A 257,823-nucleotide genomic window follows, 5' to 3' on the forward strand; every position below is an offset into this window, starting at 1 on the left:
CTTACAATGTATGACTTGAAGGCATATGAATGCTCACTATTAGAGTGTATATTTTTTTCATAACTTTGAGTACTTATAATAAGGAAGCCCAGTCTCCTTGAAAGATATCCAAGTTTATTACTGAAAAATGCAATATTCAAATGTGTATGATACAGTAAGTAGTTGCATTTGTACATGTAAACCTTGATAAAGTACACAGCATCTCAAAGACAAATTTATGCCAAAAGTGTCTTACAATAGTTAATCAGAACAACAGCTTTTTCCTTAGTGAATTCTTTTAGTTCTGGGGTACATACCGGCTTGTAGAAATAATCTTAAACACAAAAGAAAATGAAAGCTGAGAGGACAGAGGAACTTCTAGCTTGTAGTGCATAAAAGTCACTTTCTCTGAGACACTTGGTGGTAATCTTATTCTAAATACTACTTACAAAGTTTGGATTTATGAATAGAAAAAATAGTTGAAGTTATATTCTAATTTCTTACTTAGAAACCAAGTTGTATTTAAATATTACATAAATTTCAAATATATACACATTTTAAGAAATCTTTTATGATCATGATATTGCAAGTTAGCCAGGACTATCGGAGTATAAATGACTGAACTATGTTACGTAGCTAGATTTTACATGAGATTATTTCAAACAACTGAAATTTCAGTGATACTACTCTAGGTAAAAATTAGAGTCAACAGTTTCATCAACTTTTCAGTACAAAATTCTCAATCATCTAAATAGAACATAAAATAAAAAGGTGATCTGATTTTTTTTCATTATTAACAGAAAAACCATCATGTTCTCACTATTTAAAATCTCATTAGCTTTGGACTGCGTTGGGTTTAATCCTAATTTCTTATCTAGTAGCATCTGAACGACTATTTCATGTCAGTAAGAGTGCAAACTACAGGGAACATTTAACATCACAGAGGTTATGGCAAGAAGTTAGAACAAGCCAACAGAACTGACAAAAGATAATTTCCAGTGCAGCGAGGAGGGAATATACCATTAACCATATACCATATAAAACAAAATCCCAGTCCCGCATTAAAAAAGTTCCTGCATAATATGGAACAGCAAAGTGATTTCTCTAGAGTTCTTTGTTGTGCTGTTATATATTTGTGCTGCTGTGGGAACATTGTGCTATCGCAACTATGCCAAAATCATGCCAATACAAATTTCTATTAAATGTGGTTACAAGGTCAAAATTAGAGAAAACTGTCCATACACATCTATTCATTCACATTTAAAAAATGCCAGAATTGTGTAGGGTCTTCAGGATGTACATGTGTGTGCAGGGAGGGACAGAAGGACTGAAAAATGCAGTGATTTGGAAAGTGGCAGACGGGACAGATGTAGCAGCACTTTGTGTCACGAGACCATTGCTTCCTCATGAACTTGGTCTGATGAACATGAGACCTTTGCTTCCTCTGATCATCCCCAGCCTCAAAATGCTGGTTGGTTCCATGTCACCCTAACAGGAGGTGGGCTTTGCTGGCAGGAGGTTGAGTACCAACAAGACAGAGAGCTTTTAAAGCTGCTACATTTTCTGCCACAGAAATTCAGGTTTGCAAGTCACTTAAACACTTGGAGAAAATGTTATGACATATGTTTTAGTCCAACTAAACATTAGAACTAACAAAATAAATTCGTCTTTCTCAGAGGTCTAACTGGAGAACTCTGAATTCTAGTGTCAGCTGTAACACTGAATAAACATTTACGAAAGGTTGCTTTTAGGTTTGGTTCAATCTTAACCCCCAATAATAAATGTTAGCAGTGGTTCACGAGGATTACAAAAAATTAAATGCTTCTGGAGGTACTACTGTAATTTTAAGTGATCACTGGTACATGGATTGTTGTTTTTCCAAAATTATCTAATCTTTCTTTTTGGGTCTCTTCTCCAATATGCAACACTTAATAGAAACTATGATTGATTTTCCATTAACTTTACTGCCTTCACATTTGGCTGTTTGTACAAAGCAAGTTTAATTTACTTAACCATTGCTCAGTGTATACAAAAATCTGGTTTGTAATAGTTCCAATAAAAATTTGTGATGCATTCAAGTTAACTATGTGAGAACAGCTCGATTTTTTTCCTTCTTATGGACAAGGATCATTTTCAGTCAATCAGAATTGTGTGATGCTTCTAAATAGCTTCTAAATAAGGACATACTAATTTGCCCCTGTACAAACTCAAAGATTAATAAGCATCATGAAGTCACATGGGACCTCAGAAGTAGTGTCACCAGACTCCATAGCTCTATCAGTTTTCTCTGGCAGCACTTGCGTTTGGAGTTTGAAGCAGAAACAGCTGTGAAAGAAACTGCAGATGTGTACTACTTATATTAGACTGGTCATCTTAATAAGGTAAGAAAAAAAAATCACTAATTTTTACCTTTCCCCTTATTAACACTCACCCTAAAGCTGTGTTTCCCAAGATGTTTTTCCTCCTGTAGAACTTTTGATGAAGAAAACCTCAAGAAATTAATGAATTGATGCATTAAGGTAAGTACCTATTAACTTACTTCCAACTAGACCCAACAGACATTTTTCTTTTGAGTTTTCTTTAGATCACTATGGAGCTTAAATGAGATCCTCAGAACATAATTCAAGACTAGTTGCTGTCAGAAAAGGGCATAGCTGATGTGTCTGTTTTGTAGGTCTGAAGATATGTACTTCTAAAAAAAACATAAAATAATCAAACCCACAAACCACTTATCGTCCATCATCACACTCTGGAAATTTTAGCCTTGTCATCATTAATATAAACTTAAAAGTTCAGCTAAATTTCCTCTACAAATCCTTAAATATAAAGTGGATTGGAAAGAAAAGATTTAAAAAAAAAAAAAGCCATTGTGTGGTCTGCTTTGTTTCCAAATATTAGTACTTTGTCAGGATGCCCAATCACTGCATTGTCTTTTTGGTAAGGAAATTAGATGACAGCATAACAGAGAGCCTTTGCTCAAACTGCAGGCAACCTTGCTGGCACTCAGCTGTAAATACTGAGCAGTGAGTGCATCCCTCTCTATGGAGAGGGACGCTGAGCCCTAAGAAGGAACTTCTCATTAGGGAGGCCAGTGAAACAGAATCTTTGTGTGCATTCAAATTCCACGCATTTTTTCTTTTCCTTTTTATTAACCAAAATTCGGATCCCACACATTGGGCACAAATTTAGAATGAGAAGTAAATAGAAACATGTATAATGTATGTGGATTTTTTGCCATTTCTGAAATGAAAATTTATTTTGTCTGAATCAGAACACTGATTTGGGTTAGGAATTAAGACATTTTGGACTAATTCTTTGTATTTAAAAATATCTAGTTGCTCATGCAGTCTCTGTAAGGGCGCATGCATAGAGCAAAGTTGTCATAGATTAGATCAGCAATGATCTAAAGCATTTTTGCACAAATTGAAGTTCTAAAGCTTTGTCAGATTTCACAAATGCAGCTTGCATGCACAGTCTATTCATACTGGTCATTTTTTTGGAAAGACAATACTTAGAATATGAAAAGATCATTCACCATTCATAAAATACATTATTCCTGAGGACAGTGTGTGCCTTATACTTTAGTAAAATAACGTGCAGTCTATGCAAACAGCATACTAAATGAAGTCTAGCAAAAAGTTCTCAGCTTAAGCAAATGGCTAGTAGTGGCAAAACCTTCAGACATTGTTCATGTCCTTCAGAAACAAAGGAACACACACAGTGTTTCTCCAAAATTTCTTGTGCTTTTCCAGTGCATAATCTGCACTATGTCAGATCTACATACTTGCCTTTGTTATATTTCTGTACACCAGTGCTGAAAATCATTAAGAATATATATATATTTAAATCCAAAATCATACTCAAATACAAAACGTCTTTCTTTCATATGCACTTGGAAATTCAGTTGGAATTTGCCTAAGTATATTTTCACATGTGGCAATATCGACATCAGAAACAAGAAAGTATAAAATAATCAATATTTCTGATTTTTGCCAGATTTTATTCTAAATCTTTATACCTTGGGCCAGCCAAGGCACTTTGTTTTTAGAGAAAACATTAAAAAGAGAGCTCATCTGTGACCTTCTGAAGAACTGAAGTATTATCACTACCTGGCACAAAAATGGGACCTGTGACACCTGGTTAATGCCGTCAAGTGGTGCTTGATATTCCACAGTATTAAACAGTGAGAGAATAAATTAACTTAAATAGTAAGAATCTATGAGCGCTGAGGAGAGGGCTGATATTTCTGATAAGGACTCCTGAGGAACTTAGTGTGCAACCCAAAATATGAAGAAAAATCCCAGCCCTTCCAAAATATGGAAAGCCGAGTTCCATCAGCCCATTATCATAGATCTAATGGCTAATATATCTGATTAGATCATACCTTCCAATCTCCTTCCTCCTTTGTGTAATAGTGCAGATACTCCTATAGTTGCCTTGTCTGGTCACAGAGAGCTGGAATTAACCACAGAATTTCATAAATGTGGTGAAATGAGTAAAGAACTTAAGGTATGGTCCACTGGCAGATATTACTCATCTACTTTGATGGACTCTTTAATCTTAAAATTAATTTTATATGGCATTATACAAAAAAAAAAAAGTAATTGTTCTAATATATGCAAGTGAATATTGGAATCACTTTTTGGCTCAACATGCTATTTTAACAAGTAAAATTTCATGTCTTCTCATATCTGTCAGCAGTGATTTCATTGCAGCTTTATCCCTAAAATAATGTTAAAACTTGCAGCCTTTATAGTTGATGTGCTTTTGTTGGCTCTTTTTTTTTTTTTTTTTCTCATCCAGTATAAAGAATGATCATTAAAATTGTAGAAGATAAACAGAATGACTGTAAGACTGTAACTTGGTTTCCCCACTCCCTTCTCTGCAAGTGAACACTGCCCGCTTGTTTTGATTTTTTAAACTAAGTGCTTACCTATTCCCAAATTATGAAATGTTAATAGACAGTTTCATCACCAAAATGTGACTATGACCATAAGCTACACTACCCCATACTGTATGCACATAAAAAATGAAATTTGATTCTTCATATATGAACACCTACTTTTTAGAGTGATTTTATCCAAAAAGGCTCCCAAAACTATAAGAAGGCATACAAATAATAATAGAAAATCTAAAAGTAACCACTGTGTGTGTGTGCTTTTATATACAATCTGTATACATATCTGCCTGCATCTAATTCCCATGCTTTGACTTATTTAGCCCAATAAAAGAAGTGCACATTACTGGAACATTTACTATTACAATAAGAAGAGCATTGTTATAAGGTGCTCTGCTTCTCCTTCCCTGAACAAGCAAGTCAAAATGTTATACTGTATGTCTGATATATATCTGCATAAGCTTGCATACTATAAATAGTTAATTGTATATTCAGAACAAAGTCATTTGCACTGTATTAGAATATTTCAAGTTAGCATTCTGTGAAGTCATGGAATCACTGCTCAGACAGGCCAAAGAGAACAGTAACACAGCTGGACATCTGCATGCTACATCAGAGCATGGAAATGACAGGTCTTTCATCCTGAATGTGTGTGGAGGTGGCCTTTCTGCACATAAAAGTGGAAAGACAACTCACAGCCATGTCATTTTCAAATACAGCTGCAGTGTGGGCAATGCAATGTGTTCTCTTAGTGCTGCTTTCTCTTTGAATTTAGATTTTTTGGTTTTCGACTAGAAGGATAAATTAATGACACTGATGTGCAAATCTTAAACTGCATAGTATATATTAAGCAGCCATATACCCCTTTTCTAGGGTAGGACCACATCCACAATCTCAACAAGAGACTAGGACAAACCTGACAAAACAGTAAGCCTGAAAGCTCATTTATATCAAGTTATGGCCACAAAGGCAACACTTGTTTTTTTTCTTCAGAGGCATTACAGATGCAGCTGAGCAATCAGAAGCTGTAGTGGATATCATGTAATTTGTTTTTGTCATGCCCATACTGTATAAGTTTACAGGCAATTTTTTGTTTGTATTACGCTGTTAGTACCTTCATGAACAGCACGAATGTTCATTGCCTTTTTAAAAATCAGTATCCAAATTTTCAATCCATCTGCACATTCTTGAGTGCCAGTACTTGGTGCTCCCCACAGACTGGTTGCTGATAAGGCTCTTCATTTTCTTCTTTGGAAGCAACTGTTTTCCACTTCCTACCAAAGCCTGCAACTGTACAGCTCAGCAGGAACATATATACATTGCCAATCTCATACACTGATGACAGACTGACTTCACTTTGAAACTGCACTCTTCAACTTCCAAACAGCGTTTTTGTTGCAGCATGGTATTGACTAAGGCCATTCATGGTGATATTGTTTCCCATTCTTTTTTCTTTCTCTCTGCAAATGCTCTAGTTCAGCCTCATACATCATTTCCTGGACTAAGTATTTCTCTCTCCTCATTCTGTCGCACAAGTCTTTGGGCATGTCTGGAATCAGGTAAGCAATGAAAGACTTGATCCCAAAAACAAGGTGCTGAAAAGAAGAAAGAAAGTAATTGCTTCAAAGATGCATACTCACTTCTAGAACCAAATTTTAGGGCCTAAAAATCAGTAGCAAATCTGTAAGAGGGATTTGATTCGTGACTAAAAAGTGACTCTTTTTTTTTAATCTCTCTCTGGATAATATATATTCACACACACGTGTGTGTGTGTATAAATAGTCTGTCAGAAATGGGAAAATGCTGCAATCTTAACAAAAGTAAAACTAAGGGTATGACTAGTGATTGAAATTAATATGAGACAGCAGGATCTGCTGGTTAGAGTAACAACAGCAACCATTACATACAAGCAGTCGTTGTTAAGAGCTTGTAGTCAAAGTAATTAAGCAGTTCCCCGGACAGTATATTGTACCTTCTTCAAAGTTAGTATACATTTCTAGTTTTATATCAGGGTACAGCCACACATAATTTTCCTGACACACACTTGAACTTGTAATAAATGTGGTTAATGTACACAGAAGTTGCATGTCTGATTTTTCAATAAAACATCAATGGTTTTGTTGGGAACTAACGTTATTTATTAGATGACTTAAGAAAATATGATTTTGGAGGGACTCTAAAATCTGCACATGCTCTGTCAATTCACTTTGAAGCAGCTGATTGACAACAGTTTGGGGGCAAGTGATTTTTTATCCTCTTTCAGCTATAACGAACTAGCAACTAATGATAATGACACTTCCTTTACAGGACTATTATAAAAAATCAACCTGAACTTCGAAGAGATAGCTCCTTTCCACAACTAACCTCAAAAACTATAATGAAGGCCAGCCGTGCTGCCAGGACATGCCAGAACTGCAAAGTGAATTCATATGGAGTTGAACTCCATGGTGGGGCTCTGTAATCTCTATACCTGTAAGACAAACAAAAACTTGTTAAGTTAGTCTGTGCTCAAAACCCAGAATATGATGAGGAGCTCTCAAGCTTGTCCCAGAGCTGCCTAAATGACAGAACTTGAACTGAAAGCATACTTCATTCAATGAAGAGTAGTAGTCTATAATACAGGTATTAAATACAGCTGCTTATAAGAGGGTACTGTTTGGTTCCAAAAAGCCAGAGCAAACATTTTTTCTGGTTACACAGCTGACACCTTGGAGTATCAAGTTCAAATGCATTGGCTCTAAATTGGTTCTCATCTTTTCTTATAAGCAGTTGAGATTCTCAAGATAAGTCTTGTATAAACATAGCATGACTGTAGGGCTTAGTGAATCCAAGCTAACTCTCACTATAAAGCTACATAAGAAACATGAAGTAGTACAATTATGCATTGTCATATTTAATCTTTATGCTGAATTTCTTGTATTTATCTTGCATAACTGTTTGTCATATTGGGCTGGGTTACAGACATAACAAAGATTTTATTTGCATATTTTAATTAATAGACCTCAGAGTGCTGAACCAAAATGAAACAAGAATTTTTAGCCTTATTTCATTTGGGAAACTCCCAAATGAAATAATTCGTACAGGCCTGTAACACATGGCTTACTGCAGTCCTGGAAAAGCTAAGAACAGAACATGGGTTTCCAGCATCTTAGCACTGCATCCTGCAACACAGCTTTTGCATCTGAGATTTCCCTGTTGAACAAACTTGAACTTCAATACTTTTACAAGCAAAAATTAAACTCTTTTGCCAGTAATTTAATCGCTGACTTTCAATTTAATGTCTATAATAATGTCTAGGTCTCCATTACAGCAGGGGGAGAATCTAAATATACCGGCAGTATCCCGAGTATCCCATTCCAAGTTCACTCAAATCAAATACTGATAAGCTGCTGTTGACATATCCTTTTAAGCATCTGAAAGAAAAAGACATAACATCAGGATTTTCTTTATAAAGTGGTTTATATAACGTAAACTCTGTATGTAAGCGTATTCACATACTGTGAGCATACTGTTTTATTTGCTTATAAGGAAAAAAGCAATACTAAAATTCTATGTAAAGAGGCCAAGTGTTTTTGGGAGAAATCAAATAACTTCTGTTTCAGGGATAACACAATTTTTAAAAATGTTTTGAGTACTTCTCATTTTTTTGCTTATCTACTAGCAGCTATAAAACGAACCATTTTGCTAGAAACAGCATTCTTCACTGTTGTCTCTTAAAAATATTGAACTTACAAAGATGCCTAGAGAGGAAGAGAAGAGAATAATTTCATATCCTTGCATAATCTGCCACTAGTCATGCAACATATACTGAAAAAATGACAGGTTTTATGAACCAAATCAAAGAAGAACACTAAAGAGAACAATGTGTATATACCAAATAGGCATTTGGAGGTAACAATTTATTGGTGTTAATGTCATAAATCACTTAAGTACACTGAATTATGACTGCAGGAGTGTAATTTTTACATGTTCCTGGAAAACCAGACACCTAAGCCATCCTGTCCTACTGAAAATGTATCCTGTAATGTAACGAAGGGGCTCCTAAAAGGCAAAGAACATTTAAAAAGACAATGTATTTGTTATATTCCCTGAGGTTTGCTGTATTACTTCAAATCACAACAAGAAAAGAATAAAAAGGATTACACAATTCTCTATTAAACAGGTAGCCCTCATTACAGAGAGAAGCCAATGAGGAGAGGTGGTCTGCTGTATCTTATTCTCACCAACAACGATAAGCTGGTGGGAAATGTGAAACTTAAGGGCAGCCTTGGCTGCAGTGATCATGAAACAGTGGCCTGAGATAACTGGTTAGTATTCAAAGAACACCTCCTTCAAACTCAGAGACATTAGTAAGTGTCTGGAGAGAAGTTTAGTAAACCAGCCTGGTTGTGCTAAAAAGAAAAGATACCTTGCTTGAGGTCAAGAAGCATGATATAAGTAACTGTTCTAAAGAATGGCAAGGCCAATCTTTCTGGACCTTGGCAGAAAGTATTTCTGAAGAGAAATAGACAGAGAACATTAGGATACAAGAGTGTTTGGGAACATAGAAGTGTGTGTGGGAACTTAGTGGGAGAACACAGACCAAAACCATTGCAGAAAAGAACAATTCATCTAAGAAGTGCCTGAAAACTGTGGGCAATGTACACTGAATTTTGTAGTATGTATTTAGAAGAGAAGCGAGGATTTTCTGCCAATGTAACTGTGGAGCTGGTCAGCAAACTCTCTGGAATGGCTAAGTTACTTGCATCAAACACGTGAAAAAAATCATAAAGATGTAAAGGATGAAATATTACTAATGAAATATGTTAACACAGAAAGACAGAAGCAGAAGTGTGCTTCCGCTGAAATATGCATGTATATATAAAAAAATCTTTATTACTTTTCTTGTCTGTATCCTTGATCTGTACAGGGACCGTATTTGTATGCATAGACAAAACGTGGAATGTAATCGGAAGTAATGGCAATAACGAAGGCATTAGTGATGACAGCCAGAACTCCAATTCCTTCAAGAATCCCATACCAGATACCTACAAACAAGATAAGTAACAAAACCATTAGTTTTTAATAGTGATTTTGAGTCATAAAAAGTCATACTAGTGATATTATTTGTCACACACTTTTCCTTGCTTCTTGAGTAAGAAATATTGAGTCAGAAAAAGCAGTAAAGTTTAAGCCACATCTTCACATTCTTGCCATGACAGGCTACACCTGAATGAAGTCTGGCACACCCTATTGAGAAGAAATAGCTAAGCAATGAACGCAATAAAGGTCATGTACAAGACTCTGGAAAGACACTTCTGTATTTTTATTTAATTCTATTTTGAAACAAAATTGAATTTAATTCTTGTATTTCATTTTAAAATTCAATTGATTTTGGAAAGCACCTTGGATCTGGAGTTTCACAAATCAGAAGCCTAACACAAGGGCCATTTAAGCAATACCATTTAAGCATCTGAACAAATGGCCTGTTTTCAAAATTTTATGTGTAACTGCTACAATCCCTTATTGGAAAGGAAAGAAAATCTGAGAAGTCCTTTTAGCTAAGCAGCTGAGTTTGTTTTTCTTGCTTAACAGGACAGTTATCCTTGGTATCTGTAGGTTACGTGCCAGTTCAAGGGGCAAGTTACAAAGACGACAACATAGAGAGATGGTACCAGACAGTGATAGTTAGGTTCTCTCACCTATATCTGTTGCTCTTGCAGGCATAGGTCTTCTCCACTGAGTGACAAACTTATATGCATCTAACCTTATTTCTATGATATTGTTCAGCAATGCCAGGAGAGGTGCCAGTGGGAAGGCAGCAACAAAGATAGTGGTGAAGCCAAACTGTAAAACTAGATAAGCATTTTTGTGGTTAGAAATTGGATGTGCAAAAAGTTCTTTTAACGTAAAACATTCCCCTCCCACTTGCCCAGCCCCTTCTCATTAAAAAACAAAACAAAACGAAACAAAATCTCCTGACATCTCCATAAATTTGCTCACCCATCTCCAAGTATTCATCCATTAAGCCATGGAGATTCATAGGCTGCAGATTCCAATCTTTCTCCCACTGAGGTAGAGAAATCTTATGCTCCATGGATTGTCCTCTTCTCTTCATTTTGCGTCGTGACCACCAATTCTGTAATAAACTGTATTAGACGAAGTATTATTGACTGCTTTTGCTCAGTAATTTGCAATACTAGCTGCTATTGTTTTGAATGGCACCTAAGTGTTAAGTATTTTTTTCTGGAAATATTTACAATATTGTGTAAAATAAATTTCAAATATTTTTCACACCTTTTCAACTTTTCATGATGATTTAAATTTTGTCTTTAACATAGCATGTCAGGCATTGTACAAACAAGCTTTTCAGAATACAGAACCTGCCTTTTTTTTTTTTTTTTTTTTTTTTAAGGATTTTTACCTGTACCAATAAAAAAGAACAAGAAAAAATCACATATACTGAAAGCATTAAAAGAAAAATGCTTTATTATTAATACTGTAAAAGACAAACCAAGTAACTAGAGCTCATTAGGAACGCTGGCACTAGAATATTTTGAACAGTAGTATATACCTATTATTTTTTTTTGAACAAACCTATAAATCTAGATGTTCTACAGGACATTTTTCCTTTTGAAGCAGGACATGGTATCCAAAAAGATGCTGCTAAAGACATTTTATGAAGCTGTGCAGAGGTCCTTTCACAAAGCAGTTATAATTATTAAATGGTCTTATACATTGAAGTATTATACATAGGAAAATATTATAAAGTACTGACAAAGGTACCACTTAAAGGCTATTATTTGTTTCTAGGTATTACTGGAAGAAAAAAAAAAGACCAAATATGGGAAATAATTTTGAAGTATTTTTATTATGATTTCTTTCCTGCTCAAACTGATTTAATGCTTCACTCTTGATTGTCTTGTTACTGAATGACCTCAGTTGCAAACAATGGTTTTGTCAAAACAAAACGCTGCTTTCCGTAAAGGAACACAAGCACGTTCTAAAATAAATTCTCGACAGTGTTAAGATACTGCTGGGCTGAAAAGACAGGAAGCCTGATAATTCAAGTAGATTTCTTCTTTTCAGAAATGCACATCTCACAACAATGCAGTAGCGACTGCCTGCACATTGCAAGTGTAACCTTTTCTGACATTATCAAGGTTGAGACTTGGATTAAATTAATATTTGATGAGCAACCTTTTCCTTTGCTGAAAATATGTTTTTCCAGTTTCAAAAGAACTGTAACTCTTAGCCCATTACTCTTTTCAGTAGTTGGACAGCTCTGTTTGTATAAGGACAAATGAAATGAACTTAAAATAAACAATTTAGCTAGTTAGTGTAGCCAGAGAAACATTTTTATTTATTATTTTTTTTAACTGCTTCCCATGGGAGTAAATTTACAGTATGTGATGGTGAGATGCAAACACTGTAAACATTCTCCAGGCAAGCGTTGTTCTTGAAACAGTTATTTTGGCAAAAGTCTACTATTTTTACTCTAGTTTTTCTTACAGAATGTAACGAAAGAATGTAGACCCGGTTATGTATTTCACAACTGTATTTTTAGGCCTCAGAGCCAGTACTGAGCACAAAACTATGTAAACACTAGTAACAATTCCTTGTCACCCTTTGGGGATGGCTGAAAATCAACACTAACGTTATGTTTTGAGTGATAAAGCAAAACACTTAAACCTGAACCTGCTTAAGTATTCAATTTTACGTCCTTCTGAAAGTATACTTCTAGAGATCAGCAATGCACCTGCACATGATCTTCGTCAAGACTGATAAATTTTAATTAAAGGTGGTATTTTACCCTCCATTCATATAAAGATGTTTCCCTGTTGCTGAATCAGCACTAATATGGAACCATTATCTGTAAAACAAATATTAGCAACAGAACTTACGGATAGCCTAGCTCCATGAAATTGTTCCACATTTGTTTTAAAACCATAATAACTCCCATCTGCAGACACAGATCTATCAAGCAGCCACTGGGATGACACTGAAATGAAAAAGAAAAAGATTAGTAGTTAAAGTCAGAGTATTCTGTTAATTTTTATTTTTTTCACAGGGTGAATAGAAAATACTGAAATAAGTATGGAGAAAAATACTCAAAAATATTAATAAAAGTATTAATAACAGAAGTATTAGCACAGAATTTAATGGAACACTCTTTAGATATTTTATTTTTCAGAGAACTGAAGTGCTTTACCTGGGCTAAGGGCAAGTGTGCTAGATATATGTTAAACAATATAGTTCATATCATTTAGACCAAAACATATGTTTTGATTTAAAAAGAATGAAGTAGTATTTTATTTGTAATAGCCTAGATCCAAACTGAGACTTAGCAACAGAATCTCTGCTACCAGTATCTTAACCATACCAACTGCCAGAACAGTGTATGCTAAATTAAGTAACATATTAACATGCGTGGCAATTACAGAGTATATTTTTAGCCCACAGACTACTAAGTTATAGTATTTACTTTGTGGCTCTGCAGAAGTGTGTTTTTCAGAATCGGGAGATAGCTTCAGCATGCTACTCTTCCCAAGGAAGGTGCAATTCTAACATATTTTCAAGCTAAATTTTGAAAATAATAGTTTTCATCTTTTAAATCATTTCATACTGGTAAGAACTTAAGGAGATGATAAGGAAAGCCAATGGCATTATGTATATGTCCTCTATCCAAAAATTCCTCAATCACCTAGGACTCAGTAGTGCCAAAGTGCCAGGAAGGTACGAGAATATCACTATTTGATTTTCAAAGAGAGAGGCAGAAGGAACTGAGTGTGTCGTGCAGTCACTCAGCACAGTGGAGAACACAGAAGGAAAAACACATCTCCTGTTTCCTATCCTTTGCTATAAATAAGAGTTCACTCTTCACCACACTTAAACGGAATAATAATACTTTCAAGCTGGACATAGTTCATGTCCTACAGGCTTTTCCTTTTTGCTCACGTAAACTTCACAGGAACACAAAACAGGATTGCTTACCTCTTCCAGTCTCCATCTGTTAAAAAGCTTGTTGTACTTTCCTGGGCGGCCTGCAAATCTGGAAAATAAGATTTCTGCTTCTCAGTGAACATTCCAAGAACGCTCTGTATCAGTAGTTATTTCACAACGTCCACTGAGCAAACTCATGAAATATAAACAGATTAAATCACATAGGCTTAAATCCAGTATCTGTGGGATATGGTAGTTTCAGATTGCAAACAAGCAAAGGAACCATCATTTTGCAAGCAATCCTAAGCTTTTATTATGTCCGGAACAAAAATCCTAGCTTCAGAGGTTTTAGATGTTAGATACTCAAACTCTCTAATCTGCTTTTAAAAAGATAAACTATTGCAATATGTAGGAATTTACTACAGCACAGAGATCTGCTTGGCCGAGTGAAATGTGCACTGGATTGCACCCTCAGACATAAAAGCATAAAATGACTTCCAAACACATCATAACTAAATGCTTCTGAGAGATCTAACAGATTTTTGCATAATGAACTAAATCAAAATTCTTAATAACCTCAATGACAGTTGCAGATGAGAAAGAAAAAATAAGAGGTCTGGGTCCTACAAGACACAATACACAGCAAGACACATATTAATTTAGAAACTGTATGACAAATGTATTGCTTGTAACAAATGACTGTTACTGGATGTAACAATCAGGTGTTACCAACAATCTTTACTCAAGTTTTTTTTTCTTTCAAACAATCTTGAACTTAAATTACATTATAAAACATTATAGAAGCTACTCAGAAATCATCTGTAGGCTCTGTCAGACAGGCAAATCTGATGGTAGAGCAACTCAGGTGAAGGTGAGGTTAGAACTGTATGATAACTCCTGCTCTGAGCTGAAGAGACATACAGAACATGGATTCAGAATTTTTACCTCCTAATGCTGTATAATACCTGCCAGACGATAGTTAGTATTTATAGAAATGGGTCCTAGGAAAAGTAACCAAAAGTGAATAAGGGAGAAAAAAATATGAATCACGTTTATTAGTGCAGGGCTGAATACAGATGCACATTTAGGAAGCATCTGTATTTTCAGAAGTTCTGATTTCTTGTTTTGGTAGGAAAGACATTTACATACACCTATTTATAAAGTAGACTTTTCACTGTCTTGTTTCCTGAGATTTCAAGAGTCCTGCCTTTGCATGCAGTTAGAAACAATTTGCGCTATTATTTACACTCAGAAACTGTGTCAAACCTAAATCCTGTAAAATGACCAAGGAGTAGACTTCTGTGTGAACTTTACTTCAAAAGCAGCTAGCAAAGATAATTTACCTGCCCAGAAAAAAGGCAATGTAAAAGATAGAACTGTTCAAGTTGACAAACTGGAAGAGGAACATTTTCAAGGCAAAGCTGTTTTCCCATTCGGATTCTGTTCTTGGGTGCTCTATGGAAAGACACAGTATATATCATATAAACAAAAATTAAATTGAATAATGCCTAAGTGCACACAGATCAATCAACACTAACAAAACAAGTGATGCTTTCAAGTCATAGGGCCCCACTGGGTCGCATTTAACTTTTTTTTCCCCTTCCAAGTATTCCAGCTGCAGGTCACAAAATGCCCAGCTCAGGCTAGGATGGCTCTGTGTGGAAACAGAAGAGACAAGTCCTGTAGTACAGAATAGCTCAGAGCGAAAATACCTCTCATGGGAGGTTTCCACTTCTATGGAAAAGTTCTGAATTCAGTGTGAATGTTTAATTTTAAGGCTAGAGGAATCTTGTTTTTTCACAGTTACACAAAAGCATGTGGTATCAGCAGATCAATAGACAGGGACTGCCAGGGAAAGCAGATGGAAAAGAGACAACCAATGGTCAGTTGGTTTCTCACTCAAATATCTCACCCTCTAAATACTTCCACATAAGAGCGCTAATTCTTCCTTGACACTTCCTCTATCATAATGCTTGTGAAGTTTAAAACAATTTATAATACAATGAAGAAACAACGGAGTTCCTTCTGTGCTTTTGGAAAGAACTGCAGAAATGTTTATCAGGATTACAAATATTCTGTGTAGGTTTACACTGGCTTGGATGTTTTTCTTTACAGTTTGCAGAATGTAAAGAAATTAGAACAGAATGCAGAACATAAAGAATTAGAACAAATGCAGAATGTAAGGAATTAGATGCAAATGATTAACTTTATTTGTGTGTGTGTGTAAAAATTTCAAATTTCTTTGATGCATCAAGTTTGGAATATAGTACATAGAATAAAATTTCCAAATATTTATATGATTTAGAAATCCAAACTGCCTTGATTTTTAAGTTATATTTTCTACTATGTGATTGTTTACCTCTAAAAATGCGGCCTGCTTTGAAATAAAACATCCTACAAATTTACATATACTGCCTCTCCATACTGACACTGATGTTCCTCAGAAGGTAGGATTCTCTCCTGCTCTTGGAAGCAGGACACTTTAGGAAGAGCTACCTATTTCACAGATGGAACCTGTTTCATCACGCTTAGTTCAAGATGAACTGTTTTTATTTAAAATGTGTTATGGGAAAAATGAGGTCATCTATGTAAATAGAATCACTATTTTCTTTCCAATTCTTTGGTATGTAACAATGTATTTTAAAATTTTAGTTAAGAGGGAAAAAAATATGATCTGAAAAAAGTACTTTAGTGTTTTAGTAACTTGAATAAATTGACTACACTTACTGAATCTTTCCAATCTGTTCAACTGCCTGTTACCTGTAATGCACAAATTTTTAAGTGTCGTTTCACATATGCTCTTCAATATTTTAACCAGAAGAGGGAGCTATTAAATTTAAGCAGCAAGGTTGCTTTTAAAATATAACAAGATCAGCTGTGTACTTGGACATGGGATAAAAAAGACAGCATGAGAAGAAACACTGAAAGATAACATTCATATAGTAGGAGATTTTAAATGCTGTCTGGAATTTCTTGTTTTCTATACATCAAAAGCTTTATAAAAAGCAAAGAGAAGTGTTAGCATAAATTTATAATGTTACAGAATTAGAGCTACTTTAAAATTTATGACATTTTTATCTTGAACCATGTAATTTTATCTTAACACAATTTTTCCATAGTTAAATTCCAATTAAAAAAATGACAAAGCATTTGGGTAGAACTCAAAAAAAAAAATCTGTTTTAGTATTGTAACAAATAAAATGTTTTGATTTTTGTTATAACAATTTTTTCATTTTACACTTTAAAACACAAAGTTTTTTTTTTTTTTCTCTTTTGTGTCATTTCCTTAACAAAGTCATCATGGCATTTATTTCTCTGATATTACCAATATGCTAACAGAAATGCCAGTATTTTAGTATGCATAGATGAAGTTTTCAAAAAAAACTATTTTATCGAAGTATGAAGATATATATCACTGCTAGTAAGAAAGTAATAAAGATGTACATACCTAAATCTGTCAGAAGATAGGCAACCTTCTCATACACCTAACGCAGAAATAAGAGGTGTTGTAAGTACAGAGAATCCTGTATGTTGTGATGTCAAATGCAGAATGAAAAAAACATCACAGCATAGCTGTTTTGTTGCCCTGTGGCATCAAGTTATCAGGACAGTGAAGGCTGTACATCTTAGCTTTGTCCATAATTTTGGTCTGATTGTTCACTTGAATGAACTTTCTATGACAGAGAATTATCATATGTAACAACACAAGTAAATATATGACAGCTGTATTTTGAAGATTGCTTTCTTACTGCATTAAGTATGCAGTGTCCTTAACAGAAAGAAAAGCCATTGTTTGCTGTGCTATTATTCTGTCTTACATATTTGTGCCTACACAGGAATAGAAAAATGATACATGCTCTTGCGGTTAAAGAAGTAAGAGTTTATATTAATGCACAATGTGCTTCCATAAGCAATGATTAAAGCTGTGGTTTACATAACAGGAAAAGCTTAAACCGAGATCATATATCACAGTCCTTCTAGGACTAGGCATTTTGAATAAGAAAGGGGAGAATTCAGAAGTAGTCAATGAAGAAAAAAAAAAAAAGAAAAAAGAAAAAGATTTTACTTCAAGAAAATAATTTAGATCCATATGGAGAAGTGACTTTTTGCAAAAGGTGATGTGAGAAAAAAAAGCAAATGTAGAAAGAAGTACTCTGTATGAGCGTGACTTGGTGACATAAGCAAAGAAGTGTAGTGACAAATTAAGTAGGCAGTATAGAAAAACACTGACACACGCAATATTAGAAGAGCAAAAAATCCCTGAAATACTAGCTTTGAACACTGCTGTATAAATAGACAAGAATATGTATACTTCTTATATAAAGTAAACTCAGTAACCTTGTATAAATTGCTTTTAAATTAATACCTTCTTTAAATGAATTGGACTTACAACATTGAGTGACATGATGATCATAAAATTGATACAGACTCCAGTGCCAGATGTTGCAAACTGCCAATACTTCTTGATGAAATACCACTTGAAGGAAGCAAATTGTTCCATGGCTACCAGACGATACACAACAACTGCAAACACTGCAGTGAGGACCAGTGAAATCTACAGATACATGTTTATGAATAGAAAAATTAGAACAAAGAAAAACGTATCTGAAGTAATTTCTACTGACTCAATAAATTAACAAGTGTTTTAAAGACTCTAATTTGTTTTGGTGAGCAGACTTTGAGAGAACCAAAATACTAAGCTGCTGAATTCCAGTATTTCTTTGCTGTACTTTTACAACGTAACTATATTACATCTCTTAAAAATAAGATATCCCTCAACAAGCAGTAAGATTGAGCGAAGCAGTTTTCCTGGTATTACGTATATCCACTAATATTCAGGAATGCATTCATTAGTATCCACATCAAGATAAGATTAAAGACTACAATAATTCCAATATTATTAAACATTACCATGAAAAATATTCCTGAGACAGACACCATCAGTCGACTGAGCTTATCAGGGAAAGGCTGAAAAGGTTCAGGTTTTCCTGTGATTGGATTTACTCTTTCCACTTGGGAATACTTAGCTTCAAACTGGGGGCGCAGTTCTTCCTGGAATGACAAGAGAGATTCCACTTGTTGAACCATTTATGTCATCAATCACAAATCAGACACATATTTGATATAAGAAATTTATACTGATACCAATTCTTTTTTTATAGTGTTCCAATTCAAATATCCAAACAATTTGCTCTTCTGAAAATGCTCAGACACCATGCCAGAGACCAATGAAGGAAAGAAACATTACAAGCCTTCCCTACTATGTGAGAGTATTAAAAGGATCATGGCTCATAGTATTTAAACACTTGTTTCTCTACAGAAATTGATAACAAAACTATAAATCGATGTCAGTTATGATGGTACTTTTTGTGACATGAAACCATTTATTAAAAGCCCCTAGCTTGTATCAACAAGTCTGTGGAAAGCCATAAACTAAGTCATGACACAGTCTCTATTGACTTATGCTGCATGTGAATCACCAGTTACATTACATTACAGCTATACTCAGTAGTGATTTATAAAGCAAATAGAATCATTTGACCAGTGTTGATGCTGATAGCAGAATGTAAATGAATAAGTTATGCCTCTCAGAGGGATTTAAAATCTGCTCTCTGTGCCTTTGTTCATCCTGGTTCTATTTCTAGAGAGGATTAGGAACTTTCAGTACCAGAGACCACAGAATCTTGTAAGGATCCGTGCTGACATCAGTCATAGCTTCTGTCCTCTGTATGTGCAGCATTTCACTTTCAGGAGTCTAGTTTACTTTCACTGTGGCATCCTTGCCCAGATGTGTGGCTAAACTGAGCTGTCTGTTCACCCAGAGCCCCATTCATTACAAGATTGTGCCTCTTCACAACCTTGTGTCCCAGAAAGGAAAACCATAAACATTCTTTCCTCTTTCCCAGAATATACTGATGTGCATTGCAGACATCAATCACTCCACAAGAGTTAGAGCCTCAATGGTTGGGCTTGCCAAAGCTGAAACTTTGAATTGTTCTTTCTAGGATCCACCTCATTATTCTAGCTATTACAGCTGGGTTTATCATCATTGTTCAAGAAACCTTTGCAAGCTAAGCAAACGAACAAAAGATTTGTGCTCAGTTTTTCAAAGGACATGTTTAATATTTAGTATTTGTAACACTAGTCTCAGAATACACAATTATTCTTGTATAGTCTCAAGTACACTGGTGTATTCTACAACTCATGTAATAAATGCAAATACAATCTGAATGGCAAATTCAGATTACTGGCATACAGTATGTTGTTATTTACACTTAAATAGTGGTCATTGCAAGATCTACAGATTTACTTCTGCTTTGTCTTACCTCTTCATCTTCCCAGTCTATGAGGTCCCAATCATAGGTTAACACAGCTCTCCTTCTTTTCCAAAACTCTAGAAAGACTGTAGCTGTGGAAATGAACTGCATTTTAATTATGGAAAAAAGAAAGAAAGAAAGGCCATGCAGATCTCAAGAAAATCAACAATACATAAGATATGTAACATGGTAACTTTCCTTAATCATTTTCTGGCTGGTTTCCCATAGAATCAGAAAACTGAAAGTTTTCTTCTTCAAGATAATAATTGTTAATATTGGAAAATTATTTAACAATATTCATCTAAGAATTTATATTTTTTTTCTTGCTTTCTGCTGTATAAGCACTTGAGAGATAAACACTTGACAATATACCACCCTTTTTAGGTTATTTTGCTTTTAATTTTATTCAAAATATACTGTACAGTTTATATTTCTCTGAAGAAACAAGCATAAGCATACGTAATGGTATCTATTAAAGCAGAGCTAGATTTTCATCTTGATTTATTTGTTCTGAGTAAGGACAATGATGCTTCTTTCACAATTATACCAGCTTTGTATTGGTGTAGCTTTAAGATATTTCTTTAAATAAATATTTTATCTCCATAAGATCATAAATATATCCTTCATGTACTTATTGGTTTTGGTAGTTTCTATCAAAATAATTACAACCAATAAATAACTCTAAGTTTCCCAAACAATGCAGTTTGCCACTGAGGTTGCCTATTCCTTACCATAAAAATACTACGAGAACAAGAGCTAAAAAGGGTAAGACACCTTGATTTGGTGGGATTCCTTATAAAATGTGGGCTTGCCCTTCCTGAGAAGGGCTTTTTATGCAGGCAAATGGTGATAGGACAAGGGAGAATGATTTTAAACTATAAAAGCGGATATTTAAATTAGAAGTTCGGAGGAAATTCTTACTCAGTGAGAGGCCCTGGAAGAGGTTGCCTAAAGGAGCTGTGGATGCCCCATCCATGGAGGTGTTCAAGGCCAGGTTGGATGGGGACCTGGGCAACCTGGTCTGGTGGGAGTTATCCCTGTCCATGGTAGGGAGGTTGGAACCAGACGGTCGTTAAGGTCCCTTCTTCCAACCCAAGCCATTCTATGATTTTTTTAATTAAGCAGCACAATTCTTCAATAATCTATGGTTAAAATAGCCTTTTTTCACTGTCCTTGGAAATGCTATCACAACAAGTACAGTGTGAGACTCAGAAATGTTACGAAACCCACAGCTGTGCACAAAAAATCCTTTCCCTGCATGCACTCTATGAGGACTCAGGAGCAATATAAGCCTATGGCATACAGAAAACAAACAATGATTTTCTATGTGACTGAAAAAGACCAACACGTTCTGCTAAACAGTGTTAGATGGTCCTCTATTTGTCAGCCTGCTCTAAGAAGCATTCCCAAGATATCCATTAGTCTTCTGCCAGAATAGGTATGTTTGTAATTGCACAAATTAAGTTGTTCACTTAGTTACAACCAAAGGTAATAGAAGTTAAAGAAGTAGCCCATTTAGAGACAGAGAAACCAAAACCAAGCAACTGCCCAGTTCTAGAGGAAGTGTGTATATTTCCTGGCTTGCCTTTATTTCGCTCTATTACCCTGCTAACGTCACCTTGGCAGACCTCCTTGCAATCAAGCCCTTCCAGTCCCCAGTTGCTAGGCACTTCTTACTGACTCATCCCTTCCCCTGAGCTCGCAGCTCGGAAATGCCAAGCCTTGACTTTTATCCATTTCTTCAGTAGACAAACGAGACATACAACAGATGACTAATCCAACCATCTCAACAGCAAGACAAGAACATTCTTGATCTAACAAGGCGTTGACAGGGCAGAGCTTCTTTCTGCCTAATCTGGCTGTTTGACATTTCCGGGTAATGGGCAATTTAGAAGATCATATGCAAGCTTCTACTTCCCTAAAGAACACATTCTCTGGTGCCTCTCCTGCTTTCCCCAAGACACACTGCTTCCCATTTTACAGCTCCTATTGTAATTCTGAAATTTAAATCTTGGAATATGTGATGTGCGTTTCCTTTTTTTTTTTTTTTTTTTATTATTATTATTACTTTTTAGGCGCACTCACTTAGGGCTTTGCAACACAGTTTGCAGTTCTGTCAGTTGTGCACTTGTAAAACTTTCTCTCAATTCTTATTTCAATTACCTTATGTTTACTGCCCTTACACCACCAGTACTTGTACTGAACTAAAACCTCTAGGCATGTGCTTTACTCAGTTCGTAATCTTCCAGTAGACAAAGGATGATGTTTGCTGGTTAAGAAAGGCAGGAAAGATTGTGGTTGTGCTTTGATACAATCTTAAGTGTAACAAAAAATTGACGTTGCCAAGAACAAGAAAAGACAAACGGTTGCTGTTAAATGATATTAATGCAAATAAGATAGTGGAGAAATAAAACAAAACAAAATCTGGAGAACCCAAGACTACTACGTGAATATGTCTCTGATTTTTTTTTTCTAAGAGTCACTGTGTCAGGATGAATGGTGTGCTTGTTTCCCTAACGAAAAAAAAAATTCATTGCAAAGAGGATTTTTAGTAATGAGTAAGGGAACCATCTCCACTGTCTCTCTACAGAGCTTGCCCATGGCCACGTAGGTCCTTTCTGAAAATTCGGCCCCACTCCTCATTCAGTTTTCATCAGAAGGGCTCCTTGACAGCAGATCTGTGCAACAAAAGCAGTCCTACAAACTTGGTACCACGCAGACACACTCTTCAGAATTGAATCTGCTACTTCATAGATGCAGGTTACAGCCTAGTCTCATCTCCCATGCCTGGAGTACCCTAAACCACCCTGTCTCCAGATGGCCACAGCTCTGCATCTGTTAACACTTGTGCTCACTGCAGGAGATCTCGTCTTCCAGGAACAGAGGGAAGGCCAGCATCTTGGCACCGCACTGCAGGTATAGGACACTTAGCCAAGAACTGAGTCACAAACAGAGCACCTCCCCATTATTCTTTAAGTCACTCAAGCAAACAATTTTTACTTTTCATAAGAGGTGAACTGAACTGTCAACAAATAAGAGAGAGAGCGCACCCTAACACACCCAGTGCTGAAACCAAGGGCAGTACTAGAGACTTTCACACAACTGTAACATTTCAACAGAACCCGAGCCCTTTTAATGCTTTTTAAGGTCTTGCTATTTTCAAAAACCATGTGCCTATGAAAATATTAATGTTTGTGCTAGCGGGAAGCATACTGTTGACCCTAATAATACCACTTGTCATTTGGTTAATGCTGCATAAGATACAAATTTGGGCAGAAATCTGTGGTGTTTGTTTTCACATATCCCGATCAATCTGTTAGATGTAAATTCACCCAGACAAGCAAGAAATTTAAATTTGAAGCTTGTTGATACACACTGAAGAAAATCTCCTTTATGGGAATGCTAGAGTCCAAAGAAAACCAAACTCATAGGATCAGATCCTGTGCACCCTCCTCTTAACAGACCTTGTTAACCTTGTGCAGGACAATTAATTTAAAGGGTAGATCTTGATCCATTCACAGAAATCCTTCCGTTTGTCCACTGCAGTATTTCATGAAAATGCCATTAGTCGTTCTATATAAATATCTCCTTTATATGCCATATCCTCAACACTTATCTTGATGACAAGTTATGAAACTGCATTTGCACTTGATTCTTTAAAAATTTAAAGTGGATACAGATAACAGCATCACGGCATTCCACTCAAGCAGTAACGCAATACTAAAAACACTTCTGAGTCATTCTACACCACATACCAGTCTAGAACAAATACACACAACGAGCAAAAGAATAAAAAAAATGATAAGCTAAATCAGTACATAAGTTAAAATAGACACAACTTTCTAACAGCATACTTTTCTTAATTTTCTGCTTTATTTTGTAGAAGCTTCTTTTTTCAGTTTTCCTCTCACAGAGTGTACAGTAGGAAACCCTGTGATAATAAGTTATTTTTTGATAAATTATTATTTGTATAGTACATGGAACAATACAGTTTACAAAAAAGTAGTCGCCCTTCTGAAAGGGTTCAAAAGGCTTCCAAAGGATTAAGCAACAAGTACTGCCTACCCACTTTACCATGAATACTGCAATTTCTGTGAACTCTGTAATGGTAGAGCTCAGACATGACAACGGGGAAGTTGTTCAGTCTGGTTCCCAAATGCTCTGTTGTGTTCAGAAAAGCACTGCCCCACCTAACTTTACCTGTACTGTGCATTCCTGACAAGTGCGACACTGTCACATGGACAGCACCTGCACTCCGGTGTTCCCACCAGACCAATTGCACTCTGTGCCACAGCAGTATTTCAACAAGGACTTGCATATCTTGGAGAGCTCAAAGGTAAGTCTAAGGTGTGTTTTTAAAGCTTATTAGTAGTGAATCGGATTAATAACTACAGTACTATTTTATATAGTGGTCAGGAAGGCACTAGGTACTGCTGCAGCCATATTCTATGTGGAGCGTACTTCTGAGTCAGTTCAGAGTCCATTTTAAATTGGGGGGGGAGGAAGTATTCCGTGCATGCTAACTTAGACCAAATTTTTGTAAGGAAAGGTACTGCTGGTCTATTATTCTTCGTGCTTTTTAGTGACAATGCACACTTAAGCAGCTCTGCTAGTACATATATATCATGTCAGGTTGCTAGCTATTAACAGAAGAGAAAAGTTAACCAAATTGTAGAATGCAGTATTTATACTCCATTTTATAATTTACTAAATAGTTATAAATTATTTTTTGAGTTCAATACTTAGATACATTTAAGCTTGAAAAATATTCATTGCTTAATATATTTAGAAATATCTAATCCTTGGAAAGCAATCGATTTCAGAGCAAAGAGACGCTGGAACAATTATCCAACACATTTCTGACACCATCTATAAGACGAACTCTAGAAGAGAAACTTAATATTTAGCTTTATATTTGTTCCATCTTTTTTTTTTTTTTTTTTTTTTTTTTTAAGTAAAGGTAAAAATCTGCTTTTGTGAACCTTAAAAAGCACAGTACATGTACAAGCTCTGCAAATCCGAACGCTCTACTCCAGACCACAAGAAACAAAGAAGTACCCATTAATAATTTGCTCATCATGTTATTGTTTACTACATAAATTATAGTACTTACTAACCCCTACTGTAAGAGAGGAAAAAAGTACAAGGCTCAGTTTACTGACATGCAAAAAAAGATGCTCTGAATTTATAGTTCTAAAGATTATATTATTTACCCGTAAGAAGTTTAAGTGATTATTTTCTCAATAGTTGCTGAGTTTTTGCACACTTTACACCTACCTCTGTTAGGTGCTGGGTTGTCATATTCATAAAATACATGTTGCGATTTTACTTATGCCAAAAATCTATTTTTAAATACTTACAATACCAGTGAATATATACAGAAAATAACCACATAAGCATTAAGATATATTTTTCAATGTGTGGAAGAAATATTCAGTAGAAATCTGACCTATTTCAGGAGAAAAAGCCAGATACAATATCAACGTAACCTTCACGGTGAAGTGTGTGACCCCAGGGGAGTCACAAGGAAACTTGACTTGAAGGGGACCAGGGCTTCCTCCAGAGCATAGGTGTGCATGCACATATACTAATAACTTCAAATTGACTCTAGCAGCAAAGCAACATGTGAAGAGTGAAAAATCCAGTAAAGAAACACAGTGGTGACTGTCTCATGTAAAAAATTCATTCATCCTGCTAAAAAAAAAAAAAAAAATCGGCATTGATTTCAGCTGAATTGGTACTGATTAATGTGAGCACCAGTAAATCAAAAAGGAGAGACTTTTTTTTTTTTTTTTTCTAAAAAAAAAATCAAAAAACTAACTATCTATTCATAGTTTCCTTAAACACTTACTTGATGAGGTGACTTAAGGTTTGGGCTCTTCTGCAAGTTTTGACTAGTCTACAGTACTGCTCTGTTTTTGGAATAGTGCTATTTGCATATTAAGCTCCAAGGCGGATGAGCATCTTCAAGGAACTTTGGCGTTTGTCTAAACTTTATGAAGATTAACATTATACTCAAAAAAGAAGAAATAATTACTACACGCCAAAGAGTTTCCAGGAAGCACAATTCATTACAGCCTTAGAGATACGATATACAATATTCAAAGTAAGGAGGTTTCACCGTTTTGGTCCCCCATAAGCGGAATTACCAAAGAAAAAGATGATCACAAAAAAATACTAATAATTTGTTCAGCAAGGATGTTGACTCCTTTGTACACTGCTCTACAAATGAAAACTGCAGCTAGAGTCAATTGAGTGCAATTCCCCTACATAGCTAAGTTACAGCAAAGGGATAACAAGGTATGACAAAATTCACTTTGCTGCTGCATATGACTGTTAATACAAGGAAGGAAAGATCATGTCACTGACTTAAAACAAGAGTACTGTCAAAATGAAAGAATGTTTGAGAACTTTTAAATATTGGCAATTTTTTTCACTGTTTTGTAGCTATTATTAGTATTACCAAATAAAAATCTGATTCAGATTGCACAGCATTTAATAGCCAGCTGACAGCCTATCACTCAAATTGTAAATATAACTGGGGCTCATTATTGAACTTCAGAGGGGTTTTCTTTGGTTAGCTCATTTGGGGTCAGAGTGGTTATCCTGAGTTTAACTGAAACCGAAGTTTCATTTTTTCTCATTTTTTGCTAAATAAGTTGCATATGTTTAATGAGCATAGATCCTCCCTGCCATTTAAGAGACCTTAACTTAAGAAACAAGGAGTTTTGAGAAGAGGATCAAAATGTTAATACGCAGATTAAGTGACATTTTATAAATGCACATGCATTTCAAGTAATTAATGGTACCACTTTCACCACAAAACTCAGAAAGCATTTAATAGAGCACAAAAGAAATAAGAACAGATACAAACTGAGATACATTGACATGATGAGTAATTACCATCTACCCATTGATATAGCATTATCCACGGCTGACTCCTATTTACAGTTACTTTCCATTGCCCTGACCACGTAACATACAAACAAGCTAACCTGGTGAAAATGCATAATTAAATAAATAATAATAGTAAAAAAAGACAGGAAAAAGTACAAAACAGTAGGAAGGGAGGCTGAATATGAAAGAAATAAAGCAACTTTTCCCAGGTGTACATCTCCTTTCTTCAGATGGTAAAGTACCCACATACACGGACACCTAGTTAATTAACAAAGCTGAAGATACAACTTATCTATAGTTTTTACTGTGCTGTCACGTAATAGGTTATGTATGGCAGTCAAGAACAGCATGATCTCAACCTGTCTCAAACATAAAACTGCACCCCATCCACCCCCCAAATCCCTGATATACTGAACAGGATATCTGCTATGATGAAGGGACTTCAAGATGAATATCCCTCATTGTTCTCAATATATTTGAAAAAGATAATGTATAATATGAAGCTTCCAGTTTTCTATAGGAAAAGAAGCTTCCATTTCACAGATTCAGCATCATCCATAATTCCTGGACTGAATTAGCTTTCCGTTTCCTCCTGGCAGAATTCACATGACACTCACTGCCCAGAGTCACAAAACCTTACCCATCAATTTTCAGGGCTAATTGTAACAATTTTATGTCTTTGCAATGGAGCATAACTCTTTAGTATCCTCTTAGAGTTTCTGCCTGACCAAAACATTGCCTTGAACATGCCACCCAAATATATATATCAGTACTACTTTGTATACAAAGTGGCTTTGGATTATTCCCGTCTTAGTATGAAGCTTGTTTATAGAAGCATGAAAGTTTTTTGTGTAAAAAGCTTTGGTTGATAATCAATATAGTTTTGGGTCAATATTAAGTTCATTAATACTCAATGTAAAGTTTTCAGCATCAACATGTGGTGAACTACTGAGGTTTCTACAGTATAAGAGGCTTTATTTTTATTTTTAAACAAGCTTATGCATGTCTTTACCAAGTAGTTCTGTTTCTCAGAATAATAATAATAATAAACAACAACACAATTTCTTTTCTTGCAGGTTCTCTATATAACAAATCAAGTTTTCACGTCAATACTATGCAGCCCTCCTATGGAATCACTTTTATTTTTCTGTTTGCCATAAAACCTTTTGTTTTCAGTTATGCTGCACCAACAAATGCCACTGCAAATGTAACGACAGAAAAAGAGATGAGCAGTCAAACAGCCAGCACACCTCTGATGTCCACTACCGTAGCTACCAATTTATCTTCAGCATTCACTATGGTATCAAACGATGGAATAAATAACTCTGCCACAAACTTCAAAGGAAACTCAACATCTTCAGCAACGTTTACAATACCAGGTGACTTTTCTAGAGTCACCACAAATTCTGCAGCTAATTTTACTGGTCTACCATCCACAGTGACACCAACCAACTCCACAGTCACTAAGGGTACCCATTCGGCTGCAGCACTCCCCGGTTACAACTCTTCGATCAATCCCACCACATTTCCCACAAGTATTGCTCTTACATCCCCCACGGTGAAGCAGGACAGTCCAACAACGAACTTCAACACCAGTCAGCATACTACAGAGCTGAATTCAACTATGAATTCAGCTGAATTCTACACTTCTACTACATCGTCTAATCCAGAAGGTACCAATGAAGGTAAACACCTAACTAAAGCGGCTTAATAAACTAATAATTCTGAAATCAATTTTTCTTTTTTTTTTTTTTTTTTTTTTTTAAATTGAACAGGATGCTACACAAGCTGTGTGAATTAATAGGTGAACTAGTCCAGACTAAAAGTCACCCAAAACAAAACAGAAACTCGTATTTTGGGAGTTTTCTCACATTCAGCTATAAATCAGCTGACTCTTTTTACATTTTGATTATTTAAGCATAAAATCACAGTTGCATACAATCCTGCAATACGCTTTTCAACATCTCTTGAGATCATCTGTGTGGAGGACAGAATAAAAAGTGATTTAATGACTTTAAAAAAATGTGTATTTGATGTTTGCTTGTTTGTTTTACAATTCCAAGAGTGAAGAAACCTAATGACAGACACTGCTCATTTATCTGGACCTACAGTAGTGGACCTAAAAAGCAGATGCATAGAAATAACATTATAAATGCATAATATATCAACTTACAGAAGTTCAGAAACTTTTGTGACCAAAGATGACTTCTTATAAATACTTCCAAAGGAATTACTCATTTTTCATTTAATTGAGTATGTGTAGGAAAACAATGGAACATAAAACTGTCATCACACTTTTCTATCCTGCTGTTCTGAATTAAGTCTTCAGGAAAAGAAGAGATTACAAGATGCAGTAATTTTTGCCCTGAATTAGCTTTCAAGGCTTTTCACACAGGACTGAAAGGCTTTTCCATGATATCTAGTAGAGTACGGTTTGTACTAAGAACTGAAGTACCATGCTTTCACATTTCCTATCATAGTTCATATCTTATCATAGTCCTAACAACTACAATGTTCCCTATATTTAGATAACATGAGTGGAAAGGAAGTGGGGTGGGAGAGTCAGTTCAATTTCAATAAAAACAGAATACCTTGAAGAAAAGTTTTATGAAATCTGAGGAAAATCTTGAGGAATGCAGTTATTCTGCTAAATGAACAGGTATAGAAAGCATTACTGGATATCTTACCTTGGATACTTAAAAACTGGTACTCTAAAATTTAGTCACTTGAGATTCAGAGGCTGCTATTTTAACTGCTGGTTTACATTCTTACAAGTAATTGCATTCAGAAAGTGATTGTTGCTTATTTCTTTAAATGAAAGGAGAGTGTTTGATTCTGCAGTTAAACTTGTTATTTGACTCAAACTCATTTGGTCTTTTTTTTCCCTTTCCATTCCTGGTTACTCCCTTCAAAATGAGGCAGATGTCTGTTTTCCTTTACAAGGCAGATAATTTCAGCAGAGAGTTTGCTTTAGTCATAATCTGCAAAGCGTTTCAGATCCTTAGAGATTTCTTACCACTGCTATAAAGTGTGAGTGAATTATCTGATTTTACAGTTTATTGTTCTCATTAAACTATCTCTTCCTTTCTTTATCTCCTAGGGAAAATCAACAAAGGAGGAGTAATATTTGGTGTCATAGTAGGAGCCATTTTGGGATCTATATTAATCGGTCTGATTGGATATTTTATATGTGGTAAGAAAAGATCTGAATCATTTTCCCACAGACGGCTTTATGATGATACAAGAAATGACCCAGGTAAGAAATAGCACAAGAGTTTTGCCAAAGAACATTTAAATTTCTGTACGGAGTCATTTAAATGATTTGGTCTTACTGAATTATTAAGCATTGTATAATCGACTCCAGTCAAATGTTTTTTTAACTGACAGTACCTTTTTTTTTTTTTTTTTAAATTGAAACAAACATCTTTCCCCTTAACTCTCTGCCACCCTCTTCCTTCCCAATAACTCCTTGTAAATTACTTTAACAAAGAGAAAGTAAGCGCTTTCTCTCATTCCAAACAACTCTAAACACAATACTAAACCTAACCCTAATTAGGACCCTAAAAAACACATACACGTCGCCAGATTCGCCCATCACAAAGTGCTCCCAGTGGAAGCCTTTGGGTGGACCTGAACTCCCTTTGTGAGCCTTTACGCAACCCCACACACAACACAACTCTGTGCTTTCTTCTGTTTCCAAGCAGCCCTATACATAATACTAAACCTAACCCTAATTAGGAGCAGAAAGTCAGATTAGGAACTAGCTTTTCAAGTTGACCACCCACGTAGTGCTCGGTGGTTGTTCCTGGGAAGACATTTTATCCTCAGATTTTGTGTCAGGGCCTTCACCTTCTCCTTACTCAGACCATAATATGTAGTAAAGAAGTTAACTGGATTTAGCTGTGATAGACTGATGAACTGAACCGTGACGGGCATAAGAATCTTTCAAGCAATATATAAACCATAATCACATTACGCTTACAGTTCTCCACTTAGACAACTCGCTTGGACCATATGATACAAGCTTTGGAAGTTCACCTGGGGACCAAACCAGCACAGCAGACAAAGCAGAGGGAGACAACACAGGGTGCCCAGCTGATGACATTCCTATGGCTGACATGACACCATCCCATCCTGAACCGTAATGTTTGCTTTGGGTTATATTCCCAGTTGTTACCATGAGATACAATGACACTTAATAGGCAGGCAGCAGTCTTCTGCTTTGTAATTAGATGATAGACGAAGTTTTCCTGGGAAGATTTTAGACTTGCTTTCTCAGGAATAACACAGGGAAATAGCACACAGGTAAAATTCTCCCTTGTGTAACGTTAGCCAAATATGCAGGCACTACAACAGAACAAAATTCAGCTAGGATTGCAATGATATTTCAGCATCAATACAACCTGCTTCCTTCTCTCCCCACTCCTCCAGTTTAACTGCTTGAAGGTGAAAGTATTCCAAATATCATTCCAATCTGATTCATGACTCAGGGCATTTTTTTCCCCCCACTTTATGTTTGTACTTCTCTCAGAGAATAGACAAAAAGAATTAGTTTTATTGGCATTTGTCAGAGGCTGAAGTTTGCTGGGGAGAATGGAAATGGAATTACCAAGTAACATGGACTAAATTTCACCTCTGACTATGACAATGCAGTTAGAAACACTATTGAAGGGAAGAATGAAAGACAACTTCTATTCATCTGTAAAACTGATCTGTTGTTTGCATTGCAGGCTAGATCTGTAGAAACGATGCATGAAGTTTTATAAGGGTTAGACAAGAAATAATTATCTCAACATGAAAGAAAAGAAATTATGTCTGACATGCATATTGGTATTCTAAAAAAACATGCTGTTTTTGTCCAGCTAACAAGTAAAACTATGACAATAAAATGCAAACAATTGCAAGGCTTGTTTATCCGTTTGCAATTTCCAGAAATGTCTACATAGAAAGAAAGAACATGAAAAAGACACAACTGTAAAGACAATGACATAACAAAAGACATAGCATAAACAGTACAAATTGCAGATTAAAAAAAACAACACTACTCACGTGGAATACATACTGGGTAACATATATCTTAAAATGTTTGAGTTATTCAGGAGGCTGTGGGTAATGTTGATGGAGTGATTTCACTAACTCACTGGGAACGTTGTAATGTGCGTTCATGTGATTTGTGAGTACATTACATGCATGCACACACCAAGCAGAGAAAACACGGCAGTCACACAGCAGATGAATGAAAACACATATTTGTTTCAAATGATTTCAAAGATTACAGAATTGAGTGTCTAAGTGCAGTGCTGCCATTCCTACAGTGGTCAGTCATGAAAACTGCATGTTTCCTATCTAAATCAGAACCTGATTTCTAACATTGTTTCCAGCGTGCTGGTTACAGACTGAAAAACTGAGACACAAGCACCTGCTTGATATGACCAAAAACGTACTGCTCAGCTTTTGGTTTCATTAGCACATATTATGCCATCTTTCCTGATAACCATACGCAGCATCACATGCGAAAATTCCTCATGCTCCTGGCCTCAGTTTAAAATGAAGAGTTCTCTCTTTGGAGAACTCAAAGATAGAGACAAGGAGATGCTAAGAAGCTACCAGTGTTCTCTACATAGAAATGAACCTTAACACCTATAGTGCAATGTATTTTAGGAGTTTATGAAACAAATTATTAGTAATTGCAAGGCATAGTAATTATTATTACAATTAGTAATTGTTAATAATTAGTAATTATTATTATAATTACTTATCAGTAATTGCACAGCAGTATCAGGAGCCAATGAAGAAATATCATCAAGGCAAGCAACTGAAGCGTGCCCTTCAGTTAGTGCGTTGATTTCCAACGATCAAATTATGATTTTTTGTTTGAATGTGTATGCTTATCTTGTGCTGTGCTTTGATGTTTTACTACTGCTTGTATACTGGTTTTAATTTTTACCAGGCCAGCCTCTAAAATTTGTAACATGTTCCTCCTTTGTTGTAAGTTAGAATCATTAATCCTTACTTGTACATGCTATGTAAATAAAGATGTTTTGTGCCATTTGACTATTTAAAACTGTAAAACACTGGCCTCAATTCAGACAGTTGTATTTATATGATCTGGTGTTTTTATCTCAGGGTTTGCACAGACAAATATTTATACTGGTAAAAATTAATCATGTCCTACTTTTAATACCAGTCTTTCCTACTTTTCAACAGCCAAGTATTATTATATTAATCGAAAGCTAATTCCTCCAAGTATGTCATGTTGGAACCACCACACCTGTCCTGGCACCCTACTTCATGCCCCATGACATGGTGTGTGATGTTAGAATGAACATATTGAATAGATATTTAGACAGAGATTTTGAATATAAGTAGTTAAACTGCTGTAAACATTTATCATCAAATCTTCCCTTCATTTCCCTCTAATTAGCATTCTCATTTATTCTACAACAATTCTCTATAGACTCTGATTTTTGTACTGACTCCAGACCAGTAAATTACCCTATATGTTTGCCACTGTAAAAGACTTCTAACATGCATGGTATAAAATTTGAGCTTAAAGATATTTAAGATACTAAGGACAGTCATTACATTAATAACAAAAGGTATAAAAGGTATTACTTTCACGTACTGTTGAGTACAGAGAAATTGAAGTTGATGAAAAGAGGAAAAAATGTTTGTGTGACAAAATCATTCTTTAAGTTTTACTATGAACTATAATCTCCTTTAACTCAGCAATCCCCAAAAGGGTCAGTTTGATTAAAAAAAAAAGAATAAATCAAAAATTACTTACCCCAGATTGCCATGAAAATAGCAAAGAAGACAGTCCCTCCATTATCAAACAAATGTGTAACCTGAATAGAAAACAAATACATCAGGAACAAGCAATATTGCTACCTTAACTTCTGCCCCAAAGAAGCCCAGAGTACATAACTGATGGCAGAACTTAAAAGCCAAGCATTACAGCAAGAAGGCCTACTCGCACATTTCTTCTACCAATGTTTGGCCCATTCTTTCACTATTTTTTTATAGCCTATCACTTCAAGCCTCTCCAGAGCACTTGCTTCAGAGACAGTAAGAGCTGCTCTCTGTCCAGACGGGCTAAAAATTGCTCCAGAATTCTCCTCGTATCCTGGGTCAAATTTCCATTTGATGTTTTCTATTTTAAGATTTTCATAAGCTTAAATCACTTCAGACTTTTCACTTTTCTTCTTCTACATGTTACTTAATGTCCCTTTTGATTTAATTTCCTACTGGTTCTAAGCTATCCTGCAATTTCTCTGCAGGTAAGAATAATATATATTCATCTTCATCCAGAAATCTCAGCCTCTAAAATTGTTAGCGTATTCTCCTTCTTAAAAGGCTAGTGTCCCTCAACTTCCACAAATATAAAATAAATTCTAAAACACTGTTGGAGAAATGCAAATCTAAATTGCACACAATTTCGCTTCGTGAATGTTTTCCTTTTTGTTGGATTTATCTTTTATCTCACTCTTCCTTATAAGCTTATCTGCTGTAAAATCCAAGATTTACCAGTAGAAAATAAGGAGTAGTTTTTGTAAGCCTGTGGAACACACTAAGCATCTGAATGAGTGAATGTGATGTCTCAATTCTCATGCAAACATCAGAATTTATATTACAAAAATCCAGAGCTTCTTATATTCAAGTCATAAGAAGAAACAGTAGCTAAGAAGCTGAAATTAAGATCAATGCACTTTCAACAGATTTAAGGTTGCCAGTGGACAGCAATGTAATTTATACATGGACAGCAGGCCTGAATTTCTTCTAATGAAAGTTGGTTTAAGGTGCTGCTGAGCATTAGTAAACAAAGCATACATTCCACATTCTTATATAAGAGGAAAAAAAAAAAAAAAGAAACACCCAAAGCACAAACCATTGTGAGATAATAGAGCAAACCACCTTGTCAAAAGACGTATGTTAGAAAGATGATCACCAGAAGTTAAAAATAAATAACTAATGATAAAAAAGTGCAGCAAATTGCTTTGAAATGTATTGTCCTATACCATTCAAAAGGTTTGTGGCTATTTCCTACTCTCTGAACTCAGAATTCTCATGATATTCTTGAAAAGAATTTACTTTCACTGGTGTCGACTCCCATGAAGACTGAAGAACCAATCATGGTTTTCTCATGAAAAGGAACCCTTCTTTATGCCACTGGAACTGGGCAGGTAACCAGACCGAGTTGGGCTGTATCACGACCTTCTCTCCTATCTGAGGTTACTCTGGCCAGCAGGAACATCCTGTACGCGAGGTGTTTGGGGATGCAGCGGCTGGCAGCCCGCCTCCAGCAGATTACCTAACGGGCTCCAGCAAGGGCTGCCCTTGCCCATGCGGACAGATTTTCATTCTTTCAGAGAAAGTTGGCTTCATTGGGTGAGCAAGATTACTTGGTAGAGAAAACTTAAGCAAGCAAAAAAAAAAAAAAAGTTAATAGGAACAGTACCGCTTTTGTCTCTATCTTATTTCTTATTGAGTAAATTAACTCTCATATTGTGAGAATTTACTGAAAATACCACATAGATTTAATCAATATGTCAGTTTTCTGTTTTGTTTACTTTTTTAAGCTTCTGAAGAAATGGGAATTTACTATCTGGTATTAGGTATCTATAAATCCAAAATGGTCCCTGTACGAATCCTATAGTGGGATCACTTGTACATAGAAATACGTCAAAATATGGTTCCATTAAGGAAAATACAACCATAATGGGTATGGAGCCAAAAATGTGACAGGTGAATAAATGCAGTAGAGTACACCTCATGAATACTTTCAGTTTTGACTATACATGTGCGTGAGCAAGTGATTTTGGATATTCTGCTCAGTAGAGTGCATCTTTCCAAGGAAATAAACCAACCAAACAAACCCAACCCAACCCAGCCCAGCATTTTAGTATTGTTAAAAGTAGAAAATATGTATCTTGCTCTTGACATAGCTCTGTCTTGAGGGAAGGTGTTTGGACTATACTATTCAGCACCGCTCTCAGAATTAAGATTTGACTGTCTTACAGGCTAACTGTGCAGTTGGAGTAAGTGTTGACCAGAGCCCTCCAAGCAGAAGTGAAATACCCCACGACTCAGTGCCAGCCAGTCAGCACACCTGACTGATATTGTCACCATCACACATGACTTCACACATTTCAAGTCCACCCAGATTTAATATCCTGACACTGGGCCCTAGGGCAAGGTGTGCTGGGAGCAGTACCAGCCAAAGAGCCATTATGCATTGTGCTAGTCACCTCTGCTCATCAAATAATCCACCTAACGTGGGCAAGAATGACAGTTACGGCATTCAGCAATGCAGATTACAACTCAGACGCAGCATGCCCTTCCCTTAAATTACAAACTTCATTTTTAATGGGGTATTTTTAAATGGACATGAAGAAAGAAGGGAGGGGATGAAATAAACGGGCAGGAGCAAGAAGGAAAAATGCACCTTTTGTATTTTGTCTGCCAGCCCTGCAAGAAACTTGGATGAAAAAAACATTTCAAGTATATGATTTGTTCTGCATTACTTTGTTTTATCCAAAATACTACTCTAAAGGGAAATTTGGGAAATATTGGGAAAGAAAGGCAAATTTAATGCAGGAAATCCTGACAGCAGTTCTAGTAATATGAAATATGAACCCAAGTCCTTGTCTAAATGGGACAGGTCTCATGACATAAGCAGGTTTGGGGAGATCAAAGTGACTTCAATCAAAGTGAAGTCACTTTTCTAATAAACTCAACATACTGATACACAATGGGTTATTTCAAAGAAATGAAAAAAGATCAGAACACATCCTGGAATATGAATGCCTTTCCCTGGAATGAAACAGGAAGAGCTTCTTGCAAACAGTCCTTGGTTTGTGTGTGGGGAAGATGAATAAATAAGTCATGTTCCTACAGCAACAAAACCAGAAGGAAAGGCAGACAAGTTCCACTTCAGGTACAGGAAAGAAAGGAGGAAATGCCATTTCCATTTCTCAGCAGATTGGATGCCTTATTTTCAAATAGGTTACTTCTATTTATATTATTAATGATGCTTCAGAAAGTACAAAGGAGTATTTGAAATCAGACTGTAGTTCTCTAGCTTTACAGATTGCTTTCATTCACTACTTTCTGTGCAGGCACAGAGGAATTGCTGACATACGTTTGGGTATTTGCTGCTCCACTCAAACAACACAGCAGCATCCAGCAGGATCACAAGCCCTTCTGGAAACCTGACATTTCCTAGCGAGAGAAACGAGTGAAGCTGCAGTGTAATTTTCTTTAGAGACAACATGGTGAATGAAGGCATTACAGTTATATCCTCAGTTATAAAAAGTCCATTTTTTCGCCATTGAAATGGCCAGATGGTAATCGTATTCCTTCCCAAAGAGAAGGCTCTCTCTACCCTTTGAGAATCAGTTTTTTGAAGTACATGTTACCCGTGTATGCAGAAAGCATACATAACATGATTAGATCGAACTGGTGGAGATCCAGAGGAGGCAAATCCTAGTAGAAGAAAAATTGTTTGTTTTTTGTGCACCAGTCTATGGCCAGCCAGTTTTTCAAAGCAAAACCATTCGCAGGAAAAGTTGGGAGCCTATGTTATTTTCCCCAGGGACATTTCTCAGATGGGATGTAAGATTTGCATACTGGTATTTCAATTGAGAAAGCTTTTACCTTCAGTACACATTGTAAAAACTTATGAAATGAGTTCAAAAAGCTAGGACAAAAATTAATGCGGCCATATTTTGTTATAAAGTTACAGCAGTATTTAAAAATCAAACACAGGTTGGCCTTAAATATATTATATTTATATAACATTATAACATAAATGAAAAACAACTTGTCCATTTCTAAAATTTTGCATTAAAAAATAGAAAGTTAAATTAAAAAAATACAAATCGTTTTTCAAGATGATATGTTTTTCAAATATTGCTTCACACATACTTTTGAAATGTTGAGTTTCACTCCAAGTCCTGTCTAAACACCAAATTTCAAAATCTAATGAAAATTGATTTTTCTCTTCCACTTTGCTTAGTTTTGTTGCATTGCCACAACCTAGAGACAATCACCGCTCCACAAATACAAACTGCTGAATAAGATTTGTCTTATGGGCTAAAGAATTACAAGAAAAATGGCAAGGCTGCTCTTCGTGTTATGAACATTAACACACATCGAAATATATATTACTCACTTGTTAACGCTGCACTGAAGTGCTTATGATTAGTTAAGCTTGCAGGATAGCTGCTTGTAGAAAAATATTTTATTGTGTAAACTCTTTGCATTATTTTGAAAAAGCAAAGCACACCATAGACACATTGAAATCCTAGGTAATGCTAGAGAATTCCTTTAGCAGGAGTAGAATTGCAATTACCAAGCAACCAAGGAAAACAAAGCAAGAAGTTAATTTTAAGGGAAAGTAGGATAAAACTTCCAAGAAAAGTTTTGTTACTCAGGGGACTTTATAAATTGATCAAAATATTAAGGATTTTGGAAGGAAGTGTTTTAAAAAAGTAAAACAAGTTTTAGAGTCATCTCTGAATATTTCAGATTTTTCCCTTATTAGAAGCACGGATTGCAGAGGTTGAAAACTCTGTAGATAAACAACACATTTTGCAGTCTTTGCTGGAACAAGGGCTGCCATTACATAATAAAAATGGACCTTGAGACAAAAATTATCATGATAGCAGTAAGCTAATAATTACCTTGGCGTATATGCAGCTTTCATTGAGTTTTTGTAGTGTGCAATTGCGTTCACACATAGGGCACATGATGGTTTCATTTGCCTCGCAGATCTCTTTGCTTTAGTATAAGATAGGAAAACAAAGGTTACAAACATGCATTAAGCACTCGCAAGATTTTCTGAGGCTGCACCATTTGTGGCCTCTAATTGTTAACACCATGCCTACACCACAAAACTGATACAATAAAATAAATTAGAAGTGAATGTTTAGCACAAAAAGTTTAACCCCAAGTCAGTCACTACCCTAAAACTTTGGGCCCTAGAGTTGATGCAATATCTTATTGATATTTATCTGATACTTGTGCTTGTAAATATCCCATTTTCTCCAAAAGAAATATCACAAACTGAAGAACAAAATACTGTTTACTACTTGACATGCAAATTACTGCATGTTTATCCATATGATGTAGAAGATACCAAACACTAGAAGATGGACGTCGCCAATTTCAGTCAATTATCCCAGTTTACATCAGCTGAAGGTCTGTCCCACAGTATAATTGCATACGTACCTAGGTCACGAGGTCATCGTGTAAAACCCCACTGACAGGCATTTCTGGCATTAGCAGTTTAAGTCTTTGCATTTTTATTACATATGGAAGAACTTATGTTTATAGCTAATAAAAAAAAAGAACAATTTAATATCCTATTTTGGGGGTAAAATACCTTCAAATGGCATTCTACTGCTTAGAGATCTTGAGATTTGGGGGTTATGAAGTCTCTGACTTCACTGGGATTATTCATATTGAAAACATACTACTTAAGTGCCTTGACAAAGGCAAAGTAGAAGCACCAGAAGTGCAAGCTGAATTTAAAGGCAAATTTTAACTGCAGTGAGTAGAGAAGCTCAGCAATCACCTTCAGCAATGTTGACATGCCTGAAATGATCCTATGTCACACTAGGAAAGTAGTGCTATAAAGGAAATGCCAGGAAATTACTCTCTTGGTTTGCTTCAATAAACATTATGCTTTCATTCTCCTCCTCTTAAACCTGAAGTCACAGTTCTAATACTATATGGAAGATTATGTTTATTACCAAATGAATGCACCTATTAAATCCTGTCCAACATAACGGTACACAGAAATAAAAGATTAGTGTTGCCCAGGTGTCACATTTGTGATCTTTGCTCATACTTCACATAACATCATAAACAGTGATTCACTAAAACCGTACAACATAACGTGGGCTTAAGAAGTTGTTCTAAGCAACCCTGAAAGCCAGAAAGAGCACAGCCCGTCATTTCAGAAGTGCAGAGTAACAGCTTACAGTGTGTCACAAATGAGAATTTTCTTGATAGCATTTGCATGCGAATAAGCAAGCATGAAAAATCATATTTCAACAAAGTGATATAATGGTTTGACAGTAATGCAGACTGTTGTCACATATAAGGCCAAATTCTACTCTACTCTAAATTTAAATTCAACATTATGAATGCTGGATTCTCTGTATTCTATATCTTGAGTTACAGTCTACGTTTGTTTTTGATAACATGGAGTTTCAGCAAATTGTACTGCCAGTGACAGGTTACGTGCTTGAGCACTACTCTGTGAATACACGCGTTGCACAAGTGTTCGTGACAAGTGCTATGTTAATTGTTACTGTAATTCAAATCTTCACCATAACAGAGCAAAATAAACATCTTTGGACTATTCTCACTTACATATGTGAAATCTGACAAGAGCACGCAATGTGAATATGCCTAAAGCTGTGCCATGCCTGGCCTTTCTGTTTGACTGACAACAGTGTGACAAATTAGACCAGTGATAATTAATGAGGTGCACAGATGCATCAAAAGCAACCTTCTTTAAAATCATCAGATTTATTTTATATAGAGTAATCAACATGTAATAGCTTGATAACTAACTTGAGAATAAAAATGTGTTTAAACAGGAGGGGAAACACCTGTTTACATGTGTTGGTAGTGATAGGACAAGGGGGAATGGTTTTAAGATAAGACGGGAGATTTAGGTTGGATATTAAGAGGAAGTTTTTCACTCAGAGTGGTGAGGCACTGGAACAGGTTGCCCAGAGAGGTTGTGGATGCCCCATCCCTGGAGGCATTCAAGGCCGGCTCTGGGCAGCCTGCTCTAAAAACGTTCGTTTTCTGCCTGCCGCCACTAGAGGGGGATTCACGATAGCTACCTGCGAGCCAAGCATCCCGAAAGGGCATTACTGGGAAGAGCATGCTTCCACAAAAATAATTTGATCAACTGGTAAATTCAAATTTCGTGGCAAAAGGACACATGAAATCATTTTGTTCCCCCACAGAATTTATTGTACTGTAAATCAACACTTCCTAACATCCACTGATTACTAATTACAGATATTAGTAGGATGAAACCTCAGTTTCACATGAAAAAGCATTACCCTGAATAATACTAAGTTGGGGCAATGCAGCATTTCCAACATTGCCATAATGCCCTGGCACTAAGCCTTAATTCCGCATTGTGACTGCAATGCCTCTGCTAAGATTTTGCCAGAGTCATGTATCTGACTCAGTTTCTTCCGGATGGCTGATAAACAGAGTTGTTTGCAAAAATTTGTAGCTGCAGTGCTCAAAATCAAATAATATATATCAAAACTAACATGAATGTTTACATAGTAGTTTCTTTAAGTGACTGCAGACACATTAGAAGCAAGCAGCTCACATCCCCAGAATATGGTGATAACAACTTTTAGGTTGTGTGGTCTCTCTGCCTGCTTATGGATGGCTCCTGTCTCCTCTACAAGTGGAAAGTTTCTGTCTAAACCTCACTACCCTCTTCTGGGTTAAGCAAACAAATAAGGTGAGGAACAGCATCTGCTGTCACTGTCCATTAAAATTACAGAATTACAGAATGGTTAAGGTTGGAAGGGATCTCTGGAAGTTATCTGGTCCAAAGTCCCTGCTCAAGCAGGAACACCCGCAGCAGGTAGGTAATGAGGTGACATGGGTGATAGAGAAAATACCTACATATGTTTTATCAGGTCATAATAGTCAACTTGAGTTAGGTAAGCTCTGTTCTTGAATCTACATCTCACAGCATGTCTCACTCATTTGGTCATAGCAATGCACTGAGCTGACACGGTTGTGTCACGACTAGTCAGAGTAAATGCACAGATTCACACCTTTGTAAACAGAGATAACCTTCTGCCCAGAATTAACACAGCCAGATTACAGATGTTCTGGGACTGCCATAAGCACACGACAAGGGCCTCTGCATCAACACACCCTCTATCAATATTTTGAAATTAACACTATTTCATCTTAGCTATAATAATATCACAGAAACACAGAATCATCTAGGTTGGAAGAGGCCTCCAGGATCACCAAGTCCAACCTCTGACCTAACACTAACCAGCCCTCCACTAAACCATATCCCTAAGCTCTACATCTAAACGTCTTTTGAAGACCTCCAGGGATGGTGACTCCACCACTTCCCTGGGCAGCCCATTCCAAGGCCTAACAACCCTTTCAGTAAAGAAGGTCTTCCTAATGGCCAACCTAAAACTCCCCTGGTGCAACTTAAGCCCTTTCCCCCTCGTCCTGTCACCAGGCATGTGGGAGAACAGACCAACCCCCACCTCGCTACAGCCTCCCTTGAGGTACCTATAGAGAGCGATAAGGTCGCCCCTGAGCCTCCTCTTCTCCAGGCTGAACAAGCCCAGCTCCCTCAGCCGCTCCTCGTAGGACTTGTTCTCCAGGCCCCTCACCAGCTTCGTCGCCCTTCTCTGCACCTGCTCAAGCACCTTGACGTCCTTCTTGTAGCGAGGGGCCCAAAACTGAACACAGTACTCGAGGTGCGGCCTCACCAGAGCCGAGTACAGGGGGACGATCACCTCCCTAGCCCTGCTGGCCACACTGTTTCTGATACAAGCCAGGATGCCGTTGGCCTTCTTGGCCACCTGAGCACACTGCTGGCTCATATTCAGCCGACTATCCACCAATACTCCCAGGTCCTTCTCTGCCTGGCAGCTCTCCAACCACTCATCTCCCAGCCTGTAGCTCTGCTTGGGGTTATTGCGCCCCAGGTGCAGGACCCGGCACTTGGCCTTGTTGGACTTCATACAGTTGACCTCAGCCCATCGGTGCAGCCTATCCAGATCCTCCTAAAGCCTTCCTACCCTCAAGCAGATGGACACACGCACCTAACTTGGTGTCATCTGCGAACTTACCGAGGGTGCACTTGATCCCCTCACCCAGATCATCGATGAAGATATTAAAGAGGACCGGCCCCAGTACCGAGCCCTGGGGGAATCCACTGGTGACCGGCCCCCAGCTGGATATGACTCCTTTCACCACAACTCTTTGGGCCCAGCTACCCAGCCAGTTTCTAACCCAACGAAGCGTGCGCCAGTCCAAGCCATGAGCAGCCAGTTCCTTAAGGAGAATGCTGTGGGAAACAGTGTCAAAAGCCTTACTGAAATCAAGGCAGACCACATCCACAGCCCTTCATCACAACTCTCTGCTCTGCCTGGCCGGTATCTTTTGCACCAGCTCGTCTTTAGGCACGTGGGGACAGACCGCTCCTGCGCCATTAAGATTTCCCTACTGAGGAGCGCCCAGCCCTCCTGGACTCCTCTGCCCTTCAGAACTGCCTCCCAAGGGACTCTGCCAACCAGTGTCCTGAACAGCTCACAGTCTGCCCTCCAGAAGCCCAAGACAGCAGTTTTACTGCTCCCCCTCCTGACTTCACCAAGAAGAGAGAACTCTACCATTTCGTGGTCGCTCTGCCCAAGCCAGGTCCCAGCCACCACACCTCCCGCCAGTCCTTCTCTGTTTGTGAACAGAAGGTCTAATGGGGCACCCCCCGGCAAGTTCACTAACCAGCTGTGTCAGGAAGCTGTCTTCCACGCTCTCCAGAAACCTCCTAGCCTGCTTCCTCTGAGCTGTACTGTATTTCCAGGATACATCTGGGAAGTCGAAGTCCCCCATGAGAACAAGCGCTGGTGATTACACAACTTCTGCCAGCTGCCTGTAGAACTGGCTGCAAAATGGCGGCAACGCCCGATGCTGCTGCTGGCACCCAATACGCCTCATCAGCCTCCCTCACGAGGGCTGCCAGGTCCCGGTGGCTCCTTCGGCTGCCTCGATGCCAGAAAAAAAAATCACTACCCTCCTCAATTCCCTGCTCCGCTGTACAACATGTCTGCCTCAGAGCCGATCACCTCGGTGAGTACATATATGACTACTCCCCTCCCCTTGTAGGCATCTGAAGCTATACGGCAGATCACCTAACTTTCAGGCTCTTGCTTCTGGAATAAAGTCCCAAGCCCCTTGTTGGTTCCTTAGCATGACGTTGAGGCACCTCAGGATAGGATCTGAAACAATCAGCCTCCATTGAGAGCAAGTGAAAATCTGCCTGTTCTGTCTGCAGCTGCTCAACTGCACCCAAAGGGAAAGACGGGAAAATATGGAAGCTAGCCTACCTTTGTCCTTCTGAGACTCATTCCCTGAAGCCTCCTGCAAGCAAGGTAACTGTGCATAGTTTCATGGCTGGTATTATTGCATTTTATTGCATTTAATGCAGTCTGAAGCTGCCAAGTCTCTTAGGAGTGTGGCATAAAACAGACTGCCTAAAAAAAGCCTTAATTGCAGCACTGCAGAATATAACAACTGTCAGAAAATAAAGACAATTCCATAAAGAAATGTGAAGTACTGCTGCTCAAAGGCCAAGAAACACTTTGTATGGAATCTGATTTCATTGTGCTTACTGCCTATGAATTGAAACTGCTTGGAGCAACAACTGCAGTTGTAAAACCACTGATACCCTTCTGTCTGATGACACCTGATGTAATAAGGGTGCTTCCTCCAGTAACAGTTCCTAAAACTACAGCCAGCACTTAACTCTAACAATCTCATCGCTATTTCTAAACTGACACTCTCAGAGCAAATCACAACAGTGATTGCAGAAACAGAACAGAAACTTGAAAAATAGGTTCATTTCATGTGGTGGCAATGTCCTTGAAGCTGTAATTCCTGGCCACAGTTTACACCGAGTTAAAAATTTTCTTAAATTTGACGCTATTAACTTTTGTATAGGAAAAAAAAAAAAAAAAGCATTCACAAAATAAGTTGAAGTTTTACAGCTCTACTATACTCTGGAGGTTAAAAGCAAAATGGAAGTAAAAAGTAAAGTATGTCTAGTTTTTGCCCATAAGCCTTGACTAGAATGATAACCATTGCAGTACATGTGACATTAGAATCAGTATTTGTTCATTTCTCTTACAGACAGAATTGGAATCATTGCAGATGCAGTGGTAAGAGCACTTGCTGTAAATGGCATGCACCCAGCTTGATGTAAAACAGATATACAACGTGGATGCACTTGATTGAAGAACCCAGTGCTCTATTTGTTTAGTATTGCGATTACCATATCTTTAAAGCATTTAAAAGTAAAATGATTTAACCTATGCAAGACTGATAATATTCAACAGGCTATTATAATATTTTTAGATGGCATTTTACCTTACTTGGCTGGAATCCATCGTAAATAATCCATAAAGGAAAACAAAGAGCCCAACCAGGGCAGCAGGAATCAGCATTCCAGTATACCATCCCAACCAGGCAAAATACAGTCCAATTTTTTCACCAAAATATCGCCTACATGAAGAGGGAAAGCATACATTTTTTTTTCAAGTTAAAACTTGTGGTGAACAATATCTAACTTCACAGCAGCAGAATAACTCTAGTAAGCAATCACCATTACAAACTTACAGTAAAACTATTGTCATGTTACCAAAATGTTTTAATTTGGGCTAGCACAATATTCTAGTGACACTAACTGCAGACTTACTACTAGAGCATGTATTTTGTAAGGATGTAACTGAAGCGCTCTGCAATTTTCACGCCCGTGCAATGACTAGGTAGGTGCATTAATTTAAACATTGCTAAAATGCAGGAACCTTAATTTACACACACAAACACACAGATACAAACACAGTTTCTGGAAAGGAATAACATAAGCTTGTATGGCTTAAGTATTCCGTTATAAAAATAATTTATGATGGATAATCATATAATATGACATATTTTGAAGTATTACCAGTTAGAAAATATTAGATTGAAAACACAAGCTGAAGTTTCAGCTTTAATTCTTCAAAATGTGGATATCAATTACTATAAAAGACGAAGTAGCAGTGAAAAAAAGCAAATCCTGGATCTGGATGATCCTATTAGATTAGCACAGAATTGTTGCATAGCACATTCTTAGCTCCACAGCCTTCACTGGAACAACATTGGTCATAATCATTGTTTATGATTGTCGTATCAGGAGTAAGAACAGACATCAAGGAAAACTGAATTACTGGTATTCTGTATCCAAGTTGAGGAAAATACGAAACCCAAACAACACAGTTATTTAACTGCAATTAACGATATTTCTCTTCTTTACAGTTGGGAACCTATGACATTAATTACACATATATAAACAGAATTTTATTTAAACCCACAAGGAAACTTTGGATCCCCAGTGGATCTGGTAACTCTGTCCATGTGGGTAACAGTCTCTGCGTTCAAAAGTGCTGTCATGAGAGGCAGGTGTCTCTGATCAGCAGACCACTTCATGGGTATTTTCACTCTGTGAACTGTCAAGCAGCTGGATCTATGTGCCTTTATTCAGCCTCACTTGAAATCAATAGCCTTGCACAGAAGACCGTCCATAAGAAGCCATTTAGAGAATTCCGGTCTTCCCTGATCATAGAGAATAGCTAAATTTTACAGTGAAGTGTAAGGACAATGGATTTAGCAGTATGATTTATGTGTTGTTATCGGGCTACTTGTTTCACAGTAGCAAGCTGCTTTTCAAAGTACTAATACCTGATTAAATCAAGAGGTTGGTATTTGTACCACATTCCCCACCGTGCCCAACGCTCGTATAAAAGGTGTCTGTGATTCTGAGCTCCATGCGTTTTGATGGGATGTCTGCTTTTGTGGCTTCCCTGAAAAGCACAAATAAATAACAATATATTGCCAGACTCTATAGAATATAAGTACATTTCTTAGATATTTGAATATAATTTTAAATTATGATTTCACTATGCTTATTTAATAAGTTTCAATTTGTTACGGACTACTCTAGGAAACCTCACCTACAGATAATGTGAGCCTATGAGAGAGAGATGGTAAATACACTTCTGGAATGGCCAATTTCTCTAAGAATTAATGACAAAATCATACTAGCACAAGGCTATAAAGACCTATACAACTCTATATTACTTCAAGAACAGTGCTTCTACTTCAATTTTTCAAAAATTTGCATGAGATGTGTTTGTGATATCTTTTTGTTTTTCCCATAAAATTTCAGAAAATTCTGGTAGGTCAACCTGATCCTTCTCTCCTAGACATTTCCTATGACTGTGGTACATATTTCTTAAGATGACGGAAACAACAGAACTGGCATTATTTTGAAGCCTGCACAGAAGTCTCAGAGGCATTAAAATCAAAACAGAATCAATCTGGCTCAAAAAGAGTCCTTGCCTGACATTTACACACCGCCTGACAGCCTGAAAGAACAGCCTCATGCGCAGCAGCTGAGAAGTAACACGGATTCACTAGACCCATCCTAAACAGAATTGCTTGTATTTGCCATTTTACCCCAATTCTGAGGCAGGACATGTTTATTTGAACTTCTTCCCCCCGAAATGTCCTTTCATTAGACAACTCTCAATTACGGTGAAGAAAATTGTTCATCAAACAACTGCAAGTAATTCAAACTACTTCTTGGTAAGAGACAGATTTGTGAACCTGGTAAACTCAAGCTGTTTAGTCGTTTAGATTTTTATAATCTATTTGAAATAGTGAACATTCCTCACATTGAAAGAGTATTATTTGCTTGTTGGAGTCTGCTGACCCCTCTGGTTTAAGAATGACTTAAAAACAATGTTCTGCATTAAAGTCAGCAAAGAGCCATACCAAAATGTTAGCACAGAGTGGCCTTTGCAACACTGAGAAGTTCCTAGGAACAGAACATCAGCTTATTCTCACAGTCGCCTAAATGAATGCAATGCATAAAGCATTAGCCAGCATGTACATTTTAGGTATTTTTTTCGTACTTCCTTCTGCATTGCTTATCTATGACAGAGTCCAAGTCTCACAGTGTTCACTCTGGGACTGAATTTCTCATTTGCCTGTGTGATTAAAAAAAAAAAAAAAAAGTGCAGGGTGTTTAACCACTATCCTTAGCACCAGTTAAGCTGCAATTAAGATGAGTAGCTTAAATATGTGACTTCATTAAGCTTATACTGAAACTCTGAAACTGAAGCTTGTGATAAACAAAGGAATATATACAGGAAATGCATATTAGAGCATGGATTTGGAAGCCAGAGAAAGCTTCACAGTTTTTTTTCTGTCAATATGACTAGCTTTTTCCTACAGTCTGTAATGCCCTACTGAAGCGTTAACAATTATATTCAATTATTTACCTAAACTATTCCTTCTCTGTATTCCATGCATTTAATTATTTATACCATATTAAAAATTACTTTCAATTTGTAAAGCATAGGCCAATCCTTTGAAACACAAGATCAAGTCACAGTATTAAGCCAATCAACCAGAGTTCATGGCTGCAATTACCAGCTACTGATCAGCATTTATCTGATCAAACCAAAGATTTGTGGCTTGCTTCTTTCCTTTCAATGCACAAAGACTCTCTGATAACCCCCTGAATTCAAAGACAAGTTTTTGATTTTTCAGCTCTTCAGTAGACCTTAACCTAGTAGAATTATCAAGTAGAAACTATCCGGAACTATACAGAAAGGATTAAATAGGAAATAAGTAAACTGCTTCCCTAAATTTGATCCATTGCACAACCTATTTAAAAAACCAAAACATTTTGAATGGTGTCAGGGAAAAATAATTTAACACAACTAATTGTAACAATTTCGAATAATAAACATTGCTGTTAAGAACTCCATAGGCACTATCTGCTTAGAAAAAAAGATAATAGTCTAGATCAGTAAGATAATGTTCTAGGAAATGTTCCAGGATTATCACAACGCATTACATAAAAATAAATATTTTTTTTGTATTTCAAAAAGCCAACATTAAAGAGCTGTTATTTAAAAAAACAAAAACACTCAACGCTACTTAGTGAAATAAAACATTTGCAAGACAAAATAGATAACTATATCATCAAAATATTAATGCAAGCTTTTATCAAAATATAAATACAAATACAAAACTAATGAGCTTACCTCATGTGGTGGAAATGCTGCTTCATAAGTTCCATTATTTAGTAATCTATTAATACCTAAAAGGAAAAAAATGCATTAGTTCAAGTATGATTTACAATATATATTGAACTTCACGCACCAAGAATTAATTGTCAGGTTATGAAATGAGAATGCAACTTCACATTAGATGCTCAGGATGCTGTTAAACATGACAGTCATCAATTGTTGCACTGACCGTGGGTCTTACTGGTACCTTAAGCTCCCTAGCTCTGTCAAACTACAACTTTCTGAGGGCCAGTGTCTGCAACTTTGCTTTCATGGTCTGGTTCTCATGCTAGATCAAGTGTGAGAAAGTAGTTACACTCATGTTGTATTAATCAGAGCATACGATACAGATTTTATGGGTGACCAGATGATCTGGCACACACAGAGTGGCATGGACAGACAATCTTTGAGGCAGCAAAACCCCTGCAGAGTTAAAAGCTAACCTGTTACTTTTAAATATGAACCAGCTGAAGGAGTTTGTACCAGATCAATGCTCTGCTACAGCATTTTGGATCAGTTCCTAGAGTCCTCCTAAAGCCAGATTTATTTTACTATCAAAGCACGTTATAAAAAATAAGCAGTAACCATAATAATAACAATAAAAAGATTCAGTAGCCTGTGAGAGGATACCTATACAGCCAAGTTTACCCAAGAAATAAATTCTCATGACACATTTCAGATTTGCCCATTCAAACATAACATACAAATTACACTAATCTCAAGATGAAACTTGCCATCATCAATTTCAATAGCATTAGATTTCATCCCTCAGTTTCTAAGATTTTCTTACTACTGCTTTTCTCCCAGAAATCAAGCAACAACTTTCTGTAATTGCTGTTGTCTTTATAAGGCTTTAGTTGTCTATCTATATATTAAATTCTTAATTTAATTCCTGTAAACAAAACAGAAGATCATACATACATTCCCTCTTAATTGCAAATGAAAAGGAGTAACTAGACCTTTTGAAATACAGTACTGTAATAGAAGTGTCAATAAAAACTGAATTGCCTTTAAGTCAACCGTCTCTAAGCTGCACTAGAGATATCATATAATTTAAGTGCAGCTCTGATTCTGCTGGATTGGCACTGCTGGGTTCTAGCAATATCAGGGCCAGTCCTAAAAAACTCTTGTCAGTTTTCTGGGGTACGCCTTATCTTTTGTAAGGCTCTTGATCATATAAAGCTATTATAATCTCCCATATTTATTTAAAAAAATGAGTATTAAGTGAAAACTATTGCTATTTTTCACTGAGTTATTTAACAGAGCAATTGTTTGCAGCTTTCATTCAACTGTATTACTGGTTGAACAAAGATTTCAAGGGCATGGCAAAATTAATCAAGTTTACTCCACTAAATACTATTTCAGGCAAGTAAGGGTATAAAATGGGTTAAAAAAAAAGATAAAGCATTCTTACCCATTTTGGATTTTCCATCTTCATACTTTGTTCTTTGTAGCATGTGATGCACGATTCTACTTCTCGTGGAGTTGCTGAAGAAGCTGTCTTTATTGTTTATTGTAAAACTAGAGAAATAACGAATGTCTTTCAATATTCAAAACAATGCACAGGTGTTGAAATATAGCTGCTCAATGTTTTCTTCTTAGAGTGATTTATTGTATCTTTATACTTCTTGTTTACTGCACAAGACATAAGATTTTGCATTCCGAAAGCATCTTCTCCAATCACCCCCCAAATTTGTCTTTATCACAGATTGTTGGGGAAAACGAGCAAATAAACCAATTCTTTTCTATTATGTCCTATTATCTAGGTCATTTCCATGCTGGATATAAATTTTAAGAAAATAATATTCAGAAGTAATGATCATTCTGAAATTCATATTACTGATAAATTGGCAGAGGCGCAAGTCAGAGAACTACTACCATTGTTATTTAGGGAATTAAAAAACAAAACAAAACAAACAAACAAAAAAACCCAACAACACTTAGCTCCAGGCACAGGACACTTTAGTAGCAGCTCCACAGAAAATCCTAGGATGGAGCCAAATAACGCAAATATTCTTTCCCAGATGGCTCAGGATTCTGAATGCCAGAAATCTGACATGAAGGAGCTTTTGCTTACTCAGCTGTGCCAAAGATGACACTCTTGCAATTCATAACATCAGCTGAGCTGGTTGAGTAATAACACCGTGAACAAGTGATTGTCCCAGTGCAATATAGTTAATTACTAAAAAAAAATAAAAATTAGGATGATAATGCAATTATTCTGTCCTTCTAGGGTATAGTCAGTCCACTAGCATATAGCTTCTTCACTTAAAAGAAAACAGTCTGTTTAGCCCAGCTTACATTTTTGCTTTATATGAACTTTCATTTCCTAAAGACTTATCACCAAATAATTTAAAAATAAACAAATAGCTAGAATATTCAAGACTGCTTTTGTCCTTAAAAAATTATATATATATATATTATATATATATATATATATACATACACACATACATATAAATTCTTTCAGAGACAAAAGCATTTTTCAAATGCACATTTGATAACAAAAACCCTGGCACTATTTTTAGCCCGTTTCCAGGTGTTTCCACAGTTTCAACAGCTGTCTCAGGTTTTGCCTAAGTAAAATATGTAATTAAGCTAAGCAAACTTGAGTAGGTATTTGCGTTTTGTAACGTAATGGAAAGCAAAACTTCTAAACCAAAAAGGTGGTGTTGATTTTTCAGTCAAATTTTTGCCCATACTACTCCCTGTGACTGTCATACAGCAAGTAACAGAGAACAGCTTTTAGTTTTAAGAGTAAATCCATAGAAAATAGCAGACATGATACTGGGTATTTGCCAGTGACCATCTGTTCATGGCTGCCTGTACGGCACTTGCTTAGTAGTGAGAAAATAAAAAATCCTTCTGGTCTCTGGCACTGTATTTCCAGTTCCAACACTTACTGGTGTATGCGTGCACGGCTAAAGGGTGCTGTGTAGCAATCAGTCTCTTCAAGATCAGGCAGGGCCTCCTTATCAAGCTTCATTGGATTTCTGGGCAGCCAGCTTTTCAGCTCTCTCATATTCCTCTGCAAACTGAGATAGCAAGAAATCAAATTTAGAACCTCTTACCCACTTGCTATTTCGAACTCCATCACTGTATATTTACTGACATCATACTAGAAATTAAATGAAAGCAGGAAATTCTCCCATTAAAATAATATAAGGAGTTAAGGAGTATAATTAACAGTTGTTTTATTATTTTTTTCATTTTGTATTTTTCTTTACGTGATCTGATCTTGCAGAATTGACTCAAGTGCCTCTCATTCTAACATTAGTGGGATTCTGGTTCTCCCTCTCTTCCCTAGCTCCCTCCTTTCCCTGGTGTTTGGACAGTAAAAATCATTAAATTTAAAGGTGAATACAGGATTTCTCACTGTCAAATTGTTCTGTATTTCTGATCTGAATAAAGCCTTCCCCTGTTTTTTTTCATCAAAATCCAAGGGCTGATATTACCTTAGGAAACCATATACTGATATATGATATACTGATATACCAAATGAAGTAAAAAGCTACACTACACACAAGTTGTTATACAGTCTTTAGAGAAACTAACAAAAAAACTCCAATAAAACCAGCAAAAACCTGATACTGCTTCCTGCAGTTCCCTAAAAACTGGCATTGTAACACAAACAGAACATCATTTTTTACTCCTGATCAGATCATATACTGGTAACGTAAAGGTCTTTCTTGCACTGACGTCCTAGCTAAAAAGTATCTCAGCACAAGTTTTAGAGATGGAAAAATATGGCATAGCACAGTTCATTTTCAAGCAAATGCTAGAAGTTACCTTATTACTTCCATTTTGCACTTCTTGCTGACCTTTATTTTTCTCATATTGAACTGCTATAAAGTGTGGGTATTTAAGGAACAGGTCTCATTACAGTATGCTGTATTATCAATCATGTCTGAGATCTTGACAGAAATTGGATTTTGGAAAAACATTCCCCAAATAATAATGGTCAGTGGGATATGGGCCTTACTCAATTACCAATTACCATGAATGTGTGATATAAAAAGCATAGAGATCTCAGAGCCACAAAAATTGTAATGCTTAGTACTAGATTTTTATTTGAGGGAAGGAAGTAACTGCTTGTGCTAAGCAGAAGCACAGCTCCCCATTTCAAAATTAAGAGGAATAAATGATCACAGCAAATTGCTCTCAGGCAGTAAAGCCACTTCTGTGAAAACGTTTTATTATCAATAAAAATAGCAAAAGGTGTACCCCTGTTTAACACCATGTCAGACAGAAAGCTAAACTAAATGTGGGATCATAATTTTACATATACATTTAAAATCCTCAATATATTCTTCTTGCTATGTATTACCAAGGAGTCCGTGCACACTCCATATTTAATTGGTACTGCACTTGAGGGACAGCACTCTATTGACACTAAGCAGTACGAGACAAAAAACTCATGTGAAATATATTCATAAAGCTGAAACACAAAAAACAATTCCTACACAGGTGCATCCCTTCAGTGCCTCCTCTGCTGAAATAATACCTTAATGTGCCAGTTGATTATTTTAATGGTTTCAGTAGAAATTCTTCCAGCACAAAATTATACACAATCCATGCAGGTAGTTCGCACTTGATTTTCTTCTTTTTTTTTTTTTTTTTTTTTTCCTTTCTCGTTATACACATGCTGACTTTTTTTTTTTTTTTTTTTTTTTTTTTTTTTTTAGATTTAAAAACAGTCTTTTCTTTTAAAGAGGAAAGTACATAGATACATCAGGAAGAACAGTATCCAATGCAACTGATATCAGATTTTTGGTTATGAAATTACTTTAGAATTGGTCTTGCAAAGAACCTTGACCATGTTTCATCTCCAAAATTTAAAAAGCACTAGCCGATATTTTTTATCTTAAAGAAATTAGCCCTTTAAAAAACAAAGTCTATTTCTTTCAACATGCAATATGATGAAGAGCACTATTGGAATAAACTAAAAATCATGTCTATGTTACATATGCAACTTTTCTTAGGAGACAAGATGACTTACTACGCTAAGGTGTTTTCATTACCTTATTTTCATTACTTATGGCTCGTCACTCCAAAACCCAGTCTCTTCAGACAGCATAGAGTACGTCCACTGAAATTTACATCTTTCCTCATATAAAAACTAATTCAGCAAACAAGCCTCTTTTCTTGGCTCACAAGACTCTACAGTTAATGATGACACTAAAGATTCATGGAGCTTTTATTCAAAGCAAAAAAAAAATTTGGATAAATGTTTGACTGATTGTTTGAGGACTAAATATTAGCACACTTAGTCAGAATGACTTTCCAGGTCAAAATTAGCTGTTCAGAAAGATTTCTGTTCAGAAAGATCTGTTCAGTGGAGTCTATTCAGTAGGAGTGAAGGCAAACAGGTCTGGTCTGGTGAAATCATTGTTGAAGTCAGTTCATGCAATGAGATTAAAAATGTCCTACTGGAAACACTGCTGGGAATGCATCTGAACAGTGTGCAGATACACTCTTACTGAAACTACGAGACTACAAGGTGTTATTCTGAAACATGCAAGCATTTCAGTCTCAGACATGAAAATAAGTATTTTTGAAGATGCTTGTAATTTCAGCTTTGTTCAACTTTTGTACTCAAATGTTCTGTTACATTCTGTTTTGTTGGTTGTTGTTTTTGGAGAACTGTTTAGTCCAAAAATCCTTGCAGATTATGTTTCCTCAGCAGACTCCAATGCAAAAAAGCACCTCAAAGGTGAACTTGGTGCACTGAGAATTAATCTAACATGACTTGAGTCTCCGGTGTGCCTTTAGTTTCAAGGAGTCAAGGAAGCTTGATCTACAATACATCCATACTACTGTGCTATTTGCAGAACAGTGACCTTCTATCACTCCTATCTCTTCCTCACAGCCTTTCACTCTTTAACCACAATGACTTAAAGGAGCAATTACTTCTCCTTATGAAACTGCTATTGGAATTTTCTGACCAGGATTCATGGTTATAGTGGAACAAGACACCAGAACTGAGCAAATGCCATTCTTTAGAAAGACATTTTTGACAGCGATCACCAGCCATTAGCTTGCTCAGTGTTTGCCTCTTGTACTCTAACACGCAAGACAGTGGTCAAAAATTGTCAACCACGTGCCACCAAATTGTATAGACCTTGTGGTATGCTTTGTAATGGTAAATGTGTTATGGTTGACAGTTTCAATATAGGGACACAATACTGCAACGTTTTCACCACCAAAAAAAAAATCTGCAACATGTATCCTATGGAATGATATTAACAGATTTATTTCAGTGTACAAATTGAAATCAAAAAAGTTTTAGAAGTCTTTTTGCAAAGCAGGATACTGCAACTAAATTGCTGAACAAATTAATTTCTGGTTCTCTAGCCTTACAAATATAAAATGATGTTAACATTTCACTAGCAAGAATGAACCTGCATACTGTAGCAACTAACTTTTCATTTTCTTCTTCTTAATGTCATCCCTTAACCAGTGTTGGGGTGTCTGATATGGCACATATAAGACTGATTCATAAGATTATTCAGTCATAAATCTGAGGGAGTTCAGACTATTTTTGATACATGCATTATTTACTTAAAATTATTAAAAATTAAATTATTAAATACAATTTCTGTAGACTAGCCCTATGAACAGAAATCAAGCTTCACACTATTGTATACAATTTTGCCTTTTTTTAAGGTATGCAAATAAATAAACTGGCTGTAGATAGATACCATGTAGATATCACACATGAGAAACACAGTATATCAATAAGCACTACACTTACCTTTATTCTTTTAACCATGCTCCTAATAATTTTTTGTGGACTTAAAGACATGTATAAACATATTCATCTACCATATTACCGCGCCAATAAAATTCAGGGAAGTGTACATGTCACAGCAGGGCCTAATGTAATAGTCTAAACCCATTTTCTTAATTACAGAAACTCAGTAGCATCAAAATTTTACCTTCGATACACAAATATTTTCATACATATTCCTCAGCCTAGCTATTGTAAACTCCACTTAGAAATATTAAAAACTATTTGATAAATTACAGAGAAGTTAGGTTTGAAAAGCCTTAGGATGCAGGGAGACGATGACAGTAGCAGAAGTTAGAATGATGAGATGGATATGTCAGCAACCTTACAGTTAGCTTGCAACTTCAGACACAGCTTCTTTTTCACACTGTTCCTCTGTGCACTGGATTGTATCAAGTGCCAGAGGAAAAAAAAACAAAAAACAACAAACAACTAGATTCCCAAATTCCGGGTATATTACAGGTAAAAACATTTGTTTTGAATGTAGAATCAATCTGGCATTAAAACTGCTTATTACTTAGTTCACGGGTACTGCACAACTTCAAAAGCATGTTTCTGTCCTTCTAAATAAGGAAAATAAATTGATTTCATATCTAGGACTCACCAGATGGGTTTCAGATAAATTAAGACAAAATAAAGCTCTGTTAATTTTGCCTTTTCAAAGGCAAAGCACATCACTTAAATTTTTCATAACGCATGGTAAAATGGAGCAAGCATGTGAATGACTGGGAAGAGGAAAAATGCAGTTGTAAATTTATGTAACAGGTTGTTTTATTTTAATATATTTTATTTGCTTATGCAGTTTTTTCTTACTTTGATGTTCAGCAGTGCTTTGTCTATTTTTGTTAAAACATTATCTTGCAAACTGATACCGTGAGACCATATAAATTATTCCTGAGAAATAACGAGAGTTCTTCATCATCTAAAGTAAAAATGGGAGAACTTAAATCAAATGTAATCAAGATTCATCTCAAGAAAACCAACCACAGAAAACTCTTTTGGGAGTTTTCCCTCACGTAAAAAACAATAAAATAAAAAAATCTCATCTTTTCTGTTGGTAATTAGGATTTACAAAACATCATTTTGCCTGACTAGAGCAAGAGGGAGCAGTTACAGCTCACAGTATCCCCCCATCCTAGCTCCTCCAGGCTCCTTTCACCGAAGCAGCAGCCTCAGGTTCAGGTGAGCTTTGTGTGCACTGGCCTTCATTTGGCAGCCCTGCCATCCTAGCCTGGCTACTCACTACTAGCTCCCTGGGCTTTAAATGCTATAGCTGGACGGTTTTCAGGAAAGAAAGCCATTTATGACAGACTGAAAGATATTTTAGAAGATAGTAACCTCATGAAATCTCAGAGTTAAAAGTCTTTCACTGCAGCAAACTGTCAGCTATCAAATAAGAATTCAAACCAGCCTTCAGGGCATCATCGATGCAGTTGATCAACAGGATGCACATGAGAAAAGTTACATTTATGCATTTAAGGAAATAGCTGACTACCAGAGTTTACTTAAGACATGCACTCAAAAGTATCTTCCACACTAATGTAACATGTCTTAGTAACAGCAGACGTAACTGTAGAGATAGATCCAGTATTAAATCTTTGCTGCCAGGATAAGGGCCACTTTTTTCCTGGCATAAACACTTTTGCATTTCTACAACAAGAACTGGCAAAGCTTTAGAGAAATGCATCTTGTTACAGATGAATATTTTAGCACTTGGAGCTAACATATTTTGAGTTTTGAGGGAAATAATCTAATTTTCCAAGTTTCCTGGATAAATTTACAACTGCAAATGGATTTTCTTTAGCAGGGTGACTATTTGACAAAATTAGAATCTACACATCACCCACCAACCTGCCCATGGTTTTGCTCCTCCAGTCAGTGTAATAACATTTTTTCCTGAAAGAACAGCAGAAATCAGCTGAGAATAATCAAGCAGGAGACAGTTGAAAAGGACATATACATCATAAAAGAACATTGGACATTTAAAAACATGCATATCCATAGAAAGATGAATAAAGCACTTTAAAATACTGTGACCTCACATATTTTCAAGTTTAAAATTTGCTCCGGAGTAAAATTTACTTCTTTGCATTGTAGCTAATAACAATAACTAATCCACGATTCATTCACAAGACACCGATTAGAGAAGGACCAAATGCTGTCATGCTCATATTCATTTCATGGCATCTTTCTTAGCATTTTTTTTTTTATTCCATAGAACTAATTTTAGAAGAATTACCAGAACTCCCATGCTAATAAATGCTTTATGCACTCTGCGCATTAATACCATAAGCACTTAGCACCATTAGGTCCCAACTTCACTCTCTGGAGTGGTGTACCATCACCTTCCCTTCCCTTGGCTTTTTGCATCCAACTGAAGAACAACATGTGGCCCTACAAATCTAAGAGCACTAACTGAAACAAAACACATTTATGTTACGGTTCTTTTCTCTCCACCATTCACTGGTCACAGTAACCTCAGAGAAACAATATCAGAAATTGCCAGTGAAGTCTTCAGAGTACAGTTTGTTTGAAAACAATATAGAGACATATTTGCTGCAATGTCATACCTTCCATAATTTGTTTCAGTTTTTAATTTTCCTCTGGCCTCCTTCTACCCTTTCCCGCCACATTTCAGCTAAGCAAAGGCCAAGATCCTACAGATTCCTTGGGGTATCTGCATCTTTACCATGGCAATCATCGGGGACAGTGAAGTTTGGCACCAGGACATTTTTTCCTTGCTTAATTCATGTCACACTTTACATTTACACCTAAACCCTTTTTCCTCCTGCACGTTTTATTTTATTTTATTTTATTTTATTAGTAATTAAAACAAGTTTAGGTAGATACATTACTATGAGGGCTTAACCCCGTTGTCAGTTGCTATTTTCCCCTGCCCTTCATGGTAACACACACAAAAATGGCACTTCCACTCTGGATACTTAGCCAACGAAATCTCCATCAGAGGAGAACTTAACCCAGAACCAACATAGTTCACAAGATCTGCAACTGCCCATCTCAAGAGTAGTTGAGATTCATTAAGGTGCATTACTTATATTAAAATAATAACAAAATGAGTATAGTAAAAAGAGTGAAAAGGAAACAGAGCCTAGAAAATAAGTGGTCATAGCAAAGTTATCTACCAATCTGTAGACTGTTGGCAGCCTGATATTTAGTACCACTAGGCAGAATTTTAAATGAAATAATGAAGAATTTTTACAGGATTTTGCCATCAGATATTTGAAAAAACACTTTACTCATTTCCTTTCATCACCCTTAGCTGTTTTGCACATATTGGGTCCAGCTAAGCTACAGAAACATATTTTTTCTTCATTATACCCATTGATAATTTATGTTTCACAAGGACTTCCTTTAGACACTGGTACAATGAAACTTTTGTCTGGGTAACCATAACTGTGATGTGTAACCATATCACAGTTACATTTCTCCTGTCAGAACACATATTTAAATTTATTTAAAATCAAAGTATAATGCAGTCATAATTTAAACATTGTCCTATTTGAATGCATATAGACAGCAATGGTGATTACTGTAATCTGTTGAAATGCTAGGAAAATTTCCTTTTGTAATTGAAACACTGAGATTCCATCTTAGATTGCATATATGACGCATACTATGTATCTGCCAACACATTTAGGCATAATGCCATGCTAAAAATGAGTTCTAGGATGCTGGTTAGTCCCTTGGTCAGACAAAAAAAATTAGTTACTTTTCAGTAACAGAAATACTTCTTGTGTAATAAAAACACTGATTTTGTTTCGATTCCTAGATTGAGCATACTAAAAAGTATGAGTATAATTCAGGAGACTTCTTCTTCATGTATTATTCATACGTGGTACTGATATTTTAAGGAGTGTAGCTGAAAGCCAAAATTTTGCAACCCTGTACAAGAGGATAAGGGTGTACTGCATTGAAGCACTGCAGGGAAGGTTAGCTCTCTTCTTAAATTACGCATCCAAAATAGACAGAAAGAAGCTGCTGATAAATCAGACAAAGCTGAAGAGAAATAATCTGCTCTTAGAAGGGAGCACTAGTTCATTGCAATTACAGCACAATGGTATGATTTAAGCTTCTTCTACCCACTGAAGAGAGAAAATAGTTACCTCAGGAAAAAAAAATATATGCCTTCCATATGCCTTGCTAACTTAAATAAGTAAGCTCAATACTTAAGTGAATGATAGTGCTTTTGCCAGAACATGTAACGAAATTACAAAATGTGCGACCGTGTGATGCTGTAATGGAAGCACAAGAGGCTATTTTTACATCCGTGCAAAGGCCATCAGGGGCAAATAAAAACACACATGAAGACAAGCTCTGTCTCAGAAAGTCTCTAAACCATAGATTTCTGGAACCAGAGGGCATCATGAAATACTTCTCTGCTTCTGTATTAAACGTCTGAGACTGGCTGCTGGCAAAGCAAGGTGGACCTTTGTTCAAATCTGTGTCCACTTTGTGTTCACAATAAAACTGCCACGCTTATTGTTATTTTAAAAAGTACAGAAATGAAAGAAATAGCTTATTTGAAATATTCACACAAGTCTGACATTGCAATCTCGTTTTAATTCCTTCTTAAATCTTTTCTCAAGACACAAAAAAATGGTGATCAATTCCATACTTTTCACAGAGCTGGAGGTAGGCAGCAGGCTTCTTTCTTTCTTACCAGGTAATTGTTTCACTCTACAAACTAACAAAGTCAAGCAACAGAATTTAGCATTTTGACTACTTTTTGTGTATCTGATATGCCTAGGATAGAAGGAAGCTGAAGCATCAACCCAAAACCAAAGAAACATGGCTCAGACACTTTGGAAAAGACAGAATATATTTACCTGTCAATTACTAACACAACAACTAAGAATGGCTTCAAAATAAAGTAGTGTAAAAGTTAACCAGTATTTTCTGAAAGGCACTGCTGATCTATGGATTTAATAAAATGAGGAAGAATTCAAACCACTGCTAAAAGCTATCATTTGTGACTTCAAGTATTAAAAGCAAGAAAGAACTCTTTGGAATAGGAATTTAGTTTGCATGCATACACATATACAAACACTTCTATATTTAAAACATAAACAAGAATTACTCAAACCAGGGAAGCTCAAAGGGAACTATAATAATACTCTTAAGCATTCAGAAGATGACTGATACTGAACACATTATTTAATGGAAAGGACTTAATGCAATGATGTGGAAACTTGGTATAAAACTGGGTATTTAAAACCAGCTTTGAGCTAAGGATGCTTCACAATGACTAAGTTTCTGGCTTAGGACTAACTCAAGAGAGCCACATCGTGATAGCTCAAGTCAGCAGGGACATAAGAGGTAGAGCACTTGGCAATTTAAGTGAGAAAGGAGTTCTGTAAGGGTATTTTCCATGAGTCACACAGCTTTAGCATCCAGTTACCATTCTGACTCCCAGTGAAGTTTACAGCACACAACAAAGCTCTTCTCTCTCTGCAAAAACAGCTTTAATTGAGTTGAAAAGGAACACTTGCTCCTTCTAAAATCTGTGTTATTACAGAAGAGGTTAACTTGTCCTACACTCCTTATTGCAAATAGGTACAATAGAATTTGCACACAGATGAGGAACTGAGGTCAAGTTATTATTCTGGCAAAGGAACATTAAAGGACCAAGAATTTGAGATTTCTCACTAACGTGTCAACTATTAACAATACTTTCTAACAGTCTGCGTTTGATTTGACTTGGAAGGTAAGCTTGAAAACAAATACCACAGGCTAACGTGAAAAAGAACAGTACCTATTTTTTGTTTCTACTCTCCTCTTTCCTTTTCATCTCGCTAAATTAAAATATAAACATGCCTGACCACAGTGCAGCGAGTGGATTGAATTTTAGCCTTAAGGTAAGTAACAAAGCTGTAATATTTTAAGTACTAAATTACAAGTTCCTTAAAATGGTTTCTGCAATACCTGAAAGGCATCCTGATGTTCATTCTTTCTGCATATTTGCACAAAGTCTCCCATGGACAGTGAATTTTAACAAACATGATATCACTGTTTGTAACAGCTGGCTGCAAAAAGAGGTAACAAATAAACACATATTAATAATTCAAAACCACACGGCATTCAAGTTTCTAAAAGCATTCTTCAGAGGCAAATTCTGCTTTCCTGCATGAAGCTGCTGCACAGACCTGAAAATACTTTAAGTGCTCTGACCCGAACAAAGGAAAATTGATAAAAACCCCTCCACAAATCTTGTAATATGAATAACCTAGAAACTGTCAAAAAGGAACCCGTAGGACAGATCTTTGCTTATAAACACAGCAGAAGTAGGGAAAGGCTTTATGCAGCATTTTGACATGGAATAAATAAACATCCCCTCAAAAATCATTTTTGATGAGCCATTTCATGACCATTTAATGTGTGTCCCATTCAAGAAGAATGTAAGAGCCACAAGAACAGCTGAGGGAAGTCTGCAGGTCCCACTTGGTCTAAATGGAAAATCCAGGAACAATGAAGTAACTGTGATGCCTTCTATCAACTTATAAATGTCATCTCTGTAAGAATTGAGAACTTCCATAAAATTACAAGTAATATTCGATGCAAATGTTTTGTGTAATGTATTTATATGAACACAAAACAAGAATTTCAGCGTTACAGGGTCTTAAATTTATCTTTCTTAATCAATATTTCAATTTTAAACTCCTCTCCCAGCTATATTTCCTTAAGTGTTTGGACAGCGCTCTCAGACCCATGATCTGATTTTTTGAGGTACTTTGGGGACCCAGGAGCTTGACTCGGTGATCCTTGTGGGTCCCTTCCCACTCGGGATACTCTACGATTCTATGCATTTTTATATGTAAATATTTTGGTAGAGGTGAGTCTGATTAAAGCCACCCAAAAATTTAAGTAACACACAGTTTGGTAAGTAAAGATAAAAGAAAATTCAACTGAAGAGTTAATACAATTTTAAATGCTCAAAATTATGCCTATTACTGACATAACATAATGTCATAGTTCTAACATATTGCTTCTAAGATTTAATTTCTTTTTTGCAAAAGATGTGGAAAAAATAATATTGTAAAAATTTAAATAACCTGATACGTAGAATTACTATCTTATAAAGACATTTTGTCTGAAAGGTCAGTGCTTGTGAATTGATTCCAGCTGGCATTGTTCTAATTTCAGTATACATCCCAATATTTATTTTTTTCTATTAGACTCCAATCAATTTTTAAAACCTTAAAAATAAATTTTACAATACCATCAGGTCAGTTACTTATGAATATTTAACATGCTTTATTGTCAGCCAGTACTTGCAAGGACTTCCAACAATTAAAACTTCATTGCTTTAATACGGAACACACAAGGCAATTCTGCTGAGCTGAAGAGCAGAATAAAACAGGATAAAAGACATGTGAAGTATGGGAGCTTATTTCAGGATAGAGCAAATACACGTCTGCTTTTTAAGTAATTCACGAAACAGCAGAATTCCAAGGCTGTTTTCCTGACTTTGTTTTCATTCATTTTTATATTAATGCTCTCATTACCGATATCCCAACCACAACAGCAACAACTTAACACTTTGAAATGTTTTTTCACATTTCACAGTGGGGAAATGAAAATTCCTGAATATCCACACTGAAGTGCAATACAGAGCAGCACTCAAACTAAGACACAGAAAGAATGAAAAAAGAAAATGGAAGCAGACACAAATAACAAAACAAAATAACATAATTGTCTGACAAAGCAGAGAACATTTGGTTTTTAGTACTCATTTGAAGTTTGACTGTGAGCACACAGAAACAAACGTTCATCTCTGTGGTATCAGCAAATGTATTAGAAGCCTAATCATACATTAACTTGGAATTTGGGGAAAATAAATTGTTATAGATAAGAATTAAGATGACAAAATTCTTCCCTTATAGCAACAACAAAAAAATTAATTCCCTACTAATACCTGAAGTTCTTAGTCTTCAGGAGTTTCAGCTTTTAAAGAAAAAGGGGGACAGTACTGAAACTTGATACAAAATCAGATTTTTCTTCTTAATACAATCAGAATAACAGGCTAGTTTTTCATTTATTTATTATTATTATTCTACTTGTTTTCAAGTGTATTCTGGAAAATTTAGAAGCCTGAACAGTAGCACTTAAATTGTAAACTATTCTAGCTCAAAGAGCACAATGCAGATTAGGACACACAAACTAGGGATGGATTAGTTTGACATCTTTAGCCCTTTTAAAATACAGAGGGATTTAATGCCATGAATCCTGCTGAAAGACAGAGGTTATATATTAAAGAAACAATATGGGTTACTGACGCTTCTTCTGTTTTGTTTGTGTCAGGAGCTGGGAGTTTCCCTCGATACTGCACTAAACCTGCTCCTATTTAAAACTGATTCTATACTGGGTAGGTGCATGTGCACTTAAGCATACAAACATGCAGGAGCAGGTTAACATGTTAAACACATGCTATCAAACAATTGTTAATATAATAGCATTAAACAGAGGGACCAGCCTGACTGCAAAGACTTGTAAGACACCAGGAATTTTATACATTCAATCAAGTAAGACAGTATTTTAAATACTTTATAATGTATCTAAATAAATAGCTTTATACCACATAAGCTACAAAACTCACCTCTCGTTCTAACATCAGCCCTTCTGCTCTCAAATTCTTCTCAAATGTGCTTCTTTTCTCTACCTGCAGACTTGACTTTTTGTAGACCAAGATATAATCAATGCGCTTTTTTCCATCTTTGAAGAAGAGGCCTGACGATGCCATGGCATCGGTCTGGATAAGATAAAAATATGGTAGACATGTCATTCATAAAGATGAACGGAACCGTCATGAATTCCCTGCAACACAGCACTTCCTAAAGCATGGAAATGTCCACATAACTACAAGATGACTATATAGAGAACAAGTCACAAGAACAGACAGCTCTTATGTGTTGTTAGTCCAGGATTTCCAGCCAATTAGAATAAAACAAACTAAAATGACTCTGTAACAATCATAATCTAGCCATTACTTTCAACTGTGCACCCCCCCAAAAAAAAATTACTGTATAGTATGTATGGATGTGAGCTCCTGTTAATACTTACTTCCCAGTTGGAATTAATAAAATTTAAAGGCAAATAAATTAAACCAAGTTTCAACAAATTAGAAGAGAAATACGATTGATGTGAATGTTTTCTTGGATATTCCAGCTGAAGTTCTTTTTAATGCCATGTTAGCAATGCTTAAATCTTGTCTAGTTCCTTCCCACCATGCTTGTAAACACAAGGGATTCTCTGACCTCGATATGGAAAACCCTGCTTTGCATGCTGCTGCTGAAAGCTATTTTTACATTGTTTTTGCATGAATCAGAATAGACAGTGACTATATCAACTGGTGTCATTCTGTGAAGAGTTTGAAATTTGAAAAAGTAAACTGAGAAACAGTTGCTGAGTTCTGGAGAATGCAAACTCATTTTAACAAAAACTGTCCAGAACACATATGGTAGTTTTAAGAAAGATGTGTCACACACATGTGCACGACCAGACATCTATCCATAGTGCATTATCTTTTAGCAAATAGGATGTTAGTCACGAAAATTGACTGTATTTGGATTGTTTGATATGAAATTTATAAAACTCGGAGTTATATCCAACGATAACATGCTGCTTTGATAAACAGAACCATATGCTAGTGTGTGATATCAGCAGTACAAATACTGGATACCAGCTTTTTTGTTTGTGATTTTCTTTTTCTATACTCCCACATACCTCACAGCTAACTTTACAAATTTAGTGTTTCTGAAAATCTCTGTCTGCAAAATCTGAAATTTTTGAAGAAGATTTTTTTTTTTTCCCCTCCTAAAGACAAAACCAAAGAAATATCCTTCTCAGACCACCCGTCATTACAAAATTGCATCATCACACCTCCGGGATCATTATTTAAATACATTAAGCTTCAGTTTAAGTACAATTAAGCTTTTTCTCCTTAGCAGCTGGTGATGGCATCATCTTTCTTTTCCAGATGCTTTTATGGTTTGTTTTGATAAGTATCATCTGTTACCTTCTCTAAGCATACCTGCTTATGTATTTTATTAATGTAAAAACAAAATGAGATTTAGAAGCCCAAACTTTGTCCAACTTGCCTGAAGCTTTGCTGTCACTAATTCTTTTAATATAAAAAAAAAATAAACAAAAATACAAGCAAAAACACAGAAAAAAAAGGAGGAAAGGTTTTTATCCTCCCACCCCTTTCTATAACCATTCTATAGACATCTGACATGATAAAACATTGAAATCTTATTTAGAAAAGTGCAAACTTCAAAGTAAATTGGAAGATGTTTTACAACTTACACTACAATTTACATTTGAAATTATGACTGGAGTAGCACAATCCTTGTACACAGGCCCACTCATTCTCATCTCTTACTCTTTCTATTTAAAGAAAGAAATGCCAAAAATAACATGACATCATCTGTAATGCAGAAATCCTGTTTCTATACCATTCTGTCCCTGGAAGACAAAATTCAACAATAAAGCAGGGTTGTTGGATTTTCCTAGTTTTGCCCAGCTTTCTGGGCTTTTACAGTCTGGATTTGTGGTATTCTCTGGCCTGCTCTTTACTGGCATCACTGACCCATTGTCTTAATGACACCCCTCTTTTTAATGACTCAGACCAATCAGATGGCCTCACTCTGTTGTCTTCAACTTGCTCCTATATTCTTCAAAGGGTACCAGCATTAGTGCCAAAAGTGCTCATAGTTACATTTTCCTTGCTGCTTGCAAATAATCTCTCATTACTCCTTCTACCTGTTATATCCTCCATCTACCACTCCTCTTTGCAATGACTTGACCGCTTTGAAAAGCGTACAAAGTATGCTTCTTTGGGGTAGAAGTTGCTCTTCAGCAATGAAGTGTAAGTAAATCACAAAAGCAGACTAGAATCGGCTTTTTTTGGTCTGCGAATGAAGCAAAATCACATATGAAAAGTCTGCTCAAAATTTCCCCACGGGGGAGACCTGGAATATTTCTTACAGTTTCTGCTGATGCAGTTTCTGTACAGACATTCTGCAAATTCAATTTAACTTCTTTTGTAAGACCCTTCTACTTTTCTTTTAGATGATAATTTTTAGCCTTTTTTTTTCCCCCCTCAGTTCTGAAACACATGCTTTTCTTCTGTCTTGAAAAAAAACCCACACATTACTGCAAGGACAAAGTTAATTAAGAACTATTGTTTCATTCTGCAGATTAACATCAGCATGCAAATATGCCCTCGGGTTCATCTGCACTGAACAGAAATCTTTGGGGGCAGCATTCGATAAATAATGATCTGCACTGTCAGTAGAAAGAAATTTTCCATCTGTTCATCTCAAACCGCTTTCACAGGATCTTGTTCTTACAGATGCACAGATGAAATGTGCAATAGTGCAGCCATTTACCACAATCGTGCAGTGAACCCAAACTACATTGATTTCAGGATTTCAGTGCTACTTCCACTTGGGTGTAGCACGTCAGTGTAATTCTTGAGCAACACTCTCCACCTATGCTAGGAGGAATACCTGTGTCAGTAAAATAATTGATCTGGTGAATAGATGCTTCTTGGGTTGATCTGCAGGAGCTCCATAGTGTGTAAGGAGAATAGGGAGCAGTAATTTCAATTAAATGTACCAGTCAAAGTATATTAGCCACTAACTACACCTAGTGCAGTGAGTCAGTCTTTTGGAATAATGGGCAATAGCACATTTATTATTTAACTGTTGGTTTAGGCCAATAGCTCTGAGATTCATTCTTTTACCCTTTACTAAGCACAGTGGAAAAGAAAAACATTGAAAGAAATATTTTGTACAAAGTCCTTACCCACCTCATTTGTTTTCAAGATTTTCACCTAGAAAGTTTATTTGAAAACAGACCAATGTTCATATTTCTCTCTAATCCTCTTCCATCTTAGTTTTCCAGAAACAGTATCCACCTGCTTTTTTTTTTTTTTTAATTAATATTCCTTTTGGTATCTTGCCATACAGTTCATCTTGCAAGCTCAAAGTTTTAACTTCACTTTGTTCTTCAAAAATCTTTAAACTCGAGAACTTTAAAGAATATCTAGGCTGTGAAGCATTTCCTCACAAAACTGTAAACTTGTTTATAAGACAGAGGTTTGCACCAGAGTGAAATATTAACTGAGGCATATTTCATGACATAATTGCTTTGAAGTCCAGAAATGTACAATTCAAAATACTGACCTCATTCAATGAATTTCACCATTTATATGAGACAGGAAACAAGTTGATTGATTTAACATAGAAAAAAAGCATCTTTCTGTCACCAAAAAAAAAAAAAAGTCAAACAAAATACAACGTAAATATTTGTCAAAATTATGAAATAAAAAGAGTTTGCATTTCCATCCAAATCTGGTACAAGTAGAATTTCCTTGGATTTAGCCAACGTGGTGGGATTTTTCAAGACACTATTTTTCAGATTACAATTAATAAGCAAAGGCATCTTTACAGACAGGGAATAGCTGTTTTACAGGCTCTTTCTCTCCCCAATTAATTTAAATAGCACCACTTACAGCAATTAAAAATATTTTAATTCCACTGATTTCAGTATACCATTCTGCTCTGTAGATTAAACTTCTGCCAACTTTTCACCTGATACATGGCAACAAATATTCTAGAACAGCAAGATGGAAGCCTTCCAAAAACAGGAAGCAAAATTACAGAAGCATTTAAGAGCAAATGACATGGTATGGTAGGCTTCAGGTTCGGTGTATTTCATTAGCAGCAAAACCACTAACAAATTTTGAAAATTACTGAAAATTACGCTGCATTGTAATATATTGGTACACTGTCTTTTTTCCCCACTTTATATCACTGAAAAGTTTAAGTTAAAGATATACTGCAATGTAGATTTTCCACTAGATTGCAGCCCTATTTTCCCTTCCTGCAGTTATTTCCTTGGTGGAAAGGTGCCACACAGGAGCTGAGAATGATCATTCCAATAATCCATGTAGGGTCGACAGATTTTTCAGAAATCAGCAAAACCTTTTAGCAATAATCATGGACTAAATGAAAATATTAGCATTAAGAGATTCAGTTCCACTGAATAAAAACGATGAAAATAAACAGAACAGAATAGAAACTTACACGCTTCTCTTATAAAACATCATCTAGCAACATCTGGACAGCTGAACTCAGGAAACCGTACATAAACATAACAACAACCTCTTTGAAAAATCCACGTTATTAGGTTTTCATTTTCCCAGTTAGGGAAAAGTAGCTGTGTTCTATAGTAGGAATGACAGATTCCCATGGTATCTCCAGTGAAGCACTAAATATACCAAATTGAGTTCATTGGGGATTGGTAGCAGCTTGCTGGAAATCCGATTGGTACATGACAGGAGAGAAGTCTTCAGAACCTCATTTGTTATTATAACATCCTGAAGTATGTTTCACACTTCTCTGTGACCATAATACCATTTCCATTACTAATTCACAGATCAGTTAGAATCAGACAAATTAATTAATCAATCCCCAATGAACTTAATATGACATTAAATTAATTAAAATCCACGTGTTGAGTTCTTACTTTAAAGTTTGATAAGAAATAAATAGAAATGCTTGAAAGCCCCACTGACAACACTGATTTAACATAAAATGAAGCTGTGCTGAAAGAAGCCTCAGCAAGGCCACCAGCAACATCTAAAAGCTTCTCATTTACTTAGGTTACCTGAGGCAATTGCCAAAATTTCTCAGTTTCAGCAGAGTAATAATGCCAGGTCCAACCATTTATAAGTCAAATTTTGCAATCACAAGAACGCCTTAAAATGCAACATAAAATGAATGTATTGATAATATAACTGTAATCGAACTGGGGCAGGAGGTTGTTTTTCCAATGTTTTTCACTAATTTTCCATAAGAATACTTTTTCTTTCCTCTTTTTTTTTTTTTTTCTTTTTTTTTAATTTTCTTTAAACAAAATGAAACAAAAAAGCAAAACAAGAAAAATAACAAACTTTGGGAAGGGTGAAAGGCTTATTTTCTGCCTTGTGTGTGGACGTATATTCTGTGTATCACAGAATCACTAACGTTGGAAAAGACCTTTGGGATCATCTAGTCCAACCATCACCCTACTACCAATGTCACCTACTAAATCATGTCCGTAAGCATCATGTCCAACCTTCCCTTGAACATCCCCAGGTACAGCGATGCCACCATCTCCCTGGGCAACCCCTTAACTAGAACCACATAGAGAGACGACTTGTCTATTGCAACCTTTTCATGTTCACTCAGCATTCAAACGCTTAAAGGCTGCCAGTCTCTGTAGGTTTGTGTTTTTTTATTATTATTTTTTAAATCTTAAATAATTATTTGCTTGTGTATGTGAGACTTATGAACTACTCTGTTCTCAGACAGATCAAGTGGTATCTAAATGCAGATACTTCTACTCCCCCCTGCCTATAATTCTCGGTCCCCTGGTTCACAGGGGGATGATGCTCCAAATTCTTCACTATCCCTTTCCCAAGCTTGTTTACTCTATATCACAGCTTTATTTGCTACGTGTAATTGTATTTCCATACACACCTCACTGAACATTGTTACACTGGGCAGAACAGTGAAAAAAACCTGCTACTTTTCAAACCAATATACAAATTCCTGTTGACTTGTTCAAATTTTTACAACTTGAGCTGTGCAGCAGCAAAACCACAATGTCTGAAGTACATTCAAACCATTATGAAGTGTTATCTCTAATCTGGTTACAAATAAAAGTTACAGAAAGAAACCTGTCTAGGGGAGAGCATGTACTAGGAAAAGTGCTATTTCCTTCTATTTCTAGCCCGATATTCAGCTAATTTCAGCTTCTCTTTCTATATATCTGGTAATATCCTATGGAATTTCTCTTATATAACATTGTCCAGCTACCCCTGAATCCATGTAATCATACAGTTTCCACAACGCCTTTCGTAAGGATTTCCACAGGTCACTTGTGGGAGAGCCTTCTTGTTTTCTTTGTTTTGAACCTGGGTGAAAATAACTTCAATTACTGCTTCATGGCCATAATCCTACAAATATATGTGGTTTCCTAAAATATGTAGTATTTTATCATTACTGTGTAGTGGGTTTATGTGGCAAGGTTTGGGCAGCAGAGGGCCATAAGGGTGGCTTCTGTGAGAAGAATCTAGAAGCTGCCCCATGTTACGTAAGGGCCCTGCTACTGACCAGAGCCAAGCCAGTAAGTGATGTTGTTTGCACCTCTGTGAGAGCATATTTAAGAAAGGGAAAGGAAAACAAACAACAACAACAACAAAAAAACATTGCCTCACAAACAGCCTTGCAGGCACCAAGTGAAGAAGGAGCAGGAGAAGTGCTCCAGGCTCTGGAGCAGAAGTCCCCTGTGGCGAGGAGCATGGTGAAGCAGGCTGTACCCCTGCAGCCCATGGAGCACCACGGTGGAGCATGGTTCCACGCTGCAGCCCATGGAGGAGACCACGGTGGAGCAGATGGCCCTGCACCGATGGAGGCTGTGGCCTGTGGAGAACCCCCGCAGGAGCAGGCCCCAGGCCGGAGCTGCAGCCCGTGGAGAAGAACCCACGCAGGAGCAGGGGTCTGGGGGGAGCTGCTGCCTGTGGGGGACCCGTGCTGGAGCAGTTTGCTCCTGGAGGATGGACCCTGTGGTACAGACCCATATCTGGAGCAGTTCTTGAAGAGCTGCTGCCTGTGGGAATCCCACACCAGATCAGTTTGGGAAGGACGGCATCCCGTGGGAGAGACCCTGTGGCACAGGGGATGAGAAGAACTGAGAAGGAGTGGCGGAGACGGAAGCGCTGTAGACTGACCACTATCCCCCTTCACCCATGCCGCTCGGGGGGAGGAGGTGTAAGAGAGTGGATAGGGTGAAGGTATTTTTTTTTTCTTTGTTTCTTGCTTCTCTAGCTTGTTAGTAATTTTAAGATTTGCTGCCTATCTCCCTTCTCTGAGTCTGTTTTGCCTGTTACAATAATTGTTGAGCAATCTCCCTGTCCTCATCTCAAACCTTGAGCTCTTTGTGTCATATTTTCTCTCCCTTCCTCTTTGAGTAGTGGGAGTGAGAGAGCAGCCATTGTGGAATTCAGCTGCCCACCCGAGTAAAACCACCACATACTTTAATGCTGTTAATGAAACAAATTGACTCAAATATCCATCTAAAATTAACTGCACTCTTAACATACCTTACTTAAATGAAAAATCACTCTGTTTCAAAGCAACCACTACACTTTGGCTAAACACGTGCAGTCCTCCTCTTACAACAGACTTCATTAACAAACCTCACAATTACCTATACTCAGACACAACCTAATAACATAAAATATGATCACAAGAAAAATATTATTATTTTTGTTACAAATATACAAATAACACTTTATGCATATGCTACATATTATAATAGCATTTTATAATATTTAAAATTGAACATATTAAATATAAAAATATTAAATATTGCCTATATTGTAACCTAAAGTCAGCTTTTAATGTTGAACCACACTAAAAGCATTCAAGCCAAGGCAAAAGACTAACCTCTTATAAAATTTCCTTTCATGATAAAAAAAAGGAACCTCTTCATTTAAGTTTCATTTTCTTAAGTTCGCAAGTTCAATCAGTACTCATTTGACTGATTTTAGAAATAGCCCATTGCAGTTTGTATTCTTATGCTCATTATTCTAAGGGATTAACACCCATTTGAGGACTCAAATTTTCTTTGCATTCATTTATACAATGAAATAGTACAGCAACAACTAACCAGGTACATGGAAATCCCCAGCTGAAGCTTTTCTTCCACGTATTGGGTTCATCACCCTAACATTTCCCTAAATTCAATCATAACTGACTCTAGTTTGAACAGTTAAAAGATTTTTATTCAGGCAAAACATCAAAGTACCTAACTGTGAACTTAACCTAGGAAAAGCCCTAGTACTAGATGCCAGGTGTTTCTCAGTAAATTCATTTATTCTAACTTAAAACATGCAGTAAATCAGGTCTGTCATGAAGAAATTGACTAGCTTTTCCATTTTACATATAGTTTTCATTTACATAATCTAATACATGAAGGCTAGATGAGGAGCTGGAAAGTAGACCTTTAGTATTTAGTATTAATTTAGTATTTAGATATTTTAAGATTTGCTTCATAGGTTCCTGAAATTTGCCAACAATGGTAATGAAAATAAGTACAATTTCTCTTACTTTATACACATGTACACATTAGCACAGAGGCTGACAAGTATTCTAACACTTCTAAGTTGCATTAAAATATATTTCAGACATAGTTTTGCCTACCAACTTCAAAATCAATAGTCATAAATAACACACAGACAAAAGCACAGGGCAAGTGCTAGTCTGGCAGCATGCACAAAGTGTCTTGGACTCTGCCCAGAGCAGGTTATTCTGACCCAAGGCACCCAAATAGCAAGAAACAACTTTTACATTGGGGTGTAGCTCAGGCTGAGAACAGTCTGTGTTTCAATTTCTGACTTAAAGGACTGTCATTTACTTTCTAAAAAGAACCTGAGGAAGTTTCACATTTATAAGAACATACAAGAATATCATTTCCCAGCCATAATCAACAATGGAAGCATTCAGTTATGTCAGTGCTGACCGATACAGCACACAAAAACTAAGACTCCACAGAACATTGTTTATTTTGCCTCTAGTAGACATGAAGTTCAACTTCCTCCCACATAAGTGATGTAATTTGGATTTAAATATGTAAAATTATGTAAAGGAAAATAAACATACCAGGAAAGTAGAACCTATGATACAAAATATAGATGGCTGCAGACAGCTGAGCCCCAAATTCTTCTCTTACAGCTGAAATTTACTAAATTTCTCTCTTCAAGATCTCTTTATTATAAGGTTTGAACATAATTAATTTCCTTCCTAAGACAGCTGGTGAATTCTAACAGCTAAGTGCGCTGGGGAATAATAACTTTGATAAATTTACCATATTAAAAAGAGACTTATTCAAATGCCTTTGCTTCCCCCAAATCCACCAGGGAAACTGTAAGAAGGGAAGGGAAAGGAAGAATGCAACAACAGAAAGAGTGATGCTGCTACTGGAAGTGGAAGCGCTGAATCCAGATAGTCTCTCTGTTAACGTAGTGCATGGTATTTAGCAAAGACAATAAAAATATAGGTAATTTCAAAGAAGACATGTGAGAGAAGAATATAAAAAACTTTTAAATTTGGTTTGATTCTGGTAAATGGTGTGGCTCATTTTTTTTCCCTTTCATAAGTCACAATGTTTTATGCTGTCATTTTATAACGTATGTACAATTCACATTTCTGATGTACAAAACAAATCTGTATTTCAAATGATAAAGATGACTACATAAATTAAACAAAGTTTTAATTATATAGTCTGTAGAATTAATCTTTTGTGTGTTACCTCTTCAAAAAAAAAAAAAAAAAAGAAAACAACAAACTACTTAAATATTCTTAATACAGTTTCTTTACTGACACTCTAATGCATGCAAAATTACAAACATTAGCATAGATTGAAAAGCAGCAAATGGTTCTCTTGCTTGGCCAGTTCCTACTACCCCTTGGGCTTTGGTAAGGCACTAGGTTAGGTGGAACTTACACGTTTCTGTTTCCAAGTTCACAGCTTTACCTTCTTTAATATTAACATTTCCCTGCAGATAGTCTGTTAGCTGTCAAGGTCACTTAAACCATGTCTAGATAATGCATAGTATCAGCTGAAGGAGCAGAAACAGAACTCCCACATACAAGAGGGCTGTGGAAATCAATTGACCATATTTCCATTCAAGTCAGCATGGCTAAAGAGAAAGTAAAGAATTTGTCCTGTATCATTCACAGACAATTGGTGGAATCTCAGTAGGAATAGAATATAATTCAGGTAAACTCATTTTCATGCTTTAGGTTAAAGGTATTCCTCTCTTCAATTCTGCAGCACAGTATTCATACCTTTGTCTAGCATCTATACCAAGTTTGAGGTCAAACTTCAAGTGTCCAGGTTTGAGAAGTTCACTTGAGGTACAATTTACCCATCTAACATCCTATTATATGATAATAAACAAAAAACAACAACAAACCACCCCCATCCAAACAATATATAAAATCTGGTAAAATATTTTGCACTAAGGTGTTAGCAGTTACTCTGTGAATACAAATTATTAGCCTCCAGCATATAAGCAAATGTGTAAGTATTCATTAGATATAAGTAAATTAGTTTACAAGTGAATAGTTCTCATTTTTAATAGACCTTTCAAATTTATCTTCAAATAGCAGACATCACTGTAGAAACTTAATTGACAATAATCTATTTCAAGATTTTGTAAGTACTATATCAATGCCTTCCATATATAATAAAGAGCACAAACATATTACCCCGCCGAGCATCACCACTCCATAATAGCACCACTTTGGCAGAAGCTGTAGAACCAAAAAGCATGTGAAGAACACTTAAAGAAACCTAAATAGACCTTGAAATGTTTTTGCTTCCTCATGGAAGCAACAACATGTTCATTGACCTACTGATGACACCCTAAACTCTATTATAAACATCACCATAAAGCTTATTGGCATGGAGTCTTACAGCCTAAATAGGGCTGTGTTTAACACCCTACAGCATTTAAAAGCACTTTGTGTGCTTGCAGAGAAAATCTGCTTGGAATGGAGCAATGAGAGAAGAAGAACAATTAAAACACACTGGTAGTCAAAGGTGAGGCAGAGAGAAACAGTTTTTTGGATCTCTTCATCTCTTGATTTTTAAGAGATGCTTCAAAGATGAGTTCAGGACTATTAAATCATGTATGAGATTGATGTAGCCATGGAAACAATTTGAGGAACTAGGGCAGAAATGTGCTATGTGAACTTCTTAAGTGATATAACCACCTAAAATTGCAAGATCTAAATGAACGTCTTTCCCATTCTAACTGTAAATAGAATGGTTATTCTACCAGAAATACGGGAAATTTTTCTATCAATACCATTTACTCCTGTTCATTAAATGTTACTAAGTAAAGAGATTATTAGCTGGTTCATGAACACCACCCCTCTTATTTTTATTACTAATTCTCCCTAATACTGTTACCATGAACTTTGCATTAACATCGTAAGGAATTTTAATGCCTAAGGATATCATTTCAATGGTTTGTGTCTACATTCAGATTTTATGACTCAATTCAGCTTTAAGTATTTTCTGGAAACAAATATGTTACCAATGCTAATTACAGCAGGCTGATTTCCATAAACAAAAGTGAGATTCCAAATTACAGCTTACTTTATTTCAAGATAATTAAAATCAAACCTGTAACTCCAACAAGATAACAGACTTCTTAAGTTACATGGAACTAGTAGTGAAAACATTTAAAAAATATTTTAGGCTACAGCAGTGCACTTAAATAAAATAGTACTAGACTCATTTTTAACATTTTTAAAATCATGTTCTACTTAAGAGTAATCCAAAATGTGCTTTTTGAGAATTTTTCTAAGGATATGGCTAAGCTAGTAATCATCTTGTGCTTAAAGAGTTTGGGAATGGATAAACTAAAGTAGATTTTTATGTTTATCCCTTCCATTACCTAATTCCAAAAGTACAGAATAATTGATTATAAATATATATTGCTCTTCCCCCAGCCCTGCATTTTTGAATAACCATAAGAAACTAGAACAGAATACTGGGGACCTATTTGTATTCGCAGAGTTATCCAGACTATCTTGGGCATCAGAGACAACATAGCTTGGTTAATGTGACATATATCAATGCTGCCATAATTACCCATGCTAATGTATTTCTGCATATACCACATTGTACTGTGCAGAACTCAGGCTATTCTCTGAGCTGAGAGGAAGAAATATCTTATCTCCCGAAAATAAAACTGTAGTTTAACATTTAGGAATAAACTATACAACTAGTTGTTACCTTTTTTTTTTCCACTTTTTTTTTTTTTTTTTCCTTTTCATTTTATTTAGACTTAGGATGTAAGTATGAAAATACATATATTTTAGTTTCAGGTTTATGGGATTTACTTCAAAACATTGAAAGTCTGCTCATTATTACTATAGGGGGAAGTGGCGATGGAGGATGCTTGGACAGGAGGAGGCTTTTCATTTTAAATATTCCAATAACCTCTATTTGCTCTTTAGGTCTAATAGAAAGACCTAAACAGGAAGTGACATGATCACTGAACATTTTCTTTTGCATTTTTTTTTTAAACTTTCATTCTTAAATTAAACTTTTTTTCTTTCATAGGATTTCATCCTTCACTGTGAATTTCTTACTACTTTCCCTTCATTTCCTGAATATTATTTATTTTTAAATCAAACCTCACAGCAGATGAAAACCATGCACTGGAAGCATAAACATCAAGTTAACTTGTGTTGCACTTGACCATGTCATTCTATTCTGGGATAATGATTTTATCTGTTATCATTCCTTTTAAACTTTATTTACTTTTCTGTTATTAAACTGCATTAACAGTCTACTCCTTATCTATTACACTCCCTTTCCTATTCTCCTTTCCAGTACATTGTTATCAGCTGACAACATCTTGTTCTTACTTATACACTAAAACAACTTTATTGCCAAACCTTCTCTTTGAGCATGCATGCCTGGCACCCACTAAACATAAAAGCAAGATTCTGAGTGAAATAATGTAGATGAATTTAGTGATAAATGGACAGGATTAGAACACATAGCACAAATCGAGTTTAAGAAACTGTGCAATTCAATCACATGCACTTACACATGAAGAAAATGAAAACAGAAGATAATTCTTGCAAAAGAGTGGAAAAGAAAAAATACGGTTGAAGAATATACTTATTCTACAGATATTAAATTTGATTTATTCAAATTTTCAAGACCACCTACATAAAACTTTGAAAAGTAAATATTTGTTTTGCAGAAAAATGTAATGGATATGTTCAGAGTCCAAAAGAATCCAATAAAAAGCATAAAAAATATATTTAAGGTTTTCACTGGTAGTTTTAACTTTTAATAATGACTAATAATCTACACTGAACATACTGAGTTTTACTGAAATTGTATTGAATTTTCAGCATTATGTTCTGCTAAATGGAAAAAATTCTCCATGTTTTAGGCAACTGCTTATTTAAGGTCTTATTTAAAGTTTATTAGAAGTCACATAACATTTCCAGAGACTGAAAGAGAACTTGTGTCAGATCCTATCCAATACAAAGCTGGTTTGGACATGCAGTATTATAGCAGTTATCAGTGGATACTAAAAAGAGCAGTAAACTAGGCTACCGTAGAGGTACATTTCTTTGCAGTTCTTGAACCCATAGTGATAAATATTGGAAAATATCTCACATATTCCTCTCACTACTCTACATATTATAGTCATTGGTACAGAAAGAATTCACTGCTACTGACCTCACTACTTCATTAGGTGTATGTTGCTTCCCATTTAAGTGATAAAATGTGTTTAGCTAATTTTCCCTTCTTCATGAAGGTAGAACGTTTCAAATAATCAGCTTTACCATTAGGGACCTGCTTGCTCCCTACATTTCACTCGCAATAGCAGATACTACTTCCATTTCCTGCTCAGCCGCCACCTGCTGGCATCACCCCTCTGCATGAGATCTTGTGACAATCACATACATGAAGTCGTACTTCCTATACAATCTCAGTAGCAGTTGGTGCTGAGAAGACAGCAGAGATAGCTAATAAAGATAGTTTTTAGTGGATCTTAACACTTTTCAGTTTGTCAATATGAAATTTGTGGATTCTGTACTGATCTCACCCTCTCACATTAAAGGGGATTCTGAGTTATAGATCATAACAAAGGAAATGAGTAAAGTAGATGACTATCAAGATGACTATTGGCATCCAGGTGCTATATCTAAATTATCCAATGTTTCTAAAGATTTAAAACTGCAGTGATGCAAATTAGATTTATGGAGAGTGCACATCATATATGCAATCTGAAACACTAGACAGCTTAAAAAATATATTAATGCATATTGACTTTCATTGTGCCAGCAGGACAAGTTTGTTATTTTTGAAATATTCAAGTAGCTTATCATTGAGATAAATAATATCATCAAGCATTGATTGCAAATAGCTGTTTTTAGTTATTTGTCCCTGAAACTCTCGGGAGTGTAAAAAAAATAAAAACCTTCTAAAACAAGCCTAAATTAGAATAATAAATAAGCAGAGAATAATGAGCTTTTATCCTTGTACACCCTATCAAGGCAGTATTTCTGATCTTCATGTTTTGGTAAGACTAAGAAAACTTTCTTTTTTGTTAATATAATGATAAATCAGTCAATCCTCCAAATACATGAGTACTTACCAGCTGTAAAGCTCTCGTCCCTGCTTTCCACTGTAACTTTCAACCATCTCAAAAGGAAACAGATGAGTCCTTTTGCTAGTCTTGTATCGGTTTAGAGAAAGATTCCCTTCAACATCTTCCACTAACTGCCAGGACTTGCGCAACAGTCCAAAGAAAGACTAGTAACCTTCTCTTCTACTCTATGACTAATCAAAATCTCCCATGCCTTTTTCCTGTGGAGGCAGGCAAACAGTAAACAGGAGAATCTTGCTTGGTTGCCTCATTTACAAAAACAGTAGAAAAGCCAAAGGAAACTTCCTAAGGAATTGCTGTGATAAAAGTTGCTGTTGAGGTTATGAGCCAGACATGGCTTCAGATGATTTGGATTTAGGGTCAGGAAGTACAAAGACTGAGACATAAAAACTGTATTTTTGTTTAAACTTCATACAAATACAAGGGTACCCTTTAAACTTTGAAAGAAAGTTAACTTACTGGTTGCTTATAAACTTTGTATCAGTCCTAAATGCATTTCTTGGGAATCACACAGTAAGTGATTGTTTTATATTTTACATGAAAATAGAGGAGTTATCTTGTGTTAGCAGAATGAAGGGTCTGTTGAAAAGTCTGTTACTAGACAGACAGATGGACAATATCTGCCAGCTAAGCCTTTTCTTTTTTAAATCAGCCTTACCTGTTATGCAAAATATTTAATTGTCAATAACGTACTTTAAATCCTGCACATTCTGCATTTTTTTCTCTTTTATCTCACATTTAACATAGAAGGCTTTGTTTAAGTAATTACACAACCAAATAAGATTTTGTTAAAAAATAAAACAAAAGAAAAGCTCTTTGTCTTAACTCATCTAGCCTTCCAAAAACAAAGAAAAATCTGTCAACACAACATGTTCTCATTTCTGTAGTTCAGATTAAAACATAAACCTTCTCTGTCTTTACTGAAGCTTCATTTTCAGGTCCTAAGTTTCCAAACTGTAAATACCATTATCTGTAAACCAACCTAAGTGATTATTAGATAGCTATTATAATTAAAACAAAAACAACAAAAAAAACTTTTTTCCAAAGCATCCCATAAAATGTGGTCTCAGAGATCACATCAACCTGTCTTAGAGAATCCTGTAGAAATGATAATACAGCATGACTGAGAAAACAAGCTTTACAATGATTAAAAGACTCTTCATGAAGCATGCATTCAGTGATAGAATCATGAAGTACCACAAGCATAATGGATGCCAGAACTGTGTAATGAATATCCTGCTGAAGGGTAGCGTCTATGAAAAACAGACTCCTTAAGTAACTGAGGCAGTTGTAGATCCGTAGCACAGTATTACTGATTTTTTTATATAGCAAAAAACATAGAATTGCTGGTAAAAACTGTACTGCAGATTCCACTATTTGAAAATTGAAATCACTAGTGCTTGAAGAAAGAAATAATTCAGAACTTCTTGAGAACAGGTCATTTGTCTTATGTTTACGAGAAATTATGCTTGATAGAAAAGAGAATTAAGGGTCTCCCAGTCCACAAAAACAACAAAAAAAAACTGCTTTGAACTGAAAATCTATCATAATTCTTTGGCATTAGAAAGGATGAAGAGTTGTAGAAAATGCATTGTGATGAATACTATGATTAACTAATTACTAGGTGAGATAACTTGTCAGTTTTATCTGGAGAGATTTTTTCAGTTATTTAGTTGAAGTTCCTGAGATTATTCCTACACTTTCCTATAAGCAAGTGAATTTTGTCTTTCCTGTTTCTACCTACCTCGTGGATTTTGCTTAGAATGAAAACCCTACACACTTCAGATCACTTTTGACTGATCATCTGCAACACGTAATAGTTTTTCTAAACTCTACTTATTTCTTGAGGCCTCCCAGCTGACATGATTTTTTCACTCCATTCTGGGAGTCCTATGTCATAAATGCTCTACATTTTATTTTTTTAAAAAGACTACTGTCATTTAAATGAGTCAATGCAAATCATCAGATCCTTTGATCCTACAAAACGTTGGTCATTTTTGCTACAGAGAATTCTATTCACTGCTTCTATAGGTCAAATGGTAATACAGGAGCCTCCTACATTTCTTTCTGTGAGATGTCTATTAATTTAAACTTTAGCTTAACCAGCCCATTAAAAATCATATTTTAAAAAATATTTAAGCATACTGTGGCAATTGATACAATTTAATAATTTTTTCTGTCCATTACCTTTAAAGATGATTTAGTCCGAGGTTCTGTTTTCTGTCTGGCAAGCTTGTTTTGAATGAGCAATGACTGATCTGTACGAACATCGTAATTCCCATGCTCTGAATCATCTGTGTATGTGTCTTTGTCCTTTCCTACATCTGAAGGAAAAACAGAAGAAAATAGTGGGCTCATTTTAGGTTATCATAGAAAGAAACTGACAGTAAAGTTATATCTGCAGCAGAATACTCCTCTGAAGTGTTAACTTTTCAATAACTTATATTCTAGTCTTTCCTGCAAAAGCTTTTTATTTGAACTGATTGTCTTAAATTAGAATTGACTTTCTTCTTAGTAGAAATCCTACTGAAAATTCTTCTCTACTACCATTTAAATTAAAAAAAAATCCAACAACATCCTTCACAGTAGTTAAAACCAACCAAACAAAAAACAACTGACCAAAAACATACAACAATCACAATGCAAATATTCAGCTGCTTTGGTGCTTGAGTCATAACTGTCAAGACTCAAAATATGTTATTAAATTGGCAGGTGCATCCTGGATATAGGGAAACGTTACTGTGTGTTTTTAAATTACAGAAGCTATCAAAGTGCTAGCTCCTGCTATGCACATGCTGCTCATCATTAAATACAGTATTTGAAAATTTGCATATTAGCGTATTGCGGTGAAAACTTAAGAGGTGTAACCAGAGGTTGTAGAAGATAGTTGACACCATGAACAAGTACTCTTCTTCTGCAGTGGATTTCTTTTTAATCACTCAACAGAAGTGTTTATAAAAGTATTTGCATACTCCATCATAGTAGTACATGACTGAGGACCTTCATCAAAGCTTATTAAGACCCACTATTACAAGTCAGATTTCCTTCTGCATCATAACCACAGGCAAGACAGATGGACTGTACTTAAGTCTTCGAGTCTCTCTATATCCTCTATTGGAAGGAGGATTGTTTTTCAGACATTGAATTTCCTTTCACATTCTCCATCGAAAAGATCATGACAAGGCTTAGCATACACACTCAGAGGAGTGAAATGAAGGATAATGCCTGTACAATATTGGACCATATAACTTCTACTGAATGCTGGAAAATGGTTAGTTTCGAAAAAAAATATTTTAACGATAAAAAGATGGAATAATTATTCCCACGCAATTATATCTTGGACAAATTGCAAATAGAAACTATTCAGACCAAAAAGTTACCCATAAATCCTGAGCCAAGTTCTCATCTCAGCTTTCATATCAACATGGGAAAAGTCAAGGGAACTGGGAACAGCATTTATCCCAGTAATTCTAAACCCTAAATAGAAGCCAAGAAACAAGCCATGGTTGCTGTGGGAACCACAATCTTGAATTTCCTGAATTTTATATTCAGAAAAGCTCATCTGCAACAACAAAGTATTTTTCATTAAGTTGTCCCTTAAATTCTCCACAGTAAATATTACAGAAAAAAACAACCACAATTATCTCATGTAGCCTAAACATTTCTGCGAAGGAATATTAAACTGGAACATTTACAGAAAGCTGTTTTTTCTGCCGTTTAGTTACTTACATTATAATTACACAAAATGAGCCCTCAGTGATTTCTGACGTTGATATTAACCTCGGTAAATCTGTGAGGGGACTTTTTAATATATGAAATAGTCTGTTTGATTGTGAGAGCACCAAACTTAGCCTTCATTTAATCTAAAGAAAGTTTTAACTTAATATACAGGTTACTCTCCAGACAACAAACAGGGAAATAGCAAAAAGCCTGCAAAACGCTGTAAGTAGTACAAGGTAGGAAACAGGATACTTAAACAAATGCGCTGATCTGACTCACTCCCAGATGTGTAAAATGAAAAGAAGAAAAAAGTCCTATGAAATCTAACCTCTTACAGCTAGATACGCCATTTGAGTTGAAAGACTTCAGTTACATAAAAAAAAAAAAAAAGTCCACTTTTATAGGGAAAGTTTTATAGCATTAGAGTTTTGAGTAGATCTAAAACAAACAAAAAGCTTTGCAAAATGTACATTGTGTTTTATTTAAATAATTTTAAATTATGAAGTTTTATTTAAGTTATTTAAGTTTTATTGCTCAATATACTTTAGTTACTAACCATTTTTTTTAAATTTTCAATGCCACAACTTTTAAATTGTGCCATCCATTTTCTCTAAAGAAGATTACCTTCCATTCAGAGATACGAGCTATGTTGTCTGAAACACAGACTAAAATAATTTTAATAGTGAAAAAAACACAAATTTAGAATTAAAAAGATTGTAAAACTTAACATTTAGCACTGTACATTTTAACAGTGTATGACTTATTTTATGCACTGAAAACACTATTCCACAAGGTAATGGTATCAATATAGTAAAAATGGGAGGAATGAAGATTAACGCACAACATTTAACTATTGCACTAGACTGTATGTTACGCCTGTGAAAAAATGTCAGAGACATAGCATACAATCCATATTTAAAAAGTATATCTAAGTGTGTGTATTTTTCTTAATGGTAATATGCATTAATGTCAGGAAGCATGCTTTGCAATACTTTGAATAAACTTGCTGTCCCGTTTGTCTCTTCTGCAGCATACATTAAGACAAAATATTTAACATAAGTAATTAATTTCCAAAGAAAACTGTAAATGGATTGCATGGCATTTATATACCAGAACAGGTTAGAAAGAAGAATTGAAACGTGTATGGTTTTGGGAGCCATATTTTGTTTCTTAAGTTGAACTTCCTATAAATTTCTTTTGAACAGTTCCAAAATTTGTGAAGAATACAAAATGAAATTTGTTCATTTTAGAAAATGATCTTGGAAGATCATGAGATGAAACTTTAAAAAAGCAGTCAATGCTATTAATGGAATTCTTCTATGACCAAGTACTTCTTCTGTAATAAGATATCCACCTCTTCTAGTAAAAGATAAAATCTCTCTTGGGCAATTTTCCCACCCACAAAGCCAAAATGACATGCTCTTAAGGATAAAATTATAAGACTTCAATTCTTACTAGGGTCACCAATGCATGCTACATTTTATACAAACACAGTCATTTAGCTTCTGCAACCTTTTCCTAAATAACTGCAGTTTTAAAACTTCCATGACATTTTTGGATTATTTTAGTCTATAAAGTAACACTATTTTCTGCTATCCTTTCCTCTACAATCTCTATTATTTATTTATTTTTGCATTTTAACTGCCATTTGGGATTGCAACAAGCCAAAACAAGATAACATCCCTGGATGTTGTGGCTGGAGCTGTACTGCTCAGGGATGAAAGATGTTTTTAATGCAACATAGCCCAAAGGCAGTGAAATGGACTGTTTCTCTCTTTCTCTTGCATTATAAGTACCCATCTTGAAATTCAAACAGAGACTTGATTTGGCTGCAACTCCACAACACATCATGAGAAAAACTCGCCTGCTTCAAGCTCTTCACTCTACATTGTGGGAAATCCACTGGTTACTTCATTTCTTTATTTCCCATCATGCCTTCCCTGGCCTACAACAACTGAATGGGTTGTTACTGGCAAGAACAATTGCCAGCTTACACCGCTTTTGTAGCTCTTGGATGGGCTCTAGTGCCAACCACCAAGTAGCCTGTCTGATTTGGGGAGGGGAGAGAGTAGGCAAGTCACCAGAGGAGGGGGGGGAAAAAAAAAAGAAAAAAGAAAGAAAGGAAAACTGAGTTCACATTGCTCCTTAACAGACCTCAGGCAACTGCCTCCCCCCAGATTTGTTCTCTCCTCTGTTGGTAACAACTTCTGCCCTACATGTGCCTTGATGTTGTGGTGGAAAAAAAAAAAAAAAAAGATTAAATAAAGACGAGAATATTAAGTCAGAGAAAAGGGTGACAGATTGTAATTCTAGAGGCAATCACCAATCATATTTCAATTTTCAATGAAGTCAATGGGAATTTCTCTATTCAATTCAGTAAATCAAGGACATCTCTTTAACTGGGTACCTATTTATAGCACTGACAAAATTGTTAGCATATCTGAACATTTAAGTCCATCTGCACCATCAACCTGGATCCAGACTTAGGTACAAAGTGATTTTCTGTCTTAAAAATTAAGCATTAATCAAGTGGATAACATCTCTTACTCAAAGCTGTTTGAAAGCCTACTAGTCTGTTTTTCTACCTTGTAACATAGAGGCAAGATGAGTAACTTCAGTCTTTATTCATCATAACAGATATCTACTATTTCTGACATACAGTTTTATTAAGATTGATGCATGATAGTGAGACTTACCCTAAGGGCACTTATAAGAAGAAAAAAAAAAAAAAAAAAAAGGAGAGATTTTCATTTCTAGGAGTCTTTTACCCAACAGCACAGCAGCACTTCAAAATTAATTTCCAGGTCCACAGTTGGCATTTTCACCTTTTATCTTCTTCAATGCTTAGCTTCCTTTCTTTCTATTGCATAATTCTGACGGGCCAAGAGTGCATTTTAATTTTATGATAATTAAAACATAAAAAGTATTTGTCCCAATTTCCCTGCAACACACTATCCATTGATAACTTAGATAACTGGTGTAGGATAGAAGATCTTTTTCAACTGAAACCTGACACTACTATTGAAAGGGAAAGTCATATAAAAATTATTCCTTGATAGTTTTATTTCACAAATTTTGATAAGATGATTCTTGTTGGACCATGTAAGCTTTAGAAAGAATTAGATTATTGGTCAAGAAATTAATCCCCTTTTGCCCCAATTTTAGTCCCAGAAACAATAAATAACCTGCAGGAGGATATCACTAGACACTCAGATAAATGAGATTGTGATGGATTTAGGCCATCTTAGTTTATTCTGGTAGGTACCTGGAATGCTATATTGTAAATATACCATTAAAGGTTTTTCAGCTACCTGCATATACATACTTATATACCAAATGCTAGCATAGATGATGAGTGCAGGCTTTTTTTTTTTTTTTTTTTTTTTTTTAGTGTACGATTTCTCAGGAGCTTTCTGACAATTGTAACCATTACACAGAATATATCTAAGTTTTAAAAAGGGAGCCAGGCAGGTTTTTAGCTATCTGGAGGAGCTAAAATGGCATACAGAATTAGTACAGGTGGATTAAATGCCCAAAGTACTTACATATTTTGAACCTCAATATTATACTTTCAGAAGACTAATCCTTACCTAGTTCCAGTGAGCATTACATTCCTAATGGATTGCTTAGCTGCATCACTCATGCTGCCAGCTCTCCAGGCTGGAACCAGCTCTACTGTGGCAGCTGCACAATGCCCTCAGACACTGTGTACATTACCAAGTATCCTAAGGCAGATTTTCTGCCATCTCAGGACACAGTCCGAATAGATGTCACCACAGTTAACCCATGCTGACTTTACCTGAAGATGAAACAAGGTTTTGAAAAATGTATTCTAAGAATCACAATGGAAACATCACTTTTCTGTTGAAGCAGAAATTAAGCCTGAGTCATATTCTTGAATCATATTCTTTGCAACCTCTGCATTACTATGCATAAAGCACTCATAATTGACCTAATTCAGAAAAAGAAAAAAAAAAAGAATAAATGAATTACGAAGTTTTAATTGCTAATGAGGCAGCTGATAAAAACTGCCAAATAAATTAAAATTAGATGCTCATTATAGCTAAACCCTGAATGCCAATTTCTATTGATTGTATTATCCATTGCTCATTTTTGACATCTTAATTGAAATGAGACATTTCAGCATGTCATAGTTCTGCCTACTTTGACACAGTTTAGAAAGTTACTTGTATGCATATATTTCTGTCAGAACGAGCAAATTAGATTTTCAAGTTAACAAGTAGACTGAGCATCAGATTCACAAGTTTTTCCTCCTAGTTTAACTGTACTTTTGCTACAGCCTAACTTCTCAAAATCTTGATGCCCTAGCTATTTACGCGTTAAACAGGAATTTAAACAACATTAATCTGTATTGTAATAAGAAATCCCTTTGTAAATCTGGCTTATGAGGTTTGGAAGTGGACATAAAATAATTCAAACCTGGCAATGCTAATGACAGTAGTTTTAGTGATTCAAATGAACTTAGCAGGTAGAAAAACATGCCACCTATCTGCCCTTCTCCTCCTACTGCTGAACACAGAGAATGACTTGAGAAAAGAACACACTACTCAGTGGAAGATTATTTCCTGTTTCTGTGAGCCTTAGACAGTTTTTTTTTTTTTTTTTTTTTTTTTTTTTAATATATATATATATATATATTTTTAATCCATACTATGCATTACAGGAAGGAGCTCATGTCATTTCTGGCATTTGACTTTCTGTATGTGGTTGCTCCTACTAAATATTTCCCACTTAATTACTTTGTGTAACTCTACATAGAGCCACTATTATTGGTAGCTGCAGTAAAGGCAAATTTAGTAACTGAAATCAAACCTCCTATGTCATTTAAATCCAGCTGGCACTACTGAACTAATTGCTGAGCACATCTTTCAGAAGAAAAACAAAGCACAATAAAATCAGAAAAGAACGTAAATATAAACCAGTATGTTCAAGCAAATATCCACAGAGAGAAGACTTGGAAAGAAAGCACAATGTTGAATTCCCTTTGAGAGGGTGAATGTCAACTGCTTGAGTTGCATTGGTATGACTTTCAAACCTATTAAAAATGGATGACATCGTAATATTTTTTATGGTAATCAATTCAGTAATATTAACGTCCATGTTCTTGTGTAACCCAGATTTCCATGCATCTACCTATACAACACACGTATTTTCAAATTTTCTTTTATTTACTTCTTATAAGATCCTGACACCCAATTCTAAAATAGCATGGGAAAGGGTTTTCTCATGTTGCTATAACTACACATTTTAATTATTTGTGACTATCACATCAACATAACATGCATTGTCTCCTGAAATTTAATTTGTGCAACGTGACACAAAGTCATACAGATCCTGTAGTTTTCATCACAAAATGTACGGCCATATTGTTAGTATGAGAACGCACAGCAGGTAAGCGCTCTATCACAAACATCCTGTTCTTCCTACCTGAAATACCATACTGAGACAGCCTGAGTGTGTCTGTCATCCTACATAAGCATCTCCCCCGTGTCTGGCATCAAAGATGTTAGCTAGGCAGTAAATACTGTCTCTATAACAGTTGCTCTGAAGTTTTCCAGTGTAATACTAGAACAAAAACTTCAGGCATCTTTCAAGAAAAATTCCAGGTATTACAGACTGTAACAATGTCACTAAGTTGCTGTGTGTACCACTCTTGCAGAAATCAGTAACTCAGCTCTCAGCTTTCCACTCCTTGACAGACAGCTTGCCTGTCAGGGTACTGGTTACTCCGCACATCTCCCCCACTGTCAGAAATCTTCTCCCACAGATATTTTCAAAGAAGTCTTGACGAACTTGGATTTTCTCATCAAGAAACTTATTCAGGAAATTCCCCCACATGTGTGGTTATTGGATTTGACTAGCTACTTGTAGCTAAATGGGTTACAAATTTATTTCTGTTGAGAACAAATTCACTGTAACTGGTTTTTCCACGTACACATCCAGAGTTGGAGCCATACTATATTGGTTAGCAGGCATATGTGTCTGTTAGGGAAGGTCTTAGGTAAAAAGCTGTTTTCTCAGCACTCTAAAATGAGGAATATTGAACTCATTAGAAAAGTACAAGTCATAAAAGAAGCTGCCCTGAAGCTTGAGTGATTAATGTCCTTGCTGAACAGCAAGCTCAGATTTCAGATTTGCCTATTGAAAACTCAAGCTAAAATAAGAGACAGGGTCAGACAGTTGACAAAATAACTTAATACTCTTCTGTAATTCAAAAACTTAGGAAGAGAAGGAACATTTTCAAGGAAGTAAAAGCAATAGCATGATTTGCTCTGGAGAGAATAGAAAATTTCTACAACCACCCTTTGAGAAATGCAATGAATCCTGTTTATTAAAGGTCTAGAACCAAACATCAGGTGCTTTCCAGCTTGTGTAAGATCTAAAGGCCCCATTAACCTTTGCTGGATGTGAATTTGCACTAAGTTTTGGCTAAGCACAGAGCATTACGGCACATCTGAAACCCCACAGATCACATTATACATTACAAAAGCTCAGGGCCTATTTCTTTCCTTGAATTTCCTGATTCCTCAAATTAAAAACACTACTTACCACCTAAAACTGACAGAGGAGAAAAAAAAAAAAACACACAAAACAACGAACACATAAAACCATTATGTCCTTGATTCTGTTTGGCTGCGTTAACTGTAACAAAGGTGTAATACATGATCTGCCTACTTTACAAATTCATCAGTATTACTGACTAAATAAGTGCAACACATTTATGGCCTTAGCTACAGTCAATTAATTAAAGGAGAAGCTTTCCACTGAATTCAAATCGTTTATCTGATGCCTATAAATCCCTTTCTCACAAAAAGGTAGAAGATCTAGTCAGTTACAATTCTGAAAGAGAAGAAAGCCACTTGGTCTATTTTGTGTACACTTCCACAATACAGTCTAATTAAAAATTCACCACAAACACTTAATTCAGCATTCTTTCATGTTCTCAGGAGAACAGTTTGAAAAGGTTTCTTAAAAAGATGATACCCATTAGTCAGACTGTTTTGCAAACTCTATCAAAGTGCCAGAATGCCAACTAAAGCTTGGAGCAGCACTGCATCATTCTCACTTCCTTGGTGATCAAAGCTCAAGCAGCAATACTCCCTTGACTGTTCAGATTCAGGAAAAAAAATCTATTTTTGCTTTAGAATCACAGAATGGCTCAGTCTTGCAGACAATTTCTTACCCACATAAACAAGATCCTCAAAAGGAAAAAAAAAAATGAATGAATTTTGAAGGTTTACAGAAAGGTTGTTTATTTATTTATTTATTTATTTATTTAACTGTCTCTGATTTCTCTTGGTGAGCTTAATGCTGATTTTATCTAATACAACCTCTACTACTCCTTTCTGGGATTTATTTATAAATACTGTTTCGTGCCTGTAGGTGAAGATCCCAACCAATCACACTTCTTTAATTATATAATAGTTCCACTGATTTCAGTGATATAACTGGGGAGTGTCTCGATTTACACATGCAAATTACCTTAGAAAAAGGCTACCATTTAAGTATTTTCTTCTGTCTCTTCAAATAGCATGGCCATAATCAGAAGAGAACATCCACAGAAAACTTTAATAAAATTTTGAGCTGATGGGACTTGATCTATCTTTTCCTCAGTCTCTGAGGTCTCCACATTTATTTTCAGGTGAAAACCAAGTGGATATGAAGGAAGAATAGTGCATCACTTACTAAAAGAAAAGATTTCCTCTACCACACGTAAATACGCAATAATATCAGTATGTGTATATGTAAGCAATTAATGAAATAAATAAAATAATAAAATGAAATAAATAAAATAATGAAATAAAAGAACAGGATTAAAAAAAAAAAGAAAGAAAAAAGAAACTAAGAGTAACCGTGTAAACTTCTCATACCCATACTTGCCTACCCAATGAAACCAATTACACTGAGGGACAGCACTAACTTCAGCAGGAACCTGAGACGTGTGGTTTTCTAACACAATCTTCATGCTAAGTTTTTGGACTCTGTCATGATTTTGAAACATTTTTACTTTGTTTTGGAGGAACTATCAGTTTCACTCACATTTCCAGTAGCCACTGCTTTAGGAGACTCTGAAGAATTTTTTCTCTATCATATATTTTAGGAAGCAAGAAAAATCAATACAAAAACGAGTGAGAGCTAAGCCGAAATAGCTTTCTGAAAGCAAATCTCTTTCCTTCAGCATGAAGATAACATTTTTAGTTGGATGCTACGCTGACTCTGAACAAAAAAAGCTTTCACAGTAGTTGTGCAAGGTACAGCAAAATCTTTATGTACTTCTAATGGGGGATATACAGACAGGGAATTTAAAAAATAGTTCTGGAACCTACAAGTTATTCTTTTTGTGTGTATATAGTCTCTGTTTGACATTGCAAGGATGACATTATTTTAAGGCTTTTCTACTTTCTTTGGCTTTCAGCATCAGAATAGCATTAAGTGCAGGTACAAATATGCCCCAATTACACAATTTTTCTGTGTAATTTTTTTTCCCAGATCCTTTGTGTGTGAATATGTAGAACAAAAACAACATAACAACAACTGCAACCATGACAATCCTGAACAAAGTAATATACAGGAATAATAATAATAGCAGAAAACCCCACAATTTCAAAGGAATTTCTAAAGTATGCTTCAAAGTGATTGTATTAGGAAGGACTGTTATGGAAAAAGGTTACATTAAATGTATGAAAATATACATGTCTCTTTAATCACTATTTATTGTTGGTCTAAAAATTGAGAAAGTATTACGGAACTTTCTGAAATGTCTCCCTTAAAATATCTATGATAGCACACACTTCATTAGTCACATTTATTCTCCCATTTCAAAACAACCTGGCAGTTTAGGATGAGTATTGCTCTTCCACACAGAAATACCAGAAGTGTAATAGAAGCATCGGCAATTTGTTATTACTTTAGTTCAGACATAAACTTACCTAAAAATGGATCACTGTATTCTGTATTAGACAGCTTGATCAAGTTGTTTTCCAAAGTCTCCATCACTTTAGCTGGAATAAAAGCAATAGTCATATCATCATACACAGGTATGAAAGCACGATACACTTTTTAAAGCCGTCAGTGACTCAAAACACAAGAAATATGCTCAAGTGTTGATAAGTACTTTCCACTGGCAGAAGAAAAAAACTACCACTTTACTGAAGACTTTCACTCTTCCAGTGAGAAGTTTAACTTGGTAAAATAACTTACTAGAGTAACATTTAGTGCCTATCGACATTAAGGAAAGACTTTACAAAATTTAGCAGCAGAAGCCAGTCAATTTGATCTATACAGGTTCACACAGATTTGACAAGAGTGTTTGGCAATAGCGTACATACACAATGACTGAAATCTGCAGCTACACTAGTCTCTCTGTTAAGGCATGCTTATCTATTAAAATAGCAATCATAAAATAAAAGTAGAGCCTGTGCCCAACACAAGCTAACATTCATAGGTATATTCTCCTTTCTCTCATTCTCTTCATAGCACTCTTCCCTGGATCATGACAGTGAATGATCAAGTCTGCTCCAACATGTTCATACTCAAAGACTTTTAGTACAGAAGGCCCAGTATTTATTTTTTTCCTCTCTATCCTAGGACAGACTACTGAAACTTTCATGCTGTTTCACAGCATATGTGAGCAGTTCCTTGTCTTATTTTCAGCGAGCACAAATAGCTTGTAATTTAGATAAATAGGCAAAATTTTTTTAAGCCTCGCTTCAAACATAGGGATTACACTCAAGAACTCAGCACCAAGGTTCTTCTAGCTGTTGCATACAACTCTGTCACCATCTCCTCAACAAACTGTAGATACCCAAACATATCAAAGCTTATCAGATGCCACTGTAATTTAATGGAAGATGCTAAAAAACTGTATCTAAGGTATCACAGGACTATGAATAATGTTCCCGAGGAGCCCTTCCATACCCAGTGTTGGAAGAAGCTGCTGAGAGACAGTCTCTTACCTCGCTCTGACACTACATCCACTGTAGCTGTAGATGTCCCTGCACTTAGGGGCTGAGGCCGAGGCTGTGGCTGCACACGATTTGGCTGCAGAAATGAAGAATGCTTGCTCAGACTCTGAGGATGAGTTTGGCTCTGAGCTAAGCATGGCAGCGATCTTCTAGAGGGTTGTAAGGGATGTTCTTTCACTGTCTCACTCTTGCTGGTATTCATACCTGGAAAAGACAAAAGATAAAAGGAAGCTGTATTAAGCAACAATGAAGGCAGACTGCTTATTTTGAAAATTCAAGTTTTTTCATCCACTTAATGAGCAACTCCCCGACTAAAAAAATGTTTTAAATATTTCAAGTTTGAAGAAGAATGCTGAGCTAAAAAGAGAATCCAGGAATTCTTCATTTACTCTTACATCAAAAACCAAGGATTCACATTGACAATATTCTTAATCTTGTAGTTTCATGGTATATATGTTATCCAGTCATTAGGAATCAAATGACAGTACCCAGTGTTAACCCTATTACAATTTGTCTACCAAAATTTCATGAATAAAAATCCTCCGTAATACACACAAAAAAAAAGACATACAAGCAAAAAATGTTCATGAACTTCCCAAAGGATTCATGACCAGCTTCTCCTTTGAAATACACCTAAAATACTTCTGAGTTATTACAAATCTATTAGCTAATTCTAGTTTTTTTCTTCTGAGACACATGCACAATCATGGGCTTTCATATGTGTTGCCCAGCTTCAGGTTCAGGCCACACCATTCATTGATACTAGTCAATTGTGTAAAACCAATGAGAACACCTGAAAGAGCAGATTGTTAATTTAAATGAAAAAGTGTGAAGATCAATGCTTTCAGTGAATCATCTAAAAGTTATGCAAATATCAATCCCTGCTTTGAGTTTGTCTTATTCTAACATCTCAACTCTCTGTTTCCAAAATACATCTCACAAATTTTTAATAAAAAAACTTTATATAAATTGTAATGCTTGTTAACACTAAATTGCAATAATGTAGTAATAATTTCTAAAATTCATGATTTTTTTTTAGAGATTCAGAGTGGAACGGTAAACAATCCAAGTGCACTTGTCTAAGAAAAGCACGATTGGTTATGTTATATTCACAATAAATAAGGGAAGACAAGACATAATGTACGGCCTCTCTGCATAAAAAGTTCTTTTCCAGGATACTCTGAGTCCACCTTAGTCCAACACCAGAACATCCCCAGTCGTAGTCCCAGTACAGAATTGTTCATCAACACACACCAAAAGAAAACATTATCGTCATCTTTGTTGGCATTATTAGTCTTACAACTTCAGATTGAGGCATCAATATACTATGAAAACATAATTCTTTCCTTAATAGATTGAGCACTATGAAAATTTCTCATATTCCTCATTTAATTACACTACAGAAACGCAGACATGAAACAATTTAACAGCAATTAAATACACACACACTCAACAAACAGTAGGCATTCCATGCAAAAGTGCATGTCAGAAAATACAGTAACTTGCTTTATTGACCAGATTACTTTTGGTTTGTTTCTTACAAGTGAAACAGACATATAAGTTTAATATTTTGTCTTTTTGAAGGCATTTAAAATGAAATGCTAGCTACAGGAAATGAGCTTCTTTGAGAACTGCTCTTCCTATGGAAATACTGACACTAGAAAGTCTCAGTGAAAACTCACAATTCATTTTTCTGTATCAAATGCAAATCAGTTTGTCTCAAAAGAAAACCAAGCTTAAGATTCTACACTTCACTACTAAAAGCAATATACCAAAGAATTAAAAAATAGCAAGGAAAATGATTAAAATGAAAAACTAATATACCATCATTTGTTGGTGAAATGACCTTCTTGTCTCATGCATTTCTGAATGGGTATTAAATCCCCATAAAGAAATATTTAAATAAATAAATATTAATAAATAAATAAATATTCATAAATAAATGAATATTACAAGTCACACATGTTCATTAACATACTGGGTCCTCCCAAAACATTGCTTTTGACTAAACTTAGCACGTTGTTTTATTTAGCATTCATATTTTCACCCTTTTTGATGTGAAACTGATTCTCAGTGTTTTCCAAAAAACAAGAAAGCCATATACATTTTCAGAAGACGCGACAGAAGTCAAGCATTTTCTCAAACAGTAATTTAAATTGTACAATTTACCTCTGTGTTGGATAGTCTTATGGCTTGCTTATGAAGAATGCTAAGGCCTCCTATCTGTATAAAATTAACAGATCTTCTGTGATCGCTGTTCACAGTGTCAAAGATCCTCAGACAATTAATGAAGAGAGTCCATTTTACTACATTATTTCTCTGCTTGAGAGAATAATTTACACTGTAGCACTTCCTCAAAAATCCTAGTCTCTTAGACTGGGATTTACCTCTCTCCATTTGTGCTATGTAAAAAAAAAAAAAAAAAAATCAAAAAACCTACAAAACAAACAAACAATCAAACAAAAAAACCACCATGCTATCTAAATCTATTTGTTGCTTGGAGAGCCACAAAATTCTGAGGAATTTTCCTCAACAAAATCTGTGCCACTCGAAGAAGCACGTCACACTCAGCAAGGATGTCTCTTCTCTGAAGCTCTAACGGGAGTCCATAATGAAGGTCCTTTGATTAGCAGGATAGTTCCAGTACTTATCTACAGTGGCTAAAGCCTTAAAAGAGACGTTCATTTCAAAACCTCCCTGAGCTCACCGACCATGCTTTGCACCAGAGTAAGCATCGCTCCACCAGGAAACACAGAACGTCATCAGTCCACTGAGGACAGTTCTTCCAGATCTGCCACGCAGTGTAGCTGCTCTTGGTTTTCCTGCCTCAGAAGGTGCCAGGCATTCTTAAATAGTTAATTTAAGTTAGGGCTCTGCTTTTAATGACTCTGAAGTGAAGGCTCAGTGCCAATAGACTGCGTGGTGGCATGGGGCTATAACCCCGACCCTGTCCTGATCACACAGAGCAACACCAGACAGTGCCTGCCAGGCTACTTCAAGTTTTCTGGGAAGTATTCTTTGCAGTGCTTCATTAATGGACATGTTTATTAGGCTGAAATCTACAGTTAGAGCAATGGATACTACAGAATAATATGGAAAGATATGTACTTTGTAATTATTCTGGGTAACGATCAGTTTCTTCAGCAGCCACATACTGACAGGAATCATGGACCCTAATGTATAATTATTCGCATTGGCAAAAAAAAATAAAATGTTTTTGCATTCTTATTGGAATCACTGTATGTAGCACGATGAATCATTTTATTACCGAAGAAATTTAAGGTAATGCAAATAACACACACTGTCATTCAATTTTGACAACAGTTTAAGTGATACGCATTTTTAAAAAGTACAATTCTTTTATGAGGCACTGCCTCAATTTAAATGAAAATTACTTCCTTTTGCTCTCTCTTACTTTATATTCTTCTACATCATTTCAAGCTGATTCCTTAATACATACAATGCTGCTTCTGCTTAGAGAGAATGAGTCACATGAGAGAAGAAAGAAAGCAACCTCATTGCACGTTTGCACACAGCAGTATGATCTGCCTCCATGATTCAAATTTAACCATTTAATCCATTCTCTTCTCTGGTGGAGCTTCACAGTCCAGTTCCACGACCCACTTGTTTTGGTGGCATTTGCTACTGCATGCCAACGCTTATTCAGCTCTGATATACACACAGCTTGTGGCTACCATCATAAACTGGGTCGCTCAACTGATTTACTGAAACTCTCTTCCTCTCTTTGCCATAAAGTGTTTTATTTATTTATTTATTTATTTATTTATTTTTAATTATTATTTTTTATTTTTTCTGGAATCTGGACCTTCTCAACTGCAACTTTACAGTACTTGACTTGCTCAGTCAAAGATATTTGGAACTGCAATAAAAGACAAGTAACCAAATTCAAGGTTACATTGTCCATTGTCAAATTCAAGGGAAACGGGATTTCATGGGAGGAAATCTTTACGACCTGTGCAAACATTTTCGACTGTGGTAAAGATGACAATCATTTGTATTGTAGCAATATTAGCATTGCAGCAAAATGGTCGAAACACACAGTTCAGATAGCTTTCAGGCATGCAAGACCATGACCTGAAAAAAATAATCATTTTTCTTTTCAAACTGCATTCATTTTATCTTTTTCTATAAAACATTCTCCCTGCACTTAGCATGAGTATGGAAACGAGCACAGCATGAATACAGAAATTTCTCACATAGGAGAAAAAGGTGGTTAAAGTTTATGGTGTAATTAGATCCTGCCTTTTATTTTAGCACTTCTGCCTAAGAGAGAGTTATTTTTCTGAGGGAAAGGAGGGGATTCCTGATATGTAGGCAAATCCCTGCATGGCTCAAAGCCAGGATAGCCAGCTGTACTACATCTTCTCATAGCTTCCTGGCAGAGCAGGCAGGAAGGATGGAGCTAGAGTGTGATGAGCTTTTCTGATCGTTAAACCAGCACGCACAATTTAATGCACACTCAACACTATGCCCATCTCAATAAATGCTAAATAAAGCCAGCTCTCAGATGCCTTCTGGATTGGGCCATTAAAAACATAAAGGAAAAATTCTCCTAAGCCTCATTCTGTGAAATACAGCCAATCATTTCTACTACAAGGTAACAAAAATTTATTTGCATTTCATTTGCTCTGCGTTTTATACGAGGAAAGTTTTATAGGTAGCACATACACACTGTCAGCCTAACGACAGAAGCGCACTTAGCAAGACCGGATCACTGGTAATTTCAAAAAGAACAGCCTAATAATTTGCCTATTAATCCAGCATAAAATTTAGTTCGAAACAGGACTAACTGTTATAAAAGCCAAATCAATAGCATCAACTTTAGAGATGCAGTATATAATAAGGTTCACAACCAATGTCAACAACATGAGGGTCTTACCAACAATTCATGTCAGCATAAGTTTTTTTTGATAAAAATGCCCTCTTAATTGTAAAAACAAAGCAAAAAAAAAAAAAAGGAAAAAAAAAGGAAAAAAGTTTAAATCCTTTGGCTTCACATACCACACGAGTCTAATTAAAATGAAATAATGAAGTGTCATTTATAAAACACATTAAACAGACTGAGAAACAGAAATTTCAAATGTTTCTGTCAGTATCACCATAATTAGGCCCTCTAATGAAATACAACACAAAGAGAAGTTGCAATGATTTTCATGACATTTAAATTTTATGTGAAAACATTTCTTGAGTATGAAGTAGAAAACAGCTTCAGTCTAAAGAGCACTATAAAATTTGGGTTTCAATATTCAATGGATATAACAGGTACTTACTGCTAAAGAATAAACTTAGTCTGGTTGGCAACAGCAACCTCCAAAAGAAAACAATGTATGACAATTTCTTTATAAAATTCTGGGAAATTATGATCAAAAGATACCTAACAATGAAGAATAAACTATTTTGGTACCAGCAGATACTAGTTTTCTCATTTATTTGTGAGATCTCAAGAAATACAAAGGGTATTATTCTGTTTCAGACATTAGAACTGTAATTGACTAAGAAATTCACCCATTTTCCTTTTTCATAAAAAAGGTAAAACCAAACTGGAGAATATCAGAGCCCATTTATGTTCTTACAGAAAAACAAACCAATGTCAAGTATCCTTATGATAAGGTAAACCCAACTAAAAAGCCTGAACAAAACTAGGATTAGCCAACCCTTTCCTTGTGAAGAAAAGACAAATAAGACACACAGTAACCAGGCAGAAAATAGCCTTCAAAGATAAATCTTATTTCTCTTATATACGATCAGTGCATCAAGCAAGCTTATGAATCCCAATTTTCTAAAGGTATTTTTCCAGATTGCCTTTAACTGTCTTTTCCATTATGAAATGAATAGGTCAACATTATTTCTATTAAATGTTCAAATGTAGCCACTGGGTGAATATAACTCCTAGGCTAGCTAATAAATACATCCTGAATGATAACTCATTGTAAGGGCATTTTTCATTTTCATCCCACACCACAAATAAAATTGATTTATGAAGGTGTTTATGAAATAATCTGAAGTTTAATGATATCATCAATCATGCCTTTTAAGATCGTTTCCATTTAATACCATGATTATTTTTTTCCCAGTTACAAATACTGTGAAAACAGGAACATAAATGAACAAGTAAACTGTAAATGCCATACTTGTGCTAGGTTTTCTTTTCCCCAGTTACATGGGTGAGAATTAGCCTTTAGAAATGAGAACGGAATGATCTGGTGCGATCATCTAACTGATCTTCAACACAATAGACAAAATAGGACTTTAAAAAAAAAAAAAAAAAAAAAAGCTTAGTTAATAATTATTTCAAAATACTGATTTATGCTATAGTGATTTTCAGTGGTGAAAAATCTTTTTCCTCCACAAATCTTTCCATTAAAAAAGTTTTGTTATGCTTCAGTTTTTAAGCTTCGGTTTTATAGTGCTGTATCTAACAGATAAAGAAGCAGAAAGCTATTACTTTACTTTTTTAGGTAGCAACAGATTTTCACACTAAATCTTTTTTTTTGTTTGTTTGTTTGTTTTTTGATGAGCTATTACATACAAGTACAGTATAGCACTATAATGAAGGATTAATGGAAGCCTATCAAAATGTTGTGGTTCTTTCTTGATTTGGCAGTAGAACAACACACAGCTTTCCAACAGCACTGTAACAACCTGAAACACAAGAGCTCCGAAGTCATGCTTAGCCCTCCTAGCTGTAGGTCTTCCACGGACAGTGATGATCTGTTATAAATAGCTGCCACTTGCAAAAATTTAAATCCAAGACAGTGTTTCCCAGGAAAAGCCTCCAACTTCTGTACTGAAATGCTTCTTGTTGGCCGGTACTCAATTCAGTGCTTCAGTCCTCATGACCTCTGCACACTACTGCAGCAATGATTTTAAGTAAACTTCCAGTTCACTACTAAATATAGCAACTAGGGTTAAAAATGATCCCTAGAGGACGCTGCTGGGAAAGAAACCTAGCCAACAACTGTTTTACTATTACTAAGTCTGCTATTTGGGTTTAGGCTTGCTTGTGATATTCCTATCAATACGGAACTCTTTTTAGTCTCTAATGAAACCATCTCCACCCAGACATTTTGCCTTTGTGCCAACAGAAGCAAACCAATAATGCCACAACACTGCAGGTTTTAAAGAACCTAGGTTTAAGACTTACCTCCCATTTAAGTTACTTTTGGAAACAATATTATCTGGTTCTATAGCTTTGATTGTAAACTCTATTTAAACAGACATGGCCTTATTTTTGTCCTAACTATACCAAATGGAGAGTAAAACAAAAAATCCAACAAAACACACACCGATCTACTACATGATCACAAACAATAGGAAATTACGTTTCTTCCATTCTATATACCTCTTGCACTCTGGCCTATGAAGTAAAGACCTATTTCCCTATGGAAGCACCAGGAAATTTGGCAGCAGAATCAACAAATGACCTGCATCTGCACAAACCTCTCCTAAATTTAACAGATGCCTGTCCTCGATCCCACATGGTGCCTATTAGGATAATTCCTGTAACAATCAACTGAAAATTAAAGTGAGGTCTACTACTTTAAACAGCTCTACCTTGATAAAAAAAAATACATAATTAACTCACAGGATGAGAAAAAAAAATACAGCCACTTTTTTAGGTGTGATTTTATCTAAGATATATATAGAAGTTGTCCCAGGTTGCAAGATTCACAGAAGTGGCCAATGCCAGTACTTAAGGGTTGCTGTAATGAACCACCACTAGAATACTTTTTTCTGAAATAAAAATGTATTTCATGAAATATCTAAGCATACCTTTGTACCTTATGCTCATGGAATTGGGAAAAAATACAGGTTTCTATTATAAAACACCATGTATAGGCCCCTCTAGCTCTTATTTGAAGACTTTTAGGCCCCTGTATGGTCTGGATTGCCACATAAACAAACAAAAAAAATAGTAGTGTTCCCATTTAAGAAAAACTTCATCACCTCATTCAGAATCAATAATATTCCGCTTACTTTAGAAAAATGCCGTTTTATTTTCTTCTTCAGATCTTCACACCTTACTTCTTCCCCTTATATTCTCGATTACATAATACAGGCCCCAAATCTATTCTTTCTGTATATCTGGGAACTGGTTTAGACCACCTACATGTTATTTTTAATGAAAAAGGTATTAGTTTTTTTTTTTTTTTTTTGAAGAGCCAAAGTGAAAGGAAAAAAAGGGACAAAAATAATTTAATTAATGACATCATTCCAAAGCTTTATGCAGTACCTTCTATAAAGCCTATCTCCAAGAATATCTGTTCTTATGTCACTTAAACATTGATTTCAATGCAACGAAATGTGTGCCTGAGTCATCAGTAACACTTCCCATAAAAATAAAACAAAATATTTTTGTGCTTAACTGAACATGGGAATTAAAAGGCTTCAGCAGGCTGCTAACTAGTCTGGAATATCTCCAACGTTGTAACAAACACTTCTGCCAGAAAACATTACAAATGAAACAAAATATTGTTTTTTCTCTTTCCCCCAAAGAACAACAGTAAATCTTGAGAATATTCATCTCAAAGTAGGCTATTCCACAGGCCTCAGTCTTGAAATTCTTCTGAAAATGCTTTCTCAGAGAATCCTCAGGAGACCAGAACTGCTACAATTGAGTTGATTTAGCAAGAACATAATGAGGTTAAGGAATAGGAAGAAAGTGCATTATTGCCTTTTAATAGAGCAAGATATTGCTTAAATGCACCAAGCATAAAATTAATAGGTATCAAGGGGTTTGAGTCCAGTTATCTTTTTCTTTTTTTTCCAAATAATATTTATGCGCTAGCCAAACAAAGGAAAAATAACAACAGAAGCAAACAGCCCCAAAAGGAATACAAGTCAGAAAATTTGTGCTTTCTCTCCCTGTATACCAAATGGCTCCACTTTTCACCTTAGGAGATGAACGGTCTGTAGCAGCCAGCTCCTTTACAGGCAAGGTTGACTGTGGCATGTCCTTTTTTAACATCTGTATTCTGTGATGGTTGGTCAGATGAGAAGTCAGCAAGGCAGAAGCAGGGTCTTATGACCCAATGCACATTTTAACTGCTGATTTTGCTCAGCTTTCTGCATATTCCTTGCAAAACAATATATCAAACCTATGTAAAATCTGCCTGTGGTAAAATGGACAATGTGGCATGCAAAGCAAATCTGAGTTAAAAAGAGCTGCTTCATCAGTAGAGTAGTAATACCCTGGTATTCCTCAGGCTTTGGCACAAATCTCAATGGAATTTAGCTCTTTAAGAGAAACGGACAACAAAAAATCATCTTGCAGATTACATAAATTTGCATTTGAATTCCAGAAATCGACCCCAAGGTGGGAATGGCTGGTTAATTACACATCACATTTGATTTGAATTCAAAGAAACCTGCAAGTACATGGATTATATTCTGTTGACAAAGTGATGCCTGCAAAATCACAGTTGAGAATTCCAGGCAGTTGGAAAGTGCTCCGAATGATGACTTGACTGAGGCTTGCAATTAAACTGCTGCAATGAAACCAAACAAAAACCTGAATTTGTGCCAATAAACAAAAGAGATTTGTTTTGGAATAATATTCTGCTTTGGATTAAACCTGACTATATTGAAAAGCAACCATAAAACTAGTGTTCTCAAAGAGAAATCCAGATATTGTTGAGGAGAATTAGTCTATGTTTGGCAGATAGAAGAGACTATGGAAAAAATACAAGTATGGTGAATTTTTAAGACTAATGAGTACATAAATTAACATTATGTCAAGTAATAAAAATAGTAACAAAAAGCTCTCTGGTCATTTTCACATTTGTCAATGTTAAGATGAAAAGAGATCAATGCAGATGGCAATTTACAGTTTTGCATGGATGGACAACAGCAGAAGTTAAAAGCATTGCGCAGTGCCAGAGATAGACTCTTGTGTGTAGTGCAAAATAATGGGCCTTTTGCAGAAGGTGCAGTTCTGTAACAGGCACTGCAAAAGCTGCGAGTACTTTCTTATGGCCAGGCAGGTTACAGAATATGCAACACACACAACAAAGCCCTGGAGTATGAAATAAACTATTTCTAAATGCAAGTATGCATGCAACTTCCATGGCTGTAAAAAATAAAAGATGAAATTTGGTGAAATTCAAAATTGGAAGATGAAATTGAAACCTTGCCATGTAAACCCGCTGCAAAGACAGAACTAAATCTTAATAGGTGTAATTACTGTAAAAAAAAAAAAAAAAAAAAAAAGAGAGAGAAAAAAACTACTACTTTTGTGGAGGTAGGTCTCACAATAAAGAGGCAAGAAATGGTCAAAAATAAACATATAATCTAAAGATCAGTATCAAAATAAACTAAGATACTCAGAAAAAAACAAACATCTAATAGCTTTAATATTCTGTTTAGATTTAAGTGTTTTTTTTTTTTTCATTGGTTGTAAGATTTTTGTTTTTGTTTTAAAAAAGCAACATAAAGCAAACAGTACTGAGGAAATAATTTGGACAGGTTGAGCTGCCTTCCTTTCTTCTCCAAGGGAGCCATTTGTGCAAGTTCCAGTAGAACTCACACAATGGATTTTCTTGTCAATCCTTATGACTGAAAAAATCCCAAATCTCAAAGCAATATTTCACAGAAAGAATATGAGGTAAAATATAAACAATCAATCCAAAAGTTCCTAGGTTTGACAGAACCTGTACTGCATAATTTCACAGCTGCTTTTTCTTGTTACAAGAGAATTAATAAGACATTCTTAAATCTAATTACAATTTCAATCATATTCCAAATAAACACGATTCAAATAGATTTTTTTTAAGAGACAATAAAGTAAGTCGGTATTCTTGAACCAAAGGTTAACATGGTAAACATGAGCAACGACACATTATTTTTTAAAGACATTAAAACTAAAATTTCTCATTTGAACACTGTGCTAATACAATCACAGAGCTCACACTTTTCCACTCCTGCCTGTAAGTTACGCTGCTACTATTCTAAAGCACATTTCTCTTAATTTTTATTGTTGTCATCTGTCAGATAAGAGAAAAAGATAAGGAACTCATCTAGCACCTTAACACTGATTTGTTGTTTATACTACCAATGCAGATGAAAGGCTATATGTGTTTTCTGTAGGGTGCATCAGCCTAATAACTTGTCACTGGGAGGAGCTGCTGTACCTTATCTATTTCTCCTCATGTGTCCAAAAATATGACGATAGTGGCAGGAGCGCTGCTCACAGAACACAGCCCCGTGAAGAGCTCTGCGATGTGATTCCATTTAAGCACAGCACTACCACTTACAAACACTGTGAAATTGTGGGAACTGAATGCGCCTCTTTGCTGCACAACCAGGTGTGCAGTTATGATGCAAACACATTAGTGAGGACTTTAGGGTCAGCATCTAGTTACATAAACCAAAAGATGCTCACTGATGTGATTACATGCAACAAAACGCAAACAGATTTTAAATGCATTATTCATATACTGCAGTTCAGCTAGGTAGTCTTTACTGAACAGGACTTCATAGGCCCCTCCAAAAATCTAAGCTTTATTGTGACAACAAGTGGACCTCTAAGGGTGCAAACTGTTTTCTGACAAGGTGCCAGATCATCCCACACCACCCACATGCCTGCAGCTCTCCGTGTTGCAGAAAGCAAAGACAATTCTGGTGCTAGTTGCGCTACTGGAAATAGCAGAAGGAAGAATTTTGCTTCTGATGTGAATCTTCTCATCCTCCTCTCTTTGTTATGTAGATGTTCCTCTCCTGGCTTGCACTAAGTAACAGTAACACTGTTAGAAAAGCTGGGGAAAACATACCTACCCGAGACAAATTACAAAAGGCACCGATAAAATTAATGCCTAAGAACTCCTATAGATTAACAACCAGCATTTCACATTTTGAAGTTTCATAAAATTTTGAATAAGTGTATCCATTTTGACAACATTTGGGGGGAGGGGGAGTGATGCAACCAAAAAACTGCTTCATCTGTTTCAAAAGTGTTGGGAAAAACATATTTGCTAATGTTAAAAAGAATTCCTCTGACATTTTCACTGAATTGATATCTTGCCCACGTGCTTTAGGAAGGGGATATATGAATTTTCAAGAGCCTTGCTTTTAAAGTGTGGAAGAAAAAATACACCCACATTTGGTCAAAGCATAAACTCCTGAAAATCTCTAGTATGTATTAAATAGTTTATTCCAGAGTTATGTACTTCATCCGTTCTACCCTTCACCTTTTTACCCTTGTACATTACTAATTCAGGCATGCTGTAGCCTGGTCTTTTTGTCCAGCTTTATTGATACATGCACAAGGAAACTCTGACAAGTGACTAAAAGCACACTGCTGGAATCCAGGAAGATTACTGGGGGTGGAGTGGGGTGGGTGGAGGGAGGAGAAGAGGGGGAAAAACGAAAACAAAACAAAAAACACAAGACACATGACTGTAGTGAAACACACTGAAAAAGGAATTCTGGTTAAAAACCTCTGGAATTATCGCAAATACAAACACTGATCACAACAAGAATATAATTTTCTGGGAGCTTGCTTACACTATTTTTCCTAACCTCTTTAGATCACAAGATCTGTGGATGGTCAGCTGCACACTGCTGACCAGAAGGAACCTAGAAAGTCGAGTGGACGCCAGTCCATATATCTCAGGGACAAGTCATATCACACTGCCCTGTTTTTATTTCGAAAATAGAGTAACAGGTCTTGTGGGTGTAAGGGAAGCATACTGTATATCCTCTTATCCTGATTTTGATTATACTTTTTATGCAATTCTGATTTCAGAGACTATGCAACACTGTCTTTGCTTGGATTCAAAAGCAGTCGGGCACTACTCTGACCACATGTCAAATATATGTATGTACAAGTTTTCTCATTAACAATGTATGACACTATAAACTGATTGAAATACTTAGCATTTCTTTTCAGAAAGGAAAAATTGATCACTTAGTCTACAAAGCAGGATATGAGATGGAATTAGAGTGAGCACACATGACCAGTGAAGTAGTATTGAACAAACCGGGGTTGTTTAGTCAATAGACAAAAGACATGATAATAGTCTTCAAGCACATAAGCTTATGCATTTAAGAGAGCCATAAATTGTTCTCCCTGTCCACAATGCTTAGTGAGAAGAGCAGTGAGCTTAAGTTACAAGAAAACCAAGTTCGATACTAGAAAAACTTCTTAACAGGCAAGATTACTAGCCCTAAAATAGAGTGCATATATATATTTTTTAACACCCCTCCTCCTTTTCTTAAATCATTCTTGTTTAGAATAGGTTGAAATAATATATCAGAAATAATAAAGTAATCACAACTTATGGATGAGGAACATCCTAGTGATCTCCTGGGGACCCTTCCAGCCCTGTGCTGTGATAGAACAACGGCATTTCCTGACTGCAGCTGTTAACAGGTCCCCTGTGAACTCCAAGCCAAAGTGAAGCTGCTTTAGTCTTGTCTGCCTAGGTGTGCTGGCAGTGCCTCACACTTGAGCATCATCCAGGAGCATTTTGATGATGCTGCTGAGTTTGCAGGTTCTTCTTCCAGTCAACTGCAAGAGAGCTGATTAAACACGGCAGGATGTGCCATCCGATACATGCAATGGAGCCTGCAGAACCCACTTACCTTCTGGCATTTCTTTATGGTTCCAGGAATAACTGAAGAAGCCCAAGTTAACACAGCATTATATTAAATACAATATGAAAAGTTTCAGCTATTTACAACTTATGTTCGTAGTGAGTTCCCTATCAACTTTTGTAAGATTTTAAGACTGCACCTGATGTTAAGCCTTAGTTGCATTCAACACATTGAAATCACATCTTCTAGTTTCCTTTTACCTGGCTTTTTAATCTAAAAATCAATATATTATTTTAAAGTTGCCTTAAACGGATGATTCGCGAAAGTTCTTCTCCAGCCTCCGGTACCCAAACTACAAAAAAGATGTTAGTTGATAAGCTTGGAGAAATATGAAAGAGTGGAGAAACTGAAGACATGCTTACACGGTGCTTTTAAAGGTTGGTACAAGCAGAAGTCTTTCCTTCAGATGGCCTAGTTTTTACAATAGTTCCATTAGGATTTCACAGCCTCAAAGGCTTTATCTCCACAACAAAAAAAATGTGCTACAGGCTTTAACTCTTTCAGAAGCAAGCTGTGGACCAATCTTCTAGACAAAATCTAACATAAGATGGAAGTTTCAGGGGTGGCGTGGGGTGTGTTTTCAATTTTGTTGTGTGCTTCCACAGCTAAGGATCAGCCAGTCTTCCCGACTGCTTAACTTACCAGTTCTCATCTACTTGCAAAGATGACAAACGAGTCCGCTGCTAAACTCAATGATAAACTAATCCGTAATCACCAAAAAAATTTGTACTAAATTTCACATGAGGATTTAATAGCTCATCATGGGAAGCAGTCAAATAATCCCTGGATATAAGAATCCCTAAGCACTTATCTACAACAGTAGCACTAATGGCTTAAAAGCTCTTTGTGCAGCCTTATAATATGCATTTATATGGTTATATGCTTTTCAGAATGCCTCTAAATACTGTCACAGTAATGAATACTTAATAAAAATACACAAAACATACAGAGCCAAGACTAGGAATCACCACGATTTATTTGGTGAAGTAAAATTTCTCAAGTATATCAAGAATAAACTCAATTACAGAAAATTGATCCAAATCTGTTAAGGGAGAACTAAAGCACTCAATGATATTGCAATCAATCAGTGTTTTAAATGAACATTTAAGGTGAAATTATGTTACCCATTACTCGTTGGGGGATGAGTAAGATAAGGGTTCAGGATAAGAAAAACTAGGTTTCTTGCATGGTTGTCACCAGCTTGATAGACAATCCCCGACAAATGTAGAAATATTGAGGTCATCCTTTGTGAAAAACTGATTTAAAGTCTATATACACTGAAAAGTATTTACTATGGAAAAACAGAGGTCACCATGAATTCAGTTCTGCGCTCACCAAAATCAGTATTAAATTTGACTCATCCCATACTATTCTTCTCTGCATACAGGTGGGCTTAAGCTCATGGTTTGAAAAACAGTCAGGATGCTCCCAGCAGACAGCACTACTGAAACACTGCAACCCTACTCCCACATTCATGTATTACTTCTTTTGTTGTTGTTGTTGAAGGTACGTGCACTTAAAACTGTCAATTTTGGCTTCAGAAATTATGATTGTTACCTTAACAGAAGATGTTCGAATTTAGTTCTATTTGCAATTAGTAATTTTCAAGCCTAGATGCACAACAAACAATTTATCATACAATAATTTAGAATTTAAGTGCCATGCAGGAGAAAGGCAATCTGCAATATCCTTTATAAAATATTTAGAAGTAAAACCCGATAAGGATGACTACAGCATACACTTAGTAACGTAATTCCTATATGAGAAACAGAGAAAACTGCTGGATTTTTTCACTATTCATCATATTCATGCTTGTTATTACTTGTGCTGCCCTTTTTAATGGCATTAAAAACTATACCAGCAATTTTAGAAACAGGTGATTATTAATTCATGCATGCTTATGCCACCCTGCACCAAGAAGATCCAAGTTTGCCTTCCTAATCTGAAGCGAAACCAGCTGTATCTTTTTCAGAAGCCTTTATTGCCGCTTATCTGAATCACCCCCGAGGTTGGCAGGGTCCTCTGGAGGTTGGCTGGTCTGAACCTCTGCTCAAGCAGGTTCTGCCCCTCTGCTGAAGGTTGCTTACCCACTGCAACACCTGAAGCGTGCCAGGACTACATTTAATACTCATCCTGATGCTTGCTGCCTGGCTCACCGTCTGCCCCACTACAGCCACTTGGCTGTGTAATGAAGCAGCTGTGGCAATGCAATCATGTTCCCATTTTTCACTCTACTGGGATTTAAACCTCCAGCAGACACTTTGACTCTCCCAAAGCAAGGATGTCCATAGGCCATCACCAGAAGCCATATTTCTGCTCCCTTTGACTGTGAATCATTTAATAGCACAGACTGAGACAATAAATGTCTACCGGAAAATACTTACGGGTATGCAAAATTTATGCGTTCATTTGAGCATGACTTCTGTACTATCAGAGCTTTCAATATGGTGACAGGAGAAAAATATTGATGCCTATAGTAGTAAAGATGATATTGCATGGAGCAGGCTATTCCAGTAAAACCCACAGAGACAGAAACCAAAATCTTCTGCCAGAAGTTGGCTGCATTTTTCTGGAATATGTGGACTACTCAATCAATACTGTGGACCACTGAGACAGATTCCAAATCAATTCCTACAAAAAAGAACGCTTACAGGTTTCAGAAAGCCATGACCTTTCACAGTTTGAGTCCTGCTCATTTTCTGAGAATTTCTGCAAATCCCAAGCAAGGTGTCAGATACTGGTTACGTTTGCAGTCCAAAACCACTGCCTGCTCAGTCAAATGCATACTGAAGGCATGACAGCATTTATACATCAGTTTGAAGTAAGAAAACGACTTGGAAAAAGAAATCAAGATCTTAGAAAGTCTCAACATAACAGCTGTCTTCAGATATCAGCACAGAGGGTAAAGACCACATTATTACAGGTATTTCTCCCACTGGGAGAAAGCACAATCACAAGTGAACCCAACACGCACAGTCATTTAAGCGATCGTTTCTTCTTCTTCGTGAGTTCCAAGTGCAGTGATTTCCAGTACCATCATATTGGCTTTATTTGTGCTGATGGAAAAGGAAGAGTATGCTCAGCAGAACACTAGAAATGGAGAAATGCCTGGTTTAAATTTGAAAGACTGGATATATCCTTTTATCCCATTTACTCTCTGACATCTCTGTTTCCATGAGGGAAGGACATATATTGTGGATGGCTTTTAAAATCAATTATGCATGTATTTTTCAAGTTCTTTTGTTTCCAAGGCAGGTCAGTACCTGCTGCTGTGTGGGCACATGCTTTTTGAGAAAGACAATGGGAGCTGGCATTTGGCACTCTGCCATAATATCTTTAAAGTCTCTTCTTTTTCTCTTAAATGTTAATATCATCCCTAAGGAGACTTTTGCTTTACTCTGAGTTATGGTTGCTATTACGTAACTTGTTCTCCTTTTGTATTTTCCTGCAGCTTGGGGTGAAGCAATTCTGTTCCAATTCCTTACTACCTATACAAATGATTATACTTGCCCTCCTCTGAAGACTTTTATGTGCTTAGATTTAAAGCAGTGACTGCTGCCTGATGGCTGGGTAAGAGTACTTCGTATGCCAGGCACGCTCCTGAGTAAAGTACGATAAATCCAACACAGATGTGGTATTAGACAAGCACTCAGAAGTAAATCATTGGCAATTCCTACTTTGCTGGGACATTGTTTCTGGAAGAAATTGGATAAAATATGTCATGTATGAGATGCAAATGAGGTATTATAAATGCTTATCATTAATATTACCTGGTTAGGGGATACAGTACTTCCATATTTCATTAAAATCCTTTAGATTAGAATCAGAATTTTAAAAGAAATGTGTTTGAATGATTGCAACCTGCATTTGGTCTTATACACCACATACATATTACTCTCCCAGTGTTTGGAATCTAGGCAAAGTCTCAGCCACCTTTTGTTTTTTTAAAAAAGACCTATTAAATCAGTCAGAGAGCCTCTTGAATTACGTTGGAATAAAAAAAAAAAAAAAAAAAAAAAAGTAAAACCATTGGCACTACCCTTCTTTAGGAAGTCCCTTAAGCATGCTTATGCTTATGGGTAGCAGAACCTGGATTTCTACCACCAAGCCACGAGACCGGAGAGCTAGCCAGGCACTTCTGAGCTCCACAGCCAGCATTGTGGTGAACTTGCTGTGCCTTCTGTAAGGAATGCACACAGGCAGACAGCTTTGAGCTCCTGACAAGGTCTCAATACTGACAAGAAACCACTACAAGCAAGAACTTAATGCTTCTGCTCATAGTTGGAGCTCTACAGCTTTCTTTTCTCTTACTTCAACCGTGCCGTACAAGGTATCGCTCTGACAATTAGCCTGAGGAGCACATGAAGACAGCTGCTTGGTTACCCATGCAGAGAAGGGAGCAAAGGCTGCACAACCACAGCAGTGACTTAAAATACGAGCCAGTGGCAATATATGGAAGCTTTTTCATCACTTTGCAAGGAACAGGCACACACTCTCACATCCAACAGACAGAAAACAGACACGGTCCCTTAAGCACTGTCATAATACTTCTCATTTGAAATTAATTCTCTGCATTAGGGAGCTGTGACAATCATTCATACCATAAAATAAAAAGGCTATAAACCAGGAACCAAACAGAGCACTGCATGGCACCCTTCTCTGAGCTAGAGAGTAGAACGCGTGACACAGCCTTCCTGCACAACAGGATGGGTAATGTTGGGTTTCACAAGCATGTAAAACAGAGCGCTATTAGACTACTCCTGGTTTTATTTTTTAATACTATGTTTGGACACTGGTTTGCTGATAATTAAGTAGCATAGGCATTTCATAATGCTCACAATCCAAAATAGCTTTATAAATACTGGATAAAAAGTTACAATCTTTGGCACTTCAGGAAGAGAAATAGGTTTTTGACTCCAAGTGCAAAGCATCTTGATTCCTACAGTCAGAAGAATTTCTTCTACATTCTCTGTAGGCGTTTTCACTAATCAATTTTGTTTACTAAAGAATCTACAGAGGACTTGACTAATATCAGTTATATATTTGGAAAATTTATCAGTGAAAACTGAGGCGTACCGTTTGTTTTTAATAGCACATTGCTGAATTAGCTACAGAGTAAGCGTGGCACAGTATTGCCAAAGCTCTTCAAGTCTTGCCAGGCTTTTGAACATATGCTTTGCTATTCTGGCAGGTATCCACTAAATTGGTGTTCAGCAAAGACTAAATCTAAGAAATTCTGGTTGGAGAATTCTTTCCTAAGGCTGTGTTTCAGATTGATGCTATGCAATGCTATGCATTACTTACGCTTATTTTAATTATGCCAAGCAGGTAGAAAGATACTGCAATATATGTTATTGCATCATGGTTTTCTTGACCTTAAATTCCTGTTAAGTTGTGTTAGTATAGGACTAAGTACGTTTGAAAAATATATCAAAATAGCTGTCTACACACTTAAAATACTCAGCTTCCATTCCTTAACACTAGAACAGAAAAGAAGGATAATGTTGCTTCAAAAGGTGGAGAGCAAAGGAGGCACAGGCAGAGTGCAGTGGGGAAGCCAACAGCCCTTGGAACACAAAGTGACTCGATCACCTCTGTACAAACCAGCCCAGAAAAGTGGTTAGGCAGGGAGTTAATTAATGTAGACCGATCTATGGCCTTACCCATTATTAAAGGCCTTATCCAGTATGGAGCCGCAGTTTCAAAATATTTAAACCACATTTTCTAAGCCCCTTTGACTTGCAAGTTCCTGAATTCCCCTCTGTTAGGTTCCATTGATCCCTGAAGGACGACACAACCAGAGGCACCACTTCGCAGCACTTCTCAGCAACTTCGACATGCGCCCAGCCAGAGCAGAGCACTCTCCAGTTGGCACCAGTGGCATCCGTAACGAATGCTTGATTAACTAGACCATAACCAAGTACCCAGGTAGAAAATACAGGAGAAATTTCAAACAATAACATGAAAGCACAAGATTAGATTACATCTTAGTTTCAATCAAGGCAACTAGTTACTGCCATGTAACTCCAAGTGTTGTACCTTCCCAGCTCCCCGGCTCATGGTGCAGAAACAAAAAATAATTCCAGCATTTATTTGCATGTTTAAAACCCTCTGTTGCTCACACAATTTTTTTTTTTTCTTCCCATCCAACGCAGTTATTTTCACTAAGTCCCTCTCCAAACTGTGTTTCCCACGACCCCGCTGCCGAACCCACGCGCCTTACCTCCAAACCCGCAGCCTGGGTAACTCCGTCTGTAGGTCATGCACATCAGGACGTGCCAAACACCGCCGGACGCAGGCAGCTGGCCTCTGCCCCAAAATATTCAGTACAGCAGAAGGCAAGGCAGAGACTCACCACAACTGCAATGTATCTGTCTAGATTTCAGACTGAAGCTGTTTTGCATCCCACTGGTTTGGAGTACAGAGAAGTAGCAAATGCGCATCCGCACACGTTGCCTAGACACATGACAAAATTCTTGAGTCTAAATGATCCAAGCTGGCTGCTTGTGAAGTCTCTGAACAGCTTGCGAACACCATCCGTTGTTACAAAAGCTCAACTTTCTATTCCTCGCACAGCATCACATCGGTGTTTGTACTCTGCTTCATTCCAAACACAGAAATATTTACTATTTTGACTTGCGTAGCCCTTCACGATCTCAGTCTGCAACAAATAAGGGCTCTTTCCCTTTCATCTTATTCACTTTATTTCATTTCTAATAGTTTTTTTTTTAATGCTGTCTTGATGCCTTTAAACCACACTGACCACTGGTATTACATTAGCTGCCGTATTAGCCACTTGAATTTTAACACTGGCAACTCAGGTTCATTGCTGTTCGCTTCCCCTCTCACTGTGGTCTGTATGGTGGAAGTGCTGCTCCCACAGTTCCTTCCCATTACAATGGAGCTTTGCCCAGAGCAATTTGCTTTGTGTTACTGGAATTGTGACTACGCAGCAAGCAGAAGGATGGCCTGAAACAATTAGTTTTTAGTAATACTGCCCAAAATAAATTTCATGTTCTTAGTTGGTTAAGCCAACTCACTTTACAAGGTTTTCATAACTTGCTGGTGCTATCTTTTGTTTGCACAAAACCACTGTCTTTGGCACAAGATGAATGATAATATTGTGTTTTTTTTTTGTTTGTTTGTTTTTAAACCCTCAAGAGGAGACCCATCACTATATTTAGCTGTTACTGGTTAGAAAATAAAACTATTTTTGAGTCTTATTTCTACTATAAAATGTGACAAGGAAGGACTAGCGGTTTGAATGTCTTCCAGTTACTTGTCATATTTTTATTCCCATAAATTTTTTTACATCCTTTCCTAACTATATCTGGCATATTTCCTATATGCATCTAGAAGATAGGATAAAAGCAAAACTATTTTAAATGATTTCTTGAGTTGTATCATATACTACATCAGTGACCCGATTGCTTCAAGTATTTAGAAGTTTAATTTCCAAACATTTCAGATCCTCAGGTTCTGAATTACCTCTTTCTTGAGACTGATTATGTCAAAGATGCATTCACCCATTTATTTTAAAAAACAATTTTGCTTCAGTAACTTGTTGCAGATATCTGTTAGCATCCATTTCTTCTGCCTAAAAATTCAGGAAGATGCATCAGACAGACTGAGCTGCAGCACCTGATCCCATGCGCCCCAAGTAGAGACTCCCTCAAATGACATCCTTTGGATCCCAGAGAGCATGCACTGGTCAGAAGCTGAAACCATGTCTACGTATGCAATAGCTATGCTGTAGACAAATAACTTAGCTCATACTTTAAGGAATTCAGTCCAACGTATTTTCAACTTACTACCATTTTTTTTTTTTTTCGTGTAAGCTCACTGTATATTGCCAGTTTGCTTTTCAGCTGCTATGGTGATACTTTTTCACTGTCACATGGTTATCTGAAATGCTTTGCTTTTATTATTAAGTGGAATAAAGATTTTTCAGAAAAAGCACATGTATTTTACCACTACTTTAAAAACACTCCTGGTAAGATTGACATGTAGAATATGAAGCCCGGAGAGATTGTAACATCTGTCATTACTTATGGCTACACCAATTAAATACCTCAATGAAAACAATCTCCATTTCTCCTAATTAATAATGTCTGTAATTAAAAGACAGCTTTTTTTTTTTTTTTTTTTTTTTTTTTTTCTCCACAGTCACCTCATCACTGAGAAGCATGGCACAGAAGAATGCTAGAAACACTTACTGTGCAGACAAGTTCTGCTGAGGAACTTCAGCCAGCCAAGAATTCCTTGGTTCTAAACTGAAGATGCCTCCACTCCCTACAGGTATCTGCAGATGATGAGGTAAGCTCAGACACATTTCTAGGATAATAATTTCTGAATTTGCTTGTTATGTAGGTCTACTCATTCAGGTGAAAATCTAGTATATCTAGTATAACTCCAGGTCATGTGAAAATCTAGTATACCTCCAGAAATTTTTAAAATGGAAACTTTAAATGAAGAAAGTGAACACTGGTGATAGAACCAGTAAAACCCAAGAGCACTATTTAGTAAAACCCAAGGCACTATTTAGAACCAGAGTTACACGTATTTCTCCTAAATGCCTTCAGATAAGGTACAGAAGTGGATGACTGCATGCCTGATGTTACAGAAAGAGGCACATAAAGGCTGAACAAGAGTCACACAGTGAGCTGATACAAGACCCAGAAGAATTGACAAGTTGTAGAAGAATTGACAAGTTGTGGCACCTAGAACAAAAAACTGCCCTTAACTAGCTAGTTTGCCTCTGTGAAATGAAATTCAGTCTATGTCCTCACATGTTTGCACACACAAACTGAGATGTGATTCTCTTACTTATAGGTCAGAAATGAGCCACCAGCACATGATGAACATGGATTTCATTGCCATGCAACTCTTGTTCACCTGCAAATCACCACAGCTGGTGATGCTGCAGAACTGAAGAACTTTTTCTTTACGAAGCATGCTGTAGCTCCCTGCTAGCTTTCAGTGACTGACGAGATTTAGCATGTGACAAAGGCTTCTTACAGCAAGACACATTGAAAAGCCTGTTAATTAGAAGGCTTTCTTTAGCCTCCTTCAGCAACCTTTGTACCAATCTCGAGTCACCTACCTGAACATCAGGCCCACGTAAGACAGCTCAATGTGTCTTGAGACATGCTGTGGAGGTGTACAGAGCTATTTTAAAAATCTGTAATTTTATAATTTTCCAAAATTACAGGGGAAAAGTTGAGATCATTACTGAAGCACTTAAAAACTCTAAAGGTTAAGTATCTGAAAAAAAATTACCAGTGCTCTTTTCTAGTCTGCGATTTAAAAAGAAAATGATATCCTTTCAACAAACACAATTAAGCCAACTGTACAGAACTATGCAAGTTTTCTCTATTCATCTATGCACCTAATTTAGATTTCAGTATTACTTTAAGATATTTTTTCCTTTCATGAATAACATCCTTTAAGAAATCAAGAATAATGTATTTTATGAAAGTTTTTTACCTTTATGAAATGGCAAAATTGCTCAGCTGGAACATAATTTCTATTTCTCTATATCAAACCTAAGCACAAATACATTTTAACCACTATTTTGTCACATCTCATAATATCCACTGCATCTCTTCTTACAGAAAGTTGAAACATCGCACACACAAGAAATTAGTTTAGATGACAAACGGTCTTTCCAGATAAAGCTCTCCCACTGAACACAGAGAACAGGATCTAGCTACAAAGACTAAGCTAGACTGTAGACTTTGTACTAGATTTTAACCACAAATGAAGCATCCTGGTGAACCTATCATGCATATTACATCATACTTTAAGAGTGAGACAGACTTTAGGTTCATTCTTAGACAAAGTTTTTAGTCTGATCTTCTGCTTAGCCCAGTTTTGAACTGAGCATATTCTCATACAATATACGGTGGTCACATCGAAGAGAATTAGTTTACAAAAAGATAAGAGCACAGCAAAATGGCTGGAATTTTACTCTCTATAAAATGCTCCAAGAAATATGCTCTTCCTCTGTTGCTACACAGTTATCTAATGCTAAAAGAAGAAATTAATCATAGGTGATGCTACTATATTGTTTATCTGTTTGTTAGAATATTTGGTAATAGAGAAAGCATTCATTTGTGAAAAGTTAAGAGGCTAATGGAGTGCAGAAGAAGAAAAAAAATCATGTTTAATACAAGAAAGAGAAGGATGGTCTGAGGAAGGCAGAAAAATTCACAGATATTAAATTCAAGTATGCATCAAAAATAGTTTGACTTTGTTTAACAAGCAGCTCTAAGCAGATACTGCAGCTGGAGTTGCATAAAATTTAGTGGAAGGTATTTTGAAAGTAAAATGTCCTTTAAAACTATTCAGTACATAACTCAATACTTCTATTAACCCTTAAGTGTTTGATTTCACACCTAGAAACAGAGACTGGCAATCTGAAAAAGTTTCAACCTAGCTTTGATGTTAGCATTTACCTCCTTAACTACTACAGTGCAATGCTCCATAGCCTCAACTTCGTAATATTACTTATTAATTATTGTTAATTTTAATTATAATTTCATTTTAATATAATAATATTAATTATTACTAGTAATACTACTTAGCCACCCATTATCTGAGAGGACCACTGGTGTGCTCAAAGTTAACAGACAAGTATTCAAGATTTTGAAATTTATGTTCATTAACATCAAACTTTCCTATAATAAAACAAGTGCATAAAATTCTCAACCACAGTGGCATAAGAGTTATCAAATAGCAAGAAGCCTGTGATTTAAAATTCAGTTAAATCAATTAGACCTTCTGAAAGACAAGACAGTGGACACTGTTTAATATGTTACTAATCTCACAACTTTTTCATTTAAATTTGAAGTTTGCAGCTTTTAGTTGAGACTTCAAAAAGTGCTTACATGCTTCGAAGATTGTCTAGCTTTTCTAATTATATTAGCTAATAGAAGATATCTCTCCCACTGCAAAACTTGCCTCTCTCTGCTCTTAGAGTCTTGATGTTGGAATAAATATCATCACATACTCTGTGCAATTAATGATCTACTTATTTAAGGTATCAGATGAAACCCTTAAGTTTAGTATTTCACTTACAAAATTCTAGGCTGACCGATAATTGTTTCTCAAATAAAAAATTAAAAATAAAGAATCCATGTTACATAGTATGATGTAGACATGAGCACATAAATTTTGTTACTGGAGCGAGGCACTTCATTTCTAAGAAGATGAAACCTTATCACAACGTGAGGAACTTTTGTACTATTTCAACATAAGTAAGTCAATGTGGATGCAAAAAAAAATAATTATGGGAGCTGGGCATGCAGAACTATAAAAATGGAATTATTTGGGTAAGGAACAGTGATTTCTGTATCCCAGAAGTAATCTATAAAGAATATTTCATATAAGTAGTATCCATGAATTTAGGCATCTTTGTCAAAAAGTGATTCTGATAAAGTCTCAGGCAAGAAAGCAGTTCTCTCTCATAAACAAGTTAAAAACCTAATCTGCTTAAAATTTTCTCGCATTTTGACACACATTTTCTAGAACTAACATTTAGAATTACATTCATAAAACCTGTCAGGAGTGATGAAATGTAAGACAATACTTTTTTTTTTTTTTTTTTTTTTTTTTTTCCTATTTATTTATTTTCTCTGAAACAACCATGCTATAAAATAAGCTAGTAGAAAGAAAATACTTTCACATATGAAATCATATACATGATTTGCTAACCACGAGTGGAATACAGCTTCTTTGAATGTTGTAAAGATTTGATTCTACTTCCAATCAGTGAAGGGAGAGATGCAGATACATAATGATTTGAGGGTTTAAGTTGTAAGAGTTTCAAGTAACTTCTACTGTCTTGAAAAAACTGATGCAAATGAAATGCAAGTGAACTGATTTAATAGATCATTCCTTTAATACTGTAAAATTTCTGTATTCTTCCTTGGCTTTAAATGAAAGGCATACAGCTGCACTCACTGTTCTGCATTTAAATTTGTTCAGGTAATATTGCAAAAGAAATAGGAAGGCATTTTAACATAGAATGTGAAATGTCAATACTATTGTTTCATCTTTTTTTCCCCTCAATGAATGTATAATAAGGCAAAATAATTGCTCTTATTTGAAATTTAATGAGTGGTATATAAAGAGAAAAATAGCTTTCAATGTCAACTACATTCCCACTTACACCATAAAAAGAAATCCAAAACTGCACAAATGAACCAAGTTCACCAAATAGATTTTTTGACCTGCTACAGAATTAATACCACAGTACTGTTCTGATTAAATGCTTAGATTCAATATGAGATAACATAAAAACTAACCTTACATTACGCTTGCAGGAAAGCAAAAAGGTTAAACATTTCTGCTGCAGTGATTCCTACTGCCTTTCTTCACAATCTTACAGCTTTTGACTTCAAATGCTGTTTCCAGATACTAGGGAAATTACATTCTGCTGATGGAAAACCTTTTCACACTATCCTTAGGAACACTTTATCACTCACTGTTCATTTTGAGTGCATTCTTGCTGGATTTGTTACTGAAACACAACAAATAACACTGATAATGGAAATAAATATCTAATTTATCTGAAAAATAAAACTCATAGTAATACATGTATTCCTTTATTATTTTTAGAAAGGTATAACTCTTCTGATTTCAAGAAGATGACCTAGAGACTTTATACAACAAAATAACTAGAGCATCCAAAATATACGCAGACATTTTTACATTATTATTTCTGAAGAAGAATTTAGAGACTTGAATTTTCAAGTCTTTCAGATTAGATACTGGCAGGTATTATAGCAAAAATATAAATTAATTCAATAAAATCAAGCAGCAAGAACAGAATTTTTATTTTCAACTCATTGTCCAATCAAATGAAATTTTAAGATACATCTGCTACTTGAAAATTTAGACTTCTTCAGAGCTTTGTTCTCCTGAGGATGGAACAGTGACTGAACTCTGGTTAGCCAACTAACTCTTGTACACTTAGGAGATGGATCCTTGAGCTAAATGTAAAACATTCCTTGCCATTTACTAAATCAATGTTATAAAAATGCATGTTAGATGCAAGATCTGAGAAGTCATTGCATACAAAAATATTGGATGTATTCCATATTATTGTGTCAAGTGAAGGTGTCTTAAAAATTCTGATCTCACTGAAAAACAAATGTGATCTTCATAAGTAAAACTCTTGTAAAGGTCCAGTAAAGCTACATCTATTCAAGAGTCACTCTTAATCAACAAAAAAACATTTTTAGCAGAAATTTTTTCCTTTTCTTTCAAATACAATGAATAAAAATAAATAAATAAATAAATGCAACTTTGGATTTAGCCAGTACATACTTGAAGTGATTTGAATCTTATATGATATCAGTACACACTAACAGAATGGTTTGATAGGGTCGCAAAGCTTTTGTTATATATACACTATTATATACATATATTTATTAAAAAAAAAATCAAACGTAAACAAAAAGGCTTTGCAAAAAAATAAGTTCATCCTTCTTGTTGCAAACTACGAGCAGTTAATACTGCCTTGTAGCAAACAACATCTAAATCCTTCTGGCTCCCTCAACAACTTGAAGAGCTATGGTCACAAATACGTATTTTGTATCTCTTTAGGCTCATTAGTTGCTTCTGTTGGATATAACTGCTCCTCTTTAGCGCACTCACAGTTGCCTTCAATGTTTTGCAAAGCTCTCTCTGTAAAGTCTATTTCACTCCAGGAGGCTGGACCACTTTCCTTAGCAGCTCAGTGTTCTTAAGTACACAAATTTCTGATAGAGACTGACATCTAACAGGCAATTACCAACAAACTAATGGGAAGTGTGCTATTAGTGCTTCTCCTCATCCCAAACAAACCCAGAAGTTGCTTTGGGGAGGGTGGGTTTTGTTCTTTTTGTTTTGTTACTGGCAGAACACATTACTTGATTTTAAATGCTGGCTTTTTTTGTTTGTTTTGATGGCAACTTTTGAGGTACTATTCTTTCAGTACGCTGGGTTTAAAATGAATAAAACCAGAAGAGCTCATCTAGAGTTGGTGATCTGCCCTTCCATGAGTCATCCACACCATGTCAAATCAAAGGGCATTCCGTATTGGGAGCCTTGAAACCAAAGTTTTCTATATGACCTGCTACATGTTCAAAACCTTAAAATGTTTCAGCATCCCAAGACAAAAGCGCTAGCTGTAATAATATGGGGAGCCAACAAGATATACTGACTATAATTAATTTGAGAAATTAACGATGGCTATTGGCCATAGCAGCTGACAGCACACCTGCCAAAACATTGACTCCCAGTGCAGTCAGCAGTGAGCCCCTGCAGAAATGAAGGCTGAGTCCTTCTTGAGTTACTTTGGCAAAAGCACAGCCGGCACACGATGGGAAGAGAATAATCCCCTCCCTTGATGCTGCTGTGGCCACATCTGGAACAGTGCCCAGTTTGGGGACCTGCCTGTACAGGAGATGTCTACACCCTGCAGAGACTCCAGTGGGGGGCTACCAAGACAAGGAAGCTGGGATGTACGGCACAGGAGAAACCAACACTTAGCACAGCGAAGACAAGTCTGAGAGACAAGCTAACTGCAGGTCCACTCCACTATTTGCAGGGAAGCCCACCACCTAAAAAGGGGAGTTAGAGAAGAGAGAGACGTGGGTATATATAGACAGCTCTGTGTAAAATCTCACTGCAGAAGAGAGACAACACTGCATTTCAGCCAGTCCTTTTCCCAAGATCAGACTGAGTTTTTGCACAACATCCTGCACTGGGAAAAAATATTACTTGTGGAAAATTGACTTTGTGCCATGCATTCATTCAGTATCTACAACTATGAGACTAAGAAACAGTTCTATTCCTTAAGCAGTTGTCCCATTTCCTAGTACTGGCCTCAAGATCACCCTTTTTCATAAACCAAAATTCATGTAAAACCTAATCCCTCAGGACTAGTTTATCTAAAGTTTACAAGGCAGATGTAAAACTGAGAGAATTTCATCACAGACAATTAGGAGAAGGGTTGCAAATCAGTGCTTTCCTGACAGAATAACTTCTCACAAGGCATTTATTAAAAAAGTACCATTTTCCTACTCTGACAAATAGTGATTTTTCCTGCATTGGAAAAAAATATTCCCATGGATATAACCAGAATGCATGGGATCTTCTCTCTCTCTCTCTCTCTTTGTGGGCTCTTGGATGGGAGCCATCAATAGTTCTGTCAGTGTTGGCTTCTATATAGCAGTGTGATATTTACCTATAGGATGCCCAGATTAGTGGATTATTAGGAAAAGATGAAAATGAAAAAGAGCGATTAATCAGTATATTGAGATTTTTTCAGCCACTGTCTGTCTATAAATGACTCGTGATTTTTGGTCAGGTTCTTGCAAAAACTGAAGACTAGGAACATGTTTTACAAATCTGAAAAGATTTTGAACCCAGGTGCTATGTCATTTTAAAACTTGGGCAAAGAATAGGCAACCTGCTATCAGTACGCTAGAGCTATAGTGTACTGCTGATAGATGCTGAAGTAGTTCTCAAAGGGATTACATTGGTTTCCTTCTGAGTAGTTTACTTCTATGCTTCAATAAGCAGTTCTTACTTCATTAGTATCCACAAGGCTAGTTCACTGGGAAAAAAAAAGTCTCAGTAGCAACATATAACATATAAAGTTGCTCATTTGCAACTGCATATTCCCTTGTCCAACACAACATGCAGAATGACTTGCAAGAGAGCATGCAACAGCAATGTGGATTTGCATCTGCTTTCTGACTAGTTTTAGTATGCATTTAAAAAACATAATACAATTACTAACTCAACATTTACCATTTCACATAAAACATCCAACGGTTATAGACAATTTCTAGGCTACATTTCTTTAAGATGACTTCAGCACTCATTTATCAAATATAAAATGAAAATTCAACAGAATTGGTAATGAAAACCTGTTCACAGAAGATGTATTATTACAAGAAATTAACACAAATTCAAAGAAAAAACTGGCAAAGAAAAGAAAGTGCATAACCAAAGCTACACCAATACACACTTTTCTGAGAGAAACTTTAAGAAATTATCATCTCATAAACACAGGGAGTAAAAATGAATGGGAGAAATAGCAACAAAAAAGCATTCAAAAGGAATTCTATTCCTCTCCCTTTGCTAATCCTGAAAACAGTGAATTTTAAATGAACGGAAGAAGAAGAGCAAAATACCCTAGAGTAATGCTAAAACTAAGAGGTTAAAGATTAAAATCTCTAAACTAAAATATATTTTTATTGGAAGTATACCTTTTGCAGATATTATTAATGCATTGAAACATGAAACATTTGGACAAAACTGCTACTGGTTTGAATTCAGCTGACATGATTTCCTTTCTCACAGTGTATTAATGCTCACATAACTAACATACAAGTGATGGTTGAAGAAGCTAGCGTCTTTTTGTAGATGGTTTCTCTGAAGTATGGTTATATGTACAGGACATATAAAATATGAATTTATATTTGGCAGCTTAACAAATGTTCTGAAAATCAACTAAAATCTCCTAACTACACAGAAATGGGCTGTGTAGGCCCCAGTAATACACAAGGATCCGCAGATGAGTGCAAAGGAAGAAATACCTGCTCGTAGTCAACAGAGACTGCTACCAAAGCTGTAACCATACTTTGGTCACAAGGAATGGCCTAATTAGGAACAACACAAAAATAAATATTGGTATGGTAGGGAAGTCTAGCAATAAAGACTTCTCATCCTGGTGGGGCACATACTTTCATTCCCATCATTTCTAATATCCACCATTTCAGGCATCAACAGACAGCATAAAGCCACTAATTTTCTTTTGGATCTTCACTATATGTTCTGCTACCTGGTGTTATGGGGTATTTTTCCAACACCTGCAAGTTTATAAAATTAGATTACCTCTTATTATCTCACTTATCACAGATTATCACACTTATGAGACACACCCCCTCTATCTTTAATTCTATCTTACAGCTTCAATTTATTGAACACTTTCTTGACAGCGTTTCCCAGTTGACCAGACACTAAGTGAAGTATCCTTGGAATCCTTCTGTCACTTGATGCTTTTTGGTTACCCGTTCATCGATTGGCAACTCCACCACTAGAACTGGTCAGAAATGTTCAAAATGGTGACTCTGCCATGCTAAGACCACATTTTCAGGGGACCAGAATATTCTCGAAACATTATCAACTCTTCTAAAAGGTCACACTAACGCAGCTTTAAAGTCAGCTTATTAAAAATTCCAGTAAAAAGAAAGTGACTGGCAGTAGAAACAAGTGAATAATTATCAAAACCAGAAAGAAATTTAAAATGATATCCTAATTATTCCACCTCTGCATAGCACTTGAAGTTGATGCCTTAAAATCCATGTCTTCTGGGAGCTTCAGTATGAACAGGAGAATTGTTCACAGTTAAAAGTTAGAAAATAAAGCAAGTATTATTTCTATTTCTTTTTTTTTTTTTTTCTACAGTAGAACTAAAAAATAAAAATAAAAATCCACAGCACAGCTTTTATATTCTTGTTCCCACTGATGTACTCTAAACTACAAGTCATCTTCCCCCCCCATTCAAGCATCACATTTCTCTTTCTTCCTTCCATTGCCTTCTGTTTTTACCTAATGATTTCTGTATTTCTGAATTAATTGCTTTACACTGAAAAAAAAACAAACAGCTGCATTAAAAAACATTTGTTTTGAAAAAGTATCCTCTGTACTATGTAGCCTGTCCATTTCAATGAGAAATAGACGTCATATTCTTCACCTTAAAAAATACCCATATTTTAGCTGTTTCTCTTTTTCCAGTTTTCTGTTTTCTTTTTCCTGTACTTTATGAAGTATTTAGTTAAGAGGTTACATGCCTAATACTTTTACCGATTATACTCATCCTTAACCACCCATACCAAAGCTGTTAGTTAATTTTCTTTTTATTACAAGACTTTCAGACCAGCCCAAAGCTACTCTGAAAGAAATTATAACAACTGTAGGACTTGCATGGAGATTTTTAACCTCAGACAGAATTTAGCACTTGTAAAAATGCTTCTCTAAGTTTTCTTTTCTAAGGAAGATTTCTTTTCAAGGCCTTTCTGCTCCACTGAATAGCAGCTTTCATCAAGTCCCTTGCCTTTTCATTTCATCCTGCTAAAAACAAAACAAACAAAAAAACCACTTAGATTCCATCTAGATAAAAATTCTGACATCAACTACCTACGGATGTCCACTAGGTCTGAAATGAAAGATTTCTATGAGATTATATATAAACTAGATGATAGTAGGTAACAAGCACAGCTCCTTTCTTTGCTTTTAGCTAACCACAAGAATATCGGACATGCCAAGATCCTCCAAGAGCTCACTCATCTGGCTGCCAAAGAGATGCAGGATTTGAAGGGGAGGCAGGATGGTGGCTATTTGACTGACACACCTGGGAGAGATGCAGCAGCGTCAAAGTGGCCTAGAGAAGTCCTGTGTGATCTAAACACAAGCATTAATTTCCAAATCATACCAAACTGTGTCATTAAGTCTAATAAAGGGTAAACAATAAATATAAATAAAATCACTAAGGTGTCACAAGACTGCAAGCCACAGTGATACTGATTTCTTGTGATAGGTGCTCAGTCAACAGCACAGAGTAGTTGTATAACTCTTTTCAGATGAAATGAATATTGGCATTTCAGAAAAAAAGCACTTTTTGCTTCATTTGATCCTGTGAAAAATCTGGTGGTTCACAGGACTTGCAGTTGTGGCGCTTGTCCACATCCCCACGCAAGCAGGCACTGCTTCTACAACGTACAAGCCTTATTTATTTTTTAAGCACCACATAATTATTTACTTCAATTAGCTCGTTCCATTTTAATTGCTGTTCTCTGTATGAAAAATGTGCAGAAAAGCAACATATGATGACAATGAAAAGCAGAAAAAATGAAGAAAACCTATAAGTATCCTGAACTAATTTAGGATAACTTTCAAGTATAACTCATAGTCAGGCTTCTTAGTCACCTAAAAAAGAAAGAAACCCTTTAGTAGTCTGAATGTTTATTAGTAACTCACGAGTTCTCATGTTAAACCTTAGCTAAGGATCACCACAGGATCTCGGAATGGTGGAGGTTGGAAAGGAAACCTGGAGGTCACCCAGTCCAAGGCCCCCGCCCAAAGCAGGGTCACCTCGAGCAGGCTGCCTGATGTTGTGTCTGGTCAGGTGGTGAATATTGCCGAGGCTGGAGACCCCACAACCTCTCCAGGAAACCTCTGTCAGTGTTCAGACACGCTGCTCCTAATAATAACAACCTTTCACTGGAAGATAAAATATTTTAAAGGAAATGTTATTTTGTGTCTAGCTTCCTTCCTATTTATTTTGCTTCCATCTTAATCTTGCTACTCCATTTACTGAAAATGTTACAGCAGCTCTGTGTAAACCTTCCAGACGCAAACATATCATTGCAGGCTAATTAAGCAATGGACAGTATAATTTTCTGCTGTGAGTCAATCGAATGCAAGTCAAACTCATCCTTATTTCTAGATTTCCTACAACATATAACAACAGCAAGTGGAGGAGCTCCTTTCCTACAGTACAAAAGAAAAGTAAGCTAGGACTGATCCCTAACAGCATGTTATTTTTACTTTTTAAAAAGTTACTTTTAGTAACATCCTAAAAAGTAGCTCATTCACAAGTCAAATTCCCAGGCACGGCACTGAAATCCCATTGCTATCAGTGAGAGTACATGGGGCTTCTGCGTGGAGTGCATCCAGAAATGTAGTTATTTATTTTTAATGTTTGAGTATGCTCAAGATAGCTTCCAAATCAATTGTCATGAAGTTTTTGTGATGGACCTTTGAGCCCAAGCAGCTTTCAGGCAAGACAGCAGTAGTAAGTGCTTCCTTTTGACAGGCTGTTTTTCCATTCAGCTTTTCCATTTTACTTCGAGGCTGGATTTCTCAAACAGAAACTTCAAAGTTCTGCATTTCTGAAAAGAGTGAATTATTAATAGCAATATGGTTAAGCTCCCGTGCATTATTCATTTATTCCTATGGACTATTTGTGCTTCTGAAAATTCTCTCCTCCTTTTTCACTCAATCTTACATGCCAAGGTACCTCACAATAGCATGAGCAATGCATTGGTGATTGCTGGAAAGACCAGAGCACCTACTTATTGCAATATAAGCAAACTGCCAAGCAAAACTTTTTTTTTTTTTTTTTTTTTTTTTTTCCTGAAAAATCCTTGCTTTTGCACATGGGAAAAAAAAACAAACAACAACAACAAAATTTATTGTGGTTGTAAAATGTTGATCCCAAACCATGTTGATCCCTCTTTTGCTGCTTTGCTTCCTCCCCTGCTAAGTCTGGTACAGTCCCCAGGTGCTCTGCCCCTGCATCCCCACATGCGCCCCAGCAAGGGCTGCACTGGGACAGCCTGGGACTGGGACTCACCTCTCTGCCCAGGGTAATTGGGGCTGCCACCGTGTCTCTGGGCTCCTCTCCATATGTGGGGACAAGCCTTTGTTGGGCTGATGTCTCTGCTGTGATGGCAGGACAGCTCTGGGGTTCCCCCACCTGACACTGTGCTGATCAGCTCCTCCACATGTGAGGAGAACCCAAAAGGTGCAACTTTCCACCCACACTTCAGCCCGGTGACAGCACGTTCAGGTAGCTGCAGGCTGAAGCTACCCAACACTCCTGCTGTCACAAGCATACGGTGACAAAACTTGGCAGAAGATAACCGGGAGAGGCCATTCCACCAGTCCCAGACAGCATTTTGTCTTCTTAGACTGCATTTACTTCAGTGATACACCAACAGACACTAGCTGCAAGTTACGCTCAAAAAGATGGATGACCTAAGATAAAATCTGAAACTTTTCTATGAGATAGCTCTGGGTTAACTCTGGTTATAGCCATGACTATATCAGGATGAATGCATCTATAGAAGAGTTGACCAGGAATAGTTATTCAGATCTAAAGTCATATTTTGGGGAAAGAATTGACTCTTCTGGTTTAAGAGACTCCTTGTTCAAAAAAAAAAAAAAAAAAAAAAAAGTTTTATATATTTAAAGGTCAGCTTATTAAAGATCTAATTATTGGACTGCATTGAATTCCAATATCTTTTAAACAGCATTAAGCATGTAACTCCTAACAATTACTGCATGTTAAGCATCCAAGTGCTATTAAACTTCCTGTCAGAATACTTGCCTGCATCTTGGAAAATCTTAAAATAAAAATCTGGTTGTGAGTAATCCAAAGCCCCTAGGTGCTACAGCATCGAGTGGAATTTCACCCAAACAGCTTGGAAATCACAACCTTCCTCTACAAAGCATCAGCTTACGACCAGCCTTTAGAGGCATACATATATTCATTGAATGCTTCATATATGCCAAAAGTCAATTTTTATATACAGATTGATCTCTCATCTATCTTTAAATGCATCAACAAGAGGGAAGTACTCTGCACAAGAGGGATTTTGACCCCCTAGGCCTCTCCACTTTGACGATTCAGCACCCAGCAAGACATGTCACCACACTCCATTTTTAAGTATGATGCCCACAAAGCCACATTAATTTCAAGTGGGAGTAAAAGGTAGTGCATAGGTGTTGCGTTTTCCTTTCAGCTGAGAAATCCAGCCGCTGCTGTGTGTTCAGCCATACGCATTTTGCATTCGGGTGGTACCTGTTTATTTCTCCATTTCAAGCCTTTGGCTTTACGCCCACCCGCACGTGATACTATTCCCATCCTCGCTGGATCACCCCTTAGCAGAAAACTGTTTCTATCAGCTACTTTGTTCACTTTCTTTTGGCAACTGACTTGGAAATCAATACTCATCGCAGAGGCTGGCTGCAAGGCAGGGCTTGATGAGGCTGCAGCGGTGCAGCATCTGAGCGGCGCTGCTCCCACGCGCGTCTGTGCTTGCTGCCTGCTACTACTCTATATACATACATCTCTCCCCACCTACCATCTCTGTGTCTTTGCATCGCTCCTCACCCTTCTATATTTTGTCATTCACTTTTTTGTGCTTATATATTCCTCCTCTCAACGTATTCCTAAATTCGGGAAATTCTTAGGACTGACTGTTAGACCATTTTCCCTTTGCTCTTTTGCTGCTATTTTCTCATATAGCGCAATTCCTTTCAGAATGGCCACACAGAAAGGAAAGGGAATGAAGTGCCACACAATAGCCCTAAGATAACAAGTAGAAGGACTTTTTTCTCCTAAAATTTTGATTAATGGTTCAGGAAAATTACATCATCAAAGGTACCAATTCCACTGGTTTAAGGAAGCAGAAGGAAAGCGATGCCAATGTTGCCCATATCACACCTTCTGACTTAGAAAGGCATATTGAGGAAGTTGCTAAACAAACAGTAAGGAGTACGTAATTGTTTTGAGCAAGAGTAATTGTACTAAGTCAGACCAGCAGTGACATTTCAAACACTTTACAACTCAAAATCTTTCCATCATCACAGTAATTATCTGGAGTGTGCGTGACTAGCTACAGCTCTTCAGTAACTGTGTTGTAATTATGAATTTTTCAATATATATTTGTGAGCGCTCTACTTTCCTTTGTTTGTCCATTTCCCTTGAGCAATCAGTGCTACGCTGAAATCCAGCAAGAATTGCAACAAAGCAGCAAGAAAACCCATGTGTCATCTTGCTGTACTTTATTACTAAGTAGGAAAACAAATACCATACAACGAGCAGCGTGCTGATGTTCAGAAGTGATTTCTGCAGGTACTCTTCATACAGAGCGCTCTTCAAGCTATGCTCCCTTCCCCTAACTGCAAAGATAGAAGCTAATTGAGCATGTTTGCATGGGTTCTTTTTTTTTTTTTTTTTTCTCAAGTGATCCTCCCTTTAAAATAGTTGCATCATAAATGTTACTGTTTTCCTGGCTTTTGCTTACTGGAGATGACCCAAAAGCATAACTAAGATATCATCTTCCAAACCCCGTTTAAAACAGTCAAATGAATCGTGAATTAAGCTGCAAACTCACCAGTCAGGGAAATGAACAATTCCTCACTTAAGTAGTCACACTGGCTTCGAGCCCTCACAAGCCAGATGATAACCCAAATTGAGGCAGACTCAGAATCTCATTCTGAGCAAACAGAGCCGAATTTGCATTCATTGAGGCTCAGAGTTGTTAAAACATATTGCTGTACACTGTAGCTTAGTTTTGAGTTACACTCATCTTCAGTAAATAATCTACCACAGAAATGAAGTGATTATAAAATGAGTTTGTAAAGGGAAGGCAAGATTTGTATCGTGGGTAATGCTACACACGTATCATTCTTCCTGCAAATCTCATCTAGCATCCAGCTCAAGACAACACAGCCACCCTACCTTCTTCACTGTAGACAGGCCCAAGCAGAAAACCAGACTTGTTGTTTGTCAAATGTGGATTTAGCACAATTAGTTTCTGCTATCACAGCATACCAAAAATGCAAGTCATTGACCCCAACCCCAACTTTTCAATGAAAAAACACATCACTTTGTTCACTGCTACCTAACTGCAGAGCCTGGGACTTGGGACTCCCGGTACTTATATTTGTGACAATCGTTCAATTTGTCATGGTTGAAGTTATAAAAGATACTTAATCACAAACTGCTGACTACTGCTAATTTTCTTGCAAAATTTTATAAAATCAAATCCAGTACACTAAAACTATTATTACAAATACTCAAGAGAATTCACACTGCCAGACTATTTCATAGATCTTCTTCACTTAGCAGAATTCAAAACTGAAAAAAATAAGTGAAACAAACCAAAACGAAACACAAAGGCAGGCTCAGAACTTGTACTTTTGCAGTGATGTGCAATGAAGCATAAATGCTAAAATGAGAGCTCTGAAGAAAGCCAGTGTTGGCACGGGTTGCCTGTTTTAACAGGTCCTTAGTGAGGGAGATCCGAAAAGCTTTGGAACAGGTACAAGGTTTGACCACAGCTAATACCCTGCTAAGCTGTACTTAAAGCAGAGCGTAGGAAGCTAATGCCCAGACATCTTACCACAGGGTCATCATCTGCAGCCTGATGGCAGAGCAATGCGGCAAACCAGAAACTCAGATTTCCTTTGGTTTCTCATTTTAAATAGTTGCTCAGTGAGGAAAAACATAACAAGACTTCTGGAGCACTGTATAACAGGAGGTTAAAAATGTCTTATTTAATGACCATTTTCAATCAAGTTCTATACCACAATGGCACAATCCGGAATAAAAAGACTGATTATGGGCTCTTCTAAGATGTTTGATCAAAAAGGAAGAAGTGCACCTTAAATTGCGTAGCTGTACCAGGCAACAAATATAAGAGCAAATATATTCAGGTCTAAGTCTTTTTAAAAATTAGACTTGGCTTTTCAGCGCACTGACAGAGCATTAGAAACAGCACCACTTGAATATGGTATCGTTTTAAAGGAGGGTATTAATAGCTGTGCTGCTCTCAGCTTTCAGAATCAGGATGAGGATAGCTTTGAAATTTTTGGTAGATGTTAGTTTGCTCCTGGGAATGCAAATGAAAGAGTCGAGCCCTAAGCATTCCTGTCCTCATGCTAACATGAAAACCTGTTCTTTCTGCTCTTGCGAAAAACAGGTAAAAGACAACTTCTCATGAATTTGCAAGACGGACTGCATCTTCCAGTAGCTTTCAGCAGCTTCTTTGGATTACTAAGTGTACTAGGTCCACCAGAGGAACTGAAGCATCAAACATCCTTGGAGAATTCTCCAAAAAAATCCTAATTAGATCTCCAAATTTCTAAATGCTGAAAACTCTGGAGCACTATAAACAAGGGTCATCTTTACAAACCCTCCTTTAAATTTACAACTTGAACACAAATTGAATTCACAAGTTATTTTGTAAATAATGCAGGTCATTAAGATCTTAGAGTAAAAAATTACAACAAAAAAACTCTACTCCAAAACAGTAGTGCTCCTCTAAGAAGCTAAAAGGTGTTTGTTCATTAACAAAAAGCAGTTAATGACATAACAAGTGCTCCCTTACAAGGACAAGGGCTGTACCTTTTTAGAGGTTCTCAATCCAATCCTCATACTATCTAAAATTCACTACTACTTCAGATAACAAATTTAAGAAATTAAACAATATTTGGCACTGATCACTTCACATCACAGAGTGCATCCTTCGTGGAAATACCTGATTTGCTCAGAAATCAGACAATCTCAAGATAAATCCCTCGAGGAGCTAAATCAGCCATACCATGAATTGAAGCTGCTGAATGCCTTTCTGTCCTGTTACACAACTTGAACAGAAAGAATAAGAAGTACCTCAAGCTAGGCACTGGATTTCATCTGCAATCCATGTCCCTAAAACTCATGCAATATGCTAAAAAAAACTCAGTTTTACAGCAAGAATTTATTTTATTTCTCCCAGCCTTTAGCTCTCATTAAAAAGCTTTGGTAGAGGCATTAAAAAAGAACAATAGTCACTAAGAGAACCCAACAGAGCACAGAGGAAATTGTGGTCTATGTATCAGGGCTAAAAATCTAGATCTGAAAATCTGAAAGCATCACTGTGGCTTTGACCCACACCCAGAATGTAGGTTTTGCCTTCCGTCAGTCAGGCCAGAAACATTCAAACCCACTCACAATGAAGTGCCTATTAAAAGAAGAGTCTCTTCTAAGCCTTAGGTTGCCTCTGCTTCTGAAGCATTTTTCAGTGAAGCTTCCTAAGGAAACAAGGAGTTGCTTTGCACCAGCCCCGTATCCATTTAAAGCCCCACAAAGTCTACCATAAGGCCACCATACACTTGGATCTTCTGCGTTTAAAAGGATGTTACTTGACTGTGTTTGAGATCAACTACTAAATTCCAGCCAGCTGTCTTTCCCTGGAATTACTAAGCTGCAAAGTGTCTATAGAGATAGTCTTTGTCTTCAGCAACGTTACCTCATTCTTGGTTGTCCTTCCTGGACAGCTATTTATTACTTAGTGGTATGAAGCAAAACTGCAAATTACCATCTGATGGGAGATTTTTCTCTTCTAAAGAACTAAGAAACACTTCTTCCTTTTCACCCCTACATCATTCTTACGAGGCCATCGGTTGAATCCCCCTCTGAAGAGATAAGGAGTATAAAGGTACTGCATAGTATATGAAGTAATGACATCTTGGAGAATATTTCTGAGGAAAGTAATTTCAGAAAAAGCAGTTTCTGCCACAACAGAAGTTAAAAATAGCAATGAAATATTCTACAGATGGCTCAACAGATCTAATGCACTACTGTGCAGACACATGGATTAGTTTACCTTCTGCACATTGCTCTTTTTGATCGGGATACCTTCAGATCTCAGAAGGGGAACAAAAATTGTAGGGGTGAAGGAGATTCTTTCTTCAAACCTCGCAGCGTTTTCATAACACTACGCTGTGCTATACTGCTGCTTCTGAAAACTGAGGGTTTCACCCTGCGTACACAACCTGAAGCAGCAGCAAGACACAACCACGCTGGCACGTTACAGTGGCAGCCTCCTACTGTGAACACCTCCTCACTCTGTCAAGGAGGAAAAACAGAAGAAAGAAAACAAACTCCAATGAGAGACAAATCCTTGGGGTATACCTGCATTTTTCTTGGTTTTCTTCTCTGTTGAGGACTCCCACACACCCGAGAGCCTGGAGAACTTGGTTTTAATTTTCTCAAGCCTTTCAAAGATAGCTTTGGTACAAAAAATGCTATTTGTCTTCTCAGCTAGTAAAAAGCACTCACAGCAGGTAAGGTAAGGAAACACAGTGCTCTCTAACCCATTCAATCTCCTATCTTAAACGTTACCTCTCTTCAAGTTGGTTTGAATATTGCATTAGATGACAGCAGGTACACAGCTGCTGCATCTAAAAAGGTTAACATCAACTTTTGTTTTTTTATCACCTATTGTTTTTGTTGCTTTATACCTTTCCTATATGATTGAGAATCCACATAAAAATTATGCCCTTCCAATCCCCCAAAAGAAATGGAGCTTGGTCTCAATGCAAGTGAAGCATATAAGGCACAGCTGCGATGGGCAGTTGGCCATTTCATGGGGATTACCACTGATTCTGAAAAAAAAAAAATCAAAAAAAAAAAAAAGGAATTTAGGGCACAGTTCTGTGAGCAGCTAGAAAACAAATAGAGCATTTAGTCAAAACCTCAGCTATGCTAGGTTAGAATAGAACTCCACTGGAATCTTAAAGTAGGAGAATAACATAAAAGACCAAGCTAGGAAAAACTGAAGGCAATGACATGATGCCCTGCTGCTGAGATCCGTTTCTGTCAACGACAAGGTGCTAGATTCTCCGCTTTGTTCAAACACCTCCTGATTAGATGATGAGTTCTTGATTGGGATTTATGTTTTCTTAGTTTTTCTGTATCCTTTCGCCCAAGATTTCATGCTGTCCCCCTGCATCATCAGAAGCAGCAGATTGAGAAAAGCTGAAACCAAACTCATTCAGGTAGCTTTAGCACACATCACACTGCAGATGAGATTACCAAGAAAGTGACAGACACCCCAGTTGTGCTGTACAGACTACATAGCTCCACAAGAGCCTTCTCCCTTTCTCAGAACCTCGTTACTGGCTCAGTACCTTACTCAGGATTTCTTCAGGTGTAAGGAGAAGAGAAGGATCTGCTTCTCAGTAGGTTACTGGTTAAAAACTCTAGATTATTATTAAGTTTTATGACTACCACAAACACACAATTTCTTAAATCATGCAGCGCAGTTTGGTTTCAAAGCAATTAAATATCATCCCTGAACTAGAATATGATGAAGTTAATTTGGGGGTATTTTTCCCCAATATTATTACAAAGCAGCTGAACAGCTCCCAAAGAGCCTTGACAGGGACTCCAGCTAATTGTTGCTGTAATGTTAAAAACTGTTTTCTTATTAAAAAACAAAACTAGAACAACAAAAACTAAGGATTTACAGCATAGCTTCAAATCACTTGATGCTTTTATAACCGCATCCACTACATTTGAAAAAAAAAAAAAAAAAAACCTCATCTCGTTTGATTAACTTTGTACTTGATAAACTAGATGCAACGTGCAACAGCACTGCTCGTTACTGCATGTAGGATAGGCAGTAAACGCAAAACCTCTACAGCAAGGAACTAAATTTATCATGGGATTACCAGAATGGAATAAGTGCTTTGAATTATTTATTTCTCACTAGCCATTCAAATACAAGAACTTGAATGAGGGCAAATCCAATAAGCGAGCCCATGACTTATGTATGGAGAACGCCGTATTAAATCATAATTTATGGCATAATGCACTCATTGGAAAAAAAAAAAAAAAAAAAAAAAAAAAAAGAGTTGTTTAACAACTAAAACAAGAGGAAGCAGGGAAAGATGCTGGTTATGAAAGAAAGCTGGGTTTCGCGTTACCCGACAAAGAATTAGAGAAACAAAATAAGAATATAACGCAGGAAAAGAGTAGGGGTTCCAAGATCAGGAACAAATACTGGGAGTTCATTGAGGAAAGCAGCGTTTTCCATCGCAACCACAGCCAAGGCTCCACAGCATCCCTAACCCCGGCGGAGGATGCGTTCACCGTAGCGCTTGCCGGCCAGCACAGCCCGTGTCCTGCCAACGAAGGGGACACCAGCGGTGTCCTGGTGGTGTCCCCGCTGCCCCTATACCCCCGGTGGGAGCGCGGAGGGCAGCGTCCCCGCAGCCGCCCCCCGCCCCTGACCTTACCTTTCTGCTGCCGAAAGGACTGAATGGAGCCCGAGTGGTGCACCATCCTGCCGTGCCGTGCCGTGCCGCCGCCCGGCAGCCCGCAGCCTCTCCCGGCCCGCCGGCTGCGGGGGGCGGGAGCCCGGCGGCCCGGCCCGCCCCGGGCCCGGCTCGGCCCGCCCCGGCCCGGCCCGCAGCCCCCGTTGCCGTGGTAACGGGCGGCCCGGCCCGGCCCGCCGCGCGGAATGGCGGCGGCCGCCCCCGAGGCAGCCCCGGGGAGGGCGGATGGGGCAGGCTCCGGGCCCCGCTCCCTCAGCCCCAGCCCCGACATCACCCCGCTCTGCTGCCCCTTCCCTTGAAAACAAGCCAGGTGTTAACACCTACAGAAATCGCACCTCCTTTCCACAGCAATAAATGCCCTTACATCTGTGTAACTTGGTGTGTCAGTCGCTTCTTCCTGTCATCCAACTCCTGTTATGCCAGCAGATTTTTTCGCATGTTTACAAGCTCAGTCTTAATCTTGCTACAGATAGCTTTTTACAGAAAGACACTATGTTGCACACTTGAGGCCTGCTGCGTCCCATTGCTATGTTATGTCCTAATTTCCCTTTTCTCCATGATGCATGCCAACAGGATCATTCAAAATAATGAAAAATGCAAAATTATAAGCCTTAACTTCCTTCCCTGCCTCCCCCTGCTCATGGCTTGTGCTGCGCTAAGTTTTGAGTTAGCATCACTCAACCATGGTTGAATGTTGTTACCATTTCTTTCTGAGCACAGTAATCTTGTTTCCTTGTTCTTCCTCAATTTGGTCAGTTGCATGCTCAGTCCCATATTCCACCCTACTTCCAGCACTACCTAGCAACCCTTTTCTCCATTGAGGGTCACACACATTACTTACTTCCCAGAAGTTAATTAAATCACCTCTGCAGCTGGTGACAGAATTTGTTTCATTCCTACAGAGTCAGCAGGTCTGCTTGCATGCTAAGGGCATACTAGAGATGGTGTCTGATAGTAAAGCCAAGCTAAAACTTTTCCATGGTTGACTGGGGTTTGTAGCATACCATCTGCTTAACAAATGACATGTTTGCCACCCCTTACTACAGGCTGGTCTGTACTAGGAAGTTGTACTGCTTGGTCTGTACCAGTACAGTTAAATAACTACTATATATAAATATATAAATATTAAGATTATTTTTACACTACGAAAACATACTAAACAGTCATGCATAAACAAATACATCCATACAAAGGCGCTTGTATGTAGATAGATTTTTTTTTTTAAATGGAAGGGAGGCATTCCCAGGAATCTCTTTTAGAGTATACCAGGCAGCACTTATGTAAGACAAAGCTGACAGGTCCAACTGTTATCGTAACTCAAGAAGGAAAAAGAAGAAAAAAAAAAAAAAACTTACCTCCTCAGGATAGCTGACCAAATGTTGTGGGGTGGTTTTTGAACAGTTGCAAAAGGTTTGTTGTCAGTTTAAGAAAAGATACAGAAGCTATGGTGCTGTTAAGACATGATCCTACTCATCTGTCAGTCTCTGGTGTCTTTCTGCACACTGAACGTAAGAGATGAGGCATTCCTCTCCACTCCTGCAATCTCAGGAAAACTGCTTCCAAAGCTGCTGGGAACAGCTCTTTCCTGCTGAGAGACAGCACTATTGGTGTTGCACAGCAGAATAAAGCAAGCGGAGCCAAGAAGCCAAGCTGGCTCTTGTTCATCAAGCTATGCTGGAAAATCAGAAGCAGGCCAAAAGAAATGGTAGAATTAAGTTCTTTACTTTCAAGCTTTAATTACATCAGAATGAAGCAGTAGGGAAGTAAAACTGAAATGTAAACCCAGCAACTGACAGTCAAGAGGAAAACAAAACAAAACAACAAAAAAATACAAACAGAACATAAAAGATACTGTAAAATTAGTAATAACTAATCATATATAGTCTGCAAGCAGCAGATGTAGTTTTTCATCATAATAGTCTAAACCTTTGGAAGGATGTAGGCCAGACCTAATCCTAAAGGAGACCTTGGCTGACACTTCTGACTTAAAGGTAGAGTAGAGAGAAGTAGAGGAGAAACATTTTCTGCTCCCTTTGTTAACAGAGGAAACCAATACGAGAACTGCTCTTGTATGATAATAACCTACACTATGGAGAAAGAAAAAAGGTGTTAGTAAATAAAAATACAGGCTAGAGAGCCTGTGTAAAGAGGCCATCAGCTACTCCCATTTCTTGTCTGGGGTCTTACATGGAGAGTTACAGAACTCCTGAACACAGGTTAATCCAACCCTATTAGTACACAGAACAATGAGGAGAGAAAGACTAAGGCTAAAACTAAGGTTGTGCTCAGAAACCGAGCAGAGGAATTAAACCTGAAGACAGAAAAGTGTTATTTTTCTACTTGTTTCTTAATAATGCAGCTCTATTTTTAGCAGTATGTAGCACGTATGCATGAAACTACAAATATGACAGCTGGGGGTAAGGTCTGAAAAGAGAAATAAAAATATAAAGGTGGTTTAAATTGAATCGTTGACACTGTCAATTGAGTAAGCTTGATAGCATTAAAGTATGATAATATCACAATCTGGAACATTAATTCTTCGGAAAAGGAGAGTTAGTGGTCCAGTTTAGATAGCTTTTTTATATTACAGATAACAGAACAATATGAACTAATGGCTAAGAGATATAGGAAATGTACAAATTCTTAAGCTTCGTATACACAAACATCGACTCTGAAGGTTAAATTGAACTCAAAAATTCCCCCTCACTCACTAATGAACACTCTTTTGGAGTCATGTCAAGGTAAGACTCACACTATCCTTCAGTATGACATTTTGTAAACCGTTTCTAAAATACATCAAAACTGTGGACTCGATTAAGAGATCAGGATCAAACAGAACTAGATTTAAACACTCTAACTCTATAATCACCAGAATCAAGATTGTGACTCAAAAGTTAAAGTTCACATGCCTGTACATCATCTTGAGTTTTTGCTCAGGTTTGAGGTACTCAGTTTCGACATGAACTCTGTTTTATAGACAGATTTACAGACTCAGACGTGTCTTTTTCATGAGATGGAGTCTTTGTCAGGACAGATTAGAAACTAAGAGTTTCTCCTTTGGTTTCATTTGATCACAGAATGTGCAGCTTTATGTATATATCTATTTACTGGGATCTGTAAAAATTGCACCTGCTAAAAGGAAGATTGAGTTTCCAATTTTTACTTTCTACTTATCAGGATGTTGTTTTGCTAGGAAAACATGCTATGAGAGAGAGATGATTTAAATTGAACTTTGTACTTTCACAGTGCTTTTCAGAAAGCCACATGAAATTAAAACCTTAAATTAAAACATAATTATCCTGTGATAAGTGGCATACACCAATTATTTCCGTGAGTAATGTAGGCATCTCAAAAAGTAATTGTAGCCAGCTGTTACCTATTGCCCAGAAAGAAAACTAAGCTTCCTCCTGCAGAAACTCATGAGGTTCAACAAATGCTGAATTCCACAACTGGAAAAAACCCCGTACATCAATTCACTCTGAGCAGCAGCATTGATGGGAAAGACCTGAAGGTTATGGGAAACACCACCTTGAACAGCATCCAACTAACAGTGCACTTGCATCACAAATAAAGCAAACCTTTGGAGAAATGTGGCCAACAGACCAAATGGTTATTAACCTTCCCTTGGCACTACTTGAGCTGCATATGCAATTCTGTCTAGCTTTGCCCCTCCACACCCTCTTAGTTCAGGAATAGTGTTGAAAGACTGTGTAGCTGTTCTATAGAACTTCTCCAAGATGATCAGGGGTCTTTAATATGAGAACTGCCACAGTCTGAAGAAAATGAACTCAACTGGAAAAAAATAAGGAATTCTAGCAGCCTACAATTTACTGAAAATCAGTTACATAGATAACAGTAAAAACTACTTAGTGCTAGATGATCTGATTAATGACAACAGCCATGTGTGAGGTTTAGATTGAACATTAAGAAAATAATATTATATTGCTAGTGCACCATAAGAACAGGTGACAAAGTAGTGAAATATCCGTTCTTGAATATTTCCAGAATAAGGCTTGACCAAACTATGTCTGACCCAGATTAGCAATGACAATGGTAAAGCTCCAAAGCAGGAGGGTAGATTAGATGACCTCCAATGGTTTTAACAAAATACATAATAAATAAATTCAAAGAAGTTGGAAATAGCAAATTCAAATTATGAAGAAAACACACAATTTCCAACTGTTATTAAAACAAACTATGAAGTTATGCATTTTTTTCCCGTATGTTTACTGAAGGACTTGGTTGAATCCATACTTCTGTCACTCATCGAAGTGCAAAATAGCAAGATGATGCGAAATGGCCAGTAATATACGGTAATATTTTGCAAGATCTTTGAAAACACCAGGGCTATTCCTTGGTCTAAAATGTTGTCTAACACTTAATGTTTCCAGCACCATCCAAAATTATTGATTTTCTATCAACAGATTTAAAAAGTATGAAAAAATAATGGTTAGAGAATTGTTGAGCACAACTCTTGCAAGGAGGACATTTGTGTACCACTTTAAAGCTCTGCAATACAAAATTCTTCTGGTTTGATATTTGCCGGTTTTCTTTAGCAGAACAGTAAAATTATTTGCCAATGTTCTGTTCTTACTGAAGACAGTAGGAATTTTGCCATAGGCACAAGCATGATGAGGAGGTCCTTCATTAAGTCTGATAAAGCTGTCAGTCACAATGGAAAAGGTCTAGAAAGAAGATCACGGAGCTAAAGCTTGTAACAGATGAATTAAAAAATGGAACATTTCTACAAAGATTTTACTTTGTGTTGCTAAGACACAAACTCACTGATTTCCATATTTTAATATTTAATTTCTATGGTAATTTAATAGACCTTTTCTCTCTAACTGGGTAGGAATTTATTATATCCACAAGGTCTAACTGTGTTTTCTGCCTGATATAAAGCATTTGGGCCTTGATTCTGTAGCTCACTGTACTTGCATGCTTATTTTTAGGCTTATGCTTTATAGATTCATGTTTACATCTTTAAATAGAGTTACTTTTCCAGCGTTGGCCATAATTTATCTAGCTAAATCAAGGAACAGAGAGAAACTTAACATTTACCACAATTTAATTTCCACAATTTAAATTTAATTAATTTTTATTTATTTATTTATTTATTTTCAGCAAAGAATCTCCATTTTGTTCTAAAGGATTTAGGCCAAAATAGAAGTCTAAGGAGTTTGGCATCCTTGAATGTGGAACACGCTGTAATCCTCAGAACAGACCTTTACAGAAGTAAAAACGTCCTTCTGCAACAATAGGAAAAGATCACGGAGAAAGCACTAATATCACAAAGCAGGTGAAGAGCATGAAAGAGAACTATAATAGCAGCATCCAATATATCCTATATATTATATATATATATTATATACCCTACCCATATTTCCTAAGTAGGCAACTTTTAACAGTCATTTTTATTTCATGTTATATATCTGTTTTCTTGTTTTGCTTCTTATCTGAAACAAATAGCAGAAGAGTTCTCCAGCTCTGCAGTTTCAGCCTATGAACTGTTGCAATGTAATTCCATTTTGGCTTAGCAGCCTAATTTGTTAAATAAAGAACCAAATAATAGACTAAAAACATCACTATCAGTAATAAACCTATTGTATAATGTCTGTTTCCACTGTTAGGATCTATTTTGAAAATCTGTGCATCTTTTCTTTAAAACCATGTTCCTTAAGAATGTCTAAAACAATAACTGAAACTTTTACAAATTTGTCAGTTCTTAGCTGTGTAGTCTAAATCTACAGTAAAAAAGAAAAAAAAATTATAAGTTGTTGCTTAAAAGTTAGCTCCTGGATTTGCTTTTTTTTTTTTTTTTTTTTTTTTTGGGTCATTAGCTTCTTGGCTTAGATATTAGTCCTCTATTCCATTTCTGACAGCCTTTCATGACCTCCAAAGCTAGTTTGGTTTACAATCTCATAGTTATGATTTGGATTTATTTGTCCACGTACTTGATTCTTCTCCAACTACAGTTTTTTACTCCCTCCCTCAAACAAAAAAAGTAAGGAAAAGGCACCTTTTAAACGCTTAAAGGGAGCAAAAATAAAATGGAAAAGAGAAGACAAATGAATGTTGTTTATGAACATAGCCAGCCACTTCATACACAAAACCTCTACCTGCAAGTCATTTGGCTGTCTCCGTGCACAGCGAGATAAAAACAGTATGGCAACGGTGCAGGAGTTTGTCACGTTACTTGCACGTGTGGAAAAAGTGAAATTAACTGATAAGGTTCATTCAGGAAAGGCAGATTTTCTTTCTTTGTAATTCTTCAAGGAACTCACACCAGCAATCTTTAAGTCTGTGACTGTAAGTCCTAGGCATTACAGTAATACAGACAATAAAATATTTGAGCCCAAACACTGATAACATCCTCTTGGCAGCAGCTAGCACAGCAATGCAATGCTGCTATACAGCCATATCAGACTTTTCCTTTCCAACTTGTATAAAGCATTGAAGCGATCAGACGTAGCTTCAGATATGATAATTTTACTTTTAAATTTATCTCACAGCATGCCTGCATTCCTTGTCAGACAACCTGCCATCTTCTGAAGCAAAAGAAACCACTAAGAATTTCTTCAAAGATGCCTACTTTCTCTTTGCATTTTCATCAACAAAACTGTAACAGGGTGTTTCAGTTAGCATCTTCACAGAAATTTATTTCTTCAGTACCATGCTCACATACAGCTTTGGCCTTATTTGGCCTGCTGCATGATGAGGCTGTTTTATGGCTGCATGGTGGGCCTTACACCCTCATTCCAGCTCTGCCACTAGCATGTATTTTCTCCGATAGCAGCATCTGAGAGTGGATCGATGCCAAATGTGTGAGCTATGAGGCCCCCCCCACGCATTTACCATGCATCAATCACCTCCCCGTCATTTTGGAACAAACATACTGAGGTGGGTTAGCCCATCCCACGGACTTCTGCATTCCACCACCACACAACTTGTCTGCTTGGCTCTACCAGGTGAACTCCCACAAGACTCATGCCTCCTGCCGTTAGTGCTATAGGCAGTGTTCTGTATCCAAAGTGGCACGGTGCCATCTGGTCTAGCCATCCTATATCCTGGCCTGAGGAGAACTATACTGTTATCTAACTAGAAAAGAAGCAATAATGGACAGTGCAGATGCTCTTTTATCTGACTGTCCTTAAAGCTATAGAATTTAGCATCAAATCCCCCTGCAAAAATGTGGGCTTTCAAAACAAAATACTTTTATTGTTGTAGCTGCTTTTTTGTTTTTCTTTTGTTACAGAGCTTCTGAAGTGCTTTGTTCCATAAATGAGTATTTTACTTAGGTTTTCGTAATACCTGTGGCTGACAGAAAGGTGATGCCAGATTTTCAAGCATACTTGTGACCTCAAATTGCTTGTGATTTGGTGGTGATAATTCATCAATCTGGCTGAAAATGTCAAATAACAAAAATATGCTTATGTATTTCTCTTTTAAATGTCGTGAAGAAAAATATTTTAGAATTCAAATACTGTCTCATCAATTTTCAACTGAGAAAGTCAAAGTAATATGTGACTGCATGATACCCAAAGAAAAGAGAGACATCAGGAAGTAGATGATAGGAAAGGAGCGCTTTGCTTATCTACAAGCACCACGCTGATTTATTGGCACTGTCATAGACCTCATGAGCTAAAAGGACTTGAGCCAAAATGTAAACGTTCTCAAGGATGTATTTCAACAGGTAACTAGATTATGCTTTGTTCCTATACACAGTCTGTTTGTCTGTAAAATAGGACTTGTCCTCAGAAGATACATTTATTTCTACACCTCTACCATGATCCAAGCAAACTCACTGCAAACAGGATAGTTGTGCATTACTTGCATCCCACACAAATACTTATTACATGCCAAACACTGAAGAAAAGAAATTCTTGGAATATATAGTACATAGTGTTAAAGAATAATATACTACGGTATGAATGCAGACACTTGTGAACTACTAGCCAGATGCAGCTGCAAAAACAAAATTTAGATCAGAACTACCTAAAGTCATATACATTTTTTTTCTCTTCATCCCCACTTTCTGAATTTAAATTCGTCAGTTTAAGTACTTTTTTTGTAGTTATCTCTGTGTATTTTTGCATTGTCTACAAAAATAGTCTTATCCTCAATCTTTTGCATTTAAATGATGTAATACTTAATTAAAAAAATAAATTTAGAAAATTAAAAATTAAAAAAATAAAAACATTAACTTAATTAAAATTATTAATAATGAATATAAATATTAAATACAATTTTAAAATAAAATATTTTAAAATTAAAAAAAATAAAAAATTATTTGTGGCATAATATGAATTTTGTCAGCTTCATACACCTTTAGGTATAATTTTATAAGCTATTGCAGCAGAATAAAGGTTTACATCTCTGAAGAGGAAATAAGTAGCCTAACTTTCTTCCCCTCTATCCCCACTTTTAAATGGAAATTAGAGAAGTTATGAAAGCATGCAAACGCCAGTGAAAAGGATAGAAAAATATATGTCTCTCTCTCCTAGGAAAAAAAGTGGCATTTTTCTTTTTGCTTTCATGGTAGATGGAAGGGCATAGAGCAGTTTTAACATGGTTTTCTTTAGACAAAGCAAATAAAAAGTGAAGAATTTGTTTTTCATCCCTTCCTCACACTATTTCCCTATAAGACATCTGTTCAAGAGCATGATATCCTTTCATACCATTTAACTGTGGGGTGAGAAGATGAAGCAATATATAGAGGTACTATCTTTGTGTCTATATCTAGTCTATAGGCTATAGAAAGGTGTTTGTGGAGGCTCCTATGAGTTGGTAAGGGGACCAGCTAGTGGCCAGGGCCCATGCTGGAAACGAGGAACTTTCCAATTCTGCCCAAACTCAATACAGAAATAGGAACACCATTGTTCCTATTCTTCTTCCAAAATTTGTTCTCTACAGCTTGGGTTGCTCTGTTTGTTCCGTATTAGAACAATATACATAAAGAGAGCCTGAACTGAATCTATCATCCAATTAAATTCAGGCTTGCTTCATCCCACTGACTACATTCATTTATGTGACCCTGCAGACCTGAATAACAAAAACCTAGAAGCACTGCATACAATATCTTTCTATCAGATTATTTATCTTTGAGTCAGTAGGACAATAAAGTACGCAGACACTGCTTCCCAAGTCTACCTTTCCTTCATTGTATAAAGTAGGATTCTAGCCTTCAAAATTTTTAGGAACAGTAATGTTGTTACACATACATGCATGATTGTTATGCAAGCTTGGAATTATCCTGACTACTAAAAAAAATAAAGCATCGTGCAATTCAATTATCCATGATAGTTACCCTGAAAAAGTATTCTCAGAAATTAAAAACTTTTTTGAAATGCTCATGTGTAGCAGTTTTGGTCTCTCAGTTAATTTGCATGCATTTTATTAAGAAACACATGCTTGGTAGTGCATGGAGAAACATGAGTAATCAATTCTATTTCCATGATCATCACAAAAAGAAAATTAAAACACAGCGTGTACCTATTTCTTGCTTGCATACTGCATTTTGATTTCACATTCTAAATTGCTGTGTCTCCATAGCCTGCTCAGCTGTGCTCAACTGTTTCTATAGCTCTTAAGCAAACATTGTTGCTGAATATTTCTGCTGCAAATTATTATTGCTGCAGAAGTAAGGTGAACTGTCTGTGTTATATCTTATTTCAGCATCGTTTAGAACTTCACAGTTGAAGCAAACTGTCAAGATCAGAAAAAATATTTGTCAGTCTCAAAGCACCCAAGGCAAAATCTGCAAGTTGTTTCCACGCACTCGTTGTAACTTTGTCTTTGAAATATACACAAACACTTTGCACTTGAAATCAGTAGATTTCATTTCCCCCTACCAAGTGAACACAACAGCTACACAGTACTTCTGTAGCTCCTCGTTGTCCAAATCCAAGCACTGCAGTTTCTCAGAATGAAAATGCCAGCTCACCTCAGTCTGTCACACACTTCTTGTTTCTGGGCAGATCTCAAAAGCACATGCTGACAGCACACAGTAGAAGTGCTCGATGGCTTTATGATGTGCACTCAGAGCCGTAAGAACAGTGGTATAGTATTTAAAATGAATACTGAAGCATTCTTCTCTTCCTTACTCCTTTAGAAGTATAAAGAGATTATTCCAGCAAGATTGCATTTGAAGGCTTATACAGTGCCTCTTGAACCTAACCCTCCAGTCTCCCAAAATATCGTAGGAGAAGAATATTCCAGAATATGTCCCCAATACAACATGCATGTAGAGACAGACAGGCTTACCTGGCAGACATTCCCCCTCACACCTGTATTTGCATCAGAAAAGCCAGTAGATAGGTAGGATTCAGCCATTATACCCACTATTTTAAGATTCATTTTAAGATTCAGAAAAGCAGTATCATATTTTTAACTACTTTAGGATTTTATTTATTTATTTTTAGCAGGTTACTAGCAAAACCTGATTTTCTAACTCGGTTAAGGTGGGTAAGCCGGCGTGACTAAAGCAAGAGGCTCTGAAACATAAGAAGAAAAGTGGCGAGGTGCTTGTGGTGAGGCAGCATCCCTACAAATTGGACATTTTAAGAGATGTAGAGCACACTGTCAACACCTTGAATTTAAATGGTTATTGCCCTAAGTTAAAAGCCCCATGTTTTTCCATGTTTCTGTTGTTAAAGATCTCATAAGTCAAAGCTCAATTCAACATCAGCTTAGAACTTTACCTGGGAAACCTTATAGCTGCAAAACCCATAGTCAACTAAAGCTGCTAAGAACCACCTGGATGGTTCTGGACAGCACAGAGTGGAAAGGGTTGCTTAGGGAACACCTGCGAATTGGTGAGAGGTTTACTTACACAAATACATATGTAAAATATGTAAAATATGTAAATAAAATAAAAAAATGTAAAATAAATATGTAAAATACACATGTACACATATCTCACTGCTTTTTCCAGGAAAAGAGTCACACTAACAGGACAGTTAGTGTCCTTCACAATACTTTACTATGTACTCTATCAGGGGACTGAGTTGGGATTTAAGATTCTTCAGGGGAGACAGATGTCAAGTAATCTTCAGAGCCCCCTGCAAGTCATACTTTTTTCTCACCACTCTGCCATCTCTCCGTCTCTAACAGCAACACTTTTTAAGTCGTGCATGGCAGCTGAAACAAAAACATACATGCATTTTAAATATATACACATATGTGTGTGTATATATACATAGTCTGTGTGTGCGTGTGCGTATATGGCATAGATTTGGCATCAACCCAAGCAATCCTTCTGTTTAAACTAACTAGCATTCCAACAGCAACGAAGAACAAAAGCCACGAGTTTTGTGGCTGACAAAAGGCAGCAAAAAGCTGTCAAAAGATATCTTAGTCTGCTACCTCATGTCAATTCCACTTTTCACACAAAGGAATTTTTCTTTTTTATATATATTTTTATCTTTACCCAGTATTTATGGAACATGGCTTAGGGCAGTATCTATTGCTGTATTTTTCAATTGTAAATGTAGCTTCTGAGTAGAAGATGCTTCCCACCCCACGAGTGGTTGCAGAGGATTATTACCTGCCTCTACTTACCTTCTTCTCTCCTGCTTAAGGGATTCACAGCAGTGACAGTTTATAAAGAAATTATTTATTTATTTATGATTCATTGATGGCAATCTACAATGTTACAGCTATTTTTAGTCAGATTTGTATTGTAACAGTGACATCCACTGGCCAGTATAAACAGCACCAGCTGCTGAGTAAACTTAGTAACTGATAGGGACTTTATGTATCTAAACAGATTCATGTGGAATAGTGTAAATAAAACCGACTATAAATTATCCAGAAATATATGAAATTTTTGACATATGATGGTTCTGTACTACCATACATTTTACATCTTGGCTTAGTGTCCCCAGGTAAGGTTAAAAAATATAACTAAATCACATATTGCAACAATAGAAATCCAGTCTGAAAAATAATCCTTGTAAAAAATAGTAATGATTACAAGATACTTTTTATTCTGAAGACATCTGCTTTTTGGTCAGTCTAATTAAAAAAATGCAGAATTCCTTGGCATTTTAAAATTTAACTTCTGGATATTTCTTCTTAATTCTAGATATTTCAGAAAAGAGATTTATTTTTCACCAGATCAGATTAATAGCAGAGGTAAAGATAGTGTCATAACGATATAATAATACTAGCACAATAAGCAGTGGCAAGAACAAATCACGCATCTGTTGTAGTGGAGCGAGGACCACAGCCATCTCTTCAGAGATCAGCTGACACTTTAGCATTATGAGTTTGTCAGATATTTACCACCCACCCAGAATGTCAGAACAGTGGAATAGTGAAGTATTTGAGAAATCAGGTGAAAGTAAAATCGAGAAAAAGAAAAAAGAAAAAGAAAAAGAATATAAATTAGTTTCCTCTTTGCCCATACCTCATGAAACCATCAAACTGAAAAGAAAAAAAAAAAAGATCAATGTGCATAAAAGAACTATATACATGCATTCATCTTCTGAACAAAATAGTGGAAAAACAGAATAAACCTAAAAGAGTTAAGCTAACTTCACAGCTAGTGGTGTCAAGAGTGGTTAAAATGAGTTCAAATTCTTCACAATTTCTTTAAAACTTAGGGCTCTGCTGACACCCCACCCTCCACCCCGCAAAGAAAAATCACATTGCACTCTCTGAAAACTCTTTCTCCTGTTAGGAACATGCACAAACCGAGACAATCCCTACTGCTACAAACATTGTGTGCCTGGAGCTCTTTTCCCTGTGCTTCAACACGAGGACCACCCCAGCGACACGTGGTGGGGGCAGGAAGAGCACAGCAAGGATGGCAATAACATACATCAATTAATTGTGGTGTTGACGGATCATTCTGTAGCAAAGGGCTCGCAGTGGGGAAACTGTTTACACTGCAGCAAGGCGCCTGTGCTCGCAGAAGAGAGCAGCAGATGAGAGTGGGAGGCAAACGAGGAATGGAGCTTGGGTAGCTGAACTTCATTCTGACCTTCATTTGTATTCCTTTTTCAGTACTGGAGAAATAAAGCGTGCCAACCCACAGTAAAGCATGGGGGGTAGAGGGAATGCTCATTGACATCTAGCCTCAATAGCTGTTTGTGTAAATATGAGGCACTTGTCATTTGGCCACCACTGCTTTTGTCCGAGATGCAGATTTTGGGACAGGCGTCAGGAACAGAAAGCACGCTGCGGTTTCCTGGTGAGCCTCAGATGTATTTCAGATCAATCAGTTCATTATTTGTGTGAGTTACTTGTGCCATGGGGTCCTCCTTCAGTGTAAACAGACTGAAGCATGAGTAGGGAAAGCCAAAAGTCACCCTCTCAGAGAAGAGCTGACTGCTAGTGCTCTTCCTCTTTGGCACGGGTTAGCTCAAGCTGCGCCTGTGCTACTTCATCAGTCTAGCACCTAGCGAGCTATATGCACAGAGACTGTTTTTTTTCTTCTCAAAACCAATGCAGGCATGTGTCCTGGAGTACCCAGAGAACCCTGGTAGAAGAGGACCACACAGGTGGCGGAGCTAGCAGGACAACATTGGTATAAGCTTTCCTGTCTGTAGGGGGGCTGGAAGCAGACCCCTGCCCGCAGAAGGCAGGAGCTGACAGGAATTATTCCACCCTCAGAAAGGCGCCCTGCTTCTAGTTCCTTAACTGACCTCAATTAAAAAATACTGAGCCATTCACTGTTAGTACTTGCATTTCAACCCTGTATTTCTAAAGAGATACTAATACACAAAAGTCTCAGCTTTTCTTTCTTTTTGGAACAAGCTGCTGAAACCTGAAATTACAACCAGGAGCGATGAATATAACCCAAATACAAGTAATTGCAAAGACAAACCTAGAAAATCCATACCATCAAGATCCATCTATTTTGTCCTCTGTGAATCAACAGGACTAAGGGTATCCCTATTTTAACAAGCAGCAGAATGATAAGGATATTAAAGGCCAAGATTTCAAAGGAACTCTAATGTTTCCTTCCATTTTCTTCCTTGGCTTGGGCAATGTCCCACACCTGCGCGTTCAGCCCTGTGTTTTTCTCTCCTTTTCCATGGTTATTAGTTTAACTGCATCTGCCAGCACTGAGCAGCCATAAGTCTCATGATTAATGTTGTCCTAGAAAGCATAAGGAATAACTCAGACCAGCTCTCCCCAAGTCCACTTCACACCGATTAAATATTTATCTGACCACAGGAGAAGGTATTTGATAGAATGGGATTTCAGCTGGGTGAAAATTGCCACTATGATATATACTTAATAATTTATACAAACCAGTGCCTCTTAGAACAGTAAGAGAAAAGGAACCATCTGCTAGACAGGAGACACCTGGAATTCAGAAGGTTCACTCTCAGCTACATGCAACATAGCACTGAATTTTTAAGATCAGTGTTGCACCCCTGCTATCACAGACAGCTGTGACAGCTTCTACATTTTTCTCTCCAAGGCCCATGACCTATCCAGCTGTTTTGCTGAGGTGGGAATGCTGGTATGCTGTTGTGCAGAAGCTAAAAGCATTAAAGAGTTTCCTGAGGAGCTGCACTCTGTGAGTTACATCCTGCTGAGGGTTTGTGTAAACAGGCAGACAGCACCAGGCTCCAACAGTAAAACGAGGCATGGGGTTGCCCACTTCCCAGGCTCAGGCTGCTCTGAATATGTCTGTTCACAGAAATGTAAGCTGGGGCGGGAGCTTCCTGGGATTCAGGCCACAGGTGGTGCTGGGGAGACCAAGTCTCAAAGGAGGCTCTCACTCTTGTTCTTTGCAATACCTTGGCAAAAATCTCTTGCACCTCTCAAATATATTTTTACCTGTTAGCTTTACAAAAGACAGACAAGTGGAGAAAAAAACTAGCTGAATATCACGTTTGATTGCTAGAAAAAAAACATTCAATATGCTCAGACTTGCAACACATGCAAATCCCTTGTATCTTGTAACTAAGCTATTGAGCGGGGTTCCAAATACATAGGTTGCAAACTACACAGGTGACACAAAGAAAATGCAGGATGGGGATACTGTATGACATGAAATAAAAGAAAATATAAGGAAGAAACTAAATCAACAGATTTGAAATCAAAATTTTATAAAGATATGGAAGGTAAGATATATGTTTATGGATGTATTGCCCTCTATACTTTTAACATTTTGAATCATTGAGAGATGTGGTTTTATCTGACTGTTGAAACAAAGCCATTGGCAAACAGCCTCCTCCATTGCTGGGAGTGCATTAAATTTAGACTCTCCTAAAAGATTAAAGCAATAAAAAATGAGTATTCATAAAACGTAATCTCATGAACTCAATTTATAAGGAGTTCAATAAAGGACAAAATAGCTTAAGGGCAAATGTTTACACTAAGGTTACATGTAATTACTTGAGCACCTGCAAGGCCAGCATCTAAAAAAAAAAAAAAAAAAAAAAAAGTCAAACTAAGAAGGGATTACATAAAGTTTAAGTAGCAAAAATCACTGGTAGCAAAGAACTGGAATCATCAAATTCTTCTGGTTGGTCTGCTCTAGAGCTAAGTTAAGATTACTATTACTAACAAAAACTGGTCTTTGCGTTATTTTATTGCACAAATTGAAAAATTGCAATGAAAGAATGGGAGAGGGGAAAAATATCATGGGTCTAAAAAACTAGTTGTGGAACATATCAGTTCTTCTACTGCCTAAACAAAGAAAACTGTTGTGTTGCCTGATATGGGGGATCAGCCAAATATATATGATATTTTAGACCTATCTTTAATCCTCCAGATCCAAAATCTACTAGAGAAATCAAATGACTACGTATATTAAGGCCATCTAATCCACTCCTGCCAGTAAAACACTATTTCTTGCAATATATTCTGGAAAAAGGTTAGAAAGCAAAACTCATTTCTCCCTCTTGCAAATGAGATCTTGCAACTAGTCTTCCTGTCAGCGTTTTAGGTAAAACAGATCTACGATTCTAGTTTCACATTATTCAATATTTAAAAACTGTGGGCAAAGAATGGTTCAGCTGAAGGAATAGACCCTTAACTTGCCCTACCTAAGGTAAGGCTGAAGATCATAGTCTTTTTTCTTACCCTCTTTCCTTTTATATCTACACATTTATTAAAAGGATGGCATATTTCAGTTTTTCATAACTAAAATCCTTCCAGAAAAATGTGATAAAGTACCACTGAACTATGAAGCCTTCGGTAAAGAGGCCTCAAACCAGTGATCTTTCCTACAGTCATGTCCTGTTATCATCAGACTATAATCCATATCTACATGATAATGACTTTATATGTTTTTAATGCACATTAAACTACTCATAATGTGGTTAACAAGATATCTTCCTTCCAGAAAATATTAGACTTAAGTATTTTTTCTATGAAAGTGGGTGGAAATCTGCTGAAAAAATGAACAGAACTAATGCATTTTGCCTTAGTGCTTAATCTCAATGGTCTTCTTTCTACAATTAATGATTCTTTCTCTCATCTTTGTAAATGCATTAAATGGGTATGAGAAGGAAAGAAAAAATGTTTTGAGATTTACAAAAACATTGACTCACTATGATGAAGCTAGAATCACAGCTACATTACCATACTTTGTTAGACCGAATAATGAATCTCTAGTGGAGGAATTTTTTCTTCCTTTAGCAGTGATATATATATATATTATTTTAAGAAAGAACAGTTCCAAAGTACAGAGTTCATCACTTTCATAGATCATTGAGCAATATTTTCAGCTTTCAAATTTTTTGACAATTGAGTTTAAAGAACTTGAGTCAGTTTTTCCAAGTTAATATAAACCGTACTTACATTTCCTAAATAGTGGCAAAAGAAGGTTCCATGATTTTTCTCCCCAAGTTTGTCTGCTTTTCTTTTTTGAAATACCAATTTATCATCATCCCCCCCCCCCAACAGAAATCCATAGTGTCATAGTGCATCCCAATCCACAATCAGCTTTCCATACTATTTTCACAGTGCTAAATTTGAATGCAACCATCTAAACATTTGGTGAACAAGTCCTGTAGAGGAGGCTGTGTTTGTGGATGGGAGGGAACTCAAGGTACCCTGCTGGGTGCTAACTGTTGAAATGATTCCTAGAAAGTACTTAGAAACTAAGAGAAAATGCTTTTTATATTGGAATTGTGGGTGCATTTTTCCTTACTACTGCACAGGCCCTGAATAGCTGAGACGGTGTGGCTTAGAATCTGCCAAATATAGAAAAAAAATATTAAAAAAAAATATGTACATGTATACGAAGCTTTGAATAGATGTGATTGCCTTTATACTCCTCTTCCTTTGCATAGTTGCTGCCTCCAAGCACACAGGAAATATGGCCAAGGAGAAATAAAGAAGTACAATGAAGAAAGCAATTACCTATGCAAAATTAAAGGTAAACTGACAGGTGTTCAACATACTACTTGTTTACAACAGGTTGATGCATCAGCTGTTTGATTTACTAAGTGCTTGAATTTGTACAAATGTCAACAACATTAAAAAGGGAAACAATACTTAATAAATCTCTTAAATGGATCACACGACTGAAATTGGATCTGAGAACAGATCGTTCAGATGAGTAGTCCCGTCACACTGCAGTGCAATCTCTTGCAGTGCTGGGTGTTGGTTTTGAATCATTGCAGAAATGAACTTCCTATCTAGTACTGATATGTCAGCAAAGAGTATGTTGGAAGTTTTTTATTATTTCTTTGAACAGTCTGTAAAAATTTCCAAAGACTTGTGAAAGGAAAACCACTTTTCTCTAAGAGTAATCCACTGCTTTGTGAACATTTCCATGTGAAATATTCTGCATAAGTCCAGTCTCACTAGATTCGGTGTGGCTGGGGAGTGTATCAGAGGTAAGCTGGACAGTGGTTCTGCAAGCCTCTTTGCTAGAGGATTGCAGAATAAGATGTGCAGCTCTAGTGTTTCCTGTAGCAAACATGTCTGCAGAATTACAGAAATCAGGAAGCTGGACAATGATGTTTTGACTACTACTTCAGGCATTGAAACCAAATTTTCATTGCCATCTTTATCTGTGTTCACACCCCTGATAGATTGAAAAGGGTCCAAGATCTATAGCATGGCATTTCTGTAGTTCAGATTTTACAAGTTAGCATTTAGTACAAACCTTACGAAAACACTTCAAAATTTGTCTCAGAAATATTAAATGAAGTAGAGCTCCTGGATGACTTCTGAATGTTGGAGGAAGACCATTCAATGATTTGAAAATTTTCCAGGAAAAAAGCAAGCAAACAAAAGGTTTTTTTTTTTTTTTTTTTTTTTTTCCTTGGGTGGGGGGGGGAGGTTAAGCCACTCAAGAATCACAAAGAGGTAAGTTGGAAGAGACCTATGGAGGCAATCTAGTCCAAACTCTTTCTCCATGCAGACCTCTCCAAGTCAGGTTGCTGGGCAGCCTCTTCCCCTGCCTGGGCAGTGGGTGCTGGTGCCTATGGCCACCATGCTTTGGGTCTGGGACCAACTGTGGGGAAGGAGCCACATGAGACCTCAAGCAGGGGTACAGCCCCAGCAGGTAGCCCTGCAGCATGCTGGCTGCAGCCCTCCTAACACCCTGGCAGCCCACTTGCAAAGGCTGAGCTGGTCACTTATGGCCTAGGGGATGTGCAACTCTATACCCCCCAAGCAACTTTGCAGCAAAGAATTTTTCCTTAAATCCCTCTGAATTTGTTTTTGCTGTGTTTTGTGACTCCCATCCTTTTGCTGGGTGCCTCTGATGAGAGTCTGGCCCTATCTGCCCTGTCGTGCTCTTTAGTTAATGCAAAATAGCAATTAGATACTCTCTTGGACTCCTCCTTGTGCTAAACAAACCAGTCTCTCTTCAAAACAAGGTAGGTCTACTGAACCTTCTTCCACTTTGTCCAAATAGGCTCTCATTTTGTTCCAAAAAACAATGTAGTTTTAATGAAATATATCTGCTTCTGTTGTAGTAAGTCTGGCAACAAAAGCAGTTATATTTTTGCCTTAAACAATATAATTATATTCAGTTCTGCTTGCCATTTAGCCCTTTACAGACATCTTGTCAAAATGTGCTTTGACTCTATGATTATCTAATCAGAATTTCATGAGACTTTAGTTTATTAAGCTAATAAACATGAGAAAAGTTTTAGAACAACTTTCACATGAAATTTATGTCAGCAGATGAAAATTGTGCATGCTATTAACTCTTATATCCTCACTGGTGCTAACGGAAAGCCCCAGGTCCTCTTTAGTTTTTTATTTCCATCAGTAAAATTGCTGCCTCTGGTTAGAGGGATAGTTGGCTCTACGTTGCTCATTGCACCATATATAGAAAGAAAAAAAAATCTTAATTACAACTACGTTAATTTGGTTTCTAAGAAGTTACATCACCATTGTGCATTTTCTAATTCTCATTTCAACATTAGGTAAGATGAACTATTCATCTAAAGCAGTCCAAATGCTGTTTGCTTGGAAAACCCAACAGTTCCGTGTGTAGAAGTTTATTGAAAGACTTTTTATTGTTTCAGCTATGTTTAAATAGCAAAAACACACTTAAACCTATCATCTTTTTAGTTCCCTAAGACACATACCATTATTCCATTATTCAACAAACAGCATTACAACTTGAAAGAAAACTGCTAAGAATCTTTTTCACAAAAATTAGCTAAACTCTTCCATTTAATACAAGCTTATTATTCCTTACTGAATAAATTAAACAAATTGCAACTGCACAATTCCTACACGTTGTTTGGACAGGGTGCCAAAACAGCAATAAGCATTAATATTTCAATACCACGACCTTGCAAAAAAGAGTCCTCAGAGGGACCTTTGGAAAGAAATCAGTAGGATAAGGTCCTGAGAAATATTCCTGATACAATTGTTCATTTCCTGAGCCTGCACCAGTTCTTCAGAGAGCAAAAAAAAACCAAAAACGTCCAGTAAAAAAGATTTCATTTCAAACTCACAGAAGAAAACTTTAAAAAATTAAGTAAGTTGCCAATTTTCATTCTAGGTACTGTGAGTCTCCTAATGTGGGAGTATTGCCATGTGGGTCAACAAGCCCTGTGGTTGGTGATAACATCTGACTTGGACTCGTAGGGATGAGGCCATGAGGAATGTAAAGAGTTTAGAAGGACCAAAGAAGGGTGATTCAGGAGATGCCTTGCTGTCTCTGACTGCTTGTTCTCCAGCCGTTAAGACACGGAAGTTGCTGGGTGTTTGCTGTTGCCAGGAAAAGTTGTTGGCCACTGAACAGCAAGTGGAAAAGTACTGCTGTAGAGTGAATGGTATCAGAAGGGAGCCTGTCCTCAGTAAGAGTTAGTTGAAGTTATGTCCTGAATAAGAGAGTTGAAGTTATTGTTATCAATAAAGAAGTTATTGATCCTAAAAGAACCCTGGTGTCCATGTGGTCCTTATGCCACAAAGGCTGCCTGAACAGGGACATGAAGAACATCACACCACATCTTAAGGAAAACATAACAAACCCATCAACTTCAGAGATGTTCTTTCAAGAGTATATGCAGACTAAGGAAAAAAAAATAGAGTTTCTAAAGAATCACGTACTGAAGCCTAAATAACGTTGTTTCAAGAAGATATTTATCCCAATCACACAGGGAACAAAAGAGAGCCAAAGTCTTCCTACAGTTATCCAAACAAAAATTCCCCCGAAGCGAGAATCTGGTACTGCACCGTATCTAGCAGAAACTGCTACTGCATTAATCCTACTTCCTTCTCTCTGACAAAGACACATGAGGGTCAGAGATCAGTGTGGCCAAGCTGCACTGCTCTGCTGATCCTGCAGATCAGTGATAAGATTAGGGGATCATACAAATCAGCTCAAGTTGAAACAACCCTTGGAAAGCACCAATTAATAACACCGTCAGCGCAGACTAGCTCTGTAAAGCTAACTAGGAGAAGCTAACTTGGAGAAAATCCTATGGAAAAGACACCATACCATTTCTATTTATTAAGTATTCTTACAGAAAAACCCAGAACCTCTTGATTCCTCTCTGTCTTCCTTAAGCAGTTTATTAGGCACAGACACTCAGTCAATCCAAACTTTTGCAGGATTTCACTTTATAAGTGAACTCTAGAAGGTGTTTGCTTATGCACTTTCTGTGCTGAATGACATTTACTAGCTGCAATTAAACTCTGAACTTCCATAACCAAGTCTGAACTGAGATTTTTGAGGGGCAGAAGCATGCTTAATGAATGCCAGCATGATCAAACCCAACAGCTAGAATTAAGCTCATCTGGATTTGGCCTTAAGTAAGGGCTACAAATTGCTGGCAGCAGCAAAACTGAACAATGCGTATTAGCAGAAAGAAGCATTGAAGTGGGATGCAGTCAATAAGTACCTTGACTCATCTGTTTCTGAGGTAGCAAAACAAGAGCCTGTCATGGTCCAGTACACTTTAAACACACTGACACAGGACTGTACCCAAGTGAAGATGCCCTTTCTCCTTGTAAGCGTTGTTACTTCAGGCAAGGAAGCTCAGGGCTAGATAGAGCGAGCCTATCTGTACCTCTACCCAACAGAGAGAACAAATCTTTTTATTCTTCTGTGACAGCAGTTCCAACCATATTTTTTACCCCATAAAATGCGATGATACCACTTTCCCTTAGGTCTTATCTATGTTATATTTAGCTCATAAGCACTTTGGAACACTGGTTATTTCTCATACAAAAAACGCATGAGCTTTTCCTATTATAGCAAGTGTCTGATTTTGTTTGGGCTCTCTGGGCATTGACAGAGTGAAAAACAACAATAAAAAAAAGAAAACAGACTGGATATAGGCAGACCGGATACTTCTCTTCCCTAAGTGACTTGGGACAAATCTGATTTTGGCCTAAAATAGAGGTTATTTATATCAACTCAAGATCTGAGCCTTCCCTCTGTCCTCCCCTTCCACCCCCCAATTATTTCTCAAAACAAAGCCAAAATTAACCTAATTTGAAGGACTCCTTGACAGTTCTTCATATTCGCAGCTGTCAACATTGTTGAGCCAAAATATCACAGGAAAGGCATTTCGCAGGCTAATGACTGGAGGCAGGAAATAATGGAAAACCCGTGAGAAACCAGATTTGGCAAGTTTACAGGCCCAAGTTACTGAGATATTGTACTTAGGAAAAAGTAAAAACTTATGATTCCCAAGCTGAACCTGAACTATGAAACTCATTTATAAATAGTCCTTGAAGTCCCAGAGAACAGGAACAGAGAGAGGGACTAGAAATTGGTCACAGGATATTGGGGGTGAGAAACGGGAAGCTGCAGAGGATAGCAGTCAGGTTATCTGGCTGGTTGTCCAAAGACCATGAAACAAGCAGACTGCCCTTCAGGACTCCTAGTGGGTGTCCTTCCAAGAAAGGGTCTTGGACTTACTGGACTTGGAGTGGGGGAAAAAGTACATCCATAAATTTGTCTGGCTAACTGGCTTGCTATTGGCTTGTGAGATTTACAAGACTCTAAATAAAATAATAAAAAAATCAAGCAAATACACTTTGCCGACTGAAAATATTTAAGTCTAAGCACCAGTGACAATAAATTGCATTGTATACATTTTTATATCCAGCTGTGCCTATTTGGATCTTGTTACAACATAACTTACAGGCATTAAACCAGGGATGAATTTAATTCAGTATACATTCACACTTCATCTTTTAGTTTATGCAAATTGTAACTGCGTCTCAACAATCAGTGGGTTTTAGAAAGCAATCATCTTTCTTGTGTTCTGTGCTGAGGTAGTGTTCATTCCAAGCAGACAGTCTTTTTTTAATACTTTCCCATAGGACTACCCAATGAGCAGACTCCTTAAAATCAAAGCAATGAGGCATTTGTGAAGTGTCAGCAGTAATTGCTGGAGAACAAACGAATGAACACCAAGTACAGTTACAACTCTATGCTCCTGCATTGTAATGAATACCTGTCAGGCATCTCAGAAGCGATAAAAAGGAGAGCTTTTAAAAGGAGAGAGGATGGTACCATGGCCATGAACCTGTCCACGTGCATGCACACAGATAGACAGCTTCCATAGGACGCCCACTGTGGCAGGGAGCTGTGGTAGGGCCCATGTTGGCACCCATTGCTCCGAGGTCACCAGGTCCTCTGGTGAGAACCAGGTCCTGGAGACCTGGTGGGCTGCTGCTGAAGGTCACTGTGCAAGGCACTCTCAGTACTAAAGCATCTGTACTCAGTTCACCTCCAGGTTAATTACTCTGTTCAATTTCTGCAGAAGATAATCACAGTGGAGAACATAATCACATAGGAATTTCATCTGCCTTTTCCTGTTTATCTGTGGTATATTCTTTTATCTCTAAGTGGTACAACAAACTTGTGTATTTCTGTTCACACTGCATATAATTCCTTTTGAAAATAAAGTCCATAAGGAAAAAATGCAGTGCTCGATGCTCTTAGTTCTCTATACAGAACGGACTTGTGGTTTTTGACTGAGTATAGTTACAATAACCCTGTACAGAAATTAAGGAGGTGTTAGCAAGCCATGTACAAGTACCATGCAAAAGGTACAAGTCTGAGATTTAATTGTAATGCTCAACAAAACTCATGCTCTACCATACTCTTGCATTAAAAAACGTAAATAGGTCAAATCACAATTTTCAGCATTCCAAGTAAGTTAGATATTATCCAAAATCTAAATTCAACAAATGCCTTCGTCATTCTATTTTCATTACAGCAAATCATGATAGGACTTCCAATACTTTCTCTCTGCTTACTTCAGCTCAAGTTCGCAACTGTGATCTTCCTCTTGTTTTTGTTGCCATTTGTGGTGTTTTTGTTTGTTTGGTTTTGTTTTAACCATTACTATTGTCATTTGATTTAGCTATTGGTACAAGTCAAGGTACAATTTCTGTTTTGCAAATACAAATCCTAGCTACATGTAAAAGCTACCGTACAAAGTAGTTATTTTCCCTATTCTAACATTCCTTTCCATTCTTTAGAGCTCAATTTACTTCATACTTAAATATAGCATGCCAGATAAATGTACTGAAAGATCTAACTCGAGAAGCAAAACTAAATTACAGTTAGTGCAACTACATAAGCCATGTGCACTAAGAAGCATTCAGTCTCAGAAAACAACTCCCTGTGACTATAGTCAAATGGCAGTAGTTTTTTTTTTTTTTTTTTAATTCATAACAACTTGCTCGAACAGCTTAATAATATGACATGCTCCTACATTTGAATTATCCCTATTTGTTTAGTACTTTTCACCTGATATACTCATGTTTGATTTTACTTTAAAACTTGAGAACTCAAAGAAAACACTATTTTGAAATCTCACTAGAGGGAGCTCTAAATTTATTTATAAGTAGGCACGTACGGAATCTCACCTAATATATTTTAGTATATTTTATATGAGCTTCAATAAGTATTTTACTCCCTATACAATTATTTCACTAAACAAACCAAAGGGGAGAAAAAGAAAAAAAAAAAAAAAAAAAGGAAAAAAATACTGAAGTTACACTCCAGTATTCCTGGGATGAAGTGAAAGGTTACAAGCATTTGGCTTTTTTCCCTGGATGTTTTTTCTTTTTCTCTCATAAAACAAAGATAAAGCCCCCTGTTTCAGTTTTATACTGCCTCAGCCAGAAGACATGACATTTCATAACACCTCTACCACAATTTTACTACAGGACAGTATTCAGGATTTGCCAAACAAATCTGAAACTCAGAATTTATGCATTTAATCATTCATAAAATCTATCTATCTATATTTTACCTCATGTTCCCTCCTAAATTTACATATTCTCAGAAAGCTAAGTAATCGTATCATATGAATTACAATTAATTTAGATTTTGACTGTTTCACAGGTTTTCTAAGATCATCTACAAAATGTAATAGGAAGTGGTTTCAAACTAGAACTGCTTCCCCTGTTCCACCAAAACACGCATCTGTTATACTTTTTATATAAAGCCTGTTTTAGTTATTGTGGGTAACAACTAATATACACGTAGAAGATAAGATTTAGGGGAAAAGAGGCAAAGGGAGCTTGAAGTTCATCCTTGATGTGTTCAGAACACCCCAGGGCTTTGCCAGGGGCAGGTATTCAGATTCCCTAAAATTCCCTACACTAGAAAAGGTTTGTACAACCTCCTAGGCTGCAAATGATGCTGCTACTGTCCGATCTACTTCTAAAATGACATCTTTCTGTCAGATATTTCTTCTATGTGTGAGGTGATGAGGAAAAAGTCATTTATCACTGTGCTACACTACATTATGTAGCCTGTCCCTGCATCATCCTATACAGTATGAAGATCCCAATCAGTACCCCTGCTGGAGGTGCTAGGAATGAAATGTTAAAGCTTTGAACAGATTTCTCTGTCTCCAAGAAAAAAAAATCCACTTCTATTTTTCACCCAGAGCAGCTACATGAGTTTATGTAGAAAGATTCAGAGAGGAGTATGGATGTAATCCTAACAAAAGAAAGTTATGAATTTTGGGAAAGCTAGATTCATTTGAATGGAGTTTAATGTTAAGTGTGTTAAGGACTCATGATGACTGCATATGGAAAAGAACAGTCCAGCAGTCAATAAAAACTTGCCCATTACTATCTATCTACATCCTCATTTCTGTGAAAAAAAAAATCACTGTCATCTCTAAGAAACGGAGCCCAAAAGAAATAATCGTAAGACCAAATATTAATTGAATGCATTAAGATCTTTCTCTTACCATCTAACCAGAGCTCATGCTACACATCCCCACTGCATGATAATGAATTACTAAAAATAGTTGCCACTCCTTGGTATCGATTTGGAGAGTTTATAGTACCTTCCTGAAACACAGAGCTTCATCCGGGTTACTTGGCTTCAGGAGAAATGTATCTGTGTCATTATAATGAGGTGAAAATGTACATGCGTGTCCATAGAAGGTTATGACCATGGCTTCCATCCTTCATATCTATGTTTTTTGTTGGTTTGTTTCAAAATATGCATATGCATGAGAAAAACAGAAGAGAGCCCTGGCTACAGACAAGCAGTTCCCCTCTGTACCCCAGTAGGAACAGGGGGACACAGCGATGCTTCCCAGGGGTGTCATCTCACTGAGATTCTTCAGAGATAGATAAACACAGCATTTTAACTATCAAAGGATTTTTTTTTTTTTTAAAGCATTTCAATTTCTTATTCAAATGTTTTACTGAACTGGTAACTACAGAATTTTTGCCAGAGTGAAAAACCCCCACCCCAAGACACTTGGGAAAAAAACAGATCAATCTAATTTTGAAATCAGTCTTTAAGATGACCAGCTTGCCCTTGACCTCACGTAGGAATTTCATCATAGACAGTAATATGCTGCCTTGTAGAATTCATTATTAAAATCTCAAATAGTAGGTGTTCGAGCAGATTATAGAAAACCATTTCCTCTCTTGACTAACCCCAGCTTGAAAAATTTCATCTTGCCATGACTTTTTCTGCAGGCATAAACTGATTTTGTTGTGTGCAGAGCATCAGCTGCAGTGTCTTAAGTGAGCCAATGGCCCCACAGTGCACTTAGCTCTGCTTTCCACAGTAGCATAAAGGCTTTAAGCCTGTTCTGACCCGTGGATCAAGAACATCGAAATGACCCAAGTTGCATTTGCTGTAATTTTTCCTTTACTTTTTTTTTTGCCATGAGCTCTAACATTCATTTATTTTCAGTTCTGTACTCCAGCAGACCCATAGATTAATCTAAAAATTGAACTCTGACCTGTGTTTCTGCTAGGTTTTTGGTACCGGTAAGACCTACAGTTATTTTTTTTAATGTCCTATAGTGACAGTACCATCTGACCATGTAGAAGTGAAGCAAATTAACAGGAAGCTCAATGGCCCTCTGGAACACTGAAGATAAAAATATAGGAAAAAAAAGTGAAAACCATAAAATGCTGAATTTACCCACAGCTCATTTTCTCATCATTTCCTTCCCTTCTGTTTCTTAGTGTTAGGCTCTGACAGCATGATCCTACTTCACTGCATAGCTCCAACAGTTCCTGTTATATTTATCACATTAACAACTGGAAAGAGAATCTTTTAACACAGTTGTGTTAAAGGCTTACAGTCCTCCTAGGAATTTCTGAAACTGAAGAATAAAGAAAAAATAATTTTAAGTGACTAACATACATACATGTATTTAAACAGAACCACACACTACTCCAGAATGGTTCTTGACTATGTTTAAAATAAAACTAGTACAGGTTCCTGAGTTATTTTTTCCCACCCTGAAGACATAAAAGGTCTTTCAATGAAGTACCACAAGAAAAGCAGATAGTCCAGTACTTCTAAATACTTGATGCATTTTTGTGAAGATACCTTCATTTGTCTTTTTAATTATTTTTGCAGCCTGTTAGTGCAGTTTGCACTCACTTATGGTCGCATAAAAATTAGAGTTGCATGTCCTTAGTATACAACCACTTTTTCTCACAATATATCTAAGATTCTATAACACTTTTAAGGTAGCTAATAAAAAAACATATTAGGGCTGTATTTAACATGCCTTCAATCAAAACAATCACAAAAAGTTGCAAATTCAAGTGGAAACCAGATTAACATCTTCTGCACACTATCTTCTATTAATTAGCACATACTTTTTCATTCCCATGGGGCAAAATTGCCCTGGATGTAATTCAAGTTAATTTCACGGGGGAGAACATCTATTTTAGCATTGTCAACTTCAGAAGCACAATCTTCTAATCCTTCAATGTTTTGATTTTGCATCTTTTAACACAAGCCTTAAAAATTTAATCCAGTCATGTAAAACCCCCCTGACCTTCTGCCTTGGTCATCACATTGCCATAACCACTTGTTTCACAACAAATTAATCTCCATCGAAACTGAAAGTTTGCCTTCATGTCACGCCTAAAAATTTCGAATAAGTAGGACGTATACATTTTTACCCAATCAATTATATTAGAAATTCTTCAAAGTAAAATCTATCATGGTAGCAAATAAACGGTAACTACTAACAGATCACAGAAATATATTTACCCTACACTTCCAAAGTGATTAAGTTTACTTTTTGTAATACTGTCATCTGTTGCAAACAAGTTTTACAGATTTAAATTGACAGTTACATGAAAAAAGATTTTTTAATCAATATATATTTATTTCTGTATCACGTTTTTGTTACACAGCTTTCGCATTAACTTGTTATCACAGCATCTTAGAGATAATAGTATTGGATTTAGAAAATGAACCTGATAGCTATTCTGATTTGAATGGAAGCTCGACAATATCTAATACGACACTAGTTTAATTCCTGTCATGAAGAATAATCATGTAACTAATCAACCTAAATCCAAACTGTATTGAAATTTCCAGGTATAAAACATGCCAAAGTGCCACAAAAATACAGGTCTCAGAATGAAAAAGGGTAAGATCAACCAGATAAGGTCAGCTTTTCCCAGTATGAAGAGCTATGTCAGCCTCTGAGCAGAGAAGAGTATCTTTAAATTCCCCTTCATGAATCTGAGATATTTTGGTAATAAGCTGGTCATTTTCCTTGGAAAATGAATAAACTGTTCTGTAGATTACTCCTTGCACTTGCCTTCATTATTGATAAATCTATAATGATCACTTTTTTTTTTTTTTTTTTTTTTTTTATTGCTTTAGAGGTCAAACAAAAAATATTCAGTTTGTAGGAAAGACTGAAAATTTATCTTATCCCAGTGAACTGTTGTGATAATAACTAATTAAATTCTCAGTTAATGAGTAAAATCGATGTAGAGTGAAATGCATTCATAAAGGTGAGTGCATATTTATTTTATTCATCAAACAAAATGAAGCTTCAAGTGGAAATGATAAACAGCATCATAACTGTGAAAAATGGAGATCTGCGAACATACCTAATGTTACAACTGCTGTCAGCTGATGCAGCAAAAACCAGATGTGCATGCTTGTGCCTTAACAAATAAGAAGCCTTTCAGTTCCTTCAAAGGTCAGTTATGGCATTTGCGGGGCTAGGAAGGAATGCATAATTATGATTTACAGTAAACAGAGAAGTTGCTCCATTCTAACAAGGAAAACTCATGTAGTAAAAGATTTTACTGATAGATGTACTTGACATTATATTTTATTTTCTCAAGAGGAATTTTTTTATAATGTTTATTTGAATTATAAGGCAAGGACTAGTTCTGCAGTGACTTTGGAAGATGGGTGGTCTGAGCTTTTCTCCTGGATCTGCAATGAACATATGGCATAATAAAGCAAGTTATTTAACCTCTTCCAGCCTTTTTTTTTGTGTGTGTGGATATGAGTCATGACTCATCTCATAAGAAAGGGGATAAGCACATCTCATATGAAAGGGAATAAGCATGTAACTTAAACCTTCATGTGAAGTGCCTTGTGAATTGACATCGCCAAATTAAATCAGTGGATTATCAATTGGTTATCTTTGTTATTAACCAGATATAGACAATCTTGACTGAAGATCTGTGCTTAGTGTTTTCTTTAGTTTAGGATGAACACTTAGCATATGAAGAAGTTTAGTTTGATGAGAACTGTATACTAGCTACTATTTAAGTGGGTAGTCTGCTATCATGCTTAAAAGACAGAAAACAAAGAGAAGCTATGTAGGAGGACTTCCTGAGGTTCTGTGAGCTAAGTCTAAACATCAGAAGATTGGGTAAGCAACAACAGAAGTCACAAAGTCTCGCTTGGGCCAAACCTACTGAACTTCTCCTAAGATTTTTCCCATGGGAAAGGCAGATTCTTAGCTCTTCAAATTGCACAAGTGGTGTCACTTGGAAGTAACTCGTGGCTCTAAAGATGTCTCAGTCATTTCTACAGTCAAACACAGAACAGAAGGATTTATTAGAGCTGTAATCTCATAATTTTAAGTGATTTATATAAACTCATTCGTTCAAAAATAATAGTATCCAATAAAAATGACAAGAGTTGGTACTAAAACTCTGATATGACTCATTTTTTTTGTATATATTACTAATTACATCAATATGCTTCTGAAAAAGAATCCTTTATTCAAGGAAAAGGCCTGTGGGGTTGCCTTGTACACCAGCAACTGCTAGCCATCTTCTGTATGAGGAGAACCTAGGTTGCAGAGGTGTTGATTGCAACTAAAGCTTATTTAAATTTGTTCTCCTTTGCAGTGATTTCAAGAAAGCTTTGGGCTTACTTGGTAAGAAAAACAAACAAAACAACAAAGCAGAAAACAAAAACAAAAACCAACCCATCTTCTGTTGTTCTGAATCTATGCTTCCCTTTACCTTGTTAGCGAGAAAACCCAGGAACTGTTGGTTTCCTGCCCAGGTTCTGTCCTGCAGAATGCTGTGAGTTAAGATGTCAAATAGAAGGATGTGCAGCTTAAGACATAAAACTCTCCTCACTTTACAGGCACGTTTGCTCACCAATCTTGAAATGCCTGACATGCAAGCGTACAGCTCCATCACAGTGTTTTTCTCACAAATGTCCATAGCGAGGAGCAGTTGACTCACCTTTGCTGTCCCCTGCAGAAGAGCAACGTGGCATCCAGGCTATGTTGCAGATGAACAACTAAACCTCCATTAAAAAAAAACAGAACTCTTTGTGGGTATCTGTGGTAGCATTTTACATAACCTGCCTCACACGTGACTGAAGATAAAAAGCATTCCTAAAGTATTCCTCACCTAAGCATTGTATATCTCCAAAGTACCCAGGTTTTCTTAACAAATGCTATCAACCATCCTGCATTGTATGTACAAGGTTATGGCACAACCCCCCCCCCCCCCCCCATTTCATCTGGATCCATCTGTGAAGTAGTCACACAGAGGCAATGGGGCAGCCAAATGTCTTCCAATGACCACCATGACACTGCAGGCTTTCTGAGAGACTGGAAGATACTGGGGTACATGAGACTTACAGAAATTGCCATTGCCAGGCTGATCTAGCATAGCTTAAATCATCAGCTGACTATCAAGGGCATGCTGGCTCAGGAAAATGCCTCTCTAACCTAGTTTATGAGGGGTATCAGCACAGAGATATTGGAAACAGTATACAGAAAAAGGTCAGATTGAGATCATTTTTCTCCTAGCAAGGCCTGCCAGCTTCCTGTGGCATGAAGCTTGCAGCTCTCTTATATCAGTACCAGGTTTTCTGTGGTCCCGACATATCCTCTTTATCTAATCCCATTTCAAGTCTCTTGAATTCTACAATACATGGCAGCAAGGCAAAGTGTCTCCTTTCCCATTTTGTTTTGTATTTCTGCTTGTTCAGTCCTGTCACAGTGCATCTTCCAATGCCTGGGTAACATCAAAAACTGCATCCCTCCCCTCATCACCTTCTATCTGATCTTAGTTGTCAGGTCCATTCCCTGTCCGATTGCTTTTAGCCATTTCCCTCCTCCCTGGCACTTTTGGCTCTGCTGTGCTCTAATTTAGATGAGGCATCCAAGATCACATAGCACACTTAGGATGTGAGTACACAGTGCATTATACTAAGGCTTAGTTGTGCTTTTTTTGGGTTGCTTTTTTATTTTCTCAAAAATTCTCATTTTCTGGGCATGCGTTTGTTTGAGAAAACAATGGTTCTGGCAGTAACAGAAAACAGAGTTCCTCCCTCTATTGAGGCTTTATTTGTTTTTTTCCCCTCCGGCATTATTTTGCTTTTTATTAAGTGAGGAATCCACAGGCGAATGTTAAGTAGTCAGACTTCTCGCACCACACAGAGCAAACTAATCTGGATGTCTCTCCAGAAAGATCTTGCTATTACTTTTATCCCAGTGGGTTCAGCAACATTTTCAAGGATGCTCAGCTAGATCCATTTTAAATTGTTGTACTAATAAAATCAGTAGTTACAAACAAATGAATTCAAATATGAAGTGCTTAAATACATTTTGTTTTTCTAATGGTCTTGTCAGCATGTTTAACTCTCACTGACAAAATCAACATTAGAAAAAAATAGGTAAAATAGAATACTTTTAACCTAGTCTTTGATAATTTTTATTCTATATAATAATTTAAAATTATTTTTTTGCTTTAGATGTTTTCACGTTCTATATATGCAAACATATACATAGCTCAATTTGTCTCATATCTAATCCTTAATAACCTATTTTCCTTTCAGTCCTCATTACTTTGATCACCTTTTCTGACAGTGCTAAGAGATGTTCTACACCTTAAAACAGTTTCCCAGATTTCATTGCACTTGACACATGGGGTAGATAATTAACGACATTTAAGGGTATGGAGCCAAAGTTACATCATCCTGGGTTGATCTGACTAACCTTAAGGATACAACAAATATTTTTTTTCCTGTTGAATCACACGCATACAAATTTAAGCTTTTTGTTCTTCAAAGCCTTCAAATTCTAAATGCACCAGAAAGAAACATCAAAACACAAAAAAACAACCCGTATAACCAGTATTTATCTATTACTGAAATAAATACTTACTAGATTCAGTAAATAACTAACTTGGTATGTCTAACTGAATATATATATACACACACACAACCCACCAGATCTACTAGGGATGTTTACGTGCTCATATATTATGAAAACATCCTGATTTTTTGTGTGTGTTTTCCAAAACATCCCCATCTTTTAAAAATCTTCTAGTTAGTATTTCAGTTGTGAATACCAAAACCTGAGTATCTGATTTGCCATGTTACAGGGCAGAGGATATTACTTTTTAACCCTAATTTGCCTTATTGCCTGTATGGACAATACAAGCTCTTGGTAGCTTGTGAGTTTCCATAAATTCAGAAAACCAGTGATCAAAAGCTGAAGTGTTGCTCCCATACACTGCTCATTTATATTTCACACTCGGCTTAGTTTTGTAATGCTATAAATTCATTTCACAACACAGCAAGGAAAGTACTTGCCAAATCAAAAAACAGCATGCCATAATGAAATCAGATTCTTTCCCAAAGCTGTATATTTCTTGCTTATCATATTTAGCTATAGGGTTTAGGGAATGATTTTGGTCTATCTGAACAGAGTTATTATTCATTTCTTAAGTCAAAGGCTCAGAAATGCACATGTAAACTTCTATGAATTCAGTGTGAGCTCTGAGAAGATTCAGCAGATGTGATGACGGTATATCATATCTGACTCGTTCGTACAAATCGTTTACTCTTTGATTCTTTGTTTTCAAATTGTAACTACTTTGACTATCTTTCCTATTTTATCATGATTCAAACCAGAATGAACACTTTCTGATCCATAAGTAAAGAAGCAGTTTAGGCAAGATCGAATTGTACTTTATAGCATCATCTCTCACTCAGTGAACAAAAGTGATATTTTATCTGTGCTCTGTAAGGAACATTGTGTCAGCACAACAGCAGCACACAGGAGTGCACAGTCATTCTCTTGCACTGTGTGCTCACTGCTTACAAAATTAATGCCTCTACAGTGACATGCAGGGGTTTTGTAGAATTGGGAAGATACAAAGATTTGCGTGTTTGAAAAGCGAAGAATCTCTCCTAAAAAGAAGAATACAATCCAGTTCTTTTTCAATAAGCGTCCGTTCTGCATAAATGCAATGGAGAAAAAAGGTGGAACTATCCCCTATGTTCCAGAGCTATTTTCAATTTTGAATCTCTGAAACTTGTCTGGTTTTTGAAACTATATCCTTTTGACCAAATACTTTTTTCCAGTTGGTTGCAGGAGTATGATTTATGTTTTGTTTTATTAATCAAATTTTGAGGTGGATAACACATGATGTACAGTTTGTGTCATAAAGCCACTGCAAGCGTGGAGAGGTTACCAATTTTATCTGTCAAAAAAATGCAAGAAGTGCATAGACAGAGCACAAACATTCATCTAAGGGCACTCATTCTACCAATTTGGAATTATTCATGTGCTTCAACACAGGCACCTTTTTCACTGAACTAATCACAAAAAATACAAATAGTAAAAATTAACTGTTAAAAGTAAGCCAGTATTTCCCAGCCTTTGATACACTTAATGAAATAGAGCTCAGAGTAGTATTCAGGAATGGGTCTGTTTGAAACATCAAAATAATTAGAAAATAAATAACAAGTGTATGTTCCAATGACGATTTTTCAATTTATTTTTATTTTTGTATAGAAGGATAAATGGGAAATTGTAGGGCTATTTGCAGTGGCCTAACACTTGAAATGGCCACTGTGTAACAGATATGAAGAGATCAAATGGTGACTCCACTATTTAAGCAGATCTGTCATGTACACCCTGGAAATACTGCACATTTAACTGGAAATAGCTATTTATCAATAACGATACAAAGCCTCATGTATGAATTAGTAATTAATAAAAAATGAAACAAACACAAAAACCCCAAACCACAAACATCGGCCTTGAGCATACAAGTCATGTCTCAAATCTACTAGAAGCAGAGAAGCATGTGACAAGCACCTGACTAAGCAGACAAACATGTGACTAGTTTTTAAGCTCTTACGTGTGCTGTTGTTTCCAAAAACCTTTCAACAATTTATCAGTGTCTTAAAAAAAAACACCTTAAAAACACAAAAAATAATATGAGATACATGAGATACAATGAGCTTTTTCTTTAAATAGATTGATACCTATTAGAAAGGTAGGAACAAAAGATAAGAATAACTGGATAAATTGTACGATGGGAGAAAAATTATTAGTGGACACCGTAGTGGGATTTAAGTTGTTCAAGGTATTTGTATATGAGTAGGAAAAAAAGGGTGAAATAACATCACTCGTTGCTGATAATAAACCATTCATAGAATCAAAGGTCAAAGAAGGAACTGCAGAATGACATCACGGTACCGAGTCATTGAGTTAAAGAAAAGTAAAATAAAATTCAGTGTTATTTCTGCTTTAATAAGAGTAGAATGGAAAAAGATTTTTCTTACCCAAACCTATTTAAAATAATATGTTTCAAACAAAAAGCTTTTTTTCAGTCAAAGCCTGATTGAACTGCTAAGCTAGTTGAACACAACCCTGATAAAACGACACTTAACTTCCGTCATGTATTTTGCTCAAGTGAGGTTTTGGGAATGAGTTGAGTAGATACTGATTTGGGGGCCCATCTAATACCTGGATTAAAGCCTGGAGACTTGTGCTGTGAAGCAATTGTGCTTCTCAAAGGGCTTAGAGAGTACGGAAAATAGTTTTTGAACAATACAAAATGAAGCTAGATGTGAACAAAAATTAACTAACTTCATTTGGTAGACAAGTGAGGATTCCCTTTTTTGTAAGGAATGAAAAGATGAAATGAAAAATATTGTGACAAAACAATATCTGAAGCTATCCAAATCAACATTGAGCCAACAATCTTTATTAGATATCTGAATTCTTATTTTTAAAGCATTTGCTATTTATGATTAGCAATTCAGTGTTATCAAACTTAGATTCTCTATCTTAATGGCCACAGCTTTTATTATAGTTGACATAGAAGACTATTAGCTAAAATCTTTGAGTGCTCAGTAACAAGGCAAAACAATAACGCTTGGAACGAAATCACAGTAAGTACTCAGGGAGGCCATCCATGGCTTAGTGGATGATGCCATGGGCCCAAGGCTACTAAAAGCAATCCTAAACACCACTCAGACATACGATAGGATTTTTTGCATGGGCAAATATCAAGTACTGTTTAGCAGGAAGCGCTTAATTCACCTGGTCAATCAGTCATTACAGAAAGCACAACAAATCCATTTAACACTGAATACTACACCACAAGAAAACACTGGTGCATACACAGCTACATTAGCTGGTGATACAGGGAAACAGCAAAGCTTGTGCCTACTGATAGGCATTCTCCAAGGTGTGATATTAATAGAAATACTTACGTCCACCTTACACTCCTTTATTTCCAACCCTCCCCCTCCCCCTTCCCTTAATCCACATGCGCATTGTACTGTAAATCCACAGGATTCTATTGATTTCTTTTCTGGTACACTTATTTCATCTCAACTCCAATATTTCATTTGTGCAGTTCAAAGCAAGCAGTATTATCCCATAGAAAATTCATTGGCTTTATAAAGACATGAACAGTTCTAGTAAGCTATGTGAATTAAAGGAAAAAGTACATTTCAGCAACCAAAAATTTTAGTCCTTTTTCTATCCAGTAGCTGTGGAACAAACATATTTTTAGACCCCAGCATCTACAGCATTCAGATGAAACCTATTAAAGGGTTTAGATGTGTACAACAAAACCTCATGTGACTTCAAACTGCTCACTTTTTTTTGATAGGTATAAAAGCACTTCTTTCACTACAGATGTGCATTTTATGATACACTGATGTTGACCTTCAAATTTTTTTTTTTTTTTTTTTTTTTTTTTTTTTTTTATCAAAAAGCACAAATTTGAAACACTGGTCACATACAATAGGTTCACGGCACACTCAAACCATCCTGTCAGAAAACTCAAAGTGCCATAAACATTTCATCCTCTCACTGTTTCAGACTCTACAGTATCCTCTGAAGGATATCCTTCTCTTATCCTTCTGTTTTTAACCCTGAAATATCAGGGTTAAAAAAAATTAATGCTCTTTAAATTGATGAAAATGCTTGCATTTGACAAAACGTTTGTACGAAAAGCACGTATTTGTTGTAGAATGAAGGGCGGAGCAATATAAGAGATCTCTTTAATCAAGATGCACATATCTAACCCTTACATGTTTTAAAACCCAGAACTGGAAGAAGAATATAGTGGTGACCAATCCTTCAATTTTATTAGATTGTTGCACTATAAAATATGTGAGAAATTTTAAGAACAAAGTCTGAAGGCGTGTGTACCTTTACACATAGCCTGATCCAAAATTCTGCAATGATAGGCAATGCTCCTGTACATTAAACTATTGAAACTTTCCTAATTCAGTACGAATTAAATCTCAGCTTTCTCTTCAATACAGAGCAAGTGTGGTAATATATAAGGACAAGAAGTAAGTACAAAGCAAATAATGTCAGCAGGACTTCTATGCTCTTTCCAATTGAGCCATAAGTAGCACAGTCAACAACTGGAGAAGAAGTTAATGAAATTGTACGTCTTTGTGCTTATATCTGTACTGACAATAGAAGTTCTCAGCAGTGATAAGCATTTTGTTAATGCTCAAAGCATAAGAAAATAACTGCCACAGTCTCCTTTAGACAATCTGGGGGAACAGTTTTGACCTGAAATAGGAAGAAACACAGAGCAAGAAATCTTCATACAATGCAGGATCTAGTTTACCTCAAGTTGGATTTACATGGCACTAGACTCGGCCTTGGTTTGTTCAAGGGTAACAAGAAAAGATGTTCTCGGGTGCCATTAGAGTCTAAACGAGATTAAAGCATTGCAGAAGGTCACCAGAGTTATTCGGAGCAGAGCAGGCTGAGGGGAGGCCTCATGGCGGCCTGCAGCTCCCTCACAAGGGGAGCAGAGGGGCAGGCGCTAAGCTCTGCTCTCTGGGGACAGTGACAGGACCCAAGGGAACGGCATGGAGCTGGGACAGGGGAGGGTCAGGATGGGGGTTAGGGAAAGGTTCTGCACCCAGAGGTGGTCGGGCACTGGGACGGGCTCCCCAGGCGGGCGGTGAAGGCAGTGAGACTGCTGGAATTGAAGAAGCGTTTGGACAATGCTCTCAGACATAGGGTTTGTTATTCATGCGTAGACCCATGGGTTGGACTGGATGATTGTTCTGGGTCCCATCCAACTCAGGACAGTCTACTCTAACAAAAGGAAAATGGCCAGCTGCTCTGTTTCTTTAGCAGCATATCAGTGTATCATACTAGTTTCTTATTTTGTTTTGAAACAGCGCAGTTCTAAGAAGAACAATTGAGCACCCACATTTCTGTGAGGAAGCTTCCATACCTGTTGTTTTGTCTTTCAGACTTTGCAACTCCTTATGAGTCATGTCTGATGAACCCACATGTTTATGGAATGAGACAGAAAGGGAGCAAGTATAGCCCAGCATTCCGATGACTATCTCGCCTGCCATTTACGTAGAAAATTCTTAAGAACCAAAAACACAATAGCTATAAATTCAGTACAATGGAGTAGGAAAAAAAATGTTAATGGTCAGAAATATTTTGAATTCTGTGTAATGTTGCTGTCCGCAAGCATCTAAGCAGGGAAGAGAACAATAGAGCCCACGCTGCACATACCCTAACCTCCTCCAAAGGCCAATCTGGGAGCTCTCAACCACGTGCAGGCTGACCACCCACTTGAGATGATGTACTACAGGATTTCCGCCAGAGATTACGGATGTTGAGAAGAAAAGAGGCGGAGAAGACTACATTTGTGCAGAGAAACTTACTAAACTGTAGCCTGCATTATCATTTTACTTAATGATCACAGTAGAAAGTCATTTCAGTTCAATAAAAGAGTAAAGGAGGAAGACAAAATGAAAGACAGAGACCATCTTTATAAACTTCAGGATAGACTTCAAAATCTGTCAATGCTGACATCTACCATGAAATGAGAAACTGGTGATTTAAAGAGAACAAGCTATATACAGCTCTGGCAGCAGTAAGTCACTGCAGCTGGTCACAAAAAGCATTTTATTTCTGCACCCCACCCCTATTCCAGCCACACACTCCTGCTCTGGCATCCATCAGGCCCCTTGCTGGGCTGCTGCAGTTAGTTAACAGATGACTACATCAACCAAAAGAAAAGGCTTGCCTGCAGGGTTTGCAAGCTGAATCAGCTCAGCAAAGAGCTCAATGCACGTAGGAGCTGGTACATATTGCAGCTGACAGCAAGTACAAGGAACAGGAGGGAGAGAAGTGCAAGGATGCCGCTCTGCTGCCACAGGGTATTGCTCGTTTCCGTGATGCCCACCAGCATCACAAGTCCTACAGACGTGCCATCTTATAACACTGACATCATTCTAAAATCCACATTCCCTGTGCATTAAATCAGAAAACACAAATATACCACACAATGCTAGAAAAAGATTTTAAACACATTTGCAAAAGCAAAATTAATTGGTACTTAAATTGAAATGGCTTTCTAGACCTTTCAGATGCATTTTAGTTTTTGCTGATGTGCTCCAAATAAAGTCAACGACTCTCCTATCATTTTAACAGTAAATCTAAACATAATCCAACACAGGGAATTCTGCCATACCCCTTCAATTGGGCTGGCATATACTTACACAGAAGGGGTAAACTTTCACAAGTTAAAAGCTCAGCACCGGTTCTACTGCTGTAATCAAAGAAAATAAGAGTATAATAACAACCATTTTTCTTGATAGCCCTATTGTTTGTTGCTTTGGACCTTCAGTTCTGTGCCATTGGCACTTCATTATCTAAATAACTGTAACTGCAATGACAATGTAGTTATATCATGATATTTTGGTACAGATAACCTGTTTTTGTTATTGTTTCATACATACATATATATACACACACAGTTTGCCTCCCCGTCTTCTTTTTATGAATACATTGCTAATTAACAGCAATAGTAGTATAAAATATAAGTTTTTAACTTAAATAGCAGGAGGCACACAGCTACCTTAGACAGCAGTATCATAGCATTTTTATGAATGAGTAAAAAGAGTTCTAAAAAGCTCAGCTGATTTACTCTAAGCCACCCAAGTCTGTAGCAATGTTGGAAAGAGAATTGAGAAGCCCCGATGCTCTGATCTAATCACTGGACCAGTCTTTCCTTTTGTAATGCGCCGTTAAACTTCATCAACACTGTCATAGTTCAGCAAGCTTGTACAACCCTACTTCTTGCATCAGTATTTACCAATTTTCATAAAATAACTGTCACCACAAACTAATGTTACATTTGCTTAACAAACTAATGTTACATTTGGAAACTTAGCTGTAGCAGAACAAACACACACAAGTTGCTGAAATAAGCAAAAGCATCGAGGGGGGAAGACCCAACATCTGCTGAAAAATGGACTCATTAATTCCTATTTCAAATCCTCTACCTTCTTTAGTGACTGAAATTAGTGTAATACATAAAACTGATGAAGCTAAGCTGATCAGAAAGAGGAAACTAACCTTTATTTAAACATCCAGGCATAACCCCAGAAAAATGCACGGCTCCCTTTTAAATATTGGAGAACTTAATGTAAACTAAAAAGTAGCCCAGGAAAACATGAACATTAATCATGGAAATGGGGCCTGCAGCCATCTCTCATCTCTCCATTTCCATTCAGCTATGTGCTGGGAACAGTGCTGACCTTCCACGAAAAAGTGAGCCTGTGTTTCACAGCATACCTACATCCATCAAGTGCCAAAAAAGAGTGATTGTGCCAGGAACTGGTCGATAGGGAAAATTAAATATTGCCATGCAGAGCCTACAACTGAAAGGAGAGCCCTGCAATTGATATGAGAGGCCAGGGCAAGTGGAAGAGGTCAGAGGGAATCCCTGAATAGGAACTGTACTACAGTCACCTTGCATCAAATAATTAGTATTGGTTAAGCAAAAAGAACATCAGGTATTCTAAAACAGTAACTTGTGGGGAGAGATCAGATGATGAATACAATAAGAAATCCAAAGTATCTTAAGTAAAAAAAAAAAAAAAAAAAAAAAAAGAAAAAGAAAACCAAAACAAAACAAACAAAAAACCAAACCAAATCAACCAACCAACCAAACAACAAACAAACAACAAATGTCGTGGTTTAACCTAGCAGGTAGCTAAGCACCACACAGCAGTTCACTCACCCTTCTGTCTGGGATCCCCCTGTAACTCCAGAAATATAAACGTGTCTGCCCCTTTGTAACTGGATGGCATTACAATACACTGTGCACCAGGGTCTATCAAAGCCTTATGCTCCTGTGGGTCTGACATGCAAGGCCCTTGAATCCACACAATCTAATAAGTCTGACTGTCCCTTTCCTCCTGCTGGCTGGAGGCAGGATCCCCTAAGTCCTGGTTATAGTACTCATCACTGCATCTGGAGGACTGCCCACTAGAAATTGGAGCAGTGGTTTTCTCAGACAGCCACCCTAAGTTGGTGAACCTCTTGGTGAAGCTTCTCCCAACCTTTCTCTTTGACTTGGTGGACCTCTTGAAAAAACTTCTCCTCAGCCAGGCTATCGGCCCTGCTACCCCAGCAACACAACAGCCAGGTGACAATAAGCTCACCTGTAGAGACGACTGAAATCTTTTCACATATCTTGTAGCTCATGCTGGTTTAGGCATCAGGTAGCTATTGATGCTTTTATGGTATCTTCTTCTTTGCCCTCCTGTTCATCCGACAGCCCAGCCGCTTTGGAGTAGCCTGTCTTTTCTCCTTCCTCCGCTGTCTGAGAACAAGTTCCTTTGCTTTCTAAACAACCTGACTTTCTCATCCATTGTTTCATCTTGCCTACAGGGACAACAGATACTGGCACAGTTTGGTTCCCTGGCTCAGCCTTGGGGTCCATCACACAGGTTGGAGTGGCTGCAGGGCCCGTCGCAGGCAGGGGCTGGAGTGGCATTGGTTGTGGCTCAGTAAGCATAGGCCAATACCCAGCATGTTGCAGCGATCTGTATCACTCTGTAATTGTCAGAATGCTGTTTCAAGCATTTTGCCAATTATTTTATTTATTTTTTTTAGTATTCTGCACTTGTTCAGGATTGAAGTTCCAAAGCATTGGATGTGCCCACTGTTCTAGGTGCCTGCTCGTATCCTCCCATGCCCCATGCCACTCACAACTATCCTGCCTCAGAACAGATCTCTGGATGCCATTCTAACAATAAGAACATGCTGGTTTGAAGATCCCAAGGGTATTCAAAAGTTTTGAAGAGCTATCCTAACTAGCCTGGGGAAGGGAGAGGTGAAGGAGAGAGGGAGATTGAACAAGACAGTTTAATGGTACAGAAAAAAAAAGAGAAAATAACCATGATGATACTACTACTACTATGTACAAAATATGTATCCTCAATCCAAAACACAGCACCATACCAGCTAGTAGGAAGAAAATGAACTCTATCCTAACTGAAACCAGGACATGAAAAACAACAAGATAAAATGCATCTGAAGCACAAAGGTAAAGACTTCCTACAGTATTTTTGTGTGCATCGAGTGTTCGCAAATTTTTTTCGAGATAATCTTTGTCTCAACCAACATTTTTCCAGTATCTTCATTTAAGCATCTGAAATGTAACAGCATCACAGTTTGACTCAGCAATCTAAAAAGTCCCAAAGGACAAGACACTGCAAAGCATTAAATGAGGTTGCAAGACAGGGAAATATAATTGAGTTACATATATTATTCTAGTGATGCTATTTTAAAGCAATAAAAATAAATCTAAATCCTTCACGCTGGAAAACTAGGCCCAGAATGTTTAACAAGATACAGCACAATTGTTCTCCTATATAAAAGCGTTGGCATCTTGCCAGATGGATGAATACAGAGCTTTCATTAGTTTTTCATTTTTGTTAACATGGCTGTTATTAAACCTGAATGAATTAAGCAATCAAAAGAGTAGAGTTATCCTTATAATTATCTTATTGTGTGATTTCACACAAACTCCTAGGCTCTGTATTCAGTTATCCACTATTATCCAGACACGGTGCAAGGCTCAATTTGACTAATATTTCTAATATTTTCTGCTACGCTTCAGGCATTTTATGCTTGAATGAAGGATGCAGAGAATAACTACTTATCCGTGGAAATCTTTTCTGTTTCATCAATGTCTTCATTTCAATGCAATTTACTTAAAATGTAATTTTCACATATCACCTAAAAAACCAGTAATGAAATAAATTTTACCATGCAGGATTTTATAGTGTTTCTACTTCTATTCACTGGAAAAGGTACCTGAAATAGCTGAGTTGCTAGATTATAGTGTAACATAAAACAGACTGAACTCTATGGTGGCGGGTAACAGGGGGAAAAAAAATCCTATGTTATCATTGCTTACAACATTTCAGACACTGCTTAGATGGTTTTCAAAAAAACTATGCAGCTTTCACCTCAAATTGTCACTGACTAGATGAAAGGAATGCTTTGCTGTATTGAAATGCATTTGGAATGGATTTTAGTCTGGATATCTTACATAATACTACTGGTCTTAGTTTTCCTTTGTTTCCCTTATACGGGATTGGAAAGTAATGGAATATTTCTAGTGACATTATCCTGAGGTCATATTTTCTTAGAGGAAATACCAAGTTTAGTGACTTCATTGCTTCCAAGAACAATTAAAATCACTGAAGGTTTTTTACAGTGCTATTTGCAATAGCAATCTTTAAGCTCCCATAAATTTTATTTTGTTTCCAATAAATCTGTTGAATCGCAAATACCAGCAAATTATAATGGGAGGACATATTGTACCATTTCCCCTCCATATCTCTGGATCATCTGAGCTGAAGTTTCAAGCCACTTGACTTTCGATCCAAGATGACAAGAGTTCACCTAAAAATACTAATAAGGAGATAGTACAGCTGTGTGTAAACTGAGGTCAGAAAAAAAGTTGAACATACCAAGAACTTGGTGTTAGAAAAGAGAAAAAAAAGTTAAGTGAATCTTTATCACTGTTCCGTAAAGCCAGTTCAGAGGATTGACCAATCAAAATATAAAATTTAAAGTAAATATTACTGCCCAGTCACATTCCACTCATCTTATATGGTACAGTTATAGTTTAACATAGATTAGCCCGAACACTTCCCAAAATGTTTCAAAGAGCACAAATCTCTTCTAGTACTACTGCACACACAATCCAAGCACACATCTTTATAGCATGCTATAGTTCAGTTATGAAAAACAGTACCATACAGAACAAATTCTATACAAAAATTGAGCATAACTTTTAAAAATTGAATGTAGTCTATGACTGTCACAAACTTACTAACTATGTATTTTTGCAAATAGAAAAAAAAAATCACACTATTGTTATTGATCTAAAACAATCAGCCAACCCCCTATCATTTGAATTCAGTAATACTATAACAAAATACGCTACACTCCTAATGGTAAATGGAAAATATCAACATTTGATGCATCTCCTTTAAACACTAAAACTACCTGCGTATGGAACTGTTGGGATATTCTCTAATGGCATACCTTAATGAGCAGAAAATGACTATTTGCCCAAACTTAAACATTTTACAGAATGCGCTGGTTTTGATAAGTTTCCTGCAGGCCATTTCTCAAGATCAGCAGAAAGCTTCTAATGAGAAAAAGAGTAGAGTACTCCCCTCAGAACAGTTGACACACAGATAGTCGTGAAGATGCTTTGGAAATTGAATGGGGAATAGAAGTAACACTAAATTCGTTTTCCCATATTTCAGGTGGGTACTACAGTATCTACATTGAGTTTCTGTCTTGCCCTTTTTTATTATTTTTCTTAAATTAGCTTTCCAGAAAAGCTAGTTCTTCCAGAAAAGTGTTGCTTTCAATCTGCTCTCAATAGAAGAGCTGTGTTTTATTTATTTATTTATTTTTTTTTTTCTGGAGGAAAAGCTATATTCTACCTGGGTGGTCTCTACCAGTAGCTGTGTTAAAATTAAATTCTTGGTATAGAGCCATAAAAACTAACGTTTTCCCTCCAAATTTTAACTGACCACATAACTATCTGTAAGCAGATAGCTGTACATGGGTAAGTGAACACATGCATATGAACACCTACACAGAATTAACATTCCTATCACATGATGCAAACTGCAAAGTTCAAAATAAATGCAAAAATAGACCTCAAATGTTTTATTGCCTATGTTTTAACTGTTGCATTTTGTGTGCAATAGGTTTTCCTTAGAAACCTGCCACTGTAATCTTGAGACTCCTAGACATGCCCAGTACAACAGCATGTTCAGAATACTTTGGTGCTCTGGAAGATCTGTTTTCACAGTAGTTATGGTATGTAAAAGGAAATAACTGCTGTTCTTAAAAACATTTTGCTGACACACATTACAGGAATATATGTATACATTTCCTGTTCCATATGCATATGTATTTTTTTTGGTAAACGTATAATTAAAAAATCTAGTTTGGCCTGTATCACACATTTTACTTCTCCTAGACAGTTCTTCATTGGAAAAAAGGCAACGACAGCATAAATCGCCTGTATTTTCAAAGCATGTAGTGTGGTGAAATGTGTAGAAGTTATCTGCTACTGAGCTTACTGCTTGGCATTTTTCAAGGACATGTAGTGCAAATTTGTGTTGGTCACATTAGCTGTTTCACACCACACTTCTGTACTATAATGAGTATTTTAAGCGTGATGTGGGTAGTAACAAAATCATTTAATTTATGAAGTAATTATGACTTTAGCAATTGTCTTCATGTTATTCTGTATTTGAAATTCCTCTGTATGCACAAGTCTTTTGCTCATAAACACTGAGACAAGGCTAAGCACAAAGCAGCAATCAATCTTCATAAAATTGGGGTTTGGAAATATGTTTTCTAACTAATTCAGAAAGATCCTTCCTCTTATTTTATTTCTCTGATTAATTAGTGAAGTCATAACGACTTTCCCAAGCAAAAACAAAGAAACAAACAAAAACCAAACCAAACCAAAACCCCAACACCCTGCAACCTGGCCTATAAGACTCCATCCCTTATCCTTCTGTTGCTCAACTCTATAAACAGTTATGCTTACATTAGCCACAGAGATTCGAGATTTTATTTTAAAATCTGAATAGTACTTGCTGGAAGTGTAGTAACATAAAGTGAAGCTAATGTAATCTCATCTGGAAAATCGTGCTAAGAAGTGCTACTTAAGAAATATTTGCAAGAATTAACTAACTGTTGAAGCTATAATAGTTGATAGATAATAACTACAGGTTACTTATAAGTAAAGTCTTCTTGGTTTGTCTCTGCACATATATCTTGGTCAGACCTTACACCTTTCCTCCCAAATGTAATCACATCTTTTAACAGTTAGGTCAAAGAACAATATTTACACCTACTCTCAAAGGCAACACACACAGGATTCTGTAGGACATTATGGCAGCAAGACATCTACAACACCAGATGGCAGGGGATTTCTTTAATGTTTTCCATCCCATCATCAGTCATCTCCGGCTGCTCTATGTACATTGGGACTGATCCAAAGTTCATTGAAGGGTTTGAATTCACTTGGGCATGGTTTGTAGCAGACTGTACTTCCATCTCAAATCTTCCCAATGCTGCCATGAGCATGCAGGGATGCTCCAGCACAGCAGAGGACTGTCCCTGGGACAGCCCGAGTACCAAGTGGTGCAGGGACAGCAGCTGGGAGAAGCAGCAGGGGCCCTGCATTCTTGCAGCCACAGAAGAGCCCAGTTTGGTGAGCTCATGCTGCAAGTGTGTGGGTAAAGCACAGTTCCCTTCAGAAAATTCTCTGTGTTCTGTATACTGTATACTGTGAAGGAAAGCAGATAATTTTATTGAGAAATTTTCTAAACTGTTTAAAGTCTGCAAATCTTTGGTTTAAAAGGTTAACGTGTGGTTTACATAATGCATAAACTGTTAATTGTATTCAATTCTTCCCCTCAAGAACTAAACACAGCAGAGTTTCTGTTTATTTTAAAGGCAGATATGGCATTTTGTCAACCGTTGACAGGCTTGGGCTTTTGAAATATGACATCTATCAAATGAAGTTCAGTTACACCCTTGCAAGGAGTCCTTGGTTATTTCATTCTGGCATCTAAGTCAGGAAGAACTTCTGAAGGACCGAGTTCCACTATTTGTTCCTCTGTGCTACCCTCACATTGACTCCAGAGACCTGAAAATAGCCAAAGGCCAGTGATCTCTGGTCAAGGTCTCTCCTGGGGTAAGAACTAAGGGCAGGGGCAGTAGGGAAATATTAGGTCAACCCTGCAGTGGCTGAGGTGACATCTAGGCAGCCTGGTGAACCTTGTCTGTCCTTCTTCAAGTAGGTTTTATGTTTCTAAGGTAACACAAATAGCAAAAGCCACAAAAACAGTCTCAAGGTGGTCAATAGCCATAACAATTTTCCCCCTTAAATCCCTTAGTCTTCAACTCCTTCAACAAAGAAAGTTGAGCTTTCAATCAAGTAAATCAGTCCTGCACAGCACAAAAAATTTTCAAATACCTTTTAACATTTTGAAAATTACCTTTTTATTCCTTGTTAAAAACAACTGGTATTGAGTATAACTTATTTGCTAGGGGGTTCATAACATCAGTTTTGAAATCCCTTTTGCAAAGGAAATTGGCTACCACAGAAACAATTAATGAAATATACTGCCTTATAGTAGATGAAATATTATATTGCAGAACAGTAGACTATAGAATAATCATATGAAAAAGCTTTAAAAACATGAAAAAGGCCATTTTTAAATTTGAAACTTGTTCTGAACTATAAGACCGTGAGTCTTCTTGATGCATAGATATCCTAAAATACCATACTTGTCATTAAATGGTATTTGAAAGACAAAAGATAGCATAAATAAGAAAAGATAGCTTTTAAAAATCAGTTTAAAGGAACCAGGAAAGCAATTACTGCAACACAGGAATGACGTGATGTGATAAAGTGCTGTCCTGTCCTTTTTATAAAAGTAATTACCTAATCCTGGGCAAACCTTAGCCAAGTTGAGAACTACAGATGAGATTTCAATCTTCTGCAAAAGCACCATGTGCTAATGAACAACATTTTGGTTTATTGCTGGTGAAATTACTGTTTAGGCAAAAAAGATTAGAAATGAATCTAACAGATAAACACCAAAGAAACCAAATCACTTTAAAAAAAAAACAACAAACAAACAAAAAACAGAAACACAGTGAGCAACTCTAGAACTGGATAATTATTTTTTTCTGCCATAAAAAAAAAAAGTTGCTTTCTTGTGAAGAAAGATCCATTTAGTTTAGACTGAAACATATAAATATATTTTTACCTTCTCCAAAAAAGTCTTACTGCAAAACAAAAAGGAACACATTCATAAATAGGATTACAATTTCTTTCATAAACTATGATCACTCTACTATTTTGTTTCACCTTCAAAACAAAGGATGACAAAAAAAAAATCTCAGCTGGAAAAACATTTTCCTCTTCTTCAGACAAAGAGCCTACACTTTTTTTTTTTTTTTTTCCCAACTTGCCCTAGGAAGGATATTTACGTTTTCAAAACTGGTATGAATATCACCACAAAATGATAAACTGCTCCACTCTTCCTTCCTCGTTTGTGCATATCAAAATGCTGGAAGCCACAACTTTGCACTATTTTCAATAAAGACTCGAAGGCTTGAATAAAATCAAGCTTTCATCAATACCCAACATCTAATACTATGAACTGATTAACTCAACACTCAGATTTGATGTGGGTCCTGTATTGCTAAGTATTACTCTGGTATCAATCGGGAACCAAAAAAATTCACTCTGACAAAGACAGCTATGAGACTTACAGAACCACAGGCCAAACTGAAGTTAAGGCCAAACTGAAGTCAATTTTGAACCTGCACATCTTGGACCAGTGTCCATCCAGCATCTTCACTCCATCACTTTATTTGTGCTTGCCAGTTATATTTTTATGGCTGACCATAAGGGCCTCCAAGGACCAATGGTTAAGAATAGTGAACTAGACAAAACACGTAAAACCCATTTTCTTAATACAGGGACAGTTGCCAGCAACTCACTGCCTATAATCATATATAATTGGAGGCAACAGCACAGTCAAGAACAGACATGCATGCTTCAAATAAACATGTTAGCTTGGGAACAGAAGAATTATTGTATGACAAAAAAAAAAAGAGATGAAGTCCTGTAACAAAGGCTTTAGTTTAGATTTGCCCATTTTAGTTGGGAATACTGGTATGTAAGAAGGAAGAACTGAGTTCTTGCTATATGAAGTAGCCATACTACATAGATTCAATGAGAGTTTGTGTTTGTTAACATGTTTCTCATTTCCTCCTTTTATTACCTAATTTATAGAAAAAAAATGCAATTTTGCTTCTTAGACAAAAAGCTTGTTTACATTTTACCTTTGTAAGTAATTTGGATTTTTGGAGCAATTTGAAAAAGAGAAAGCAAAGTTAAACGGTCCCCTTTTCTTGCTTTCCTAATATGGGCAGTTTGAAATGCAAGGTTACTCCATTACTTTAAGCATGTTGCTTCAATTCAACATAAAACATGCAATAATGCATAAATACAACTCCATACATCATTTTGGCAACATTTGTTCTTTCAAGCCATATCGAAGCATTTACAATTTTTCTACTAAGTGGGATTACCCATCTCATTTAACTACTAATTTCCTGTGTTGGTTCACATGGAATATTTTAAATGCAGAAACTTTGTTTTAATTGGTAGAACCTAAAAGTTCTACCTACTGATATCTACCTTTCTCAAACCATACTTTGCATTTAATCCTTCATTTATCTCTAAGCCTTTGGTTTTGTTTCTGTCAATGCTTACTCCAAAATTTGACATTTTTATCAGACAATTTGTGTTTCACAGTATTTGGAATTTGAAGTCTCCCTGGAAAATGTGTACATATTCTCAAAATGAAAAATTACTAAAAGAAATTATTGTTTTTATACCTTCCCATCTCATCCATCTGTTTCATAATATTACAACTGAAGCTTTTGTAATGTTGCAATAGAAATCATCTGCTATCCCTACAGGTGACTTTTTATCACCTATTATTCTAAACCTTGCTTGCTTTTTACTTGTTTTGTCATTTCAAAGGTGGAAAACATCTATTAATTGCAATGTCTATAGTTAATCAGTCCTTTCAGAATCAGTAGTATTTATCCCCTTTTCTTATCCAAGCAATGAAAGATTCCTGAAAGGTTCCAAAAAAGTTCCCTCTCCTATACCAAATTTTAATAGGATTTCATGCACTACCTCTCCTATATCCAAAATGCTAAGAAAATCTTCTTCACAGAATTTACTTGTCTCATTTACCTTGAAAGGCCAAAGTATACTACGCGTTTTGTCAGTATAAATGTTTACATCAAGTTGAATACCACTATGAAGTTGTGAACAAGTCTGAGTTTATACATGTAGTCTGTTTGATAAAATAACTGTGTACATTTTGTCAAAAACTTCCTTGCTCAATGTGATCAAAATACACCAGCACAAAATAAGACAGCTCAAGATAGTAATCAAAGTGGGATAAAAAATACCCACCTGATGATCATGCTAGGTTATAACAGTTACTCAAATTTATAAATTATGGCCATTAAAAGGTAAAAAGAGCTTTGACAAAGAGTGACTCAGAATGGTTAAGGCTTATGACACTTAGATTTTTTTTTTTAGGGGGGGGGGGGTGTGTGGATCTGAGATTTTCGAACCAGGAACCCACTTCAGGTGGATATAAGGAAGTTTCACCTCAATAAAAAAATTACCAAAAGAATCAGACACATGAAAGTAGGGTGCAATCACTGTAAAATTAATACAAATGTTGATTTTTCAAGAAAGAAGTAAACCGAGATTAAGACAGCTATAGAACAGTACATATACCTGAAACAACTTCAACTAGTATCTATACTATCGATTAATTACACAGTTCAAAAAAAAACAAAAAAACAGAAAACTCACACAGAACAGAAACACATCAAATCCTTCTACAGAACAATTATCAAAATAAATCTCTCTGAAAGTCTTCCAGCTTCTAAAGTGAAGTGATTCCAGTTGACTGTTCAAAATAAAAACAAATAAAATAATAAAAAAAAAGAAATTTTAGTTTTGGAAAATAAATGAACACGAGATACATTGAGAAAATCACCTTGTGAAGAGCAATAATAATCAGTCACGTCCACATTTAGATCACAGACAAGATCATCAATGGAATTGCTTCATTTTGGCACAGCAGGTAGTACAGATAAGCGGCTAACAAACAGAGTAGGTAACAGTAGCTAACAGCATCTAACTGCCCTGTCCTTGTCCCCCAAACATATAATGCAGCTCCATTTTCAAACATAGGAGCGAGATTAACTGAAGTTATTCAGGTGCCTAAAGATGAGCCTCAGTGGAAGGATCAAAACATCTAAATATCCACGAACATCTAATATTCCTAGGGCATGCAAATGTAAATGTCTGCATTTTTACCCTTCAGGAAACTGTGCTTTCAGGTTAAACAAACTAGTTTTCCAGTTCATGGAGTAGAGAACTAAGATGTCTTTAAACAAAGACTAGGACATTAGTAAAAAATCAGACCAATCCACTTTAATCTAAAAAGATGTAAAGAACAATAATTTTAATTAAATCCCTCTGGCATCTAATCCATTGTGTAACAGGAATGAACACAAACATTAGATTTGAAATTCTGGAAACAAGATGGCTAAGCTTTTCCCAAAAATATGGGACCATCCCTAAAGCAAGCTTTTAGTACACGACAGATTATTACTCAATAAGTAGTAGAGTTTAGCAGTCAAACTACCCAGACTGTTTAGGAAGCACTTATCTTAAAGAGAAGACAGGGAGGAGGAAGGAGTTAATCCCCCAAGAAGAAATCCCATCTGGCAACTTCTGGGAGAACAGATCATTGTGAGATCTATTTCCCCAAGGTCTTGCTGTCTTGTCACAAATGCTGTAAACAATATATATCTTATGAAAATGGGGTTTTGATTAAAAACAAACAAAACAACCAAACAAACCCAAACAACAACAGAAAGAACACAAAACCCTTCCCCCCTTCCAGACTGCTGCGTGCTACAAAATAAATTTTTAGCACATAAAATGAAACATTGCATGTCCTGCGAGCAACCTTTCAGAGGGCAAAACCCAGTTGTTTTAGTTGCTTTCTCTATCCTTTCTAGACTAGGAATTGAACAAGGAAGTAATACTTGTCAATGTCATTTTGGTTGCATATGCCTGTCTTCTATGTAGCTTCCACATGGCAAAGGTCTGAGGCCATTTCTCTCCAAGCAAATCAGTTGTGGGAACAAGCATGCAATGGCCTTTGCCCTTATACTGTTAGCAATGTGGAATGTAATAAATTATTACAATTTTTATTAAAACAAACAGTTTCTGGCACACTGAGCAGCCAACATGGTGCTCCCAAACAATGCCCTTGCACAATCCAGAAGTTAACATGGTTCAGTGGTTACCAATTATTAATTTCAATGGGACCATGCCACTAGCTTTTTCCTGAGTTTGTCGCTCAGCACTATTCCAGGAGATGCCTTATCCTCCACAAGGACCCCCATAGGCTCAAGACAGAACCAGACACAGTCCTGGTATCATCCTCATTATATTCTTGAAAGCTATAGACAAATCCTCGTTGTTTTCCTCTTGCTCTAGGACAAGAACATGGACTGCCAATAATGAGTGCAGAATGAGGACTTCTCTTGAGAAACAGGGGATAGAGAAGGCACACAGGAAGGGGTGTCTACCTTGTAGCTTATGGCCAGTGAAGCAAATGGCTTCGTGTTGACAATATGTCCACTTACTGCAAAAAGAAATGGATAAACTTTAAAAGATCAAAGCAGGTAAAAGCTTTAACTCCAACTCTGTGACCAGGACATGCCTAGGCTGCTGACTGGCATACCCTAGGCACAGGGGATGCTGGAGGTGCAGGACTTGGCCTCGCTGGACCCACTCCAATGGCAAAGCTCACCTGCCTGCTTACAAAGGTAGAACATATGCAGTAGACAGAGATAATGTGTAGATCATTGACTTGTCTATTCAGTGTTTCCTGTGCCTTGAATGACCACCAAAAACTGACTTGTTGCTGTAAGGTTATCATCCTTGTAACCAAACCTCCAAGACCCAGAGTGGAAGCAAGGGCCAGCCACTGCACTAATGGCAGTGCAAGCAAGCTACATCTGCTTCAAGGAAACCCTTTCCTCTCTGCTATTGCTGTGAATATATGGGTTCAATGTATGTAATCTGGCTATAGCAAAAATTCATGTCTAACCTACAAATACAATCAGAGCTGTAAGGGCTGCTAGGTGAGAGAACAGTAGTTGACGTAACCAATTTACTTACCAGAGCATGAAAAAGGAGGCACAAAAGGGGTGCAGATCTCACTAAGGTGAGCTCTCTGTCCTACTACTCCGTTATGGAGACTGGGCCAGTCCACATGCCCTTACCTGGGTGGCTGGTACAGGCCACTTGTAGCCTGGAAATGTGGACAGCTTTAGCAACCTGTAATACTTGCCATTTCCTGCAGCCCTACTGAGCTCTGAGAACTAATAAGAACTAGGGATATCTGCATTACAGGGATGGGCTCACCAAAAGCAGTGCTCTGGTTCCAAAAGGCCAGCGCTGTCTCCACAGTGAGCGTCTCCACACAAAGATCCTCCTCCCACACCAAAACACATCATGTGCACAGTGCTGCCTGATCTCACCACTGGGTATTTCTCTCCCAGGACTCCAGACCTCCTTAACCTCTTGGAGAAAGGCAGATGAGGACTGTTGGCTCTGCCCTGCACAGGCTGAAATTTTGAGCTTACATATGTGGACCTGAACAGTGCTAATTGCCCGTCTTCGCTGTGGAGAAGAGATGGGCTCCTGGTGTTGGCATGGCCCAGCCTGCAAGGCTCATCAGGAAGACTGGTAAACTGCAACCCTTCCTGTCTTGGAAACGCATAAAGGCGTTCTGGCATGAACCCATAACAGACAGAATGGTATGGCCTTCAGGGACCCCAGGTATCATGAGATGGTCCAGTAAAAGCAGTGATTGCATTGGGAGGACTGAGTGCTCAAACTGCTGAACTAAAGAGAAAGGCCATGGGGGCCTGTTTCGGCATACAGGCATTCATGACGACCCACGACATACCACGAGATATTCCTATGTTATGTGCGTGCCACGGAATTAATGTTATGACTCAATAGGAGATCCCTCTTTTCTTTCTTTTTTAAGCACCTAAGACCTTACAAACACACATCGACCAAGCTCTACCAGTTAGACTTCACTCTGGAGAAAACGTCTCATACATTTCATTTACTACTAGAGGAATAGGCTGAGGTTCTTGACAAAAAAAAATCAATAATAATTTTTCATTAAATTAATTCTACATCTAGCTTTATCTTCTTTTTGTTTTGTTGTTTTCTTTATTCAGTGGTTATTATACCTGGACTTACTACTAGTTCTCCCCAAACTGCTACCTGTCAAAGCAAAAAACAGCAGCTATTTTAAAAATCTATAAGAAACAATATTTTTCCTGATCAGCTCAAGATTATGCAGGTTATTTCACAAATACATTTGAAAAATCATGGAGTCATGAATAATGTGCAGATAGAGACGTTACTTCCCCTAGAGAATATAATTTGAATTGGCCCCCAGGCCATATTGGTACTATTGTTTGGTTTTACTTTTAACACCTCTGTATAATACTATCTGAAAACTGATAACAAAGGATGAAGAGTAAAAAAAATTATATTTTTTAAATTGATAATAATTTTTATAATAGATTGAATGGTCTTCATTCGATCAGAGATATCTCTGCAAAGCATACCTCTACATTTTTTTTCATTCTCTAGTAAAGGACAAAAAAGTGAAGGTATTAAAACCTGGAACAACCCTCTGTATGAAGTCATAAAGAACCAACATTTCACAGTTCTATTATCCAGAATTCTGAAAATTAATTGATTTTCATACCTCCGCATCCTCATTTTAGCAATAGAGAATCTTATTCCAGTTTACAGATTTGAAGATAAGTAATCGAAGCTGAATATCTTTCTCAGACTCCCATACAGTACGACAAATATTTAAGATTAAAGTCAGAAGAAAAAGCCGAGACCTAATTTTGCACAGTTGAAAAGGACTATTTTTACTTATAATTTACTTCATCTCACTGGAAGTTGTAGACATTGTTCCTATCCATGTAACAATGCCAGTTCTCTGTCATGGATGCCTTGTTGCTTGCTTATTTAGACATTTTAAAGCTGAAAATATTTGATTGGTGCATATTTCTCAAGAAGTCAAACACCCAAACTATGCAAGCTCAAACAAAAGCAGATGTTGTTTTGTTTTCAGGGACAACAGTAAAAGCTCTTGACTAGAAGCATGATGAACATTCACTTTACCTCCAACAACTGCATAACAGTTGCATTTTGAATATGTAATAAATTTTTAGCAATTATAATTGAGGCTAGAAGTTAAAATCTACTTTAAACTTCTACGTTGTAGATCACGATGATTAAGTAACTTCAAACTAAATACATGAATAGACTTAATTTCTATTAACTGTACAATTATTATTATATGCAACATCAGAGACTTAGAATTGGTCCAAAAAGATATTTTGCTGAAACAAAATATCCTTGGAAGTCCAAGTTCCTTTTCATTCTTCATTTTAAAGACAGCGTGTTGAACAACTGCACCAGTTCTCTCTTTCAAGTCCTCTTTAAAATGAGTGAGAACCATAACACAGGAACGTGAACTGAATGGCACATGAACCGTGAGGACAGGAGTATTTTTAATAGGAGAAAATACTAAAAATCCTGCTTTAAGTTGCTACCCTCCATTCGGTGGAGGCAGTTTCTTCAGGTTCCTTAGACTACTCTTAGGCTAAGGGTAAGGCAGGGAAATAACACTTCTCACTGTTAGACTTCTTGGCTTGGACATTGCCTACCTAGCTAGTCCAAACATGGCCTGTTGGAAAATGTTATTCGTACTGCAGATAAACTGAATATGCAACTTGCTGTTCAAAAGTTTTAAGAGAGAAAAGATTGAACTTCTTTTTTTCTTGTCACAAGACCCTTTTACAGAAAAAAATAAATATGAATCAACAGTACTACTAACACAGAAATAAGAACAGGCAAAGCACATTTTACCCAGTACTTATTGGTCGGTATTGTCATATTTCAAGGTACAAATCTTCCATCACGTTAATGAAGAAAAAAATGTGAGTCAAAGAGGTTATTGATATAGGAATACAGAGGATGAGAAGAAATTAGCCACGAACCTCAGCCTGCATTAATCATTTTTATGTTTTACAGAAGGATTGCATGATAAGAACAGAGAATGAATGTCTCAGAAGAACCATATTAGCACAGCCATTTTTAGTAACGCAAATCAAAGAGGACTTCCAGCATCAAAAATAAATGAGCAATATATTTCATTAGCTAAGTGACACAATGCTTATTTCTTTTTAATGACTGATTCCAGAGTCTACCAGTCATTGATATATGTGTAAGACTCGTTTCTTTACTGAAACTGTGGGTTCATGTTTCCAGTGTCATGTTTCCAGATGTGCTTCCATCACCATCAACAGTAGCTTGATAACTGCCATTTCTGTCATTTGTCCTAACCAGTTCACATTGAGCTACCAAGTTCAGCCACGGGAAAACTCTGCATTTTAACTTCCTATATTTACTACAGTTTGACACAAAAAAAGTTAGCTTTTAATCAAAGTCAAAATATCAAAACTACAGATGACCTCTATAACTTTTCTCTATAGTGCAACAATAACAGCACTATTACCAAGTTAAGAAAATAGTGGAAACTTTATAACCTCCATATCAATCACTGGTGCATTAGTACAAATTATTGCCAGTAGTAGAAATTATACAAACTATATTGGTTCTGTATGCCATCCTGAACACCATCAATTATTCTGTGTATGACTTTCAGAAATAAATATATTCAGAAATAAAATCATACCAAATAACATGCACTGAGAACACAACTTGTCCTTTGTCAATGAGTACAAACCCAAGAAACAAGCCTTGAAGACAAGCGATGTAAGCGTTTCAGATGGTGACACGGGATTGCGAAGAGTGCAATCCTCCTGTTACACACGCAGAAACAGTAAGAAGCTTAGTTTATCCGTAGCCCAGAAACGACATGAAAGAAACCAAATAGAAAAGGATGAAAAGTAAACAAGGAAGTGAAAACTTACGGTCCAGTTGTTTCCTTAACTAAGTCTATGCATTGCCTCCCGGTTTGTGTAGATGTCCTATTTGAATGCTGTATGAAATATAGTCATTGTGAAAAAAATAAAAATGTGTTAACTATTCCTTAAAAGATAGACAGGTTTCAAATACATGTTTGTAACAAGTATAGGTAGAGAGAAGAAGTAGTAGTAGTATGATCATAGGTAGAGAGATGAAGTAGTAGTAGTATGATCATTATTTTGGCACTTCCCATTTCGTGAGCTCTGTAGAAATACCTATATGTAAGGCAGTTAGCACAATTGCCATTTACAGCGTCACATCTACTAATGATTTCTTAGATTTATGAGATTATAGAAATAACAATACCACCAGAGCAGCCTTGTTTCAGTGCATTCTGTCAAGGGAAATTTGCGTCATACTGAGCCCTAGTCATTTCAGAATACAGTTGCACAAGTCATTCACTTTTCAAATGTTTTTCAGCTAAGCTAGCCCCTTACCATGTTGGCAGCTTATACATATTGCACATCATTCTGCAGTGTTCTTCAAATGCAAAGTTTGTTATAACAAGGCCTTCTAATGTCATAGTTCTCCACGTACATTGTGTCAATAACTACTCTACATGTCATGTGAAAAGTATCTTTCATACGTGAATGATTCAAAAGTTACCTTTTAATACTGCTTAATTTGTTGATATTCTGACATCAACAGCCAAGTCTGAGGATTTCCCTTACAAATATTAACTTATGCCCAAGCTAAATACATATATTAGTCAGAAGCAGTAAAGATGAAGAAATATCTTGTCACTTCTTATTCACTAGTTACGTTCTTTACCACGTCCAGTTTCTGCAGCAAATGCCATCAGAGTGAATGATGTAGAGCAGAATGCCTTTTGTTTTGCTGCACAGCTGACTTTCTCTGTTCTTTCAGAGATTTTCTAACTATTGCAGCAGTATAGCATAGCTCCCATCTCTTCAGAATCCCAATACTAGGAAACATTCCTCATTAACACAGATGCAGAAGCCCCAAACCCAAGGCCCCTCTTACTGTGGATGTGTTACTGTATCTGATAGTTTGAGATAAGTTCCAAAATGCAGTGAGTACAAAGAAATGATTTATATCAAGGTTTCTTAATTAAATAAAAACTTAAGTAGTAGGTTCAATCTTCAAGAGGCTGTTAAAATCACTAAAACACGCCATTGTCTTCAAAGGTATTTCACAAATCTTTGTTCCATGTCTAGGCTAAAATTGCAAAGGCATTTATAATAATGAAAAAAGTGTCAAGAATGACAAAGACTCAATTAACATGCAATGCTGGTGGAAGTTGCCCTTGTTAATGGCCATTTTTAACAAGTTATCTTCCCCCCAAATCTATAAACTTTTTTCTTACATTTTTTTTTTTTTTTTTTTTTAAATGTACTTAAAAAAAAGAAAAGCTTTAGTCAGGAAACATCCAAATTCTGCCATTGAAGAACATGATGCTCACTATTAGTTTTCACAGAACAAAACTTTCACAAAAAGCTGTCAAACTATGGATGGCCAAGCTTACAACTCTCTACTGCATCGTGTGGTACTTAATTTTAACCACACCTCAAAATGCTGATATCAGGTTTTAGCCTACATGTAAGTTGCAAGAGCATGGCCAAGTTAAAACTCATTATCTGAACTTCTTGCTGATTTAAACTCTTATTTAAAGACGCTGTTGTGATAATTTATTTTGCAACTCCTTGTAAAATTTGACTTTTTTTTTTTTTTTTTTTAAGATTTAAATTTTCAGGAAGGAATAACAAATGAAGGTACGTGAATTTCATGATGTATAGTTCTAGTATATTGACGTAATGAAGCTATAAGCTGCTGGAGACATTTAAGCATTAACTGACATTCAAACCAATCACAATTTTAACTTGCATCATATCCTTGTGTTATGCTGCCAACACGTAAGAAAGCAGGCTTTCTCAAACAAGCAGCCTCAGAGTCAGTGCTGGTGTGTGCCAGCACAGAGGGTGAAAACAAAGAACTTGGTACAGTCAGGCTGTTCAGTATCCTTTTCACAGAAAATTTTAGACACATGACACTGCAGAAGAGAAGCACAAACAGCTTTAGACAGTGCTGGATACTAAACCATAGTGTAAGCAATATACTACCACAATATGCTTGCATAGCAGCAGTTTCAGGCGTTCAGTTTTCTCCCATGAGATGCAAATAAGTCACTATTGATAACAAAAAGTTGTTTGCATTGCTCTTTGGTCCTTCTCGTATTTTTGTAAGGTTATAAAGTAAGTCAAAACATAATTCATATTGTAACAGTAAGAGGAAAATAATGAGATAAGAGTGAAACTCCACCTAGGGAACAAAATCATCATCTTGACTCTAAACACTCAAAACCTTGATTGATATAAATAGCTTTTCCAAAATGCATTTAAGAAAGTGCTGTGCAGTAGCTTTTGTTTACATCTGATAGTCTTCAGAGTGAGGAACGAATACTTTTGCAGTTGATTTGGGCACTGGGTTGCTTGTTACAGTAAAGTTGTTGGCTGGTTTATAGATGGATTTGTATTGAAAAAGCACTATTGGATGACAAGTTCTACCAAAATTTGTAGCCTCATATTAGGTTCATGTCAATTATTTCAAGGTTTTAAACACCGTCAGGATTGTGTTTCTTTATCTCCCCTTTCCATTTTTTAATATTGCTTCTGCAGTCAATGGAATCTTCAGGTCTGGGTTGTACTCAGGTAGTCTGACAGCAAGTAGCCATCATAAAAAAAATCGCAATGGTTTACTACTGTAAGCTGGTGCTGCAGGACAGGCCTGCAGAAGCCTGCTAAATAACTAGCGAGATAGTGTGTTCTTTCAGTGTAAAGAACATATTTAGGGCTTTTTCCTACTAAAGAAAAAGAGATAAATGAGAAAATGTTTGCCCTGCTTCCCTGTGCAGTGGCAGAGAGGAGTTTCATTGCATCATTAAACTTGTGGCATTATCATCAGAACTATTTTTGGAGGACAGTTTGAACAAAGCTCACATGCCAACTTGGAACGTGTAGTAGCTTCACGTTTCTAACATTCATCTGTTTTTTTTTTTTTTTTTTTTTTTTATGCCTTATTTTTAAGTATCTTTTCAAAAGGCAAAAGGAAACGTTCACACACGGCTACGTATGACTTGCTGTTACCAATCCAAAGCCTCAATTGCACCCACACCTTGGTTTCATGCTCACATTGCGTGTGCTGCAAAGAACAAAGGAGCGCTGGCAGTGCCAAGTGGTCGCCTTCCCAATCTGTTCTCCAAGAAGTCAACGTATGTATATATGCACTGTGAGTTGTTCCAGGTTTTAACAACATCTCAATTTACCACATAAAATTCTTCAGAAAGCACATTGTCACAAGCTTGGCACATCTAAGAGATTCCTTGGTTCACTCCCTTATCTTTTCAGGAGGAAAGGCTATAACCATTTTTTTCTACTCTAGGCTGTTAGTTACAAAATCATTTTTGCAAAGCTGTCTGTAAGCATTCCTCCCTCCAGAGAAATCAATTTGCATTTCTAAAATAAAAAAAAAAAAGAAAAGGAAAAAATCTCTTTGAAACTCACTTCATCTCCTCCTTCACAAATAGCTAAAGTTGCTGTATGATTATTATTACTACTCAAAACAGAAAGATAGGTGCTTCAAGTATAGGAGTATCAGTAAATGACTACTTTCTTACATCAGAACTATTTTCTTATGAAGATTAAACTGCAATTTTCTTTCTTTACTTCCCTAACTCACTTCTCAGAAGTGTTTCACTTGATTGTTCAGATGATTTTCTGTGCACAGTTCAACTTCCCTGTGGTAATATCCTACAGGATTAATTTTTTTTTTTTTTTTTTTTTTTTTTTTTTTTATGTCTGCATGGTGAGTTTGAGGTAGATCCCTCATCTGAAGCAAACAGGTGTAACTCTGTGAACCAATAGTGAACTCAGCCTTGCATTAGCAGGAAGCCTTGTTCTTCTTTATTGTGTCTATTTTTGAATTGGAAAGATCAGCTTATAGCCTAGAAATAAAAATGCCTAACTCCAACAGTGGTCTTCTCTTTGTCCTTATCAGAGTATACCCTGATTCCACATGTATATTTGACATTGTGAGAAGGGGTCACGGATACTTTCAAACTATTTTTGCTGCCTAGAGGCAGAAAATGTTGTTATAGGGACATTTTATTCTTGAAGATCATCCAGTAAGCATTATATAGCACACCAAATTCACAATATAATTTGGGAACAGCTGAAAATACATCTATGTAGACGTATGTATATTAAAACCCACAAGCAGCTCTATAGAACTTAGATCTCCCAGCTGCTTTATGGGCTTAGGCAAATGAATCAGGACCTATTTCCCCAAAATGCTAAGGGGTTCTAATTCTGTGTAAAATCAGAAGGAACTTTAATGTTTATTTTATTTTTTGATTTGAGGCTCCTCAATCTCTTCACACCTCAATTTTCCAGAAATTGCCTAACAGCAATTTCCTTATCACTGAAGACATTTAAAGTTATATAGATGGCATAAATCACACCAGATCTTGCATAGTTTTATCAGCTGCACCCAAAAAAGTCTAAAAATATCAATTTTGAACTCTTTTCTTTATTCCCTCTTTTCCCTTCTCCCCCCCCCAAAAAAATATTACATGTACAGCTTTCTAGACCTAAAAAAGGAGAGAATAAATTTACTCTTTTTTACTCAGAAATAATAGCAGTAAAATTGTGCTATTGGCACCAGAAGAGAAAGGGAAAGTAACATTAATTCAACGTATGTTAAAGTATTAAAAGAGTGGTTAAAAAAATAAGGTACAGTTAGACAACTGGTTTCAAGAAATGGACTGAGTACCAATGTTTAAAGCCTACATGTATGATATACTCGGATAAGTTGTCATGTGAGAGGTGTAAAGGAATGAGCAAGAAAACAAATGTTAAAAATAAATCCAGACAAGCCATGTGAAATGAAAAGTCATAAGTGAGACGAAACCAAATGAAATTTGATGGACGGATGACTAGTTATGCAAAGGTCAAGAAAAAACCTTAGGAATTTAGTAAGAGAGGAAGACTGTTTCATGTGCTGTATATTCAATTGATCAGAAGACAGAACAGAGAATTGATCAGACAGTCAGAGAACATTCTCTGACCCTGAACAAAGAGAAAGAGAAACAGACCAGCTGAAAATTAGAAACATGATTTGCATAAAAGAGTCAAAATCAGTTTGGAGGCTTTTCAGCGTACATCATAAGAGGATATTTTTTTTTTATTATTTTTTTTAAGTAGGTCTTCCCCTGCCCCCAGCCCATTTAAGCACACTTTATCCCAGTTCTGAACTAGCTAAAATCAGTGATTTGGAAACTTCAGTCTCAAGTGACAAAAACTGTGCACGTGTGAGGCTGACGACTGATTTTCTCAAGCTGGGTGCCATACCTCCTGCAGGATTTCATCACTGTTCGTTCTGATCATGCGGTAGGATATCCTTGAGGAGGTTCTGGAAACATGGCCAACAGGATGCGTTCCTATTCTCCTTTCCTTTGTAAGGGGAGATACTGTTCCACGCCAGAAACAGGATACCAAGTGAGGTGGACTTTTGACGTAAGTAGGGGAATTCCTTGAAATCCTATCAAGGACAGAAAAGCATAACAATTCCCCCCAGAGATCCCAAGTCATCTTTACTTTGCTTTCCTGGCAAAACAAAGAAAATCAGAAGGAAAACGTGTGGAAAGGTTTCCTAAAAATAAAAGTAATACTTAGCAAGTTTAGGTCCACTGTAACTGATAACACAAACAGAAATAACAGAATGTGGGAAGAAATACAATGTATTTAAGCCTACATGAATCTGAGGCTGACAGAACATCTATCAATGGGACACCTGTCTGTATGCTTTTCAGTGCCCCTCTATTTCCTTCTTGACGTTAATGAACAAGCCAGAAATACATCCTGTGTGAGAAGTGTCTACTAATGACAAAACCGCTTCTCCAGAAATAAGGAAAATAATATAAAAATGTTACATCATTTAGTTAAATTCAGAGGACAAAGCCAAGTTCCTCTCAAGCAAAAAAAAAAAAAAAAAAGTCAGCATTTGGAATAAACTTCATTCAACTTAATTTTTAGGATCCTTGACTTCTGAAGATTTATGGTCTTGTTGGGTTTTGATAAACAAACCAGAAGGGCATTAATTTTACACACACTCAGTTCCTTAATCCTGAGTAACTCAATCTTTTGTCTTTCTTTTTGACAGAATGAAAGAAAATATCTGCGCTACCCAGAATATACTTGCTATTTTTACTACTATTTATTTCTGAAATAATATTAAGTTTTGTCAATAGAAATAAGCAGCAACCATCAGAGACTCATAGCAGGCATTCCACAGGGCCACACTGACCAGCCAACACAAACGTTATAGCAAAACTAGGTTCTCTCTTTCAATAGCTCTTTGTTTTCTCAAACACAACTTCCAGAGTCTGTGCATTTTTTTGAAGACAGTCATTTAAAAAAACACAGATGAATATAATTACATTCTTGATTGACTTACATCAGGAATTCTCTCCAAAAATAAAAGTGACAATCCAATATCAAAATGCCATTGAACAAAAAGTCATTTTAGCTTGGCAGGGCCTCCAGGCTGAGGGCCTCTATTCATTAAGTTTTGTCTCTCTTAAGCTGTGCAAATAGAGCTTGTCTTAGCAGGGAACCTTAGAAAAAAGCCACACATACCTCGTATATCTCACCCCTTAGCAAAATAGTATCTGACAACAGGAATCTTGAGCATAAATCTGTGACACAGCAGCACAGGACTTTGATGGTGGTTCACTTAAATAATTCATCTGACTCCTTGTTCAGGTTCAGCAGCATGATGTTGGAGTGAAGGAGAGATGGAGTAAACAAATAACCCCCGCAAGAGCATTTTCCTTTAATATTTTATAGTCTTGCAGAAATGAAAACTTTTGAATGGGAAGAGGTGGGAACAGCTTTGGAATGTCAACATCAAAATGTCTGGAACATAGAAGGCAAAGATATACTAAGATGAAATGAGAAAAAGCTTGCAGAATAGGCTCTAAGTTATTTTAACGACTTCAGGGAATTCCACTCTTTAGTCATCTGTCAATGCCTAGGTAAGGAAAGAAGAAATTTGTTTTAACCTCTTATTCACAGTCCCAATGCTACGCCCTGTATGGTAGCTGTCAGCAACCTTCGTAACCATAATGACTGAAAGACTGGCTTGAGCTGTTATTCCTTATTCTAGACAGAAAAGGAGGGAGAAAAAAATAATTAAGGAAAAAGATAATTAAAGCAACTACCAGAAAACCAACCAACAAACAAAAACACACTGATAAAGATGAGAATTTACTTTCTAAAAACTATAAGAAAATTCTTCGTTTCTAATCATGCAAGAAAAATGGTACTATAGGAAGTAGATTGCACTTCAGTGCTCTGGTAAGACCAATCTAGTACATTTCAATGGACATCATAATGTTCCTTGGAAGCAAGTTAACTAAGCATTGTTTAATTACTTTTCATTTTAATAACATCCTGACAGAAATGTTAATAGCTAACTACAATATCAGTTTCCATAGAACACGCAGCATTACAGAGCAAGATAGAAGTAAAAGAATAGATAAATAAGGTCTTTTATTGCTTAAAAGACTTACAATGCATAATCTAATTTAGGATGCTGTTTTTTTTGTTGTTGCAAAGAAGTACAAGCTCTTTAATTTTAATATTGAACAGGATGTATGTATTTTAGAAATAGTCACCTTCAGCATTCAGTCAAAGAGTTAAAACAGACACTTGACATTGATCATCCTCACAAACTGTACACAGTTCAAGAGATCTGGCATAATTGCACTGGCTCAAGATGCCTGTATTTGGATCTAAGTAACATGCCTCAGCACATCTCCTAGGAGTCAAAGCATAGATATGATGGAGACCTAAATACTTAATAATACCTTTGCATGTACAAATGCTTAATTCCTAAAAATACCATCTCAATTTATTATTTTACCAGCTAAACAGAATATTTCAGGATTGAGACTAATAGGCAGCCAAATTCTTTCTCACCATGTGCTCTTGGAAAAACACACTTGTCTCTTCCAGCACCACTCAAAGCTCTTTCTATTTATAACATTCATCTGCCTGCACAGATAACTCTCTCTCTGTGTCCCATGATGTCCCTTCTAAATATTACTAAACATGTTTTTTCAGGAAGTTTATTTTTTTAAAAAGAATCAGATTAACTGAGGACATAGTATATAAAGAAATATTAAGGTCTAGAGGAACATGAAACTGGTAGAGTGTCTGTATATTCATGGTGGTGTAACAGAACCCCAAGTTGTTTTTTTTTTTTTTTTTTTCTCTATTAAGATAAAAGAAACTGAAACTGATTCTAAGCAATAGCTGATAGATTATGTACTGACATCATTTGTTTCCTCATTGCATGCTGTCTAGGCAGAGCTGTCAAGCTTTACAGTAAGGCTTCAAATATCAAATACAAATGTATTCTACCTTGCCTGAAGAGCATTACTCAATCATAGAATAGCCTGGGTTGAAAAGGACCTTAAAGATCATCTAGTTTCAAACCCTCTGCTCTGGGCAAGGTTGCCAAACACTATAGCAGGCTGCCCAAAGCCACATCCAACCTGGCCCTTGAATGCCTCCAGGGATGGGACATCTGCAGCCTCCCTGAGCAACCTGTTTTGGTGTCTCACCACCCTCAGAGTGAAAAACTTGCTACTAATCTCTAATCTAGGTTAGAATTTACCAAACATGTTTGATACGTTAATAACTTACCAAAGTTATTAATACATTTACTCTGTTTATAATACTCACGAACTTCAGTCTTTTTTTTTTTTTTTTTTTGGAAGTCAGTGCCACAAAACATCATTCTATTATAGTACCATACAAAGATATATCCTTACCCTAAAATTTTTAAGGAGACCTTAAATACGACAGTGACCTCCCCCATCTGTGCTGTCTTCTTGCGTCCTTATAGCATACTGGACACCCATTTGTCAATATAAACTCATTGTGTAAGGAATACAAGAAAGAAAAGCCACATAGCCTCACTTCTGCTAACAAGACACAGGTGTTTCATTACTGTAGTCAGCTGTTCCAGGCTTCAGACAGTGTGCTACAACAAGATTGCTCAGGCTTGATTCTAACTCTCATTTTTTTGACCTTGGTTATTGAGCCTATACTGATGTTTTGTAAATGTCGACTTCACCTTTCAAAAAATTCAAAGTTCCTGAAATACCTGTGAGTGCAACATTCTTTATGTAGACATATTTCGTCTATTGCTACTGAGGGAATTTGGGAAATAAAACCTGCGATTATAAATCGTTAATGTATCTTTACTTAGAGTTAGTTAACCTACCCCACCCTTGAACCAAAAGTAAATAGCTCATTATAGGAAGGAAGAGCACAGAAAAGAAATGATGCCTCCGGGAAAAATTAAGTTTCTATATTCAGCTTAGTTTCCATTTATTGTAGCTATGTGAGGATCATGTCATGACCCCCAGGGGCAGAGGTGAATACCTCAGTACACTCAGCTTCTATACAATCTCTGAATTATTCATTAGCCACAGGCTTATTTTATACATTATTAATCAACTTTTTGGTACAGCAGGCATGCCGAAATGAACTATTTTCCATGTGTACCTATAGTAAGGCTGAATAGTAAGACTGACTGTTGTCAGTACTAAAGCCTTAGAGCATTCTATGCAATGTTCCAGCCTCCATAAATACATGAACAGAGGTGTTTTTTACCCCAGCTTCCCTTATCCTGCAATCCCTACAAAAGATACATCCTTATACAAGATACCTGTTTTGTTTTCAAAGTGAGAACTTATTTCTGAGCAATGACATGGACATAACATTTGTTTCCAAGATAAAGTTTGAATTCAATATAAGGGTGATTAAGGTTTGTAGCAATTCTGTTATCCATAAGTAATGAAATACATACTGCTGCATTGAGGGTAAGAGACTAATATCATTTCTGTTCTATTTCTGACATCATTATGTTGCTTGACGTCTTTCAGCAAAGCAGTGGTTTGCTGTGACACAAACAGAAAGATGGTTTCAGAACACTGAACTTCAAAACAAGATCTCAGTTGCTTCTTGATATCAAGGAAAAAAAAATCACACTCCTTGACCTCTTATTGTGTAAGAAGAAATGTGAGAAAGTATAAAATAGCACCTAAGCTTTATGCAATCATTTGTTACAATTGTTACAATTGTTGATTTTACAAATGCTTGCATAGTTTCAAAAAATTGGGTTAGTGGAAGTGTTTCAAACTCTGATTCTACAACAGGCTGCAGCTTCATCCACAATTTATTTTAATATACAGACCTTCAATTGCACTGCAACTATTAGACATGGTTTTCCATGTCTGGTGTATTTTCACTTGTTTTTCCTGTGCAGTTCTACATCTGCAGGAAACTACACCTTACTTATGCAGTTCTCTGGACATTGCACTGTAAACAAAGCACTTCTCAGAATTTTAATAAAGGGAAGGAGAAAATTTGATTCAGAAACTAAAACTTGATAAACTGTAGAAATAGGAAATACTAGTTTAGGAGGATTCTTCTGATGATCCAGAAGAGATAGAAACATTTTGTCAAGCATAGTTAAGCAGGAGTTACGTTCATATAGGTCTTTGTAATCAGAAGAAACTCATATATAACATGTAGGTTTTGGATTTTACACATGGTTGAACTACTAAATATTTCAATTTGTAAAAGGAAATGCTCCATTTAAAAGACAGGGATCTACCACTCTGGCTTCTACTTTCAGCTGATATCATAAATAATATGACTTTATTCTTATGAGGTGAGACTGCAATTTGTCCACTTTGAGCTCTTCTGAGGGAGTGGTATAGCAAGCCGTCTAGACAGGTTACTTAGAGGGCTGTTACGTACAGGGATGATAAAGAGCACTCAGTTCAGTCTGCTGCTCCCTCCTATAACCATCTCAGAAATGAAAAGAGGGAGTGATAGCTGCAGGGGAGTTTGCTCATTTACCACTGCTTTATTAACTCCCAAAGGCTAGTCAGTCTTCTACCTTTGCTGAAATACACACAGTTGTTACTATGTATGCACACCTATAACATTGATGGTCGTGGTTGCCCAACTGGTAACTGCTGAAAGCATTTACTAATTTTTATCTTCTCTACCCACTAAGGCACATTTTCCTTGACCACCCTATTATTCTGTTTGTTCCCAGCCTGGACGTTTCATTCCTTCTTAAGTCAATAGTTCTGACGGAAGTCAAAGAGTCCAAGCCATGTCATTTAGAACATTTCTCATTTCACAAGGGTCTGAGGGCTACATGTATACTCCATCCCCACTTACGCTCATGTGTTGATATTTAATAAAAATATTTATTCACGAGAAAGTTATACAAAAAACATATTCTGGCACATATTAGAAGGTAAGTCAAGAAATGCGTGAGAACGTTTTTTGTCTTGCAGTCATAAAACAAAAACCAGTAGATAAGGCCATTATTGTAGGTTGCATGTTTCCAGTCACTTCCACAGTAGTGAAATGAAACAGAATAGCACCTATCAGTGATAAGGTTTAAGCCTGAACAAATATTTACAGTTGGAATAGAGGCTGGCTTTGCTTCTTGTGAGAACTCTGAACTGCAAATACAAAAGGTCTAGATCACAGAAATCTAGTTCTGCGTTTCTTTTGCTGAAATAACCTTCAGGTGCCCATTGGTCAAGACAAATTGCTCTATCTGCAACAGAGGCCTTCACGTTATTTCATGTTATCATGTATTAAAAATAAAGTTCTTTGAAGTTTCTTTTTTTAATAAGGTATTTACATTTAAAAAAAAATCACTTTATTTTCTTAAGAATTGCTTGGTCTCTTTAAAAACCATCAGCTTCAACATTACCATGTGTTTACAGGATGTCTGCTTCATTCAAGCTTTCACTCAGAGTTCAGCTGACCTTAGTGCCATGGCAATCAGTTGACATTGGCCTTTCACTTGGTCACTAAGCATTTTGTTAAAGAAGGTCAGTTCAAAATTCTATCTTTTGAAACAGTCTTGATATTACACTATTCAATAGCGTAATATCTGATCAAACCATCAAGATGGTTCATGTGGAAAAATCAGGACACACAGAGGTTGACAATACTGTCCCTCACATTCTAGGGTATTACTTTAGAATATATTGACATTATTGACATTATTGATCACAGATCCCAAATAAATATGCCTCGGGGTTGGTACCTGCATCAGTGATGAAGACAGTGATATACAGAAAGTTAGCTTATATATATTTTATTTAAGAAGATTTGCATAGGAAAACAATTGAACATTTATATCCCATTGATAAGGGTATGGTTAAACCAGGAAAAAAAACAAAGTTAAGAAGTTTTTGTGTCCAGTAACTCTGAATAAACATCAGGTCTTCTAATGACAATTACATTTCCTGTTTATAGAACATTATACTATTTCAGGATATTCATTTTTCTGCATTAGCACTGCTGAGTGCCATGTTTATAATTAAACAACTGGCACACTACAGGAGAAGGCTTTCTCTGAAGTGACCGTATTTCTATATTGAATTCTGTTTTGTACATGGTAAGTCATGGCACAAGTGTGATAAATTACTTTTCAAGAACAACTCAATGCATGTGAGCAGAAGAAAAATATTCTAATGCTTCTTCTAGGTTTACACTGAGTTCTAATGTTTTATACTTTATGCTATCTATTGTTGGTGCTTGGTATGATTTTAGAACAGTTCTTTAAATCATTTTCAAAAATACTTAATTTCTTAAAAACCATCAAGACTAAGTGAAAGATTTGGAATCTTTAGAGAGTAGAATACTATGGCACACAGGAGCCAGCACCAGAAAAACCAGGTGCAACACCCTGAGGCATGATGCATGTTGACATCTTGGAAAATTTCTTATCCTATTGTCACTGCCTGACAAAAATGTTTCTTGTTTCCATTGCTTAAAAGGTTTCATTTTGCCTATGAGACAGCACTGCTAAGAAACAGATGGATCTTGAAGAAATCAGATTCTTTTTAATACAAGCAAAAGCTTTTTTTTTTTTTTTTTTTTTTTTTTTTTTTAATAGCCATGGGTGATCAAGAAGTTCCTTTTAGGAAATGACATGTGGAATCCGAATGAAAGTTGGCCACTTTCATTCAGATTTCTGCCAACCCAACGCAAGACTGAACTACGGATGACTTGCTTGCTTCAAACACTGGCAAAATATATCAAGGAAAAGCTCCAAAGGAAGAGAAACTGCATTAGCACTCCATTCCATGGACCACAACCATTCATCCAAATCAGAAATATGAAGCATCAGCATTTACCTCATTCTTCTCATGATACAAAAACAAAAAAAAAAGCCCCCTAACACATAGGAAATGCATTTATGCAAGATGATCCTATCATGCCAGCCCAAGTATACCATTTTCAACAAATAATTCCAATAAGTAATTCTTCAAAAAAGTATCTTATTTTGAGCATAAGACTCCCACAAGGTGGTTTTATTTTTTTTCCCTCTCTCCTGCAAATGTGTTACCATCCCACTAAAATACACTGCTCAAGCTGAATATTCATTTTTGAATTGATTGACAAGATAGGCTAGAACAGATTACTTGGACTTCCTGGTAATATAGCAAAGCGCATCACCTACTGCAGGCACAAGTACCTTAATGACAGTCTGGGGTAGGAGAGGTAATTTTGAAGTTACATTGCAGGATCCCAGGGAACAGACAAATTCAATTCCTGAACTTGCAAAGACCTGTTTCCATAAAATCCCCAGATTCCACAAGCATTTCTGCTATGAAAAAAACAACATAAGAAATATAGTAAAGTTGTAAAAAAAAAAATAAAACCGTTTCTAGTAAGGAAAGCATAATATATTTTTTCTTGCAAGAGAACAGATAGCATGGCATTTGTCCATTTTCAAGTGCAAGAACTGAGTTTAAGGACCAGCTGTTCCAGAAGTTCTTCAGAGTTGAAAATGTCAAAGTTATATCCATATTCACCTACTTGAGCTGAACGGAAGTTGCAGTCTTCCAGATCTTGCAGGTTATCCTGTTACAGGACAAGTGTCATATATTCAGATATTGCCTTACATTTCTCTTGCTTACATTTTGTTCCAGTGATCATAAAAGCATGGAACTAAAAACCAGATTATTCCTCAGGAGCAGTGCATGTCCACATACATGTAGTCCACAAGATACTAGTCATTCTTACACAGGATTCCCTAAATGTATTTCCATTCAATGCTTTAGTAGGCATTAAAGACTTACGTGAGATTATATTGATCAACTGTGGTTCTGTTAGAAAAAAAAAAAGACAGCCACATTGTGTATGTTTTTGTAACTGAATTTTTAGAGAAACTCAAGTTTCAAGACACTTAGTTAATTGACATTTTGGGGGGGGGGGCTTGTTCTAGCTCTATCAGCTAGAGTAGCTATATATAGCTATTTTAACACCTGCCCCAAAATAAAAGCTATAGATGAGTAACAATGGTCATGGAAGAGCCTTATAGCATGCACGTTTCCAACTTCACAAGCCCTGATGTGATAAAGCTAGAGGAAAGCAGAAGAGGAGGCACAGCACAAGCACCAGAGGGCACACCTCAGGTACACACTGCACCAAGTGTAATGCCAGCCAGCACAGCTCCTCAGGCTGCTCTGATTTCCATTTAGATTAGAACCATGTTAGCACCCACATACAGATTGCCATCCAGGTAACACAAGGCAACAGCCTCTTGGGCTCTTCTAGCAGTACCTTGTATGCTGGAATGCTCAGATGATGCTGAAAAGTGTTCGCTTGCATATGTGTTCCACCCTTTATCTTAAGTAAAAACAACTTCAGATTGCATACATGTGACAGCAAAGACTGCCGTGTTGCTCATCTGGTCTTATAGTTCACTCACACGTTACAGGAGTCAATGAACACAGAGCTGAGGAAACAGTTTATATAAAGGCAGGCTTACCAGCTGGTGCAGAACGCGAGCAGTGAAGTTGAAAACCACGATAATCGGCACATAAATCACTCAATTTGCCTTCCTTAAAGTCTGACTTGGAAGCCTTTTTGCTCTCAAATTCATCTGAAGAAAGTTTATCCAGTTCAATTAACACTTCTGACATTGTGAAACAGTCTCAGTGTAACTCAATAAAAACCGAAGTCAATAAAAGAACAAACCACCTTAACTTCAGCTTCTTTGCCTTCTGGGGAAAAAATAACTTCCTATCATAAAAATATTACCCCAAGCCGTAATAGTGCAAAATGCTTTCAACTTCCTTACTGACTGAGAAACTCCATTTCCATGAAGCTGTTCTTCCAGCTCTGCGGCATTTGCTAAATATTGCAGCTCTTCTTTAAGGTAGAAAAATACTTCTTTAACAAGTTCTCTTCTCGGAGTGACAACAATATTATAGCATTCCTGCAGAGCTGGTACAAAAATAGAAAGGCTAAGTGGAGACATCTGTATCTCCGCTAAGTTCTGGACTAACTTTAAGAGTCTAATTCCCATTTTGTTACCCACTGGTCCGGCTGGGAGGGGCTAAGCAGTACCAATGAACTCAAGTGCATCCCGCACGCCAGCCTGGCAGCTGCACGGGGAAGCTGCTTCTTCGACAGCTCGGTTTCCTGGGTGAGCGCTCAGGTCTGTGTCCAGGATGCACGCAGCAAGACGTAGGCACACCACACACTCCATCAGTCCTTGAAAACAAGCAACGAACAGCTCTTGGTTCCTCTGCTCCATGTTTTTAAGGCTTGATTATACCAAGTTCCTTCTTAGGAAAACTACTAGTAGTAACGTTAAGCCAGCCGGCTCAGCCCTGGAAGCTTTCTCTGCACTTCTCCCCCAAGCTGCGATACCAATAAACCCCGGCAGAACTCCCGAGACCCGATCCGCTCCTCTCCCCTCGTTCAAGCCTCTGCCCCGGCAGCTGGAGACGCCACTAAGCAGTGCCGAGGGAGGCACCCGCTGGTGGCAGGGGAAACTGCACGGCTCCAAGTTTCCCTGCAGGACGGCAGAGCTGCTACAGCAGGAGTCGTCATCCCTCCGAGTGTGCCACACGCGAGTTTGTGCTAGGGAAAAATCAAGCCTGACTAGAGAAAAGGCACCTACGGATGATGCATAAGGTATTAGTTGCCTATCACTTGCTTACCTTGTTTGCTAGCAGTAAATGCATAAACATCTATGTGGCCACACAGTTTGTAGGAAAAAGTCTCTTAAATGGTACCAAGGGGACAAATCCCAAATCTGTAAACTCAAGTTGATAGAGAGGAATTGCCAGGGCAACCCCAGCTAATATGACCCTCGTTTCAAGCCAAGCCTTTGGCAGTTACCTCTCCAATTCCCATGCTGACTGGGAGCAGGTAGAGCTCCCCTGTGCCTGCGTGGGAAACGTATCCGTCAAGCAGCACCCAGCTGTCAGCCAAGGAAACCCCAAACATCACAGTGGGACACTTCTCCAACTTAAGGAAACTTGCAGAAGGAGATTGTCTAGGTGACTTACGGTCAAAGCAGGAAACCCAGGTGTGGAACAAGGCTATTGCTACTAAGAGAAACAGTCAAGGGGCACTGAAATTCAGAATTTCAGTCACAGGGGAGGCTTTCCAAGAGGCCAGAAATAATTTGAAGCAGTTCTTTCATTTCACTTCAATTAATGCACATCAGGAGTGGGGAAAAAAAGACAGCCTGGTCAAAGAATCACAGCACTTCCCCAAACTTTAGAAATGGTTATGTAACAGGGAAAACAAGCAAGCCAATGTTACATAGTTTGGAAGGCAATTCCAGCACAACTCATGCCAAGAAAGGCAAAAAAGCAGAACTGACATACAGCAGTGTTAATAGAACCTTATTTCAGTTTTTAATTACATCAAGTCTGGTTATACTGCTATTGATAGCTGAAGTAACATGATGGTATTCTAAAACCATCTTCCCCCAGTCGAAAATGCTGGCTGTTAGTGACACATTTTCCTGTGCTTAGCTGGGTATCTGTGATTTTTTCCAGCATATGCAAACAAATTGACTTCCTGTACAAGTCTGTATCTGATGCTTTAGGTTTCTCCAGAGACACTGAACTCAGTGTAGCTTACTGTAAAAATGAAGCATCTAATTATTATGTTACTATTATGTTTTCTACATAGCTACTGTGTAACTCTGAATATGCAAATCACTTTAAGACATGTTAAATCTTTAGCAGTGTGACCATTTTTCATTTGTATATTTTTTTTTCCTTTATGTTACGTGTTTATGTATATCATATGCTAACAGTAGGCAGTGCTTCTCATTTTTTCATCAATTTAGAGATTCCCCAAACTGGTTTACCATTTATGCATTACAGGGTGTGTGTAAAAACCCTGAAATACCAGTTAACTGTGCTAACAGGTAAGGATCATTTTACAGTGGTAGAAGATGACAGCATATTGATCATGACTATTTACTTTTCATTTATCTACTGAAAGCAGTTACGTAGTGCTGAAATTTGATAAACCCTACTCTTCTTTTCCCTGTGGCCCATGGAAGGCCAGAACAGCAGCAGATACCTATAGACATTTCCATGTTATTAAAGCAAAACAGATGTGCAGGGCCTAACACTGCACCTGCTTTGGCAGCGCAGAGCTGAGCCAGCCTGTGAGCAGCTCAAGTCCTGTATGGTGTGGCATCTTCGGCATCTCTCCTTTGGCATCCTCATTCCTCTTTCAACACCAACAGTAGAAGATGGAAAAACCAGGATCCTGATCTATTTTAATATTATTTCTATTGGCCAAGAGGTTTATAGTAACAAGAAGGAAAAACACTATCCAATTGTCCCTTCTGGCAAGGTATTAGAACAAAATCTTAGCAAATAGCATAGGAACAAACCATTTTCAGAACCTTAAGTGCCTGAAGGTACTCACATTAGGCACTGAACAATCAAAAGCACCAAAACATGCTGTTCCTCTGAAGTCTTGAAACAATCTGACTCTTTTAAAGTTGCTCTGTGAAGACATACTCTAATACATCTGGTCAAACATCTATACATACTGGTAAGTTATTTACAATAGTCTCATGGTTCTCATGCTTTGTCAACAGAGCATCAGAATTTGCAGGTTTTGGAATGTGAAAGTAGGGTTTATACCACTAGCAGTATTTTAGAGATAATAGAAATTTAATTATCATGAACCATTCAGATATTATGATCTAAAACTCAAGTCACGCCGAACCAAGTTATGAATACTTGTCCCTCAAAGACTACAAATAAGAGAATGTCAAGACAACTATTTGTCTCATTTGTGAAAAAACTCTTAATTCAAGAGAAGTACATGTTTACATGTATACGGTAATGAAGATGCATTGACACAATTCTCCCTTAGTCCAAAGTTTCAGTGCTTAGGCCTTCATTTAATTGAAGACCCAAGCTTAATGCCCTCAGCTTGGACAGAGCTGTGCCTATTCCCAGAGACTTCTCTGTTCGAGTGTCAGTGGGGAATCCATGTGTTAATTTGAACCTCTTGTCATACCCATTTGAACCACAGATAAACAAGATGTTCAAAACAGAGGAAATTAGTTCTCACCTTCTTAGAACAAAGCTAAACTACACTGGAATTATATTGTTTCAATCGCAGTAGATAAGCGTATTTGTTTATATTACAAGGCTAGCATGCTTCAAGCACTGAGAATGTGGGAAGTAATCTAGAGATGGTTGTGCAGCATCTGCTTAGAAGTGCACTATCTTTGTTTGAATATATATGCCAAACACCTCTGGATCTCAACTCTCACATAATAGTTTTTAGCCTGACTATATCGTTCAACAAGCCAACTGTAGTCCAACAGCAATTGGCAAGGACTTTGCAGTGAGGACATAAGCTTGATAGATATCAATGGACAAAAAAAAGCAGAGGCTTCAGTGCACTTCAAGGAAAAAAAATGCATCTGGCTGCATGTTTCTCAGATAAACCAAACAGCATGGAAGAGAAGCAGTAAGATAAGCATTGATTAATCAGTTGAATTAATTTGTCTTATTCCTGGATGTTTGTTAACACAACCTCAAACTGTGAGAAGGCACAAAAGGAAGAAAATAGAACTAGTTCTGAAACAATATCTAAACAGGTCCAATATAAAACCACCTCATTTTTATTACGAATAGCTACAATCCTTATTGAGGGTTTTGGTCACAGACAACCCACCACATCAATGGCCAGAAAGAACTTCTCAACAGAAAAGGCATACAACAGAAAAAGCAGCTGACCCAAAACATCTTTGCACAGAAGCTCTCCTAAGATGTTAAGATGTTGAGTCACATCTTAACATTGATGATTTCAAAAATAATGGTGTTGCAATATCTGTACCAGAGACAGCTTCAATGCATAAAGAATCACAGAATCACAGAATTTCTAGGTTGGAAGAGACCTCAAGATCGAGTCCAACCTCTGACCTAACACTAACAATCCCCACTAAACCATATCCCTAAGCTCTACATCTAAACTCCATCTAGAACTTCATTTATACCTAACAAAAGAATTATGTTTTACCTAATACATAAAGAGACCATAAATACAGCATGCTGTAATGAACCAGAGCAGTTTTTAAATAGCAAAAAAGTTTATACTACCATAGCACATGTTTAACGTTATCTTATCAATTAATTCAAGAGCCATTTATATTTCCACAGAAGTGGTTATTTACATTGTAAGAAGAGGTAAGGAAGAAAACTCCATCTGTCTTCTGTTAACAGACCCAGGAATACCTCAGACTGTCTGCTAAATCAATTGAGGCACTATTTGAATTTGATTATTTTACTGTATCATCTTTATCTGTTTTGAGCTGGTAGATAAGTGAACCAATTCTGGCTACACTCTGCTGATGAATTAACACATTTGAATGTTTTGCAAATAGCTTTGCCTGCAATATTGAATAATCCATCTTAAAAGCATAGTTTTCTACTTCCCATTTTCTTATTTAGTGTTGTTGGGAGGCAATATTTAATTATGAATTAACTATCCCATAAAATTTTCAAATTCCCTTTTGAGTTTACTGCAATTCTTTGTTTTCAAAGCATTAGTGCATGATTCAATGAAGAACTACCCTAAAATAGGTCACCATCATCCTCCCCAGGGAAGAAAGAACAAAATTAAGTAGCCAGACAGCACACTGTCATCACCTAACTTTACCAATTATAATAGGAAAATAAATTGGGGAATACCATTAAAGGCAGACATGCACTTAATGAACTGCAGTCCAAAAACCCAAAGGCTATTTAATCTTAGCACTTCTTAGTTGTAGAAATACATTATCTAAATTTAATTTAAGCCAAACTTCTGAATATATACTTGCTGACAAGACATATACAAAATGCATCGAGAACATACTCTGTCATTCAAATGCAAGAAGATCATTTATACTGCTGTGTCATTAAAAAACTGTTTTGTCTTGAGCAAAATGCTCATGTTTATTTTGCTCCTAGATAATGTTAATACATTTCCAATTACATTTTATTTTGATTTTTAGCATGCTGAACGCAGTCAGCAAAACATATCACAAAATGGATCATTCCTGTTTGTGAGCAACAGTGACAGTTGCAATCAGTTTATGTTACAGTATTACCAATAAGAAAACAGTACTTGGAAGTTTGCATTAATTTACTTTCGAAGTAAAGAAATGTGAAGGGAGACCACTAACGAAGATCTGCTGATAACAGCAAGCTAAAACCAGGTTGACCTATTACACATTACTGATATTCATCTAGTAACTACTTTTCAGCATTCGTTGTAATATCAGATAGTTACTAGGATAAGAGACCATTCCCATAACGCACTACAAACCTTATGCTTTGTCACACAAAGACCTTTTGCAGTTGCTAACAACATGTTCACATGGTTGAAGCAATGTGTGATTTCCACTAAGGTGTTGCTTGTAGCCTAAAGAGAAGACCAAAATACCAACAGCAAAGAGATAAATGAAACAAAGATCAGCCCCTGGTGGCAAAGTCCAAAACCGAAACATGCCCTAGTTACAAAGCAATTACTCCTGAAATCTCCTCCACAATGCTTGACAAACTTCCTAAAGGCCTTCATATATTTTTCTAGTTATATGCTACTTTTACACAGGTTCTAACAAACACAAAATTGAAAGCTATGCATTACTTTTAGTAACTTCAGCTAATTAATTTTAGATATCAATTGCGGAATTCAAATTTCATCTAAGATATTAATGGGTGCAACAGAATGCTCTGTACAACTGTTTACTGTTTCCAGTAAGACCTCACAAACAAAGCAAGACATCAAGACATTGTTTCTACCTTATCTATAACCAAAATAGGAACTATGAAAGTATATTTTTTTCATACTTTTAAGACCCATGCAGACAAGCATATATTCAATTGGTTTCAGAAACATTTAGTTGTATGGAAGATTTATTTCCATGACAAAACAGAGCTGCCTAGGTTCACAAAACTCTAGAATGATAGCTGGTTAAGGAACTTAACTTATTAAGCATAACATACTAAGTAAGCACATCCTAAGCAACAGGAAATTAAACAGTCCTCAAACGTTCTCTTACTGCTTACTTAAAAATAAGATTTTGTAAAATGCAATAATATTTCCTCACAGACAATGGATGTTACTCAAAGCACTAAGTCATTCAACTGTTTATTTCACATCTGCATTTTTTGAAGTTGGATTTGCATTTACCATCAGATTACTGAAGTTGTTTCTTGAAAAATTCACATGTACAGTCTTTGAGATGCACACTATTTCCTCAGTGCCAGGCAGCCACTTTGAGCATGCTTAGCCTGTGAATGATAGACTTGCTCAATGAATTAATTTCAAGTAGACACTAGGTGTCTGACTTGCTTCATGATAGTACATGCTTGTTGTTGAACAGAAAGGTAATGGGAAATATCAGAGCAATTTAACCAGAGAGAAACCATTCCCCTCACCCCACCCCCATCTGGCCTTATCTTTTAGTAACAGGAAGGCCTACTGTACGTACATCTGAAATTTGGGGGGAAACAAAGGACATGATTTTGTGGCTCAGCTCTTTGTATTGCTGGTTGCAGTTCACTGTCTATAGAGAACATACCACTAGCCAAAAGTAAATGTCAGAGTCAGGTCTGGCATTTCAGTGATGTTCTCACAAGTCCCAACATGTAGAAATAAAATTTTCCTGTATTCCCCCCCACCCCACAGCGGTTGTGTTCAGAGACCTATAACAATGTCAACAATTGTTTCCTTGGTCCCTTCCTCTCAATCCCTGATCCTATCCACCTGCGCTGTTAAAATTCTTCCGTAAATCAAAGTACATAAAAACAATGCAACTGTTTCCCTACCAGTAGGTTCCTGTTCAGAGAAAGGGTTGAACAACTACTTATTTTACTGAATACAGTACTATTCCATAATTCCACCAAAACATCAGGGCTTGTTTAGAGGAAAGAACAATTCCTTCAGTACCTCCTAGCTCTTCATTACTAGGGAAAAACACTGATTCTAACTAACCTTTTGGCTGGAGCTCTGTGATTTCAGGCTTAAAAGGGGTGACTGCATTACAAGTTCTGCTGTGGAAGAAACCTCTGATAAGGTAATTCATGCATTCAATTACACTAGGATAGCAAGAATCATGTGCACAGACTGCTTAAGAATCAAAAAAAGTTTTTCAACACCATTTGGTCAAAGACCTGACAAGTACAGAAACAGCTGAATTATTTTTGAAAATTATGTGAGCTCTCAAGCTCTGATGTTTCCCAATAATCTGTGGATTTCAGTTTTCAAAAACTGTTGTATGACTGAAGCTCTCTGAATTGAACACATCTTATGTCACTGATATAACAAAACCTGAGGTCAAGAGCTGCTTTGCAGAACTGCTTGCAGCAAACTCACTGTGGACAGTTTTATACCAAATGTTGGAAAATTTGTTCCCTTGTAACTTACAGAACTGCAACAGCTGTCCCATGCATTGCCTGCCTGCAGCCTCCTGTATTTCCACTGAGAAGAGGGTACAAGCAGGGGTAAGGAACACGACTGGAGCATGCACATGCACAACAAACAAGCCTGTGCAGCAGCTCCAAAGCCCATGGAGCTGCAGCTTCAGCATCACATTTTCTGCAGAAAAGGACTGAGGGACCTGCATGTCCCTACATTCCACTATGTTGGATGTTTTCTCCCTGCCAGCTTATGATACCCTAGCAGGCACTTTGGACAGGCAGCTAGAGGTGCGCTGTTTCATATAAAAGCCTTTGGATATATTAAAAGCCTTAGAAAAACTGCCACACCTAATTACTTATTTCTTCTTTTCCCAAACACTCTTTTTAAATACCAACCTCAAAAATTACAATAATATAGCTCTCTTGAAGTTAGAGTGAAAACAAACATAATCCCATTTCAACACTACCATAGCACACACAGATCCTCTGATGTCTGTTCAACAGAATCCTCACTTCAACATTATAGTATGGCCTCTAGTTTTAGTGAGCATCCCTTGAACTGCTGACAGATCTTACACTGCAAAAAGATGAGTCCAGATCCCTCCATTTGCACTCATTTAATAGAATACTATACACGTAATTCTGTAGAAGGGGATATTAATATCAATTACAGTGGAAAGGTGAACCAACAATTGAAGGTATGCTCCAACAACAAAATCACTGTCCTGATTGCTCCCTACAGAATGATACTTTTCTGCTGTGTGCTCTAAGGAAGCTAAGTTTTCTCACCTTAGAAGATATCTTGGATACAAGCAAACCCAAGCAATACAATACACAGATTTAATACTTCAGTCTACCTGAGATTTTTTTTAAATAAAGGAAACAGAAGATAAATTCTAAAGACATCCAAGTCTTCAGAAGACGAGGACCAACGTGAAGACTTCAGGAAGCAAAAATGCACCTACAAACAGTGCAAATCCTCTTTGTCAACACCAGTGATGGGTACCGAACGCTTTTCTAGCCCGAGACAAAGACCTAATGAAGAAGAAAAAAAAGGTTATAAATGAAAAAAATTGTGCTGACATTAGAGTTAGTTCTTTTGCATGAGAAAGGAAGAAGCTTTCAGGAACAGGACCTAATAGCTTGGGAGAGAAGGAATCAAAACAAGCCTAACTACTTGAAGTCTTCTCATATTTACTGAAAGCTGCCCAAGGCACTTTGTATAAGCTTAGCAGACCTAGCTGACTTTCCTTCAGTGATAACAGCCTGCAGGGCTATCATGGACTTGAAATAGGAAGATTTCAAAATCCTGTCCAATGTGTAAGGAGCATGTATTTCAGCTTCAGAAATGACCGATTCTTAAGTGGCTCCCAAGGGGATCATTTTTACTACTGAAAATTCTGTTTCGGAGCTACATCTTTACCTCTGCAGTCAAGCAAGTGCAAACTGGAGTTTGACAAGTTAGTGTTGGCAAACAAGGACAGTACAAATCACTGAGGTCTTCAAACCTAGTCCCTGGTGGTCACAGGCAGTGATTCCATCCCCTATTTTCAAAGACAGTGAAAGAATCATTGAGGAACCTTATGGTGTGTCATACTAAGCAGTTCTTGATTCCTGTATGGCAAGAAATAATCACAGAATCATATAGTGCAAGTGCTACCTAATCCTTTCACAAATTTTTGGAAATAGAGAAATTAAATATTTTTTAATTTTCCCAAGACCTTCACCTACTCTGTTCTTTCCATGAAGTTACCTAGCTCCTCCTCTATGCAAGTTGTATTCTGCTTCCACTCCTACCAGGAAAATTGTTCTGCTACTTCAAAATCTAAGTAGGACTTGTAAATTACAGAAAGACCACTTTTAGAGTATTTACTCTTGTGGCACTACTTTCGCTTCAGAAAAGGAAAGGAATTAGCTACATTGTATGCACCTAGAGTTGGCTCGCAGAACTATCGCCATAAACCCAAGACAAGTTAGTCAACTTTGTGGGTTTCAGATTTCTATTCCGTAAGATCAGCAGCCTGTTTGGATTCACTCATCTTGGAGAATTTACGTCAGGTTGTAACACAGTACTTAGATCCTGTATAGCCTCAAGCTGCAGTACTAGCACTTCCCTAACTGCAACAGAGATATCACTGCTGATCTCTCCCAAGGATATGAAGTTATCGACTCTAACTTCCTGTTCAACCTGTTTCTTCTAACATTTGGGATGAATACCTGTCATCTTCAACTTCAAGATGAATTTCCTGTAGGGAACCACATGAAGTTCTTAAATCACAAGATAGTTTATGTCTAAGAAGAAAGAAGTTATAGAAAGACCAGCGTAGTTGCTGTTTCCCTTCCAATAACATTTCACTGTGGCTTCCTGACACTTCTGTTCATTTCCGCACACAAAATGACTCCACCTCAAAATATGCTATAATTTTCTCACAGTATTCAAGTTCATTGCATCTTCCTTCTCTTTCTCACTGTTTGTAGTGCAGTTACAAGGTTACATATTAGCAGCCAGAGTACTGCCTCCAGTTTGAGAGATCAACTATGTCACTTTCCCATTTGTGACACTGATTTTTTTGACCTTACAGAGTTAGTAAGACCTGTTGATATTGTCACAGGGTGGTTATGCCTCAAACAGCCACATCGCATTTCGGACCTACTTTGCATCGGCATTGCAATAACTCAGTTGCCAAAACAAAATTACCTGCTTCTGCTGGACAAGGTAGGCAATGGAACCAGAGCCTGCTGAACATGCTGTCCTAGAATCTCTGAGCCTCTGCCCTAAGGCAAGTGTTCTTCTAAATGATGGAAAACAGAAGGACCAGCAAGACAGCTGCTGCTTGAGAAGAGTATTTTCACTCATTTGCACTTAATGTTTTCACTGATCTGCAGTAATATACACCTCTGCTCACTTACAGTAACCTTTAGCCTTTAATTTGTATCAGGCTAGCAAACTCCTGTTCTTTCATACAACTGAAACTCTCAGAAGTGTTGGAGTGTAAAAGCTAACACTCATATCTGCTTTGCTTCCCTTACAAGGTAAAACAGACCTGGACAGTACATAATCTGCTACTGTTCAAACACCTTTTCCCCTACCTCTGAGAAATTTACATTAACAATTTATTTACCCCCAAATACAGCAAGAGCCAGGAATTCAGTGAAAAATTTGAGCTATGGACATTTATAAACCATTTGCATTTTCAGATCTTAGTTTTCTATGCAGTACTATTCAATTGGTATAGTTTCTGCAACTTCATATATTTTGAACATGTTATGAAAGATTCAGCGTATGATTTCCCTTTGAGAAGAAAATTTACTAGTAGTAAAAAATTAAGGAAAAACTTGTAACAAACATTTGTATTCAAATATGCGTAAGTTATACCTGTCTAAGCTCTACTCTGCCTTCCTTTCAACTGTAAAGAGAAAGGAGTTTGTACATTTGAAGATACGAAGTAAGAACTTCATTGAAGGAATATTTTGGATTTGCAAATACCAAATTGACAGTATTTCTAAAAAGTTCTGCTAAAGAATGTTCGTTTTGGGGGTTTATTCTTGCTCTAGCCTATGTTGTCTTCTTGTGTAAGGAGATTCTGGACCACATCTGTGTCCATATGAGCTTGGATATCAACTTCCACTGCAGAGTGCCAACTATCTTCAAGGAAATTGAAGAATTCCTTGAGAACTCCACACTGTTTAGTCCCCAGAAGATCAAGTCAGCCTGCAGAGTTTTCACAATCCAAAAGGACCTTAATTGCGGAGATACAGAAGCCACATGGAAAATTAAGGTAGATCTAAATCTAAAGTTGGCACAGTTTTTTAACTAGACTTTAAAGCTATTAAAGCAACACGATAGACTATGTGCAGCTTTTAATTTCTACTTAAGGAGCTGTGTTTCAATTTATCATTTTTTTCTGCTTTTAAAGCTTTATCATTTAATCCTTGGTTTACAAACATCTTCAGCTATCTGTTGCCATAAGCCCTTCCAGACTGTTTACAATTTTCAATAAGTAGTCTGAGAGGTTTCACATAAAAATGTTGGAGGGCATAATTCCATCTCTGAAATTTCTACTTAGTAGTTAATAGTTCCAACAAGTTTAATAACTTGTTACTTATGACTCCTTCACATCTGTAGAAGTCACTATTTTACATGAAAACTGTAAACAGTGTTTCTAATAGTGCAGAAAAAACCCTGACTGATGCTAATAGAAAAAGATCACTGGTAACAAAAATCCTTATTGTCTATGCAGCCACTAACATTTAATAGTACTGATCACTGTGCTGTCACCTACTAGAGACCCAGAAGTTCACCTCTAGCATTTAGTAAGCACATTTTGTCCAACTGTCTGATCACTAAGTTTTTGCCTTCATTCCACACAAAAACCTCATTTCCTCATTAAAAACACTTTGTTTTTTAAGCTGTCAAGTTACACTTACACACAGAGGAAAAGTATAAACCTAGAGACAAAATGAATACATATATGCGCAAACACGTTGTACAGAAGTAATAGAAAAAAAACACATTAAGGATTGCTCAAATCCCTTTCTGGCTTCCCATAATGGTGCATCATAAATCCACACCAGCTACTCATTTAAATTAACTCCCACATTTTATCTGGGAGCTGCACAGAAAATTGAAAGCCCTTAGTTTTACTTTGTAAAACTAGAACTAAGTGAATATCAAGTTGTATATATGTAGTTTGATACTCAGATGAAGATATTTCTTACAAAAAAGCAACTCATTTATACTGCTTTCTAGTCCTTTGGGGATGGGATGATTTTTTTTATTTGCATGTGAACAGTTTCATTTTGCCTGTATCTTTCCCCAATACAATGTAAGCACAAAACCCAGGAAAAATGACTTCTAGTTTACATTACTTATTCATTTGTGTTTGACATAGACCAAAAAGGCTTACCTAGCATACTGAAATGCAAGGTTTTCAAACTTCTCTCTTTCTATATACTCATATCTCAAATATTCAGTAAAGATTTCGGTTTCAGAAGGTTCTTATCTCTGCCTCTCATTCACCCTGACCCCATTTTTTTTCCTATCACCTCTTCTCCTTTCCTCATTATAATTATGCCCATCGCAAAACTTCCCTTGGTAAAAAGAAAAAAAACACCATTTATATTATTAGACTTCAAATGCTAGTTTTTTCATGAGTTCTTCAATAAAAATCAGTCTGAAAGTACTTCCAGAGGTTCTATGAGATCACATACTTCACTAGACATTTGCTTAATAGAACCCTTTGATCATGTTGTATTACACATCACTATTTTCAGAACTTGGGCATTACAGATGTACTGTGAGACAAACATTTCATTGAAACTACTTAGATAAAAAGAGGAACAGCAAAACATTTTTCTTCAAAACCTATGTTGTGAAATAAATACTGCTTTGCTGAAAACCTGAATTCTTTTTTGCCAAGTACTGTTTATTAGTCTCGGTTATATTTACTACAGTACCTGCAATGCTCTTAGGCACAGATTTCCTGTGCAGAATACTTATTTTTAGGCCTTGAGAGTTTTGCACCAAGATGGCACCAGTGCACTTCAAAACTGAACACGTGGTCTTTACTAAAGAATAGTTTCAGCAAGAATATCAGTATCTACTTTAGAGAGTACGTGGAGTATGAGTAAGAGCTATCATTTTGCAAAGTTATAGTTACATTCCCAGTCCTAAAATGGCTTGGGTTGGAAGGGACCTTGAAGCTCACTTGGTTTCTCATCTTCTGCCATAGGCAGTGACACCACCCATTCTGTCAGGTTGCTCAGGGCCTCATTTAAACTGGTCTTTAAAACCTCCAGGGATGGGGCATCTGGAACCTCCCCAGTTGTCCTAACAGATCTCAAGATTTGAGAACAGGTCCGACCTGAATATGGAGTATAGATCTCATCGAACTTCCTAAGATAAAAATGCTGTTTCATAATTTTGAATAGACACAGCACTTTGTATTACTAATTATCCTGTATCATGGGGTTTTGCAATTATACAATCTAAGGAAAATTATACACTGTTAAAGCTTGCCAGGGAAGGGAGGGGGAAGTACAAGAGAAGTTGGACTTCTCAGTCAGAGGAAGCACTCTGTGTGAACACTTCAAACAGCAAAGGCCTGCAGAAAACGATGCCATCATCCCAGCACATGCTTCTTCTCACGTATCCTCTTCAGCACTGAAGCAAGCTGCAGCACTGACATTACCTTGCCCAACCCTCCCATCATCTTCAATTCAGCTGGGGCAAGACAGCTCTTGGAAATTTCCTCCTTGTCCTGAATTTTCACCTCTTCACAGAAATTTAATTTCAAGGGCCCTCTGGAAATCATCTAGCCTACATACACACGCAAGCCTGTTCACCAAGAACAGCCTGTCCAGGACTATGCCCCAACAGCTGGAGATACAGATTCTCTAAGCTTTCTGGTTAAGTGAGTTTAATTTATTTTTTTTTCCTCCAGTCTTGCCACAGTGATCCAAGCCATAAACAAACAATGCCAGTTATTCACAAATTGAGCCATTAAGCTACACATTTGTAAGGAATTGTACAACTTTTCGGTGTTACTGTCATAACACCATTTGGTACCGACAAACATACCAACTTGAATAGCAAGCACTCTATGCATGGGACTGCCATACTGCAGCAGAACAAAGTTATTTGAGCCATGGGAGTCATTTGTTCCATTACACACTTGAAGCTGAATATAATTACCTCATAAATAACTAAAATGAACCAAGCAGCAATGACAGGCCTAAGAGCAAAATGGGCGTTGTATAAAATGTTGGTTTTGAATATAGAACTTGAAGGAGGTAGCTTCCTTTTAGCACATTAGTCCATCCTGGTGGCATGTCGCACAATTCACTGTGAATATCCTGCCCATGCTCCTTCTTTTAAGAAGAACTTGTTATAAAAAAAACAATCAAACATTTCTGGCTTATGGAAATGCTGCCTTCTTTCAGGTTTCCCTAAGAACAGCTCATTTATGGTTTATTAAATGTAATGTGTTTTGCATGAGACAGTTCCTAATGCTCACGAATGCGTACATTTGCTACAACACTGTAAATCTTCACAAGACCAAGTCTCTACATTTTGCTTTCTTGATTAAAAAGGAAATGTTTTGACCCATGGAATTGATTTCCTCCTCACAATAGTAAAAAAGCAGTAATATAACCACAACATGAAACAAGGCTTCTGCTTTTGTACTAAATTCTTTTTAATCTACTGTAAAACAAGCATCTCTAGAGGAAAACATATGAGTAAGTGCACAAATAATATTTCCGCAAATTCATCTTAGTGTTTTCTCTTCATAACTACTGCTGAACCCACATAACCACCTTCAGGTGCAAGACCTGCATGTTCCTATGCAGCCATGACAGACACTGAAACTGGAAGTTTGTGACAGAAAGCACAAAACAAAGTAATTGGTTTTAGTTGGACGTTTAATTGATTTTTCAAGAACTGTGTGCAACAATCACTATTGTGACTGTCAGATCCAAGTCTAACCCCTTCGTATAGGTGCCCAGAAAGGAACAGGAGCAGTTTTAAAAACCCAGTACAACTACTGGATGTTGAATGCTGTGAGGTCTCAGTGAAGCTGTAGATGACAACACAGATTTCAACTGAATGCCGTTATTTCCTGGTACTAGGGGAAAAATAGAAGACACTTGCTAGCAGCAGTTACAAGATGAAAAAATACAGTTAAAAGCACAAAGAAAAGAGATAAATTAAGTCTTTTTGGAGTAGAAAAAACAAGAAACACTCAAACAGGTGACAGTCTTCAGTTGTGTGAAAATGTTAAGCATACAACAAGCACCAGAAGCAGTAGCAGCTTATCACATCATGCAACTTCGAGTGCAGTCACTTGCAACCCAATACAAGTATCTTACAACTTAGAGTAATTTACGATTTTTATCTGATTAACTGTCATTCAACATGAAAAAGTAAACCAAGTAATAGCAACTTTAACCACATGGAAGTCTCTTTAACAACTCCTTGGCTTCCAGTAGCTTGCAAGAGTCATATTGCTCTGGATTTTTGACACATCACATAGGCTGAGAAAAACAATTTGTGCAACTGATTAACATTGTGACCATCAGATTCAACATTGTGGTCTGAAACTCAGTACTTAGATATTCCAGCCTAAAACATTTTTCCTTTATTTTTCTATTATTAACAAGAAATAAAAAAAACACTTGTTTCTCCCCTAAGCATTTTTCACAAAAAAAAAAAAAAAAAAATGTGGTTGGTTCCTTTTGAATTCATCGGTGTCTTTTATAATTATAACCCATCAACTTCTGTAAGCACTCAGAAGGCCATGTTTAAGAGTTTTCATACAAATCTTGTAAACAAGCATTCATTTATGTATTGCTTTCTTTTGAATACTTGATGAAAGAAACAACCAAGTGTTGTATTTGTGCCTTGAGTTATAATTAAGCTCTAAAGAAACTGGGAGATGTTAGCACAGTCCAAATCTTAAACCACTCCTACTTCATTATTTATCTGATGTTCTCAAAAGCCAATGAACACCTTCCCTCTAAACTTGGATTACTGTAGCAAGCTTTGAATAATAATTTTACTTAAAAGCTTTTTTTGTAAATCTATTTCTAATCATGTGTTGCTTACACTGATCGAAAGGAGCTGATGATTAGCTATAGGGATTTCAAGCTTCTGCCAGCATTTTTAGAGTCAATTTCTACTCTTTCATCCAATTCAGCTATCAGATCACTGACCCGTAGTTAATCATACTTGGAATTTAATATCTTCCTAAGTTCTTTTATTTAGTTCCCTTAGAAGGCATGTTACTTGAGACTGGAAAAACAGTTAAGAAAACTGTGCCTGACGTACTCAGAAGCCATGCAAATCACTTGATCTGACACTACTCAAAGCTGTAGCTCTCAGCACATTTTCAGAGGGGATGTTAGCATACGATTTGTTTAAGAAAAAACAGATTCCAGGCTGTTCCTTGATCTGTAAGGCAAATCTCTTTCCTGAAGCATAATGAATTGCTCTTTACACCTGTTTTGCACAGAGGATTGACATCTTGAGTAAAGAAATTTCAAGTACAAACTGTAGTGACAAACTGGGATTACACTCAGATGTCTGAGGCTTCCTTCTGCATCAGTGCAAGCATCAAGAGAAGATAATCCTGTGACGGCTTTCTTAAAAGAGTATTCAGCATACAACATCTTTCAGTAAATCATGAAAGTGAACACAGGGAGGTGTTCCGGCAGTCAATCTTGAGTTTGGTATTTGAGAGGAACTCTGCACAATATTTGAATTATTTACTACAGTCCCTAGGAATTACAGAGCTGTAGGCTGAGGGGCACAGCCCTATAGACTGTATTGTTTTTGTTAATTAACAACCTGTATTTGCACAACCCTTGTCCCAAGGGAAAATTTCAAAGGTTAAGCTTCCAAGGGCTTGATATGGTCTATGCCACCCAGAAAATACATGGGTAATACAATGAATATTAGAGCATGCTCTGTACATAGAGCCAAGCCCAGGTTTACACCCAACTCCTTAGGGATGCTCAGAGTTCATCCCTCATCCCACCCCAAGCAGGAAATCCCTTGTGCTTTTGGTAGCTAAGCGTAGCTGTGGCTTCACAGCTCTGGGGAACCTTTCTCTGAACATGCTTTATGTGAAGCCCTCAAAAATTTTACTGTTTCATTAAATCTTTCCTATTTTTAAGAAATGTAAATCCTAACAAAAGGAAGAAATAATACAACCATGACACTCAGACTTTTATTACACACACAGAAAAATGTAAGGACAGTTGACAGATTACATCAGTAGCAAGCACATGTCACATCCAAGTGTGGCAGTAAATTCATAGCAGCATCAGAAAACAAAGTGGAAAGCAAGTTACTTTTTCCTTGTTCTGGAGAAGTGTTCACCTTTCACCATTTTCCCCTAGGTAACATGCACAAGAGAAACATCTGTGTGTATGTGGCAGAAAAGTTTACAGAAAAGTTGTAAAAAGGAACATCATGTGGAAAACTGTACACAAATGACTCTTGCATTAAACCTTCTTGTTAAAGCAAACCATTTATTTTTGAAACCTGAAAAAAGAAAGCTAGGAACAAAGTTCCTGAGGGCTTCCCATACACTGGCATTTTAATACTCGTTTTTGTGCTCTAGAGTGCAGTTACTAAGATTAAAGCCTAGCGTGTTGATTTTCACAAGAGTTGTATTTATGCTGTTGTCACTGCTGAGGAACTTTCACTGGAGCTTATGCATTAAAGGAAATATCTAATTAAGTGAATAGCTTCTAATTACAAGCTCATATCATGGCCTGCATATGCAACCCAAAAACCAAGGATAAAATAGTGCTTCAGAAAAAGTAAAAAGCCATCTCACAGCAGAAGCAAAGGAGAAGCAAAGCAACTCTCCAGTAGCAAAAAGGTGAGCAGAGCATCTGGCTGGCTGAGAGCTTGCCTTCTCAGGTGCTTGTTTCACTTGGTCTGTTACCACCACCAGGCTGAACAAGGAAACTGCAAGCAGCATCATCCGCTTGTCCATCTCCTTTTCCACTTCAGGTAGGACCACCAGCTCTGAGCTGCAGAGACCATGAGCTCATTGTGGTAAACCAGCAAGGTGAGCAGCCTGGAAAGCAGTTTCCACGATTAAAACCTGACATGGAGGTGAACAGGAAAAATGAGGGAGGAAAGCATGGGAAAAACAACATTTGGATTGAGCGAAGCTGGGCAGAAGTCAGCTGGGTAGCAGTGACCCAGATTATGCAATTAACATCAAGATTAATTCATAGGCAGAAGTACTCCAAAAAGGTTACAAGACTGTGCTAAAAACACTTTCTCCTCCCTCTCTCCTGCCCTTAACAGCCACTACCATAACATCATCTTAGTCCTTCAATCCATCTGAGAGATGCTGTTGGTTTTCTGATTTTTCATGATGGCTGAATCAATGGGATGTAATTTTATAACAGAAAATTACGTGTTTCAATATCTAACATAACTATTATCATTTATGTAACAATTGACTGACGGGAACATATTTAGTCTGTTTGCAGCTCTGCAGATGCACCACTGAACTCAGCAGAATCACAAGAGGAGGATAAAGCACCTTCCTCCTTAGGAAGAGTAAAGCATAGTAGCCATCTTCTACCAACTGTAGAACAAAGCTTTTTTTTTTTTTTTTTTATTTTAAGGAGACAGCTTTTTAGTTCTAATATTAACATTTGACTCAGTCCTCCCCTGCTCTCTACCTCCCTATGATGCCTCCCCAAATTGAGTAACTTGAATGTAAACTTTCAAAAAGAGCACAGGGCATAAAGGTTAAAGAGGAGAAAGGAAAAAAAAAAAGGAACCGGAGCAACACATCTGCCAGAGATGTACAGCCTATGAGATATCTTCATATAACCAACACTTAAAGAAAGCAACTGTTAAACTCCCTCCCCCCCCCAGCCAGATTAAGGGATAGAAGGTTGAAAGCACAACTGATTTTAAAATGAATCACAACACAACTGCTGTAAAACATAATACAGAGAGCAAAATGGTAATTCAACCAGGATACCAGTGCTCAAGTCAAGTATTTTAAGTGCAGAGTTGTTTGAGAGAAGAAAAATGATCTGAAGCATAGTTGAACACAACTCTCTAGAATGAAACATGCAGTCATTATTACAATGGTAATTTTGCAGCATGGCATCTCCATTATCTAACAAAGCCCCACACAATATGCATACTGAAAGGTAGGTACCTCTCTCAAGAACTATCTGTCAAGAGCTTATTGATTCTATCAACTGACAGAAAGTATTCCTGGGCCCGTAAATAGGATATAGCAGGAGTTAATATTGATTACACTGGTAGTATATTCTACCTGAGCAGAAAATATGAAATTAAACTAACTCCTTCCCTTGCATCATTAAGGAAGAGATGAGTTTTCAACTTGAGTTGTCTTCAGCTTACAGCCTCTTACCAGTTGTCTGTCACCATAACAACAGTACTTTATGCAAGGGTTACTATGCTTTTTTTCCCTGGAACACTTTCTCCCTGCTCCCTGTAGCCCTCATATCTGGGTCAGCTGTAATACATACACCATATGGAAATACCATTTGCCTAATGGACTACTAAAATTTTCAGAGAGGTATTTAACTACCACACATTCAACTGGATATAAGTTCTCTTTACACATGACACTAAAATATTTTAATTGAAAATACTTAATATTTAGCCTCCTCCTCAAAGATACAGCAGACAGTGCTGACAAATCATGGTTACAAGCTGAAGACACCACAGTCTGACTTATCCCAACCCCCCACAGAAGCCCAAGTACCTCTAAGTCAAATAGAGGTTGAACATTGTCCAGCTCAACTGTTACTTGTCATTTTTCACCATTCTTAAATGATGACCAACAAGTGTAGCACAACCCACAACACCCAGCTGTGAACAACCCAAAGCCTGTACATCATTAGAAAAGGGAACCCTTCTCCAATAAAACAACAAAAAACTCCTGGAGAATGAGGCAGTAAATTTGTGGGAGGGAAACTACAGGCTTCTTGTTTAGTATTCACAGCCTGAAATCTACAGTTAAATATTAGAGTCCATCTAACTCAAAGCCTAAGGTCCTGTCTTCTCACATATGCTTAGACAGAAGGCTAATCATCTCTCATCTCTTAGGTTCAGCAGTTCAAGTGCCTGATTTGTGCATTTTTAGATAGAAAAAAAAAAGCCATCTGAACTACCCACCCAGACTGAAAAGACAACAAGACATTGTACTCCTTGCATCAGAGCCAGGCAAAACAAACAGTGAGTAATGAAATGTAACTGCACTGAGTTAGAAGAACAGCAGCTATGGACGCAATACCAGTGAATTCATTTTGGGTGACTAAAGGCCTAGAATCTCACTTAAACCCAGAAAAAACACAAGTATTTCTGACATCCCTCAGCCTCCTCATGATGACTGTAACTCATCACAAGCTGAGGCTAAGTAGTCACATAAGCTTTCTGTCTTTCTATATTCAACTGGCAAGTACGCCAATAAAGTGACATTTCAGGAATAGATGGATAAGCCATCTGTCAGTAAGAACTAGATTACACGGTAGCACCTGGAAAAGGACATGAACTATGTAACATCATTCAAGAAGAGCCTGCTGAATACAAGAATGATGGTCTTGGACAGTTTGCTTTCTGACAAAGCAATTACTCCTGCTTTTCTTTTGCACCTATGAGATATTGAGGTATGAAAACTGCACAGCTACAAACTTTTACTAGGGAAACACATTCTGAAAGCTCCAGACTTCTGGCAGAAAAAATCTTTAATCACTTAAACTATGAAATTTTCACCCAGTTTGTTACGTTTACTGTAAGCATCCATACTCCCCCACTTCGGCGTGGATTTACACTCTGAACACTGTTCTATTAGCAATTGTTGTACATCACAGTGTCGTGGTTTAACCTGGCCGGCAGCTAAACACCACGCAGCCATTCGCTCCCCCTCCCCCTCCCTCTCTGGGACAGGGGAGAGAAATGGAAAGTGAAGCCCGTGAGTTGAGATAAAGACAGTTTAATAAGACAGGAAAATAATAATAAGAAAATAATAATAACAATAATAATAATAATGATACAATGGTGATAATAGTACTACTACTACTAATATGTACAAACAAGTGATGCACAATGCAATTGCTCACCACCCGCTGACCGATGCCCAGCCTAACCCCGAGCAGTCTGGCCCCCTCCCCCGGCTAGCCACCCCTATATATTGTTTAGCATGACCCCAGATGGTATGGAATACCCCTTTGGCTAGTTTGGGTCACCTGTCCTGGGTCTGTTCCCTCCCAGCTCTTACTGCACCCCCAGTCTGCCTGTTGGCAGGACAGAGCGAAAGGCTGAGATGTCCTTGGCTTGGTATAAGCACTGCTCTGCAACAATTAAAACATCGGGGTGTTATCAGCACTCTTCTCATCCCGAGCCAAAACACAGCATTCCACCAGCTACTAGGAAGAAAATTCTGTTCTAACTGAAACCAGGACACACAGGCATAATCTCAGTGCATAAAGTTCAGAAAAAGTATCCTGTACATATGAATTTTATTTTAAAATATTTGACAATACAATGACAGGCAAGGTAGTACCCCACTAGACACATGTACAGAATACTGCCCTGGGACTTTAAAAAACTAGACCAATAAATTGACCAACTCCATTGACAGCTCAGTCACCTGATAACTCTGCAGAGAAAGCCCTGTATCTTCATCCCAATATGTAACAACAGGGTTACTACTGCTCATGCTGATTCAGTGACAACTAACAAGACATTTACATTTCACTGCATTTCACATGCAGAGCACAAGCAGTCTCTGAAGTGATTCTAAAGGAAAGGTTTTTTTAATGACAAGTTAATTGGCTAAGTTCATCATCATTGTCAGGTGGAACTTTCTTCACAGTCCCACTTACAATAATGCAGAAAACCCAGATGAATAGGCTAGCTTTACTTTCAAGATGAAAACCAAGCAAAGAGATTTGTACAGACAGTTGAATCAGAGTAGATTCCCACATGAGGTAGTACAAATGTTCCTGGCTTGCATGTACAGCTGAAGGCCCTCTAAAGATCTTTCAAAATTAAGAGCTAACTAGAAGCTGAATTGCCATCTCAATACATCCATTCATTTTGCTCAGACTAGAAGACTAAGTATAAAGCATGCATTGTAAAAAAGAGCACCCCTTGCTTATACCACTCATTGTTGCATTTCTAACTCACCAGTTATTCCCATCTCCCATCCGGTATTTGAAGAGCTCGTATCATCTGTACCGTTTCACCAATAACAATGGCAAGCACTCCCGGAACAATGTCTTACACCATTTGTACTGTATGTGCCCCTTCCATCACATTTATTTACTGTGCATCAATTTACTGTACACTGGTTACCTCCCACTGAAGTCTCTTGACTCGTGCTCTCCAGGAGGATTTACTTTATTCACAGTACTATCCCCCACGATTATCCTTGCCTCATGCTGGCTTGACATTCAGACATTCAGCAATTGCTCTTAATGAGAGGAAATTGCAGTTCATTAAATAAGTTCATTTTAACCTAGACGCACATTTGTCTCATCAACTTGCATCTCGATAAAACTTATGCTTACGTGTGTGTATGAGAGCCACTACACCAATATAGGAAGTTTTTTTTTTTTTTTTTGCTTTCCCATAATAAATGCAAATTCCACCATATGGTGTGCACTGCTTAGCAAGTGTATCCCTAAATTTATCCCTGACTATTAAAGGATGCAACTATAGAACTATGTCTTTATACAGAAATAAGGGTGACTTGCTAAACTGCTTGCCACAGGAAAATGACAGCAGAGAAAAATCATGCCAGAAAAAGGCTGATCTTTCTTGTTTCTTAGGATTTCAGTAGCTGGCCAGAAATTGTAATACCAAGTATAAATCAACAGGCTTATAAAACTAAGAACCAAGCCATTTACTGTTCAACATACTGTTCAAGTTTTTTTTTTTTTTCCTTGTTGGTCAGTGTTTCTCAAAAACCTTTTACAAAGTCTGCAGTTTCAGCTAAAGCATTTGAAGAATGGTTTAACTGCAAAACCCAGTGAGTCAATGTTTTGTTACAAAAAAGAATATTTAGTAACCCTTTTAGTTTTCCCCAAGTTCCATTTAACAATCTTTGCAATTTATCACTAAATACGTTTGAACCAGTTTTATTTACTTACGGAGTGGTCACACACGAGTTTAAACTGCATGATAGATAAATCCATCCAGAGACTCATGCAGCACTCAGTTCTTGGCTAACAGTTAAAGGACATTTGCTAGTATTTTATATATAGACATTTCTGAACTCACCTCATAAGGTTCGTCCATAGCATTACCTGACTCAATACATTAAACAAAGTAATTCTCCTACAATAAGATACTATTAGCAACCTTGGTCTGTTGAAAGCTTAGCATTCACTAAATAACCTAAAGTTATAAACACTTTCATAAGCGAGCCAACTCTAATCAAACCCAAGCAATGTACCAAGTTACATGAAGTTTTGTCATTAAGGGTTTTGATCACCCCCCAAAAAAAGATGCTTGTATAGATTCTTGTTCTCCATTATAAGCTCCAACAACAAGCTCCAACCATCTCCCCTACAAAATATTTAGTCATTTGCAACCCACAGGGCAGGAATTCAGAAGCAGCAAGCAATCATCTATTCATGGAAGCTTAAATCCAGCCACCAAGGAACATACTACAGGCTACAGAAAGAACTTCAGTGATAGTACACAAGCCAAGTATCACTGCCTGGACAAGGAGCAGCAGTTCCTCTGCACTGCACTCGGAGTCCTTTGAGAGTGGACATTTCGCGATGCTCTCACACACTGCAGAACAGCCTATTTCTTTAGCTGACTTACATATACACTTCTCATAGCACTAAAGATACTGGCATTAGGTACTGTTCTACTCATTTTGTGACACCATACTCCATCTTCCAAGCAAGCAACTGCTTTTGCTACCAGATTCATTTTCATCATATTTCAGTGTATATTGATATTTGTCATTATTCCATATTCCACTTTGTCATCGAAGATACTTCAGGACATTATTTAGCAATTTACAGCACAGCTGGATAGTAAGCACATACCACATGACACTAAAGCATTCACATGTCTAACAGCTGGAAGAAGAAAGGCTTGAGGTGTCAATTTACTTCAGTACCTGTCAGAAAGGCTGTTGACAATGGAAGACTGCTCTTAAAGCTGGTAGAGTTTTTCACCTGCAGTAATTGTGAAAAAATGCAAACAAGCACTTAACTGGTATCTACAGAAGTATTTGAGAGACCATCTTAGGATGTTGAAGTTGCCATGAATTAAGGCTGATATCATTCAAACTAAGAACACTTCCCCCACCTCCCCTCCAAGTGCCACAGGCACTTGATCTTCTTCCACTCCCCTATTGGTAGAGCCGTACAAGACAATTGAGAGCATAGTTACAGACAGCTCTGGTCCTTCACCTTGATAGCATTCACTGACCTGTAGAGCAGTATTTTACATTTGATTCTTTGCAAATATGACACAGAGGAAAGGAATTCTCTTCCTCCTTTGACAATTGCTTTATTTTGATTAAATCCTTATAAAGATGGACCCTTCATCTGGGGGTAGATTAGCGATTCACCATTTGTAATAGACCAAGGCAAGTCTGTGCGTACGGGCATGACTCATTGTTTTACCAGTTAAGATCATCACTAAGTGGACAAATGCAATATGGTGTTGGCATTAAAAGAAGTGTTTGTTAGACTTTGCCAAATAAAGCAGGCACAATAAGTAAAAATTTGAATCCCTGCCAAGGAAGTGGAAGTGAATTCCTTCAGGTGAGCAAAGTTTACGCTGCCACTTGAAAACTACTGCCTGAATATTAACATTTTCTTGAAACACAGTGAATTGCTATCTTGTCAATCTTACAGAAAAGTCTATTTTTTTCCTAACTATTTTTAAACTACTGAAGCTTTTTTAAACTTGGGAGTTATGTGCAGAAGTAGAATATTTAGTGGAGTTTCCCAAATAGAACTTCCATTTATAGAACTAATATTCCAAGCACCAAGTTGCATTTCAATCATACAATATCCTACATCTCAAAAGTATGCTAATAAGAATATATTCATCAATGTATGATTTTTGTAGCAATTTTTTCAGAATATAGAGAGTAAGAAATCAATCAAGACTATCAGGTGTTTAGATCGATTTGGTATATTTTCTAGGAATGCACTATGCAATTTCTCCTATTTTGTAGGTCAACAGCCTTGGTATATCTTATGTTAACTCCTACAAATAGAAACTAGTGTGGCAGAGACATGAGGATGACAAAGGATCTCTTCTAAAAAGAATTAAAAGAGTCATGGTCATTACAAATGATTGAAGGAAGCACAGAAAAAAAGCATCTAGTTCTGCAATTATAGTATTCTGCAATACTAGGTCCTAATAAGCTGTATGATCTCATGATCTATAAAGAAAATCAAGCAGCTTTCTCCCATTTGGCTCTTACACATACATCCCTGTTAATTCTCAGTCTGCATGGGCTGTTGACATTTTCCTTCTAACCTGGTCAACAACTACAGCTTGGAACCACAGGTAAGAAATATATAGGGAATACACGGATTTATCTCTCAATATCCTTAAACGCCTGGAATCTTCAAGTGGCCAAAATCAGTTCAGGTTACACTATACTCGATTTCCAATATCTAATTTGAATAGCTAAAGGTGCATCTACACTCCATTATTGCTTGTTTTGGGCAAGCCCTCATCTTACAAGGGTAAAACACGCTGCAGAAAAACAACACAATATAAACACAAATACTGATGCAATAAAGTAACATCTAAATAAACACAATACCAAGCTAAAAATTTAATGTTTTCCAGAACTATACGTCTTAGCTATGACCTGAAAAAATACTGTGAAAAAATACGAAGCTCTATAATAGAGATCCAAGACATTTCCAATTAAGGTGGCAATCGATATGTAAAACTGCTTTTTCCCCCCCTCCCTAAGAAACAGTCAAGGATATGGTTTTAATCCATATCCTGAACACAAGCAAAATACTGGTTCCTCACCAAGAACTTCACTGACCTCACCTTCTTTCCCTAAGTTAACAAGGTGTCACCCTGATGCCCTTTAACAGAAGTTGTCTTAGCCTGTATTTTAGGAGGCTTACCACACTTAAAACACTGTTCTTATTTGTAACTTGCACTTCTTCAGTACCATTAAGGTTTAATTATCAGCTTTGTACACCTAAGATATGCATGCTAATAAGGAAGTTGATAAGCAGGTCCAAAACAATTAAATTCAAGTAGCAATTAATCTTCTGAGCCATTGTCTTGCTTGAGAACAATCAGTATTTTCTATCATCCAATACTTTAAAAACCCAACATTGCTTCTCATTTCCCACTAGTATATACCAAATTTGCTCCTCAAAAAACACTAAAAGCACAAACTTCCATTCACATCAATTTCAAGACTAACAAATTACTTTGATTTTTCCCTACGCATGATATTTATCAGATAGTACTGTTATCAGTTACAGTACCACTACTCTGTAGAATTTATAACCTCATTTTCATTTGAGAGTTTTACTCTGCAACTTACTCTGTTGTAAGCAGAGGAACTGTTTCTACCCTTTCAACCCCAAGGCATTGCAATGAACTGAACTCTGACAATGTCTGCAAAATATTTCATCTATTTAACTTCTCACACCAATGAACAGAATTCCTTTTCTCTTCATTTACTACCAATATTTTATAAAAGATATTAGGATACTTGTTATGCAAGATTTGAGTCTGAGGAAATATACTACTGCCATGCTGGTTTTGAAGTACTTCCTCCTTTTAAAATATGGACCTTCTTCCAGTTAAGTTATTCCTTGGAGCTCAAGGAACACATAAAAGGAAGCACTCACCATTTCCAATATACACTTGGCTTTTAGATTATTCTGCAGATACCATTTCTATCTGATCTCAGTATGAAATGTGTAGCGACTTTTTCCACTTTAAAATTACCCCCCCCCCCCCCTTTTTCTTTAAGGCAGTTTTGAACACTTGTTAGGAGTTGTAAATTTTGTCCATTTTGTGTTGCCAGTGAATTCAGCAAGCTGAAGTCCCTCATCCAGTTAATTCACTGACAGTAATAAAATAAAGAAGTGAAGTGTATCTAGGACAGACCCCTGCAGAAAGAGCTCATAACACCATTCCTGGTGTAAAGTGACCCACTTCATAAATACTCTGTGGGCAGTGAAGCCAGCTGTTCAGACACACTGCAACACTTGCATTAATATCACACACCCTCCTCCACCCCTTGTTGAGGCTTAGCCCAGAAGAGTCACCACAGAAACAGTTTCTCCAGAAGGTGAAGTGCATGCTTAAATATTTATAGCAAGAGGCAGAGGAGAACAGTGAGCTTTTAAGGACCTGAAGCAGCCACAAACCCCTCTAATTAGTTTTCCGAAACAGGGCCCTATCTCTGCTTCTAGAAGACATTACACATTTCTTCAGTGAATGAAGCAAGTGTCTTTCAAGTCATCACAGCCTGTATGCTTAGCTTTTTACATGCTATGTTGTCATCCCTGTTTTACTGGTTTGCAATACTGTAATGTGATTAAAGCATTTGTCAGATCATCTACTAAACACTCTACAAATCAGTGTTAGAAATTGAAGAAAATGAAATCTTGCATGAGGCTCTGTACTAAAATTGCTTCTGCACAGAACTACCTGAGACAGCTTTTTCAAGCTTGTCCAGATTTCAAAGAAACGCAAGCCACAACACAGTCAGCTTGTTTCTAGAGTACTTGATCTGCTATGAAGAAATGCAAAACAATATTCATGCAAATTGTCATCTAGCAGCTACCTGCAGAAAGTGATTTCAACTTCACACATAACAGAAGAGTCGCTCCTGTTATTTTATACAAACAGGGACACTTTGAAAATCTTAGTTCAAAAACCAAGTAACAAATCACTGCCAAATTCCTCCACCTTCTTTGCAATTTCTACAGGAACTACACCACTGGACCAAGTCCATTCCCCTTTAGGGGAATTATTCCAAGTTAATATTCACAGTTATGATTTATCTCAAATCTATTATGAAAGTAGAGTAAAAGTGTATTATATCCCTAGTCTTGAGCATTCAATATTTATGTGCTTAAGATAATGAAATGGGTTTGATTGACATGGTAAATGCATATGGAAAATCTATGCTGAGGCAGGCAGCTTTCACACATCAGCTTGGTCACCACAGCATCAGTGTAAATCTCCCTTTCCGGAATAAATGTGGAAATGGAGAAGTGATTCACTATAACTACACTTTTTCCCCTCAGGTGGGACAGCACGGTTTTCTCCTCTGGCAATCTTCTTCACTGTCCTCCGCATCTCTATTGGTTACTACTGAATGGGAAACAAAGTCTTGGAAAATCATCCTGCGAAAGACATTGCGAAAAAGCATCAAACTCGCATGGATAGACAGTAAAATGGCTCCTCAAGTAAAATACTGGTTCAGTATTAACTTCTTCCAGAAGCTGAATAACCAAATAAATTTCTTAAGCAGCTTTCATCAAAACAGATCAGTCAACATCCATTTCTGACACCTCTCAGACTTCATTCTTTGAGTGTTTGTAACCTCAAGGGCTTCCCACATCTACAATGAATACCACAGCTGCAAGACTATTCAGCATAATAAGGTTTCTTCTAAACATTTACAATAAGAACACTTTTATATACTGTTCTCCCCCCATCCCTAATCTTTTATTGAGGAAATGACAGCATCTCCCTAAAGATTCTCTCCTCAGACTGATCATTAAGTTTAAGTATTCATAGATAGTCCGTTCTTGTTTAAAGACCTGTCACAACACCAACGTACTTTCAGACAACAAAAACAAGCTTCTCCGTTGCTGTCCTTTCATGAAGCCAAGTTGAAAAAAAGAAAGGCACATACTAGTACATAGTTGCTCAGTTGTTTTATGCAAATTATTTCTTAAAAACATTTTTTACTAAGCAGCAGAAAAGAATGAACTACTACATTGTGCAATATCAAGACATTTCCTTTAAATCATGTCAGCTCATATACTGAGTCGTGATTATAACTAACGAGAAAGTTTTCAAGTTATTTTTCTCATCTCTAAGGGTACTTACCATGGATGAATGTAAAAAGCAACGTAATGTCTTGCAGCAGGTAGACTGTGTGAAAAGGCATTAAAGCAGCTTTCTCTCAAGTGTTTATTTAATCACAAGCTACCTACAAAGAAGAGCAATAGATCTTTTCCTGAAGTGGTTTTTCAACAGTAGATGGACCTTTCAAATTCTATGGGACAGAAAGCAAGGTTCTCCAAGAGAAATAGACTTAATGCAGTTCACCCCTCACCTCGTTTAGCACAATGGGGTAGAACAAGAAACATGGAGAAAACACAAGACTCTGTGGTCAACTTTACAGAGTTTTTGGATAAGTGTGTCATTTATCCATACAGTGGTATTTAAATATCCAGTAGTTTTAGATTTAACTGACCCCTAGAGGCTGGCAAACCCATGAAATGTGATCTGCTCTTACAGCTGCTTGTGTACTGGACATTTGGTAAGCCACCTAATAAGCTTAACCATAGTAACCTGCTTATGTAGAGCCATGATTATCACAAGAGGGTTGATTAAGAGAAATAGTTTCCTGGTAGCAGAAGCAAATTTTATTTGTAAATAAGCAAATGAGGTAAATTGAAACATTTAATGTCTTTAATTGAAAGACATGTAAATAGTAGCTCTTCAGTTGAAACTTGCTAATTTAACTACTCATTGTACCTTACCAGGCTGGAAAGTTTGGTATACAAAACACCAAATTCACATACAATTTTTGTATTAGAAATAGCAGTCAGATTGAATTTTCAAGGCAAGTAAATCCAACATTAAGTCATAGATTCTTCTATCAAGATAGAAATGACTGAAAGAACAAGTTGCAAAGTTAACCATATTCTTTCTTTCAAACTGATTAGTCATTAAATAATGCCAAAACAGCCGGATATCCAGAATATCCATGTTACACAGAACACTCATTTTCTACTTCAAAGCACTGCAGTTGTCAATGCTAATTTTCCACTACAAACCAAAATCCAATTTCCAGCAGTGACTACTCCTTAAGTGACAGATATCAGGTAAAGTTCTCTGCAATTCATTATGACAAAAACTAACAGGATTTCCCCCAAACACTTCAGAACATATATACTTCTTTACATCGTAATTGCAAAACAGACATGCATTTTATGAGCTCATTGGATAAGACAGGAGGATATGTTCCGCATCTCAGTCCCGCATCAAAAATAAAGGAATATAAACTGCTTCCACTTTGAGCAGTAATCTCAAATTTGCAGATGCAACACAAATGATTAGCCCAGAGGCCTTCCAAAACTCAAGGGCATTTGTTCTACTACACAATTCCAGAAAAAGCGTAATCTCACATCAGAAATATAATCAAAATTAGACTTTACTGCCGAGTACTGAATTGAGGAAAACAGCTTCAGTAACATTCCCCTTAAAAATCTGTTTTCATTTTAGAATTAAATATGAAAAATATAGCATAACAACTGACATAACCAATGACCACATTTCTCTAGGCACCAAGTAGCTTCCTGTCATTTCCCCACTTAAAGAAGGAACAAAAAAACCTTCTTATAGGTGTTTGGAATGATTTTTGTTGTTCCACTTGTATTACAGACTGAGATTATTTAGGCTGGAAATGATCTTTTGATGTCACTTTTGGTGTGACCTCCAGTGTTCATTCAAGCAGTTGTTTGGCTAAAATTTGAACCTAAGAGGGAGCTACTCAGATTGTATTTGCAGCCTGCTCCATCATCCAGTCACCCTTGTAGTTAACAGAAGCTGATATTCAATAGCAGTTTCCCATTTTCAAACATGCTTTCCTTGTCTCATCCCATTACATTAAGGTCACTCCTTACCTTTCTCTTTCTCTGGCTGAAGCTCAGCTCTTTCAGACTCTTGTAACTTGCTCCAGCCCCCTGAATATCTTGGTGGCCCTCCGCTGGACTTGCTCCAATATACCAGTTCCCCTGTGGGGAGAACAGAACTCAGCACAGGACTCCGGATGCTGTTCCAGAAACACTGAAGGGAGATGAACAAATACTGCCTTGCCATTCTACCCATGTTTACCTTGGAGCTTAACCAACTCCCTACTCATCCTTTAAGTCCACTAGCCAGCCTCTATCTCACCACTCTGGCTATTAAGATCCTCTAAGAGACCTTGTCAAAAGCATTAGAGAAAGCTGGGGCATGCAACATCCACAGCTCTTCCAGCTTTACATCAGACAGGGCAGGTGAAATTTATCATCAGTAAATTGAAAGGCAATTGTCAGTTTGTTCTTTTCCCAGTTACAGTCCTGACACTCAGATTGAACTTGCTTCCAGCAGCATTTGATCCATAACCTTTCCACCTAGAGATACATGAAGCCCCAGGAAATGGAAGACACTTACCTGAGTCTTTTCTATATAACAGGCTAGTGTTAAACCCATTTGACATTTCAAGAAAAGTATGGCACTCTTAGCTTTGATACCCCTTGACAAGACAAGGTGCATAATCACTGAATGAACTGGTGGAAAACATTCATACATGGCCTAATACATCTAAGGAGTTCCTTTCCTGAACACAATTTAGGATGAGAAGGAGTATTGGTGACCAAGTTCAATTGTAAAAAGACATCTTCCTTCACTATACATCAAATAAATACAGGAGGAGTAGAAGACTATATATACTTTCCAACTAGATAAAGATGTTTTGTTTTAGTAATTTCAACTTTGAGTACTTCAACCAAGCTTTATGTGTCAAGGTACAACCCACCACAGTTCCTTGGACCATTTCATTTTACATTGCTGCTGATTCTGTCCTACTACAGAAATGAAAAAGCAGGTATGATTTGAGTTCACTCTGTTGTAAAGCACTAAATAAAACCTCCTGGGGCAAACTGAATAGATTACTCCATCTATAAGAACATTCAAAACTCAGGTGGAAAAAAACCTGTGTAAAAGCAACATAGCAAGTAACCTGTGTAATAACGGGATATTAAACAAAAAGGCAATAATTTCCATGCATTAAAGAACACTTGGAGCAGAACTGGTCATGTATTCTCACAAGAACTATTACACAACAGGAAAAAACACTTTTTTCATTGTCACCGCAGAGAAATGTGTCAAACCACTTTTTTCCTTAGGCCTATTAGAATGATTTAGTCAAACTTCAAAAACAAGTTTTGTACATTTTCACAGTATTAACCTGTCTTCTAGAAGCTGAAAGATCAGCCCCTGCACACACCCCTATGATACAGGCTCTTCCACTTGCTATTCTGAGACAAATTCCTATCTTCCCAAGAAGAGCCCTTCATTGTAAAATTATCATAAAGCAAGCCTAAGCCTACAGAAGAATAAAGAGCATTGGATTCTTTAACCATTACCCCAGCATCATGTGAGGCACCTGAACACTCAATTGATTTGATAGCTTATGGCTAATTGAAATATTGTTTGGTTTTCAACCCAAAATTATGAAGTAACTTTTTTTTTTTTTTTTTAATTTTCCATCAAAAGTATTGGTGGGAGGCCACCTGAGACACAGCTTCACACTTCAGTTCTAATACCAATGCTACTTGCACTGATCTGACTACATAATTATTCTCACTTACTCCCCAATTAACCTGTCCACATTAGCTTCTGATTTACACATCTCATACAAAGAACAGGAATTGACAACTACCAGAATAAAAACACGGTTTCAAGGCATCTCCTCATTCATATTTCCATTCAGGATTCATATCTGAAATCATTCTTCCAATGTGCAGCCTCAGACAAATATTTATTTTCTAAGACTTCGGTAGTAATAATCAATCGTACTTAACATAAAATGCAGTACTGATTAGAGAGTTCTGAGCACCCAGCAACTTCACTTTTGGCCAGTACAACACACATTAAATTCAGGAGGCATAACCATGCAGGCACAAAGACACAAGGTGGTCTGTGGCAGCATCAGTCACAGACTGGACTTCTGGAGAAGGACATGGCAGCTGTCTTCTGCAGCTCTGACAAACAAGCAAACAGAGATCCTCCTGAGAGCCTGTAAGCCTTTTTTTTTTTTTGTTTGTTTGTTTGTTTTAACTGCAAAGTGAGGAGTTGACTAAGTTCTGCAAAGGTTACCTGTATGGGGCTTTCATCTACCATTTGAGCTCTGAAGAAGCCGAACAGTTTCCATGGAAACTAGCAACATAAGCAATTTGGCTACAACAGAAAGAGAAAGGAACTATTGGGATAAATTCAGGATTGTAAAAAGTGCTGACAAAGGAGGGGTCTTAATATAGCACTAAGTCACAATAATCTCCCTCTGACAAGTCATTTCACAACTCTCAAGTAAGCACTTGTACAGACTCCAATGCCCCCCACCCAGTTTAAGAAGTGGAAGTCCCAGACCTCACAACGCAAACCCAACTAGTCAGCAGAACATGTCACACAAGAGCAGGCTAGTGGCTTTCCAAGCTTCCCACAGTCTAAAGGCTAATTTTCAACAGAACCAAACAGTTCACTTAAGAGCTGAAAAAGCATGAAAAACCCTTCAGAAACATCAGGCTGACAGCTCTGATAACCCTGGGTTACAAGCCCCAGCTGGTTCAGAATTTCTCACATAAAAGCAAGTTCAACTTCACCTTGCCAGAGATTTCTTCAAAGAAAACTTCCCTTTTGGTGGAGAGTAGTAACAAGCTGACAGGAAAATCTTCTACAGGTCCCCAAAAGCAGGCAAGCATGGGCTGACACCCTGCAAGATGCACTTGCAGTGATTTGGGTTCATCACCAACCTTGGGTGGGCACCGTAGGTTCTCCCTGAATGCTCTTCTGCACCAGTACAGATCACACTATACGCCCCTTCAAGAACTGTTGTAACATTTCATTTACAGTAAAAAAAAAAAAAAAAAGCAATTAGAACAATTTCTTCAGCTTTAAACTACCTAACCAAACAAATATTTTATGCTATTTAATTCCTTTCCCTCCAACTTCCCTTTGTTGCCTTGAGCATTAACACAAAAGCATTCAATAGTCTTTAAGGCATGTACACCAGAGGAACACTGCCTTTCACTGAAGGAGACAATCTGAAATGTTTTAAGATCACTGAAGTGTTAAGTAGATGCAACACAGACTAAAGAGAAAAACATTCAAGTTGAATAGTTCTCCTCTAAAAACTGAGCAACAGCACATGAACACCCTATAAAACCACAAAAGTTACACAATTTACATTGATACTAAGTATTATACAATAAAAAACAGAATTAGAGAATCCTTCTACAAGCCATTCAGGCATGCATACACATGAAAATAAGCTAGAGGCATTTTTAGTGGCTCTTTTTAATGGGTTAGGGCTGCAGAGTCTCTTTGGAGAGCTCTGCAGAAGAAATTATCAAGTTCTGGTACAATAGCAGCAACCATTCCTTTCATGTTACCTTGTCTTAAGGCCTTACCTTGACATTTTCACTGACCTAACCATAGGCACATACAATTCTGCAACAGAGTTAGACTTGAAATTTTTGCCATGAATCTCTAATTGTCACTTTTTTTTTCCTGATCTTCCTTTCTATTCTTTGTCTTCGGGTTAGCCACTACAGCAAAAGCAGCATCCAGAGATCACCATTAACTGGTTATTTATTCCTTTCCCTCACAGTACATATAAAACAGCCATTAAAATGCCATTGAAATATCATTTCACAATGCTGCTGAGAGAGGAAATGTATTGGAAATGTAAAATTTAATTAAGCTTTACACTTAGACAAATTACCATTTATCTTGCCCCCTCGATATTAAAGCATACACTGCATAAATGGAGAAAATATAGATCTCAACCTCGCACAGGAACAATGAAAAGACTGATTAGGGAAGGGATTCTAAGCAGAGGTCATACTAGAAAAAGTTAAAACTAGCCATAGCAAAATTTCTCTGGAAATTAGTTGGGAGTTGCTATTCATCAATAAAATGAAGGACCAGTCTCCTAGCAGCAGAGGTTGAAGCAAACACTCCTGCATAAGATCAGATGAGGTAATGGATGCAGGAAGAAGTCCTCAGTCTGTTGACACTTCACAGACCCGTGCTTCTATTAATACCTTTTGAGCAACAGAAGATGAAACAAATTTCCCAGTGTACCTAAAAATGCTCATTACTGTAATTCAGGGATATGTTGGAAATAGAAAATAATGATGTCTAACTGGTTTATTAGGAAAAATTGCTTGGCTGCACAGGAAAAGGGTTTCTGATCCCTGAAAAAAAAAAGGCACTGCCTTAAAAAGCACTTTTGAAGGGGATAGAAGCAATGAGCTGACCTACTTTTCTGAACTACCAAGCTATAAATTGACTTCTGTCACACATTTCCTTATGATTCTCTGTGGAAATAGGAGGGCCAGAGTCTCCACATTGCAAATAAGAGCTTCTCATGCTGTAATTAGCAACTCCTTTGGGGTAAGAACAATGGGTTACAATGGTCTAATGGTCTTAAAAAAGCATTTGAGCACCCACAACATGAAGTATCAACAGACAGGTTTCTCAGAGATGCCCAAATGAGAAGCAGCTGCCCATGCCAGCAGCACCCTAGCACAGACCTGATTATCACCAGCAGTCTGCTCAACACCATCCCAGAGCACCTGAGCAATTGCACAACTCAACATGCCAAGGCTTCAGACTGCTAACTGGCATCTGGGATTATTTGAATCCTGCTTCCTCTGCCATTTCAGAGCTGAAATCAGATACTGGCCATATCTGCAACAGATTTATCCATCCATCTGCTAAAATTGCACAGAACAGCATAATACACAGGAAGGGCACCAATGACAAGTACAGACCATGCCCATTTATCACCCCAAAGCCTACCCCATCCCTTCTGAAGGGCTGCTTTCTACACTGACTTATACATTTATTTCCATACTAACACTTAAGTATGAATACAGCTCAGAAGCAAGCTGCTAACTGACAATCACAGTGTTCTGACAGTCCCCCAGCATCCTCTCTAACTCTGCTCTTCTCCCACCTACAGCCCCTCCAGGATTCACCTGTCCAGCATCTCCAATAGCAAGGTCAGCCCAGTTAGAGACCACCTAAAAAACAAATCAGTCCTAAAGATTGTTTCTTCCTCAGGTTATGAAGCCACTTGCTTCAGAGGAATTGCTCCATGTTTATCTCAGACTTGAAGCACTTTCATTTATTTCATCTCATTGTGTCATAATCTCTGAAACAAGGTATTTCTTTAAGCGGAGTTATTAAACACCAAGTACTAACCAGATTCCTATACAGCATGATGTACTCAGGCTAGAAATGCAGTTTTTATTTGCATCCTTGAATAAATAATTACAACATGTGTTATTGCAATGAACCACAGCAGTATTTCTTTTCCACCACTTTTTCCCCAAAACGCAAAAACTCAATTCAGGTCCATTAAGTGCTAGTATGTAAAGTTGGAAAGCCAAAGAAGCAAACTTGTCAGCTGTCAAGTTTATATCACTTATACAAAGGGACAAGGATATTTGAGTATTAAAACACAGAGATGCAGTGAATTGTATGAAGTATTACTGTAGAGCAGGTGAAGCATGAGACAGGTGATATTTACTATTGCTATGGAGCATTACCAAGACACTTCCAATTTCTCTGCCTGTCACGAGATTGTCCATTTGTGTTTCTGGATGCTGGAGACTTAAAATCCTTCATAACTGTTCCAGACCACCTTCTTATTTCACTGTCAGGCTCTTAGCATAGAGGAAGGAGGTCTTTGTCCTGGCTGCAAGGGAACACTGAAAGAAGCAGCAACACAGGTCCTTGTGAGGATGCCTGACCTTCCACTTCATTACCTGCAATTTTAGGTTTGAATTCTCAGTACCAAGTGCCCTCATTATGTATATCTCCAGTAACTAAAACTTTATTAAAATCATTTAATGACAGTACACATTAGACCCAGGCATAAAATCTTGTAGTTTAACTAAAATGAATTTCTCACAAACACTGCTAATTAGCTGACAGAAACATGCATATCATTCTTTTCCAAGCACAGCATTACCTGGAAGAATACTAATTGGAGCTCTTTCAAACACACTTCGGTACTTGAAATAAATCACAAATTACATCAGGGAACCAAAATGCCTGGAAGTGATTTCTCTGCCAGTTCAACATTGTGATTTCACAACTGTACATATTTAGCAGTAATTTGTCAACACAAGTGAAATGAACCCAACTAAATTATTTAAAGAAAGAAGAGGAAGAATGAAGGTATAAAGAAGAGGATCATCAACCAGCTGTTTTAATTCACCTATACACACAGCAAAACAAGTGTAAAGTAATGTACTTGTAATACAAGAAAAAAATATGGGCCAAGTAGTGCATAGGGGTTTTCTAGCTAGTACGAATTGTGCTCTGAAGTGGACAACCACTGATCCCCTTCAAACTCAGACTCACACTGAAAAGCCTCCCTTCAAGTTTGATGCCATCACAAATGCCAGTAGTACAAGTACATGTAAACTGTTGCAGGATGAGAAACAAGCTTTATGACAATTCCTGAATAAAACCCTATATAACAACTTGAAAAATGGCAATGATATTCACCTGAACTTGAGCTCCACAAGCATTGTTGTTGCCCAAACTTCACAAATCTTAAGCAATATTCATTTAAGATTTAACAAGTCCTTTACTTCCCCCCTCCAAACCTAAAAAACCCCTCAGAATACTCTGTATTTGATCCTTTCAGATAGTTTTCAGGTAGTGACTTAACAAGAAAACACTCTACCATCACAAGAACTGAATTCAAATTAGTCAACATGGGTGCTTAAAGCTTCTGGGTACTCTAACAACAAAACGCTGGCACACAGAACACTTGAGGCTATAAAATGAAGACTTGGCACAGAAACACTTGCATTTGCCAAGAACAAATACCCCCCTTGATTGGAAATAGAATTGGAGCTGATCAAAGGTGGTTGATTTTTTTTTTTTTTTTTTAAACCAAGTAAAGAAAATATTATATGTACAAGGTAAGACTCTGAACTGCTAAGAACTTGCTTTGGACTAGTAAACCACACTTATAATCTGTGAAAAACAACACTCATTTAGCTGAACCTACTTTTCTTAACCTGTTATTTTGGTACAGTCAGTCACATACCCAATCCTACAATGAAACACAGGCCACCTGCCTGGGAGGCTCCTGCTAACTCAACATATACAGCATTTCTTATCTCAACAGCACCTCATGCCTTTATTTCGAATATAATTTTAATTGCATTGCCTAAAAAATGAAAAAAACTCCTCTGTATTCTGTTGTACATAACCCACAGTAAGGGAGTGGCTGAGGAATTTTTCAATTTAACATCTTGCTGGGCAGACACTAACAGAGACACACAACCAAATTTAAGCCACAATCATTACGAGAAAACCCCACCTTATCAAGGTAACATAGAACAAGCCAAAATGATCTTCAGGAAATCAACTGAACACCAACATGGATTTAGTTCCAGTTCCTGCAAATGAAATACCTCTGTTTTTTTTCTTGGGGGATTATGAAAGGCCCTCCACACTGAAATAGTTATTGTACTTGAAACCATACCTTTGTGGCCTAAGACCACAAACCTTCCACATTGACATTAAGTCTGCTTTTCACATTGATTAGATTTCACTGCCTCTACTTTCACCACTACCAGTTGCTTAAAAATCCTGTAGCACAGCCTGCTCTCACATAGCAGAACTTCCTCACCAGAGAGGCTTGTGATATGTTGGGGTCAGGTTATTATTAAGGCCACACCCACATTTGGAGTGCTATTGAGCACCAATTCCATGTTTATTAATGTAAGCATTAACCAAATACCATGTAGGTTAGAAAATAAAGCTTTTTTCTCCCCTCCACACTTCATACTATCTCTTCATATACTAACTTTGTGTACAATTTTTAACCAAAATAGGGGCAGATGAAAATAAAAAAGTATCACTTATCCACCTAGAAAACCACAGTTTACTCATTATAACATTTTTCTGAAAGAAGTAAAACCAGCATGTCAGTAGTGAGGACATCTGGAGCAAGACACAAGATAGAGATAGTAAGGAGGACACACAAAGCCAAGAACCTGGGACATGAAACAGAACAAGTAAAGCTAAGCTTTGCAAAGCTCTTAAGGAAAAAGAAAACACAACTGAAGTCACAGAAATCAGCAAAGGCCAACAGGAAAGAGGAAAGCCAAACTCCCTCTCAAACCAAGGCCACGTAAGATATCCATACAACAGCAGAAATGCTAGAAACAACTCCATCGCCACCACCACTGTTAGTCTGGCATACCTGTTTGCAGAAAGGCAGTCAAAGCAGAATTATAGCCTACACCTTAAAGCTCAGACATACCCTAGCCACCCATTCAAACAGGAACTGCACCCCCACCGCCAGCTTTTATAGCAGAGGGCAGCACTCAGTGTCAGGGCTGCAGCAGGAGCCATCAGCGACATTGCACATACTTGTGTGGCTCCAGGTGGCAATCAGGGTGTGTGTGTGCTCACCCACATTTTGTGATGCCTGAAAGATGAAAGAGTAAAAATATAAGAACTCAGAAACTTCTCCAACGTGATCCTGTCATGCACTTTGTCCCGTGCAAAGGAGGCACCAAACGGTGCTCAGGTGTTCGGGCAGCACAAGCAGGCACGGCCCCTCTGCTGTCCCTTTGCCCCTTGTACCTTCAAAGCACGGGGATGTGGGAGAGCACATCCTGATGCCCCTTTTCGGTACCTCTTCCTGAACTTGCTGTCCTGGTATTTGTCTAACTGCCTTTATTTGGCACCGTCTGCCTCCACAGAGGACAAAAAATTAAGGAAGTCTGTTAAACACCATGTATTTGCTCTCACTTGCTTTAAACTGAGCTGCTTGGGGTGCCCGGTACCGAGTGCTTGGTGAATAGCAGTGCCACCTTCACCAGCTCTGTCACCGTCAGGGTTTGGTGAAATTAGACCCCAGCCCCATCCTTCCCTTCCCCTCATCAGGCATCACAGCCGCCCCATCCCTTTAGTCACTTTGCTGCCCCTTTTTGGGCTCCATTGGGACTTTCCTGAGGTGTGAACTGCACACTGGTCAGGAGTACACCAAGGCTTCATATAGCAGCAAAATGATACCTTCTCTCTTGTTTTTCACAGCCTTTCCGCTGTGTCCGACAACTTGATGAAGCAAATATCGAATCAATCCCAGTCTTCCGGACACGGGGCATTTAATGTATTTCTGACTGAAAATTTTGTTGGCATCTCATTCTGTTTCACAGCTTCACAAGCAGTGTGACTGACTTGTGTTTAGAGCCATACAGTATTGAATGTTCAGGGGCAGCTTTTCTTAGGTTTATAGGATTTGTTTCTGGTACTGTGAGTAATTAGAAATAAAAATGTCTTTCCTTACATGTTGACCCATCAGCATGAATAATAATCCTTTGATTAGTAAACTATATGTCATCCAGTGTCCATAATAGGATTACCTATGACAGAAGCTTCTAAATGCTTAAAGAGCAAAACAGAGGATACCTCTGGTGCAGAGCGTGCCCCTGGCATGGCAGGGTCAGACCTTAAGGCAATATTTGGCCCTGGCCAGAATGAGAGCTGAAATCCAGATCCTCCTCTCGCCATGGACATCCCATATCCTTGGACAGTAACCACATTTTAATTTAAATTTTTTAACCTATGGGGTCACTTATTCCAGCAGAGGACACAGAAAAAAAAAAAATGAATAAAAGGGCAATAAATATTTGCACAGCAAGTCTGCTTACATCAGATCTCCACTGCCAGCCAAACCTGTGCAGTACAACACCAGTGCCTGACCCTTCCCGTAGAAATGCCTCCTGTCACAAAGAACAAATTATCTGGGAGTGATAGGGGCACGAGTGGGACATGGACGTGGTGAGAGCAGTGCTGGCATATGGGGATGGCCAGGCCTGTGGACTGTAGTTAAACATCTCCTGCCCTGCCCTCCTGCACCTGGGCTGGCGACCTGCACATACTGTTTTCTCAAGAAGAATTGAGTAAAAATACATTGATTTAAATTCCCACATGGTTCATAGGCACGTGCCATTGTAGAATGCCTGTTCCCAGGCTGTGTACCACAGTACACAAGAAAGATAGACATTTTGCCCACCTGTGATCACAAACACAAAAAATTCTGGCCCCACTGCGCGGTGTGCTTTGTGATTCATTTACACTGCATATTAATTCTCTCAGTGCAGTGCAAGAAAGTCTTCTTTCTCACCTGTCATGTAAGACCATAGAACAGTATGAATAAAAATAAACAGAACAGGTGGTTCCTTGCCTTGCCTTGCTGTCCCTGTCCTTGTCCTTGTCCTTGTCCTTGTCCTTGTCCCTGTCCCTTTTCATTCTCCTTGTTTTCCTTTGTTTTGCTTTGTTTGCTTCCTCCTGGGAAGATCTTTGGCTTATTTTTATACCTTTAGTTTTCAATATTCTTCTCCCCTTCAATAAGCACTTCAATAAGCCCAGTACTTTTAATGTGATTTTAAGCCTGGTATTTGCAGGAAAAACATTAGGAAGATGGAAAAAGTCCATTTTCAGGGGATATGTATGATGTGCATGAATATATATGATGCTATGTCTAAGGATGAAAACCCCACCTAAATATTTACCAGATGACTGTATTGGGTGATGCAGCACACATTGTTTCAAAGATACTCAGACTAAGTAAAAGCCAGTATGGCTTTTATACCCAGAGCTTGTACTTCACAGTCCCTGGGAACAGAGGTTCCTCATATCATGATTTTCAAAGCATGTATTTTCAAAACAATCTGTCACGTTTAATCTTAGCTATACCTTTGAACTTCCTACCCTAAAAAAGAGCTTTCACTTCTTGAAGTTACCATGAAATCTTTTCATGAATAAAGTACAGGGAGTTATTTATTTATTTATTTATTGAGTCTTTTAAATAATATATATAACTCTGGAAAACTTATAAGGAGTTTTGTTACTTTTCAGTTTTTCTGGCAAGTTTTTCAGTTATCTTTTTTTTTTTTTTTTTTTTTTTTTTTTTTTTTTTTTTTTTTTTCTGGCAAGTGCTGTGCTGTATTTTCTTTCTTTTCTTACTTCTTAAAAGTTTACTCTAATTCACCGAGAGGTAAAAATAATTAAAATGTACTCACGGCAAGTTTTAGAGAGGTGTATTATGATGAATTTTTCATAATGGAACTTTCCTTGGGCCCTGATGATGATGTTTCAGCTGCATCTGACTAAAAATAGAAAAGCATAGTTCAGCTTTCTTTGTCTGTTAAGATTTCATTGTTTTTAAAATTATGTGATAATCAGTCATGAAAGGCTGGAATCAGCATCGCTAAGGCCTGAAGAGACAGGTTCTGAATAAAGCTGCTAATGAAACTGCAATGAAGTTTAATGACAGATTGTGTAAAATCATATGGGAAACTAGCCTAGCTTCTTCATTTAAGTGTTTTTTTTTTTTTTTTTTTTTTTTTTTTTAATCAAATACTGTAAAATAAAGGAGAAAAAATGATATATATCCTGCTGACAGCAGGCTTCTCATTCTGAAAAGCCTTTTCTTGGGACATTTTTGTTCAGTGTGTCTCTTAATCAAGAGTTTATGCCGTACATTTATGCCCACAAATAAATAAACTAAAAAGTAACTGAAAATTTTGGCAAATTTAAAGGGGCAAGGAGAAAGTGAAAGGATTATAAAACAGAGTGACAGTAATGGTGGTCCTTTCTGGGATGGGCACGATGCATTGGAATCAGAGCAGCGCTCTGCTCTAAATGGAGAAGGCAGTCCCTGAAGTCCACTGGAAAGTCTATATATCCGTAATTGTTTTCAAAAATTGAGATAACAACACTTCTTCAGTTGGTCTGCCTTCATATCATGTTACAGTAGACAGGTATTGTCTATTCTGTTTTATCCACATATAATTTCTTTGCTTAAGATATTCCTGAAGGGATACATGACCTCATGCAATGGATGTGCACCAATTTCTGCAGTTTTACTCTAAGTAACTATTCATTCTGGGGAATCATTATTATTATTTTGACACTGAGGATTCAGATTCTGTCAAAATAAGACACTTTCCAAGAAAAGAAACAAACAAAAAGACTAAACTAGCAGGGTTATAGAAGAGGTTGCTTGTAAAAACATCAGTACACACATTTAACAGAGGTGATCGGGTTTTGACCTGATTCACCACTAAAGTAAATTTAAATAAACTTCCTCTGGGTTCACTTGTTGCTCACTGTAAGGACAATCTCATAAATAAACAGAGATTTATTATGCTGTTCTGGCTTGTGGTCTGTTTTTAGGATGTGTCAAAACTACAGTTTGGAAGATAAATTTTATTATGAGGTAGTCCTTCACCAAGAAAAAGATATTGGTTGTCAAAACTCTTGCTTCATCTGAAAGAGTACTCAATTTTTGTGAATTTATTATTTGTTTTTATTTTTTAAACAGTGAGTGAAAAATGTATGCATAACATTCTCTAATGTTTTTGAAACACCCAATTTCAGCAAAAAAAGTCTGTAAAACAAAAATTAAAACCTCAACCTTAAGACATTCATCATTTAAGCATTCACATTCTTGAATTATTCAGTTTACAATACATATAATTCATAGAAATTGATGTTACATTGTTAAATTAGACCATAAATGTAGTAAGGCAGATATATTAAATCATCATAAACTCTCAGACAGAAGTGCTAATATTTATTAGGTTACTAAAATAACCAGATGGATTTACAGATTTTCACTTGAATACATTCCCATCCTCTGTCATTGTGGGTATTCTCTAGCATAGGTTAAATTACATTTTGGTTCTAACTCCTTTTTTCACTAGGTTCTTTAACTTTTCTTTCTGGATCACATTTTTATATGTTTTTATGTTAACTGACTGTGGGTTTATGATGATAAAATGCTATTTCAAATAAAAATTAGTTCATATAAAATTAGCGTACATTCCTCCACTTTTTCTAAAGGACACACATAAGTAAACAGCTTAGAAGTACTTGCAATTTTTTTTTTTAATTTATATCAAGCATAGTTTGTTTTGTACAACTATGTTATCTAAGTTCTATGGAGAATTAAGACACAAAGAATCTTAAAATAATAAAATTTACGTTTCATTTTGCTTTATTCTATTGATAGTGATCTGCTTTCTTCTTCGGAAGTAATTTATTCACTTTTGTGAACAAAATCAACCTTGGGGGCAAAATATATGGCTAAAGGAAAGAAAAGTACCACAGTCACACTGCAAGGCAAGAAGAAAGACCATAAATGAGGTTTCTACTAATTCAGTCATATTGCAATATGCTCCACAGTAGTGTATGCGGGTTCTAATTAGGGTGATAAAAGCTTGTCTGTAGAAGCTCAATTCATAGCTACATCTGTATCTTAGCCATAACTATAAACCTGGTTTTTACTCTGGTGGTTTTACTCGGGTGGGTGGCCAAGCTCTACCACAACCGCCCTCCCAATCCCCTCCTCAAAGGGAAAGGGGGAGAAAAATATGATGCAAAGGGCCCAAGGGTTGAGATGAGGACAACAATTATTGTGATGGGCAAAACAGACTCAGCGTAGGGAGATAGTAAAATTTGTTGCCTATTACTAACAAGCTAGAGAAATGAGAAACAAAGGAAAAAAACTTCATCTCCGCCACTCCTTCTTGGTCACTCTCGCCCCCTGTGCTGTGGGGTCCCTCCCATGGGATGCAGGCCTTGCCAAACTGATCCTGCAGGGGCTGCCCACAGGCAGCAGCTCTTCAAGAACTGCTCCCACATAGCTCTGTACCACAGGGTCCATCCTCAGGAGCAAACTGCTCCAGCATGGGTCCTCCACAGGCTGCAGCTCCGGCCCAGGGCAGGCTCCTGCAGGGGTCCTCCAGAGGCTGCAGCCTCCTCCAGACCACATCCACCTGCTCCACCGGGAGTTCCTCCACGGGCTGCAGCGTGGAGATCTGCTCCCTGTGGGACCACATCTGCTCCACGTGCCTGCAGGGGGACAGCCTGCTCCACCAGGGGCCTCTCCACAGGCTGCAGGGGAACTTCTGCTCCGGCACCTGGAGCACCTCTTCTCCTCCTGACCTTGGCACCTGCAAGGCTGTTTCTCACTCCTTTCACTCTCCCAGCTGCTGTGTGGCAGTATTTTTTTTCTTCCCCTTCTTAAATATGCTCTCACAGAGGTGTAAACATCGCTTATAGGCTTGGTTCTGGTGAGCATCATGGCCCTTGTCCAACATGGGGGCAGCTCCTAGATTCTTCTCACAGAAGCCACCACTACGGCTCCCTGCTACCAAAACCTTGCCAGGTAAACCCACTAAAGCCCGCCCCACCAGTGATAACCTCCTGCCAGCTGTTCCCTCTCACAGAATGCTATTTTATTTTCCTGTAAAAAGGAAAGCCTCCTTCTTCACCCACTCCATTTTCTTCGACCTTTGCACCCGCCCTGCGCGCAGGCTGGTGGTGCTGGAGAGGAATGCCGGCTTCCCCCAGCAGGGCCTGCAGTGGCTGGCCAAAGGAGCAGGGCTGCACCCTAAGTCTGGATCGGTCCCCAGAGGATCCACATCTTTGGGTCCACTGCCATCACCATACTTTCTATGTACAGCAGCGAAGATACTCCCCCCATGCCTGGTGAACCATGAAAAGAACTTCTTAAGAAAACTAAAATATCTGCAAACAGTTTTTAGTCACCAAACATATTTGGGCCTGCACGCTATATCCAAATTTCGTTTTAAATATGGATACAGGGCATAGCAGAAGCTGAAGTGGAGGAGTCGTTGCAGAAAGCCCCTCAGAAGCCAGACCAATGGATCTAGAAACCAAAGAACATCCATGATCTTGAGGAAAGTCAAGATGTAGAAAGCAAACTACAAGACATAACGTGCCCCAAAATAAAATAACTACACCTTAAGTGAATTAAAATTCATTCAGCCAATGTCATTGTTAGCCCAGTAGGGAAAGAACAAAAATCCACACTGTTCTAGCCCTACCAACTAAACAGATATAAGAGCTCTATCATCCTAATTTCTGCGATAATCTGCAATCGATCAGAAATCAGTGTAAAATGCAGTCACCTGTAGAATGGGAACCAGTTAAATGATGTTTTGTTATGATGTCCTGCTGTGAGAAAAGTGCAAAGTCCTGTGTATTGCACATGGAAAACATAGGAAAAGGAAGCAAGGCAATGGTTAGAAACTGCAGGAAGGGATATTCTATTTAGAAAAAGGGAAAAAACTCTTCACAGTGACAATAATTCTTCAGAGGTGGTGATTATTTTCACTAGGAGGTATTTTTCTCCTGTGCAATCTTCACCTTGGAAACTCAGAATTTAACTGGACAATGTCTTCAACAACCTGACCAACTTTCAAGTTGGCCCAGCATTGCACGCTGAGCAGGACCAGGATCTCCAAAGGGCCCTCCAAACCTGAATTTTCCAAGGCTCCAATACTGGGCTACTGATCCTTTGTTTTTAAAACTCAGGTCACTGACCTGTGCATGCAATTCCTAGAATTCTTAACAAAACAAAACAAACAAACAAAAAACACCTAGCTACATATGTTGGATCCAACATGAAGTACCAAAGTAGATAATGTAAATAATTTAAGCTCAAAAAAATACCTTTTAACTACATCCACAGCTGCACACAATTTGATTATTACAGTTGAGTTTTACGACTCATACCATAGCTGTTGCATATTTAGAACTGCCTTGAAATGTCAATAAATAAAAAGAAAAAAGATATATTCTCAGGTAAATGTATCTTGGGGTTTCAAGGCAAAATTAATGAGAAATATATGCATTTCTTTTGTTATGAATAACTTAATCAGACTACCAAATCACTTTAAAAGATATTTGTGTCAGAAACAAAATTGCTTTCCATCTCCTGTTGACTGCAATCTTAATTGGGACTGGAGATGGAGTAGAAGTATTTTATAAAAGATCCCATCATATAGAAAATTACAGTTTAGCATTATATTTTATGTGTAAAGCCCTGGCTGATGTGCCTTGTTTAAGCACTAGTGAATTATAAACACATTGAACGCTGCAGCTGGTATTACTTCTTCATTTAAAGAACCACTGATGTAAACATTTTGTTCTCAGCTTGTTTTTTCTGTGTTGTGTTGACACTTGCTGAGCCAGTGCCAGTAACAAGTTTTAGAAGCCAACACCGCTCCATACTTCCCAGGGAAAAAATATTCACATTTTATTTCTTAATTTAATAAGCAATCCGCTATATTTTCTTGCTGGCTTGGTTACTTTTCTGTATGTTTTACCCCTTCCCAGCATGCTTAGAGTGATGGATACCCAAGGAAAACCCCTGCAGACTGAAATCTTGTGTTTATACACAGAGAAGTTAGAACCCAATCCATCTCCTTTATATCTTTATTTTTATTTCGTCCAAGAGAAATAGAAAGTCGTCAGAGGGAAGAAATACTCTAAGTGCTTTTGTTCTGTACACCTTCAGGGAATGGGGGAGTCACGAGCTCCCTGAGCTGCGAGAGGGTCAGGCTCGCATTTCTCACAGGAGATGTCCTACCACATGGTATTGGGATTCTCACTCTCTGTGTGTTAAAAATAAGGGGAGTTGCAGTAAGACACATTACTTCTGCCTAATTTCTGCATGCTTTTCCAATTTGTACCACAGTGCAGAGACGTCAGACAGTTGCGTCTTGGCTTTAAGTCTTAGCTGTTTTGTATATTTAAGACAATCATCTTGGATATTTTGCAAAATAGACTTACAGATGGTTCTGCTTTGAAACATGGCTTCTGGAGGTTGCTGTCAGACCATTTTCTGAGAAGGTAGCTTTTTACACCAGGATCGGTCAGACACATGAAGCTGGAGCTTTGTGTGGCTCAGGAGGGCAGTTCACAGGGGGAGCATGATGCTATGTCCTGGTTTTCCTCCTGCAAGTGCTCTTCTTATGCTCTCTCAGCATTTGAGCATTTAAGGCTCATTTTCTGTGGAAAACTGCATTTGTCAGGCCAGATATTTTGCTTATGAGACATCAAGCAGTTTTGCCTTTGTAAAGCCCCAAGGTTATCCTTTGTGTGCATGTATGTAGCAGGCTCAGCCAGTTCTGTGGCTGGGGGGAAAAATTAAGGGAAAAGCAAGAGCAATGCAGAAAAATTCTCAGGGATGGAGCTGAGCAAGGAAAGCCCTTTTCCTAGAATAATTTTGTTTATTAATAAATGTTTTGTTTTATTTTATTTTATTTTCTCCCGTGTTCCCCCAGGATGAAAAGACTCACTTACAGGAGTGTATTTTCTGTGGCTATTAGGAAAACTTGTTTCTAATTCACACATTGAAACACAAATTCTTTCTCTACAGAAAAAGAATCTGAGATTTGACCAGTAATACAAATGATCCCAGATAACCAGTGAGATACGTGATGTTTTCATCTAGTGTGATTTAAGGATTTTTTGTGGCTTTATATTCTGAAGCCTGAGAAGATGATCTTTAGAAAGAAGTTTGCATACGCATCTTCTCTTGTAGTACCTGTTCTTGGTGTTCCCACTACTCCTCCAGCTTCGCTGTGGTTTCACCCTCCAGAATTCACCACATTCTCCTGGTGGCTTGTTCAGTGTACTATTTTGTCTTTTACTTGCACGTCAAGACTCTATCTTGAATAGATTGAAGGCATCCTGTCCAAACCAATGTTGGAGGGAAAAGGCCTCTGAAGGGAGGTGAGGTCTACACGCCGTGTGGCCACTTGCTGTTACCAACAGCACCTCCTCAAATGGCCTCAAGTCGCACCAGGAGAGGTTTAGGTTAGAAATTTGCTGACATTTCTTCTTGGCAAGAGCAGTCAGGCAGTGAAACAGGTTGCCGAGGGAGGCGGTGGCATCACTGTCCCTGGCGGTGTTCAAGGAGGGGTTGGACCTGGTGCTTAGGGACATGGTTTGGAGGGTGACATTGGCAGTAGGGTGACCAGATGATCTTGGTGGTCTTTTCCAACCTTAAGGATTCTATGATTCTATGAAAAGTTGCCATCTTTAGCCACCTGAGGAGCTGCTCCTGACTGCCAGTATTGCCTTCAGCTGTGTGCAGAGAAGGGGGAAAAAACACATGCAGAGACATCTCACGGCCTCAAGATGGCAGAACGCAGTACCTGTCCCTTGTAACTCTCAGAGGCCTGCTGGACACACACAGCTGCTGAAGAGCAGCATGCCAAATCCTCCTTAATCAGTGTAAAGGGAGCTGGTGCCTTCCCAGCAGAACTAGTTGCCTCTGTCAGCTGCTTCAAGAACTCTCTCTCTCCCATACCTTGAGCACAGCAGCTATCTGTGTCCCCCTTCTGGGAGTTTTCTTCTGCCTCCCTCCCCTACCCTTGCTCCAGTCCTTCACTGCAAGGGAGATTGCTAAGCAAATACTTCTTATCTTCTCCTGCCTAATCATTTCCAGCTTTTCTAAGTAAATATCTAAATACTGCTAACACGTTATTAAATGTACTTTCTTCATGTATTGGGTTTATGTGGCAAGGTTTTGGTAGCAGGGGGCTGCAGGAGTGGCCTCTGTGAGAACAGGCCAGAAGCTGCTCCATGTTAGGTAAGGGCCTGTTTCAGCTGGCTCCAGAGGGACCTGCTGCTGCCCAGAGCTGAGACAATAAGCTGAGTTGTTTGTGCCTCTGTGAAAGCAGATTTAAGAAAAGGAAAAAACTTGCTGTACAATAGCAGCTGGGAGAGAGAGAGGAGTGAGAAACAGCCCTGCCAGACCCCAAAGGCAGCAGAGAAGGAGGGCAGGAGGTGCTCCAGGCTCTGGAGCAGAAGCTCCCCTGCGGCCTGTGGAGAGGCCCCTGGTGGAGCAGGCTGTCCCCCTGCAGCCCATGGGTCCCACATGGAGCAGATCTCCACACTGCAGCCTGTGGAGGAGCCCCTGGTGGAGCGGGTGGATGTGGCCTGGAGGAGGCTGCGGCCCATGGAGAGCCCCTGCAGGAGCTGGCCCCGGTCCGGAGCTGCAGCCCATGGAGAAGAGCCCACGCAGGAGCAGGGGGTCTGGCAGGAACTGCCACCTGTGGGGTACCCATGCTGGAGCAGTTTGCTCCTGAGGGATGGACCCTGTGGTACGGAGCCGTGTGGGAGCAGTTCTTGAAAAGCTGCTGCCTGTGGGCAGCCCACACAGGATCGGGGAGGTTCGGGGAGGTTCGGAGAGGATGGCATCCCGTGGGAGGGATCCCACGGGGAGCAGGGGCAGAGAGAGACTGTGAAGGAGCAGAGACGAAGTGTTAGGGACTGACTGCAGCCCCCATTCCCCATTCCCTTGTGCTGCCTGGGGGGAAGACATAGAAGAGGGTGGATGGGGGGATGTTTTTAGTTTTTTTTGTTTTGTTTTGTTTTGTTTTGTTTTTTTTTAGCTTCTTACTGCTCTGCCTTGTTAGTAATAGGTAATAAATTGCATTACTTTCCCTGTGCTAAGGCTGTTTTTGCCTGTGACAACTGTAGAGTGATCTCCCTTTCTTTATCTCAACCCTTGAGCCCTTTCCATCATTTTTTCCTTCCCTTTCCTGTTGATGAAGCAGAGTGAGAGCAGTTGTGGCGCAGCTCATCTGCCCAGCTGAGTAAAATGACCACACTCCAGTCCCAAGAAATCATCTCAGCAAAGCCCCAAGTCATTTTTGCTTTGCTTCTTAACAGGATGTCCAAAGATTTGCCTCTGATTCATATCAAAACCTGATGGGGAGGCCCCCTGACAATCTGAGCTCCTTTGTTAGCCTGTACTGGCACCTTCCCTCCTCCTAATCCAGTCACTTGAGACAAACATAATTCTTTATGAGCTGGTTGGCTTTGGTAATAAATAAAGACACATCTGACATAAACTGTAAAACCAATTAAAAACTGTAGTGATCTACAGCATTCGAGTTTCAAAGGCACTGAACCCAGTGCGAGTCCAGACGACAACTTCCAAATACAATGAAAGCCTCTGCTACAGAAAACTGTTTGCCAAAGAAATGCATTGTCAATAGCAGAATGAGATCACACTCTGCCATGTCTCCAGTGGTCTGCTTACCTTGCTGCAAAACCCATCTCT

General features: G+C 37.2%; 2 protein-coding genes across 8 annotated transcripts; one reads left to right on the plus strand and one right to left on the minus strand.

The window, feature by feature from the left end:
- Positions 1 to 4,744: 4,744 nt before the first annotated feature.
- ANO3 (anoctamin 3) lies at positions 4,745 to 238,070 on the minus strand. Of its 7 annotated transcripts, XM_084520759.1 has the most exons (28): positions 237,957 to 238,070; positions 237,746 to 237,856; positions 92,701 to 92,913; positions 91,675 to 91,746; positions 81,191 to 81,327; positions 64,334 to 64,486; positions 61,663 to 61,763; positions 57,571 to 57,615; positions 51,833 to 51,964; positions 50,344 to 50,450; positions 48,906 to 48,961; positions 46,531 to 46,652; positions 45,181 to 45,315; positions 38,697 to 38,793; positions 33,800 to 33,860; positions 20,125 to 20,207; positions 18,710 to 18,850; positions 18,189 to 18,353; positions 17,247 to 17,283; positions 15,142 to 15,253; positions 13,850 to 13,907; positions 12,760 to 12,857; positions 10,859 to 11,004; positions 10,558 to 10,710; positions 9,756 to 9,903; positions 8,209 to 8,289; positions 7,241 to 7,346; positions 4,745 to 6,471 (listed from the first exon to the last, which is right to left on the minus strand). In XM_084520759.1, exons 1-28 carry the CDS (start codon positions 237,982 to 237,984, stop codon positions 6,289 to 6,291), a joined length of 3,081 nt encoding a protein of 1,026 aa, XP_084376885.1. In that variant the 5' UTR covers positions 237,985 to 238,070; the 3' UTR covers positions 4,745 to 6,288. The 7 variants fall into 7 exon arrangements, with proteins under 7 accessions (XP_084376885.1, XP_084376884.1, XP_084376889.1 ...); XM_084520758.1 differs by lacking the exons at positions 237,746 to 237,856; positions 237,957 to 238,070 and adding an exon at positions 206,419 to 207,287; XM_084520763.1 differs by lacking the exons at positions 237,746 to 237,856; positions 237,957 to 238,070 and adding an exon at positions 136,353 to 136,374.
- Positions 24,150 to 33,084, plus strand: MUC15 (mucin 15, cell surface associated). The gene is made up of 4 exons (XM_084520770.1): positions 24,150 to 24,451; positions 28,089 to 28,697; positions 30,113 to 30,268; positions 30,997 to 33,084. The coding sequence occupies exons 2-4, from the start codon at positions 28,127 to 28,129 to the stop codon at positions 31,155 to 31,157; spliced, it is 888 nt and encodes a 295-aa protein (XP_084376896.1). The 5' UTR covers positions 24,150 to 24,451; positions 28,089 to 28,126; the 3' UTR covers positions 31,158 to 33,084.
- Positions 238,071 to 257,823: the final 19,753 nt, after the last annotated feature.

This window comes from Aythya ferina, assembly GCF_964211825.1.
Source record: "Aythya ferina genome assembly, chromosome: 5".
Classification (NCBI taxonomy): domain Eukaryota; kingdom Metazoa; phylum Chordata; class Aves; order Anseriformes; family Anatidae; genus Aythya; species Aythya ferina.

Bases quoted from the DNA above. Each gene is read 5' to 3' on its own strand.
- ANO3 (XM_084520758.1), bottom strand. From the start codon at position 206,572: ATGTCAGAAGTGTTAATTGAACTGGATAAACTTTCTTCAGATGAATTT. The intron at 51,965-57,570 runs GTTGGTGGGTGA...TTGCTATCTCAG, and splicing joins AGGAGCAAAACCATGGGCAG to TTTGCAGAGGAATATGAGAG. The intron at 7,347-8,208 runs GTATATTTAGAT...TTTGTCTTACAG, and splicing joins GGATACTCGGGATACTGCCG to GTATAGAGATTACAGAGCCC.
- MUC15 (XM_084520770.1), top strand. From the start codon at position 28,127: ATGCAGCCCTCCTATGGAATCACTTTTATTTTTCTGTTTGCCATAAAA. The intron at 28,698-30,112 runs GTAAACACCTAA...TTTATCTCCTAG, and splicing joins TCCAGAAGGTACCAATGAAG to GGAAAATCAACAAAGGAGGA. The intron at 30,269-30,996 runs GTAAGAAATAGC...TTACGCTTACAG, and splicing joins TGATACAAGAAATGACCCAG to TTCTCCACTTAGACAACTCG.